We start from the raw sequence: 280369 nt of genomic DNA, 5'->3' as shown, positions 1-280369 counted from the left end.
ATTATGGTGGTTCCATAGAACTTTCACCATCGAAATCTCCTTGTTCCTTAGCTGTCTGATCTGCGTGTCCAGAATCCGCACTGGCTGCTCTATATAGGTGAGATCCGTATGAATCTCCACCTCAGGCTCACTCAGAACCTGATTCGGATCTGACACAAACTGTCGTAGCATAGAAACATGAAATACCGGGTGAATCCTCTCCATAGAAGCAGGTAAATCCAGCTTATACGATACATTTCCGATCCTCTGCAACACCTCAAAGGGTCCAATGTACCGTGGAGCTAATTTACCTTTCTTTCCAAAACGAACCACTCCTTTCATTGGAGACACTTTCAGCAATACCCAATTACCCTCCTGAAACTCTAACTGCTTCCTACGAACGTCTGCATAACTTTTCTGTCTACTCTGAGCTGTTCTAATTCTCTCTCTGATCATGGGCACCATTCTACTGGTAATGTCTACTAACTCTGGCCCTGCAAGAGCCTTCTCTCCTACCTCTTCCCAGCAAACAGGGGATTTGCACTTCCTCCCATACAAAGCTTTATAAGGAGCCATCCCAATGCTAGCATGATGACTGTTATTGTAGGCAAACTCCACCAAAGGTAGATGCTGCCTCCAAGAACCGCCAAAGTCTAACACACATAAGCGAAGCATATCCTCTATGGTCTGGATGGTCCTTTCTGACTGTCCATCAGTCTGTGGGTGGAAAGCAGTACTAAAATCCAATCTCGTGCCCATCGCACTTTGCAGACTCCGCCAAAAGCGGGAGGTAAACTGAGGTCCTCTGTCTGAAACTATAGACACTGGAACTCCATGTAATCTCACTATCTCATCCAGATAGACCTGTGCTAGCTTATTCACAGAATAGTTACTCCGTACTGGCAGAAAATGAGCAGATTTCGTGAGTCTGTCCACAATCACCCATATCGAGTCTATCCTGTTGGACGCTACTGGTAAACCCACTACAAAATCCATGGCTATGTTCTCCCATTTCCATTCTGGAATCGGTAATGGGTTAAGCATTCCGGCTGGTTTCTGATGCTCTAATTTCACCCTTTGACAAACCTCACAAGCTGTCACGAACTGCGCCACTTCCTTCTTCATGGCTAGCCACCAATAGACCCTTTTCAGATCCTGATACATCTTGGTGGCTCCTGGGTGAACACTATACCTCGCATTATGAGCTTCCCTCATAATGTCTTCCTTTACACTGCCCCTATCTGGTACACAAAGTCGACTCCCAGAGCGAAGGATCCCTTTGCTGTCAAATCTGAACTCTACACTATTGCCTGACTGAACAGTCCTGGCAATTTTCATCAACTCAGGGTCCTCGTGCTGTCTCTGAGCTATCTGCTCCAGAAATACAGGTGTCACTCTCATCTGTGCTATCAACGCACCTGTACCAGACAACTCTAGCTGTAATCCCTCGTCAAAGAGCTTATAAAGCTCCATCACAACCGGTCTCCGCTCTACTGCTATATGGGATAAACTGCCTAGTGACTTCCGGCTTAGGGCGTCTGCGACAACATTCGCCTTACCCGGATGATACTGGATCTTACAATCATAATCACTGAGCAATTCGACCCATCTTCTCTGCCGCAAATTCAGCTCTCTCTGACTTAAGATGTACTGTAAACTCTTGTGATCAGTAAAGATCTCGCATTTAACCCCGTAGAGGTAATGCCGCCACATCTTAAGTGCAAAGATAACTGCTGCCATCTCTAGGTCATGGGTAGGGTAATTCAACTCGTGCTTCTTCAACTGTCTAGAAGCATAAGCTATTACTCTATCACGCTGCATCAATACACAACCCAATCCCACTCGAGATGCATCACAGAACACTGTGAATTCTTCATTACTGACAGGCAGAGCTAACACTGGTGCTGTTGTCAATCTCCTTTTGAGCTCTTCAAAGCTCTCTTCACACTGGTCTGACCAGATAAACTTCTGGTTCTTCTGAGTCAATTTGGTCATAGGAGCTGCTATCTTTGAGAAGTTCTGAACGAACCTCCTGTAGTAACCTGCCAGTCCCAGAAAGCTTTTAATCTCAGTCACTGTCATGGGTCTGGGCCAGTTAGCTACAGCTTCTATCTTCTTGGGGTCTACCTTAATACCCTCTGCTGATACCACATGTCCCAAGAAGGCAATGCTCCGTAACCAAAACTCACACTTCGAGAACTTGGCATATAAACCATGCTCTCTCAGTGTCTGCAAAATGATCCTCAGATGCTGGGCATGCTCCTCTGCATCTCTGGAATACACTAAGATATCATCGATAAACACAATGACAAAGTGATCCAGAAACTCACTGAATACCCTGTTCATGAGATCCATAAATGCTGCAGGGGCGTTAGTCAACCCGAACGGCATCACTAAGAACTCATAATGCCCATATCTGGTCCGGAAAGCTGTCCTAGGCACATCTGCCTCTCTGACTCTCAACTGATGATACCCGGATCTCAGATCTATTTTCGAGAAACAACCTGCTCCAGCTAGCTGGTCAAATAGATCATCAATCCGAGGTAAGGGATACCTATTCTTGATAGTGACCTTGTTCAACTGTCTGTAGTCGATACAAAGTCTAAGGGATCCATCCTTCTTTCTGACAAAGAGCACTGGAGCACCCCAAGGTGAGGTACTAGGGCGGATGAAACCCTTATCTACCAAGTCCTGCAACTGTGCTTTCAACTCTGTTAACTCAGCTGGCGCCATCCTGTAGGGAGGTATAGAGATAGGTCTGGTACCTGGCAATAATTCAATGTCAAACCCTATCTCCCTATCAGGTGGTAGTCCTGGCAAATCGTCTGGGAACACATCGAGAAATTCTCGGACTACTGGTACTGTGGCTGGTTCCCTAACCTGACTGTCTAGCTCTCTCACATGAGCTAGAAACCCCTGACAACCCCTCCTAAGCAAACGACGAGCCTGAAGGGCTGAAATCATACCTCTGGGTGTACCTCTCCTGTCTCCTCTGAAGACACACTCTGACCCATCCTGGTCTCTGAGACTCACTAACTTCTCTCGACAGTCCAACGTAGCACTATATGCAGATAGCCAATCCATCCCTAGAATGACATCAAAATCTGTCAAGTCTAGAACCACAAGGTCAGCTGGAAGGCATCTACCCTCTATGAATACTGGACTGAAACGACAGACTGACACTGCCACTGATGGGTCACATCTAGGTCCACTGACCCAGAGAGGATACTCTAACTCAGAACTGATCAAACCCAACCTCTCTATGGCTCTCGAAGCAATAAAGGAATGAGAAGCACCGGGGTCCATCAAAGCATACACATCTGAACACCCAATGATGAGATTACCTGACACCACTGTGTTCGACGTGTTAGCCTCCTCCTGTGTCACTGTGAAAATCCGTGCTGGGGCTACCGGATTTCCACCTCGGGAACCTGCTGCTGAAGTAGAGGCTACCCCTCTCCCTCTACCTCTGCCACTAGTCTGAGGCATGACTGGAGCTGCTGGCCGTACAACTGGCTGTACCACACTGCCTAAACTCATCTGCTGGGATGGTACAAAAGTCATCTGCGGACAATCCCGAGCAATATGCCCTTCCTGTCCACATCGAAAACAAGCTGTAGATCCCAACCGACAAACTCCTCCATGTGGTTTTCCGCATCGTCTGCAGACTGGAGCTGTGCCAGAGCTTGAGCCACTACCTATTCCCAGACCTGACTTGACTTTATTCCAGAACTTACTCTTTGTTCCTCTTGCTCTATCCCATCTCTTACCGCCTGTTGAACCTGAACCGGGGGCCTTAGCACCCGAAGCCTGTGCCTGTGACTGTTTCTGAATATTGGCACTAGCTTCCATTTTCATGGCTGCGTCTACTATCGTATGGAAACTCTCCTTTTCTGCTGGAAGAATCAAGGAAGCATACCTGGGATGCAGTCTCATAGTATATCTCCTTGCTTTCTTCTGATCAGTATCATAGGCTTGACCCACATACTGAAGCAGATCCAGGAACTTATCTATAAATTCATCAACACTCATCTCATCTGTCTGTCTCAATTGTTCAAATTCAATTACTTTCATCTCCCTCGAACTGTCAGGAAAAGCCCACCCTGCAAACTCATTGGCGAACTCTCCCCATGACATACTATCCATTCTAGGCTCCACATAATTCTTAAACCATTCTCTGGCCTTCTTGCATTTTATTGTGAAACCTGCCATCTCAATGGCTCTCCTATCATCTGCTCCCAATTCACTGGTGATCATCCTAACTGCTATGAGGTAATCAAATGGATCATCTCCCGTATTATATTTAGGAGCATCCAATTTCAAGTACTCCGTCATTTGGACTTTACCTCCAGATGAGCTAGGTTCATGTCTGTCAACAACAGGGATTACTGGTTCTGGTGGTGGTACTGGGTCATTTGGCTCTAGGTGTGCTGCACTTAGATGGGTAGGGGAAGATGGATACATAGGATATGGTGGATAGTAGTGAGGATATGGCATATATGGCATGTATGTAGGATATGGCACAAAACTCGAGTACTCCGACATACTTCCCATCGGATACTCTGGATAGCCAAAACCTGAGGTCTGAGCACCTCCCTGCGACTCTCCCATACCTTCCTCCATAGACGGATCAGTCTCCATAGCCTCCCTCTCTTCCTCTGATCTACCTCCTCTAGCTGTTCCTCTTCTGCTCTCGTCGACAGACCTTCTAGGGTCTATTGACATACCTTCCCTGCTAGATCTCTGAGACCTTGCCCTTGGCAATGCAGGAGGACGAGCAGCTGGTCTCTCACTCTCTGGTGGGACTCCAGTCAATCGAGCTGATCGACGAGTTCCTCGCATCTTTATTCTGGAAACACAACATATAACATACCACTTAGCACATAAACATCACATATCATACACATACAATACTCATGGCATATCATAGCAGATAGGACTCAAGACCCTATCCTAGTGGACCTGATTTTTCCTATTGTGCTTGACCACTTCTAACCTGTCTGAGCCCAACACTGTCTCTATAGGTCCGATCATGTGAACCTAGGGCTTTGATACCAATCTGTAACGACCCCAAAAAGGACCGTCACCGGCGCTAGGATTCAGGTCGGCTTAAGGCCGCCAGAACCCGTAGCAAGCCTGCTATACTCTCTGTGTACCTGTAAACCTCATACATGATCATACATTTTATGTGAAAATAAAACTCTTTTCTGAACCAAGGCTCAACCTGTGCATGCACTATCTCTGTACTCTGTACTCATGTACTCTGTACTCTGTATCCCTGACTAGAGCTTGCTCTAGATGGGTTAACTCATACCTGTTAAGCCTGGTTTTCACATACAGGAAAACATATATACATATACAGATCATGTACAAAACATACATCACTAGGTCTAGGTCAAGCAACAACTATTACATCTCTTTAATATTACATGTCCACTCTAAGCTATTACAGATCTCTTCACATTTCCTGTACTCTGCTGGACTGTCCCTGTACACTGTACACTGAACCTGCAAAACTGGGGTTAAGGGAGTGGGATGAGCTCTATAGCCCAGTGAGTAGAACAGTAAAACATCTCAGTAAAATATGATCTCATGGAATGCGCCATATCACAGACAAGCCATATCAAGAGTAAACCTGTCACCACATAGTCCCAGTAACTCTGTGCCAGGGCGTAGTCAAAGGCTCCTGGACTTCCTGTCCGAGACTATTGGATCATTCAGCATTCACTCACATCACCAAATAACGATGCAATGCAACATATTCGTGTATACTAATGCAATCAACCTATGGCATAATCATGATGCATGAGATATGCTAAAAGCAGTTTGTAGTTCAATTAAAAGTCATAAGTTTAGTTCCACTCACCTCTGGCTAACTGGACTGACTGACTCTGCAGGTTCTGAATCTCTGGAGCAGTACTCACTGCTGCTCTCTCTGGTTCCTCTGGTCTGTATAAGCACATAAAGACTCAAATGAGGGACCAAACAAGCTTATGACCAACTCTATTAAACTCCCCAAGAATCCCCTTACACTCACTCTAATAGTCATGCAAAGCAAGCAAAGGAAAGCTGGGCAGAACACTTTCGGCGGCAGGTTCGGCGGCCGAATGTCCTCTCCAGAGACGAAACTCAAGCACCTTCGGCGGCCGAATCTCTATGTTCGGCGGCCGAACCCTTTCGGGGGCAAGTTTCGGAGGCCACAAGGCACTCCAGAGACGAAAGTCTCTAACCTTCGGCGGCACCTTCGGCGGCCGAATCCCCCAAACAGAGCCGAACATGCACAACACGCGGGGGGCAAGCTATGGCAGCCTAAGCCACCATGCAAGAGGTTCGGCGGCCGAATAATCCTTCGGCTGCCGAACCTGAGTTCATCCAGAACTCAGCTTCAACGGCAAACCATCTCCTCCTTCCCTTCAATAACTCCAAACATGCATATACCAATTCCTCAACACACATATACATAAGTATATGATCACAGGGGTCCAAAACTATCTAATAACCCCAAACAACAAATCAAACATAACACATAAACATGTATACATGCATAAAACTATCATTAAGAACCTAAACATGCATCTCCTTCCACAAATCCCCCTAAAACCTTCAGAAAACATCTAAACAAGTTCCAAAGCTTCACTTACCTCCTGTATAACAAGAAGATGACCAATCCTCACGTGAAGTTTTGGACAAACTCTCCTTCACACACCGTAACTCTTAACTCTTAACTTTTATGCACAAAACCTTCAAACACTTAGCAAACCAACAGACATTCTGTATGAGCTGCTGAAAACACTTGCAGATGAGTCATGAAAGACGTGGCTAATTCATGGCAAAAATCTGAGGCCAACATCTGTCACAAGCCATGACTCAGCTAGCTGGCCAACTCATCGTCGGCTGCCCAATCGCATGCGAAACCATGCAACATTCGGGGGCCGAACTCACCTTTGGAAGCCGAACACCTTCGGCGGCCGAACTTACCTTCGGCGGCCGAACTTGGCTCACCTGCCTTAGGTTATTTCAACTCAAAACTCACTTCCATTAACCGTAAAACAACACTACAAATCATACCACATAGTAAAACATAAATTCTACCTTTTTCTAGAATTCCGACACCCCGGATTCCACCAAACAACAGGAATTCCGGTGCCGGACTCTAGCCGGGTATTACAATGAGTGTCATCAATATATTTTTCACCATGGCAAACTCAAAGATTCAATTCAAAAGGCAATTCTCAAACATGAATATAGCTCACTGCAATTGATTCAACATAAGTTTAAAGAGTTATCACATCCATGGGGTCATGGAAAGAAAACTCATCCAACATAGTCTATATGATGAGTAAAGCATCTCAAAAACGGAAATAAAAAAAAACTGTGGCTATCTGTGTGTGTTATTGAAAGCAAAAATAAATAAACTGTGGCTAATCAGATCAAAGCAAAATCACAGAAGGGAAATTGAAAGGAGAAGAAAACGCAAAACTGAAAGGAAAAATGCAAAAATTGAAGTTTCAGATTTATGCACCCCCACACCTAAATCATGCATTGTCCTCAATCTATTGAAAATATTAAAATGCAAGAGAAACTGAGTACTCCCCTGGGTGTGGTGTGCATGGTGCGATCCTCTTGATCAGGGCTCAAGTAATTGGGGAAGGGAAAAGAGTCCCAACTGTATTGAGCAAAAAGTGTAGCACTCCTTTTGATTTGGTCCTAGCCCATCCTATTTTTTCCATGTACTCATGAAGCAACATGATTAGCTTCTCCTCTTTCAGATGAGGTGTGCCTCTAGCCCTTATGTTTGCATTTTTGAGATGATTGGGAAGCACTTTGAACTCTAATTCATGTTTTTCTATGTGTAGCTGCAATTTGGTATTGAATTCAGGCAAAATAAATTCTACCTTATCTGGAGGTTTGGGCAAGCATTGATCCGCATGGTCCTTTGGTTTAGGTGCTTGGAATACCATTTGTTCCTTGTAAGCATGGGCTGGTTGCATTGGATCTATGGCTGTAATGGTTTCAGTTTGCTCCTTCTGTGCAAGATCTGACTGAAAGGGAGGACTGGGAGAGCTCACATGCATTGGAAGCTGAAAGGACGCGCATGGAGGTGCTTCAGTTTGCGCAATGCCCTTCTGAAATGGGAGAATGGTGGGATTGTCCTGTGATGGGAGCTGAAGAGGTTCGGTTTGGATGTCCTCTGTCTGTGCAAGGCTCTTCTGCGAACTTATTGGAAGAGGTGCGATTGAGCTTCCTTCATTCTGCGTATGGCTGTAGTCCACCTGTTGGATGCAACAGTCAGTTTCTTTCAGTTCTGGCTCTTTCTGGTTCTCTTTCCTGCAAAGGTCATTGTTCAGGATATCATATTGATTCATATAAAAAACATCATTGCTCAAACAATCAATGACATCTAAACTATCCACATGTTCTGTTTGACCAGTTTGTTTGGACAAACAGTTTTCTGGTTGTGTTTCTTCAGCAGCTTGTTCTTGAACTTGTGAACTTTCATCATCATCCCATACATCTTGAAACTCTTCCTCTCTTCTTAACATGATCGCATTTAATGAGGTGGCCATTTGTCCCATCTGTATTTGGAGACCTTGCATAGAATTAGCCAATGTCTCCATCATCATCTCAAGGTGCATAGTGGAACTGGGAGGTGCTTCTTGGGCTTGATTTTCTTGATAATTTTGGTAGTCGTTAGCCCATGTATAACTGAAGTCTGGATAGTCTCCCCAACCTGGATTGTATGTGTCAGCGTAGGGATCGTCTCTCTGATAGTTCTGGTAATTGTTACCCCTTGCATAACTGAAGTCTGGAGAATCTCTCCAACTTGAATTGTATGTGTTAGAGTATAGATCATGTCTAGGCTTACTATTGAATCCTCCAAGTGCATGTACTGGTTGGTCATCCTCATAAAGTATAGGATATTGATTAGTTGGATGTCCTACATATGCGTTGGTCCCACATGGCCTAGGTGGCTGAATTTGTTGAGTTTGATGGGCTCGGCCTATGACCAAACTTTTCACAACAGATGTCAGTTCAGAAAGCTGAGAGGAAAAAGTAGATGTACATACATCATCCATGAATCAATTCTGCGATGGAGTGCTCTCTCTTTTTTTTTTTTTTTTTTAGATCTGGTCATGAAAGAAAAATAAATAAGTTAAATCAATTACCCGGTAACGGCGCCAGTTTTTGACTCGTGGTTGTCGAAGCCGGTCAAAAATAACATTTCTGGTTACCAACAATTTTATATTTGCAGATAGTGGTGAAAGGATCGAATCCACAGAGAATTGAGAACTCACCTATTTCTCTTTTATGACCAAGAAAATAAACTGAAACGATAATAAATTAAAAATGAGATAAGAGACTGAAAGTGGGATCAAATGAGATAAACTGAAAATTGGGATCAAAACTGTCAACAAAATAACAGGGGGGGTTTGAGATTGATTGTAGTAAACTAATAATGAGAATAATAATGGAAAGCAAATAATTAAATAAAGAGTAACCAATAATGAGAAAACTCTAGTTGAAGTATTGGATCCACTTTAGTTGTTGGGATTGATCACAGACACTTTGTTCTTTTGGGTTGATTCAATAGATTAGTTATGGAGATAGAGGAAGCCTCTCACTACCATTATCTCTCCTTAGGAATAAATTAATTAGAGAACGTCCTCTAATCAATTACTAATCAACAAGTTGCCAAGGAACGTCCTTGGGCCTCAGGCAACAAACAACTATTAATTGCATTAAGAAATAGAGAGATCCAATTCTAGCTACCCAAACGTATGGAGATAACGCTAGATCATGCAACTTCCTTGGTTTTTATGCCAAGTGTTCTTATGTAAGAATAATCTAAGCAATTACGGACTTAAATCATTCAAACTAACAAATAATTATTTTGCAATAAAAAATCAACGTAGATCTCAATAACAAAGTAATATGAAAATTAAGTATGAAATTGCATGAATATTGAACACCCAAAAGTTAAACAATATTTGATCAAGTCTCACAACCTATTAATCAACTAAAGCTTCAACCAATATTCAACTAGATTAAAGAAAGCAGCCACTCATGGCTGATTTAAAAACAGAAAAATAAAAGGAAAGAAAGAAAGAAACCGAAGAAATTCAATTTTGCCTTGCGCCGGGCTTGCGGAAATTGCCGAGAGGAATTGTGAGTGTTCTGGTCGGCCACTTAAGGCTCTTTAAATAGAGTTGGAGAGGTGTGCCCTAAATTGAAATTGTTGGCCACGTGTGGGATTGATGAGGTGCATGCCATGTGCGCGGTCATTTGGTGAAGTGCACTAGTCTTGTGCGAGAATGGGTTGACCATGTGCGGGAATGAATCAAGTGTGCGTGAGCTCTGTCCACGTGCACGAGCTTGGTCCTTTGCGCTAGGAAAGGGGCTGTCCGTTATCGCGAGAATGTACGGGTCCATGTGCTTGGCCTGGTCCATGTGAGGCGCTTGATCCATGTGCGGGAATGGATGAAGTGGGGGCGTGCAAGTGTGGGTTGGCCATGTGTGCATCCATGGGCTGGTTCATGTGCGGGAATGGTGATGTGCCTGGTCCATGGTGCAAAAAATGGGCTGTCCATAAGCGCATGAATGTGCGGATCCATAATTGTAAGAATGGGCTGCCCATGTGCGGGCCCGAGTGCTAAGTTGCTTGAAGATTTAAAGTTCAAAATATTTTCCTCATTTAGCTCGTCTTGAATCCAACTTGGCGGGCTTGCTCTCTTTTGCTCCAAATAAGGCAGTTTTAAGGGGGTTTTCTCCAAATTGTCCTTTTATACCATTTTCTACAAAATAATATTAAAAGCACTAAATTAAGCAGAAATCATGTAAATATTCATCAATAATATTAATATAAATTGGACTAAATTATGCTCTATCAAATGCCGTCCAGTATGTGGAGTAAGGGTGCTGATCAAAATCGTAGTATTCACTGGCTGGGTTGACTTAGAATGGCGAAGCACATACTGGACGGTGGGTTAGGGTTTAAATCGCTCCATGAGTTTAACTTAGCCATGCTTAGTAAGCAGGGTTGGAACATTATTACCAGGCCTCATTCTTTAGTGGCCCGTGTTCTTAAGGCTCGTTATTTTTCGACAACGTCTTTTTTTGAAGCTTCTTTGGGCCACAATCCTAGCTTTTTGTGGCGTAGTATATGGACGACTCGAAGTCTGGTTAAAGCTGGTGCTTATTGGAGAATTGGGAATGGCAGGTCAGTTTCTATTTGGTATCACCCTTGGTTGAAAGATGCGCCCGACTCATTGGTTTCTACACCCCCTCCTCCGAATTGTACTCTTTCTGTTGTTGTAGATCTTATGATCGGCCATAGATGGAATGAGAGTTTAATAGCTCAGTTGTTCAATGACAGAGATAGGAGTTGTATTTTGAACATCCCTCTAAGTCTTTCTTCGCACCCAGATGCGTGGTGCTGGAAATTTGTGTCCAAGGGTCACTATTCTGTCAAGAGTGCTTACAGATTTCTGGTTGCTGGGTTTCAACATAGAGAAGGTAGTGAGATATGGAGTCATTTTTGGAAGACGAAGGTGCCTCCTAAAGTGCTTAATTTATACTGGCGTGCTTTAGTTAATGTTGTTCCTTGCCTCTCTTTGCTTCAGTCCAGGAGTGTAACGACCCGAAAATCGGACCGCTACCGGCGCTAGGATCCGGGTCGACTTAAGGCCGCCGGGACCCGTAGCAAACCTGTCATATAACCTGTAAACCTGTATAATCCCATACATGATCAACAACATGCATAAAAATTTAAAACTTTTCTTTTTAAACATCCAACTCAACCTGAACATACATGTACATAGTCCTGATCATAATCATGATCCCTCTGTGGGATCTCATCAATGCCCCAGCGGGCGATACAACATGAGATGAGTTGGCTTTCATGAACATTATAAAACATTTCTATAGATCATGTATCAAAAGGGATAACAATACTCATAGGGTCAAGCACATCTACAACCTCAATATACCTCATTATATATTATACTGAAATCTCTTACATTACATCATAGTACAATTGTCATGTTCACAATCTAACTATTACATCAACATACTTCAATAAACTCTGGCTAACCTTCTGGTCTACCCTGTACCTGCACATCTGGGGTTAGGGGAGAAGGGTGAGCTACAAAGCCCAGTGAGTAGAATAGTGAAAACAATATATTAAAATTTCATGCTTTCATGGAATGCAACACATCACAACAAATCACATCTCGGATGGTATTGTCACCAATAGTCCTCTACATAGTCCAACTGTGCCGGGACGTAGAATGGGTACAACCGGTCTTTCCCTTAACATAACATATCATACAGTCCAACTGTGCCAGGGACGTAGAATGGGTACAACCTGGACTTCCATACCATATCATGCCATAACATCATCATATCACATGAGGACTAAAGGATCATCCAATAACCAATCCACATCAACATCAATATCATAAATTGTAACGACCCGGAAATCCGACCCGTTACCGGCGCTAGGATCCAGATCGGCTTAAGGCCGCCGGGACCCGTAGCAAGCCTACATACCTCCTGTAAACCTGTGGAATCCCATACATAGCAACATATACATGATCTGTAAAAATTTTTCTTTTTATCTTATCCAAGCAAAACCTGTGCATGCACAAAATCATACATAAACCCCACACTGGAGTCCTCATCAAATACTCCAATGGGGTATCATCATCATACATAATAGCTTGGATAATCATGGTCATTAACATCATTACTCATTAAACACTCTGTACATAATGGGGATTCACACAACCCTAGGTCAAGCACTACTATAATCCTCAATACATCATCAAAATCATGAATTACATTACATGGTCATACATACTCATTACATCATGTTCATGTCCACTACTATCTATTACAACATACATGACTTGACTTCACTCTAGCCGACTTCTTGATCTCTCCTGTACCTGCAACTCTGGGGATAAAGGGAGTGGGGTGAGCTACTAGAGCCCAGTGAGCAGAAACTAAAAACATTTATTTTAATTCCTCCATTTTTAGGTATATTATTATTCATTTTATTATTATTATTATCACATAGCTTTTTCTTATTCATGCTTTCATGTATGCGCCATAACACAAACATTTCACAACAAGGATGAACTTGTCACCATTTAGCCCCAATCTTTCTTACTTATACATGCCGGGGGCGTAGAGCCGTAGCAGGCACACCCGGACTTCCATAAACAGTCATAGTGCCAGGGGCGTAGAGCCGTAGCAGGCACACCTGGACTCACATAGGCTATCATGACATACAAGGGCTAATGGATCATTCAACATTCATCCACATCAACAACAAAGTATGCAATGCAACATATTCGTGAATTCTAATGCAAACAACCTAATATTGCATGGCATAATGATGCATGGGCAATGCTTTATGATTCATTCATTTATTCATTTACTTTAAAGCTTAAGGGGTTGTTCCACTCACATGGTAACTGAAGCTTTAACAACGAACGCTGAACGACTATCTCACAACCGGGGGTCTCGGTTCCTCGGGTCCGAACCTACACAGGTGGACTCAAATGAGGCACCAAACATACATGAACGTGACTCTAAAATACTCCCCAAAAACCCCCTAAAACATCCTGAAAACATCACATGAAACATGCAAGAAATGGCTGAACAGGGCACTTTCGGCGGCACCTTCGGCGGCCGAAAGTCCTGGACAGAGACGAAACTCAGGTAGGTTCGGCGGCACCTTCGGCGGCCGAAAGTGCCAGACAGAGACGAAAGTCTCTTTTCGGGGGCAACTTCGGCAGCCGAAAGGCCTGCCTCCCCAGCCATGTTCGGCGGCCGAAAGTACCTTCGGCTGCCGAACCTGGTTTCTGCCAAAGGGCAGAAACTTGGCTCCCTTAGCACATTTCGCCTCCAAACCTTCCAAACATGCATATTGTTCAACCAAAGCATGCATACAAGTTCCTAGGGGCCTCAAACATGCATATACCCCATCTACAACACTTCAATCACACACAATCAAGCTACATTGTTCAAAAAGTCACCAAAAACCCATAGGTTTAACATATACCCTAACATGCATTTTACCCCTTAAAACTTCATAAAACTTGTTTAAATCATACATTGAGCTTAAGATCGGCTCTTACCTCTTGAAGATCGAGGGTTGAGGAGATCTAAACTTGGAGATGGGAGAAGTTCCAACTTTTGGTCTCCAAGCTCCAAAACTCGTTCTAAGCTCAAAGATCTTCAAAACCAAAGTTATAAATTTGTAAAGATCATGGAAAAAGGAAGGAAAACTCAAGATTGGGGAAGGATGGCGGAATGCTCACTTGGCCGAAATGGGGAGAAAAAGCTCGCCCATTTTCGGCTAAGGGACCCTTTTATAGTGGCTGGCCAGACCACGTTCGGGGGCCGAATGTGCCTCCGCATCCATGCAAATGTTCGGCGGCCGAACATGAGGTTCGGCGGCCGAACCTTGACTTTCCTCACTTATGCTTTCGGGGGCCTAATGTGCCTCCAAAACGCATGCATGTTCGGCGGCCGAACTTGACTTTCGGCGGCCGAACCTGGGTTTTCCTCCAAGGACTTTTCATGCAAAAACTCATTTAATTTCTTACTTAAAAGCATGAAATACACGAAAACATTTCATAAAATCATAGTTTTACCCTTCTAGAGGTTTCCGACAACCGAGATTCCACCGGACGGTAGGAATCCCGATACCGGAGTCTAGCCGGGTATTACATTCTCCCCCCCTTAAGAACATTCGTCCCCGAATGTTCCTCAACTAACATACAAAGCATGGCATCAATCATAGCATACAACATGGCATACAATATCTCATACATGCAACACATAGAACAACTAACACTCACCTCAAAACAGATGGGGATATTGCTGGAGCATGGACTCCCGTGTCTCCCAGGTGCATTCCTCTAAGTTGTGGTGGTTCCAAAGGACCTTTACCATCGGGATTTCCTTGTTCCTCAGCTTTCTGATCTGAGTGTCTAGGATCCGCACTGGCTGTTCTACATAGGTGAGATCCTCATGGATCTCCATATCAGGCTCACTAAGAACCTTTCCAGGATCCGACACGTACTTCCGTAACAGAGAAACATGGAAAACCGGATGGATTCTCTCCATCGAAGCAGGCAAGTCTAGCTTATACGACACATTACCGACCCTCTGAAGCACCTCGAAGGGACCGATGTACCGTGGAGCTAACTTACCCTTCTTCCCGAACCGAACCACTCCTTTCATAGGAGACACCTTGAGCAAAACCAAATCCCCCTCCTGAAACTCTAGCTGTCTTCTGCGAATATCTGCATAACTCTTCTGCCGACTAGCAGCAGTCTTGATCCTCTCTCTGATTATGGGTACCACCCTGCTGGTAAGCTCTACTAACTCCGGACCCGCAAGAGTCCTCTCTCCTACCTCCTCCCAGCAGATAGGTGATCTGCACTTCCTCCCATACAAAGCTTCATATGGAGCCATCCCTATGCTAGCATGATAGCTGTTATTGTAGGCAAACTCCACCAAAGGTAGATGCTGCCTCCAAGAACCGCCAAAATCTAGCACACACATTCTGAGCATATCCTCTATTGTCTGGATGGTCCTCTCTGACTGTCCGTCCGTCTGTGGGTGGAAGGCAGTACTGAAGTCTAATCTGGTACCCATAGCGTTCTGCAGACTCCGCCAAAACCTGGAGGTGAACTGGGGCCCTCTATCTGACACTATAGATACCGGGACCCCATGCAGTCTGACAATCTCATCTACGTACACCTGCGCCAACTTGTCCACAGAGTAACCACTCCTGACAGGGATGAAGTGAGCAGATTTGGTGAGTCTGTCCACAATCACCCATATGGAGTCCAATCTGTTGGACGTCGCCGGTAACCCCACTACGAAGTCCATAGCTATGTTCTCCCATTTCCATTCTGGAATCGGTAGTGGATTCAACATCCCAGCCGGCTTCTGATGCTCCAGTTTCACCCTCTGACACACATCGCAGGCTGACACGAACAGTGCCACGTCCTTCTTCATAGCTGGCCACCAATACACTCTCTTCAGATCCTGATACATCTTGGTGGCTCCAGGGTGAACACTATACCTGGTATTATGGGCTTCCCCCATAATATCTCCCTTCAGACCAATGTCATCTGGCACACATAATCTGTTCCCGTAGCGGAGGATCCCCTTATCATCAAACTTGAACTCATTACTCTGGCCTGACTGAACCGTTCTGGCTATCCTGACCAACTCTGGGTCCTCATGCTGTTTCTGAGCTACCTGCTCCAGAAACACGGGTGTCACTCTCATCTGAGCCACTAAGGCACCTGTGCCAGACAACTCCAACTGTAATCCCTCACTCATAAGTCTGTGGAACTCCTTCACCACCGGCCTCCTCTCTGCTGAAATGTGGGATAGACTGCCGAGTGATTTCCGGCTTAGGGCGTCTGCCACAACATTCGCCTTACCCGGATGGTACTGAATCTTGCAATCATAGTCACTCAACAGCTCTACCCATCTCCTCTGCCTCATGTTCAGTTCTCTCTGACTCAGGATGTATTGCAGGCTCTTATGATCTGTGAAGATCTCACACTTTACCCCATAAAGGTAATGCCTCCACATCTTGAGTGCAAAGATCACTGCTGCCATCTCAAGATCGTGTGTGGGGTAATTCAGCTCATGCTTCTTCAGCTGCCTAGAAGCATAAGCGATCACCCTCTCATTTTGCATTAGCACACAACCCAGTCCCACACGGGACGCATCACAATATACTGAGAAGTCATCATCACTTTTTGGCAGAGCTAACACCGGTGCTAATGTCAACCTCCTCTTAAGCTCCTCAAAGCTTTCCTCACACTGATCGGTCCATATGAACTTCTGATTCTTCTTTGTCAATTTGGTCATAGGAGCAGCAATCTTTGAGAAGTCCTGAACGAACCTCCTGTAGTAACCTGCTAAACCCAGAAAACTTTTGATCTCGGTCACTGTGGTGGGTCTAGGCCAGTTAGCTACAGCCTCTACCTTCTTGGGGTCTACTTCAATACCCTGTTCTGACACAACGTGCCCCAAGAATGAAATGCTCCTAAGCCAAAACTCACACTTGGAGAACTTGGCATACAAGCCATGCTCTCTCAAGGTCTGCAAAACTGTCCTCAGGTGATGGGCATGCTCCTCTGCATTCCTGGAATACACTAGGATATCATCTATGAAGACAATAACGAAGTGATCCAGATACTGACTGAATACTCTGTTCATGAGGTCCATGAATGCTGCAGGGGCGTTGGTCAACCCAAACGGCATCACAAGGAACTCATAGTGCCCATACCTGGTCCTGAAAGCTGTCTTCGGTACATCTTCATTCCTTATCCTCAACTGATGATACCCTGATCTCAGATCTATTTTGGAGAAACAACCTGCTCCTGCTAGCTGGTCGAATAGATCGTCGATCCTCGGCAAAGGGTACTTGTTCTTGGTAGTGACCTTGTTCAACTGCCTGTAGTCGATACAAAGTCTAAGGGATCCATCCTTCTTCCTCACAAACAAAACTGGAGCACCCCAAGGTGAAGTACTCGGTCGGATGAAACCCTTATCTACCAACTCTTGCAACTGTTCCTTCAGTTCCTTCAATTCTGCTGGTGCCATTCTGTAGGGAGGGATAGAGATCGGTCTGGTACCAGGCATTAACTCAATCTCGAACTCTATCTCCCTAGCAGGTGGTAACCCTGGCAGCTCGTCTGGGAAAACATCTAAGAACTCACTCACCACAAGCACTGAGGCGGGCTCTCTGACATGACTATCTAACTCCCTCACATGAGCTAGAAACCCCTGACATCCCCTCCTAAGCAACCTACGAGCCTGAAGAGCTGAGATCAGACCTCTAGGTGTACCCCTCTTGTCTCCTCTGAAGACGACCTCTGACCCATCCTGATCTCTGAATCTGACTACCTTGTCTCTACAGTCCAAGGTAGCACCATGGGTCGATAACCAATCCATCCCTAGAATGACGTCAAAATCTGTCAAATCTAGAACCACAAGGTCGGCGGAAAGGCATCTTCCCTCTATGAAAACTGGACTACATTGGCAGACTGCCTCTGCCACTGACGGGTCACACTTGGGTCCACTGACCCATAGGGGACACTCTAACCCAGAGACCATCAATCCTACCCTCTCCACGACTCTCGGAGCAATAAAAGAATGAGATGCACCCGGGTCCATTAAGGCATACACATCAGAACAACCAATGATGAGATTACCTGCCACCACGGTGTTGGATGTGTTGGCCTCCTGCTGAGTCATTGTGAAGATCCGTGCCGGAGCTGATGGACCTTCACCTCTGTATCCTGCTGATGAAGAGGCTGACCCTCTCTCTCTGCCTCTGCCACTGGCCTGTGTTGCGGCTGGAGCTACTGGCTGCACCACACTGCCGGAGGTTGTCTGCTGAGACGGTGCTGTAAAGGCTCCTCTAGGACAGTCTCGAGCCAAATGACCCGCCTGTCCGCATCTGAAACATGTGTTTGTCCCTGCCAGACATACTCCCTTGTGTGGTCTCCCACATCTCATACATGTTGTAACCTCTGCGCCAGAGCTTGAGCCACTGCTTAAACCCAGACCTGACTTGATCTTGTTCCAGAACTTATTCTTCTTAGATTTTCTGTGGCCTCTGTCCCACTTCTTACTGCCTGCAACTGCTGCACTTAGAGAAGAAGAGTCTACCCTTTCCCCACCTGGGGTCTTGGAACCAGAAGACTGTGCCACTGACTGTTTTACCTTCCCCTCAACGATAGCACTAGCCTCCATTCTCCTAGCCATATCCACTATGGCATGGAAACTCTCTCTCTCTGCTGACTGTACCAAAGAGGAATACCTGGAGTGCAGCCTCATAATATATCTCCTTGACTTCTTTTGATCTGTGTCCAAATTCAGCCCAGCATATGGCAACAACTCCAGGAACCTGTCTGTGTACTCGTCTATACTCATGTCATCAGTTTGCCTCAACTGCTCGAATTCTATCATCTTCAATTCCCTTGAACTATCAGGGAAAGCCCATCCTGCAAACTCGTTTGAAAACTCTTCCCAATTCATGCTGTCCACTCTCGGGTTCACATAATTCTTGAACCACTCTCGTGCCTTCTTGCACTTAAGCGTGAACCCGGCCATCTGAATGGCTCTACTGTCATCAGCCCCTATCTCATCTGTAATTGCCTTGACCCGCTCCAAATACACGAACGGATCATCACCGGTTTCAAACTGGGGAGCACCCAGCTTCATATAATCGGTCATCTTGACCTTGCTCCCTCCAGATGAGGTAGGTTTGGGTACTTGTGTTTCCGGGACAGTAGATACTGGTGGTGGTGGAGGTGCAACATCCCCTGGGGTAGGGTTTGCTGTACTGGTATAGGGAGGTGGAGGTGGGTACATGGGGCACTGAGAGTATGGTGGGTAGTAAGGTGGGTATGGCATATGTGGAGGATAAGGGCTAAAACTGGGGTAATCCGATGTACCTCCCATCGAATACCCTGGATGGTGTGAATAGGGTGGGTAGTGATGTGGCTGGACATAACTCGAGGCCTGAGTGCCTCCTTCTGATTCTCCCATGCCCTCTTCCGGCATGCTCACACCGAGACTGCCATCCCTCCTCTGATCTACCTCCATATCCTCAGACATTCCTCCCTGCACTGTTCCCCTTACTGATCTGCTTCTACCCAGATCCAAAGACCTTCTAGGGTCTCTAGCTACTCTGTCTCTGTTGGACCTACTGGACATTGCCCTAGGCAAAGCTGAAGGACGGGCATCAGCGCCCTCGTCCTGAGGTGGCACTCCAGTCAATCGTGCAGATCGACGAGTTCCTCTCATTCTATCTTCTGAAAAACAGCACATAGCACAAGCAATCATTAGCATCATATGGTTCATGTGGAAACACATGAACCCTCATCACATACATAGCATCACATCATAGCATTTATGCACATGCATATCATCATGGCATATCATATCATCATATAGACAGGACTCTACATCCTATCCTAGTGGACATGATTTTCCTAGTGTGCTTGACCTTCTATAACATCTATGAGCCCGACACTCTAGGTCCGACCATATGAACCTAGGGCTCTGATACCACTCTGTAACGACCCGGAAATCCGACCCGTTACCGGCGCTAGGATCCAGATCGGCTTAAGGCCGCCGGGACCCGTAGCAAGCCTACATACCTCCTGTAAACCTGTGGAATCCCATACATAGCAACATATACATGATCTGTAAAAATTTTTCTTTTTATCTTATCCAAGCAAAACCTGTGCATGCACAAAATCATACATAAACCCCACACTGGAGTCCTCATCAAATACTCCAATGGGGTATCATCATCATACATAACAGCTTGGATAATCATGGTCATTAACATCATTACTCATTAAACACTCTGTACATAATGGGGATTCACACAACCTTAGGTCAAGCACTACTATAATCCTCAATACATCATCAAAATCATGAATTACATTACATGGTCATACATACTCATTACATCATGTTCATGTCCACTACTATCTATTACAACATACATGACTTGACTTCACTCTAGCCGACTTCTTGATCTCTCCTGTACCTGCAACTCTGGGGATAAAGGGAGTGGGGTGAGCTACTAGAGCCCAGTGAGCAGAAACTAAAAACATTTATTTTAATTCCTCCATTTTTAGGTATATTATTATTCATTTTATTATTATTATTATCACATAGCTTTTTCTTATTCATGCTTTCATGTATGCGCCATAACACAAACATTTCACAACAAGGATGAACTTGTCACCATTTAGCCCCAATCTTTCTTACTTATACATGCCGGGGGCGTAGAGCCGTAGCAGGCACACCCGGACTTCCATAAACAGTCATAGTGCCAGGGGCGTAGAGCCGTAGCAGGCACACCTGGACTCACATAGGCTATCATGACATACAAGGGCTAATGGATCATTCAACATTCATCCACATCAACAACAAAGTATGCAATGCAACATATTCGTGAATTCTAATGCAAACAACCTAATATTGCATGGCATAATGATGCATGGGCAATGCTTTATGATTCATTCATTTATTCATTTACTTTAAAGCTTAAGGGGTTGTTCCACTTACATGGTAACTGAAGCTTTAACAACGAACGCTGAACGACTATCTCACAACCGGGGGTCTCGGTTCCTCGGGTCCGAACCTACACAGGTGGACTCAAATGAGGCACCAAACATACATGAACGTGACTCTAAAATACTCCCCAAAAACCCCCTAAAACATCCTGAAAACATCACATGAAACATGCAAGAAATGGCTGAACAGGGCACTTTCGGCGGCACCTTCGGCGGCCGAAAGTGCCAGACAGAGACGAAAGTCTCTTTTCGGGGGCAACTTCGGCAGCCGAAAGGCCTGCCTCCCCAGCCATGTTCGGCGGCCGAAAGTACCTTCGGCTGCCGAACCTGGTTTCTGCCAAAGGGCAGAAACTTGGCTCCCTTAGCACATTTCGCCTCCAAACCTTCCAAACATGCATATTGTTCAACCAAAGCATGCATACAAGTTCCTAGGGGCCTCAAACATGCATATACCCCATCTACAACACTTCAATCACACACAATCAAGCTACATTGTTCAAAAAGTCACCAAAAACCCATAGGTTTAACATATACCCTAACATGCATTTTACCCCTTAAAACTTCATAAAACTTGTTTAAATCATACATTGAGCTTAAGATCGGCTCTTACCTCTTGAAGATCGAGGGTTGAGGAGATCTAAACTTGGAGATGGGAGAAGTTCCAACTTTTGGTCTCCAAGCTCCAAAACTCGTTCTAAGCTCAAAGATCTTCAAAACCAAAGTTATAAACTTGTAAAGATCATGGAAAAAGGAAGGAAAACTCAAGATTGGGGAAGGATGGCGGAATGCTCACCTTGGCCGAAATGGGGAGAAAAAGCTCGCCCATTTTCGGCTAAGGGACCCTTTTATAGTGGCTGGCCAGACCACGTTCGGGGGCCGAATGTGCCTCCGCATCCATGCAAATGTTCGGCGGCCGAACATGAGGTTCGGCGGCCGAACCTTGACTTTCCTCACTTATGCTTTCGGGGGCCTAACGTGCCTCCAAAACGCATGCATGTTCGGCGGCCGAACTTGACTTTCGGCGGCCGAACCTGGGTTTTCCTCCAAGGACTTTTCATGCAAAAACTCATTTAATTTCTTACTTAAAAGCATGAAATACGCGAAAACATTTCATAAAATCATAGTTTTACCCTTCTAGAGGTTTCCGACAACCGAGATTCCACCGGACGGTAGGAATCCCGATACCGGAGTCTAGCCGGGTATTACATAAATGCAATGCAACATATTCGTGAATACTAATGCAAACAACCTGCTATAGCTCATGGGATTCATGATGCATGGATCATGCTCAAAATTTATATTTCATTTATTTTAAAACTTAAGGTTTATTCCACTCACCTCTAGCTAGCTCTGACAATCTCTGTAGCAGCTGGCTCACTGCTGGGGTCCTCGGTTCCTTGGGTCCGAACCTACACAGGTGGACTCCAATGAGGGACCAAACATCGTGAAAATAACTCTAATCTACTTCTCAAAAACCCCCTAAAACATCATGAAATAATCATAGAAACACATGCATGAAATGGCTGGACAGGGCACTTTCGGGGGCAGGTTCGGCGGCCGAAAGTCCCTCCAGAGCCGAAAGTCAGGCAGGTTCGGCGGCACCTTCGGCGGCCGAAACTCCCAGACAGAGGCGAAACTCATGCATGTTCGGCGGCACCTTCGGCGGCCGAAACTCCCAGACAGAGACGAAACTCATGCATGTTCGGCGGCCGAAAGTGCCAGACAGAGACGAAAGTCTCCTTTCGGGGGCAACTTCGGCAGCCGAAAGGCCTGCCTCCACAAGGGGGTTCGGCGGCCGAAAGTCCCTTCGGCGGCCGAACCTGAGTTTCTCCCGAATGGCAGAAACTCAGCTCCCCTAAGCACACTTCGCCTCCCAAGCTCAAATCATGCATAAACTAGTTCTAAAACATGCATACATACCATACATTACACCTAGGGGTCTCAAACTAGCATATACCCCAACTACAACACTTCAAATACACACAATCAACACACATTGTTCATCAAAACATCAAAACCCATAAACTCATCAACAAGCCTAAACATGCATCTCTATCCATAAAACAAGTTAATGCTTGTTTAAAACACATAACAAGGGTGGATCCGAGCTTACCTCTTGAAGAAACAAGAGGGAAGGCGATCCTAGCTTGGAGATGGAGAGATTGAGCTCTTTGAACCTCCAAGTACCCAAAACTTGCTCTTTACTCACAGATCTTCAAAACAGAAGTCAAAACCCGTGAAAATCATGGAAGATCTAAGGAAAACACTCAAGATCGAGGGAGAGGTGGCGGAGACTCACCTTGGCCGTCAACGGGGAAGAAAAGGCTCGCCCGTACGGACCTAAGGGACCCTTTTATAGTGGCTGGCCAGGCCACGTTCGGGGGCCGAATGTGCCTCCGCATGCATGCCATGTTCGGCAGCCGAACTTGACTTTCGGCGGCCGAACCTGGGCTTCCCTCACTCATGCTTTCGGGGGCCTAACGTGCCTCCAAAACGCATGCATGTTCGGCGGCCGAACTTGACTTTCGGCGGCCGAACCTGGGTTTTCCTCCAAAGACTTTTCATGCAAAAACTCATTTAATTTTCATACTTAAAACCATGAAATACCTTAAAACATTTTATGAAAACATGTTTCTACCCTACTAGAGGCTTCCGACATCCGAGATTCCACCGGACGGTAGGAATTCCGATACCGGAGTCTAGCCGGGTATTACATTCTCCCCCCTTTAAGAACATTCGTCCCCGAATGTACCTTAACTAGCACGCATAGCATGGCATAACACATAACATACATACATAGCACATAAACACAAAGAGATCTAACCTTAAAAGAGATGAGGGTACTGCTAGAGCATAGACTCCCGTGTCTCCCAAGTGCATTCTTCCAAGTTGTGGTGGTTCCACAGGACTTTCACCATCGGGATTTCCTTGTTTCTTAACTTTCTGATCTGGGTGTCTATGATCCGTACTGGCTGTTCAACATAGGTGAGATCCTCTTGGACCTCCACATCAGGCTCACTAAGAACCTTGCTCGGATCTGACACAAACTTCCTCAACATTGAAACATGGAAAACCGGATGGATTCTTTCCATTGAAGCAGGTAAATCCAGCTTGTACGACACATTCCCAATCTTTTGCAAGATTTCAAAGGGTCCGATGTATCGTGGGGCCTGTTTACCTTTCTTCCCGAAGCGAACCATTCCCTTCATTGGAGACACCTTGAGCAATACCAGATCCCCCTCCTGAAACTCTAACTGTCTCCTGCGGACGTCTGCATAGCTCTTCTGTCTGCTGGCAGCAGTCTTGATTCTCTCTCTGATTATGGGTACCACCCTGCTGGTGATCTCTACTAGCTCAGGCCCTGCCAAGGCCCTTTCTCCAACTTCCTCCCAGTAAACAGGTGATCTGCACTTCCTTCCGTACAAAGCTTCATATGGAGCCATCCCGATGCTAGCATGATGGCTGTTGTTGTAGGCAAACTCCACCAAAGGTAGATGCTGCCTCCAAGAACCGCCAAAGTCCAGTACACACATTCTGAGCATATCCTCGATAGTCTGGATGGTCCTTTCTGACTGTCCATCAGTCTGGGGGTGGAAGGCAGTACTGAAATCCAACCTAGTACCCATGGCATTCTGCAGACTCCGCCAAAACCTGGAGGTGAACTGGGGCCCTCTATCTGACACTATCGAAACAGGAACCCCATGCAGCCTGACGATCTCATCCACATACACCTGCGCCAACTTGTCCACAGAGTAGCCATTCCTGACAGGAATGAAGTGAGCAGATTTGGTGAGTCTGTCCACAATCACCCATATGGAGTCCACTCTGTTTGACGCCGCCGGTAACCCCACTACGAAGTCCATAGCTATATTTTCCCATTTCCATTCTGGAATAGGTAGCGGGTTAAGCATTCCAGCCCGCTTCTGATGTTCCAGCTTCACCCTCTGACACACTTCGCAGGCTGACACGAACTGTGCTACTTCTTTCTTCATAGCTGGCCACCAATAAACCTTCTTTAAATCTTGATACATCTTGGTGGCTCCGGGGTGAATGCTGTATCTTGCATTATGAGCCTCCCTCATAATGTCTCCTTTTAGCCCAATGTCATCTGGTACACATAGTCTGCTCCCATAGCGGAGGATCCCCTTGCTGTCGAATCTGAACTCACTATCATTGCCTGACTGAACAGTCCTGGCAATCTTCACTAACTCCGGGTCCTCATGCTGTTTCTGAGCCACCTGCTCCAGAAACACGGGTGCCACTCTCATCTGGGCCACCAAGGCACCTGTACCAGATAACTCCATCTGTAGACCTTCCTCAATAAGCTTATAGAACTCCTTCACCACTGGCCTCCTCTTTGCCGATATGTGGGATAAACTGCCTAGTGACTTCCGGCTTAGGGCGTCTGCCACGACATTCGCCTTACCCGGATGATACTGAATCTTGCAATCATAGTCAATCAGCAGATCCACCCATCTCCTCTGTCTCAAGTTCAGATCCCTCTGGCTCAAGATGTACTGCAGGCTTTTATGATCTGTGAAGATCTCACATTTTACCCCATAGAGGTAGTGCCTCCACATCTTGAGTGCAAAGATTACTACTGCCATCTCTAGGTCATGTGTGGGGTAATTCAACTCATGCTTCTTTAGCTGCCTAGAAGCATAAGCGATCACCCTCTCCTTCTGCATTAGTACACAACCCAATCCCACACGGGACGCATCACAAAAGACTGTAAAGTCCTCATCACTAGATGGCAGAGCTAACACTGGTGCTGAAGTCAACCTCTTCTTAAGCTCTTCAAAACTCTCCTCGCACTGGTCGGTCCACAGAAACTTCTGATTCTTCCTGGTTAGTCTGGTCAGAGGGGCTGCTATCTTCGAGAAGTCCTGAACGAACCTCCTGTAGTAACCTGCCAAACCCAAGAAACTCTTGATCTCTGTCACTGAGGTGGGTCTAGGCCAGTTAGCCACAGTTTCTGTCTTCTTGGGGTCTACCTCTATCCCATTCTCTGACACTACGTGCCCCAAGAACGAAATGCTCCTCAGCCAGAATTCACATTTTGAGAACTTGGCATACAAGCCATGTTCCCTCAAAGTCTGCAAGACCAACCGCAGATGATGGGCATGCTCCTCTGCATTCCTGGAATACACCAAGATATCATCTATGAAGACAATAACGAAGTGATCCAGGTATTGGCTAAATACTCTGTTCATGAGATCCATGAATGCTGCAGAGGCGTTGGTTAACCCGAACGGCATTACAAGGAACTCAAAATGCCCATATCTGGTCCTGAAAGCTGTCTTCGGCACATCTTCATCCCTTATCCTTAGCTGATGGTACCCCGATCTCAGATCTATTTTGGAAAAACAACCTGCTCCTGCTAGCTGGTCGAATAGATCATCGATCCTTGGCAGAGGGTACCTATTCTTGGTAGTGACTTTGTTCAACTGCCTGTAGTCGATACAAAGTCTGAGGGACCCATCCTTCTTTTTCACAAACAAGACCGGAGCACCCCAAGGTGAGGTACTCTGTCGGATGAAACCCTTTTCTACCAGCTCTTGCAACTGCTCCTTCAACTCCTTTAACTCGGCTGGGGCCATCCTGTAGGGAGGGATAGAGATCGGTCTAGTTCCAGGCACCAACTCTATCTCGAACTCTATCTCCCTAGCAGGTGGTAAACCTGGAAGCTCATCTGGAAAGACATCCTGAAACTCTCTGACAACTGGAACCGAGGCCGGCTCCCTGACCTGACTGTCTAGCTCTCTCACATGAGCTAAGTACCCCTGACATCCCTTCCTAAGCAACCTACGAGCCTGAAGAGCTGATATCAGACCTCTAGGTGTGCCCCTCATGTCTCCTCTGAAGACGACCTCTGACCCGTTCTGATCTTTGAACCTGACTACCTTGTCCCTGCAGTCCAAGGTAGCACCATGGGTAGATAGCCAATCCATCCCTAGAATGACGTCAAAGTCTGTCAAATCTAGAACCACAAGGTCGGCGGAGAGGCATCTTCCCTCAACAAAAACTGGACTGTACTGGCAGATTGACACTGCCACTGACGGGTCACACTTGGGTCCACTGACCCATAGGGGACACTCTAACCCAGAGACTATCAGACCCAACCTCTCAACGGCTCTCGGAGCAATAAATGAATGAGATGCACCCGGGTCCATTAATGCATACACATCAGAACACCCAATGACGAGATTACCTGACACCACGGTGTTGGATGTGTTAGCCTCCTGCTGAGTCATGGTGAAGATCCTGGCTGGAGCTGATGGACCTTCACCTCGGGAACCAGAAGAAGAGGCTGCCCCTCTCCCTCTACCTCTGCCACTGCCCTGAGTTGTGGCTGGAGCTGCTGGCTGTGCCACACTACCGGAGGCTGTCTGCTGGGGCTGGCCCATAAAAGGTGCTCTAGGACAATCCCGAGCCATGTGTCCCTCCTGTCCACATCTGAAACATGCATTAGTCCCAGCTCGACACACTCCCCTGTGCGGTCTTCCACATCTCTGACATTCTGTACCATCTGAGCCTGAGCTCGAGCCACCTCCAAATCCCAGACCGGATTTCAACTTGTTCCAAAACTTATTCTTCTTCGGCTTCCTGGTGGTACTATCCCACCTCTTCTTGCCTGAGCTCTGAGAAGAGAAACCTGGTCCTCCTCTGCCTGGGGTCTTAACCCCTGAAGACTGGGTCACTGACTGCTTCACTGACCCCTCAACTATAGCACTTGCTTCCATTCTTCGAGCCATATCCACCACAGTGTGGAAACTTTCTCTCTCAGCTGACTGAATCAATGAGGAGTACCTGGAATGTAGCTTCATAACATACCTCTTGGCTTTCTTCGTATCCGTATCTAGAGCTTGCCCTGAAAAAGGCAATAGCTCCAAGAACTTATCCGTGAACTCCTCTACACCCATGTGCTCTGACTGCCTCAGTTGTTCAAATTCAATCATCTTCAGTTCTCTGGAACTGTCTGGAAAAGCCCATCCAGCGAACTCATTCGCAAATTCTTCCCATGTCATATCGTCTAGTCTCGGGTCCACATAACACTTGAACCATTCCCGTGCCTTCTTGCACTTTAGGGTGAACCCTGCCATCTGAATGGCCCTGCTATCACTTGCCCCTAGCTCATCAGTGATTGTCTTTGCCACTCTCAGATACTCAAAGGGGTCATCCCCTGACTTGTACTTGGGAGCATCCAACTTGAGGTAATCTGTCATATTTACCTTGCTCCCATCGACTGAGCTAGGTCTAGGAGGTTGAGTAACTGGGACTGCTGATTCTGTAGGTGGTGGAGGTGGAGGTGCAGCATTCCCCGAGGTGGGGTTTGCCGGGTTTGGATAGAAGGGTGAGGGTGGATAAGCTGGGTACTGTGTGTAGGGTGGATAGAAAGGTGGATAAGGCATGTAGGTAGGGTAGGGGTTAAAGCTGGAGTAATCCGATGTACCTCCCATCGGATACCCTGAACCCTGTGGGAAGGGTGGATAATGGGGTGGAAAACCAAACCCCGAGGCCTGAACGCCTCCCTGAGACTCCCCTGTCCCTTCTTCCTCCATGCTCACATCCAGGTTCCCATCCCTCCTTTGATCCTCTTCCATAACCTCCCTCACTCCTGAAGAACTTCCTCCTCTATCTGTCCCCCTTCTGCTAACGTCAAAAGACCTTCTAGGGTCCCTTGACACTCTCTCTCTGTTGGCTCTACAAGACATTGCCCTAGGCAATGTGGGAGGACGGGCGCTCGTGCCCTCATCCTCAGGTGGCACTCCAGTCAATCGTGCAGATCGACGAGTTCCTCTCATCCTGTTTTCTGAAAAACAGTACACATCATACAAACATTAGCATCATATGGTTCATGTGGGCACACATGAACCCTCATCACATACATCACATAGCATAGCACATCATTAATGCACATGCATAAAGTCATGGCATTTCACATCATCATGCAAGACAGGACTCCACATCCTATCCTAGTGGACATGATCTTCCTATTGTGCTTGACCTTCTATAACATCTATGAGCCCGACACTCTAGGTCCGACCATATGAACCTAGGGCTCTGATACCATTCTGTAACGACCCGAAAATCAGACCGCTACCGGCGCTAGGATCCGGGTCGACTTAAGGCCGCCGGGACCCGTAGCAAGCCTGTCATATAACCTGTAAACCTGTATAATCCCATACATGATCAACAACATGCATAAAAATTTAAAACTTTTCTTTTCAAACATCCAACTCAACCTGAACATACATGTACATAGTCCTGATCATAATCATGATCCCTCTGTGGGATCTCATCAATGCCCCAGCGGGCGATACAACATGAGATGAGTTGGCTTTCATGAACATTATAAAACATTTCTATAGATCATGTATCAAAAGGGATAACAATACTCATAGGGTCAAGCACATCTACAACCTCAATATACCTCATTATATGTTATACTGAAATCTCTTACATTACATCATAGTACAATTGTCATGTCCACAATCTAACTATTACATCAACATACTTCAATAAACTCTGGCTAACCTTCTGGTCTACCCTGTACCTGCACATCTGGGGTTAGGGGAGAGGGGTGAGCTACAAAGCCCAGTGAGCAGAATAGTGAAAACAATATATTAAAATTTCATGCTTTCATGGAATGCAACACATCACAACAAATCACATCTCGGATGGTATTGTCACCAATAGTCCTCTACATAGTCCAACTGTGCCGGGACGTAGAATGGATACAACCGGTCTTTCCCTTAACATAACATATCATACAGTCCAACTGTGCCAGGGACGTAGAATGGGTACAACCTGGACTTTCTCTTACATCGTGCCAGGGACGTAGAATGGGTACAACCTGGACTTCCATACCATATCATGCCATAACATCATCATATCACATGAGGACTAAAGGATCATCCAATAACCAATCCACATCAACATCAATATCATAAATGCAATGCAACATATTCGTGAATACTAATGCAAACAACCTGCTATAGCTCATGGGATTCATGATGCATGGATCATGCTCAAAATTTATATTTCATTTATTTTAAAACTTAAGGTTTATTCCACTCACCTCTAGCTAGCTTTGACAATCTCTGTAGCAGCTGGCTCACTGCTGGGGTCCTCGGTTCCTTGGGTCCGAACCTACACAGGTGGACTCCAATGAGGGACCAAACATCGTGAACATAACTCTAATCTACTTCCCAAAAACCCCCTAAAACATCATGAAATAATCATAGAAACACATGCATGAAATGGCTGGACAGGGCACTTTCGGCGGCAGGTTCGGCGGCCGAAAGTCCCTCCAGAGCCGAAAGTCAGGCAGGTTCGGCGGCACCTTCGGCGGCCGAAACTCCCAGACAGAGGCGAAACTCATGCATGTTCGGCGGCACCTTCGGCGGCCGAAACTCCCAGACAGAGACGAAACTCATGCATGTTCGGCGGCACCTTCGGCGGCCGAAAGTGCCAGACAGAGACGAAAGTCTCCTTTCGGGGGCAACTCCGGCAGCCGAAAGGCCTGCCTCCACAAGGGGGTTCGGCGGTCGAAAGTCCCTTCGGCGGCCGAACCTGAGTTTCTCCCGAATGGCAGAAACTCAGCTCCCCTAAGCACACTTCGCCTCCTAAGCTCAAATCATGCATAAACTAGTTCTAAAACATGCATACATACCATACATTACACCTAGGGGTCTCAAACTAGCATATACCCCAACTACAACACTTCAAATACACACAATCAACATACATTGTTCATCAAAACATCAAAACCCATAAACTCATCAACAAGCCTAAACATGCATCTCTACCCATAAAACAACTTAATACTTGTTTAAAACACATAACAAGGGTGGATCCGAGCTTACCTCTTGAAGAAACGAGAGGGAAGGCGATCCTAGCTTGGAGATGGAGAGATTGAGCTCTTTGAACCTCCAAGTACCCAAAACTTGCTCTTTACTCACAGATCTTCAAAACAGAAGTCAAAACCCGTGAAAATCATGGAAGATCTAAGGAAAACACTCAAGATCGAGGGAGAGGTGGCGGAGACTCACCTTGGCCGTCAACGGGGAAGAAAAGGCTCGCCCATGCGGACCTAAAGGACCCTTTTATAGTGGCTGGCCAGGCCACGTTCGGGGGCCGAATGTGCCTCCGCATGCATGCCATGTTCGGCGGCCGAACTTGACTTTTGGCGGCCGAACCTGGGCTTCCCTCACTCATGCTTTCGGGGGCCTAACGTGCCTCCAAAACGCATGCATGTTCGGCGGCCGAACTTGACTTTCGGCGGCCGAACCTGGGTTTTCCTCCAAAGACTTTTCATGCAAAAACTCATTTAATTTTCATACTTAAAACCATGAAATACCTTAAAACATTTTATGAAAACATGTTTCTACCCTACTAGAGGCTTCCGACATCCGAGATTCCACCGGACGGTAGGAATTCCGATATCGGAGTCTAGCCGGGTATTACAAGGAGAGTTCCGGTTGATTCGATGTGTCCGTTGTGTCATGAGGCTCCTGAGACTGTCTTGCATATTCTTGTTCAATGTCCTTTTGCCCGCAGTTGCTGGTTGAGTTTGCCTTTGGGTTGGCCTGCATTCTCCGCTGCCTCTCTTAGGGAGTGGTTCTCTTTAGCCTTCCTTACTACTTCTGCGGAGAAAGCTTCCCTTATTCTAATGATATGTTGGGTTTTGTGGCATAACAGAAATAATATTGTTTGGAAAGCTCAGGGTCGAACTGCGAGTGGTGTGCTCTTCATGGCACTGAATTTTTTGCAGCAATGGAGGGGGGCCTGCTCTGATTCTACCAGCTGCACCAATGTTGTGTCAGTTTTGACTGTCTAGTCTCCTCCATCGCGGGGTTAGATTAAGGTTAATATTGATGCCTCTTTAAACTCGTAACGAAGTTCACTAGGCTTCGGCTGTATAGTCCGAGATGCTAATGGTAGATTTATAGCGACTAAAGCAGGCTGTTTTTGCAGTCAGATGGAGGTTAAGTGTGTTGAGGGAATGGCTTTTCGAGAGGTATTGAGTTAGATTAAAGAGTGCGGATGTGATCGAATTCTTTTCGAATCGGATGCTTAGGTTTTTGTTGTGTCCATTAATAATGTTTCGTTAGATGATTTATCACCTTTTGGTCTTTTGGTTCAAGATTATAAATTGCTTCTATCTAGTTATGAAGAAGCAAAATGTAGTTTTATTCACAGGTCTGCGAATGATGTCGCTCAGCAAAATGTAGTTTTTGTAGTGATATTTTGAAAAGTTAAAATTTATTATTTCTAAAAAATATTTTGGTATGGTGAACTATGAAATGTTTAATAAACTATTAGTTAGAATAATTATTTTATATACTAATCTCCTAAGCTTTCAATCTCTTTTATAATATTATATTGCTCTATTTATTTTTCACTTAAGATATTATGCTATAGATAGGGTGTATGGAAAAATCAATTGGCTTTAATTTAGTTTCAACTTAATTTATTATTTTTTTAAAAAATATTATTTTCAAATATATATATATATATATATATAATTATTGAAAAAAAAAATCCCAACATTTAGTTTACATTTATATTTAAATTTTAAATTTTAGATGACAAAATTAAATTTTTTTAATTTGTCTAAAAACTGAATTGAATTTAAAAAATTAATCTTTAAAATTTTATTTGACTAATAAAATAATTTTTATAAAAGATATGCTTTATATGGCAATTCAGGAAACCAGAGGGCACGAAACAATGGGTAATGTTGAGTTGTTGGTAATCTACTTTTTTGGTTAAAACCATGGAGCCATGGTTAGCATTTTCAATTAAGCAAACACTATCCTTTCTTTTAATAAAACTTTAATTTTTTAAATTAAATTTATTTTATTTTAACAATTTTATTTGATCTATTACTAACACTTCAATTAATTATGTGAGCACCCCTCCACAATTGATTGTTCATGCTTTGATGTTAGACTTCCAAATTTGAATGCAATTACATTTTTAGTTCAAAAAAAATAAACTCCTAATCCACATTATGGATAACACTTCAATTAATTATGTGAACCGAATTTTGCCACTTTGAGAAACACATACCTCTTAAGCCCCTGCCTTGATTCCCCCTACACCACTTACTCAAATTATCAATGAAAATTAATAGTTATATTCTCAGTTTTTTAGTGGAGGATCATTGCAAAATAATTCTAGCCTTATATTAATTATTTTCCATCTTATTAATAAAAAAAATTAATTCAAATTCTCAGTAAACATTATGCATATTGCACAGATGGCAATCATATAACAAATATTATTGCAAAAACATCGAGAGACTTCGTATGGTACTTTGTTTCTACAAATTATCGCATAGACCCTCTCTCATTAAGGCAGATCACATGACATGTTTCCTATTCACCAAATCAGATGGCCATGATGAAATCCTACCAAATAACCAAATGCCCAATGCCCAACAGCCTTACGACCTGTCCCGTACCCACCTTAATGTGAAAGACCACGAAGCCTCATTTGACCTGTCACTGCCCCAACCATGTCTTCTCTCTTCTCATTTCTCACATTTCATATATAAAACCTTGCCCTTAACAGCAATCATATAACCAGAACAAGTTCTTGAAAAAAAAGGTAACCCATCAATGAAAATGGCACATGGTCTTGGACTTGAGATAGTCACTGAGCTTACCTTGGGGCTGCCAGGCAGAAGTGAAGGTCTTGAGTATAATAAAAAAGAGAAGAAAAGGGTTTTTTCTGAGGTCTCCGGCAGCGAAGCGAGTAGCACCACCAATGATGACCGGAAAATCTCAACGAAGAGTCAAGTTGTAGGGTGGCCGCCAGTTTGTTCTTATCGGAAAAAGAATAGTTTGAATGAGAAAGAAGGGGTTGAGACTTCAAAACTGTACGTGAAAGTTAGCATGGATGGAGCTCCTTTTCTTAGGAAGATTGATTTGGGTATGCATAAGGAGTATTCAGATCTTGTTGTTGCATTTGAGAAGCTATTTGGTTGTTTTGGAATCGGTAAGTTTTTTTCTTTTTTAAACTCTCATTAATTAATTTCAGCAATCTCGTAGATATGGAAAATAACAGCGTTTTTTTATAAGCCTTGAAAAATATATTTTTTTTAATTTTAAAAATTAGATGAATCTGTAACTACTGATTTTGGTATATAGCTTTTTTTAGGATATTCTGGTAAATAAAATTAATTATAGCAAATAAGAAAAAAATATATAATAATGAGAAAATGGATATGTGGGTGGACAGGGAAAGCGTTGAAGGATGCAGAGTGCAGCGACTACGTCTACGTCCCCATATACGAGGACAAGGACGGCGACTGGCTGCTTTTGGGAGACGTCCCCTGGGAGTAAGTCTCTTCACTTCTCCATTATGATTTGTGAGACATTAATTAATTTTTTATTTAATTATTTAATTTTAACAAATATGCAACATCAAGTATTTAATAATAGTTTCACAATATTTAGGTAATTCAATTTCATATCACAAAATTAATGCACAAGTTATGATAGTAATTGAATTTTTTTTTTTTACAAAAAAGAAAAATTCAATTGGTAGTTTGTTTTGAATTATAGTTTTAAATTAAGATGATCTCAGATAATGAAAAATTGTAGTTAGATTATTATTATTTGATTATGCAAGTTTGTTTATTGATTTATAGAAATTAATTAATTAATAATATAATAAAGCAAAAAGCGGAGAAATAAGAAAAGTAATGAGTAATTTATTGTATTTATTGTGGACAGCATATTTATTGAATCATGCAAGAGATTGAGAATCATGAAGAAATCAGAGGCCAAAGGCTTTGGACTGCAGCAGAAAAAGGAAATAACAATGATGTAAATAGGAGATTGTAATTAAATAAATCAATTGGCAGTCATTAATATTTTAAAAAAATTATAATTTATTTTAATAATTATTTTTTTATAATTTAATTTATAAATTTCTGTTTAATTATAATTATAGTGTTGGTTATTTATTTTATTTTATTTTATTTCAATTATTATATATAAAAAACATATTTTCATAATACAATTTAAATTTTTATTTTAAACTTTTTAAGATAGTCACATAATATTTTTATTTACACACCCAAACAATATTAAATAACAGTTATTACAATTAAAAAGTAGTATCAACTATGGAATTTGTATTTTCTAATTGATTGTTTTAATAATTTTAGAGAAAAAATATAATAAATTAAAAATCAATTAATGTCAGCTTTTACAATAAAATAAATAACAAATACTTAAAATTTTATAGCCATTAACAACGAGTAATAGATTTAGTAATAACTTCAGCGAATGAAATATCGATTCGGGGTGAGCAGTATTTGATTCAAACCGAAAAAATCGATCGAACTGAATTAATTTTAAAATTTAGTTCGATTTTTTATTCAATTCGGTTCGGTTCGGTTCGATTTTTAATTTTAAAAATTTTAGTTATTTCAGTTCGGTTCGGTTTTGATCAGAAAAAAATTAAAAAAATCAAACCGAACCGATTAGTGATAATAATATGTTATTTTCAATAATATAAAGAAATTAAATTATATTAAAATTAAAATATTTTAATTAAATTTTAAAATATTAAAAATAAAGTGTAAAAAATAAAAAAATTATTAAAAATCGAAACTGATCAAATCGAATTGATTCAAATCAAATCAGACCGGTTCAGTTCGATTCGGTTTCTGACCAAAATCAGTTCGATTTGATTTTCATAAATACTAAAATTTCAGTTTTTGGTTTATTCAGTTCGATTCGGATTTGAACCGAACCGACCGAATGCCCACTCCTAATATCGATAAGAAATTGTCATAATATTATTAAAAGTATTATATTGTTATTATAATTAGAGAAGTAGTATTCAATTTAAATTAAAAAAATTAATCTAATTGAATTAATTTAGAAATTTAGTTCGAATTTTTAATTTTTTCGGTTCAATTTAATTTTTATTTTTAAAAATATATTAAATCATAATAAAATTAAATTTTAGAATACTAAAAATAAAGTGTTAAAAATAAAAAAAATTAATTAAAAAATCCAATTGATTTGATTCAAATTGATTTCTGATTAAAACCAATTCGATTCGATTCTTTTAACTTTTAAATTTTAAATTTTAAAATTTTAATTTTTAAATTTTTCAATTTAATTCGATTTTAAACCAAATGGATCCGACCGCTAACCATAATTAGCAATGTTAACCTTGTTGTCATTAATCTGTCTCTACCTTTAGCAACACAATTTATAATCGGTTGCAACAATTACTGATAGTTGAACGGCGGATTTTAAGGACAGATCAAATAACAACCAACAACGGAAGTATAATGATATTCAAAATTCTAACTATATAATATTATCAAATACCAGTCAAACTTAAATACAAACCATGTTATAATCATATCATGAAAATAAATAAATAAATAAAAGAAAGGCATGCTATTATATTATTCAATTGCATATGCCCTTGTTCACGTGTCACTATATCCATGACTAGCTAACATAATTATTAATTAATTAACAATATCAAGGTTTTACCTTGTCATGAGCACAATTAATTTTTGACAATCTTCTCTTGTGAACACTAATTAACTATATAATAATCATTTTTACATACCATAACCAGAGATCTATTCACAATTTTAATTTATTATAGGAATCAAAGTGCTTGTCAACTTAATCTAGAACAGAATACTTCACGGCCATGGTTTACTTCAACTGAAATTATATTATATATATATATAGTTAATTAGTTAGTGAAGCATTTCTAGAACCAAGGCTATAAGAAAATGCCCATGATTCGTGCATTGACATACTTGGTACGGAATCTAATCTGCATTCTCACAGGCCTAGATTCTTTTTTTTTTTTTTTTTTGATAATTAGTTTTAGGATTCAAACTCCAGTCGCTCTAGTATTAATAATTAGTTTTCGGTCGACATTTATTGATCAGAGAAGTTAAATGAACCAGAATAATTAACTACTTAAGCTTATATGTATTACTTCTTTATTAAGTTATTATGTGCGTTCCCTTGATCCTGATTCAATTGCAACACCCATAGATTTTGCTAGGGTTTGTCTGTCCAGTTGCAAAGAACTCTACCTTTCCTCACGTTCATGAAACTAGCGGCTCTATTTGCTGCGGTTTTACTGTTGCATGTAAATATTATATTTATAATTTATTATAATAAAATTTATATGAGATTTATCATAATTAATAATTATAATAAATACGTTATATATATAATATATAATTAATCAAAAACAATCTAACTAAACCAACTAATCATAAACACTAAAATATTATTTTCTCCTTGATAATCTGAGATCCAGAAAAATAGGGTTTTACAAGAGTTGAGTGAACTTGGTCTGAGAGGAAGGTGCTCCTCTCCTTTTATTCTTTTTCCTGGTCTGTCAGTGATGTATAACGGTCTCACTGCCATTGGGCCACCTGTCTCTGCCATACGGATACGGACGTACGAGAACATCAGATCTCTACTCCATACACAACAGCCATTTAATTCCCCCCTGGCACGCATGTGGATGGACCCACTGGGCGAATGGACTGGCTACCTTTTCTCCTCCGGACTGGGCCGGTTGGTGAGATTAGGACTGAAGCCCAGGAGAGGTTTGATCTTAAGGCCGAAAGGACTGGGCTAGCCCGATTGAGAGGCTTTAGGGGGAGTCCGGTCTTAGGGTCAAGCGAGCTGGATCTTATTCATTTGGGAGGCTTAAGGGCCTTCAAGTAAGGGGTTTTGATCATGGGCCAAGCCTCAAACCGGAGTGGTGAAATCCAGCGGTCATCAATTGCCCCTTTATCTTCTCATCAGTTATTGTACGAATGATGAGGGGGTAAATATCAAAAATCATAATGACCGCGCCGCCCAAGGACAGTTTTCCTCAGAACACCTCTTCATCTCATTGCTATTTCAAATTTTCAAATTCTCTCAGCCTTCTCAAAACATTTGCTCTCCTTTGTTCTCTGTGCGTTTCGCTTGCTCCGTCCTTCTGCTCTAACCGCTTTCCAGGTACGCTCTTCATTCTTCCATGGAAAGCCTAAAGCTCCCTGATGTCCTTAACCTAGAGTCTAGCATCACTCCATCCACCCTTAAAAACTTCTTTTCCAGGGAATACCTGGATACCCCCTTTTTCACATCCGAGCTCCTTACCGGAATGAGAGGATTGTTCTTCCCGATCCTCCTCCCTCTGGTTTAATCGACTCGCAGAAGGACCTCAACTTGGTCTTCTTTGCCAAACAAAGGGAATACGGTTTAACCTTTTTCCTTTTCTCCCTTCTTCATCGAGGTCTTCTGATACTTTGAGATAACCCCTCGGATGCTAACCCCAAATTCGGTTTTGTTCATGTGTTCCTTTGAGTCAGTCTGCCTGAGCTGGGGGTTCACACCCATTGCGCATCTGTTCGTCACTTTCTTTAGGCTAGTCAGGGCAAGCCAAAGTTTATATTATTTTACCCCTCGCGGAGGGTTGTCTATCTTTATGGGTCACAAAGACTCGATAAAAGGCTGGGTGGAGGGGTTCGCAGTGGTCGAGCTGAAGAAGGACTCCGGGCTATCCTGAGAGGTGGATCTCTCCTGGGAGGATGTCCCTTTAGGCTGCAATGACCTGCCCTAGCTAAGCCTTACTGAGCAGGTCGGGTACCTTCGACTGATTTCCGTTGAAAGAAAATATGATGTCGAAAAATGTATGTTCGTGTCCAATCTTCAGGACATCAAGGTCGCGGGTATAATATTTTGTTTAATTGCTTTGTTTCTCCTCTTTTAACCTTTCTTGAGGGATGCTTAACTTGTGTTGATGTGATGTTTTTACAGCTTCTCAATCAGAAATGGAGAAGATTAAAGCTCCTAAGAACTTTACTCTATCATGGAAGAGCATGAACGCTGCTCTAGATGCCCTCCAAGCTGGGCGATCGGTGGGAGAGACTACCCAAAGGGTGGCTGAAGTCATTTCCTCCAGGTCGGCTGACCGGCCTGCTGCTCCAGCTCTGGTTCCCTCTCGAGCTTCCAGGCTGAGCTCTCGAGGTGTTAGGACCTCTAGACCTCCCCGCCGTAGCGGGTCAAGTTCGGCTCCCCAATTTGCTCAAGCCCCCAGGTCCCCACGGACCTCTACTGCGGGGACAGAGAAGGCTCCAAAGGTTACTGCCAGGACGGCTGAAGGCACCGAACTGGTGAGGGCAGATTTTGCTTTGCCTTCTAGGGATGTTTCCAAGGAGAGGCTCGAGACCTCTACAACCGATGAGAGGGTTCCTAAAAGGGGGATGGAGATTATCCCCGCTGGTGAAAGTGTCCAGGGAGCTTCTGTTCAGGTCGCCCCTGTTACCGAGGAGGGGGAGCCCGGGCCAGTTAATGATGCTGTCTCTGAGGGCGCTGTGAAGGGGGCCGGGAGTAAGCGTCCTCCTCCTTCTAAAGTTCCTTCCCCGGTTTCTGCTTCTAAGAAGTCCCAGACCTCCAAGAGACCAGCTCCAGCTTTGCCTCCTCTTGAGAAGGAGAAAACTTTTGTGGTGCCTCTGTTGTATGCCCCCGACAACGATATTTTGAATGCGGAGGATATCACTCATCAATCTCCGGCGAGCGTTGTTGTAGAGATCTTGCAGGAGCGGATGTTTGGCGGGACCACATAAGCTTCGAATCCTCGTCTACTTGCTCTCATTGGCCTTTTGGCGAGTTCTACACGAGAGCAAGTAGCATTCCGGTCTCAGACTCGGGAGGAGCTCGGAGGCACAATTAGGGAGATGCTTCTAATGGTGAGCTGTTCTTCTTACTTTTGAATTCTTTCTTTTGACTTCTGTTGTCTGTCATTCTAATATTTTTCTTTCCATGCTAGCTGATGGGCCTCTTTATGGAGGTGTACGCCCACGACGAGTCCACTCGGAGCATAGTGGACCGTCGGATCGAGGAGGTGCGCCTTGAAGAGAATCTGACTGCGACCAGCGACGCCCGGGGTCACCTTGCTGCAGTTCAGGAGCATTTGAAGACCCTTCAGGAGGAGCTGGCCCATACCAAGGAGGCTCTGGAGGGGGGTGATAAGAGGGCAGCTATTGCGGAGGTCCGTCGTGATGATGCCTTGGAGCAGCTGTCCTCCTTAGAAGAAGCTCGGAAGGAGAGGGATGAGGCCGTGAGCCAAATGGATGAGGCCCGACACCAACACGAGTCGTTGAAGGCAAATTTTGATGCCGTGCTGGCTCAGAGAGATGAAGCCCTAGCTCGGGTTGTGGTCCTTGAGCAAGAACTGACCAAGCATGCTGATAATGAAAAAGACCTGGCTCTAGCAGCAGAGGCATCTAGACTTCAAAACCAGCATCTCTGCCAGAAAGTCGAGGCTCTTAAAAAGAGGTGTTCAGTCTTGCTCAAGGATGCCAAGCACGCTGAGGACAGAGTCTAGAGCCCAGTGAGCAGAATAGTAAAAACATTATATTAAAATTTATGCTTTCATGAAATGCATCACATCACAAACAAATTACATCAAGGATGAACTTGTCACCAATAGCCCTCTACACATTCCAATAGTGCCAGGGGCATAGAATGGGCCTCACTGGTCTTTCTCTTACATCGTACCAGGGGCGTAGAATGGGCCTCACTGGTCTTACATACCATACCATATCATATCATATCATGTCATCATACGAGGGCTAATGGATCATTCAACACCCATCCACATCAACATTATATTATGCAATGCAACATATTCGTGAATTCTAGTGCAAACAACCTAATATATCACATGACATTCGTGATGTATGAACATGCTCGAAATTTATTTGCTTTAAAACGTAAAGATCCATTCTACTCACCTCAGACTAGCTCTGAAAAGACACTGAAGCAGCTATCTCACTGCTGGGGTCCTCAGTTCCTCGGGTCCGAACCTACACAGGTGGACTCAAATGAGGGACCAAACATACATGAACATGACTCTAAACTATTCCCCAAACCCCCCCCTAAAACACCTTAAAACAATCATAGAAAACATGCAAAGGAAGGCTGAACAGGGCACCTTCGGCGGCCCCTTCGGTGGCCGAACCCTCCTCCAGATCCGAAAGTCATGCACTTTCGGCGGCACCTTCGGCGGCCGAAAGTTCTCTCCAGATCCGAAACTCATGCATGTTCGGCGGCAGGTTCGGCGGCCGAAACTCCCATCCAGAGCTGAAAGTCCAACTTTTGGGGGCAGGGTTCGGCAGCCAAAGCATGCCACCACAGGCAGGTTCGGCGGCCGAAAGTGCCTTCGGCTGCCGAACCTGAGTTCTTCCAAAGTGGCAGAACTCAGCCTCCTCATGCACATTTTGCCTCCCAAACCTTTCAAACATGCATTTAGCTATTCTACAACATGCAAACAAGCATATAGGGGTCTCAAACTATCCTAAACCCCAACAACAACACAAAGCAACTCATACCACATACATTACCCATAATTCAACATTAACCCTAACATTAAGCATTTACTCTGAAACATGCATCAACCCTCTTAAAACCCCTCAAAACTTTTACAAAACATACAAGAAATGTAGGATCCGCGCTTACCTCTTGAAGACCGAGAGGGGAGGCGATCCTTAACTTGGAGATGGGAGAAATCAAGCTCCTTGGATCTCCAAGTTCCAAAACTCCGTTTTTAACTCAAAAATCTTCAAAACAAGATGAAAGCTTGTCAAAACTTGAAAGATTTAAAGGAAATCATTGAAACTAACCATGGGAGGGCATGGACTCACCGTTGACCGAAAATAGGGGAGAAAACTTGCCCATTTTCGGCCATGGGGCCTTTTATAGATGGCTGGCCAAGCCACCTTCGGAAGCCGAAGGTGACTCCAAAACTCATGCATGTTCGGCGGCCGAACCTGGATTTCCCTCTATGGTCTTTTTCATTCAAAACTCAATTTCTTTCTTACTTAAAACTATAAAATACATGAAAATATTTTATAAAAACATGTTTTTACCCTTCTAGAGGTTTTCGACATCCGAGATTCCACCAGACGGTAGGAATTCCGATACCAGAGTCTAGCCGGGTATTACAACATGCTCTCTCGGATTTCCAGTTCTATCATAGGCCACCATGGGCAGCATAATACTTCTTGGGGATGGTCTCCTGTTGCACCCATTTCGAGAAAGGTGAAGAGGTGGGCAAAAGGGCCTGGTTGTGATCCTTTGCTCCCAGCTCGACTAGGAGCTGTTCCCTCAGTTTCTGCAACTTCTGATCTATATTCTCTTCTTCTTGTCTGGGCCTCTTCTCCAGACGATACTCCTCTTCCTGCTCCTCATCTTCTGTCCTTCTTGTTGTTGTTCTAGCTGAGTAACTCTCTGCCTCATCGTTCTCTATCAACTCCCTCACCCTTCTTTCATGAACTCTGGCTTATGGTTCTTCTTCTCCCCCGGTTCTTCTCCCCTTTCTCCGGTTTCTCTGCTGTTTGTTTGGGGGTGGTTAAAGGTAGGCTGGGGTTCATCGGTTCGGGACTCTTCTACCACAGGCAACGCATTTACTGGGGTGCTGAGGCCCCTCTGCTGCATCATTTGCCCAAGCCAATGAGCCGTATTTTGTAGTTGAAGGGCCATAGTTTGGAGGTCCTGGTTGGACAAGGTGGCTCCGGGTACATTTCCTGCCAAACTTGGCGAGGGATTGGATTGGCAGTTGGTTGTTAGGAGTTGTGGGGCTGGAGAAAGAGAACTGTTGCCCCTCCTGGGTGGAGCTCAGGTCATTAGGGGTGTTAACAATGTTGTTTTTGTTATAGTTGGCCATCGTGGATCTCAATGGGTTTTGAAGAGTGGAACTCCGGCGATGAAAAGATCTCCTTCATTTCCCACAGACGGCGCCAATTGATGATCTGAGATCCAGAAAAATAGGGTTTTACAAGGGTTGAGTGAACTTGGTCTGAGAGGAAGGTGCTCCTCTCCTTTTATTCTTTTTCCTGGTCTGTCAGTGACGTGTAACGGCTTCACTGCCATTGGGCCACCTGTCTCTGTCATACGGATACGAACGTACGAGAATATCAGATCTCTGCTCCATGCACAACGGCCATTTAATTCCCCCCTGGCACGCATGCGGATGGACCCACTGGGTGAATGGACTGACTACCTTTTCTCCTCTGGACTGGGCTGGTTGGTGAGATTAGGACTGAAGCCCAGGGGAGGTCTGATCTTAGGGCCGAAAGGACTGGGTCGGCCCGATTGAGAGGTTTTAGGGGGAGTCCGATCTTAGGGCCAAGCGAGCTGGATCTGATTCATTTGAGAGGTTTAAGGGCCTTCAAGTAAGGGGTTTTGATCATGGACCAGGCCTCAAACCGGGGTGATGAAATCCAGCGGTCATCACTCCTTTACATAAAAATAAAACTATTTTACTTTTTCATTAATCTAAAATTATAGGTCTTTTTGTTTTAAATAATAGCTTACCAATATATTTTGAAAAGTTAAAATTTATTATTTCTAAAAAAATATTTTAGTATGGTAAACTATGAAATGTTTAATAAACTATTAGTTAGAATAATTATTTTATATACTAATCTCCTAAGCTTTCAATCTCTTTTATAATATTATATTGCTCTATTTATTTTTCACTTAAGATATTATGCTATAGATAGGGTGTATGGAAAAATCAATTGGCTTTAATTTAGTTTCAACTTAATTTATTATTTTTTAAAAAATATTATTTTTAAATATATATATAATTATTGGAAAAAAAAAATCCCAACATTTAGTTTACATTTATATTTAAATTTTAAATTTTAGATGACAAAATTAAATTTTTTTAATTTGTCTAAAAACTGAATTGAATTTAAAAAATTAATCTTTAAAATTTTATTTGACTAATAAAATAATTTTTATAAAAGATATGCTTTATATGGCAATTCAGGAAACCAGAGGGCACGAAACAATGGGTAATGTTGAGTTGTTGGTAGTCTACTTTTTTTGTTAAAACCATTGAGCCATGGTTAGCATTTTCAATTAAGCAAACACTATCATTTCTTTTAATAAAACTTTAATTAATTAAATTAAATTTATTTTATTTTAATAAATTTATTTGATCTATATTCAATGAATAAACTCCTAATCCACATTATGGATAACACTTCAATTAGTTAAGGGAACCGAATTTTGCCACTTTGAGAAACACAGACCTCTTAAGCCCCTGCCTTGATTCTCCCTACACCACTTACTCAAATTAATATTTTTTTATAAAAAAAGTATTTTTTTAGTTCCAAAACCTAAAAATTTAAATAAAAAAGATATTGTCATTATTAACAAATAAATCTCTGTATTTTCAAAAATTTATTAAAATATTTTTATTTTTTTCGTTAATAAAATAGTTCTTTCATTCTCTTTTCCATTAAAAATAGATAAAGGATAAAAGAGAAAATTTTTAAAATTCAATTTTGCCCACAAATAAAACACCTGATTTAGTTATTAAATATTGTTATTATTAATAAGTCAATTTTACAATTTTAAAAATTTATTAAAACATTGTTATATTTTTTTATATTTATTAAAACGTTATTATCATTTTTTTTGGTTAACGAAATAATCTCTAAATAAAAAATAAGAAAGAAGATGATGATGAAAGAAAAAATAAAAAAAAAAAGAAAAAAAAGAAAAAGAAGAATCGCCTTTTTTTTCTTTTTTAAAAAATAAATAAAAAATAAATAAAAAAACCAAAAACAAAAAATAAATAAAAAATAAATAAAAAAACCAAAAACGAAGAAAAAGAAGAGAAAAAAAGAAATAATTTAATCGTTTGTTATAATTTTAAAGATAAAAATAAATAAAATAATTATTTTATTGATGAAAAAAAATAAAAATAATTTAGTATATTTTTAAAAATATAAATATCAATAATTTATTAATAATGACGATACACAAAAACTAAATTATAAATCTCCCATTTATAATTATCACACCTTCGTACTCTATAAGTAAAATCTATCCTCCACCATAATTAATGATCTAATTGTTTATTTAATAATTTTTTTAAAAAAATTATTATTTAATTTTTATAATATAAAAAATTTATTAATTATATTTTAATTTTAAAAAATTATAATAAAATTTCCGTAACATTTTAAAAAATTTATTAATTAATTATTTCATTAATTTTATTATTAAATATTTATTATTTAATTTTTATAATTTTAAAAAATTTATTAATTAATTATTTAATTTTTAAAAAATTTACTAATTGATTCATCTATATTAAAAATATTTTAAATTTTTTTTTTATATTTAACGGTTATAACTAAGGGAAAGAATGACTAGTATAATGCATTTTTAAAAATTGAAATATTAACTAGTAAATTTTGTTTATAAGATAAAGATTAAATAGTAAATTTCTCAAAATTTAATTTAAGTACTCACTTTTTTGATTTTTCAACAGAAAAAAATATAATTAGTGCTAAATTTTGTGTGTATTAATTGAAGAGATTCAGTTTAATCCATTTTCAACCTTTTTATCCAAATTAATCTATAAATTTTAATTCAAATTTAATTTAGATCAAAGTTCAAGAAAATCAAGAAATTAAATTTTCTTGACTTTTATCTAAATTGATAAATCAAAATTAAATCCACGTATAATCATCTCACAAATCACATCACCATTTCACCAATTGTTTTTTTTTTTTTAAATAAAGCTCTTAGAATAAAACCAAAAGTTCACAAACGTCATGATTGATGGGTTGTCCATAAGGGAAATTGATGTGTTGTTATTGTGAAAATAGCCACCTAACTATTTTTTATTTAGAAAAAAATTGAATGATTCCAACTAATAAGAAAATAACTAAGCCTTATCAAATCAAGAAGTGTAATGAACAAAGTGAGACATTTAAATAGTTAATATTACACAAATTTGGAATACTTTCCCACTTGTGGGTATTGTATTAATACTTGGTGTTTGCTCTACTTAGGCTAATTCCAAAAATCACTTAGCTGCTCAAATGGGACCCATGTGAGTGTGATCACAACTTGTGAACAAATTTGGTCAATACATTTCACAAGGGAATTCCACTAATCTAAAATTTTTATCATCAAATCAAGAAAATTGATAATTAAACTCATACTATGTGTTTAATTAATTCCCTTATTTTTTGAAAATTTTCTTGTTGAATACTTCTACCTTCTGAGTTTTGTTAGCTCCATTCTAGGAAAGATTGCTTTTTTATTTATTCACTCTAGAAATTTTGCCTTTTCTTTTCTTATTTGTTTTGATTGGACATGAGATAAGTAGAACATACAAGCTAGAAAGTGACGCCCTCTTGACTATAAAGGAAATTTGAAGAAAAAACAAAAAAAAAAAAAACAAATTTCTTGCAATTTTTTGTAATAACTTAATTAAAAATTTCCAATTTTAGCATTTTGTTTTAGGTAGTGGGTCATTTTTATGACCAAATTGAGACATTGCCACATTGGTTAATGTTTCTTGTGAATTCCTAATTTGGCCATTTTATTTATTTATTTATTTTTTATATGGTTAGTGATGCGATCGAAAAATGAAATAAAATAAAAAAGTGAGGTGATTGGTATTTATGAACAATTATTTCAACGTTCAAATCAATAATTTATGAGAGAGAATAAGTGTAAGTAGATTGCTTAAAGTTAAAAATAACGTGTGATAATGTGTATTTTAAGATCTGTGTGCGATTTGATTTTATACTGTAAAAAAATAATAATAGTCGGTAATTTCTCTAGAAATGTTATTAGTCTCCATTAGTGAATAAGAAATCTCGTGTTTGTAAGTGTAATGAAAATTTATTGTATGATATCTTTTACCCATAATTTAAACGTTATGAATAATTCGATCGGATAAGAGAATAAGTTTTTTATCATTATAGATATTGACCATTATAGTAATTGAATTTTTTTTTTTTATAAATAAAACTTAGATCACTGTGTATTACAGTTTAATAGATAATTACAATCAGACTTGGACAATACAATATATATTTAATTTAATTTAAGTATATCTAAAATAATTTTATATTTCATATTTTTATATATTTTTTATATTGCTAGTTAATTAGAAGATTATATTTTACAATATATATTTAATTTAATTTAAGTATATCTAAAATAATTTTATATTTCATATTTTTATATATTTTTTATATTGCTAGTTAATTAGAAGATTATATGTGAAGTATATGTTTACTAAAGAAAGCCATGTTGAAAGAGACAACAAATCCGATTACATATTTGATATGCTTTAGATTTCCTCTCATACTTTATTTTCCATTCAAAGAGAATAAAAAATCATTTAGCTCCCCACTTTCCCAACCTTAAAAATAAAAATAAAAATTGAGAGATGTGATCAAATAATTAAATGTAAAATCTCTGAGAAAACATCATTGAAATTAGAAAATTAATAAAAACAAATTATGTCATAAAAAATCAAATAATTAACAAAAATCTAAAACACATTTAGAATCTTGAAAATGAGTTTTTCCTTTTCATTTTGATGATTAGTAAGATGCATAATGAATTTATGATAGATTAAAATTATTCACCAAATGTATGAGATATTGAATCTAAAAATTAATTAAGAAAAGAATAATAGAAAATAAAAAAAATCTCCAAGTAATATAATTTAAGAAAAATAAGAAAATAAATTTATTATATATATAAAAGAGGGAAAGTAGGAAAGAAAATCATTTAGAAAACGAAAAGAAAAAGGATAGACAAGTGAATTATGGATTTTCTTGTTTGTTTGGTAAATTAGGGATAATAGAAAATGAATAAAACCGCTTTTGGAAACGGTGACCCGAAAATCCCGGTGAATGACGCGAGGCGTAAGTTACAAACAACCGTTTTGTCTGAAAAAGCCTCTCCAGAGAGTCAGAGAGTAAAAAAGAGATGGACAGTAGCACACAGAGATTCATGCGGGTAACCCACAAAGAAAGAAGAAAGGAAAGGGAAGGGGGAGTTAAGCAGCCATAAGGTAGAGTGTGGGACCGAGTTAAAAGCCGACAAGGGAACATGTCCACATGGTTGTTTGTGGGACCCGTAATCAAAGAGCTAAGAGAAGAAAGAGTTCTGTGTGGGACACGGACATGGAATTACTCTCTCTCTCTCTTAAAGTTGACCCAACATACGGCCCCACTCTTCCCTGCTTTTGTCTATCTTCCTCACCTTCCCATAGCCCAGTTACTGTTGATCCTCTATAACTTTCCTGAATATTGAAGATATTATGTGCTCCTTTTGCTCGGAATAATTTAATGAGAGGATCTTAAGATTTTAAAAAATATTAAAATTATATTTATTTGATTGATATTTTTATTCAATTTTAAAAAAAATAAAAATATTTTCTGTTTTAAAAAGAAAGTAATTTACCTTTTTAATTTAGTTAAGTTATTTAGTGTTTTTTTTTTATTTTTAGAAAATTACCAATTTATGTATATAATTTTCTTATTTCTTAAACATTGAACGTGGACATGATTTCTTCAATATTGATTACTTGAACAATACATTACATTCTTTTAATTATAAAATAAAATATTACAAATTTATAAAATATTTACTTTTTAAAAAAATAATTTATCACCCAAAAAATAAAAAAAGGTATATACTTTTTGTCACTTATACCAATAAATCACTTCTTAATTTTTGAGTAAATTGTTTTTATGCGTTTTTAAAATTCTAATAATATTATATTTACGTATGCTTTTAAAAATCAACTAAAAGTTAATTATTTCTGTATTACAGTGCTAATATGTATATAGCAAGTTATTTTTGTCTATAAATTAAAATATATTATTTTTTTAATAATTGAGAAATGATAATTAGAGTTTTTTATTTTCAAAAAAATTAATATGTGACATTTTTTAATAATCGAGAAATAATATGTAGAGTTCTTTCAATTAAATTAAATTATTTATTATCAACTTTATAACTATTTTATTTGTTTTATTTATTTTTATTTAATTATAAATAAAAATACATAATTTAAATTATTATTTTAAATATATATTCATAATAAATATTTTAAAATTATTAATAAATATATGAATTTTAATATAAATATTTAATTTAAAAATTATAAAATAAATTACAGAAAACATAAATTATGAGATCTATTATAAAAATACAATAAATATTACAAACATATAGCTCTTGTTTGATATACAATTTTTCTAAGAAAAAATTGAATTTTATTAATAAAATTGAATTTATTTCTATTCCTGTATGGAATCAATTTAAATGTAATAGAATTCAATTGAAATATTTTATATTAAATAAATTAATAATAAAATTTAAATTAATTTAATTTATTTATCATTATTATTATTATTATTTTTTAAAATAAATATAAATATAAAAAATTATACTAAATATAATAGAATAATATAATGTAAAATCTACTATTAAGGCTTATTTGATTTAAATACATTATTTTTTGAAAAGTTATTTTTTAGAAAGTAATATAATTAAGTCAGGGTAAATAAACTACTTTCTCCTTTATTAAGAAAAAAAATTTCTTATTTTTTCAAAAAATAAAAAAAAACTAATTAAATATAAATAATTTTTATATCCTTTGAAAATTTCAAGTTTTTTACCTCTTACCTAATTAAATAAAGCCTGAATTTCTCTTCAATTTAACATAATAATAATAATAATAATAATAATAATAATAATAATAATAATAATAATAATAATAATAACAATAAAGTGAATATATTTATGTATTTGTAGTTATTCTATTTAAATATAATGAATATTTTAACATTTAAAATAATGATGTTTTTCTCTTATTTTTTAATACTCAAATAAAAGAAAGAAAAATAAAAGCTTTTCATAAGTGGCAAAGTAGCATAGCAAAACCCCATCTGCCTGTAATGACCGTAACAAAGTCGGACCGACCATGGGGCCAAACTTTAAAGCACTCAAAATCACACGCTTTCTACTTAAAAATACCGGCACCCACATGTCCAAATCAGAACCGCTCTTTCATCTACACGTGTTCACTTGTGAATGGTTCCATATTACTGCCAGCGAGATTCTCCTCCCTCCTCTTTATATAACTCCAGAGTCCAAACACTTGTCTCACTTTAACATTTCATCACGTAAGCGTCAGACCTCAAAACACAAAAAGGAAAATCAATTCTGCAGCGGCATCGCCTAGAATTCAACAACCTCATCGCTGAGCAAATATGTCGCCGGAATCTGATACCACCGGCATTAGTTTCAAGGAAACAGAACTGACCTTGGCCTTGCCCGGTGAGTCTCGCTCGTTACCGGAGATTATTAACGGAGGGAAAACAGGGACTAAACGTGGATTTTTGGAGACCGTTGATCTAAATCTCGGGAGCTCTAGATCTCACGCTGATAATTATTGTACTGAGTCGGAGAACGATGTCTCAAGCGTCGCGAAGCCTCCGGCAGCAAAGTAAGTCTTAGATAAGCTTTACTTTCGTGAATTTTTTTCCAATTTTAGTATTTCTTCATATCTCATTCCTGTTTTTTAACGCAGGGAACAAGTGGTAGGGTGGCCGCCGGTGAGAGCTTATAGAAAGAATGCTATGAAAAACTGTAAATATGTGAAGGTGGCGGTGGACGGAGCTCCATACTTAAGGAAGGTTGATCTTGAGATGTACAATAGCTATCAGCAGCTCTTGAGTGCCTTGGAGGACATGTTCTCTTGCTTCACCATACGTATGTATTTGATTTGATTTTCAAAAAAATCAGAAATTGATTGATTTTTTTCTTTTAGTATTCATCTTAAAATAATGAAATTTGTGGTTGCAGGGAATTGTTTGAATGAGACGAAAATAGTGAACGGAATTGAATATATGGCTACTTATGAAGACAAAGATGGCGACTGGATGATGGTTGGGGATGTACCATGGAAGTAAGTTCCAATTTTGCCCCGAAAATTCTCACCTAATTTTTAACTTTTGCTCTTTCAATTTTCTTTCTCATATACTTATTCTAATTTATTTTCTTTTTTTTTTCCCAGAATGTTTGTTGAATCATGCAGGCGACTTAGGTTGATGAAAAGATCAGAAGCAATTGGATTAGGTAATGTTTAAATTTCTTTTTTTTAATAGTGAATTCATTATCATTATTACTATTATTACTAATTAAATTTCCCTATTGTTGGATGCAGCTCCAAGGACACCTTCAAAATGCTCAAGCATAAGTGAGTGAGATCTAGAGCGAGGCCTTGAAGTGAAACAAGAGGTGTACAGAGGCTTTTTTGTCTTTTCACTTTCCTTTACATACAAGTTGTTTTTGGTTGGAGAGGTTTTTAGTACAAACGGAGAAATAAGAAAGAGGCCTGCCTGTAGTTTTCTCTATATCACATTATGTTACTGCAATTGAATTGATGTTGTGGCCTTAATTTTCTCTCCATTTTCAGCCTTTTGCCATTCTTGCTGACTACCCATATTAATTAAATCAATATCATGCTTAGGAAATTTTGGATTTTCTCAAATTCTAATTTTGATTTCTCTTGATCCACATGGTATTCTGTTAAGAAGGATGGTATGTTCATACTTAGAATTGAATAGAATTGATAAGAAGTTATTAAACTCAAAGAGTGTACATGCATCCTAAATCAAGATGATATATTGTAAAAATACAAAAAAGTTATTAAAATGCTACAATTTTTAATTGTTATTGAGTAGGTAACTTTGTGGTTCAAATAACAAAAGGCCATTGAGCTCCCAATTCTTAATTATATAGTGAAGGAGTGAAAATAGATGTGTAGTATATGAGTATTACATTGGCAGATCAAAATGACTATAAATTCGTTAAACATACGTCGCTTACTAAATTTTTAGTTACGAAAAACAATCATTATAAATTAGTGGCAGACAATGATGTTATTCAGATTTTACAAGTGATTTCATTACTGTTATGTTGAAATGTCACTGATCAAGTATGGACTTTAACACAAAACATAAGTAAATTATACAAAATTTTAATACAATATTCACGTTCATATACCTCACCCCTCTTGTTGTTTAGAATCTCTAGGCAGCCTTTCTCATCGGGCAAAAATCCCATGTTTTTCTTCTGCTATTGAAACTAATCTCTCTCTGTTTCTTCCATTCTTTTTTTTCTCTTTTGATTTTACTTGTGTGTTTTGAAGGTATGCTTAGCTTCTTTTTTTAATGGTTTAGTTACTCTTATACTCTCCGTTTTTGCTTCTATTTTGTTTCTAGAATGCATTTTTGCCTTTTATTAGTTTTGGTTTCTCTATTTATGACTGTTTCATTCCTTCTAAAATCACAATTAATCAGATAATTTTAAATATTTAGTACTGATTAATTGAATTTGTTTATATAAATAATTAATTTAATATAAAATATATATTAAATAATAATTTTTATAAATTTTTTATATGTTTTTATTTAAAATTAGAATTTAAATATTTTATAGAAATATAAATTTTTACAATGAAATTTGTTAATAAAAAATATATTTTTTTATATAAATTATTAATTAAAATATTTAAAATTAAATAGATTAAATTTTATTCAAATAATAATAATCAAATTTAAGACTAATTTAAATAATTTAAAATAAATTTCAATTGAATTTTATAGGACATTAGATATTAATAATATTAACCGCATTTGAATATGAATTAGAATAAAGTGATTTTTATCAATATCCTACCTTGCTTTATTGTTTTGTCCAAAAAATCGTGATTCTGACATAAATTTCACTCTTTATCTTGTTTTCTCTTCAATTTTTCTTTTACTTACGCGATTGTCAGCATAGAAATCGTTGTTCTGTTTCCAAAAGACAGAGAAATATGCATAAATTCTGTTTGGTTCGTTGGAAAATTATTTTGCTTTTTTTTTTGGTTATTTCTTTGGTAAATGATAGGTTGTTCATTCCATACTCTTTTTGTTAAATTTAATAATTGTAATTAAAATGTTTTCAATTTATTAAATAACAATTTAGTAAATTAATTAATGCAAAATTTTAATAAAATAAATTCTTATATAAATCAATTACTCCCTCTCCTATTAAGCCTCCTTCCTAAAAATTATGAAAGTATTTTGTTTCTCTTCCTTCTATGATTTTATATTATGTGTAGTTAAGATAAAAATTTCCATTAAAACATTTATTATTTTTGAATTTTATTATATAACAAAATCAAAATTTATAAAATCACTCAAGATTCCAAAAATAGAATGTTACCCGTAGGTTATGGCGACTAAATTCTGAAGCGAAAGCAAGCTTGTTGGCATCATCTTCCCAGTGCAACTCGTTCCACCACACTCTTCCCCTCCTATCTTGTCTAAGTTGTTCTTTGCGCTGCTGTAATCAAACGGGAGCTTTTTCAGACTCGGGCAATCCAATACTCGCATCCGTTCCAGGGAAAGAGGAGCCAACATTTGATGGCAGAGGCTCTTTAGCCGTGGTAGACTCTTCAAAATCAACAGTCTAGGATTTGGAAAAATGACCATATATCTATGGAGCTGAATCTGTCAGCTATTATTTCCTCAAACGACGAACATGAACACACGACAAGAGTTTGAAGTCTCGGAGCATGAATCACCCATGTCGACAAATCTTTTATCCGTGGACAACCCCACAAGCTTTCCAATACTTGGTTGAATTCTGATTCCAACCCCACAATCTCTTCTGCGGCAGGCTTCTCATCTACTGGATTGTAAGCTATTTTTATCTCAGTCACCTGTCCAAAATCTCCTCCTTTAATCAGTTGGATCAGATCGCTGAGCTCTGAACTTACGTTCTTTCCCACTTCCTGGTATCCACAGAATCTCTTGGGGAAGAAACATCTGACACATTTCTTCTGAATTTCCTCTTCACCTTCCTTGATGATCTCGTCCATGCTGTTTTGCACGTGCACTACACTGCTGATCCAGTCCCTTATTTCGTAGTTGCGCTGCATAAGTTGCTGCTCTTCGCAAGTGACCCTTCCCTCTGCTACTTCCTTAACCACCATCAGGCGCTTCTTCTCAAATTTCAAGGACTCAAGGTTTCGTTGGAGATCAGAGAAATATTCTGTGCGAGTGACAATACAGTTCCAGCATCCTTTGACCACGTCCCAGAGTTGGGGGATTAAAGCTTGGACCCATGACATGGCCATATTAATTAAAGCTTGGACACATTGGGGATTAAAGCTTGGACCCAGAGTTAGAGAATCTCCCTTGCAGCAACGACATCTTCTCTGTATGCGCCTGCTTTTGTAGGATGGGAAGAGGATTGATCAGTGGTTGGAGTTTTTTATTTGATTTGTTGGGTTTAGTTTTCTGAAAAGAGTTGATCCTTATTTTCTTAGAGTTTTCATTGGATGCTCCTATTTGTACCTCTTTGCCCTTTAAGCCTTGTTAATGCAATTTGCAGGTGCATAGTAAAAGAAAACGTCCACTAATTGAAAGGACGAAGTCTTTTATTTTGCCCAAAAAGGACTAGAAATGAAATGGAATATGTGAATTTAGATTGTTTTCTCTTTTGACATGATTGTTAATTGAGGATTCCAAAAAAGAATGCCTCATAGTTACATATATCCTCTTTGCCAAGACATTCCTCTCTTTTTCACTATTCAAGGACCAACTTTGGTCCTAAAAGTTTTTACTTTTGAATTGAAAATACTTAAATATAAGTGGTATTTTTTCTAATTTTCATATTTAATCTCTAAAAAAAATAATTAAAATGTTATTTTTTATTAACCTAATGAAACAACAAAAAAAAAAAAAACTAATACACTCATATTTATTGGCTCAAATACATTTAAAAAAATATTGAACCATATATTTTTTTAAAAGTTGCCTTTCAAGTAAGTAAAAAAATTAATTTTTAAAAAAAGATTCAAATGGTTAATGTACACATATACCGGTAATCATTACGATGGATTCCATACAAGTCCCATTAATAACTAATAGTAATTTATGTACGTACAAGGTTGCATGTAATAATTTTTCACCCTATATCTAATGCAATTCCCGCATTTTGTGTGCTGCTACCACAGCTACGAGGTCGTCCAGTGCCATCTCTGCAGCTAAGCTAGTTGAATAAATGGTTGAGCTAGGAAAGAAAGACGAAGGTTTCCATGTTTAATTACCATGTACCATTTGTGAATTAAGATTTCAAGACTTCCTTTCTATTGCCTAATTAAGTCACAAGTTGTCCCTTTTCTTATTTTTGCAATATTGTTCTTTCTGAGATTGCTTATGATCCCTGCGCTTATGATGTTATGTTTGTGAGAAACAATTGTGGTTTTGCAGCTAAACATTACTGTTCAATTTCGTTTTCGCCTTTAACTAATTGTTTTCTTTATCAAACATATCAAGTTGACTTGGCCTTCCGGTCTGATTTTAAGCCAGAACTACCAGTTTGAGATGATTGTGGTTTGAAACGGTTTGATATGGTTTTAATTTAGTTTTAAAAAATTACTAAAATATTAACATTTTATACATTATAAAATAGATTTACAATATATCACGTTTAGTTTTTCATATAAAAAATTAAAAGGAGCCGATATTTATTTTTTTTCAAAAAAAAAAAAATCCTTGAATCGGACGAATTCCAGTTCAATATCCATTCCAGATCAGATTCAAAAAAGAAACGAAAACAAGAATCGACTCTCTACATTCCGATTCTTGGCCAATTTATGAAGTGCACAGCTCGAACCGGCCAGGTCTAGTCTAAAACTTGGAAAAGAAAGAAGGCTGAATCTTTCTTGTGGTCCTACTTAAAACAGTTTCTCAGGAATTCACTAGTAGCAGTGCCAGAGAAATTATTCAAGGAAGATGAAATTGAAATTGAAATTGCTAACAAAACACAAAGCTCATAAAAAATTTTCTACTTATTTGAAGAACATTAGATAATTTACAAGTGACTAATTTCCAGGTAGTGTTTATAACAAAAACCCAACATAAATTAGTTATTTCAAAGAAATCAAAATTGAGAAATGAAGATGATCAGTAATCTGAACCTAATTACCTAGAATTGGGTTCCTGCCTTCGTCGATGTCGATGAGGAGGACATTCTCAGGATCTGAGCCGCTTGGTCCCTCGTCATACAGGGTGGGAAGATATGCCTTGTATGCTGGCAGGTAACGAGAAACAAAATCTCTAACCTGCAACAGATATCCCAAAATGGTTCTATTTTCAGAAACAAATTTGTGTTTACCCATGTTAAAAGTTGCATATCTTGGATAAATAAGAAGGATAAATTACAAATTACTCTCAGATGTATGTCAAAAACCTCGTGTTAGTCCTCGCATTCCTTTTAAGAAAATTTTAGTTTGTAAAACAGATTAACCCTTTCTGTACAAATTAATGCAATTTAATCCATTAAATTTTATTTTATTAATGAAATAGTCTCTACAATTAAATCTTACACCTAAGAAATTATTTATTTTATATCTAAAAAATTATATATTTAATAAGGCATTTAATTTCTTTATAATTATAATTGTTCAAATATAAAATAAAGCTTATAATTATGGAAATCTAAAAGCTTATAATCTTTTAAATATAAATTTGGAATAAATATGTTTTTACAATTATACATCCAAATTTTGAATCAAGTATAAAAACATACACAAGAAATTTAATTTTTCATTTAAAATAATATATAAAATAATTTTTTAATTAATTTAAATGAAATTTTAATTTAAAAATATAATTTTTAAGAATATTTATATTTTAATAACTTTAAATGATTTATGTATGAGTCTATATTGTCAAAATAAATTATTTTTTATCATAAAGGAATAAAAATATTTTTTCTTGACAAATAAGCTGAAAGGACCCACTAATAAGCTAATTTTAGTAAGGATTAATTCGTAATTCACCCAAAATCATATAGACAAGCTACGCATACCTCCTCGTCAGTCATCCCAGGATTGCCTGCCTCCCTCATGGCAATCTCTGCCTACAAAATCCACAACTTTGGTCACAGGCTAAACTTTGGATATGATTTGATGGTTACTCTTGAAGTAAATATTTTATAAACCTGTAAACGCCACTGGTAGACATAACTGGGATCCTGAATCTTGATGACTATCCATGCATTTATAAACTTGTCCCATGCATCATAATAGGCTTCAAGGTTCTTGTTCACAGTCTCCAGCTGCAAAATAAACATATTGGAATCCCATAAAAAGAAAAATGAATCTGAAGGAGAAACCTCGGGTAAGAAAATTCATAAGAGTTTCCACCTGTGGATCCACGGCTCGGACGACTTCTGTTGGAACAGGTTTAAAGCCAAGCATCCAGCCTTCAAAAAGAATCACCTAAAGGTCATAAAAAGCACATATAGAATTTATTAATACAGGGGAAATGAATATTTAATAAATATTTTGTATGATATAAAAATAAAGACAGATATAATCATGCTGATATTGAGTTCAGCTTATGGATCCAAACCTACATGATGCTATTATGTTGGACTGCTCATATAATTACGCCCAAGTTCTAACATTACGGCAATTATAATAAACATCTATTTGACATAACTAAGACGCTGTATATGCTAACTGCCTTTGTTTAGACCAGCAAAAACTCATGCTGAACTAAACTGAATGTGCCTATTCTTGCCAGCTACAAATGGAAGACTTCCTTACTGTTAATGGACCTTCAATCTCTGGCCACAGTGAAGGATCAGCTCTGTCACCTCTCCCACTGTATGCAGACTGCAAAGAAGAGCAAGATTCATTTGAAGTTATGATCAAAATTGTCGAGAAATAAGAAAAAGAGAAGACTAAAGATGTGCTTACTTTATCATATCGTGGTAGCTTCATCTTTATACCTGAAAACTTGAATTGAAAATAAATTCAAAAATATGACAAGCACAAAAAGCAAATGAAGATAATTGAAAAAATTCTTACCTTCTTTTGTCAGTTTTTTTAAACCGGTTAGGGTTTCAATGGAGAATGAAAGATCATGGCTCCCAGCATTTCCGCGGAACTGGTACGCAAGAAAATTATAAACGAAATGAGAAAAAAAAAAATTATTCTTTTTGCCTCAGCTTTTTGCTGCATTATAAATATCTTGTTAACTTCTTTTATTTATCAAATATTAAAGCATTTGCTGATTGCTACCTCTAAAAGCGCATTTCCTGGATTTGCTTCTCTCAGTTTAGCCTGCCATTGATGTAAATTTGTATCAGCAACTATGAAATAATGATAATGATAATAAAAATAAGGGATAATGGCAAAAAAATTCTGAACTACTAGTGTTTTAACAAATATAACCAAATTATAAAAATTAACTAATATACCATAACAAAAATTAATTTATATCCTACCATTAAGTTTGACCATTAAATTTAACAAAAATGCCACGATATCATCCTAGTCAGCACCCAAAATTAATATTTTAATATATCTGATAATTGTTAAAAAAACTCCAAACTTTATCAATTTAACAATTATATCCTAAACTTTTTTTTAAAAAAATATACCCCAAATCAATATTTCAATTTTGTTTGATTTTAATTTTGATTTGGTTTATTTATAATTTTGGACAATATATTTTTAAGACCCATTTTCAATTTTTTATACATCCACAGGTGTAACTTTTTGTATAGTTATAGGTCGATAATATTAACTACTCTACTAAATTAAGAATCACGATTCTCTCAACTTAAAAAATTAATTATATTAATAATATATTTAATGGATAAATTCATTATATAATATATAAAATATAGTCATAAATTAAATTTACTTTGCCATTTTCGATTAATTAGACTGATTGTTGACTTTTAATTTTATTAAAATAGATATAATAAGTATAATTAATTTTCAAGAATTGTGATTCTTAATTTACTAGTAATATTATTAGCACAACACTTATAACTAATAATTATGCAAAAAATTGCACTTATCGATGCAAGAAAAGATAAGAAAATAAGTTATTGACTCCTAGAAATGTGTCATCTAAAATTATAAGCAAGTCGAATCAAAATGTCAAATCAAATAACTGATTTGGGGTATATTTGTTTAAAAAAAACGTTGAGGATATAATTGTTAAAATTGATAAAGTTTGAAATTTTTTTGATAATTATATATTTAGATTATATTAAAATATTAATTTTTGTTACTGATTAGGATGATGACATGTCATTTCCGTTAAATCTAAACTTAACGGTAGGATATAAATATATTTAGTTAATTAGTTTATGGTATATTATTTAATTTTTATATTTTTTTTTTTTGCCATTATCCCTGAAAATAATAATAATATCAACAGTAATAAAAATAAGAAGAAGAAAATGACAAAAGTAACTAAGTATTACCTGGCCCTCTGCTGTCCAGTAAAAATCATCTATTGATAATGTTGCAGAATTCCTGAGAGGAAAAGATATGTATAACACTTTTAACAATTAGAGTTTCACAACCAACAATTGGAAAATTACTCGTAGATACAGTATTAAATCGTAGTATTCACCTGCCAGTTTTTTTGAAGAGATAATCAAGAGCAAAGACAAGAGTGGTCTTTCCACAACCTTGGGGTGCACTAAAACCAACCTAAAGTAGGCCATGTAGTAGCATCATATGGTTAAATAACAGCATGAAATAGAATTTATGCAAAGTGGCATAATCCAATATGTAGAATTCATATTACACATTTACCACTAAAGGAGGTATTTCTTCTCCATCTTTAAACTGAGACACATGCTTGGAAATCTTATCTTCAATCCATAAGAACACCGGTATGTAATAATGATAAATCCTCGCCTTTTGAGGAACTGTAAGGTACAATTCATTGAGCTGAAACAATCGGCACAAGTGCGAACCATATTCTAACCACTTGTCTATGGAGTCAGCAATCATGTCAGAAGTCAATCCCAACTTGCTTAGGAGAGGACCTGAGCAGATAAATTCGTAAAGATCTTGCACAGCAGAAACTTGTGCAGGTGTTGTAGGAAACACCGAATGTAGACGGTCCTGCATCCTTGTTTTAAAAGTTGAGTTTTGTTTCTTGGAATTGTCTTGGATCCATAAATGTTCACTGCCTGCTAAAAGCATTAGGAAGAACATTACAGTGATGTAATTTTTACATCCAGGATGTACCCTGTCAAAATATTAGCCAAGAAAAAGAAAACAGAATCCATTTTCACAAGAAGCTGAATGGTTCCACATTGTAAATAGTTGGAAAATGCCATTCGCCAGTTGTACTACCAACAGACTCACTATTCAAATACATATGCTAATAGCTACACCAACATCCAATATGGGGTACCAAAATTCTGCTTCTATTTCCTTTTACCAATCACACTGCTAATAAAAGAAGGGACAAGAAAACAGTGATACTTTATTTTTGCAACCTTGTACATTGATAATATAACTTGTCTCAACAACCACATATTCGGTGTGGACCAAAATCAAACACTTTTTAGGCATGAAGATATCTTCTCATATACTGTAGCATCATATGCTATTAAATATAAGCAATATAACTAAGATTCCCTAATTTGTTTCAAGAAACTAATAATTCCCTAATTTTTTTCAAGAAACTAACAGTTCAGAGACCAACGATGCCCTTTTAATTTTTTTCAGTTTAAACAAGAAAAAAACAAAAAGAGACAAGCTGAGCGGTTAAGTAAACAAGGAAACAAGCTACGAAAGACAACATGAGATACAAAAATTCACAGATATGAATGAAATTAAAAAAATATGAGAAAAAAGTAAGCGAAATTGAATCAAAGATAAGAAATTTACCTGGTTGAGAGGAATAGATAGGGAATTGAGGGAGCTTAGAAGATGGGTAATTTGAAAAGAATTTGGATTTGGGTTGCGTAGAGAAAGAAGAAAGAACAGGGAATTGATGAGAACAAGGCAGAGAATGGAATTTAAAATTGTGATAATTATTATTAAAATTAAGAATATGATTATTAAAACAATCTGCATAAGATAAACATTTAGGTGGCAACTGAGATACGATACTGAGGGCCGCCATTCTCACCCCCCCCTTCACCACCTTTCTCTGTCTCTGTGTTTTTTTCCTCCCTCTTTTCTCGACTAAAAGCTGCAACTCTGCAACAGATGCAGCAATAGATTTTTTTTTCTCTAGCATTTGAAACGCCTAAAAAATTGCCACGTGGCTTATCACATGAATTTCTAGTGCCACTCCGCTATCAGAATAAGGTCGTGGTTTTCATTTTTTTCATCTTTTGTTTATCAGATTTCCATATTTTTTTTTTATCAGAAATTCAAAAATAAATTCAAATTTATTTAAGCTAACTTTTATTTTTCATTTATTTTTTCTCTTCGCTCTCTAACTCCGATGACATTTCATAATTTTTAAAATTATTTTTAAATTGATCTATTAAACAATATTTATTTTTTTATAATATTTAAAAATAAAAAAATAAAATTTAAAATTTAAGGACTAAATCTACGAGTACGAATCATCGTTAATATGTAATAGAATGTTTCTTTTTGGATAAATTCATGAAAACTGATTTTATAATCATTAAAGCTAATATTTATTTGAAAATGTATATAAAAAATAATAAATACATAAATTTAAACATAAACATTTAAGTGAACACGTTAAACTCAATCAAATAGAAAATTGAGTTTACAATAATTGCACTATTCTGTGATTTTCTATAAAATCCTTGTTATTTTTTGTATGTTGTGATTCCTTCTACTAAACTACTTGTTTCCAGTATAAGACGACATGTCGTTTGGAAAACATCTCCTGGATAAGCAATATCAATAAACAGAATTCTTGAAGGACTTAAAACCACACAATACATACTTGTCGTAATGGTCAAGTAAGATTCAGTCAATATTTGTGAAATTAGCTCGCTCATTTGATGCTTAATTAACCAGGTCAATGCAGAAAATAATGATTGATAATCAACTTTGAAAAGTAGCTAAGATTCATTTACTTATTTAGATCGGATTCAGATGAATACTGTGTAAAATCACGTGAATTCATATGAAATCCCATGTATTTACTAACAATGCTAGTTTGGGAGTTGATCAAAACTCTTTGAAGTTCTCTTGGAGCACATACAGTTTATAATTAAATTCTGGTTCGAAGACCAGTGGCTTATGATAAGAACACAAATAATTTAAGCTAGCTGATTTGATTCTAACACGGCAGCATTTTCTGTAAGAAGTTCAATAAGCAAAACAACCTCCACTGGTGCAAGAATAGACAAGAAATGTTACAACACAATTACTTCTTCTGGGCCAAATGCTGCCGCAGTTACATTCAACTGGTTACATTCTGTGTCTGAAATTTTTACAATCTAACAAAAAATTTTCTGGTGACTGACGTGCCAAGAACATTGCTACTAGTTGTTACATCAGAACTCTAGCTTAGTGGCATCACAACCCTATTCTCAGATACAACTTTACAACCACAGATCAGAAGGTACCAAAACCGATAAAAGTTGCAACAACCTATAAACAAAGTTTTAGGAGTGGGAACGAATAAAGATCAGAAAGTTTATATAAATAAGGAAAGGGGTTCTGATTAGATATCAGGTACAACCTCAAGAAGGAAATTATGGTCTGAAGGGAACTTTGGTTTGAGAAGCAATCATGTCAGCAACTTCTTATAACGTACATCAAGTGAACTTATCTTTAGAATAATGTGTCGAGCAGTTTCGGAGAAGACAGAGCTGCCACAGTTTTGAACTGCAATGAGAGCACAGCTTTGTTTAAGGGTAATAATCAAGAACCGCATTTGATGCTCCAGTAATGAAGGCTTAGCTATCAGAACTGCAATTAAATTAATCACTTCAATAGTATTCTGTTATTGTTTATACCTTTTCCTGCCTATACTTCATGCTTATAGCTCTCAGAGGACACCCATTGGTATTCAATTGTAGGTCTTGTAATGCAAAAACTGTAGTTTTAATATCTGATGCCTTGTACGAAGTGTAGTGTTCTAGAGTTGAATTCTGAAAAAAAAAATTATTACAGAAAGTCAGGTTCGAAATGCAGCACATCGAGACCTATCTAGCAGGATAGATAATGGAAAGGACAATGCATACCCAAGGATGGATTGTCTGATCCAATGTCCATCTAGCCAGGAATACAGCTGATGCAGCAATGACCGAAGGAAGGAAATTCAAGAAATTGTAGTCAATCAATGTCAGTTCTGCTAGATAATCGGCCAAGTACTCCAGTTCATAACTAGGGCTCTGCAAATTTGAACTTGTGTGTGAAAATAAAATCTTTTTCTAGATTAAAAAGGCTTGTTAGAAAAGATATCGGCTGCTAAGTGAAGTAAATCAACTGCATTACCTTGTAAGAAGCCTGTGCTGCACGTAGGAATCTCCTGAAAACAAAAATTATCACAAGACGTTGCATTAACTATTTGAAGGAATTGAGGAGCTTTAATTATATAGTTGTGAAACATTAGATAAGCCAATACCTGAGATACGTTTTGGCCGTAGGAGCAAATATCTGAAAGCTAAAATATTTCAACACTAGAATCTCCATCTTTAACACCTGCAGTTTATTATGGTTGGAATGCACCATGATTTGCAATTGCGATGAGGAACACAAATGAATAGCACAACTAATATGACTGTATTTCATCCTCCAGATGTTCTCTTTTTTTTTTTTTCCTTTAAATGGTTAAATACTAAAAAATTGATGCCCAAACCTCAGGGATGCTATGTCCTAATTCTACATCTGCTTGAACCTATAAATCATCAGATTTTCTCATCTTCTGTCCATGTGCAGGGCAGGTTAATGGTTATGCAATGTCAATGAAAACACCCCAGTATGCATGGCTAGTGAATATTTCATATGTCTTAGTAGAGTAAATTACTTTTAAGAGCAAAAACTGAAACCAGAAATTCAGGAACAAAGAATTCAAAAGAAGCATTCCTGCCATGCATCGCTAGTGCACAAATGGTATAGACAAGTATCAGAAAAGGAAATTTTATAAATGAATACATGTTATAACTGAGTATTACAAAGAGAACTTTGATTACTAACAAACATGGCAATCAGCAGTTCAGAAAACATAGTCAGAATCCCAAGTTCAACTCATAGTAGGAACTGAGATCTTTTTTATTTTGTTTTATTTTATTTTATTTTTGCATATCGCATATTGCATTTTTTTGCATTTTGCCCATCTATGTTTGTCTAATGAGGTGTCAAGTAATGAAGCATTTACTTGAAGCATTTCAGCATGATCCCAAGAGTCCGTCCAATAACCCCAAATTAGCATATAACTTCTTAACTATGGACAAGATAACAACTCACATCAAGAATAAGAGCGTTACAATAAAATAAAGCATTGAAGACTAATTGGGTTTTTCAAGGGACGGAAAAGGTAAGGCTGAAATGGGGACTACATCTATTTTAGCAAGTATGCTTTCTAGTTAACCAAGAAACCATGACATACCTCCCCCTTTGTGTATGTGTTGTCGGTAATGAAGCAAAATTCTTCTACACGTGGTGCACAAATCTCTTCATATTTGCTTCACACATAAAGAGGAAAATTAATTTAAAATCTTAACATCTTATGAACCTAATACCATATGTAAAGAAAGCCATTTGACAACAAAACATAATGTATAGCAACTGTAAGTCTATATGAAAACAAAACCTAGTTTACTCTACCTAGACTTTGGAATTCTTTTTTTTATCTAAATATTTAGTACTTTGTTCAATACTAATTTTTCTTGCTTTTTGACTCTTCAATTTCATGTACAACTTAGACACACTCCATAAGTCGTTATGACATTTAGAATTGTGTTCAGGTTCTTTGTTACCCTTAAATGATCACTATGTAACAATTAGGCAATACTTCAAAGAAGCTAGTTGCCTCTCAAATTGTTGCCTGACAACATCAAGAGAAACACAGCAATATTGAGACTGAGGAGAAATTCTATGATACGCTGCTGTATGTGCAATAATTTTATTATAGCTATTGATAATAGTGAGTCCTAAGTAGGTCTCACTTATGATTAGTTGTCAACATCTTACAATTGAGATTAAGGCAGCCAAGCATATAGATTTAAAAATGAATTCAAAATAATCAATGCATATTTCTTCTTCTGGATTAATCATCAACTCAAAACAAGAATCCGAAATATTTCATTTGTTTGCAATTGTGATAAATTATCAATAATGCAGCAAATGAAACCATTGCTGTGAGACTTACGATGCAATCAGCATGCAGGTAATACCAAGTAGTTGAAGTCTGTTCCTTTCAATGTAATTTTGAGAAAGAAACTTGTCTATGAGATAGACTGTGAGGTAAAGTGTATCTGGCACCAACTTATATTCCTCAGACACCTGAAAATCAAGATTGAATTCACATGTCAAGTATTTCTTTTGAAAATCAGATTTCATGTTGAAATTGTAAGAGTTCAAGGATGTCAAATGATCTTCCAATGGGGCAGAATGATTGGACAGGAACTTAAATCTAGAGCACAACTCCTGATAATGCTTTATATGTGATAGTTATATTATGCACGAATATTTGACAGAACAATACATAATCAATTGAAGATCCAAACTGAAATTGTTGATGGTATTATGACTTTCTAAATAGTAACCAGTCGAAGTGAAGGCAATCTGCAAATAAAAAGGGAACATACAGTGGGTTGGATGTTAACTAAGTGCAATTGTAGACAGCAGGCTTAAAATTCTTAAAAGGTAAGATACAACTACATATTAGCTTCAAATTAATGCATTGCACAAACTGTAACTTCCCAAAGCTTTTTACTGTGTCAATTCTTAAGATGAAAACTTTCTTGTTTCCCATTGAAATATGAGCTGATACCACCAATATGTAAGACATTTTAGGAAGCAGAGACCACAAGTACACTTCAGTAAATATTTGACAGAGACAGACATTGCACTGAGAGGATCCAAATGAGTATAAATGATACCTTTCAGTGCAATAATCGTAAAGCATTGAGGTTTATCCTCATTTTATGCACAAAATAAATGATTAAAAAAATTTAAAAAAAAAAAACTATGACAGTACACAAACATTCAAAACAATACCCTGGTTTAAAAAAAAATTTTTTTTTGTCTCTACTCCCTAGTCCTGAGGAATATAGCTAAAATCTGGGAAGAATATTATCAGACAAATCCTAAGGAATGTAGATATCTCTACTAATTCCTGAAATTCAAGAATAAGAATGACCCACACTTTGTGGCAAGTCATGCAAAAAGTAAGCAGACAAAAAATGCCCTGTGTAGCTCCGTGTAAACACATAGGGCAGGGATTTGCTGGTGATGATTCCAGGCAAAAACACTAAAAGGTCATGCCTTCATTTTGAGGGACTAAAACTGGGTGACATCTTTTCTATAGCTTCTATATCCAAATGGAAGAAGCTGAAAAGATTGGATAATATTTTACCATAAAAAATCTTAGGAGAAATGAAAGAAATGAGAAAGAAAGACTTTGAACCTATAATACAAGCTCCTACCAGGTAAATCAAGTAAAGCTACAAACATGTGAGAATATAATAAAAAAAATCAGGAAAAAAGCAACTGATAGATGGTTGTCAGGATGTGTTGAAGGTGCAGGTGCCTTGTGGTTCAACTGGTAAAGTCTTGGACAATCATAGCACAAATATGGAACACATGCCCAACTTTACCAGGAAAGGAAAGTAAGAGGTTTAGGGAAAGAAGAGTGCACCAGTTTGTTTCCCCAAAGACCATTGGTCCCAAACAAAATATTGGGGAACCATAGAATGACAGCCTTGCACTAGACTACAACAGCAAAGTAAAAATTTTTAAGGAATGTTTCTTTGGTGTATCCAATAGCAGCAGCCAAGACCAAGATGAAGAAAAACATAAATTATTGCATTTGTATACTTAAATGAAAGATGGATATTCTCTGAGTTTACATGCCACTACGCTCTTGAGAAGGCAGTATCCAATTATGCATTAGAAGATTTTGAACTATACTGGATATTATATATTGACAGCAGAAAGATCCAGTGGCAACAGAAGGTTATTATTCTACTGAACATAATAACGAGAGGACAACAGTAGATACTAGCATGGAAAATGCCCTGACCTCCACAAGCCAATCAACCAGAATCCCACGCATGCTTTGAGTGATATCTCGCTGTACTGTTTCCATGTAAGTAGAATTTGGCCTTCGGAAAAGCTGCATAAACCAAGTAGTAAGCCAGAAGCCAACATCAGTATCTTTCAAAACAAAGGAGACAGATGATGAAGTATTCATTTTTATTTATCCGGATGAGGAGCACAAAATCCATGCCATGGTGCAATTGAAATGGGAATGGATGCTTCCACATATACTTTCTTAAGAAAGTTCTTGTACAAAGATGAGTGCTTTTGCATTCTCATAGAAAAGGTTAACATTAGAAAAATGAAACAGAAGTTGAAGAACAAATAAAGAAAACTTTTATTGATAAAGAGTGGTAATATGTGGCACAGACCTCAGCAACACGGAAGCTGTTATAGATGCCAGGAGCATAGAGGCTACAGAGTTGAGGATCCTTGTGATCACAATCAATGTCTGTAAAGTCTGGATCACTTGATATCATCCCACTTTCAATAAGGCCAGGTTTCTCCACTTAAAGATTTTTAAAAATTAAATGTCAATACTTATTTCATGCAACTGCACAAGAAGAAAACTAGGGGAATATATATTTAAACAACTAGTTCCTTCTGATAAAGCTGTGGCTTACAACATTATTATATCGAACTTGAAGAATCCTTACACAGTTCTCAATGATGCAAAATGCATTTGACATCTTAAATTCATGGAAACATGCTGAAGGCTAAACCCAAAGAACATCATCATATAATCTCATGAAGACAGTTTTCTCAATATCATTTGCTCTTCTGCAGTCAGTCTTTTGTGTATAACTTTCCTAAAGATCGCTAGGTTGACACAGTGGCAGACACTGTATGTTGAAGATAAAGGAGTTGGACCTAGGTTGACACAGTGGCAGACACTGTATGTTGAAGATAAAGGAGTTGAAAGGTCCAAACTTTGCCAACAGGCATACAAAGTTCATAAGGCACACCATATAATTCTAGTCTTTGTTGTTAGCATTATTTGATTTCTCATCCTTTTAATAAATAATTGAATTATTCTCGTAAGTCTCCTACTTTTAGACCTTAATTTCCAAAAGAAATATGCAATGAAATGTAAGTTTTATTCCCCCAAAAATTGTACATGCCTAATACACTAATGCTTAAATAATTGACAGAATTATGCAATTTCATAATGCATAAAGGAGGAAACAATCCAAATTATTGCAGAACTTCATCAGTGAAGTAGACTTCACCCTCCACATAACCATTTTGAGCTCTTTATTCAATAGCTACTCCTAAGTTAGATAATCACAGATAACAGGTGTTTTCACTACTATCAAGACTTTATGCGTCTCATAAATGTAAGAAATGCAATGGAAACAAACAAAGAACACTTCTTATAAAAAAAAAGTCTCATTAATATGTTAATAATATCTTCAACCAGGATGTGGTGAATGTTACACCATGATGCAGTTTTTTTCTTCTCTCCCTATTGGCATTATACCTATGTTTAGAACATAGTTACTGCCATTGATGTTGTCATGTACGGAGAGAAGTGAAAACTTAAGAGAAGCAAACCTTTCTTCAGAGAACTGCTGGGTTGTGATGGAATTGTGGATTGTTCTGGAAGCCAGTGGTTACTTGTGCCAAACTCACTTATGTCACTTTGCTGAGAATGCACATCCTTCTCAAAAGTAGTTGAACAAGTAACTTCTGATTTAGGCTCTACTTTTAGGGTTTCTTGAACAGTTTTACTCTTTGGCTTGGCTTGAAGATGTGGGACTTCTACAGCAAGTGAAGGAGCCACTTTGGACACATTGAGCTGACTCTTTTTTGCCTGCTTTCCATTCTTAGCCTGGAACCAATGAATTAGAGGAGAAAATTTCAGATTCTTGAATTGGGGAGATTGAAAAGCATTCTGTGATAGTGGAATGGGAGTAAAAGATGAAATCTTTGAATAAAATGTAACTTTTACGGTATAAAGAAGGTCAATTTTATATTTAAACAATCCTGTATATAAACTATAATAGTAGAGAACACTGTTGGGGTAAAAATCATACATTTGATCAGAATATTTAATGAAATTTAAGCAGGCAACTCAGTCATATAAAAAGCCTACATATGAATTTGTTTTTCTTTGTAGCATTCATGGTTGAAATTACCACATAAAAAAAATATTACTATCAATACAAAAGAAGTGCAACACATGAACCTGAATTCTAGTTGCATTGAAACAACTCCTATATGAATTCTCACAACAAACATTTGTGACATCCTGAAGCACTGCTCTCTTCTTAGGCTTATTGCCTGCATTATCAGGTGCAATGGTGTTGTTCTCATCCAAGGCTGCTCTTTTTGATTTTGCTCGTGAAATATGCTTCTGACCTAGTTGTGCAGATGCCCTCAAAGAGGGCATCCTGCCAGATGCACACAAGGCGGCTGCACGTGAACGTGTTATTCGACCACTAATATCTCCAACATTAGTAGGAAGCACATTTTCCTTCTTCATATTTACAAGCCTTAGACAAGAACAACATAAATCATTACACTCAATTTGGGTAAGCAGCCTGCAATAACATGATCAAATCAGTGTAGGCAATAAGAATATTACAATCCAAGAAAATCTTCAGGTGTATAAGGTATGATATGAGCCAAAGCAACACCATTGATCTTCAAAAGAATAGATGAGGGTATAAGTTCTTCTAATGAAACACCATAAGATAAGATTTCATACACTTTATGTGAGAAATGAGCATATAAATCAAATTTTGTACCAGGAAATTTCTATGTCAAGTTATACTCTGAGAGTAGACAAAAGCTGCTGTTTTATGCATTTGTAGATCTCTAACATCTCAGGTCAAATTGTAAACATATGTTTTTGTTCTTTTGTCTTTGGGACTAGGAAAACTATAATGCACAAAAGATCATAAAGTTACTGGATCTTCACAGATCAACTTAACATGATATTCCCATTTGCTTTTTACAAATCTTCAGTGAGAAGATCATCAAATCACTCCAATGTCAAGGGTAAAGTACATTTTGAAAATTGATATTGTATTCAAAAGTTTCGTTCTTCTTGAAAATTTCCCTCTCGAGGTAAGGATATCCACAAAAAAGTACAATTAAACAAATTTGAAATGTACGCAACAAGACACAGAGTCAATAAAATTCATGTACAGAACGCATATATGTGGGAAATAAATTTTGCTGTGAACATGAAAACATAGAGAGAGAGAGAGGGGGGGGGGGGGAACTTTTTTCCTTAAAATATAAAATGAATTAAAATTTTGAATCATGAAAAAACAAAAGTTTGATCCCAAACTTCAAGATTTCCCACTTGTAGCCTCAAATGCGAAACAATTTCGAATTTATATTGATAAGAAAAAAAAATCTTTGGTATTAGCTTCTTCTTCGCATTTCTGTGAGACAATGCTGCTTCGAAAATAAACACAAGTTCTTCCCTGAGTCCGAATAAAACTTTAAAAATTTTAACAAGAAAAAGCAAAATTTGTATTTCTTTCACACTTCCACATCTTCCAAGCAACCAAACAGGATACATCCGATAAAGTAACCAAACTAACTGCACCACAGAACCCATCTTCTTTAAAACCCAATGTCCAAAACCTTTAGAATTTGGCAGATTAGAAAGAACCCAATAAACAAAAGTCGATCTACAGACAATAAAATGTAAAGAACTCAAAACACAAACACATAGAAGACACGCACATTCAGTCATGAATATGCATACAAGGAAAAGTGTGTGTATATAAGATACAAATGGACCTGAATCTGCCTTCTAAACTTCGCAATGCAGAGTCTGAGAGAGCTCTAAGAAAGAGATGAAAGAAAGTGTTGCAATTTCAAAGAGAGGCAGATAGAGAGAGATAGAGAGAGACTCACCAGTGGGAGAGAGAGAGAGAGAGAGAGAGAGAGAGAGAGAGAGGAGAAAGAGTGAGCGGGCTAGTGTTGGGGTTTAAACCAGAGAAAAAGAAAATGAAAATTAGAGAATTATTTTAAGTATAATAATATTAAAAAAGACGACGTTGACCGTTTGACTTATTAGTAGTATTAATTTTGAATTAATTGAGATTTAAGTGTGATTTTTCTCACGCTGGAGTGAAGTGGAATCTGGATCGCTAGATCACGAGCTCACACGACTTAGATCTAGATCATTTTGAGACTTCATGAAAGTACGGTCTTAACCCTCATATTTGTTTGTTATTACTTGAGAATGGGTTGACTTATTGGTTATTTGTTTCTGGCTTGGAGGATGGTTTAGGCATTTGGATTTTCAGGTTGGATTTGTTTCGAGAGAGTTGTAAATATGTGACTGTAATGCAATTGCCTTTATCTTTTCAAGTTATTTTATTACTTTTTCTCAAATAAAATTTGGATAAATCAATAAATTTTTTAAAAATTTAAGAAATCGATAATAGTTTTTTTTTAAATATAAAAACTAAATTATTAAATTTTAAAAATAAAAAAATATGTGTTCATAAATATAAAATAATTTTGTTTAAATTTTTAATTTACAATATATTTTAAAATTTTTAGATGAAAATTTTAAATATGGTTGTTGAGAGGAATAAAATAAAGAGTTAGAAGAGAGAGGGAATATATAAATATAATAATTAAAGTCCGATTGTTTGAAATTTTTTAAAATCAAACTTAACAAACTTTCCTTTTGAAATGCAACGGTTAATTATTCTTATTATAATAATTAACACGTGATCTTGCAGCTTTATTACATCTTAATTATCTGCTTGATGACCTGGACCCCACATGACGGGTAACTACTGGTTGCGAGTTTGCTGCTGTGCTTTCTTGTTTCCTTTTATTTTTATTAATAATTATTTCAGTTGGATTTATTCTCCAAATTTTATTTGTTTTTTACACTTTAATCTCAGTTTAATTGGGTTTTGAATATTTTAATTATAGTTTATTTTGATTTTTAGTTTTTATTTGAAATTTCTTTTTAAAAAAAATTATTTGACATTAATTTTAATTTTTTAATAGTACATTTAAATCGACCGGTGAATCGAAATTAATTCAAAAATTTATTGTGAACTCCATATTAGCCTTAGTATAATTATTTTTTTATAATAAATTTTTTTAAAATTCTAAATAGTAAAAATGACTTACAATTATTCAATAAAAATAAAAACTTAAAAATTCAATAATCTGAACCAGATCTATGAACATTAGGAATTAAAAATTAAGAAAATTGAAGAATTTGAATGTCAAAAACTGAAAATTGAAAAAAAAAACACTAAAATGATTTGGATTTTTGTTCTTTTAATATGGCTTTCTCGGTCGGTACTTTGTAGATTGAACTTTTTTTAAAAAAAATAATAAATAATTTGAAAAAAAAAAAGATGAAGAAGAGTTAATTTAATAAATATTAATTTTACTATCAACCATAGATAAAATTTTATTTGGACGATTCAGAAAAAATAAAATAAATCTGGGTCATCAAATATAATTTCAATTTGATTCAAATTAAAGATGTAATTGAAAAAGTTTTTGTTAGCGAGAAAAATAAAAGTGAAAAAAGTAATTAAAAAAATAGTTAAATCCGTTGTATAAAGAGTTTAATCCGCGTAGTTAAAAACATATCACTTGATCTCAAACTCTCAATTTTCATTTTCATTTTATTGTTTCATTATTTCTAATTAAATTATAAATATATTTAATATAAAAATAAGTAACAATAGATAAAAAAGGAAAAGTCGAATAATATTAATGAATAAATAAAAATATAATAAATTTGATTCATTAAGACTAAGTTTAAGTCCTTGAGTTTGATTCTCAATCATATTTTTCTAAGACACTTAATTTGCTTGATTAAAAATATCTCACTTGAATTGGAATTTTAGAATTCGATTTTCATTCTTATTATTTTTAAATAGATCGTAAATAATATTTAATATAATAAATAAAATGGTAAATAAAAAATTTATTAGCTTTTTTAAGAAATAAAACATGTATTCTATTTTAAGAAAAATATTTTTTTAATTATTTAAGTTGTTCTTCTCCTTATATTAATTTATCATAATTCCATGTTTATCTCTTTAGGTTGAATCAATGTTTTTATTTTTTATAATGAAAATAATATTAGTGCTTTGCTATTTGTTTTGAAAAAATATTTATATCTTATATTTTAAAAATGATATTTGTTTTATTTTACGTGTTTATGCTATTTTCGAAGATAATGGGAGGGTTGAAATATTACTCCTTTAATAAAGCTTTTTTCTCCGAGAGATATCAGAACTATTATTAGTATTTCTATTAGTGTTACTAGTAATTGATATTTCTTCTTATGGCATTTTAATAAAAGAGGTGTGCATATTTTGTGTGTATGGACTTGTTGGGAAGATCACCCTTTAATATGGGGTGAGTTGTGGATTAGTTTGTGCAATGTTTCGGTCCCTCCAAAAGTGAAGGATTTCTGTTAGAGAGTTTGTAGAAATATATTGCCTATAAATGATAATTTAAAGGTAAAGATGTGGATGTGGATGCTAGATATCTTTCGTACCATAAAAATGAAAGTGTCAATCATATATTATTGTATTGTTCTGTATCAAAAAAAGTTTGGAGGTTTGTGGAAGTAGGAGATTTGCAGACTAATGATAATTTTTTTAATTTTTTACTACAGATTTTGAAATCTCAAGATAAGGTTCAAAAAACTTTTGTAATGGTCTGTGTATAGAGATTATGATCAGTAAGGAACTCATTATTATGCACTAGGTGCAAAATTCAGCAGCTCACATTGTGAAAAACGTCATGCATTGTATATTGGATTGAAAAGTTGTTCAACGTGCTGGTGTTTTGCATGGAAATATAACAGTTACTTTATATTATGGCAGGAATTTGTTTTATTCCTCTAACCCTACTCGTGATTTTGAAGTCATTTCTCTCCAAATTTGTGCGTCAACTTCAAACTTGGACAATTTCAGTTGGTTTTATCAAGTGATAGCTTTGTTTCAAGTTCAAGATTTTATTGGTTACAATTTTGTTGTAGAAAAATATGAGAGTATATTTCAACGGAGTGTTTTTTGATTTATCGAAAGGTAATAGTACACCGGTAATTGTTGAAATTTTAGCTATCCGTCACTGTTTGCTATTTGCGACATAATTTTTGTTTTTTAATAACTGCATTCTTATAAACTGTTTGCAAGTGATTCAAGTTTTTTAGTTTTCACATTTAGACATTTCTGAACTTGATTTGATTTTGAATGATTATAAATTTTTATTAGACTCTAAAACTGATATTTCTATTAGATGTGTTCGTCGTCATGCCACTCTAACCGTTCATACTTTGGTTAGAGAATTTATTAGACATGATTGTCTATCTATTTGCGGTAATATTCCTATTTATTTGATAAAATTTTATTAATACAAATAATAATTTTACGTAAGAAAAAAATTAAACAAACTTTTTTATTTTTCATTCTCGAAGTACACTTCATCTTTTCTTTTTTAATTTTATAATCATTAATCCATTTATTAATGATGAAATTTACTAAAATTTAATTATAAATTTTCATCATAAAAACTATAGATCTCCCATCCACTCTTTCTCATATATTCCCTTCTTTGATTCCTTATTTATAAATCTAAACTTCTTTAATTTTTTTAATCTTCAATCCATCTTTAATTGAAAATAAACAACTAACAATAGTTATTCGCAACAAGTGAAATTTGTTATAATTAAAAATAAATATATTTTAATTAAAATTTATTAATTATGATAAAAGTAATAAGTGAAAATAATATGAATAGAAAAATAAAAATAAAATACATTTGAAAATCAAACATATTTCCATTTTTATTCAGAAGAAAAATGTGATCGTTTAAATTTTTATCGAAAAAAAAAAAGTGGAAAAAAATCATCGCTGAAAAAATAATCAAAATTTTAATAATGTCAAATGAAAAAATTATTAATTAAAAAAACAATCATTTTTTTTTTTTTAAATAGGGATTGGGGGAGTCGAACCTTAGACCTCTCAAGACTATAAGGATGCACTTTCCATGAGACTAAGTCTCGGAATGCAATATAACAATCATTTAAATCTTATAGTTTATATTGTTAAAAAATTTAACATAAAAATTTAAAAATTTAACGTTGTATTGTTTGCTTCTTAAGAACAAAATATATTCTAATGTTCTTTATATGCAATATTCATATTTTATAGTAAGATTAAAAAGTCTGAGTAAATTATGTAAAAATAGAATTTATATTGCTCTTTAATAATTTTAGTTATATATTTAAATTTGATAACAGTTGAATTTCACTATCTCGGTCTGAGATCTGGACCATTACGACAGTCTTTACCTGAAAGCTTTTAAGTCCTCCGCATGAATTAGATCCAGCCCACTCGACCTTAAAATCAGATTATTTTTAAACCTCTCAAATTAGACCGGCCCAATCTTTTTGACCCTTAGCTCAGACCTCCCCTGAATTTCAGTCTTAATCTCACCTTTCAGCCCGGTCCAAAGAAAAAAAAGTAATCAGTCCATTCACTTGTGGGGACATGCGTGCTAGATGAATTAAATAGCCGTTACATATGAAACACAGAAATTTAATATTCTTCCCCTATATCAAGCTTATACAACACTTATAAAACTCCTTTTTTGGATCATCAAAATTCATAATTAATCTTTTATTAATTTTAATGAAAAATTTAACAGTAGTATTACCTTTTTTCCCCTCAAAGGAAAATCTTTCGTTACTTAATTTTCTACATTTTCTCTGCACAAAATCCAGGCAATTTTTTTTTCTCGTAATTAATGAGCTGATGCTGGAGTCTGTCAAGACTCGAATCTATTCAAATCTTATTCGATTCAAGCATGAATTTCTACTTTTTTTTTTTTTTCTCCTCTCCTTCCCTCCTTGAATCGAATCACACAAGAACCTCTCTCTCCCTCCGCGTTTCTTCTAACATCTACCGATTTTCTTGGTTCACCAGCGATTAGCGAATGCCGATGTTTTCAGTAGTCTGATCTGTTTTTGTCTTTTTACACTTATCAGTTATCATCTCTCCAATTCTCTCCAATCCCAGGTATTGAACTTCCCAAAACTGTTGTTTATTTCATCCCCAATTTGCTTTATTTGTCTCATTCTGTTTCCTCCATTATCTTTTCAAATTTTCTCAATTTCGAGGATTTGATATATTCATGTTTGAATATTTTCAAAAGGGTATACTGTGAAGTTGATTTCTGGGAAGTATAATGTGGGGGAGGAAGACAGGAAGTATTGTTCAGGCACATTGTTGATCCTCTGCTTCTGCTACTCTGTTCTTCTATGATAACGTAATTAATTGGAAAAAGAATTCAGAAAATTTTTTAGCGCGTTTCTAGGAGATTCTCGGCTAATTGTTTATACCTTTTCTCTAATTCCCAAAAAAACAAGCCAGTGATTGATTTACACTTCACGAGATCACGTTTGTGTCGCATACAGATAGAGATTAGGGTAAATTTTTTGTCTGGGTATTTTATAATGAAAGCGAAAAGAAGTTTTCTTCTTCTTTTAATAGTTGTGGTGGTTTTGGCAAGATAAGTCTATTGTTTCCTTTTCTCTTACTTCTTACTAAGAGAGCAAATTTTTTATTTCCACTGTGATTACCTTTTTTATATATATACACGTATATATATTCACACCCTTTGCTGGTCAACGTTCGAAGTGAAAGGGGACGAGCAAAATAAAGAACACTAAAAGGGAAAAAACATTTTAAAAAGTTGCACTCAATAGCGATCGTGCATTTTGCCCTTTCTGCTTGATTAGCATACAAGAAGAAACGAGGCGTGCCCGACTAATTTTATACCTTAATGGGATTGCACAACATGTAGTCTGCTTGAAGGGCGGTTGTTAAGTCTTGCCTAACTCGTCTGTTAACCTTAATAAGGAAAACTCATTGCTTTCTTCACCACATCATGCAAAAAGTTGTCAAATTTGGGTGGTAGCTTGAGGCTTTTTGACTGGTGGGTGAAGGAGAACTGGGTTAAACAGCTTATCTCCCAAATTTGCGAGAATTATTCTTGGTGGATTTTTTTGTTGAAGGTAAAACTGAGATGGGTTCCTACGGAAAGCTTGCCAAGAGGGCTTTGGAGACTGAGATGCCGGTCATGGTTCAGGTATTGATTGACAATCCATTTTGGGTTTCTGTATTGCGTTTGTTCTTGTCAAATACATAGACTTCGACAAAAAAAAAAAAAAAGATATAGACACACACTCTCATGCTGCTTATATATGTGTCTGCATTGGGAAAAGTATTTAAATAGCATATAGATGCTTTTGACTAGGAGAGTTGGAATTCATTATGCTGTCTGTGTTGCTTGGCGAAAGTTATAGATTGCGTGTATGGCGGGAGATTATGCATGTACATGTAGGCTATAGCTATATGAATATGATAAATAGTACATTGGGAATGAAGTGTTCTCATCATGTGTGCATATGGGAAAATGGTTGGCTTTGATGGTGAAAATATGGAATGCCTTTATTTTGCAGATACAGGAATTGGCCCGAGGAGCTAAAAATGCCATGTCTTTGGCCCAGGTTTTTTTTCCCTTTCACTTTTTCCAATACTATATTAATATTGTTGTTTTGTACTATGATATAAAGTAATTGAAAGATGAGAAGTGGATGGTTTCTGCTTTAGTTTCCAATGCTTAATCGTCAGTATATGTTTTGGTGTCTTGAATATTATAACTGTGAATACGGAGAATTGAGAATATTTCACATTCTTCTTTGAAAACAAGATTGTGTTTGCTGCACATAATGAAAGTGAAAGTTTGTATTCTTAATAGTAGGAAGAGTAAAGATGGTGCATTTTTTTTTTCCCTTTTTTTAGAATGCATCTGCAGAATAATGTCCTAAAATTTATGTGGGAACTTGTAAGCTTCAAAACTTGTTTTTACCATTCCCTTTCTTGGATTTGCTTAAATAGAAAGCACAAGTATGTGGGGCTTTTGAAAATTTCTTTTGAACCTTGGCATCTTGAAACATTTTTATAAAATCCATTTCCAAAATCTTAACTCAAACTCTAAAGCAAAATCATGATTGGTGGCTGTAGGTCACTTCCCCAAAATTCTCAACGTACTCGACATTGTCAGACTATCAAACTTAAGGTCATTCTGCTTGCTGTGTGTTTCTTTCTCTTCATTTATTTGCCTGAGACTAACAAATTTTATTGTGTCGGTCAAATTCTTTTGTCAAATTTATTGGAAAGGCGACTTTATATTTAGAACTTGGCATTGTTCTTAGACAATTGATAATAAGCAACCGGAATATGTTGGCTTTACTTGTCTTGGTTTTTTCTCATTTGTGACTTACCATGTAAAAGAAATTCTTTTCAGCTGATTGACTCTTGTTTTTTGGTTGAAATGTGCACTACTATAGGGTGTTGTTTACTGGCAACCACCCAAACAGGCATTAAAAAAGGTGAAAGAACTTGTATGGGAGCCATCAATTAGTCGTTATGGTGCTGATGAAGGTATCTCTGAACTCAGGGAGGCATTGACACTGAAGGTATGTCATTTAGAATTTTTAATATTTTTCCAATTGATGATTGATATTCTACTTGTGGTCATTGGTCCTAATGAGCCAAAGCACTGGGATACCTGGCTGGCTTAGACAGTTTCGTTATCTGTTCACCGCTGAATTTATTATTGATACTTCTTTAGTACTTATCAAGGATGCTGTTGTTTCTGTTTTATGGTCACTGCAAGTGCAAAGTCACACATTCTTTCAAATACTTCACCAACATCATTTCCCAGTTATTTTTTGTTCCTGGGCTTAAAACAGTATTCTTGAACATGTGCATTGCAAGTGGAAGGTTGTATTACATTAACCTTTTTTTTTTCTTTGCAGTTGCAAAAGGAAAATAAATTGTTGAAATCTTCAGTTATGGTTACTGCTGGTGCAAATCAGGTGATTAGCTGTGTTTTTGAGAATATGTGCTGTTTGTTCTCCCTCATAGTTAAAACAGAAATGAACAAGTATATTGGTTCTTAAGAAAAAGATATGGAAGTCAATGATGTCCCTTTTGCTTCTTGGATCCCTTCAACAACAATTAAGTTCCATATAAATCTTTTTATTGGGTTGTGAGAAAAAATAGTTATTTGTTTGTATTCCACGGCTAACCATCTTAATTCTCATGTGTTCTCTAAAAGTCTGATTTTTATCTACCTTGCTCGATTGCAGGCATTTGTGAATCTTGTCCTTGCGTTGTGTGATGCTGGGGATTCTGTAGTCATGTTTGCTCCGTACTATTTCAATGCATACATGTCCTTCCAGATGACAGGCGTCACTAATATTTTAGTGGGTCCTTGTAACCCAAATACACTTCACCCAGATGCAGGTGAAGCTTGATAAACTGCTAACTGCATAGCATTTGCACCTTTTTTATGTAGCAATATAGAGCATTATCCGCAAGGTTAACTGGTTATTTAAATTCAGATATTCTTTGGACGCAATCCAACCTAAAATTCATACTTTTCTTTTGTGATTGTGTAATTACCATTGAAGTCCAATTATTTTCGAAGTTCGGCTTTGGTGGATTTCTTTTAAATAAATACTAACACTTCATTTTGGAAGTGGTGACAACGAAGGGAATTGAAAAAACTAGAGGAGAATTTTTTGCCTTGGGCCCGCTAAAACCCTCTCAACTCAATTTGGGTGAAAACCATTGCAGTTACTCATTTTCTTTGAAAAAGATGAAGGACGTTATAGTATTTCAATCAAAAAAAGAAAATTCTCCAATTTCTACCCCCTTTTTCTTGGTTTCCCAAACAAAGGCTAATTGATGTCTGCCCTTGAAATCTATGACATCATATATCTGCTAACTAATGGGCTTATCTTCCTGCACTTTAAGTGGTAAATATTTTGATTTGTAATAATGAAAGTTAGTTATCTACTTCAAGATTTGTTCATGTCTCATTATCTTTTTAATCTTTATACCACTCCATGCTGACAAATCATATGGTTTCAGAGTGACGAGCAACCAATGGCACCATGCCATTGGTCTTTGACGTCCCTCGAGGCACGGCTCCATATTCAAAACTCAGGTTTTGAACTTGGAGGTCTCAGGTTCAAACCATTGGATAGGGATAGGGATTATGGGGAAGAGATGGATTACTCTTATAGAGCAAGCCAACCATTGGACCAGGAAGAAAAAACATACAGTTTGTGATAGCTTAAATAGGGAATATTGGAGATTGATGTGCATTTAACTGAAGTCGTTTGAAAGTGCTTTTTTCTTCCTGCCTTAATCTGTCTTTGGTTGGATTATTAGTTAATGTTGCTTTGGATTTCAGAATGGTTGGAAAGGACGCTATCAGAAACTAGACCAGTTCCAAAAGTTGTGACTGTCGTTAACCCTGGTAACCCAACCGGGACATATATTCCAGAGGCCCTCCTCAAGGTTTTCTTTCTCCCTCCTTCCCTCCTTCCCTCCCTCTTGCTTTGACTTTGCCTTCCCCTTCCTCACTTCTTACCTCTCTTTCAATTCTGTGTGCATGTGTGTGCGCGCTCTTCTTCTTTCATACATAAACACAAAAAGGCCTTACACATTTGTAGATACTGTGTTCTATCTACTCTTTTGAAATATTCTAAGTAGGACAATTCTTTGTATTGGGTAGAGGATTTCAGAGATATGCAGAGATGCTGGATCCTGGCTTATTGTAGACAATACATACGAGTAAGTCTTCCTTCTGTATTATAGATGTGTGATATATAATAGCTATTTTCATTTTTTTTTTCAGATATATCCTAATTAATTTCATTGGAGGAGAGAAGTTATTATGAACTACAAATTTATTCAAAATGCAACTCATTGATTCTGATTGAGAATTGGTTTATAATGTAACTCATTGGTGCATTGTTCGGAGAAGTTTAGTGACGCAGACAATGCTGTTCATTCAGGAATTACTCATGATTCGTGTCTCAAATTTATTTTAGTGGGAGATAATTGGTGTTTTCTGCATCATCTCAATTTTTTATAAGCAAGCATGCTTGCTCATGATTCTGTGTTTGAAGGGCAAAAGTAGAACATTTTGTTCTCTGAATAAGTAAGGATGCATATAAATTTATATGGCTATGATTTTTCTAAAAGTGGTGAATTGGGAAAAAAAAAAAAAGACAAAAGCAATTTGTCCTGATAGTTTAATAGTCATGGGCTCATCTTTCAGAAAAATGGCCATTAAAAACAAGTCCCAATTGGTGAGTTATTGAAAGGGTGGTTGCTCGGGGTGCAACATCGTGCTATCTGTTAAAGGTTCTTGCTGATATGCAAATCCATTTCACTTGAGGATAAAAAATATATGTTAATTGTCAGCCTAGGTGAAGAAGCTTATGGTGTCAATCAATTTATGGATGTTAACAACTTTCTTTGTAGGTATTTTATGTATGATGGTCTACAACATTCCTGTGTAGAAGGTGATCATGTTGTCAACATCTTTTCCTTCTCAAAAGCCTATGGGATGATGGGATGGCGGGTTGGATACGTAAGTAACACTCTATGTCTTCCGTGGTAATTATTAACAAGGGGTTATTTTTCATAAAATGTACACAAATTTGGCTGTATTTTGACTTGAATATTGAGTTATTCAGAATAAAATCAGCAATGACTTACTTTTTTTATTCTCCACCTTGTTGGCTATGTTTTTTTAAACAATTTAATGCTTCTAATATAGACCATGCGCCTGCAGATAGCATATCCATCAGAAGTGGAGGGTTTTGCAACTCAACTTCTTAAAATCCAGGACAATATACCAATATGTGCCTCATTACTTTCACAGTACCTTGCCCTCTACTCCTTAGAAATGGGACCGGAGTGGGTGACCGAGCGAGTGAAAGATCTCGTGAGAAACAGAGAAATTATTCTGGAAGCTCTCTCCCCTTTAGGAGAAGATGCTGTAAAAGGTGGAGAAGGTGCAATTTACCTGTGGGCAAAGCTCCCTGACAAATATCTTGATGATTTTAAAGTTGTTCGCTGGCTTGCTACGAGGCACGGGGTGGTTTTGATTCCGGGAGGAGCTTGTGGATGCCCAGGGCATATCAGGATCTCGTTCGGGGGCTTGGTAGAGGCGGACTGTAAAGCTGCTGCGGAGAGGCTGAGGAGAGGATTAGAAGAATTAGTGAACCATGGAATGATGGAGTAAAAGTGTTCTACAGCCCATTGAATATCAAAATGGGAAATCCAATCACCAGTTTGTTCAAGTTAACAATTGGTGCATTTGAATAACATGGAGGGTACCTAAGTGGTGAATTGTCTTGAACTAGAACAATGGTTCAGTAAATGACATTGTTAAGCTTTTTCCTGGAGATGCTTTCTGATACATATATGTTCACTGCATGCATAATACTTGTGTATATGGTAATAATTTTAGAAATAGTTAAAGCTAGAGCCAGATTTTCAGGAAAGCCGATGAATTCCGGCATCCTTAGATGGGAGAAAAAGCTTTCAGCTTCAAAAAATTTGAAAAGGGTTCATGGGCTAAGATTTGAATTTGAGATTCTTCATCATTTTTATTGAAATTCATCATCATCATCAATTCATCATCTCTTTGATACTTTTATTTTACTCTTCCAAATGTTTCTTAACGTTATCAGTGTAATAGTTTTCAATTCAAAAATGGAGAGGTTGTCTGTGGGATGTGACTTTTTTAACACCAAAGGAAAAAAAGGAGGGTGAAAAAGAACAAAAGAAAAAGTAATAAGGGCAAACTTGTTATAATCTCATTCTCATGGCCTTAGATTAGATCTAACAGCTACCTTATTTGGGCCCCACATCTCCCTAACGGCCAACAAACTCTCTCATATATAATGAGAAGGCCCAAACCCACCACGAAACTTCAAAAACCGCCAGCAGATCACATTGTGAATTCTCACAAATCTAAAGGAGAATTCTGACATTTCAATTTCTCTCCCTTCTCCTGTCTTTGCGTCTTCAACAAACGTCGTCGTTTCCTTGTTCCGCTCTGCTCACTTTTCACGGCTGCAACTGGACCAGAGACGAGACTGGGATTTAGCTCAGCACCAAGCGCAAGTGCGAAAGGATAATTCAGTCATTTTCACTGCTTTCTCTTAACCGTTCATCGTTTAAAACGTCGCCGTCACAGTTCAATGCCTGGCGAAGACAGAGCTAGCTAACTAGCCGGAGAGAGAAGCTACTGAGAAAAATCTAGAGGGAGACTCAGAGAATGAAACCCTAGATTTTTTGAGTTTGTGAAGTGAAATTCTGGGGAAAAAGGAATAAAAATGGCGGGGAGTTCACTCTCTGGATTACAAGATCACTTGAAATTGGCTCGAGAATATGCTCTTGAAGGTCTCTATGACACTTCTATTATCTTCTTCGATGGCGCCATTGCTCAGATCAACAAGTAATAATTTCTTTTTGCATCTCCTTTATCTCTTTGTAAAACTGTTCTCTAAAAATTACGTAGCTTGCTTGTTTGCTTTACGAAGGATTTGTGTAGATATCTTTGGTTTGATGGAAATGTAGTTGCGTGCTTATGACCTTTGTGATTCTGTTTGCTCGGGTGGGATTCCTTTTCTGGGAGAAAAATTTTCCTTTGGAGTGAAGAATCTATTGGTCTTTAGATTTGTTTGTTTCAAGGGAAGATTTTCTGTTCAGAAAGTGTGTATTGACATTCTTGGAAGGAGAAAGGTCTATTGAAGTTCATGGGAATCAATCCATTGAGCTCAATGGGAAGTTAAATGGAAAATTTTTTTCCCCACAATGTAGGCATGTGTGAGTGCGGGCATGCTTTCCTATCTCCAGTTAGGCAGTTACTTCCTGTGTATGGTCACTGGGGTCTGCACTATGAAATCTGGTGGTTTTTATATCCTTTAATCTATCCATCCACGACACAGTTTTGTATCAATGCCAAGCATATTTACAAGTTAATAGTTGTCATATACAAGTTATATTCATTTAGGTTTGGTGATATATTTTCCGTATTTGTTATTAGTGAAACTTATCTGTTTTGTCATCCTTTTGTGATATAATTTGTTCAAATAAATGCAGCCCTAGTTGCTCTTGATAGCTCTCACTGCTTTCCTTATTTTTATCATGAGTGATGCTGCCTAGACTTGTAATTGCTAGATTGTTTATAATGCTGAAGTATTTTCTTTTGCTACATATTGGAGTTGTGGTTATTGGACGCTGTTGTGGTATACTAGCTGTAATAAATTTGACCTAAAAGTTCTTGCTTGCTTGAATCCATCTTAATAGAGCTTGCAATTACTGTCTCTAATTAGGCACCTAAACACCCTTGATGACCCTTTAATTCGCACAAAATGGATGAATGCCAAAAAAGCCATTTCAGACGAGGCAGAAGTTGTAAAGCAACTAGATGCTGAGAGAAGGGCATTTAAGGAAACCCCCACAGGGCGACGTGCTGCATCACCACCAATTAATGCTAAATCGTCCTTTGTTTTTCAACCATTAGATGAGTACCCTACTTCCTCTGGTGCTCCCATGGATGATCCTGATGTGTGGAGGCCTCCAAGTCGGGACACTACGAACAGGAGATCTACTAGGACTGGTCAAGTGGGTATGAGGAAATCACCTCAGGAAGGGAATTGGGCTCGTGGTGGTCCAACTAGAACAGCTACAACTGGTCGTGCTCCAAAGGCCGGTGGTTCAAGCAGGGTGAACTCGGGTGTCAGAGCATCAACTACTGGAAAAAAAGGCACTGGTGCTGGAAAATCTGGCAAGGGAGATTCACCTGTAAGTTCAATGAGATATGATAATAGTGTTTGTAATATTTTAGCATGTACCAGTGCTTGGAGGATTACCCTTCCCTGAGGATGATATTCTGATATTTTTCAAAAAAAAAAAAAGGAAGACGGTGTTCTGATCTTATTTTGGAAGCCTGTTGCTGGTTGTCTTTTTCTTCTTCCTATTACTCTCTCTGTACACACGTATCCTGTTGCCAATTGTCTTCTTCTTATTACTGCTACTGTTTTTGTGGGGTGGAAATTTGAATCCCCTCATACTTTTAACATATTCAGGCTATGTGTGTGGCAACCTGAAAACATCATGAAGTAGCTGGGATAGTTTCACCATTCTGTTTAGGATGCCTCTTTTTCTGCAGCTATCCTCAGATTCATGTAGTATTTGTGGAATGCTTTAGTCTGTACTCTATATCATTATGTGTCATCTGCTGGCAAACATTCTGATTTTCAGTTAATCAGAGTTATATGAGTTAATTTATTATTAGTTATTTCACATTCATATTTGTCTGTCTTATGAATTTATTTGCAAATGGAATTTTTAGAATGGTGATTCTGAAGATGGAAAGTCCAAGAAGGGACAGTACGAAGGACCTGATCCAGACTTGGCTGCTATGCTTGAAAGGGATGTCTTGGAAACTACCCCTGGAGTTAGATGGGATGATGTTGCCGGTCTTAGTGAAGCAAAACGACTTCTTGAAGAAGCTGTTGTCCTTCCTTTATGGATGCCTGAATATTTCCAGGTAGACTTTAATGGTTGAAGCTAAAATGTTATTGTAGTTCACAATGTCATCTTTCAAACTTCTTGGTTCTTCAGATTGTATAATGTAATTATGCATTTCTAAATGGTCTGGAGTCAAATGACATGCTGAAACATATTTTCTTTTTATTTTAAGTTCTCAACATCTTCTCATCAAAGTAGCTTGTTGATGTTTTCTTTGGCAGGGAATTAGGAGACCTTGGAAAGGTGTTCTCATGTTTGGCCCTCCAGGTACTGGTAAGACATTGCTTGCTAAGGCTGTTGCTACTGAGTGCGGGACAACATTTTTCAATGTTTCATCTGCTACATTGGCTTCAAAATGGCGTGGGGAGAGTGAGCGTATGGTTCGCTGTTTGTTTGATCTGGCACGAGCTTATGCACCAAGTACAATTTTCATTGATGAGATTGATTCTCTATGCAATGCCAGGGGGTAAGTACTTCACCTGTATGTGATGTGGAAGATTGAACCTTGCACAGCTTCTTGTCGGGGAAAAAAAATTTCAATGCACGTATTTTCTATCTCAACATTGTGTAAAATGATAGGTTTTCGCAATGGACAAAATTTTGTCTATAGTTTTATCCGTGGCATATGCAGGAAGTTGCTTTGTAGGTTTTTAATATGCTTGTAATGATGCTTCAAGCTCTCTTTTTTTCTTGTTTGTTCCTTTATCTCACCTGCACATTGATTCATATCTATGAAGTTATTTGCTATTTTCTGAAATGTGAGTGATTGTACTAATATTCCTGTTCCTTGGAGTGATTGCAACACTTCAGGGCTTCAGGGGAACATGAATCGTCTAGAAGGGTTAAGTCTGAACTTCTGGTTCAGGTAGATGGTGTAAACAATACTTCCACAAATGAAGATGGCAGCCGAAAAATAGTGATGGTTTTGGCCGCTACTAACTTCCCTTGGGACATAGATGAAGCATTGAGGTTCGTAATGCTTTTATTTTATTAAGGAGCTTTATTCTCCTGGAATTGTCTGTTAGACTGAACTATCTGCCATATCTGTTTTGCTATGGTCTCATAATTCTTATCTAATTTGATGCTGATGCAATCAGGAGGAGGCTGGAAAAGCGTATTTATATTCCGCTTCCAAATTTTGAGAGTCGTAAGGAGCTTATTAGGATCAATTTGAAAACTGTCGAGGTAAATTGGCTGTATGGCTGATATTTCTTTTTAGTCAGAGTGATGATAATCCGTTCACATTCTTGCGTATTTTCACATATTGCAAGGAAAATTATATTATCCCTCTTTTGCTGAGAAGCAAGTTTTGCTTTGTCAAGCAATAGCTGTTTATGCATTAGTTTTCTTCCTTGAGATTTGCTCTGTTGCCCCTTTTCTGTTAAAGTTAAAATTTAAACTCTTAAATGGCATTATCTTTTGTGAATGCCACTGCTTAAAATGCACAGTTGAACTCTAGTTATGAGTTTCACTTATTTAAAAACTGTGTAGTAAACTCCAGCTGATTATTTTCTGGAAGTCCATTTTGTTGTTAATGAATTATATACTAACAAAAGATGAGGGTTCACTCTAGAAACCATAAGTTTGCAAAGTGAAAAGTGAAATATCCTAGGTGGTTCGAAATCGTCCGCATGAATTCATGGTGTATTCTTGTAATACGTTTCGATGAACAGAAAAACGAGATGCTAGAAAAATCTGAGTTGTAAAGAATAAGGTGGTGGTTTTAGATTAAATATGGTTTAAAGAAAATGCTGAACTTCCCATCATGTATAGAAAGAAGTTTTTGTAACAACAATTTTCTGAAAAAGTTTTTTTTAATTTCAGTTTTTTAAAACAATGCGTTTCTGTGACTCTGAAGATTATGGGAAGATTATATAATGAATATAATATTATAAGTCCTAAAATTTACATTCTGTCATTTATAAATTTTATGGGGGGTATCTATCACTCAAATGAGTAGTTTGATGAGTTTGGCTGGGGATGTTTGGTTCTACTGTAATTATGTTTTTCTGAGATTTTTATTGCAAGGATTTAATGTTTTCTAATCACAAGGATTTATTGTATCGCAATCATGTCTTTACCTTGAGGCAACCATATGTTATGCTTGTCTAATGTCTACTAATGGCCGTGTGCATAAAAAATGTTACTATGTTAGGTTGCTCCTGATGTAAATATAGATGACGTGGCTCGTCGGACAGAAGGGTACAGTGGGGATGATCTTACAAATGTTTGCCGCGATGCTTCCTTAAATGGCATGAGGCGCAAAATAGCTGGAAAGACGCGTGATGAGATTAAAAACATGTCTAAAGATGAGATTTCAAAGGATCCTGTTGCAATGTGTGATTTTGAAGAAGCCTTGCAGAAGGTCCAGCGAAGTGTTTCTCAAGCTGACATTGAGAAGCATGAGAAGTGGTTTTCAGAATTTGGATCAGCATGAGTAGGTACATACATGACCAATGTTGAAAAGAAGACCTGCTGTTCTGGATGATTTCCCTCCTCTAAATTCATGAAAAAGGATGCTCTGATTGTAGTTCAGCAATGATTTGGTTGATTGTGATCCAGTTCTTGGAAAGGGTTTACGTATTTTGTTAATTTTTGTTCCTGTAGCCTCTCTTATGCAATGTAATTCCATTTTCTTTTTCTTGAAAAAAAAAAAAAAAAAAAAGAGAACTTGCGTTTGTTGTGAGACTACTACTTTATGTGAGATGAATCATTTTCTAGAAGCTCTTATTTTTCTGTTGCTTGGGTGAGGGTAGAGTATTATACTATTGCAGTCTTCTTAAACCCGTGTTGAACGTGAGAAACAATCCTGATGGAACGGGTCATTCAGGCAATTAGAATTTTCTCACGACTCAAGCAGCCTGCCCAAGATATTATCAAAGTCCTGTATTGTTCTCTTCACACTTGTGCCTAGCATCAACACTCGAGACATGTTGAAGTCAACATCTCTGTCACTTTCCCACATTGCCCGTCTCGCCCCCATCAAACTCTATTAATATCCCCAACATCTAAATCAATCACCAATATTTCTCCTTTAGTCCCATGAAGTTGTAAGCAAAATAACAACACAGTTAAGCTTTTACATTCTGGTGGTCTATTATCTAGTTTAGTTTATCGCTATTTTGTTGGACCCTTTTCTTATAAATGCTCGTTTAACTGTTATTGCTAACCTTCTTGTCCTTAGCCATAGGCACCCACAAACTATGGAGAGATACAATTTAAACTTCTCTCTTTTTTCTCCCTTTATTCTTCTCCTCACTATTTTCACATTCAATCAAACTGCTACTTCTCAGAACTCGCCTTCAGGAGGTAAATTCTTGCACTGATCAATTTAACTTTTGAGGCTTTTTATATTGGAAATTTTCTGGGTTTTGGTTTTGGTTTGCTGTCAATTTTGGGTTTTGAATATGTGATTGATCAGATGGGTTTTGTATATGCAGATGGTTTGTGTGCTGCTGTTTTCTGTGGGCAAGGAACATGCAAGAATATTAATACATGGCCTGGTTTTGAGTGTGACTGCTATTCTGGTTGGAACAAGATTCAGATTGGTCCCTTGACCTTTCCCTCTTGCTTAATTCCCAATTGTGAGTTTCTTTCTTTCTGCTATACCAAAAAGATATGTTCTTTTTGTAATCATGTGTTTCTTGTGACTAGCTTTGTTTTCTGGTCAGTTCATGAAGGGTTGGGAATACTGTAATTAAAAAAGATTTGAAATGGCAGCAGTATTGTCAGTGTGATGAAGTAGAATATATGAAATTAGGAATGTGTTAGGAAAACACCTCCAAATTTAAAATTCCAAGAAGACAATATGGTAGGTTGAACATTCTCCTCTTTTTTAATTAGATGTAGATTCAAATCTTGTGAGCTAAAAGGAAAATTCTTCCACTCTGAAACCACATGCACAAATGTTAGTTCCCAGAATATTAAACCAATATACAAATACAAAGAAAGAAAAAAGTATTGGCTTCACAACTGTTTGTTAAATATCTTCTAATTGGTCGTCCGTTCTGATCATTAGATATTCTAAATTAAATTCCTTTTATTCTTTGTAATGCACTAGTGATTGTTCACCAATTTCCTCATATTTAAAGCAAAAAGGTTTTTTTTTTTTTTTTTTTTTTTTTTTTTTTTTTTTTTTTTCTGGGTTCCTGCTTTCACCAGGAGTTGAATGCATGATGTGTGAATGCTGACAATTTCTGTGTGCACTTTTTGACCTTTTATGAGACTAATCCCGGGTGTTATAATGAGCTCATTCTATTTGATATAAACCATCTAAATTTGACTTTCCTTTCCTTTTTCCCTTTAAATTCTTCTATGGAACCATCTAAATTCGACTTCATTATTTATATTAGCAGTTGATTTCAGATTTGAGGTCATGATTCTGTTCTTTGATGCTTAGGTCCTCTCATCCAAGTGTTAAAAAAAAACAAAAAAAAAAAAAAGAAAAAGAAAAATTGTACTCAAGGCTTATGACCTTTTCGTAGTCTGAATTCCAGTTATAGCCAAATGATCAAAAAAAGAGAGGAGTTTCTTTGTGACATGGAATGAGCAACTAGTAGATCACCATTAATGAATTTTTGCAGGCACAATTAATTCACAATGTGGCAACGGATCTCCACCACCACCTCCTCCATCAGTTGCTGCCCCCCCTCCTCCTCTAAATTTAACAAACCGTGAGCATCATTAAACATCGATGTATCAGTCTAGATCAGTCACTGTTTTATACATTTGGAAGAAGATATGCCTTCTAAGCTAATGAATCTTACCTTACAGCTTGTAACTTAATTTGGTGTGCCGACGGATCCTGCTTGCCTAATGGAACAGAGCACACTTGCCAGTGCAATGAAGGCTCAGAAAATTTGGCGAATAATACAAAGTTACCCTGTTTTCAACAGTGTAAGACAAAACTTCATTACTCTTACAAGAGCCATACAATGGAAAAGAATTATTTGCTTTTCTTGCAGTGTCTGAGAGTTGAAGAATATTTAGGGATGGTGCCGTGTATTTATATGTCAATTTGCTTTGTTACCAGGCTATTTTGGAGCAGATTGCCATGACCTTGGGTTTGGTCCACCAGTTTCAACACCACCACCATCGCCATCAGGTTCGAATGGAAATGTTATGCCACCTCCAACGAGTACTCCAGGCTCGGCTGGAAATGGTATATCATATTAATAACATTTTGCAATATATTGCTCATAGGGCTAATTATATTATTTAGCAGCAAAAGAAACAACTTCTGAAAATTCACCTGCGCAATCCTTGAACATGAACCTGCAAACAAGTAATTGTATCTAGATGATTTACATGCTTTACGTAAACCAAAATATACACTTAAAAATTAACTCCTTAAATTTTTATTAAAAATTTAGGAGACTAAATATGGCAGTATATTAAAAATACATTCATATTCATATTTAATTTACTTCTGCTTAAAAAATTAAAAGTTCAGAAGGGCGATAGCCCCTGCATGCTCTGTTAGGTTTGTCTTAGCATCCACATAGTTATTTAACTACATAAAATTAATTAAATAAATAAATCTCATATTAGTTATTAATATTTAGGCCTTTAAACATAAATTATTATTTAGGAAATGGTAAAGGATGAGAAGCAATACTAAGAAAACTCTGAAGTTCTATATGCACATAGCAAATGCTCTTCTTATTTTGTTCTAACTTTTACATTCACCATTTTCGTGGATAGGTTCTTCAGAAACGTCAAATTCCTGGAGAAGTGTTTGTGTTCTAACCATGATATTATCAGCAGCAACTTCCCTAACATTGTTTTAGAGCAAAATACACCAAGCTTAAGATCATGTTCACTGGAACATATACAAAGGAATGATCTTCATACATTCTTTACTTCTCATAGAATAATGAACAACACAATAAAAAAAACAGCTGGTTAAGAGATAGTAATCATGAATCACACTGCTACCAGAAAGCTATGCTTCCGCTCTTTTATTAACTTTCTGTTATGGAATAAAGGGTATGACATACTTTTTTTTTTTTATTTATATCAATTACAAAAAATAGTATTTTTATTTTTTTAATTAAAATTGAATAAATCACCCTAAATTAAATGTTATGGAAATTTGCTTACCAAAACATAGCGCAGTGGTAATTGCATTTATTGAGAGATCCATGTTCAGCTACCACTCTTCCTATCCTGTAATAATAATTAAAAGAAAATGTTATAATGTTATGCACTTATTTAGCTAAAATTTCTAATTTGAAGCTAATTGGACTCTGCTTAAAAATTCAAAAGGAAAAAGATGATCGTATTTGTTTTTTCTATACATTTTTAGAATTTAAATTCGAAATATTATAATTTTAGAGATGATTTCGATATAAATGAACCTTTATTAATCGGTAATAAATGTTTTGTTTCTCAATTAAGGTATTTTAAAATTTTCACTGTAATTTATTTGGTATTATGGTAAGATTAGTATCATAAATCAACTAATCGAATTTAAATTAAAAAAAAAAACTCAAATTTATGTTTTTTGAGCTAAATTTCTTAATATCATGAATTAGCCAAAAATGAACAAGTTATATTTCTTATTTTTCTAAAAAAAATTTGTGCTACATTGAGCCTAAATTAAAGCTTATGGGCTAAATTAGATAAAAAGTTAATATAAATTAAATTGAACTTTCTCAATAAGTAAAAGGTAAAATTAAGAACTTATCGTATAAGCTTTTTTGTATAGTGATTAAAAAAAATTAAATCATTTAAATTGTAGTAAATAATTCCTAATTTTTCAATTTTAATAATTTTGTTTCTATTAATATGCTAATAGAAAAATAAGATAATTAAAAGAGAGAAAAATAAATGATAAGATAAGTTTTAAGATATTATATTACATTTAATAGAGATAAAGGTAAAATTAAAAAAAAAAAAAGTTAACACTCCTTAATTTTTTCAAAACAATAGATCATTTTGAATAAACCAATTAATTAAGGCGGTTTATTTTTTATTTAATAAAAAATAAAAAATTTATTCAGTCGGCAATATTGTATAACTTGTGATAGACATTAAATTCACTCCTTTCAAAATATACTATCTACATTCCATAATATTTATCATTTATAATCTATACATCTAAACTAATAAAACTAATTAATAATTTTAATTTCAAAAAAATTATAATAATTTTTTAAAATTCTTTTAAAAAGTCATATTTTTTAAAATATTTATATTAAATAATTTAAATACAAGTAATTATGTATACAAAAAATAAAAATTAATATTATATCAAAATTTTAATAATTTAAGATAAAAAAATCTCTGTGAAATATATATATATAATGTATTTTAGGAAAGCATGAAGTTTTGAGTGTCTTGGATAGACGCTACAAGTTTCCCTAAATTATATGAAAGGATTGAACAGTAAAAACAAAATGATATTCCCAAGAAAAATCATGCAATCTCCAAGACTACCGTTTAGCTAGAAAGCCATGTTCTGCTCAAGTAAAGATGTGAAACATTAAATATGATCCAGGTGGCAGTGCTGCTTGGAATTACATGGTGCCATGGCCTCCGCAAAGACTCGAAGAGTCACTCCTAAAAATATCACAAACTTTGAAGTTGCCATCTAAATACACTTCTCAATAATTTTATAATAACCATTACGAGAAAATATTTATTTAATTTATCTTTGGGTGCACATACCATTGTTAGGGGCAGCTTTTAGAAGGTAGTAGAGAAGAAATAAGCACAGGGAAAATGTTGTTTTTAGAACACTTGTCATTTAAACAACATGGCCACATCTTTCCTTTGTATATTTTTTTGTTTTCCTATTTCAATTTCCATGGTCCTTGTGATCTTGACGTTTGTGCTTAAATTGTGACTTTGTCTTTAAACCCTCACCTTCAAGAAGAAGACCTTCCCATTAAGTTTTCTATAGGTGTTCCTCCTCCAACTTCGTTCCTTTCATGGTGAGATCAGATTTAACAAGGAAGATGGAAATATTTCCAATTTTGGCAATTAACATGGGGAACTGCAAAAAAAAAGTTGTAATATTCCGTTCCCCTACTTTCCAAATCTCGGGATTTCCCGATTCTATTTCCAACGACATGTGATTGCTCAGCTAAGAATTTCAAGGATATTTATCTATTAATTTATTCATATTTAACATAATTAAAAATAAAGTTCATTAATTTTAAAAATACTTAAGAACACGCCTTCACGATTCTTGAACTCGAGGGATTTTAATTACTTATTACAACTTGTAAGTAGTATTAAACGTAATTAATTAATCATTAAAGCATCATCAAAATCATCAAGGGATCAATTGATGCGTGATATGATTGATTGGTGAGATTACTAAATAAATAATATTATTAAATTTGAATCACAAAAATTAAATTAAAAATTAAATTCAAATGAGGAATGTTTATAATATAAAGTTTATAGTATAAAGTATGTTACTCATCTTTCAAATCGATTTGAAATTTAATATATTTCTTCACATATAAAAATTATATTAGAGCATAATATATTTATACTTAATTTTGATGAAGATAATGTTAAATTTGAATTAAATTTAATTTATTTTAAAAATTAACTCAAAAGACAAGAATATTTATAATCCATATGAAAAGCACATTTCTTTGATATCAAAGCATGTTAAATTTGGATCAGACTTAACTCGCTCCTTCAATTAATTTTTGAATAAATTAGATCTGATCCAAATTTAACATGGTAATATATCACACTGTATGATTTTAAGGGTTGCATGAGAAGATTGGATAATGTGCTCTTTGGGTCACTATGACGATCTTGAGTTAGGTTTTATGATAAATTAGGTTTAATTTAAATTTAATAAATATATTAATTAAAATTTTATATTTTATATTTTTTAATAAATTTATTGAACAAAAATATTATTGTCAAATATTATTTAATTTAGAAAGCGATAAAAATACTGTCACAATTTATATTATATAATTATTTATAAAATTACTAAAATGGACAAAAAAAAAGTTTTCTACACAAATAAAGTGGATATATAATTGATGAAATGTCATTTCTTATAATTATACAATTGTGAAGTCATATACCCATGAACATGACAAGAGACTTGATTGACATTTAAATGACCAATCGTCAGCTTAATATATAATAATTATAATTATCTTTAAATAAAAAAAAATTTTGACCACTCAATTTCTTTTAGTCAAAATTGGTTCTTACATCAATTTTAATTTATTTGATTGATTTTATTTGTAATTAATAATTATACATTTTATGTTTAGTCACTTGGACGGTCCAACGCCATCTAGACATCTTCCATTACGACATTTTCTGTCTTTTTCAATGCATTATACTTCTTTTTCTTAATTTTTTTTAGAAATTCAAAATTTTTGAATTTTTAAATTTCTTGTGAGTAATATGTATTTAATTATTAGATTAAATCAAATTAAATCATGATTATAATTATTACTATGATAATAACGTTTTCCATTCAATTTTAATTGTAACTCAAATTTTATTTTTAATATTTGTTAAATATTTTTTTAATAATTTCTTCGAGACAATTACGTGTTTGTATTCACATATATTTTAATTTATTGTGTTATACTGACTCGATTAAATTATGAGATCAAGATTAAATTTTTAATATTGTGATTTTTATTTTTTTAATAATATAATTTATACGAGTCGTTCTCTCTTTTATTTTAATAAAATTTATAGTTTATTATAAAAAAAAATACATATCAACATCATTAATAAAGATGTAAGATTTCTTATTTTGTCTTTACGGTTGTTCTGTTGCACGAGATAGATTTTAGTGATATAATCAGTAGTAGGAACTAGAAAAATAATTAATTACACTGGTTGAAATTAATTTAATAGTTTTATGGAAATAATTAATTGACAAATCCAAAGTTGTAATGCACGACGCACTAGTCATTGTCGTATTACTTATTTTACATGCTCGTGGCTTGTAGTGCCGTAAGTCATATTCGTTATGGCTAAAGATTTTGAAATCCTACCTTCTAATAATTAATATTGCCAATAAGACATAGCTAACGTTGAAAACAAAAATACAAAATAATAATTGATCATTTATAAAAAATAGGTTTATTAAGATATGTATACAAGATTTAGAAATTTTGTGTACTCTTTATTTGATTTGACTGGACAGTAAAATGTGTAATTTATAAAATATGAGGATCAAATTACCATATTTTTTATTCTGCTAAAATTTGAAACATACGAAATAAATATCTTCAAAACTCATATTACAGTAATACATTGAATGTTTCGAAATTATAAATGCATGAATAATAAAATAGATTTATGTGATGAATATGATAGATAAGATATGAATTAACTGGTTCTGCATTTATTAATCGACCGTTTATCAATAAGCTACCAGACATATTTGCAAGAAATTATATCCATTCAATCTAATAGGATATAGCATAAAAAGTGTTAAAATAATCAACCAATATATATCCCTAATTTAATTGAAAAATAGGGAGATCATGTATACAAGATTTAGAAATTTAGCATACCCTATTTGATTTAACAGTAAAAAATCCAATTTATAAAATATGAAAATCAAATTATCAATATTTTTGATCCTGCTAAAATTTGAAGGCATTACGAAATAAATCTCTTTAAAATTCATACTACAACAAGACATAAATAGATAAGATATGAATTAACTGCGTTCCGTATTTATTAATCGACTGTTTATCATTAATAAGCTGTTAAATGCACTTGCAAGAAAAAATATTCATTCAGTCCAATAAAATACGGTGTAAAAAATATCAAAATAATCAATCAGTATATATCCCTAATTTAATTTAAAAGAGGGAGATCTTTAGATCGAACTCTCTCTTTCTTTCTGAAGCCTTCCTTTCTCTTTTTCTCTCTATATTATTTCTCTTTACATCACTAAAAAGTATTGTATCTAATTTAAGTATCGAAGAGTTTCTATTATCGTATCTAATTTAAATGTCGAAGAGTTTCTATTAAACATTCCAATAGACTCTTGACTATTTTTTCATATTTTGTAAATTTTTTTTTAAATCGAGCATGAATAAATCATATAAAATTTCAAAAAGTATTATCCTTTCATTAAATCAATTACAGTTCGTTTATCGCTCAGCAAATCAAATTATAGATCAGATGTCTGCATTTAACGAACCCTTAGATTTCAATTCATTAATAATAATAACATTATTATTATTATTATTATTATTATTATTATTATTATTATTAACGTCCTCATCTATTTAGCCCAATAATACATAACATGGGCAGCTTGTGATTGAAAATGACCTTATACAATAAGGTCCAAACCCAAAGCATCTTGCTTTTATCTCCCATTCTTTCCAACCATCATTAGCTCTATCTAGCAAATTAATCAGAAAAAAATTTATTTTCTTTCTCAAACAAAAATAAAATAAGAAATTTTTTTTTATTAATTAAAAAATTCTGATAATGTACTTGAGAAGAAACAAAAGGGTTATTATGAGAAGAAAGAAAAGACAGAATAAATTACAAGAGAAGAGATTGATTAGTAGATTGACTAATGTGTTAAATAATCATACTCTTTGTTTTGGCGTTTATCATATTCATAGATTGCAATTTCATGTCCGCTGCAAATTGGTAATAATTTTTGTTCCCTTAAAGCAAAACTAGTTGCTCAAGTTGTTTATCCAGATTTAGTATAATAATTTAAAATATATAATAAAATATAATTCCTCGTAAAAAAAATATTTTTATTTATAAATGAAATTAAGCATATTTTTCTCATAATAATTAGAAAATTGGATTTGAACTTATCAATTCCAATAATTAAATTTATAGGGAAAAAAATTATTTATGCTAATAACTAAAAGAAGAATAAATATCTGTCAAAAGGACTAGATAAGTGAAGGCAGTAGAAGTCTGATTACTTGACTAAATTAAATTAATTATTTTAAATAAAAAAATTGTTTAAATTATTATAAAATTTTTTATTTCAAGACGGTTGATAAATAGTAAATAAAAAAAATTAATGAAAGAATCCAACCACCACCACCACATTGGAGCCACGTGAAGTGCACATGCATTCTGACCGAGTATTATGCAGTCCGTGGTGTGTTCAGATGGCTGTCTCAGATAATCAACATGATGTACATTATACATGAGCCATGGAACATTGGAGCATATCTAATTCCTCGGCATGCTAGCCACTTAAAGATAACCTTTTTTTTTTTAATTTATAAATAATTAAAATATTAATATTAAAATGATCATTTTTATAATTATAAAATTTCAAATTTAAATTGTAATTCAAATTAATTATACTGTTAATAAATTTCAGTCTACATCTGTACAAAATTAATAATTTTTTAAAATGCATATTTACACCTTTATATTGTAGTATTAATTAATAACCTATGGACTGAATTTGTAAAATTATAACAATTAAATATATTAGGCATATTAATTACTGCCAAAAAAAAAGTTCTACTTGATGACTTTGCTCTAAAAATTTTCATAATAATAAAGTTATTCTCTAATTAATTTTCATAATTAATAAAAGAAAATAAGAAAAAGGAAAAGTGAATAGAAAATTTTTTTTCTCCTTTTTTAAAAAAATTAGAGTATATTTAGAAAAGTTTAAAATACAATCAATAATAAATGAAAATATTTAAATTTTTTTGATAAATCCTTCATTTATATTTAATTATATTTATTTTTATAAATTTAAGTATTTAATATGCTAGAATTATAATGGTTCCAAATAATAAGGATTTAATTTTTAAATTTTTGATTTTTTTTCTTTTTATATGAGGATCAAAGGATCAATAATAAATAATAGGAGATTGTAGAAACTTTAGTATGTTCATTAATTTAGTATGAATATTTAAAAAAAAATAAATACTTTTATAAATTATAAATTGATTTTGTAATTAATTTTAATTTAAGTAAAATAAAAAATAATTTAAAATCAATTATTAATAAAATTAGTTAAAATATAACTCGATTCAAAATTGACTTATTTAAATTAATTTAATGGAATTAAATTTTAACTTAAAATAAATTAATAATTGTTTGAAAAATTAATAATATTTAATTTGATAACAAATAATTTACCGTCTGAAGATTAATAATCCAGTAAATAATTTTTTAAAATCACTATAAATCCAAAATCAATCATCATTATAATAAAATAAGAAAAAATTTGATAATTTTAATATAATTAGACAATTTCAATATATTTTTCTATTAGAGGAAGAGATTATATATATAGATTACATGGCCTTTTTAAGACAACTCTTAATAATTCTCTATCAGTCAATTAGTTTATGATTATATAATCTCCTATAATTATGTACAGATTATATTCACACTCTATGTAATACCCGGCTAGACTCCGGTATCGGAATCCCTACCGTCCGGTGGGATCTCGGATGTCGGAGACCTCTAGAAGGGTAGAAACATGTTTTATAAAATGTTTTCATGTATTTTAATGTTTTAAGTATGAAAGAAAATGAGTTTTTACATGAAAAGTCTTTGGAGGAAAATCCAGGTTCGGCCGCCGAAAGTCAAGTTTGGCCGCCGAACATGCATGCGTTTTGGAGGCACGTTAGGCCCCCGAAAGCATGAGTGAGGGAAGTCCAGGTTCGGCCGCCGAACCTCATGTTCGGCCGCCGAACATGGCATGCATGCGGAGGCACATTCGGCCCCCGAACGTGGTCTGGCCAGCCACTATAAAAGGGTCCCTTAGCCGAAAACGGGCGAGCTTTTCCCCATTTTCGGCCAAGGTGAGCTTTCCGCCGCCCCTCACCCATTTATGATGTTCTTCCTCTAAATCTTTCAAGATTTTCACTTGTTTTCCCTTGGTTTTGAAGATCTAAGCTTTTGAAACAAGTTTTGGAGCTTTGGGAACTCAGGAGCTCATTTTCGTGGATCTCCAAGTTTAGGTCGTCTCCCTCTCGATCTTCAAGAGGTAAGAGCCGATCTTAAGCTCCTTATGTGTTTTAACTAAGTTTTATGCAAGATCTATGGGTAGAAATGCATGTTAGGGTATATGTTGAGTTTATGGGTTTTGATGCTTTGATGAACAATGTAACTTGTTTATGTGTTGTTGGTAGTGTTGTAGATGGGGTATATGATAGCTTGAGACCCCTAGGTGTAATGTATGTGAGGTATGCATGTTTTAGAACTAGTTTTTACATGATTTGAGCTTGGGAGGCAAAATGTGCATAGAGGAGCTGAGTTTCTGCCCTTCGGGAGAAGCTCAGGTTCGGCCGCCGAAGTGACTTTCGGCCGCCGAACCCTCTTTTGTGGAGGCAGCATTCGGCTGCCGAAGTTGCCCCCGAAAAGAGACTTTCGTCTCTGTCTGGGACTTTCGGCCGCCGAAGGTGCCGCCGAAAGTGCCTGACTTTCGGATCTGTCCAAGACTTTCGGCCGCCGAAGGTGCCTGACTTTCGGATCTGTCCAGGACTTTCGGCCGCCGAAGGTGCCGCCGAAAGTGCCCTGTTCAGCCATTTCATGCATACTTCTATGTGGTGTTTTCATGATGTTCTAGGGGGTTTTTGGGGAGTTTATTAGAGTTATGTTTATGTATGTTTGATCCCTCATTGGAGTCCACCTGTGTAGGTTCGGACCCGAGGAACCGAGGACCTCAGCAGTGAGACAGCTGCTTCAGAGTCTGTAGAGCTTCAGCCAGAGGTGAGTGGAATGAACCTTAAGTTTTTAAATAAATGAAATATAACTTTTTGGAGCATGTTCATGCATCATATATGCCATGATATATTTTAGGTTGTTTACATTAGTATTCACGAATATGTTGCATTGCATAATATGATGTGGATGCGGATTGGCTATTGAATGATCCTCTAGTCCTCCTATGATATGATATGATGATGATACGGTATGGATTGCCAGTGAGGCCCATTCTACGCCCCTGGACTATGTTAAGAGAAAGACCAGTGAGGCCCATTCTACGCCCCTGGCATATCGGAATGTTATGATATGTTATGTATGTAAGAGAAAGACCAGTGAGGCCCATTCTACGCCCCTGGCACGATTGGACTATGTTGAGGACTATAGGTGACAATACCATCCTTATGTGATATGTTTGTGATGTGTTGCATTTCATGGAAGCATGAAATATTTAATATATGTTTTTCTCTATTCTGCTCACTGGGCTTTATAGCTCACCCCTCTCCCCTAACCCCAGATGTGCAGGTACAGGGTAGACCAGGAGGTTAGCCAGAGTATGAAGTGATGTTATGTAATAGTTAGATTGTGGACATGAAAATTGTATTATGATGTAATGTAAAAGAGTTTTAAGTTAGGTTATGTAATTTGAATATTGAGGATAGAGTTGTGCTTGACCAATACAGATTGTTAATTCCACTTGTATGTACATGGTCTTCATGATATGAGATATGAGGTTATGTTTCAACCAAGCTGATGTATGATGAGATACCCCATTGGAGCATTTGATGAGGGCTCCAGTGGAGGTTTATGTTATGTTTATGTTTATGTACAGGTTGAGCTTGGTTGTTATATGAAAATGTTTACAGGTTTATGAGTATTGTTGATCATGTATGGGATTAAGCAGGATTACAGGTTATGTCAGGCTTGCTACGGTTCCCGGCGGCCTTATGCCGATCTGGATCCTAGCGCCGGTAGCGGTCCGGATTTTCGGGCTGTTACAGAATGGTATCAGAGCCCTAGGTTCATATGGTCGGACCTAGAGTGTCGGGCTCATAGATGTTATAGAAGGTCAAGCACAATAGGAAAAGTCATGTCCACTAGGATAGGATGTTGAGTCCTGTCTTGCATGATGATGTGAAATGCCATGACTTTATGCATGTGCATTGATGATATGATATGCTATGTGATGTATGTGATGAGGGTTCATGTGTGCCCACATGAACCATATGATGCTAATGTTTGATTGTTATGAGCTGTTTTTCAGAGGATAGGATGAGAGGAACTCGTCGATCTGCGCGATTGACTGGAGTGCCACCTGAGGATGAGGGCACGAGCGCCCGTCCTCCAGCATTGCCTAGGGCAATGTCTAGCAGGTCCAACAGGGACCGAGCAATGAGAGACCCTAGAAGGTCTTTGGATTTGGACAGAAGCAGATCTGTGAGGGGAACTGTACAAGGGAGAATGTCAGTGGATGTGGAGGACAGTGTGGATGTAGAGCAGAGGAGGGATGGCAGTTTGGGGGTTAGTATGTCAGAAGAGGGAATGGGAGAGTCCCAAGGAGGCACTCAGGCCTCGGGATTTGTTCAGCCACCCCACTACCCACATTTCTCGCAACACCCCGGGTATTCGATGGGAGGCACGTCGGATTACCCTAGTTTTAGCCCTTACCCCACACAGATGCCATACCCACCATACTACCCACCATACCCACAGTATCCTATGTATCCACCACCACCCTGTCACCCAAATCCAGAAAACCCTACCACAGAAAATGTTGCCCCACCTCCACCACCTACAGAACCAGCAGCCCCAGTTACTCAACCTCCTAACCCTAGCTCATCCAGAGGGAGCAAGGTCAAGATGACCGACTACATGAAGCTGGGTGCTCCCCAATATGATAGTGGTGATGACCCATTTATGTATCTGGAAAGGGTCAAAATGATAACAGACGAGATAGGGGCGGATGACAGTAGAGCCATTCAGATGGCTGGGTTCACCCTAAAATGCAAGAAGGCCCGTGAGTGGTTCAAGAACTACATCAAACCGAGGGTGGACAGTCTTCCATGGGAGGATTTCGCAAATGAGTTTGCAGGATGGGCTTTCCCTGATAGTTCAAGGGAATTGAAGATAATAGAATTCGAGCAGTTGAGGCAGACTGATGACATGAGTGTAGACGAATATACTGACAGGTTTATGGAGTTGCTGCCATTTGCTGGGCAGGACCTTAGCACAGACCAGAAGAAGTCGAGGAGGTATATCATAAAGCTCCATCCCAGGTATTCCTCCTTGGTACAGTCAGCAGATAGAGAGAGTTTTCACACCATAGTCGATATGGCTAGGAGAATGGAGGCTAGTGCTATCATCGAGGGAAAAGTCAAGCAGTCAGTGGCACAGCCTTCCGGTTCCAAAACCCCAGGTAGGGGAAAAGTGGATCCTTCTTCCTTAAGTTCAGGTAGTAAGAGGTGGAGCAGTACCACCAAGAAGCAGAAGAAGAACAAGTTCTGGAGCAAGATCAAGTCAGGTCTGGGATTAGGAAGTGGCTCGAGCTCAGGTGCAGACAATGTAGCATGTGTGAAGTGTGGTAAGCCACACAGGGGAGTGTGCCTCTATGGGTCCAGAGCCTGCTTCAGATGTGGGCAAGAGGGACATATGGCTCGGGATTGTCCTAGAGCAGCTGTTATGGCACAGTCCCAGCAGACAGGTTCAGGCAGTGTAGCTCAGCCAGTAGCTCCAGCACCAACTCAAGCCAGTGGCAGAGGTAGAGGGAGAGGAGCAGCCTCTTCTTCAGCGGGTTTCAGAAGTGAAGGTCCGTCAGCTCCAGCGAGGATCTTCACAATGACACAGCAAGAGGCGAACACATCCAACACCGTGGTGGCAGGTAATCTCATCATTGGTTGTTCTGATGTGTATGCATTGATGGACCCTGGTGCATCTCATTCTTTCATCGCTCCGAGAGCCGTGTAGAGGTTAGGGTTGATGGTCTCTGAGTTAGAGTGTCCCCTATGGGTCAGTGGACCCAAGTGTGACCCGTCAGTGGCAGAGTCAGTCTGCCAATGTAGTCCAGTTTTTGTGGAGGGAAGATGCATGTCCGCCGACCTTGTGGTTCTAGAGTTGACTGATTTTGACGTCATTCTAGGGATGGACTGGTTATCTACCCATGGTGCTACCTTGGACTGCAGGGACAAGGTAGTTAAGTTCAGATGTCAGGATGGGTCAGAAATCGTCTTCAGAGGAGACAGAAGGGGTACACCTAGAGGTATGATATCGGCCCTACAGGCTCGTAGGCTGCTCAGGAGGGGTTGTCAGGGTTTTCTAGCTCACGTGAGAGAGCTAGACAGTCAGGTTAGAGAGCCCGCCTCAGTGCCAGTGGTCAGAGAGTTCTTAGACGTGTTCCCAGACGAGCTTCCAGGTTTACCACCTGCTAGGGAGATAGAGTTCGAGATAGAGTTAATGCCTGGAACGAGACCGATCTCTATCCCTCCCTACAGGATGGCACCAGCTGAGTTGAAGGAATTGAAAGAACAGTTGCAAGATCTAGTAGACAAGGGCTTCATCCGACCGAGTACCTCACCTTGGGGTGCTCCAGTGCTGTTTGTGAGAAAGAAGGATGGATCCCTTAGACTTTGTATCGACTACAGGCAGTTGAACAAAGTCACTACCAAGAATAAGTACCCATTGCCAAGGATCGACGATCTATTCGACCAGCTAGCAGGAGCGGGTTGCTTCTCCAAAATAGATCTGAGATCGGGGTACCATCAGTTGAGGATCAGGGAAGAGGACGTACCAAAGACAGCTTTCAGGACCAGATATGGGCATTTTGAGTTCCTTGTGATGCCGTTCGGGTTAACTAACGCCCCTGCAGCATTCATGGACCTCATGAACAGAGTGTTTAGCCAGTACCTGGATCACTTTGTTATTGTCTTCATAGATGATATCTTAGTGTATTCCAGGAATGCAGAGGAGCATGCCCATCATCTGAGGATAGTTCTGCAGACCTTGAGGGAACATGGCTTGTATGCCAAGTTCTCCAAGTGTGAGTTCTGGTTGAGGAACATCTCATTCTTGGGGCATGTAGTGTCAGAGAATGGAATAGAGGTAGACCCCAAGAAAGTGGAGGCTGTGACTAACTGGCCTAGACCCACCACAGTGACTGAGATTAGAAGTTTCTTGGGTTTGGCTGGTTATTACAGGAGGTTCGTTCAGGACTTCTCAAAGATTGCAGCTCCTCTAACCAGATTGACCAGAAAGAACCAGAGGTTCGTATGGACCGATCAGTGTGAAGAGAGTTTCGAGGAGCTTAAGAAAAGGTTGACTTCAGCACCAGTGTTAGCTCTGCCAACTAGCAATGAGGACTTCACAGTGTTCTGTGATGCATCCAGAATAGGTTTGGGTTGTGTGTTGATGCAGAATGGCAAGGTGATCGCTTATGCTTCTAGACAGCTGAAGAGGCATGAGTTGAATTACCCCACACACGATCTTGAAATGGCAGCAGTAATCTTTGCACTCAAGATGTGGAGGCACTACCTCTATGGGGTGAAATGTGAGATCTTTACAGATCATAAGAGCCTGCAGCACATCTTGAGTCAGAGAGATTTGAACTTGAGGCAGAGGAGATGGGTAGAGCTGCTGAGTGACTATGATTGCAAGGTCCAGTATCATCCGGGTAAGGCGAATGTCGTGGCAGACGCCCTAAGCCGGAAGTCACTAGGCAGTCTATCCCACATCACGGCAGAGAGGAGACCAGTGGTGAAGGAGTTTTACAAGCTCAGCAATGAGGGTCTACAGTTGGAGTTGTCTGGTACAGGTACTTTGATTGCACAGATGAAGGTGACACCTGTGTTTCTGGAGCAGGTGGCTCAGAAACAGCATGAGGACCCGGAGTTAGTGAAGATTGCCAGGACTGTTCAGTCAGGCAAAAATGAAGAGTTTAGGTTTGACAGTAAGGGGATCCTCCGCTATGGGAACAGATTATGTGTACCAGATGACATAGGGCTTAAAGGAGACATTATGAGGGAGGCTCATAATGCAAGATACAGCGTTCACCCCGGAGCCACCAAGATGTATCAGGATTTGAAGAAGGTTTATTGGTGGCCAGCGATGAAGAAAGAAGTGGCACAGTTTGTGTCCGCCTGCGAAGTATGTCAGAGGGTGAAGCTGGAACATCAGAAGCCGGCTGGAATGCTGAACCCGCTACCTATTCCAGAGTGGAAATGGGAGAATATAGCTATGGACTTCGTAGTGGGGTTACCGGCGACGTCCAACAGATTGGACTCCATATGGGTGATTGTGGACAGACTCACCAAATCTGCTCACTTCATTCCTGTCAGGAGTGGCTATTCTGTGGACAAGTTGGCGCAGGTATACGTTGATGAGATAGTCAGACTGCATGGGGTTCCTGTTTCAATAGTGTCGGATAGAGGGCCCCAGTTCACCTCCAGGTTTTGGCGGAGTCTGCAGGATGCCATGGGTACCAGGTTGGATTTTAGCACTGCCTTCCATCCACAGACAGACGGACAGTCAGAGAGGACCATCCAGACCATAGAAGATATGCTAAGAATGTGTGTGCTGGACTTTGGCGGTTCTTGGAGGCAGCATCTACCTTTGGTGGAGTTTGCCTACAATAACAGTCATCATGCTAGCATCGGGATGGCTCCATATGAAGCTTTATATGGAAGGAAGTGCAGGTCACCTGTTTGCTGGGAGGAAGTTGGAGAGAAGGCCTTGGCAGGGCCCGAGTTAGTAGAGGTCACCAGCAGGGTAGTACCCATCATCAGAGAAAGAATCAAGACAGCTGCGAGCAGACAGAAGAGTTATGCAGACATCCGCAGAAGACTAGTAGAGTTTCAGGAGGGGGATCTAGTATTGCTCAAGGTGTCTCCAATGAAAGGGGTGGTTCGGTTTGGTAAAAAGGGTAAGCTAGCTCCACGGTACATCGGACCCTTCGAAGTCTTGCAAAAGATTGGGAGTGTATCGTACAAGCTGGACTTGCCTACATCTATGGAAAGAATCCATCCGGTTTTCCATGTTTCCATGTTAAGAAAGTACGTGTCAGATCCGAGCAAGGTTCTTAGTGAGCCTGATGTAGAGATCCAAGAGGATCTCACCTATGTAGAGCAGCCAGTGCGGATTCTTGACACTCAGATCAGAAAGTTGAGAAACAAGGAAATCCCAATGGTGAAAGTCCTTTGGAACCACCACAACATAGAAGAATGCACTTGGGAGACACGGGAGTCTATGCTCCAGCAATATCCCCACCTCTTTTAAGGTTAGTCCCTATGTATTTTATATGTATGTTATGATGTTTGTTATGCTATGTACTAGTCGAGGAACATTCGGGGACGAATGTTCTTAAGGGGGGGAGAATGTAATACCCGGCTAGACTCCGGTATCGGAATCCCTACCGTCCGGTGGGATCTCGGATGTCGGAGACCTCTAGAAGGGTAGAAACATGTTTTATAAAATGTTTTCATGTATTTTAATGTTTTAAGTATGAAAGAAAATGAGTTTTTACATGAAAAGTCTTTGGAGGAAAACCCAGGTTCGGCCGCCGAAAGTCAAGTTCGGCCGCCGAACATGCATGCGTTTTGGAGGCACGTTAGGCCCCCGAAAGCATGAGTGAGGGAAGTCCAGGTTCGGCCGCCGAACCTCATGTTCGGCCGCCGAACATGGCATGCATGCGGAGGCACATTCGGCCCCCGAACGTGGTCTGGCCAGCCACTATAAAAGGGTCCCTTAGCCGAAAACGGGCGAGCTTTTCCCCATTTTCGGCCAAGGTGAGCTTTCCGCCGCCCCTCACCCATTTATGATGTTCTTCCTCTAAATCTTTCAAGATTTTCACTTGTTTTCCCTTGGTTTTGAAGATCTAAGCTTTTGAAACAAGTTTTGGAGCTTTGGGAACTCAGGAGCTCATTTTCGTGGATCTCCAAGTTTAGGTCGTCTCCCTCTCGATCTTCAAGAGGTAAGAGCCGATCTTAAGCTCCTTATGTGTTTTAACTAAGTTTTATGCAAGATCTATGGGTAGAAATGCATGTTAGGGTATATGTTGAGTTTATGGGTTTTGATGCTTTGATGAACAATGTAACTTGTTTATGTGTTGTTGGTAGTGTTGTAGATGGGGTATATGATAGCTTGAGACCCCTAGGTGTAATGTATGTGAGGTATGCATGTTTTAGAACTAGTTTTTACATGATTTGAGCTTGGGAGGCAAAATGTGCATAGAGGAGCTGAGTTTCTGCCCTTCGGGAGAAGCTCAGGTTCGGCCGCCGAACCCTCTTTTGTGGAGGCAGCATTCGGCTGCCGAAGTTGCCCCCGAAAAGAGACTTTCGTCTCTGTCTGGGACTTTCGGCCGCCGAAGGTGCCGCCGAAAGTGCCTGACTTTCGGATCTGTCCAGGACTTTCGGCCGCCGAAGGTGCCGCCGAAAGTGCCCTATTCAGCCATTTCATGCATACTTCTATGTGGTGTTTTCATGATGTTCTAGGGGGTTTTTGGGGAGTTTATTAGAGTTATGTTTATGTATGTTTGGTCCCTCATTGGAGTCCACCTGTGTAGGTTCGGACCCGAGGAACCGAGGACCTCAGCAGTGAGACAGCTGCTTCAGAGTCTGTAGAGCTTCAGCCAGAGGTGAGTGTAATGAACCTTAAGTTTTTAAATAAATGAAATATAACTTTTTGGAGCATGTTCATGCATCATATATGCCATGATATATTTTAGGTTGTTTACATTAGTATTCACGAATATGTTGCATTGCATAATATGATGTGGATGCGGATTGGCTATTGAATGATCCTCTAGTCCTCCTATGATATGATATGATGATGATACGGTATGGATTGCCAGTGAGGCCCATTCTACGCCCCTGGACTATGTTAAGAGAAAGACCAGTGAGGCCCATTCTACGCCCCTGGCATATCGGAATGTTATGATATGTTATGTATGTAAGAGAAAGACCAGTGAGGCCCATTCTACGCCCCTGGCACGATTGGACTATGTTGAGGACTATAGGTGACAATACCATCCTTATGTGATATGTTTGTGATGTGTTGCATTTCATGGAAGCATGAAATATTTAATATATGTTTTTCTCTATTCTGCTCACTGGGCTTTATAGCTCACCCCTCTCCCCTAACCCCAGATGTGCAGGTACAGGGTAGACCAGGAGGTTAGCCAGAGTATGAAGTGATGTTATGTAATAGTTAGATTGTGGACATGAAAATTGTATTATGATGTAATGTAAAAGAGTTTTAAGTTAGGTTATGTAATTTGAATATTGAGGATAGAGTTGTGCTTGACCAATACAGATTGTTAATCCCACTTGTATGTACATGGTCTTCATGATATGAGATATGAGGTTATGTTTCAACCAAGCTGATGTATGATGAGATACCCCATTGGAGCATTTGATGAGGGCTCCAGTGGAGGTTTATGTTATGTTTATGTTTATGTACAGGTTGAGCTTGGTTGTTATATGAAAATGTTTACAGGTTTATGAGTATTGTTGATCATGTATGGGATTAAGCAGGATTACAGGTTATGTCAGGCTTGCTACGGTTCCCGGCGGCCTTATGCCGATCTGGATCCTAGCGCCGGTAGCGGTCCGGATTTTCGGGCTGTTACACTCTAACACTCCCCTGAAGTTGGATCATAGACATTTATCATATCCAACTTGTTAGAAATATATTTTATTCGAGATTCATTTAAAGTTTTGGTAAGTAGATCACTTAGTTGCTCTGCTATCTTCACATAACTGGTGGAGATTAAATTTTCTTGAATATTCTCACAGATGAAATGACAATCCACTTCAATATGTTTAGTCCGTTCATGGTATACAGGATTGGAAGCAATGTGAAGAGTAGCCTAATTATCACACTAAAATTTCGCGGGTGACGCAACATCCACACCAACTTCTTTCAGCAGATAATTTATCCACAGAATCTCACAAGTGGATTGATTCATGGTCCTGTATTTGGACTTGGCACTAGATCTGGATACCACATTTTACTTCTTACTTTTTCAAGACATTAGGTTTCCTCCAATAAATATACAGTAGCTTGTAGTCGACCTTCTATCACTTTTGGATCCTGCCCAGTTAGCATCAGAAAAACACTCAAGTGCAGTATACCCATGATCTCTATAGAGTATACCGAGTCCAGGAGTCCCTTTTAGATAACATAGAATTTGTTCTAGAGTGGCCCAATATTTCACCGTAGACATGAATTGCCTTATAACGCTTACTGCAAAAGTAATATCTGGCCGAGTCATCACCATAAGGTAGTTCAGTTTTCCAACCAACCTCTTGTACCTCTCTGGATCATCATAAGGGTCTCCGTCATTTTTTGTAAGACATATATTAGGAATCATTGGTGTGCTACATGGTTTAGCTCCCATCTTCCCAGTTTCTGCAAGTAAGTCAAGAACATACTTCCTTTGAGATAGGAAAAATTTCTCTTTTACTCCTCAAGACTTCGACTCCTAAGAAATACTTAAGCCGACCCAGGTTTTTGGTATGAAAACTCGCATGCAAGTAGTTTTTGAGAGAAGAGATTCATGTACTATCATTCCCTGTAATGACAGTATCATCAATATATACAACAAGAAGAATAATACCAGTATCTGAATTTCTATAGAAGACTAAATGATCACATTTGCTTTTTTTCAACCCAAAATTTTGAACAACTTCACTGAACTTGCCAAACCATGCATGAGGACTCTGCTTCAAACTATATAAAGTTTTTTTCAAATGGTAGATTTTCCCATACTCCCCTTGAGCAACAAATCCTGGTGGTTGCTCCATATACACCTCCTCTTGGAGGTCACCATGTAAAAATGTATTCTTGATATCTAATTGGTGTAAAGGTCAATGCTGAGAAGCAGCTAGGAAGATGAACAAGCGAACTAAGGTCATTTTTGCCACAAGAGAAAAAGTGTTAAAATAGTCAACGCCATAGGTTTGGGTATAACATTTGGCGACAAGACGGGCCTCAAGCCTTGTTATGGAGCCATCTGGATTGACTTTGATGGCAAAAACCCATTTATAGCCCACAGCCTTCTTGCTAGAGGGTAAATCAACTAGTTTCCAAGTATGATTTTCATCTAGAGTCTTGATCTCCTCAAACATTGCATCACGCCATCCAGAATGAGCCAGGGCCTCTTTAACTATCTTAGGCAAAGAAATGAAATCTAGAGAGACAATTAAGGAGGTAGAAGAAGGAGACAGGTGATTATAAGACAGAAAGTTAGTGATAGAATAGATAGATTTATACAATCGTTTACCTTTATGAAGACTAATGGGGAGGTCAAGGTCATTTGGTAGTGAATCTGATGGCGAAGAAGATTCTGGTGCAGGACATGTATCATCGGGTACTGGTCTTCGAGAGAAACTTGAACAACTAACGGTTTAGCAGGAGGCTGAGTATTAGGAGGAATGTTACTATCAGATTGTACAGCAAAAGACATACTCGAAGAGGTCCCACCATCAAATATGATTCTATAGATGAGCCACTCATCATCATCCTCTTGATTACGAGAGGTTTGTGCAACAGGATAAAAAGGAACTTGCTTGGAAAAGACTACATCTGTTGAGACCAGACACTTGTTGAAATCTGGAGAGTAACACCGATACCCCTTTTGAAGGTGAAAATATCCCAAAAAAACACATTTCAAAGCTTTAAGATCAAGTTTAGTCACATGAGGTATGACATCCCGAACATAGCAAGTACTGCCAAACAGTTGTGGTTCGAGAGAAAATAATAGCTTTTTAAGGAAGATGACATTATAAGGAGTCTTACCGTTTAGTACTGCGGAGGGCATGCAATTAATGAGAAAATATGCAATAGAGACTATAATACCCGGCTAGACTCCGGTATCAGAATTTTTACCGTCCGGTGGAATCTCGGGTGTCGGAGACTTCTAGAAGGGTAAAACCATGTTTTTATAAAATGTTTTAATGCATTTTATGTTTTTAAGCAAGAAAGAAAATGAGTTTTTGCATGAAAATAGCATTGGAGGAAAACTCAGGTTCGGCCGCCGAACATGCATGCGCTTCGGGAGTGCTTTAGGCCCCTGAAGGCATAAATAAGGGAAGTCCAGGTTCGGCCGCCGAACCTTATGTTCGGCCGCCGAACATGGCATGCATGCGGAGGCACGTTAGGCCCCCGAAAGTGGCCTGGCCAGCCACCTATAAAGGGGACCCCATGTCCGAACGGGCGAGCTTTTCTCCCCATTTTCGGCCAAGGTGAGTCTCCACCGCCCTCATGCCGATCTTGAGTTCTTCCTTCAAATCTTCCATGATTTTTATGAGTTTTCACCTTTGTTTTGAATATTTTTAAGCAAATAACAAGTTTTGGAGCTTGGAGGTTCAAGGAACTCGATCTCTCCCATCTCCGAGCTAGGATCGTTTTTCCTCTCGATCTTCAAGAGGTAAGAGCCGATCTTGAGCTCATTATATGTTTTAAGCAAGTTTCAAGTTGATTCTTGAGGTAGAAATGCCTGCTTAGGTTAGTTGAGCTTTGTTAGGTTTTGTGTTGTGTTATGGATAATGTAGGTTGCTGAGTTGCTTTTGATGTGCTGTAGTTGGGGTTTAGGATAGTTTGAAGCCCCTAGGAGCTTATGTATGTGGTTATGCATGTTTTGGTTGAGTTGTATGCATGATTGAAGGTTTTGGGAGGCAAATATGTATAAGAGCCGAGTTTCTGCCACTTTGGGAGAAACTCAGGTTCTTTTCGGCTGCCGAACCTGCCTATGGAGGCAAGCTTTCGGCTGCTGAAGCCTGCCCCCGAAAGTGGACTTTCGTCTCTGGAGGGGACTTTCGGCCGCCGAAGGTGCCGCCGAACATGCATGAGTTTCGCCTCTGGAGAGAACCTTCGGCTGCCGAAAGTGCCGCCGAAGGTGCATGACTTTCGGCTCTGGAGGGACTTTCGGCCGTCAAACCTGCCGCCGAAAGTGCCCTGTTTAGCCCTCCTTTGCATGAATTCTTTGATTGTTTTGAGGTGTTTTAGGGGGTTTTTGGGGGATATTTTTAGAGTCATGTTCTAGTATGTTTGGTCCCTTATTTGAGTCCACCTGTGTAGGTTCGGACCCAAGGAACCGAGGACCCCAGCAGTGAGTCAGCTGCTTCAGTTCATTGTCAGAGTTAGCCTGAGGTGAGTAGAATAAACCTTATGTTTTAAATTAATGCAAGTTTTAGCATGAATCATGCATCACGAATGCCATGTGATATAATAGGTTGTTGCATTAGAATCCACGAATATGTTACACTGCATTCTTTGTTGTGGATGTGGGTGAATGCTGTATGATCCAATTAGTTCCTGAGGAAAGACCAGGACCCCATTCTACGGCTTGGCACGGTATGAAAGACCAGGACCCCATTCTACGGCCTGACACGGTATGAAAGACCAGGACCTCATTCTACAGCCTGGCACGGTATGGAACGCGAAGACCAGGTGCCCAGATGAGGCCCTGGGGCAATGGTAAGTAATGTTATGATATGACAGGAAGACCAGGACCCCATTCTACGGCCTGGCACAGATATGATGCTGGGACTATTTGGTGACAGGTTTACCCTTGATGTGATTTGTCTGTGATATGATGCATTACATGATGGCATATGTTTAAATGTTTTAGTATTCTGCTCACTGGGCTCTAGTAGCTCACCCCTTTCCCTATATCCCCCAGGTTTGCAGGTACGGACTAGATCAGGGAATCAAGAAAAGTAAAGTCATGTGATTTGTAATAGTTAGATGTGGACATGATGATTTATAAAATGATGTAAGGTTATGAACAGTCATGTTATGTAATATTGATATTGAGGATTAGAATTGTGCTTGACCATAGTATGTTTGGATAATCCCATGTATATACATGATCTATGTTTTATGATGTTTATGTTCAACCAAGCTTGATGTTTGATGAGATACCCCATTGGAGTATATGATGAGGCTCCAGTGTGTGGTTTATATTTATGTTCATGTGCATGCACAGGTTGAGCTTGGTAAAAGAAAAGAAAAAGTTCTCATGTTTATGTATATGTATGATCATGTATGGGATTTGACAGGTATTCAGAATGTATGTTTAGCTTGCTACGGGTCTCGGCGACCTTATGTCGATCTGGATCCTAGCGTCGGTAGCGGTCCGATTTTCGGGTCGTTACAGAGACAACATCTCTCCAAAATTGCTTAAAAACTTGCATTTGAAACAACAGAGCTCTAGCAGTCTCAAAGAGATGTCGATTCTTCCTTTCAGCTACCCCATTTTGAGCGGGTATATCAACACATGACGATTGGTGAAGAATACCATGTTGAGTCATAGAAGCCTGAAATGATTCTGACATATATTTTTTAGCATTGTCGCTCCACAAAATTTTTACAGAAACATTACATTGAGTCTTGATTTCAGTACAAAAGGCAAAAAAAAGAGAAAATACTTCTGAACGATACTTCATAAACTAAATCCAAGTAATTCTAGAGTAATCATCTACAAAAGTGATAAAATATTTGAATCCAGTCTTAGATCCAACCAGACATGGGCCCCAAACATCTGAATAAACTAATTCAAAAGCAAACTCAGCTCGTTTATTGACTATAAGACTTAAAGAGCTTTGATGATGTTTTGCAAAATGACATGACTCACATTCCAGTAAAGATATCTCATAAAATTGAGGGCATAGCTTCTTCAAAACCGATAAAGAAGGGTGTCCCAATTGACAATGTGCTTCAAATAGAAACACAATATTGGAGCAGGCAACAGATTGAGGCACCCATGCATCCAAAATGTAGGGACCTCCAAATATATGTTCTTTACCAATAATCTATTTCGTCACAAGATCCTGAATGGGATAATGATCAAGAAAAAAGGAAACACAATAATTTAGGTTTTTGGTAAGTTTACTCACAGAGATTAAATTAAAGACAAAATTACGTAAACTTAACATAGATAATAGGGTAATAGAAGGAGTAAGTTTAACAGTCCCAGAACCCTCAACATTATAGGTTGACCCATTAGCTATAATAACAGGAGAATGTGCTTTATGAGATCGAAAGTTAGTAAAAATATGAAGATTACTTGTCATGTGATCCGTGGCACTAAAATCAATGACCTATTACCTGTCTCAGCCGCTACTGAAAACGTTAGGATAATTCTAGTAATATGGGTCTTATTGTCAGAAACCATTTCAACCAAAACCCTACACTCCTATACCTTTAAACGAATTAAAGGAAGATAACAAAACCTAATCCAGTGAACAGTATCAAAAAACACTTCCACCCAATATCTAAACAGCAAACGAACAACAGATCTGATAAGAGGGCTGCAAGGCGACTTCAGCATCCTCCTTAGGTGGACGCTGAGAGACAAATATTACCTTAGATGGGTAACACAAAAGAACAAGAATCTTAAGTTTTTAAAAATTTAAAACTTGACGAGAGAGAAAAATTAAATATCTTCGGGAATAACTTTGATATCATGTAATAAGATAAGAAATAATTGGACAATTTCAGTATATTTTTTCATTGAAATAAATGATTATATATACAGATTACAAAATCTTATTAAAACAACTCATAATAATTTTTTTATCAATCAATTAGCCTATAATTATATAATTTTCTATAATTATTTATAGATTAGATTCACACACTAACAAGCATAAAAAAAAAATTAAAATTGAAATAATTTTCACCAACTTAGGGAAATGATAGAAAAACAAATTCACCTTTCCTGATCAATTTGCCACATTTATTATTGATTTCTAAAGAAATATTACATTTGAGATATTAAATTGTTAAGTAAATATAAGAAAATAATGGATTTTAAAAGAAAATATCTATTAATTAAATAATTAAAAAGAAAATCAATTGGGTAATGCTCGGGACACCTAAAAAAATTCTCAGAATTATTAATCATTTCTATTTTAAAATCATTTAATTAAAATATTTTTTTGAAATAAATTATTTTTATATTTTTTAAAATTAAACTATTTATTTCTATGATAAAAACTGTTAATTAATTTATTTTTAATTTTGATAAAAAGACAGAATAATACAGATATTTTAATATAATAAAAATTAAATAATTTGTATAATACACAAACATTCAATAATATACATATTTTTTTAAAAAATTATAAAATTTAATTTTAAAATAAAAGTAAATTAAAATTTTTTAAAAAAATTTAGCGATGCGATGATAGAGGAGATGAGTAGAGGGAGCTCCTTTACGCGAAGTAAGAAAAAAAAAGAGAAAAAAGTAAAATCTAACCAAAAAAGCCAAAAGAGACTTTACCGCATTTCATGGAACTGACTAAATATATATAAAAATATCAGTGAAAAGTATAGAAGTGCTCATCCCAATTTTTATATATATATATAAATATGTTGTAGAGACAATTATACCCTTTGAAATGTTCCCAAAACATGTAATTGTCTTTAAGCATAATGCCCTTGTTCTTGTTGAGGGATGGTCACCAGAGAATGGGAAAGGCCAAGTTGAAATCAGGGGTCAATTCGGTCCATATAGAGGTTGAAGGTGGGCAGATGAGTTGAGGCCTTTGGGTTTTTGATGGAGATTCTTTTCAACTTGAAGACAAGACAATGGCACGTGGAGAGAGAGAGGACATTGAAGGAGCTTTTCTTGGATTTGGAGGTCTTCATCACCCTCCTCCCCTTCCAGATCTTTGAGATCATAAAAAGTGTTTTTGAGTATTTCATTCACCGAAAAAATTATTTATACTCGATTTATTGTTAATTTAAATTATAAATAAATAATAAAATTTATATAAATATTAAATGAAATTTATTTATTTATATTTTAAATTTATAATAGATTTTAAAAGAATTACTTTAAATTTAATTTAATTTTTATTGAAATGAATTTAATCACTATTACATCCTATAGTTTATATAGTAGCGTATTATAGCAAGAATTATAAAATGTTGTTGAATACTATTAAAATAATAATTTAATAATAGTTTAAAATTATTAAAAAAATAAAAAAATTTTATTTTATATAATAATATATTTTAATAAATAATTTATTTAACATTTAATAAAATTATAAATTTAATCATATTTTTATCCATTATAAAAAAATAAATAAAATTTTTAAACTATTACCGTGGTGATGTATAATTATAATTTAAATATATAAAATAATTATTTTTAATTGTTGCTTTATATATTTTTCTATAAAAGTGAATATGAATTTAAAAGAAAAAAAATTATCAAACTTAAATTCAAATTTTAAGTATTAAATATGTGTTGTATTTATTTTTTCAAATAGTTAATTTGTTGGAAAAAAAACAACTTAATTAGGAATAGATTATGTAATTATAGGGATTTACAGATATGATATATATTATTTCCTATATAGACTTATCTTGTTTTCTTAAAATAGGATTGCTTCCTTTTTATCTCCTGATTTTGTGTTGTAAATGTATCTATATATAATCTCCTTTCCGGAGAAAAATACACAACAACTGAATTATTTACAGATTCCATCGTTCAATATGGTATCAGAGCAATTATGATCCTGGAAGAATTATTTCCCCGAATTTCATATCTTAAAACCACCAGCATAACTTACCATCTGCAACATCGTATTTTGTATTCCCCAACACCATTATTGTTCAGTCACAACAGAGGTCCATCAAAATATGAAGGACAAATCACCACCTACAGCTAACGTTACCCACCCAGGTATTGTTGATAAGGCAAATGTACTCTTTGCAACTTCTAAGAATAGTATTTGGATTATTGATATAGGTGCATCTGATCATATGACTAGAGATTCAGGGCAGTCACAATCTGTTATATCTACAGCTAATGGTGGTACTTCTCCAATTACTGGAGAAGGATCAGTCATCTTGTCTAGTACCCTTACTCTAGATACTGTCTTGATTGTTCCATCTTTTGAATATAACCTTTTGTCGGTTAGCCAAATAACCTATTCTCTTGCGTGTACTGTAACTTTTTGGCCTTCATTCTGTGTCTTTCAGGATATTCTGACTCGGAAGATTTTCGGTTATGGTGTTAAAAGGGGCAAACTCTATTATTTGAATATAAGAGAGAATGGAAAACAGAAAAATAACATTGCATGTCAAACGAGTAGTAGAGACAAAGCTCAAGAAACTGTTTGGTTATGGCATCGGCGATTATGACATATTTCATTTGGATATCTCAAGAAATTGCAACTACATCTTTTTTCAAATTTGAATATTTTAGACTTTCATTGTGATACTTGCGAACTGGCCAAAAGTCACAGTATTTCTTATTTACCATGCTTAAATAAATGTTCTGAACCATTTATGATTATACATTCTGATGTTTGGGGCCCTGCAAAGATTTCTTCTATTTCTAAAGCACGATATTTTGTTACATTCATTGATGAGTGCACACGAATGACTTGGGTGTCTCTGCTTTACAAAAAAAGTGATGTTCTTACAGCATTTCAGGAATTCTACAATATGGTGGGTACTCAATATCAAAGGCATATTCATGTTTGGCAAACTGACAACACACTGGAGTTCTTGGATACAAACTGTGGGAAGTTCCTAAGCGAAAGAGGGATTCGACATCATACTTCTAACACTTATACTCCACAATAAAATGGCTTGGTAGAAAGCAAAAATAGGCAAATCATGGAAATTGTTCGTGTGTCTCTCTTTGGCATGAATATGCCTAAGTTCTATTGGGGAGAAGCAGTGAAGTCTGTTATTTATCTAATTAATCAGGTCCCCTCTCGCGTACTTGATTTATGAACTCTTCAACAAAAGATGTAAGCTTTCTTCTCACTGTCATATGTCCCAAATCTTGAACTAAGGGTTTTTGGTTGCACAATATATGTCTATATTCCAAAAATTTTGCGGAATAAACTTGATCCTTGTGCTAAACGATATGTATTTGTTGGCTACTTCGATTTCCAGAAGGGATACCAATGCTATGATCCACACACAAAGAGATTACATGTGACCTTGGATGTGACCTTGGATGAATCAGAACCATACTATTCAGGGGGAGAGCTTTAGTGAAGAGAATGTGCCACAAGAAATAATGATAGATTTCTTACAACTAAAGGAAGTAAGTAAAAGTTTTCAGCATAACAGTCAGTAAGGTCTCCCTGAAAGATATGATGAAGATTTATTCTGGAAAATTAAAAATACCAACGTCTGCTGAAGAATCACCAACATCTGAAGAATCACCAACATCTGAAGAATCACCAACATCTGAAGAGTTGTCCATGATAACACCCTCAACCAAATAATCAACTCAGAATGTGTAATACCCGGCTAGAGTCCGGCGTCGGAAGTCCTGTAGTCCGGTGGCATTTCTGATGTCGGAATCCTCTAGAGGGTACGGTTTATGTTTTCCTATGTTTTGAAAGTATTTTCATGTTTTAAAGTGTTTAGAGAAGTAAGGTTTTGCAAGAAAAGCACCAAGGCAGAAAAGCCAAGGTTCGGCCACTGAAGGTGACTTTCGGCCGCCGAACGTGCATGGCATTCGGGTTCTCATTCGGCCGCCGTAGTTGGTCTGGCCAGCCAACTATAAAAGGCCCTAGGTCGGTCAAATGGATAAGATTTTCTTTCCATTTGCACGAGCTGAGGTGAGACTTGATCTTCCTTGGGTGATTTATGTGTTTTCTCAAATCTTCCATGGTTTTGATGGATTTTCATGTGGTTTTGAAGTTTTTGAGCAAAAGAGCAATTTTGGAAGCTTGGAGAGTTTGAGAGAGGATTTCTCCATTTCTCCATTTCTCCACGTAGGGATCGTTCAATCTCTTGTTTGGAAAAGGTAAGTGAAGATCCTGAACTTCCTTTCTTGCGTTTTGAAGGTTTTATGGGAGTTTCATGGGTAGGATGCATGAGTAGGTTTAGATGAGGTTTTTGGTGATTTTTGTGTTAAGCATGTTAAGTGTTGTTTGCTATGTTTGTTTGGAGGTGTGAGGATAGGTGTAGACCTCTTTATGCATGTTATATGGTATATGCTAGTTGGGAGTAGTTGTTATGTATGTTGGATAGGTTTTGGGTGAAGTTTGCATGAAACAGAGCAGGTTTCTGCCCAACGGGCAAAACCAGGTTCGGCCGCCGAAGGAAGGTTTGGCCGCCGAACCCCTTGTGGAGGCAGTTTCGGCTGCCAAAGCTTGCCCCTGAACATTTGGACTTTCGTCTCTGGAGGTAAGGTTCGGCCGCTGAAAGTGCCGCTGAAGGTTGAGTTTCGTCTCTGGATGAGACTTTCGGCTGCCGAAGGTGCCGCCGAACATGCATGAGTTTCGTCTCTGGAGGGGAGTTTCGGCCGCCGAACCTGCCGCCGAAAGTGCCCTGTCCAGCTTTCTTTTGCATGTTTTATGTGCTTGTTCTAGGAGGCTTTAGAGGGTTTTTGGGGAGTTTCTTAGAGATGTTCTTGAGTTAGTTTGGTCCCTCATTTCAGTCCACCTGTGTAGGAACGAACCAGAGGTGTAATACCCGGCTCGAGTCCGGCATCGGCATTCCTGTCGTCCGGTGGAATCTCGGGTGTCGGAACCCTCGAAAAGGGTAATGCATATGTTTTTCAAGGTATTTTCACTGGTTTTCATGTTTTGAAGGGTTAAAAGACTTGAGTTTTGAAAGAAAGGCAACAAGGGAGAAATGCAAAGGTTCGGCCGCCGAAGGTCACTTTCGGCCGCCGAACATTGCATGGTTGCGGCTTCACGTTCGGCTGCCGAAGGTGGTCTGGCCAGCCACCTATAAAAGGGCCAAGGGTCGGTGGAAGGAGGTTATTTCTCCTCCACTTGCAGCCAGAGGTGAGTTTCAGCCTCTCCTACGTTGACTTTCATATTTTCCATGATTTTCATCAAATCTTTCAAGAGTTTTAAGAGTTTTGGTGACTTATGAAGGTTTTGAGCAAAAGAAGCAAGTTTTGAAGCTTGGAGCTTTGGAAGAGCTTTTCTTCATATCTCCACGTTAGGATCCTTCATCCTCAAGTTGTGTAAGAGGTAAGTGAAGATCCTGAGCTTCTTTGATGATTTTGAAAGGTTTTATGAAGTTTGTATGGGTAGTATGCATGTTTAGGGTTAGGTGAGGTTTTTGGTGATTTGGGGTGTTCCAACATGTTGAAGTGTTATGTGCTATGTTTGTTTGGGGTTTTAGGGTAGTTAGAGACCCCTTTGTGCGTATATATGTGTCTATGCTAGTTGGGAGAAGTTGATATGCATGTTGGTAGGTTTTTGGGCAAAGTTTGCATGAAACAGAGCAGGGTTCTGCCCTTCGGGCAAAACCAGGTTCGGCCGCCGAACCCGTTGTGGAGGCAGTTCGGCTGCCAAAGGTTGCCCCCGAAAGCTAGGCTTTCGGTTTAGAAAGGGACTTTCGGCCGCCGAAAGAGGGAGTTCGGCCGCCGAAAGTGTGTGAGTTTCGTCTCTGGACGAGACCTTTGGCCGCCGAAGGTGCCGCCGAACATGCATGAGTTTCGTCTCTGGAGTGGGGTTTCGGCCGCCGAACCTGCCGCCGAAAGTACCCTGTCCAGCTTTCCTTTGCATGTTTTATGTGATGGTTTGAGGTTTGTTTAGAGGGGTTTTGGGGAGTTTCGTAGAGATGTTCTTGAGTGAGTTTAGTCCCTCAATTGAGTCCACCTGTGTAGGTACGGACCAGAGGAATCAGGGACCTCAGCAGTGAGTCCAGTGTCAGAACCTGCAGAGTCAGTTCAGAGATAACTAAAGGTGAGTGGAATTTAACTTAATGTTTTAATATGAGAACTGATATTTTATCATGCTTCATGCATCATGAATATGCTTTAGGGTGAGTGCATTAGTGTACACAAAGATGATGCATTGCATTTATCCTTGTACTTGGCATTGCTCCTTGTACATTGCTTATGTGAGACGGCACAGACTTCGTGAGGATTCATTAGCCCTCAGAGGAAAGACCTGGAACAGCCTTACGAGGACCAGGCACAAAGACCTGGAACAGCCCTACGGGGACCAGGCACACGGTACTTTGGGTACCAGATGAGATAGAGGGAGTTTTGATCCGTCCGGCCGAGGTTATGTGATTATGTGTTGCATTCCATGAGAGCATGTTTTATCACCTGTTATTTGACTATTCTACTCACTGGGCTATCGTAGCTCATCCCTCTCCCCTAACTCCAGTTGTGCAGGTTCAGAGATTAGAGAGAACTCAGCAGGGTACAGGAAGAGTACAGAGTATTGTAATAGCTAGTGTGGACATGTACATGTAAAGAGATAAGGTTTATGTATAGTGTATAGCATGGTGCTTGACTATAAGAGTTGTAATCCCTTGTTCTTCTCACATGATCAGTTTATATTTACATTTATTGTTGTATGTCTATGAGCAAAACCAGGCTTAACATTATGAGTTTGATCCGCCTAGAGCCATGAGGAGCTCTAGTAGGGATTAGTAGAGCACAGAGAGAGTGCATGCACAGGTTAAGCCTTGGAATGAAGAAAAGTTTTATGTTTTTACAGCAAATGTATGATCATGTATGGGATTTCACAGGTATACAGACAGGATAGCAGGCTTACTACGGGTCCCGGCGACCTTAAGTCGATCTGGATCCTAGTGCCGGTGGCAGTTCGGTTTCCGGGCTGTTACAAGAGGAACCAAGGAGTTCAGCAGTGAGCACTGCTTCAGAACCTGCAGAGTTAGCCAGAGGTGAGTGGCACTGAACTAAATCTTTTCATATGAGAACTCAAACAGTTTTAGCATATTTCATGCATCATTGATGCCATGGTTATAGTTTTGCATTAGTGAGCACGAAGATGTTGCATTAATCAGTGCATGTACAGATCAGGCGTAGCTTGGATTCATTAGCCCCCTAAATGAAGACCTGAGGAGCCCTGAAAGGGCCGGGCACACGGTACCATAGGGTGCTGAATGAAGACCTGAGGAGCTCCTTCGCGGGCCGGGCAATGTGGGGGAATTTTGAATTAGTCCGTCTGAGATTATGTGATGTACTTGTGTTGTGATGCATTCCATGAGATCATGTTTTATAACATGTTTTATCTGTACTACTCACTGGGCTAGTATAGCTCACCCTCTCCCTTAACCCCAGTCTTGCAGGTTCAGAGTCCAGAGAGATCAACAGGGTACAAATAAAGAGAAGAGTTATGTAATAACTAGTGTGGACATGTAATTGTCAAAGATAGTGTATGTAGGTTGTATAGATGATGCTTGACCTTATGATTTGTAATCCCTTTTGTTTATACATGGTCGGTTATGAAAATGATTTTCTTGTATATGAAAAACCAGACTTACCAGTATATGAGTGGACCCGCCTAGAGCAAAGATGAGAGCTCTAGCAGGGGTTTTACAGTACAGAGATAGTGTATGCACAGGTTAAGCCTTGGAACAGAGAAAAGTTTTAATGTTTACAGAAAATGTATGATCATGTATGGGATTTCACAGGTACACAGAGTTCACAGCAGGCTTGCTATAGGTCTCGGCGGCCTTAAGCCGATCTGGATCCTAGCGCCGGTAGCAGTTCGGTTTTCGGGCTGTTACAGAATGTCCTGGACACCAACATTTCTACTCTGGTAAACCCGAGTCCTATACTTGATGAGTGTAATGAAATAAATTACTCTTGTGACAATTTGGCTCCTAGATATCCACAAAGATCAAATAAGGGTGTATCAAGGAAACAATATGAACCTGACCTTAGAGCCAATGTCAAGTATCCAATTAGTAATTATCTTTCTACTCATAGATTGTCCAAGTCATATGCACTTACTATTAATCAATTATCAAAAGTATCTATTTCTAGTAGTGTGCAGGATGCCTTAGCAGATTCAAAATGGACAAAGGCGATGAACGAAGAGATGGAGGCCCTACAAAAGAATTCTACATGGGAACTTGTTCCTCTATCTGAAAGAAAGAAGACAGTTGGATGTAGATGGGTATACACTGTAAAACTTAAAGTAGATGGAAGCATTGATAGATATAAGGCGAGGTTGGTTGCAAAAGGATATACACAAAAGTATGGAGTAGATTATCAGGAGATTTTTGCACCGGTGGCCAAGCTCAACACAATTTGTATCCTTATTTCTGTAGCAGCAAATCGAGGTTGGCCTTTGAATCAATTTGATATTAAAAATGCTTTTCTTAATGGAGATTTGGAGGAGGAAGTCTATATGGAGGTCCTACCGGGGGTTAAACGGAGAACTTCAAACAGAAATGAAGTTTGTAAGCTAAAGAAATCGTTGTATGGGCTTAAACAATAACCTAGAGCTTGGTTTTTGGGAGGTTCACTTCAGCGATGAAGGCATTTGGTTATAAACAAAGTAATTCAGATCATACTTTATTTATCAAACACAAAGAAGGGAATTAGGTAACAGCTTTAATTGTGTATATCGATAATATGGTCTTAACAGGAGATGATCCTTGTGAAATGAAGTTATTGCAGAACTATTTGGCTGCTGAATTTGAAATGAAGGATCTTGGGCAACTTAAATATTTCTTAGGTATTGAAATAGCAAGATTAGAACGAGGGATTTTCCTTTCATAGCGGAGGTACATTCTGGATTTGTTGACTGAAACTGGAATGCTTGCCTGCTGTAATACCCGGCTCGAGTCCGGCATCGGAATTCCTATAGTCCGGTGGAATCTCGGGTGTCGGAACCCTCGAGAAGGGTAATACATATGTTTTTTAAGGTATTTTCACTGGTTTTCATGTTTTGAAGGGTTAAAAGACTTGAATTTTGACAGAAAAGCAACAAGGGAGAAATGCAAAGGTTCGGCCGCCGAAGGGCACTTTCGGCCGCCGAACATTGCATGGTTGCGGCTTCACGTTCGGCTGCCGAAGGTGGTCTGGCCAGCCACCTATAAAAGGGCCAAGGGTCGGTGGAAGGAGGTTATTTCTCCTCCACTTGCAGCCAGAGGTGAGTTTCAGCCTCTCCTATGTTGACTTTCATGTTTTCCATGATTTTCATCAAATCTTTCAAGAGTTTTAAGAGTTTTGATGATTTATGAAGGTTTTGAGCAAAAGAACCAAAGTTTGAAGCTTGGAGCTTTGGAAGAGCTTTTCTTCATATCTCCACGTTAGGATCCTTCATCCTCAAGTTGTGTAAGAGGTAAGTGAAGATCCTGAGCTTCTTTGATGATTTTGAAAGGTTTTATGAAGTTTGTATGGGTAGTATGCATGTTTAGGTTTCGGTGAGGTTTTTGGTGATTTGTGGTGGTCAAGCATGTTGAAGTGTTATGTGTTCTGTTTGTTTGGGGTTTTAGAGTAGTTTTAGACCCCTTTGTGCATATATATGTGTATATGCTAGTTGGGAGTAGTTGATGTGCATGTTGGTAGGTTTTGGGCAAAGTTTGCATGAAACAGAGCAGGGTTCTGTCCTTCGGGCAAAACCAGGTTCGGTCGCCGAAGGAAGGTTCGGCCGCCGAACCCTTTGTGGAGGCAGTTCGGCTGCCAAAGGTTGCCCCCGAAAGCTAGGCTTTCGGTTTAGAAAGGGACTTTCGGCCGCCGAAAGAGGGCGTTCGGCCGCCGAAAGTGTGTGAGTTTCGTCTCTGGACGAGACCTTCGGCCGCCGAACATGCATGAGTTTCGTCTCTGGAGTGGGGTTTCGGCCGCCGAACCTGCCGCCGAAAGTGCCCTGTCCAGCTTTCTTTTGCATGTTTTATGTGATGATTTGAGGTTTGTTTAGAGGGGTTTTGGGGAGTTTCGTAGAGATGTTCTTGAGTGAGTTTAGTCCCTCATTTGAGTCCACCTGTGTAGGAACGGACCAGAGGAATCAGGGAAGTCAGCAGTGAGTCCAGTGTCAGAACCTGCAGAGTCAGTTCAGAGATAACCAGGTGAGTGGAAATTAACTTAATGTTTTAATATGAGAACTAATATTTTATCATGCTTCATGCATCATGAATATGCTTTAGGGTGAGTGCATTAGTGTACACAAAGATGATGCATTGCATTTATCCTTGTACTTGGCACTGCTCCTTGTACATTGCTTATGTGAGGCGGCACGGACTTCGTGAGGATTCATTAGCCCTCAGAGGAAAGACCTGGAACAGCCCTACGGGGACCAGGCACACAAAGACCTGGAACAGCCCTACGGGGACCAGGCACATGGTACTCAGGTACCCCAGATGATATAGAGGGAGTTTTGATCCGTCCGGCCGAGGTGATGTGCTTATGTGTTGCATTCCATGAGAGCATGTTTTATCACCTGTATTTGCCTATTCTACTCACTGGGCTATCGTAGCTCATCCCTCTCCCCTAACTTCAGTTGTGCAGGTTCAGAGATCAGAGAGAACTCAGCAGGGTACAGGAAGAGTACAGAGTGGTGTAATAGCTAGTGTGGACATGTAAATGTAAAGAGATAAGGTTTATGTATAGTGTATAGCATGGTGCTTGACTATAAGAATTGTAATCCCTTTGTGGAGTCACATGATCAGTTTATGTATGTTTTTTTATTGTTGTATGTTTATGAGAAAAACCAGGCTTCACATTATGAGATTGATCCGCCTAGAGCCATGAGGAGCTCTAGTAGGGATTAGTAGAGAACAGGAAGAGTGCATGCACAGGTTAAGCCTTGGAATGAAGAAAAGTTTTATGTTTTTACAGCAAATGTATGATCATGTATGGGATTTCACAGGTATACAGACAGGATAGCAGGCTTACTACGGGTCCCGGCGACCTTAAGTCGATCTGGATCCTAGTGCTGGTGGCAGTTCGGTTTCCGGGCTGTTTCACCTGCAAACCAGCAGAAACTCTAATGGAGGTGAACCATAAACTCGGTTTGTTTACAGAATAAATTCCAACAGATGTGGGACGCTGTAACGACCCGAAAATTGGACCGCTACCGGCGCTAGGATCCAGGTCGACTTAAGGTCACCGGGACCCGTAGCAAGCCTGCTATACTGTCTGTGTACCTGTAAAATCCCATACATGATCATACTGTAACGACCTGAAAATCGGACCGCTACCGGCGCTAGGATCCAGATCGGCTTAAGGCCGCCGGGACCTGTAGCAAGCCTGACATGTAACCTGTAAACCTGTTTAATCCCATACATGATCAACAATCATACATAAAAATTACAACTTTTCCTTCATACATTCTCTCATACACCAAACTCAACCTGCATGCACTGAACATAAACATACTGTAAACATTGACCCCTCTTTGGGATCTCATCAATGCCCCAATGGGCGATATACATGTGTTGAGTTGGCTAACATCTACATCATAAAACATAGATCATGTTTACAAAAGGGATTACTATACAAACTCGGTCAAGCACAACTTCTAAACCTCAATCTCATAATCAACATATACATGACATAACTATTCATAACTTTTACATCATTATACAATTTATCATGTCCACATTCTAACTATTACAACTCAAGACTTCATTCACCTTGACTTCTCTGTCTAGCCTGTACCTGCAACCCTAGGGGATTAGGGAAAAGGGGTGAGCTACTAGAGCCCAGTGAGCAGAATAATAAAACGTTTAAATCATATGCTATAATGGAATGCAACACATCACATCACGGATGGTATTGTCACCAAGAGTCCTCTACATTCCAAAGTGCCGGGACGTAGAATGGGTACAACCGGTCTTTCTCTTAACATAACATATCATAACATTCCAATGTGCCAGGGACGTAGAATGGGTACAACCTGGACTTCCATACCATATCATGTCGTAACATCATCATACCATATGAGGACTAAAGGATCATCCAATAACCAATCCACATCAACATCATAAATGCAATGCAACATATTCGTGAATTCTAATGCAAACAACCTAATTTATCTCATGGCAGTCATGATGCGTGAATCATGCTAAAATTCTCATTAGTTGCTTTGAAACATAAATAGTTATTCTACTCACCTCTGGCTGAAGCTCTACTGACTCAGAAGCAGCTGGACTCACTGCTGGGGTCCTCGGTTCCTCGGGTCCGAACCTACACAGGTGGACTCAAATGAGGGACCAAACAACTAGAACATAACTCTAAAAACATCCCCCAAAAACCCCCTAAAACACCTCAAAACAATTATGCAAATACATGCAAAGGAAGGCTGAACAGGGCAGGTTCGGCGGCACCTTCGGCGGCCGAAAGTCCCTCCAGAGCCGAAACCCATGCAGGTTCGGCGGCACCTTCGGCGGCCGAAAGTCCCAGATAGAGACGAAAGTCTCTTTTCGGGGGCAGGCTTCAGCAGCCGAAAGGCTTGCCTCCCTAGCCATGTTCGGCGGCCGAAAGTCCTTCGGCTGTCGAACCTGGTTTCTGCCAAAGGGCAGAAACTTGGCTCCTCTATGCATATTTGCCTCCAAGACTTCCAATCATGCATAAACCTATTCTACAACACACATACTCAAGCATACAAGCTCCTAGGGGCTTCAAACCATCTAAAACCCCATCTACAACACATCAAACAACACAAATCCAACATACATTGCCCATAAACCAACAAAAACCCAAAAACTCATAAAACCCTACACATGCATTTCTACTTCAAGAATCAACTTAAAACTTGTTAAAAACATATAGTGAGTTCAAGATCGGCCCTTACCTCTTGAAGATCGAGAGGAAAACGACCCTAGCTTGAAGATGGGAGAGATTTGAGTTCTTGAACCTCAAAGCTCCAAAACTTGCTTTAAACTCGAAAATCTTCAAATCAAGATGAAAACTCATAAGAAAAACATGAAATCTCGAAGGGAGAAGCTCAAAACAGAGGAGGGGCGGTGGAGAACTCACCTTGGCCGAAAATGGGAAGAAAAGCTTGCCCGTTTCGGCCATGGGGTCCTTTTATAGGGCTGTCCTTACCACCTTTCGGCGGCCTAACGTGCCCCCACAGCGCATGCAAGTTCGGCGGCCAACATGAGGTTCGGTGGCCGAACCTTGGCTGATTCAAACAAGGCTTTCGGAGGCCTAAAGCGCTCCCAAAACCTCCTCACGTTTGGCGGCCGAACATGACTTTCGGCTGCCGAACCTGGCAAAGTCTCCAAAGCCCTCTCCACTCAAAACTTGGATTTATTTTCATTAAAAACCATAAAATACATCAAAACATTTTATGAAAACATGGTTTTACCCTTCTAGAGGTCTCCGACATCCGAGATTCCGCCGGACGGTAGGAATTTCGATATCGGAGTCTAGCCGGGTATTACACATACATTTTCTGTAAAAATATAAAACTGATGCTCTGAACCAAGGCTCAACCTGTACATGCACTATCTCTGTACTATACAACCCCTTACTAGAGCTTGCTCTAGACGGGTTCAACTCATACTCTGTGAAGCCCGGTTTTCACATACTGATAAAAACATTCACAACACATAAATAGGCCATGTATACAAAAAGGATTTACAACATGGGTCAAGCACAATACTCTACACTATACACTACTAAACCATTTCTTTACAATATTACATGTCCACACTATGCTATTACAATATTCTTTACTCTTCCTGTACCCTGCTGACTTCCCTCTGACTCTGATCCTGCAAGACTGGGGTTAAATGAGAGGGATGAGCTATACTAGCCCAGTGAGTAGAACAGATAAAACATGTTCATAAACATGCTCACATGGAATGCATCACATCACAAGTAAATCACCCATCTCAGACGGACAGATTCAAAATTCCCTCTGTTCTGTGCCCGGCCCGCGAAGGAGCTACTCAGGACTTCTCTACGCACCCTATGGTGCTCTGTGCCCGGCCCTCTCAGGGCTCCTCAGGACTTTACTCGGAGGGCTAGTGAATCCAAAACTATGTCCGATCCGTACAAGCATAGAATAATGCAATGTGTCACATTAGTGTAGTCTAGTGCACTCAACCTATTACATATCATGATGCATGGAACATTGATAGTGGTTGTCGAAACCGTCAAAAATAAACCTATTATCAATCAACAAATAAATTTGTAGATAGTGGCAATAGGGTCGAACCACAGGGAATTGACACTACGGATTTTCCTACTAATGACTTGGACAAGTAAATAACAAGAAATTAAAAGAGGGGGGTTTTGTTTGGATGATTAAAACTAAATAGCAAGAGAAAGCGATAATTTAAATAGATGAGAATTTCAATAGGAGAAGAATTCTAGTTGAAGAATGGATCTATTTCAGTTTGTTTAGAATTGATCATTGATCTTTTCGATACTTCTATTTATTTCAATAAATTAGTTTAGGATGTGGAAGACGCTTCTCACAATCCAAATTCCTCCTTAGTTCTAGTTTGATTAGGAAACGTTCGCTAATCAAACACTAATCAACAAGTTGCCAAGGAACGTCCTTGGGGCATTGTAGCATCGAACAACTGTTAACTGCATTAAGACTTAGAGAAACCTAATTCTAACCTTGCCAACCGCGTGGTCAAGTTTAGATTATGCAACTTGATTAAATGTGTGTTTAAATAATCTAAGCAATTACAGACCTAAATTATTCAAACAATTGTTACTCAAGCAATTAAAAGCAATAGGCCTAAATTGATTCTAAAAGCAAAGCAACAATTATAGAAAGATCAAATTGCATAAATATTGAAAATAAATAGAAGTTTAACAATGGAGATTTAAATCTCCCAATTCATCACAAATCTGAAATTCACCAACTTCAACTAGAAAAGATTGGATTTAGCCACTCATGGTGGATAAAATCACAAAAGGAAGAAGAAAGAAAATAAGAAGAAACTGCTGTATTTTCTGTAGAATTGCTGAAGATGAGATATGAGATGCCCTTGCTGGTTTGGAGGATGCCCTTTTATAGCTGAAGAATTCCATCCTTCTAGGGTTTTGAAATCCCTTTTTAATTTGGCTTGTGATTCCTCTTTTGATGTTGAATTCAATTGCAACTGGAATCTCTTAGGTGAGAAACTCTTTCGTGGCTCTTGGAATTGTGTTGGTAGTGATTGAGTTGGATTTGGACTTCTAAAAATTCGAAATTTGGTTCCCTGCTGTTTTCCCGCCTCTGCTGTCAATTTCTACTGTCAAGGTGATTTGGGCAGTTTCTGCGAGTGATTTGGGCAGATCACTTGCCCAATCTGCCCCAATCGCTCTCTGGGATTCAGTCCAGTTTCTATCTCTGTCTCTGCGAGTGATTTGGGCAGATCACTTGCCCATATCACTTCTGCCTGTTGCCTCAAGGTTTCTGCTTCAGCTTGATCTGGGCAAATCACTGACCCAATCACTTTTCTGTCATTTTCTGCACTTTTTCTCCATTTTTCCAATTTCTTCCTTTTCTGTAAAAACAAGGTAAAAACCATAAATTAAGCTAAATAATGTGTAAATAAACAGTAATAAATATAATAAAAATGTGGCTAAATTATGCTTGATCAAACATGCTAAAAGCATTTAATTTCTCAATGTAACACAGTAAGTTTAGTTTCACTCACCTCTGGCTGACTCTGATGCAGTGCTCACTGCTGACCTCTTTGATTCCTCTGGTCCGTTCCTACACAGATGGACTCAAATGAGGGACCACACTAACTCAAAAACAACTCTAGCATACTCCCCAAAACCCCCCTAAAACATCTTAAAAGAAGCAAGAAAAACATGCAAAAGAAGGCTGGACAGGGCACTTTCGGCGGCAGGTTCAGCGGCCGAAAGTCCCTTCCAGAGCCGAACCTCAAGCACTTTCGGCGGCACTTCGGCTGCCGAAAGTCCTCTCTAGAGACGAAAGTCCCTAACCTTCGGCGGCCGAAACCCTCCTCCAGAGCCGAAAGTCCAAACTTTCGGGGGCAAGCTTGGGCAAGCTTAGGCAGCCGAAACCACCTCCTTAGCATGTTCGGCGGCCGAACCTTCTTTCGGCGGCCGAAACTGGATTCTCCAGTAAGGCAGAAACTTATTCTGCTTCATGCAAACGTACCCAATCTCCACTCAAACGTGCAAACCATAAGTCCACAACCTGCATATACGCAAATATAGGCACAAGGGGTCCAAAACTAACTTAAAACCCCAACAAACATCACATCTCAACACAAATACATGCTTTGACCATAAATCAACCAAACCTCAACTTACCCTAAACATGCATCTCTACCCAAACACTTCATAAAACCTTCATAAAACATGAAAAGCAGTTCAAGATCTTCACTTACCTCTTACAAACAAGAAGATAAACGATCCCAACGTGGAGATATGGCGAACCTCTCCCTCAAAGTCTCCAACTTCAAAACTTTTAGTTAATTTGCTCAAAAGCTTCAAAACAACATAAAACCCATCAAAACTTTGCAAGATTTGAAGAAAACATGAAAATCACCCAAGCAAGATCATAGTCTCACCTCTGTCTGTGAATGGAAAGAAAATCTTATCCATTCATCGACCTAGGACCTTTTATAGGTGGCTGGCCAGACCACCTTCGGCGGCCTAACGTGAAACCACAACTCATGCATGTTCGGTGGCCGAACTTCACCTTCGGCGGCCGAACCTTGCATTTCTTCCTTGGCTCTTTTCTTTCAAAAACACAATTCCTTTTATACTTAAAACATTAAAATCCTTTACCAAACCATAACTCTTACCCTTCTAGCGGATTCCGACATCCGAGATTCCACCGGAAAGTAGAATGCCGATGCCGGACTCTAGCCGGGTATTACAATCTCCCCCCTTAAGAAAATTCATCCCCGAATGTTCCACAAACAAGGAAACACATAAAAAGGAGGAAACTAACCTTAAAACAGATATGGATATTGCTGGAGCATAGACTCCCGTGTCTCCCAGGTGCACTTTTCGAGATTGTGATGGTTCCAAAGGACTTTCACCATTGGAATTTCTTTGTTCCTTAGCTGTCTGATCTGTGTGTCAAGGATTCGCACTGGCTGCTCTATATAGGTGAGATCTCCAAGGATCTCTACATCAGGCTCACTAAGAACCTTACTCGGATCTGACACGAACTTTTGGAGCATAGAAACATGGAAAACCGGGTGAATTCATTCCATAGAAGCAGGTAAATCCAGCTTGTACGACACATTCCTGATCTTCTGCAAGATTTCAAAGGGTCCAATGTATCGTGGGGCTAGCTTACCCTTCTTCCTAAAGCGAACCACTCCCTTCATTGGATACACCTTTAGCAACACCATATCACCTTCCTGAAACTCTATCTGCTTTCTGCGGATATCTGCATAGCTTTTCTGTCTGCTCTGAGCAGTCCTGATTCTCTCTCTGATCATGGGCACCACTCTGCTGGTGATCTTAACTAACTCCGGCCCTGCCAGAGCCGCCTCTCCTACTTCTTCCCAGCAAACAGGTGATCTGCACTTCCTTCCATACAAAGCTTCATAAGGGGCCATCCCTATGCTAGCATGATGGCTGTTATTGTAGGCAAACTCCACCAAAGGTAGATGCTGCCTCCAAGAACCGCCAAAGTCTAACACACACATTCTGAGCATATCCTCTACGGTTTGGATGGTCCTCTCTGACTGTCCATCAGTCTGTGGATGGAAAGCAGTGCTGAAATCCAACCTTGTACCCATAGCACTTTGCAGACTCCGCCAAAATCGGGAGGTAAACTGAGGTCCTCTGTCTGACACTATCGACACTGGTACCCCATGCAACCTTACGATCTCCTCCAAATAAACCTGTGCTAACTTGTCTACAGAGTAGTTGCTCCTAACCGGGATGAAATGAGCAGATTTCGTGAGTCTGTCCACAATCACCCATATGGAGTCTATCTTGTTGGACGCTGCCGGTAAGCCCACTACAAAATCCATAGCTATATTCTCCCATTTCTACTCTGGAATCGGCAGTGGGTTAAGCATTCCAGCCGGCTTCTGATGTTCCAGTTTCACCCTCTGGCAAACCTCACAGGCGGACACAAACTGTGCCACTTCTTTCTTCATAGCTAGCCACCAATACACTCTTTTCAGATCCTGATACATCTTGGTGGCTCCAGGGTGAACACTGTACCTTGCATTATGAGCTTCTCTCATAATGTCTCCTTTCAAACTCATGTCATCTGGTACACATAGTCGATTCCCATAGCGGAGGATCCCTTTGCTGTCAAATCTGAACTTTGCACTGTTGCTTGACTGAACAGTCCTGGCAATTTTCACTAACTCAGGGTCCTCATGCTGTGTCTGAGCTACCTGCTCCAGAAACACAGGAGTCACTCTCATTTGTGCTATCAACGCACCCGTACCAGACAACTCTAACTGTAGCCCTTCGTCGATGAGCTTATAAAACTCCCTCACTATTGGTCTTCTCTCTGCTGCTATGTGGGATAAACTGCCAAGTGATTTTCGGCTTAGGGCGTCTGCCACAACATTCGCCTTACCCGGATGATACTGAATCTTGTAATCATAGTCACTGAGCAGTTCTACCCACCTTTTATGCCTCAAATTCAGCTCTTTCTGACTCAAGATGTACTGTAAACTCTTGTGATCTATGAAGATCTCGCATTTAACCCCATAAAGGTAATGCCTCCACATCTTGAGTGCAAAGATAACTGCTGCCATCTCTAGGTCATGGGTGGGGTAATTCAACTCGTGCTTCTTTAGCTGTTTAGAAGCATAAGCAATCACCCTGTCATTCTGCATCAAAACACAACCCAGTCCCACTCTGGACGCATCACAGAATACTGTGAAGTCCTCATTACTGACAGGCAGAGCTAACACTGGTGCTGATGTTAATCTTCTCTTTAGCTCCTCAAAGCTCTCTTCACATTGGTCCGACCACACGAACCTCTGATTTTTCTGTGTCAGTTTGGTCATAGGAGCAGCTATCTTTGAGAAGTCCTGAACAAACCTCCTGTAGTAACCTGCCAAACCCAAAAAACTTTTAATTTCAGTCACTGAGGTGGGTCTAGGCCAGTTAGCTACAGCTTCTATCTTCTTGGGGTCGACCTCAATACCTTCGGCTGATACAACATGCCCCAAGAAGGAAATGCTCCTCAACCAAAACTCACTCTTAGAGAACTTGGCATATAACCCATGCTCTCTCAGAGTTTGCAGAACTATCCTCAGATGTTGGGCATGCTCCTCTGCATCTCTGGAATACACTAAGATATCATCAATGAAGACAATAACAAAGTGATCCAGATACTCGCTGAAAACTCTGTTCATGAGATCCATGAATGCTGCGGGGGCGTTAGTCAACCCGAACGGCATTACTAAGAACTCATAATGCCCATATTTGGTCCTGAAAGCTGTCTTTGGCACATCTGCTTCACTGACTCTCAACTGATGATACCCGGACCTCAGATCTATTTTAGAGAAACAACCTGCTCCAGCTAGCTGGTCAAATAGATCATCGATCCGAGGCAGGGGATACTTATTCTTGGTAGTGACCTTGTTCAACTGCCTGTAGTCGATACAAAGTCTGAGGGATCCATCCTTCTTTCTGACAAAAAGCACTGGAGCACCCCAAGGTGAGGTACTAGGGCGGATGAAACCCTTATCTACCAAGTCCTGCAACTGCTCTTTCAGCTCTTTTAACTCTGCTGGCGCCATCTTGTAGGGAGGAATAGAGATAGGTCGGGTACCAGGCAGCAAGTCTATTGCAAACTCTATCTCCCTATCAGGTGGTAGTCCTGGAAGCTCGTCTGGGAAGACGTCTGGAAACTCTCGGACTACTGGAACTGAGGCTGGTTCCCTAACCTGTCTATCTAGCTCTCTCACATGAGCTAGAAACCCCTAACAACCCCTCCGAAGCAAACGACGAGCCTGAAGGGCTGAGATCAAACCTCTAGGTGTCCCCCTCCTGTCTCCTCTGAAGACACACTCTGATCCATCCTAGTCTCTGAGACTAACTACTTTGTCTCTGCAGTCCAAGGTAGCACCATATGTAGATAGCCAATCCATCCCTAGAATGACATCAAAATCTGTCAAATCTAGAACCACTAGGTTAGCTGGAAGGCATCTACCCTTTATGAACACTGGACTGAAGCGACAGACTGACACTGCCACTGATGGGTCACATTTGGGTCCACTGACCCAGAGAGGACACTCTAACTCAGAAATGAGCAGACCCAATCTCTCCATGGCTCTCGAAGCAATAAAAGAGTGAGAAGCATCGGGGTCCATCAAAGCATACACATCAGAACACCCAATGATGAGATTACCTGACACCACTGTGTTCGACGTGTTTGCCTCCTCTTGTGTCACTGTGAAGATCCGTGCTGGGGCTACTGGACCTTCACCTTGGGAACCTGCTGCTGAAGAAGAGGCTGACCCTCTCCCTCTGCCTCTACCACTACTCTGAGGTATGGCTGGAGCTGTTGGCTGTGCTACACTGCCTGAGCTCATCTGTTGGGATGGTGCGATAAAGGTCGCCTGAGGACATTCCCGTGAAAAATGTCCCTCATGCCCACACTTATAACAGGCTGAAGATCCCAACCGACAAACTCCTCTGTGCGGTCTCCCACATCTCATGCAGACTGTACTGCCTGTGCCAGAGCTTGAGCCACTACCCATTCCCAGACTAGACTTGATCTTGTTCCAGAACTTGCCTTTCTTAGCTTTAAACTTTTCTCCTTTCTTGCTGCCAGAAGCTGCTGCACTGGGGGTCTTAGAACCCGAAGACTATGCCACTTGCTGTTTAACTATTCCCTGAATAATGACACTCGCCTCCATTTTCCTGGCGGCATCCACTATAGAGTGGAAACTCTCTTTCTCTGCTGGAAGAATCAAGGAGGAATACCGGGGATGCAGTCTCATGGTATATCTCCTTGCCTTCTTCTGGTCAGTATCATAAGCCTGACCCACATACTGAAGCAGATCCAGGAACTTATCTGTGTATTCATCTACACTCATCTCCTCGGTCCGCCTCAACTGCTCAAATTCTATCACTTTCAGCTCCCTGGAACTGTCAGGAAAAGCCCACCCAGCAAACTCATTGGCGAACTCTCCCCATGACATGCTGTCCAACCTGGGGTCCACATAATTCTTGAACCACTCTCGAGCCTTTTTACATTTGAGTGTGAACCCTGCCATCTCAATGGCTCTACTATCATCAGCTCCTAACTCATCAATTATCATCTTAATTGTTCTGAGGTACTCAAATAAATCATCTCCTAGATTGAATTTGGGAGCATCCAACTTCAGGTACTCTGTCATTTTCACTTTGCTTCCCTCAGCTGAGCTAGGTTGAGGTACTTGAACAACAGGGACTACTGGTTCTGGTTCTGGTGGTGGAGGAGGTGCTGCACTTGACTCTGGGTATGCTGAACTAGGATGGAAAGGTGTGGGTGGATACATGGGATATGGTGGGTAAAAAGGAGGATAAGGCATATAAGGCATGTAGGTAGGATATGGGGAAAAACTAGAGTAATCCGACGTACCCCCCATCGAATACCCTGGGCCCTGTGGAAAGGGTGGATAATGGGGTGGATAACCAAACCCCGAGGCCTGAGCGCCTCCCTGAGATTCTCCCATACCCTCTTCCGACCTGCCCATACCCATGCCTTCCTCTCTTGGCTGATCCACATCTATAGCCTCCCTCACTTCCTCTGACCTTCCTCCTCTATCTGTTCCTCTTCTGCTCTCGTCACCAGACCTTCTAGGGTCCCTTGACGTCTCCTCCCTGCCAGATCTCTGAGACCTTGCCCTTGGCAACGCAGGAGGACGAGCATCTGAACCCTCATTCACTGGTGGGACTCTAGTCAATCGTGCAGATCGACGAGTTCCTCTCATCTTAACTTTCTGGACAACAATACATAACAGCACACATCAGCATATAAACATCACATAACAACAATGCACATGCATAACTCATGGCATTACACCTCAGCAAATAGACAGGACTCAACATCCTATCCTAGTGGACATGCTTTCCTATTGTGCTTGACCTACTATAACCTCTATGAGCCCGACACTCTCTATCTAGGTCCGACCATATGAACCTAGGGCTCTGATACCAATCTGTAACGACCCAAAAATCGGATCGCTACCGGCGCTAGGATCCAGGTCGACTTAAGGTCGCCGGGACCCGTAGCAAGCCTGCTATACTGTCTGTGTACCTGTAAAATCCCATACATGATCATACATTTTCTGTAAAAACATAAAACTGATGCTCTGAACCAAGGCTCAACCTATGCATGCACTATCTCTGTACTATACAACCCCTTACTAGAGCTTGCTCTATACGGGTTCAACTCATACTCTGTGAAGCCCGGTTTTCACATACTGATAAAAACATTCACAACACATAAATAGACCATGTATACAAAAAGGATTTACAACATGGGTCAAGCACAATACTCTACACTATACACTACTAAACCATTTCTTTACAATATTACATGTCCACACTATGCTATTACAATATTCTTTACTCTTCCTGTACCCTGCTGACTTCCTTCTGACTCTGATCCTGCAAGACTGGGGTTAAAGGAGATGGATGAGCTATACTAGCCCAGTGAGTAGAACAGATAAAATATGTTCATAAACATGCTCACATGGAATGCATCACATCACAAGTAAATCACCCATCTCAGACGGACAGATTCAAAATTCCCTCTGTTCTATGCCCGGCCCGCGAAGGAGCTACTCAGGACTTCTCTACGCACCTTATGGTGCTCTGTGCATGGCCCTCTCAGGGCTCCTCAGGACTTTACTCGGAGGGCTAGTGAATCCAAAACTATGTTCGATCCGTACAAGCATAGAATAATGCAATGCGTCACATTAGTGTAGTCTAGTACACTCAACCTATTACATATCATGATGCATGGAACATGCTAAAAGCATTTAATTTCTCAATGTAACACAGTAAGTTTTGTTCCACTCACCTCTGGCTGACTCTGAGCTGACTCTGACGCAGTGCTCACTGCTGACCTCTTTGGTTCCTCTGGTCCGTTCCTACACAGATGGACTCAAATGAGGGACCACACTAACTCAAGAACAACTCTAGCATACTCCCCAAAACCCCCCTAAAACATTTTAAAAGAAGCAAGAAAAACATGCAAAAGAAGGCTGGACAGGGCACTTTCGGCGGCAGGTTCGGCGGCCGAAAGTCCCTTCCAGAGCCGAACCTCAAGCACTTTCGGCGGCACTTCAGCTGCTGAAAGTCCTCTCTAGAGACGAAAGTCCCTAACCTTCGGCGGCACCTTCGGCGGCCGAAACTGTAATACCCGGCTAGAGTCCAGCACCGGAATTTTTGTCGTCCGGTGGACTTCGGGATGTCGGAATCCTCTAGAGGGTAGGAGATATGAGTTTCTCACGAATGTTGTGTGGTTTATTGTGTTACAGGTAAATGGAACCAAGTTTTGAGTTGAAATGAACCAAGGCAGAGGAGCCAAGTTCGGCCGCCGAAGATAAGTTCGGCCGCCGAAAGTGCCCAATGTTCGGCTTCCAAAGGTAAGTTCGGCCCCCGAATTTTGCATGGTTTTGCATGCGATTGGGCAGCCGAAACTGAGTTGGCCAGCTAGCTTTTGGGCATCCTTAGTCAGCATTTTGGACAGGTGTTATGTCCAATTTGTTGCCAGAAGCTTGGCCACGTCTCCCCTAGTTTATTTGCTGAGTTTGAGCAGCTCATGCAGAGTGTTTTGATCGTTCACAAGGGTTTGAATGTTTTGATCTTCAAAACTAAGTTTGTGAGAGTTTGAGAGTTTGAGGAGAGTTAGTCCGTTTTCCTTAGTTCAGAGTGTTCAGCTTCTTGTTACAGGAGGTAAGTAATGCTCTTGAACCTGTTTATGTGTTTTCTGAAGGTTTTATGGAAGTTAAGGGAGAGAGATGTATGTTTAAGTGAGAAGTAGTGGTTTTGATGAGTTATGCATGTATACATGTTTCTGTGTTATGTTTGATTTGTTGTTTGGGGTTATTAGATAGTTTTGGACCCCTGTGATCATATACGTGAGTATATGTGTGTGTTGAGGAGTTGGAGTATATATGGTTTGAGTGGTTGAAGGGAAGGAGAAGATGGTTTGCCGTTGAAGCTGAGTTCTGGATGAACTCAGGTTCGGTAGCCGAAGGTTCATTCGGCCGCCGAACCTCTTGCATGGTGGCTTGGCTGCCACAGCCTGTTTTGCATGTTCGGCTCTGTTTGGGAGTTTCGGCCGCCGAAGGTGCCGCCGAAGGTGCTTGAGTTTCGTCTCTGGAGAGGACTTTCGGCCGCCGAACCTGCCGCCGAAAGTGTCCTGTCCAGCTTTCTTTTGCATGCTTTGCATGGATAGTTGAGTGAGTTTAAGGGGATTCTTGGGGAAGTTTAAGAGAGTTATTCTACGCTTGTTTGGTCCCTCATTTGAGTCCATCTGTATAGGTACAGACCAGAGGAACCAGAGAGAGCAGCAGTGAGTACTGCTCCAGAGGTTCAGAGCCTGCAGAGTCAGTCAGTCCAGATAGCCAGAGGTGAGTGGAACTAAACTTAATTCTTTTACTTGCAAAATGGAATGTTTTAGCATATCTCATGCATCATGATTATGCCTTAGGTTGATTGCATTAGTATCCACGAATATGTTGCATTGCATTGTTATTTGTTGATGTGGGTAAATGCTGAATGATCCCATAGTCACAGACAGGAAGTCCAGGAGCCTTTGACTACGCCCTGGCAGGTATAGCGAAGTCCAGGAGCCTTTGACTACGCCCTGGCAGGTATAGCAAAGTCCAGGAGCCTTTGACTACGCCCTGGCAATGGTAAGTACAGAGGTGTTATATACACATATACATATATGACAGGAAGACCAGGTGCTCGATTCTACGCCCTGGCACAGAGTTACTGGGACTATGTGGTGACAGGTTTACTCTTGATGTGGCTTGTCTGTGATATGGTGCATTCCATGAGATCATCTTTTACTGAGATGTTTTACTGTTCTACTCACTGGGCTATAGAGCTCATCCCACTCCCTTAACCCCAGTTTTGCAGGTTCAGTGTACAGTGTACAGGGACAGTCCAGCAGAGTGCAGGAAAAGTAAAGAGATCTGCAATAGCCTAGAGTGGACATGTAATATTAAAGAGATGTAATAGTTGTTGCTTGACCTAGTGATGTATGTTTTGTACATGATCTGTATATGTATATATGTTTTCCTGTATGTGAAAACCAGGCTTAACAGGTATGAGTTAACCCATCTAGAGCAAGCTCTAGTCAGGGATACAGAGTACAGAGTACATGAGTACAGAGTACAGAGATAGTGCATGCACAGGTTAAGCCTTGGTTCAGAAAAGAGTTTTATTTTCACAGAAAATGTATGATCATGTATAAGGTTTACAGGTACACAGAGAGTATAGCAGGCTTGCTACGGGTTCTGGCGGCCTTAAGCCGACCTGAATCCTAGCGCCGGTGACGGTCCATTTTGGGGTCGTTACAGATTGGTATCAGAGCCCTAGGTTCACATGATCGGACCTATAGAGACAGTGTTGGGCTCATACAGGTTAGAAGTGGTCAAGCACAATAGGAAATCATGTCCACGAGGATAGGGTCTTGAGTCCTATCTGCTATGATATGCCATGAGTGTATGATTGATATGTGATGTTTATGTGCTAAAGTGGTATGTTATATGTTGTGTTTCCAGAATAAAGATGCGAGGAACTCGTCGATCAGCTCGATTGACTGGAGTCCCACCAGAGAATGAGAGACCAGCTGCTCGTCCTCCTGCATTGCCAAGGGCAAGGTCTCAGAGATCTAGCAGGGAAGGTACGTCAATAGACCCTAGAAGGTCTGTCGACGAGAGCAGAAGAGGAACAGCTAGGGGAGGAAGATCAGAGGAAAGGAGGGAAGCTATGGAGATTGATCAGTCTAGAGATGACAGCATGGGTATAGGCAGTTTTGAGGAAGGTATGGGAGAATCGCAGGGAGGTGCTCAGACCGCAGGTTTTGGCTATCCAGCGTATCCGATGGGAGGTATGTCGGAGTACTCGAGTTTTGTGCCATATCCTCCTTATATGCCTTATATGCCTTATCCTTACTATCCACCATATCCTATGTATCCCTCTTCCCCTACCCATCCAAGTGCAGCACACCCAGAGCCAAATGAACCAGTATTACCACCAGAACTAGTAGCCCCTGTTGTTGACAGACATGAACCTAGCTCATCTGGAGGTAAAGTCCAAATGACGGAGTACTTGAAATTGGATGCTCCTAAATACAACACGGGAGATGATCCATTTGATTACCTCAGAGCAATTAGGATGATAACCAGTGAATTGGGAGCAGATAATAGGAGAGCCATTGAGATGGCAGGTTTCACATTAAAATGCAAGAAAGCCAGAGAATGGTTTAAGAATTATGTGGAGCCTAGAATGGACAGCATGTCATGGGGAGAGTTCGCCAATGAGTTTGCAGGGTGGGCTTTTCCTGACAGTTCGAGGGAGATGAAAGTAATTGAATTTGAACAGTTGAGACAGACAGATGAGATGAGTGTTGATGAATTCACAGATAAGTTCCTGGATCTGCTTCAGTATGTGGGTCAAGCCTATGATACTGATCAGAAGAAAGCAAGGAGATATACTATGAGACTGCATCCCAGGTATGCTTCCTTGATTCTTCCAGCAGAAAAGGAGAGTTTCCATACCATAGTAGACGCAGCCAGGAAAATGGAAGCTAGTGCCAATATTCAGAAACAGTCAAAGGCACAGGCTTCGGGTTCTAAAGCTCCCACACCAAGCAGTAAAAGATGGGATAGAGCAAAAGGAACAAAGAGTAAGTTCTGGAGTAAAGTCAAGTCAGGTCTGGGAATAGGTAGTGGCTCAAGCTCTAGCACAGCTTCAGTCTGCAGACAATGCGGAAAACCACATGGAGGAATTTGTCGGTTGGGATCTACAGCTTGTTTTCGATGTGGACAGGAAGGGCATATTGCTCGGGATTGTCCGCAGATGACTTTTGCACCATCCCAGCAGATGAGTTCAGGCAGTGTGGTACAGCCAGTTGTACGGCCAGCAGCTCCAGTCATGCCTCAAACTAGTGGTAGAGGTCGAGGGAGAGGGGTAGCCTCTACTTCAGCAGCAGGTTCCCGAGGTGGAAATCCGGTAGCCCCAGCACGGATTTTCACAGTGACACAGGAGGAGGCTAACACGTCGAACACAGTGGTGTCAGGTAATCTCATCATTGGGTGTTCAGATGTGTATGCTTTGATGGACCCCGGTGCTTCTCATTCCTTTATTGCTTCGAGAGCCATAGAGATTGGGTTTGATCAGTTCTGAGTTAGAGTATCCTCTCTGGGTCAGTGGACCTAGATGTGACCCATCAGTGGCAGTGTCAGTCTGTCGTTTCAGTCCAGTATTCATAGAGGGTAGATGCCTTCCAGCTGACCTTGTGGTTCTAGACTTGACAGATTTTGATGTCATTCTAGGGATGGATTGGCTATCTGCATATAGTGCTACGTTGGACTGTCGAGAGAAGCTAGTGAGTCTTAGAGACCAGGATGGGTTAGAGTGTGTCTTCAGAGGAGACAGGAGAGGTACACCCAGAGGTATGATTTCAGCCCTTCAGGCTCGTCGTTTGCTTAGGAGGGGTTGTCAGGGGTTTCTAGCTCATGTGAGAGAGCTAGACAGTCAGGTGAGGGAACCAGCCACAGTACCAGTAGTCCGAGAGTTTCTCGATGTGTTCCCAGACGATTTGCCAGGACTACCACCTGATAGGGAGATAGGGTTTGAAATTGAATTACTGCCAGGTACCAGACCTATCTCTATTCCTCCCTATAGGATGGCGCCAGCTGAGTTAACAGAGTTGAAAGAACAGTTGCAGGACTTGGTAGATAAGGGTTTCATCCGCCCTAGTACCTCACCTTGGGGTGCTCCAGTGCTCTTTGTCAGAAAGAAGGATGGATCCCTCAGACTTTGTATCGACTACAGACAGTTGAACAAGGTCACTATCAAGAATAGGTATCCCTTACCTCGGATTGATGATCTATTTGACCAGCTAGCTGGAGCAGGTTGTTTCTCGAAAATAGATCTGAGATCTGGATATCATCAGTTGAGAGTCAGAGAGGCAGATGTGCCTAAGACAGCTTTCCGGACCAGATATGGGCATTATGAGTTCTTAGTGATGCCGTTCGGGTTGACTAACGCCCCTGCAGCATTTATGGATCTCATGAACAGGGTATTTAGTGAGTTTCTGGATCACTTTGTCATTGTGTTTATCGATGATATCTTAGTGTATTCCAGAGATGCAGAGGAGCATGCCCAGCATCTGAGGATCGTTCTGCAGACACTGAGAGAGCATGGTTTATATGCCAAGTTCTCGAAGTGTGAATTTTGGTTATGGAGCATTGCCTTCTTGGGACATGTGGTATCAGCAGAGGGTATTGAGGTAGACCCCAAGAAGATAGAGGCTGTAGCTAACTGGCCCAGACCCACGACAGTGACTGAGATTAAAAGCTTTTTGGGACTGGCAGGTTACTACAGGAGGTTCGTTCAGAACTTCTCAAAGATAGCAGCTCCTATGACCAAATTGACTCAGAAGAACCAGAAGTTTATCTGGTCAGACCAGTGTGAAGAGAGCTTTGAGGAGCTCAAGAGGAGATTGACAACAGCACCAGTGTTAGCTCTGCCTGTCAGTAATGAAGAGTTCACAGTGTTCTGTGATGCGTCTCGAGTGGGATTGGGTTGTGTTCTGATGCAGCAGGATAGGGTGATTGCTTATGCTTCTAGACAGTTAAAGAAGCACGAGTTGAATTACCCCACCCATGACCTTGAGATGGCAGCAGTTATCTTTGCACTCAAGATGTGGAGGCATTAGCTCTACGGGATTAAATGCGAGATCTTCACCGATCACAAGAGTTTACAGTACATCTTAAGTCAGAGAGAGCTGAATTTGCGGCAAAGAAGATGGGTCGAATTGCTCAGTGATTATGATTGTAAGATCCAGTATCATCCGGGTAAGGCGAATGTTGTGGCAGACGCCCTAAGCCGGAAGTCACTAGGCAGTTTATCCCATATAGCAGCAGAGCGGAGACCGGTTGTGAGGGAGCTTTATAAGCTCTTTGACGAGGGATTACAGCTAGAGTTGTCTGGTACAGGTGCGTTGATAACACAGATGAGAGTGACACCTGTGTTTCTGGAGCAGATAGCTCAGAGACAGCACGAGGACCCTGAGTTGATGAAAATTGCCAGGACTGTTCAGTCAGGCAATAGTGTAGAGTTCAGATTTGACAGCAAAGGGATCCTTCGCTATGGGAGTCGACTTTGTGTACCAGATAGGGGCAGTGTGAAAGAAGACATTATGAGGGAAGCTCATAATGCGAGGTATAGTGTTCACCCAGGAGCCACCAAGATGTATAAGGATCTGAAAAGGGTTTATTGGTGGCCAGCCATGAAGAAGGAAGTGGCGCAGTTCGTGACAGCCTGTGAGGTTTGTCAGAGGGTGAAATTAGAGCATCAGAAACCAGCCGGAATGCTTAACCCATTACCGATTCCAGAGTGGAAATGGGAAAACATAGCCATGGATTTTGTAGTGGGTTTACCAGTAGCGTCCAACAGGATAGACTCGATATGGGTGATTGTGGACAGACTCACGAAATCTGCTCATTTTCTTCCAGTACGGAATAACTATTCTGTGGATAAGTTGGCACAGGTCTATCTGGATGAGATAGTGAGATTACATGGAGTTCCAGTGTCTATAGTTTCAGACAGAGGACCTCAGTTTACCTCCCGCTTTTGGCGGAGTCTACAGAGTGCGTTGGGCACAAGATTAGATTTTAGTACTGCTTTCCACCCACAGACTGATGGACAATCAGAAAGGACCATCCAGACCATAGAGGATATGCTTCGCCTATGTGTGTTAGACTTTGGCGGTTCTTGGAGGCAGCATCTACCTTTGGTGGAGTTTGCCTACAATAACAGTCATCATGCTAGCATCGGGATGGCTCCTTATGAAGCTTTGTATGGGAGGAAGTGCAGATCCCCTGTTTGCTGGGAAGAGGTAGGAGAGAAGGCTCTTGCAGGGCCAGAGTTAGTAGACATTACCAGTAGAATGGTGCCCATGATCAGAGAGAGAATCAGAACAGCTCAGAGTAGACAGAAAAGTTATGCAGACGTTCGCAGAAAACAGTTAGAGTTTCAAGAGGGTAATTGGGTATTGCTAAAAGTGTCTCCAATGAAAGGAGTGGTTCGTTTTGGAAAGAAAGGTAAATTAGCTCCACGGTACATTGGACCCTTTGAGGTGTTGCAGAGGATCGGAAATGTGTCGTATAAGCTGGATTTACCTGCTTCTATGAAGAGAATTCACCCGGTATTTCATGTTTCTATGCTACGACAGTTTGTGTCAGATCCGAATCAGGTTCTGAGTGAGCCTGAGGTGGCGATTCATACGGATCTCACCTATATAGAGCAGCCAGTGCGGATTGTGGACACGCAGATCAGACAGCTAAGGAACAAGGAGATTCCGATGGTGAAAGTTCTATGGAACCACCATAATCTAGAAGAGTGCACCTGGGAGACGCGGGAGTCTATGCTCCAGCAGTATCCACATCTGTTTTGAGGTTAGTTTCCTCCTTGTGTTTTGTTTTTGTTGTTTTAGGAGGAACATTCGAGGACGCATGTTCTTAAGGAGGGGAGAATGTAATACCCGGCTAGAGTCCAGCACCGGAATTTTTGTCGTCCGGTGGACTTCGGGATGTCGGAATCCTCTAGAGGGTAGGAGATATGAGTTTCTCACGAATGTTGTGTGGTTTATTGTGTTACAGGTAAATGGAACCAAGTTTTGAGTTGAAATGAACCAAGGCAGAGGAGCCAAGTTCGGCCGCCGAAGATAAGTTCGGCCGCCGAAAGTGCCCAATGTTCGGCTTCCAAAGGTAAGTTCGGCCCCCGAATGTTGCATGGTTTTGCATGCGATTGGGCAGCCGAAACTGAGTTGGCCAGCTAGCTTTTGGGCATCCTTAGTCAGCATTTTGGACAGGTGTTATGTCCAATTTGTTGCCAGAAGCTTGGCCACGTCTCCCCTGGTTTATTTGCTGAGTTTGAGCAGCTCATGCAGAGTGTTTTGATCGTTCACAAGGGTTTGAATGTTTTGATCTTCAAAACTAAGTTTGTGAGAGTTTGAGAGTTTGAGGAGAGTTGGTCCGTTTTCCTTAGTTTAGAGTGTTCAGCTTCTTGTTACAGGAGGTAAGTAATGCTCTTGAACCTGTTTATGTGTTTTCTGAAGGTTTTATGGAAGTTAAGGGAGAGAGATGTATGTTTAAGTGAGAAGTAGTGGTTTTGATGAGTTATGCATGTATACATGTTTCTGTGTTATGTTTGATTTGTTGTTTGGGGTTATTAGATAGTTTTGGACCCCTGTGATCATATACGTGAGTATATGTGTGTGTTGAGGAGTTGGAGTATATATGGTTTGAGTGGTTGAAGGGAAGGAGAAGATGGTTTGCCGTTGAAGCTGAGTTCTGGATGAACTCAGGTTCGGTAGCCGAAGGTTCATTCGGCCGCCGAACCTCTTGCATGGTGGCTTGGCTGCCACAGCCTGTTTTGCATGTTCGGCTCTGTTTGGGAGTTTCGGCCGCCGAAGGTGCCGCCGAAGGTGCTTGAGTTTCGTCTCTGGAGAGGACTTTCGGCCGCCGAACCTGCCGCCGAAAGTGTCCTGTCCAGCTTTCTTTTGCATGCTTTGCATGGATAGTTGAGTGAGTTTAAGGGGATTCTTGGGGAAGTTTAAGAGAGTTATTCTACGCTTGTTTGGTCCCTCATTTGAGTCCATCTGTATAGGTACAGACCAGAGGAACCAGAGAGAGCAGCAGTGAGTACTGCTCCAGAGGTTCAGAGCCTGCAGAGTCAGTCAGTCCAGATAGCCAGAGGTGAGTGGAACTAAACTTAATTCTTTTACTTGCAAAATGGAATGTTTTAGCATATCTCATGCATCATGATTATGCCTTAGGTTGATTGCATTAGTATCCACGAATATGTTGCATTGCATTGTTATTTGTTGATGTGGGTAAATGCTGAATGATCCCATAGTCACAGACAGGAAGTCCAGGAGCCTTTGACTACGCCCTGGCAGGTATAGCGAAGTCTAGGAGCCTTTGACTATGCCCTGGCAGGTATAGCAAAGTCCAGGAGCCTTTGACTACGCCCTGGCAATGGTAAGTACAGAGGTGTTATATACACATATACATATATGACAGGAAGACCAGGTGCTCAATTCTACGCCCTGGCACAGAGTTACTGGGACTATGTGGTGACAGGTTTACTCTTGATGTGGCTTGTCTGTGATATGGTGCATTCCATGAGATCATCTTTTACTGAGATGTTTTACTGTTCTACTCACTGGGCTATAGAGCTCATCCCACTCCCTTAACCCCAGTTTTGCAGGTTCAGTGTACAGTGTACAGGGACAGTCCAGCAGAGTGCAGGAAAAGTAAAGAGATCTGTAATAGCCTAGAGTGGACATGTAATATTAAAGAGATGTAATAGTTGTTGCTTGACCTAGTGATGTATGTTTTGTACATGATCTGTATATGTATATATGTTTTCCTGTATGTGAAAACCAGGCTTAACAGGTATGAGTTAACCCATCTAGAGCAAGCTCTAGTCAGGGATACAGAGTACAGAGTACATGAGTACAGAGTACAGAGATAGTGCATGCACAGGTTAAGCCTTGGTTCAGAAAAGAGTTTTATTTTCACAGAAAATGTATGATCATGTATAAGGTTTACAGGTACACAGAGAGTATAGCAGGCTTGCTACGGGTTCTGGCGGCCTTAAGCCGACCTGAATCCTAGCGCCGGTGACGGTCCATTTTGGGGTCGTTACAGAAACCCTCCTCCAAAGCCGAAAGTCCAAACTTTCGGGGGTAAGCTTGGGCAAGCTTAGGCAGCCGAAACCACCTCCTTAGCATGTTCGGCGGCCGAACCTTCTTTCGGCGGCCGAAACTGGATTCTCCAGTAAGGCAGAAACTTGTTCTGCTTCATGCAAACGTACCCAATCTCCACTCAAACATGCAAACCATAAGTCCACAACCTGCATATACGCAAGTATAGGCATAAGGGGTCCAAAACTAACTTAAAACCCCAACAAACATCACATCTCAACACAAATACATGCTTTGACCATAAATCAACCAAACCTCAACTTACCCTAAACATGCATCTCTACCCAAACACTTCATAAAACCTTCATAAAACATGAAAAGCAGTTCAGGATTTTCACTTACCTCCTACAAATAAGAAGATAAACGATCCCAATGTGGAGATATGGCGAACCTCTCCCTCAAAGTCTCCAACTTCAAAACTTTTGGTTAATTTGCTCAAAAGCTTTAAAACAACATAAAACCCATCAAAACTTTGCAAGATTTGAAGAAAACATGAAAATCACCCAAGGAAGATCATGGTCTCACCTCTGTCTGTGAATGGAAAGAAAATCTTATCCATTCACCGATCTAGGGCCTTTTATAGGTGGCTGGCCAGACCACCTTTGGCGGCCTAACGTGAAACCACAACTCATGCATGTTCGGCGGCCGAACTTCACCTTCGGCGGCCGAACCTTGCATTTCTTCCTTGGCTCTTTTCTTTCAAAAACATAGTTCATTTTATACTTAAAACATTAAAATCCTTTACCAAACCATAACTCTTACCCTTCTAGCGGATTTCGACATCCGAGATTCCACCGGAAAGTAGAATGCCGATGCCGAACTCTAGCCGGGTATTACAGATGCTATCAACGATTGGTTGGGAGATTGATCTATTTGACTCACACAAGGCCAGACATAGCATATGCTGTAAGTGTTGTAAGTCAATTCATGCATAAACTAAGTGAAGAACACATGAATGCAGTATACTGAATCTTGAGATACCTGAAAGAGGCTCCAGGCAAGGGACTATTATTCTTAAAGAATGGTACATCGGACATTAAAGGATACACGGATACTAATTGGGCAGGCGATCAATCAACAAGGCGATCTACTTCGGGTTATTTTACCTTCGTGGAAGGGAATCTGGTTACATGGAAAAGTAAAAAACAAAAGGTTGTGGTGCGGTCAAGTGTAGAGGCCGAATTCAGAGGTATGGCGTACGGTTTATGCGAGCTATTGTGGATTAAGAGCGTTCTAAAAGAATTGGGAATAGACAATGCAAGCTCAATGAAACTTTACTGCGATAACAAGGCTGCAATTGAGATTGCACAGAATCTCGTACAATATGATCGCACCAAACATGTTGAAGTTGATCAGCATTTCATCAAGGAAAAGCTAGACCAGAAAATTATACAGTTCCCATTTGTCAAGTCAGAAGACCAGTTAGCTGATATACTCACAAAAGCAGTGTCTGGGAAGATATTCCATGATATGGTTGACAACTTAGGCATGATAGATATCCATACTCCAACTTGAGGGGGAGTGTTGGAATAAACTGCCTAATTAGGAGTAGATTACGTAATCATAGAGATTTGCAGATCTGATATATATTGTTTTCTGTACAAACTTATGTCTTGTTTCCTTAGAATAGAATTGCTTTCTTTTTCTCTCCTGATTTTGTGTTGTAAATGTATCTAGATATAACCTTTTTTTGGGAGAAAAATACATAACAATTGAATTATTCACGGATTTAATCGTTCAACATAATTAAACTTGTATTGTTAATAAAAATATTTTATATGGATATGAATTATATTAATTGAATATTATTAAGCAACGATAATAAAATATGAAAAAAAATTAAAACATTGAATAAACCATTGGTAAGGTGGGTTTTCACATGTAAAACCATTGTCAACTTAATGATAAGAAATGGATTGCAATTTCTTTTTTTTTTTTTTTTTGAAAAAAAGAAAATTTTCACATGTAACAACCATTGTAATGATAAGAGATGGATTGCAATTTTTTTTAAAAAAAAAGAAATTTTGTATTTGTTTTGAAGAGGACGAGATGGTCCTTTCAAAAATTTGTTCTTTCTCTTGTCGAATGCAAAAGACTAGTGATAGCTTTCATATCTTGTCTCCTTGCAAAAACACTCTCCCCAACACCACTCAGCTCCTTATGAAAACAAAAACGACCACAACACCCTCCTAACATTAACATACCATCCTCAAACCTTGTCACCATCATCTCCATCATCCTTTTCTCTCTTTAACATACATTAAAAAAAATAAAAAGTCAAGCAAGTTTTTAAATAAACATTTTTTTAAATAAATATTATAAGAATTTATCTTTAATTTAAATAAAAATATTCTTATAAATATATAAAATATAAATATATTTTTTAATTGTTTGAAATAGATTTTTTGCCATTAATAAATAAATATATTAAATTATTATTTAAAAAATATTTTACATACAAATTCATCAGCTATTAAAAAAAAATCGATCCGTATGATCACAAAATTATATTTATAAGTTGACCTTAAAATACTAAAATTTAATTTATAAATTTCAAAGGTATATATCTACTACAACACCTAAAAATAATTATGAAAAGTTTCAGTCGGTAATTAGTCGGGTATGTTCGAATAATCATTCAACTCAATTCTAATAAAATAAGATTGAATAATTATAATTAAATTTGAAATAATTATGAATTTAAAAAATAATACATGTTATGGATTTAAATTAAATTTAGATTTTATTTATAAAATATCAATATTCAAATTCATTTATATAAATAATTAATTTAATATAAAAATATATATTTTACCATAATATTTATATATTTTTATTTTAAAATTAAAATTTATAATTTTTAAAAAATTAAAATTTTTAAATAAAAATTATTAATAAAAAATATTTTTATATAAATTATTAATTAAAATATAAAAAACTAAATAGATTTAAATTTTATTAGAATAATAATAATCAAGTTGGGATGTATTCAAAAGGAATTCTAATATTATTAATATACTACCATTTATATTTGAATCTTTCTATTTTTTTCATTTATTAGATTTAATTTTAACTATAAGTTTATATATAAAATTTATAATAATAAAAAAATAATAATAGTATCACCCTTACACGGATAAATTAAATCTCATTTTCAAATAATTTGAGATATACATAAGATTTTTCAAAAATAAAAAGATAATATTAATTAAATATATGAACAACATGGTTGGAGTGGACCCATTATCCCTATATATACAAACTCCAAACTATCATGTCTCACCAGAAGCCTCCCTATGTGCCATCCTATGTTTTCTCCATTGGAGACTACTTTCACCATTGCCATAAACATGTTCCTTCTGCATATTACGTCTTGAATTGAAGCCACCTTTTTTTTGTAATAATCACTCAACAATCTCTATTATTATTGCTATCTCTCTTGGTCCTGTGCCCGCCTCTTTTTTAATTTTCTTTGTACGAATTGCCTCTCCTTCACTATGCCTTCGAGACTCTCTGAAGCCTTCAGAGCCCACCCTGTTCACGTTCATCACAAGCAGTTTGTCGACTTTACCTCCCTCCAAGAACTCCCTGAATCCTACGAGTGGACTCAATTTGATGACCAGACTCATTGTCCTTCAGTCGGTGACTCCGCGGAGTCGGTGAAATCTGTTCCTGTTATTGATCTTTTAGACCCCAATGCTCTTGAAAAGATTGGCCATGCATGCAAAACCTGGGGTGTGTTTCAAATTATAAATCATGGTGTTTCTTGTAGTCTTCTTGATAAAATTGAGAAAGCTAGCAGGAGTCTTTTCACTTTGCCTATGGAGCAAAAGCTAAAAGCTGCTAGATCACCCCATGGAGTTTCTGGCTATGGTACTGCTAGAATTTCTTCATTCTTTTCAAAGCTTATGTGGTCTGAAGGATTCACCGTAGTTGGGTCTCCAGTTGAGCATTTTCGCCAACTTTGGCCTCAAGATTACATTAAATTCTGGTAATTAGATATGTTCATGCACAAAGTAAACCTCATTATAATCATCATTTTTCTAATGAAATTATTGATCGAAATATGGACAAAAAAACACTCCATCCCATTTTCTCAGTAATGCAATTAGCAAAGGATAATAATGAATGGCATGGCCCACACTGAGATTTGGGGTTTTGATGGTATAATCAAAAGAAATCCAAATTTCACTGTTTTGTTTTGTACCCATAATAATATCATTTTTACTGTTTTACACAATTTGTTGATTCCTTCTCATATCCCATTTCAATTTTTCCGATCTCTGCAGTGAAATCACTGAAGAATACCAGACAGAGATGCAAAACTTGGCTGCAAAGTTGATGTGGTTAATGTTGGGCTCTCTAGGCATAACCCAAGAAGACATAAAATGGGCTGGCCCAAAAAGTGATTTCAATGAAGCTTCTGCTGCTTTACAATTCAATTACTACCCAGCTTGCCCTGACCCCGATCGAGCCATGGGTCTTGCTGCACATACTGACTCAACTCTACTCACCATCCTCTACCAGAACAATATAAGTGGCTTGCAAGTTCTAAAAGAGGGAACTGGGTGGGTCACGGTTCCACCTATTCCGGGTGGGCTTGTAATCAATGTAGGGGACCTTCTTCACATCTTATCAAACGGCTTGTACGTGAGTGTGCTCCACCAGGCTGTGGTTAACCGAACCAAGCATAGGTTGTCCATGGCTTATCTATATGGGCCACCATCAAATGTTAAAATATCACCATTATCAAAACTAGTAGGCCCAGGTCAACCACCGCTATATCGGCCGGTGACTTGGAATGAGTATCTTGGCACTAAAGCTAAGCACTTCAACAAAGCACTATCATCTGTTCGAGTATGTGCTCCACTGAACGAATTAGTTGATGTAAACGAGCATAATAGTAGGGTAAAATTAGGCTCGGCTAGCTAAGATAGATTTGGAATTAATAATAAATCCTTTTTGTTGTAATTCATCCAATTTTGTCTTCTTGTTTTAGTTCCTTTTCCCAAGATTTTAATGCATGTTATGGAGATTCTAATTTATTGGGGGATTATTATATTTACTATGAATTATATATTTATGGGTTATTAATTATTACATCACACATGGGATCCAGACAAAATTCTCACATTTATATGTCTTTTGCCTTGGCCTTATTGATAATGAGAAAGAAAGGAAAATGACCATTGAAGTAAAAGACAGAAGAACAGCCATCTTTCTGCTCCGCGTATGAAGGGGGGGGATCTCTGATCCAATGAATAAGACTCATCAAGATAAATTTTGATCTTCTCATTGGGTATTGTAGTCTCCCAATCTCCCTGTTTAAACTTAACATTTTTCTTTTTTTCAATAAAACCTTTATTTTATTAATGCATTCAATAAAAATTTAATATTAAGAGGAGCCTATTAATGAATATTCAAATTAAAATAATCATCGATGGTTAAATTAGCTAAATGATTCGCTGCTGTATTTGCTTCTCTATAAATTTTTACCATCTTGACTTCTCAGTTTCTATTGATAAGATCACTGCAATTTCTCATCAAATTAGCAACTCTAAAAACTCATGCATCCCTGTCTGTAAGTAAATCTAATGCGAGTTGAGAATCCGTTTGAATTTCAATCTTTTTTCCACCCTGAATCTCATGCTAATACTAAAGCATAATATATTCTCCATAACTCAGCTTCCATTGCTCCACAATTGTCCAAAAATCGTTGAAAGCCCAAAAGCTATCTACCTTCATTGTTTTGAAAACAACCTGCACAGCTTACCCTTCTTGCTGACAACGGCGCACTACCATCGGAATTCACTACCACCCAGCCTGTCGATCCAGACCCAGCCTACACCGAAAACCTCCTTGCATGAACATATTCTTTTGCTCGAAGCTGAATGATACAGAGCAACTAGTCTTGGACTTTACGACAGATTTGGACCAGACCTAACTTTTTTTGCCGACGTCCGATGGAGACCCACGATAGCTTTTCGAAAAGAGAATTTCGATACGCACAATTTTTAAAAGTGTGACTAGGGCCATAGGCTTGGTCATAAAGTTTGAGGCGAAAATTTCACCGTTTAAGGGGTCAATTTTGCATTTTAATTATTTTTTTTGGATATTTTTATAATTTTTCATATTAGGGTTTTTTTTTCTATTATAAATAGCATTCCTTGGCTATTTGAAACTTACTTTTCAATCTTTGAAGAATTTCAATAAGATTTTTCAGTTTCTAGCCTATCGTTTTTATTATATCATTTTAGCCAAACGATATTGGTTAAAACTTCTGACGGAGTCTAATTAGTCCTTTATCAGATTGGTATCAGAGCGAACTTCGACCATGGCAGACAACCAAGAGGCGCGACTTGCTGCAATTGAGGCATCTTTGGCAGAATTGAGGGAGATGATCGGGCAGTTAGTCCTACAGTAGGGAATCCACCAACCCGCCGCCGCCGAAAGCCCCCAGCCAGTTGCCAATTCTGCGGCTGCCAATCCTATGATCGCCAATTCTGTGCCTGCAAATCCTCAATAGAACTATCAAGAAGGTTACAAGATAAAGATATACCTTCAAAACTTTTCTAGTTCATTGGATGTAGAATCTGTTCTTGATTGGTTGGCGGAGGTTGAACGTTTCTTCGAAGTTATGAACGTGGAAGAGGATCGTAAGGTTCCGATTGTGGCCTATAAGTTAAAAGGGGGTGCAGCAACCTGGTGGAATTCGGTTCAAAATGAACGCTATCGGAGTAGGCTAGAACCCATACGAAACTGGGTATTGATGAAGCAAATGATTGAACAGCGATTCTTGCCTAACGATCAAACTCAGGTTTTGTATAACCGGTATCATGACTGTGTACAGGGGAATCAAAGGGTGGATGAATATATCGAAGAATTTTTGAGGTTGCAAGCGAGGTGTGAAAACTGTGAGAATGAAGCCCAACAGGTTGCTCATTATCAAAATGGCCTGAATTGTGAAATTCACTGTATGATGGGAGTAGCTGCGATTTTCACTTTGGCAGACGCCATTGAGATGACAGAAAGGGCAGAAGAGCTTGTTGATTAGCAACCATGACAACTGTATAACCGAAATTTTAATTACATAAATTCTGGTTCGACAGGGACGCAGCATTATAGGGGTAATTACAGTGGGCAGCCTTCTAAGGTTGTAAATTCTGGCAATCCTCAGAATACTATGGAAGAAAGGAGAGACAGTAAGGGAAAGGCAGTCACCGCTACAGCAGACAAAGGAGGCAAAACCAATCCTTATCAGAAGCCAACGGGAGACATATGTTACCGCTACAGGCAACCTGGTCATCGATCGAATAATTGTCCAGAACGTAGAGGAGTTAATAATGATCATCGACAGGTTAATGTGGTTGAGCAGGTGGCTGAATCTGAGGAGGAAGTAGATGACGATGACGGATCTATTATTGGTTTTGAAGATGGAGAGGTCACCTATGTGGTGAAGAAAATCTTATGCTCGACAAAACAAGAGGATGAGACGTAAAGGAGGAAGATTTTTCAGGTAAAGTATCGAGTAGGAGAAGCAATTTGCAGGCTAATTATAAATAGTTACAGTTGTGAGAATCTTATAACTAAGCAATTGGTGGAGAAATTGCAGTTTCCTACATAACCGCACCCTTTACCATACAAAGTCGGATAGATTAAGGAAGGTCTGACAATTGAGGTCAACAGAATTTGCAGCGTGCCTATCTCGATCGGTAAATCTTACACTGAACCTATTAATTGTGATGTTGTGGATATGGATTGCTGTGGAATTTTGCTAGGTTGCCCTTAGCAGTTCGATGTCAATGCTTTGCATAATGGAAGGAGAATTCATACATGTTCACGTGGAATCGAAAGAAGATTACTATTTTACCTTCCGGTTTTGTGAAACATTCTAAAGTGGAAGGGAAGACTGTTGTTTCTATTTTCACGCGAGTACAGAGGCTATCAAGCGCAGTTGAAAAATCTGAAGGCACACTGGCTTTATTGGTGAGAGCAAAAGGTACAATGGAGGATGCACCATCTTTACCACCACTCATCAAATAGCTGTTGAAGGAGTTTCCTAAGATAGTGGAGGAATCCTCCAAGCTTCCATCTCTGCGGGACATCCAACATCATATTGATCTCATTCCTGGATCAAAATTATCGAATCTACCTCATTACAAGATGAGTCCAAAGGAAAGTGAAATCCTCCAAGAACAGGTTAAAAAATTATTGAAGAAGGAGCATATTCAGGAGAGCATTAGCCCCTGCAGAGTACCTGCCCTATTATTTCCAAAGAAAGATGGGACTTGGAAAATGTGCGTGGATAACAGGGCTATCAACAAAATTATAATTCAGTATCAATTTCCTATTCACGACTGGATGACATGCTGGATCAGCTATTCGAGTCTAAAGTCTTCTCTAAGATCGACCATAAAAGCGACTATCATCGAGTTCAGATTAAGGAGGGAGATGAATGGAAGACAGCCTTCAAGACTAAGGAAGGCTTGTATGAGTGGTTGGTTATGCCCTTTGGTTTGACGAATACACATAGTACTTTTATGCGACTTATGAACCAGGTTTTACATCATTTCTTACGCAAATTTGTGGTTATTTATTTTGATGACATCTTGATTTTTAGTCGCAGCGAAAAAGAATATTTACAGCATCTCCGTCAAGTCATGATAGCCTTGCAAGAAAGTAAGCTGGTTATGAATCTTAAAAAATGCATTTATATGGCGGAGCGCGTTCTGTTCCTGGAATTCATTGTTAGTGCAGAAGGGATACATGTTGATGAGAAGAAGGTAGAAGCAATACAGAATTGGCCCATTCCACAACTATTTCTGAAGTTCGCAGCTTTCATGGCCTTGCTACTTTCTATCAATGGTTTATGAGAAATTTCAGCAGCATCGTTGACAAATTATTTGAAAAAAGAGAGAGTGCAGAAATTTGCTTAGACTGACACTGCCAACAAGACCTTTGAAGAGATTAAAGATAAGCTTACTTCTGTTCCTATTCTTGCTCTACCCGATTTTGATAAACTGTTTGAGGTTGAATGTGATGCTTGTGGAGTTGGGATTGGCGGAGTGCTGTCACAGTGTAAAAGGCTTATTGCCTTCTTTAGTGAGAAACTAAATGAAGTTAGAAAGAAGTGGTCTACCTATGAGCATGAGTTATATGCAATATTCTAGGCTTTTAAAAACTTAGGAGTAGTATCTGATGAGGCGAGAGTTTATTATTCACACAGATCATCAATCTTTGATCCACTTTAAAACTAAAAAACATGTGAATAAGATGCATGCTCGATGAGTAGCTTATTTTGGAGCCTTTCATTATGTCATAAAACATAAGGCTGGGCATAGTAATAAGGTAGCAGATGCTTTGAATAGGAGGGCCGCTCTGTTGATTACAGTTAATAAGGAGGTTGTAGGTTTTGAATTTCTGAAGAATTTATATGCTACAGATGATGACTTTGCTGATATATGGACTAGAGTCCAGACTCACCAGCTTGCTAATGGGTTTTTGATACATGATGATTTTCTTTTTAAGGAGAATAGGTTATGCATTCATCGATCTTCTCTGTGGGAAAAATTGATTCGGGAGGTCTATAGAGGAGGTTTGAGTGGTCATTTAGGGCGTGATAAGACTATTGCTGGGTTGGAGGAGCATTTTTACTGGCCACAATTAAAAAGTGATGCAGGTGGGATGGTCCAGAAGTGCCCAGTTTGTCAAACTCAGAAGAGTCATTCGTAGAATACGGGCTTATATACTCCACTGCCTATTTCAGCATATCCTTGGGAGGACTTGTCTATGGATTTTGTTCTCGGTCTTCCCACGTACTCAACGTGGATCTGATTCCATTTTTGTTGTTGACAGGTTCTCCAAAATGACACATTTCATTTCTTGCAAGAAAACTAATGATGCTTCTTATGTGGCAAAACTGTTTTTCCAGGAGGTTGTTCGCTTACATAGTGTCCCTAAGATCATTATTTCTGATAGAAATGTGAATTTTCTAGCTCACTTCTGGGTGACTTTATGAAAACATTTTGGAACTGAACTTCGATACAGCAGTGCTGCCCATCTCCAAACTGATGGACAAACTGAAGTGGTGAACCACACGCTTGGCAATCTTCTGTGCTGCATCTGCAGTAATAAGAAAACTGCTTAGAATCTTGCTCTTGTCCAAGCAGAATTTGATTACAACAGTGTTGTCTACAGCTCCACAAAGATGTCACCATTTGCAGTTGTATACAGGAAAGTCCCGGCACATACAGTTGATCTTATTGCCCTTCCTACAGGTTCTCACAACAGTATTGCAGCAAGCAACTTGGCAAAGCAGCATGTGGATGTTTTCAAATAGGTACAACAATGCCTTACAAAAGCCAATGACAAATATAAAGCTACAGCTGATAAATATAGGCATTTCAAGTCCTTCAATGTCGGTGACCAAGTTATGATGTATTTACGTAAGGAACGTAGTGGAGGACTAAAAAAGCTTGACTCCAAGAAGATTGGTCCATTCCGGATCATTCAGAAGATTAATGACAATGCTTATGTTCTTGACCTCCCAAATGAGATGAAAATTTCCAAAATGTTTAACGTGGCGAATATATTTCAGTAGTACTCTACTGATGACAACTCGAGGTTGAGGTCGAGTTCTTTACAAGTGGAAGGGAATAACACGGAGCAACTAATCTTGGACTTTACGACAGACTTGGACCAGACCTAACTTCTGCTGCCGACGTTCGATGGAGACCCACGATAGTTTTTCAGAAAGGAAATTTCGAGACGCGTGAATTTCAAAAGTTTGAGGCAAAAATTCTACCATAACAGCACATCCCATGGTATTTCATTAGCCAATAACCCCACTTTTGATATATTAGTAGATATCCATAAAGGCACATTCGAAATATCAAAAAATGGAGAAAGCAAATTGGTAGGAAAAAAGGATTTCCAAATTTGTTTCACGTGTTGGCAATCTCGTAGAGCATGCAAAATAGATTCACTTGCAACTCCACAAAGAGGACATAAATCATAATCAATAAATAATCATTTTCGGCATTGAACATTAACCATGATTTTCTCATGCGCCACTTCCCACAAAAACACTCGAACTCGCTGTGGTACCCTAACCTTCCATAGCCCTTTCCAATCCAAATTAGATCCTGGCACTTCTGAGTAAAACATATCAAACCCTGACTTAACTATATATAAGCCATAAGAAGAATTCTTCCACGCAAAACCATCCAAACACAACATATCATCAACTAAAGTAATTAGTTGGAAATATAAATGGACATCAGTAGGAAGATGAGAATTTAAAATGTCCTAATTCCAATCTACATTAGAAATTCAGAAATATCAAACAAAAACCTGTATGTTCAACTCAATTAACGGTTTAAGTGCAAAATTCCAAAGAGGCCCAACCAGAAGCCAATCATCCCACCAAAATTTGGTGTGCATCCCATTATTCACATCTGCAACTACCCCTTTTCAAAGTAGCTCTAAACCATAACAAAAATGTAATACCCGGCTAGACTCCGGTATCAGAATTCCTACCGTCCGGTGGAATTTCGGATGTCGGAGGCCTCTAGAAGGGTAAAACCATGTTTTCATGAAATGTTTTAATGTTTTGATGATTTTAAGTAAAGAGGAAATGAGTTTTTGAATGAAAACACCCTTGGAGGAAACTCAGGTTCGGCCGCTGAAACTCAAAGTTCGGCCGCCGAACATGCATGCACTTCGGGAGTGCTTTAGGCCCCCGAAGGCATAAGTGAGGAAAGTCCAGGTTCGGCCGCCGAACCTCAAGTTCGGCCGCCGAACATGGCATGCATGCGGAGGCACTTTCGGCCCCCGAACGTGGCCTGGCCAGCCACTATAAAAGGGTCCCTTAGCCGAAAACGGACGAGCTTTTCCCCATTTTCGACCAAGGTGAGTCCTTCCGCCATTCTTCACCATCCTTGAGTTCTTTCCTTCAAATCTTTCAAGATTTTCACAAGCTTTTACATTGTTTTGAAGATTTTCAAGTTTAAAGCAAGTTTTGGAGCTTTGAGGTTCAAGAACTCAAAATCTCCCACCTCCGAGTTTAGGACGTCTCTCTCTCGATCTTCAAGAGGTAAGAGCCGATCTTAAGCTCATTTCATGTTTAAAGTAAGTTTTATGCAAGATCTATGGGGTAGAATGCATGTTTAGCTCATAGTTAGGTTTTTGAGTTAATGTTATGTTTTGATCAATGTAGGTTGGATTTGTGTTGTTGTTGTGTGTTGTAGTTGGGGTTTAAGTTAGTTTGAAGCCCCTAGGAGCCAATGTATGTATATGTGCATGATTTGAATGAGTTATATGCATGTTGGAAGAGTTAGGAGGCAAATGTGCATAAAGGAGCCAAGTTTCTGCCCTTTGGCAGAAACCAGGTTCGGCAGCCGAAGGCACTTTCGGCCGCCGAACATGGCTGGGGAGGCAGGCCTTTCGGCTGCCGAAGTTGCCCCCGAAAGGAGACTTTCGTCTCTGTCTGGGACTTTCGGCCGCCGAACATGCATGAGTTTCGCCTCTGTCTGGGAGTTTCGGCCGCCGAAGGTGCCGCCGAACCTGCCCGACTTTCGGCTCTGGAGGGACTTTCGGCCGCCGAACCTGCCGCCGAAAGTGCCCTGTTCAGCCATTTCTTGCATGTTTTTCTATGATTATTCCATGATGTTTTAGGGGGTTTTTGGGGAATAGTTTAGAGTTATGTTCAGGTATGTTTGGTCCCTCATTTGAGTCCACCTGTGTAGGTTCGGACCCGAGGAACCGAGGACCCCAGCAGTGAGTCAGTCACTTCAGAGTCAGTAGAGCTTCTGCCAGAGGTGAGTAGAATAAACTCTTATGTTTTAAAGCAAATGAATTATACAATTGAGCATGTTCATGCATCATGAATGCCATGTGATGAACTAGGTTGTTTGCATTAGAATCCACGAATATGTTGCATTGCATTTATGATGTTGATGTGGATTGGTTATTGGATGACCCTTTAGTCCTCATCTGATATGATGATGTTATGGCATGATACGGTATGGAAGTCCAGGTTGTACCCATTCTACGTCCCTAGCACGATGTAAGAGAAAGTCCAGGTTGTACCCATTCTACGTCCCTGGCACATTGGTATGTTATGATATGTTATGTTAAGAGAAAGACCGGTTGTACCCATTCTACGTCCCGGCACTTTGGAATGTAGAGGACTATTGGTGACAATACCATCCGAGATGTGATTAGTTGTGATGTGTTGCATTACATAATGGCATGAGATTTTAAATATTGTTTTCTATTATTCTGCTCACTGGGCTCTAGTAGCTCACCCCTTTTCCCTAATCCCCCAGGATTGCAGGTACGGGCTAGACAGAGAAGTCAGGAAGAGTAAAGTTTTATGTTTGTAATAGTTAGAAAGTGGACATGATAAATTGTAAGATGATGTAAAGTTAAATAGTTATGTTATGTATAATGATATTGAGGATTAGAAGTTGTGCTTGACCCTATGGATGTTGTTATCCCTTTTAAATACATGATCTTAGATGTTTTATGATATAGATGTTTAACCAGCTCAACTTATGATGTATTGCCCATTGGGGCATTGATGAGATCCCACAGAGGGGTCAAGTTTATGATTATGAGTATGTTTAGTGCATGCACAGGTTGAGTTTGGCGTATGAGGAATGAATGAAAAAGGAAAGTTTTAATTTTTATGCATGTTGTTGATCATGTATGGGATTATACAGGTTTACAGGTTATATGTCAGGCTTGCTACGGGTCCCGGCGGCCTTAAGCCGATCTGGATCCTAGCGCCGGTAGCGGTCCGATTTTCGGGTTGTTACAAAAAAGATTTCTAATTGACTAAACTATTAGCTCGCTTAGCGACCTCCCAATAAATAAAACCCGACTCATATTTATTGAAAAGACACATAACCCACAAAGCTTGCAGAGTCTTATAAGCTCACCAACACAACTTCCCTAATAGAGCTTGGTTCATTTATTGCATATTTCTGATGCCATGACCACCTAACCGCTTCAGCAAAGACATCGTATCCCAATTAATCAGATGTACAGCTGGCTTCATATCATTCCCATGCTAAATAAAGTTCCTGCATATTTTCTCTATTTCATTGCAAAGCGACACTGGTAAAAGAGCACTCTGCATCACATAAACAAGAATAATATTAAGAACTGATTGAACTAACGTAATTTGTCCAGCTTTTGATAAAGCTTTCGCCTTCCAGCCATCAAGTCTGCCTCTCATTTTATCCAAAATACTGCCATATGTCAAGACTAAAATCCTCCCATGAATAGATGGCACACCCAAGTATTTTTCCAAATCAGCAATCAAAGGAATACTTGACCTTGAAAACAAAAGTGACGCCAAATCACTATCAACAAAAGGCGATATATAAAGAGAAGACTTAGCTAAATTCATTTTCTGTCTGGAAGCCTTAGCAAAGTTATCCAGACATGATAAAATCAAATCCAATTGTTCCATAGAAGCTTCTGCGAACAAAACCATATCATCCGCGAATATAAGAGGAGAAATCATTGGACCATTACCCGAGATAGGAATCGGCTTCCATCTGCCTTGACGAACAAGCTGTTTAAACATTCTCGAAAGCTGTTCAATACACATAACAAAAAGATATGAAGATATTGGATCACCTTGTCGCACACCACGAGTCGGTTTAAAAGATTCTAATTTCTCACCATTCCATAACACTGCCATAGAAGATGTTCTAACATAATTTATAATATTAGAAATCCAAGCATCGGAGAAGTGATAAGAACCCATCACCCACTGAATAAAATCCCAGTCTAGTCTATCATAAGCCTTTCCAAGATCAATTTTAATCGCCATAAAATCCCCCGATCGCTTAGACGTTCTCATAGTGTGCAAAACTTCTTGAAACACCACAATGTTATCAATAATTTGTCGGCCAAGAACAAAGCTACTTTGTTCCAGTCCAATGAGAGAGCTCAAAACATCTTTCAATCTGTTAACCAACACTTTTGTAACAAGCTTATAGATCACATTACATAAGCTAATTGGTCTAAACTGAGAAATAAATTTTGGACAAGCAATTTTAGGAATAAGAGTCAGAACCGTTTCATTAACTTCCTCTCGAAACTCCCTCCCGCCCAAGACCTCAATAATAAATGCAGAAACCTGTGAACCAACCGCAAACCAAGATTTCTGAAAGAAAACTGCTTGTAGACCGTCGGGTCCTAGAGCCTTGTAAGGATATATAAGTCGCAAAGCATCATACATTTCATCATGAAAGAAAGGACGATGCAGAAGCAACCGTTGAGAAGAAGAAAGAGCAGGCCCATCAGGTCTAACGAAATGGCCGTAGTCAACTGCCAAATCTTTCAAATATATATCCTAATAGTAACCATGAACAAGCTATTTAAGTTGACGAGAATCTTCAATCCACACATTGTTCCCATTTCTCAGCTTGAGAATTTGCTGCTTCTTGCATTTAATCACAGTAGAAAGATGATAAAACCTTGTATTTCTCTCACCAGAAACAATCTAGTCCTCTCTAGATTGTTGAAACTAGTACAATTCTTCTTGCTTCAAAACATCTTCAAGCTGTCGTCTCAGATTAAATTCCAGCTTCACTAAACTTCTCATTCGCCGAATAACTAAGCTTTTTTGAACACCACCAATTCGACGGATCAACCTCTGCTTATTATGAAAAATATTCCCAAACTCATATCGGTTCCACTGGCTTAATGTCAGGGTTGGCATAAACAAAATTTACTAACCACGAGTCCCCATTATCAAGTAACACATTGCATGTAACAAATTGCAGATCCGTTGACACAAGCGTCAACTTAAAAATGTTTCCGACCATAAAATCCAAATATCCCCACTGAAACCAAAAGTCTCAACACGAACCTAATTATCATAACCTAGCTGTTTACAAACATTATCAGCTGAATGGCCATAAATTCGAGGCTCAACCAAACAAAAAATTTGAGGCTTATAGATACGTTTGTATTCCGTAAAAACTCTCAAAAAAATTAGAAGAAGCAGCACTTTGACAATTCTAAACTTCAATAATCATTAAAAATAAGAGAGAAAAGAAAGCCATGAGGATGACTGAACCCATAATAGAACGAAAAATTTAGTGAGACCCCTCATTAGAGGGCATCTTACCAGCTAAACCACTCTTCTGAAATTCATTCAAGGAAGTTTGAGCAACAATTATCGTCGCATCATCGTCAAGATTCATATCCTGATTACCATCTCCATTAGCTGCTGGGATACTGGGATGGGTTGGATGAGGAAAAAAAGGATCATTAAAATTATCCTGTTGATTTCTATCTAATTCCGTATCCAAATTTGCAAGTCTTACCAAATTCGAATTAGAAACAACCCAAGTCTTTGACTGATTCGTTCTATTATTCCCTTGAACAACTACATGGTCATCCTGTGCTGCTGCTTTTCTAGAAGATCCCCTTGATCCACTGGAAATCCTTTTGATTTTTAGAACTAAACTTTGCACAGCAGGCCCATTAAATCTCATATAGGAATCTAAAGCAATATTCCACTAAATCTCATATAGGAATCTAAAGCAATATTGGGAGTCTCTTCTCTTGCCACAGTAGCAACCACTTGACCCTTCCCTTTAGAATCCCGTAGCTTTTTCTTACCCAAGACAGGACAAAAATCTTGTATCACTAGTAGAGTCACATTATGTTCTACATGAGTCTCAGAATCACGGAGATCAACAAGAGAACTAAAGGGGTTATTATTGGTCTTCATCGTTGATTTACCCTTGTTTGACTCCCTCGGACCATGATCACCTGACCCGAATTTAAACACAGGCTTTTTCTAAGGATGCTAATTACGTCTTCTATCTTTCTTAACTAACATCCAATCACCAAAATCATCTAAAACAGCTGGATTAACCACCTGATTCTCAGGTAACTAAGCTACCTTAGGAGAAATGTTACTATGAGTCGAATTAGGCACATTCTCTGGCTACAACTCTTTCCGCAACGAAGGACAATTATCCTTCATATGCCCAAAAATTCCACATGAAAAACAGACCATATGCAATGCCTCATATTCAATACGTCCAACTCTTCGGTTCAGCTTGAATTTCGACAAAAGAGGCTTAGTAACATCAACTTTAACACATAATCTTGCAAAATGCCCTCTTATCACTAGGCTAGTGTTATTATCCACTCTAATAGGATCTCCTATCTTCCTCCCTAACCGCATAAGAAAATTCTTATTAAAATATTCAATTGGAAGGCATAGAAAATGGACCTAAACTGCCAAGCGTTCCAAGAAAATATTAAATGGATCAAAATCCGGACACCATTGGCGAATTGACAAATAATGATCAACTATAATCCATGGTCCACCCTCTCGAGCAAGGAAAAAATCATTGTCCAGAGCAACTAAGTCCATAGGGGATTTAGGTTTCCAAAGTTCCTTTACCCTTCATGATAAATAGGCATACCCTATTGACCTTCCAATTAACTTGATAATCAAGGAATTCTTCCATGGTTTACAGTAACGAGATTTCTCAGTTTTAGTAAGTTTAATATTAGGAAACTTTTCATTCTCCTCATCCTCTTCTCCATCAGAAATCTCATACGAATCCTCATCAATCACAGTCTCATCATTAGAACTTACATTAACTAACATATCCCTAAACGAAGGACCCATTGGAGATGGTTGTCCCTTCAACATCCTTACGCTTCTTATGGACACTACGTTACAAGAGATCATCCTTTTCCATAGAGAGATCATCGTCGTCATTAGGGTTATTCTTAGAAATCATCTTATTTTAGATTTTTCTGTTTAACCTTTAATTAGAACCTTCGCATTAAAAAATATATTTAAAAAATTCAACAATCATTATCAATCATTCATATATTTTTTTTAAACAAGATCTATTACATTTATCGTGGTCCATTGAGTTTATACGAAAATCTCAAACTATCAAAAGCAACACATCAAATAAATGGCTTTAATTAAAAAAACTAAGCCCTTAGATAGAAGAAGCTACTTATATAAGGACGCATTGAAAATGAAGCAACACTAACTGTCCAATTAAACTCAAGCAACCCTACAAGTAGCACCATAATCCTAGTGCATGTAAAGAAAAACTAGTGAAAAACTAAAGCACGAAGGAAACAAACGGCTACTAAAAACCACCGTACCAACCGCGAAACCCAGAATCAACCTATACACAAGCTTCAAAGTCTAACACTAACTTCTGTCACACGTGGCAATGACCAACTATCAAATAGAAAAATTGACTTATAATATTTTTAGTCTTTAATAACTATGGAACCGTCTTAAAAAATTATCGATGATTTTATATAAAAATTATTTACATAATTGTATTTAAAATTCATGATAAATCGGATTTAAATAATTTTTTTTATAAAAAAATTAATTGAATTTAATTTATCATAAATTTAAAATATAAATAAATAAATTTTATTTTAATTTTTGAATATTTCTTGTATCTATAATAAAATGAGTATATATATAAATGAAGCCTTTAATAATTATTTATAATATTTTATATTTGTTTATTTTTATTATTATTTTAAATGACTTATTGATATAAAATTAATTTAAAATATAAAATTCTATAATTAATAAAATTTAAAAGAATAATATAATTTAATAAGCAAAAAATAAAATAAAACCAGCTCATCAACTAATAAAATAATAAGTTTAAATATAGAGTTGATATAAACGGTAACTTATAGATAGTCTATCGGTTAATTAAAATTTTGATGAGTTTACCAAATATATTATTTTATCCAAATAAATTAGCATAAAAAACTTTAAAAAAACATGAATTTTATTTCTTTTCAAGTCAATGTATAAACTAAATTATATAAAAAAAATAATGAAAATAAAAAAATTAATATCTTAAAATTGAAACTCAATCAAATAATATTCTAAATATTATTAAAGTCATCCTTAGAAAATTTAATTACAAAATTTATTTGAAAACTTCAAACAAACAGAAAACATAGCTCTACTCCATGCGTCTTAATCGATCATGGCAATTGGTAACAAAGTCCAGTATTTGTGATTATTATTAAAAAGAAATTATTTTGAATAATTAATATGCAGTAATTAATTCACTTTTTTTTTCAGAGTGTGGCAAAAAGATATGAGAATCATAGTTTGGTGTTTGTGGGAATCAACTCAATCACTTCCCAGATTATGATAAAGTGGTGAAATGAGTTGCAACATCTATAAGTGATTATAAAAAATTTAAAACATCCTAAATAAAAAAAATTAATTAGTAAATTTTTTATAAAATTAAAAAATAAATTAATAATATTTTTTAAATTAGGTTTATTTTAACACTAGAACCCTTTAATATTATTAGGTTTATTTATTTTAATCTTAGACCTTTTATTTATTGATAAGCTTTTACAGTTTCTATAAGGTTTAAGCCTTTATTCATCTATTTATATATACACTCCATAAATTTAAGATATATATATTAAATTTATTATAATTAAATTATAATTATAACAGTAACCAATTTCCTGAGCCATCATAAAAAAATTAAGTATTGGTCCATTTCCAAGATGTCTGCAGGACAACGACAATCTAAGAAAAAGGAGTGATAGAGTTGATCTCCTTTCTCATTACAAGATCTAGAATTCTCTAACACAAAATAAAATATTAATTTGCAGCTGAGAAATTCAAAACAAAATTGAATTCTGTAACTTTTCAGAGATTTCTCGTTCCTAAAAAAAAATGTATAAAAAAAATTATAATTTATTTCCAGATAATAGAAATCATCAACATGGAGTTCCCAAGTCATTATTTTATTTTAATAATGTATAAGAATTATTTTTTGAATGCCTACAAAATTTAATTATGCATGCAAATTCATTACTTCAATGGATCAGGATTCAGGGATTGTCTGAGCCTTTTATATTGTTGAAAAGCCAAGTTCTCCTTTTGGAACTGCAAAAGCCAAGTTTTGCACTGCATGGGCCTGTCAAGAAAAGGCCGAGTTCTAGGTAACAGCACCACCGACTTTATGCATACAAATTAGAGTTTCTGCGTTATTGATAAGCTGAGTTCTAAAAAGGAGCACCATGGACTCGATTATCAAGATAAGAATAGCTTTTTCTAAGCTATGATTTCATGAAAAAGAAAATATCTAATCAAAGAGAAAAAAAATCGCAAATAAAAAAATCATATCCGATAGAGAAGAAAGAAAACATGAATATAGTTCTAAGTGATCCTCTCCTCGTGGAATTCACATGCGTTTCTGAATTCACAGTATGTATTCAAAAAATTTATAAGCTCAAACTTATCTACGCCTTGCTGACGGAAACTCTAGCCTTAAAATAATATTATTCTCAAATATTATATATGAAAAAAATTGTTACATACAGTATGTTAATATCTTTATTATAATCATTAATCAAGATAAATTTCTATATACGTTATTATAATAAATAATTAATATGCTTTTGAGTAGAAAATAGGGCTTCAAATGACAGCTGATCGACAGTGGCAGGGCTTCCTTTGTATTGAATAGCTAGGCCTTTTGAGCCTTTTTGTATAGCTAGTCTTTTTAGGGCATGAGCTTTATATCATATGGGCCTGTTTTTTGATTATCATAGACTAGGGTCAAGCTCAATTTTTACCAATGCATTGAAAAAGAGAGGCACATACAATGACGTCAAATTCTTCCAGACATCAACATTCTAAGACACAACATCAAACTTCTACATGATAACATAAGTAATAATCCACAACCTAACTAAGAGTGTGAACTCTTGTTATTACACTTGAGAAAAAGGCCAACACAGTGAATTCCTGAACATATATAGACACATTTAAACCCCACAATAAGTTTTCAGAGCAGATTCAGCTCTCTGACCAGCCTCTGTATAGTAGAATTTAAGGAACTCAACATGATCAAAGGGCTTAAAAAGCAATGGGTGTTCTTCATCAATTAGCTCTTTTGGAGCCTTTATTGTATATCCTGCTTTTGGAATTGAAAACAATCCAGCTGAGTACCTTGCTTCGTTTCCAGTCATCATAACACGGTGATAGGCAGAGTATAATAGACCATTTGTCCAAGCCTGCAAATATCACATGTATAATACGAATCAGCTTTAATTTAACTATTTTATTAACAACACTACAAGAAATTAAATTTAGTAAAGATAAAAATTATTACTAAATGCGTAAGTTTATTTATGAGAAAAAATATCTAAAACCCTTATAACAGTCATATTATCTCTATTCCAAATTAGAATTTGACACACTTTCCTCACGCGTAGCATATTTATGAAAGGCCTATTATCGGTGGAGAAATTTTAATACTATTTTAAATTTAAGTCAGATCTAGTTCGCCCTCAAAACTAATAAATTTTTATAACAGCATGTTATTTTATCTCAAATCCACGTGAAATTTAACTGTCCGCTTGATCACTTAGTTTATCTATAAATTTTACTGTATTTTTAGTGGCGATTTTTCACTTTTAAAAACTTCATCATCCAGATTCAATTTATTATAACGTGATGCCTTTACCGCTATGAATTTTTAAGTTCAAGCTACTAGCTACTAAAAAAAAAGAACTTACAAGGAGAGAATCTCCGATCATGACAACGAAAGAATTTGATGACAATTTCACATCGATCCATTCACCATCTTTGGTTTTTACCTCTAACCCATCAATCTGATTTTGGTACAAAATAGTGACAATGTTTTTGTCAGTGTGAGGATGTAATCCAAGCTTTGTCTCAGTGGTTTGAGGACCTTTATATTTCATGACCCTGAGAAGGTAAGTGGTAGAGTTCATATGTTCATCCATGTATTTCTCAAGTCCCAGGCTTTCAACGATCATTCTCCTAACTATTTGATCTAATTCCGATACTTGCTCTGCATATGACTGCACAGTTTTGCTGCCAGAAGAACAAGGAACAAAGAAATTGAGTCAAAATATTTTGAATTTTCTTTTTCTCATTTAGTAGTCCACTAATAGGATTTAATCCACTAGATATTCTAAGTTCAAATTTTAACTTGAAATAAATAAAAAAAATTAGTAGGATAAAAAAAATTTTAATTAATATTTCGATTTTAAAAAATAATTTAAAATTTTGCTAATGTTTAAAATAATTTACTAATTAATTAATATTTTCGATTGAAAAAGTAAAATAAAAAAAAAAACGTGAGTTTGAGAGTAGATAGATAGTGAACCTAAAAGTTGGGTTTCCTTGAGGCCACAAGACACTTGTAAGATTCTCCACGTTTTCAGAAACGTTGGCTTCGTCGATGCCCATACTCTCATACAGAGGAGCCTGAGGGTACTGTCCAACGTACCCATGAAAAGGTTTCTTAGAAACATTTCTTAACTTGGTCTCCAATGGCAGCTCAAAGAGCTCTTCCATCGCACCAACAATGCCCTGTCTGAGCTCAGCAGGAACCTTGTTGAACGTTGCCTCGAAGCAACCATACTCTTCCAGTGCTTTGCGAACTTGGGATTTCACCGACTCCCATTCCTCAGTTCCTGGCTTTAGCTCTTCCTTGGAGAAATCTATGACTGGCAGCCTAAGGGGAGTTGCAGAACCCATTTTGTTTTTCCTTTTGTTTCTTGAGAAAAAGAGAAATTTCTTTTTGATGTTCTGGTCTAGCTTTAACCTGTATTTATATTGCTTAATAGGCTTCCAGGGTTCCAAAGTGTGTTTGATTAAGTTGAATGTGTAATAAACCCTAAATTGATTGTTTATTTTGAAAAAAAACTTAGAACATATTTATAATTTAATAAGGTCCTTTTATATATTACACTTATAGTTTATCACACATTCAACATTATTAATAAGTATTAATTTATTTATCGTTTATTTATTGGATAATGTAAAATCAGCATGCCCATGAAGAAAAAGAATATTTTATTTAATTTCCCGTTTTACAAGAAAATCTCACACTTCATACTGATCTCTATAAGACAAATATTTGGAGATGAGAATGATTCTTTGCTGCAAAACTGAAATGCTTTGGGCAATTGAAGACAAAAGGATTACATGCATCACAGTCCAATTAATTCCTTATTTCATTTTTTTATTAATTTACATAAATATCAATTATGAATTAATTAATTAATTGGATATCCCTTTTGTCTTATCCTTTCTTCTAATAATTGTTTTTTATAAATAGTTTTGGAAGAATATATTTAGAATAATGCTAATAAGCCAGCTAACTAATGATCCGATCGATACCCTATGTTAATTAAACTGTGGGGCTCATATCCCCAGGACCATTAAATTATTGCACCTTTTTTTTTAATTTCTCTAGTCATTGAATATTAAATAATGCCAAATTGATAGTAAAATTAATTAGCATGATAATGAAATTAAATAATACTAAAAAAACTATATATGATAATAATAATAATAAAGGAAGGACCACCAAGGTTTAAATCCAGGGGCCGACACTCCCCCCAAAAAATAAAGATTAATAATTTTATATTTAATTAATTCTATGAAAATATTAATTTTCCTCTAAAAATTTTTCTTCAATTTAATTTGCAAAATTAATTTTGTAAGAAGAAGAAGAAGGAGGAGCATATGAAAGGGGGAAGACTTCATTAATTTTTCATCCCGACAGAAAAGCTGAAGGTCTGAAAGCCTCCTCAAGGCTACCTCTTTACATACAAGCCAAACCCTCTAATGGGCAAACCACTTGGGCTTTCCATGCAATGCATATCGTTTGTAAATGGATAACATTTTTTTTTTTATTTCTTATTTTCTTTTAAACCAAATTTTTTTTTATAAAAACAAATAAATAATGTATGTTTTATGAAAAAGTTTATAATTTTTAATATAAATTTATTTTTCATTATTAAAAAGAGTTAGGCTAAACGTTTATTTCCATTTTGTGCTTATTAGAATTTAACTCATTTTTAAAATTTTTTTCTATATTAGTTTAGAAGTTTTAATTTAAACTCAACTTAACCTATTTTCAACTTAAAGATTCAAAGAATTTATTCTTTTAAGTGTATTTTAGTACACAAATATTATCATATAAATTTTATAGAAATTCATTTTAATTTTAATCAATTCAATTTTTGTTTATACCAAACACAGAAGACGTAAAATCCAATTTCACAAACCCTCCATTTAGGATATTACAAGAAAGGATTTATGAAATCTTTGAGAAAACTTTAGAAATGAAATTGAATTACACAACTTCTTAAGAAAATTTTAGTTTCGCCCTGAACATGGTCCCAAGCAAAAGAATGAGGTTTCCCAATTATTGAAGCTATGATTAACAGAGGCTTATATAGGCAAGCAATCATTACATGACTTCTTTAAAATTCAAAAGCATTTACAAAGCCATTAGCAACATAGATCAAAAGAAATTTAATCCAATCAACTTTGAAATATCATGTGCATATTCAGTTTCAATTTCAATTTCAAGCACCATAATAAGCTTTTAAAGGAGCAAAAGCCTTTTCAGGTTTTTCACTGCTCTTCTGTGCTTCTTCCTGGTGGCGTTTCAGGACTTCCAGAAAATCAAAAGGCTTGTAAAGCAAGGGATGCTCTTCATCCACTAGCTCCACCGGAGCTTTCACAATGTACCCTGCTTTAAATGCTGTAAATGTTCCCACTGAGTATCTCACATCTTTTCCGGCCATTGTGACACGATGATTTGGAGCATAGATACGGCCATTAGTCCATGCCTGCAAGTTCAAAAATTCTCATCAAAATATCTAACAACAATGAAAACTCCGAAAACTTAGTGCGCATTAAACATGTAAGTGATGATGTAGTAAAATTGAAGAAAAATATACCGAAAAGAACACAACTCACTAGAAAAGATTCTCCAATGATGACTATGAACTGATCCGGTTCGAGCTTGACATCAATCCACTCGCCAGTTTTGGTCTCGACCTCTAATCCATCAACCTGATTTTGATAAAGGATTGCGATCATGCCATGATCAGTATGAGCAGCTAGGCCAATCTCTGCCTCAGTGGTTTTAGGGCATTCATATTTGATAACCCTAATACAAGAATCACTTGAGTTCAAGTGTTCATCCAAGTACTTCTCAAGCCCCAAGCCTTCCACCACCATCCTTCTTATTATTTTTTCTATTTCCAGTACTTGTTCAGAATAACACTGTATGTTCTTGCTGCCAAAAGTAGATCAGAATCAGTTGCAGTTCAGAATAAAAATATATATATATATATATATCAGAGGAAATTAAAGAATCATCGAACCTGAAACTTGGGTTTCCTTCTGGCCACAGGGCATTGGCTAGGCTTTCGACCTTTGCCAAATTCACAGGATCAACAATGCCTATACTCTCAAACAATGGCGTAAAGGGTGTCTTTCCAATGTAGCCAGCATTGGGTATTTCTGAAGTATTATTCATTTTGGTCTCTAAAGGTAGGGCAAAAAGCTCTTCTAGATTACTCATGATTCCGTTCTTTAGCTCTGAAGAGATTTTAGTGGACATAACCTTGAAACAGCCATACTCTTCTGCAGCTTTCAGAACTTGGGATTTTACAGAATCCCACTGATCTTCAATGTTACTGCCTGGATTCAGTCCTAACTTGGAGAAATCTATGACAGGAAGATCAATAGGAGCTTTAGGACTCATTTTGCTTTGCTTTTCTTTTTTCCTTGTAACTTCACAAAATTTTCAAGTGTATCTAATGATTTTTAATGGGATATTATTAAGAAAAGAAAATGTGTATGGTTTGACCTTTGAAGTTGGCAGGTTCTTACCTTTTTATAGAGTTCTAGAATGATTCTTTCTTCATAAGAGAACAAATGAAAGGCCATTGGAATTGTCTCTGTTGTCTCTGCCAATCTATTGAAGAATCTCTTTCCCCTTTGCATGATTTCTAATCCCTTTAACCACTCTTCTATTTGAATAAAAGAATTCATCAAAATTCAATTCAATTAGTTTTGATTAATTTTTCTTTAATTTTTTATTTACAAAAATTCAATCTCTATTTAGAATAAATAATTTGTAAGAAAAAAATTTAATTAAATATTTATATAATTATGCATAATTTTTATTTTATAAAAGGGATCTTTTTTAAGTTGTTAATTAAATTCTTTCATTTTAAATATAATGAGAATTCAATAATTAGTGGGGCAGTTTAGTTATATGATAATTAAATATTTCTTCAACATTATTTGATCATAAATATAATGTTTTATATATACGTTTTGTATAGAAAGGTTTCGATATTTTTTTTTATTATATCATGAAAAGGATACAAATTAAATTAAAACTCCACAAGTTTCCAGTATCAATATTTTTTTAATAAATCATTGACAGGGTGATAAATTATTTTATTGCCTTCTTCATATCTAATTAATTTTACATTTTCTCAAAAATTCAATTTAATTATTAGAAAGAACAATTATAAACTACCTAAGAATCTTATGAAGGCATGATGATAAACAGTGAAGCCAAATATTGTTGATTTGGAATTTGTTATATCTCCAAACTACTTAGTTTGATTAGCTTAGAGATAGTCATAGCTTCAACTGAGTTTGAAAATTATATAATTAAAAAAAATCATTTTTTTATTTATATTCAAAAAAAAAATTAGCAATTAATTAAAAATAAACTAAGAGATTATAACCTCTTACAGCCTATAACCTCAAAATTTCAAAGAAGATTAATAAAATTATTTTTTTATAAATATTATTATATACGAGGTTTTCTAAACAAAATTTCATGTTATATAGGAAAGTAACTTTCTCATATTTAACATCATATCAATTTGGAGAGAAAATAAAAGTGGAAAGGAAAATTTGAAGGAAAATAATTTTATTTTTCATTTAATTTTTATTTGAATAAAAAAATAAGAAGAGAGAAAATATTGAAAGAAAAACAAATTTTATCATTCACTCCCATTTTTTCTTTAAATTTGGGAAAGTGGGAAAAAATTGTTAAACGATAAATATAATTCTATATATGCTATGTTTTCTTTTTGAATATTTAGAGTTAAAATTGTAAATTTATTATTTAAAAAATAACTTTTATTCCAATATTTTTTTCTTAATATACAAACAAACTAATAAAATTTATTTTCCTTCTAATTTTTGCCTTCATCTCTTTATTTTCTTTTCTCCCATTTGAAGATACACTAAGATGGAAATAAGGAAAGTTATTTTCTTACGTACATGGAAAACTAGAGGTGTGACTTGTAAATTTAGGAATTGAACTTTCTCAAGAATATAACATTACTGAACAAATAATCTTTAACTTTTTTCATTTAAAAAAATTGATGTTTTGTATAAATTTATAAAACTTTAACTATTAAAAATAAGAAAACAGACTTTTTTTTTTTGAAAAAAATCCAGCCAAGTTCAATTTTTTTTATTAGTTTATTGAATAATTCTGATTGAAATTTAAATTTAAGAATTTACTGTTATAAAAAAGCGATTCAAGTATTAAAATACACAAATTTTTATTTTATTGGACAACAATTACACAGAGTAATGAGCAATATCTCAAACATCAACTCCATAATAAGCAATCAAAGGAATATAGGGCTTTGCAGTAGCTGCATAAAACTTCTCAGCATCTCTTTGGATCATTTTCAGAAACTCAAAGTGATCAAAAGGCTTATAGAGCAAAGGGTGTTCTTCATCCACTAGCATTTCCGGAGCCTTCACTAGATAACCCTCTTTAAATGCTGTGAACAATCCTGTCGAGTATCTGTCTGTTTTTCCTCTCATTGTTACTCGATGATATGGAGAGTATGCTAGTCCATTTGTCCATGCCTTCAAAAATAAAAATTTTAACAGTTAGATAAATACAAAAAAAAAAAAAATCTTTTTCATTTTTATTTGTATATATATGGAGAAGGAGCAAGATGACTTGCATGAAGAGATTCTCCGATGACGACGGTGAAGTTGTCCGGTGAGGGTATGGCATCAACCCATTTACCATCTCTGGTTTCGACCTCTAACCCGTCAACTTGATTTTGATATAATATGGTCATTACATCTTGATCCTTGTGAATCTTGAGTCCAACTTCTCCCTCATCGTTCTCAGGTGCTTCATATTTGTTAACCCTAAGACTATAAAACACAGAGTTCAAATGCTCTTCATAGTACTTCTCAACGCCCAAGCTCTCCATAATCATTCTCACAATTACATTCTCCAGTTCCGACATCAACTTTGTAAACCCATGCACATTTTTGCTGCCAAGAAAAAAAAAACATTTAAAGAAAAGGAAGGATGAGAAGTTTAAAGTAATCCTGTCGTTTAAGGTTGATTACAAACCAAAAATCTGGCTTTCCAGGAGGCAGAAGGGCATTGATCAACTTCTCGACCTTCTCCAAATTGAAGGGATCATCAAATCCAATGCTCTCGTACAGTGGTCCGAAAGCTGTTTTCCCCACATACCCACCATACGCTAGTTCAGAAATTTCATTGTTACGCATTTTAGTTTCTATAGGAAGGTCAAAAAGCTCTTTGAGCTCACTCAGAATAGCATTTGGAAGCTCCTGAGGAATTTGCTTGAACACAGCTCTGAAGCAACCATACTCTTCTACAGCTTTCCAGAGTTGTGATCTTGCAGATTCCCACTCTGTAGTGCCTGGCTTCAGGTTTGATAAATCAATTTCTGGGACATTAAGAGTGCTGTCTGAGCCCATTTTTCTTGATTGGCTTGGAGATGGCTTAAAAGTGTATGATTAGGTTTGCTTCATCTTGTGATTCCTATCCAATTTATATAGAGTAGTGTTTCAAGGATTCTTCTTTTCTGAAATGACAAATGAAAGATTAAATTTTTTCTGTTTTTATAATTGTTTCTCTTAGAAAATAAACAATTTAAGAGTGAATTGATTGGAGCTCTTCCCACTCAAAATCTCACAAAACTTTATTGATATTATTGAGTTACAAATTTCAAATGAAAAGTATATATTTTTTTTATAATAAATATATTTTATCATCTTTATACCGATCAAACTATTAAAAAATAAAATATTTTTATCAAGTGTTTATTCTATCTATATATAAAAAAATTTTCAATTATATTTGAAAAAAAAGAGCGTTAAACTACTCATTCGTCCATAAATAAAAGGAAAAAATAGTGTTGAACCGCTTATTTCAATAGTCGTTTATAAATGAAAAGTATCAATATCGCCAAACATACTGTTCGAATACAAACAATTGAATTTAAATTTAAAAAAGATTGTGAATGGCCATATGAATTAAATCAAATTAACGAATAATTAACATTAGACGTCATTGATTAGGCCTAATAATACAAAGTCATTAATATAAATGATCATATATAATCCTCTTGGAGATAAAGAGAGAAATCGGGACCATTTTTGCCGAATTGTGATGTATCCCAATCGGGACCATTTATTGATTAATTTATATTATCATTTGAAATTATTAGCATATTCGACAAATATTTTATATGCATGCTTAAAAGAGTAGTACATACAATGTAGGGATGTCCTTATGTGTAAAGGAATATAGAGCTGCTTGATTCCTTCCTTTAAACAAACCTCAAGTCTCTTATATATGTATTTTTTAATTATAAATATTCTTAATCTATTGAATTGCAACTAAATCATATACGAATTAAATTGACGTAAATATTTTTTTTATAAAAATTTAATATTTGATCTCGTCAAAACACTCATCCTAATCATAGTATCTCTAATAATATGAAACACTCAACAAAGATTTAAAAAACAATTATTCAAATACCATTAGCTATAGGTATTTGAAGGTAGATCAGACGCCACAATATTCCTCCAGAGCAGACACAGAACTCCTGCCAGCGGGTGTCTGAAAGAACTTGAGGAACTCAGAATAATCAAAGGGCTTAAATAACAATGGATGTTCTTCATCAACCAACTCTTCTGGGGCTTTCATTATGTACCCTTCTTTGAACATTGAAAAAAATCCAGCAGAGATTCTTGCCTCACTGCCATTCACCCTTACCCGGTGATAAGTAGAGCGGAGTCTGCCATTTGTCCATGCCTGCAAAAAGCCCCACCATTGTTAGATGTAGTTTCAAAATATATAGCTTTATACAATAAATAAGAGGAAATTAAGGGAATGGCTTACGTAAAAAGACTCTCCGATTAAGATGACGAAAGATTCTGGTGAAAATTTCACCTGAATCCACTCTCCATCTTTGGTTTGTACCTCTAACCCATCAACATGATTTTGATGTAAAATGGTAATCAAGTTCTTATCTGTATGAGCAGGTAGCCCAGACTCTGCCTCACTTGTATGGGGGCTTCCATATTTTGAGAGTTTAAGCATGTAAGTTGCCGAGTTCATGTGCTCGTCCAAGTACTTCTCCACACCCAAGCTCTCCACAATCATCCTCCTTATTATTTTTTCCAATTCAAATACTTCCTTGGAGAAGGACTGCATAATTTTTCTGCCACCAAAAACCAGATATGAGAATCACATAATTAATAACCAAACTATCTTAGAAAAAAACTGCAGAGATGTGATGTAAAATGTACCTGAAACAGGGATTTCCTTGGGGCGGCCACAGAACATGTTCCAGGATTTGGGAGATGAGTGGATCATCAATGACGAAACTCTCATTGAGCGGCGACGATGGTGATTGCCCAACATATTTGCGGAAGGGTTTTTCAGTAACATAAGACTTCTTGGTCTGAAGAGGCAAGGCAAATAGCTTTTCAAGTTCATTAAAAAATGTCCCTCGGAGCTCTTGTGAAATTTTGCTAAACACAACCTTGAAGCTACCGTACTCTTCTATCGCCTTCCAAACTTGGGATCTTAAAGAATCCCATTCAGCAGTGCCTGGTTTTAAGTCTACCTTACAGAAATCTATAACAGGAAGACTTAGTTCAGAGCTCATTTTTTTCCCTCAAAAGATAGAATTCACTGCAAACTCTTAAATGGGCAAGAAAGATTAAAGTAGAAGGAATCATTTAGCAGAATTTTCTTTTTACTAAGACTTTTCATTTATAAGTGGAAAAACTCGAATCTAGATCTTGCCACTTTCAATAATTTAGTGATTTTTTTTTTGTACAATTAATTTCAATTAGAATTCAAATAGAATATTTTTTAACTATGGAAACATGTTAGGTCTTAAATTTTTTTTGGTAATTAAATTGAATGAGAGTTGAATTTGAAACATTTATAATAGCGTTAAAGAGTTTATCATTGCTTAAATCGTGTAGATCTCGAAGTGAAGTTAAGAAATGATAAAAAGAAACAGTTGTGTAATGATCAGAGAGATGTTGAATTAGAATGGATGCAGAGGGATATCATGTCCTTATGTGTAAAAGAATAAAGAGATAGCAGATTCCTCTCTTTAAAGAAATCATGGAGTCCCCAATAGTTTACGTACTGCATGCCTCATGCATAGAGATCTGAGAAAATAAAACTGTTTTAAAATAAGAGAGATGCTGTGGTTAAGCTAAATAATCAATTAAAATAAAGTTATTAGTGGTTTCAAATACATATGTGATCCAATTCCCCAGTTTTTTACTAAAGTAGACCAGTCAATATAAGTTTTTATCATATACCAATGTATAAATAATAAATAATTTCAACTTAATCATTTTGAATCATATGGAGAATGAATTTAAAAAATTATTTAAATTAATTTTACAGTATTTTTCAAAGAAAAATTTGCATATTTAGAAAAAAAATATTTTTTTAAAGATTTAAATATATTAAAAATCTAAAATTTTAACGTTTTTGTCAATTTTAATTATTTTTTTTAATTTTAGTCTAATTTCAAATTTTGATGTTAGTTTTGGTTTATAATTAAAATTAAAATTGAAAATTACTAATAGCAGTTAATATGTAATAAATAATATTTTATTTAATATTACTGATGTTAACTAAAGTTTTATAATAAAAAATTTAAAACTTTTAGATATTTGTTACAATTTTAAATTGTTTTAATTATATTTGATTACCTAATTTTAATCAAAATTATTTAAAAATAATATTTTCTTACTTAGTACAATAAAAAAATTAATATATTTATTTATTTTACTTAGTCTAATCATATGAATATTATTTCTGAAATAAATATAATATTTATAATTAAAAATATTATATTATTTAAAGCAATGTTTAAAAATAATTTTATTTTTTTCTTAAATTAATTTTTTTTTTTAAATCTGAGTGAGTATACATAATTAATGTTTTTAAAATACGAAATACTCTTTTGAGTTTTAATATAAATTGTAATTTCGTAAAAAGAATTTAATTTCTACAATAATAGAAAAATATCAATAGATATATATAATATTGTCTTTACTATTTTTACTTTTTTTTTTTATATTTTCTACAGCAATCACATATTTTTTATTATTACTTGAAAAATATCAATAGAATTTAATTTTGTATTATTTGTTATACATTTTGTATCTATATTTTTTCAAAAACATTACTTACTGTAATAACTGTGATAATTTTTAAAATAGTAAACAAATATAATGAGCTAGAGATTAGTAACACTAAGTGAGTTACAATCAATATTTAAATATATACTTTCTAAAAAAATGAGAAAAAATTGCAACCATAAGAAAATATAATTTATCAGTTAAATAAAGCATTATCCGGTGATAAATTATATTTATTTAGTTTATTTAGTATAATATATACAAAATAAATATATTAAGTTTTTAATTTATTAAGTAATAAAATATTAAATTTAACTGACTTAAATTAAAATTAATCAATTGACTGTATTTGAAATAAAGCTTTAAAATTAGATTATAATTGACAAAAATTAAAAAATTTTAAATTTTTATCAACGTCAATAATAATGATTAAAATATTAATATTTACGCTATACTTGTTGCTATATTAGTAATTCCTAATTTTAATTTTAACTATAAACTATAATTAAAATTAAAATTTTAAATTAAATTAAAATTGGAAAGAAAAAAATTGATTAAAATTCACAAAAATGCTAAGTTTTGAATTTTTTGAGCATTTAATCCTTCATTAAATTACATGGATAAGAATCCGAAATTCTCATGTTCAATAAGATGCAGCTATCTTTAGTAAGGACTTATTATAGTAATTCTTGAAAAGGATAAAATCATTAAAATTTAAACTGCAAAATAGCTAATAGCAGCAAACAATTTGTTTCACCCATTGGCTGTTCGAAACCACAAAATTAGATGCCGCAGTATTCCTTTAAAGCAGATTCAGTACTCCTGCCGGCGAATGTCTGAAGGAACTTGAGGAACTCGGAGTAGTCAAATGGCTTAAACAGCAAGGGATGTTCTTCATCAACCAACTCTTCAGGGGCTTCTACTGTATACCCTTCTTTGAAAATTGTAAAAAATCCAGCAGAGATCCTTGCCTTATTATTCTCATTCACCCTTACTCGGTGATAAGGACAGTGCAGTCTGCCATTTGTCCATGCCTGCCAAAAACCCACCATTAATAGTTAAAATTAATGTAATAACTTTTTAAAATTTAAAATACAATTGAAAATATTTTTAAAATCGATACACTTGCTAAGAAGTAAATAATATTTTCTCTTAAGAGATTTACTTACGTTCAAAGACTGTCCGAATAAGACGATGAAAGAATCTGGTGAAAATTTCACCCGAATCCACTCTCCACCTTTGGTTTGTACCTCTAACCCACCAACCTGATTTTATCATTATTATTATTTTTCATATTTAGATGAAAAAAGGACCAACGAAAAGCCGTAAGCAGACAGACAAAAACAAAAAAAAAAACCTCATTTTGGTGTAATATGGTAATCATATTCTTATCAGTGTGAGCAGGTAACCCAGAGTCTACGTCACTTGTTTGAGGGCTTGCATATTTTGCGAGAAGAAGCAAATGGTTGGCCGAGTTCATGTGCTCGTCCAAGTACTTCTCCACACCCAAGCTCTCCACAATCATCCTCCTTATTGTTTTTTCCAATTCAAATACTTCCTTGCAGAAGGACTGAATTATTTCTCTGCCACCAAAAACCATAGATTTCATGATAATAATTTATAACACAAAAAGAAGAGACATGTATAAATTTACCTGAAACTGGGCTTTTCTTGGTGCGGCCACAAGGCATTACAAAAATTTTCCATGTTATGAAAGATTAGAGGATCATCAATGATGAAACTCTCATTGAGTGGCGACGATGGCGATTGCCCAACATATTTGCGGAAGGGTTTTTCAGTAACGTAAGACTTTTTGGTCTCAAGAGGCAAGGCAAATAGCTCTTCAGCTTCATTAAGAAATGACTCTCGGAGCTCCTGTGAAAATTTGCTAAACACAGCCTCGAAGCTACCGCACTCATTTATTGCCTTCCAAACTTGGGATCGTAACGAATCCCATTCAGGAGTACCTGGCTTTATGTCTAACTTACAGAAATCTATGACAGGAAGACTTGGAGAGGCTTCGGAGCCCATTTTAGAAGATTTATTTTTCAGCTTGATCAGTTTGGATGTTCCATCTCCAATTTATAAAATCTGGGAAATATGCTTTTTTGAATAAGAAAATTTTATTAATAAAATTAGGAAAGCAATGTTGAGTGACAGATAAAACTTGCTGTCTTAACTTACACAAAAAAACATTCAGTAATAAAATGAACTAACACAGTCGAAAACCCATGTTAAGATTTGTGCTCGACAGGATAATTCTAGATTGATTGTAATTAATTGAGCTGAACATAATAATTACAGGGTTGTCCTTATGTGTGAAGGAATCTAGAGCTGGTAAATTCCTTCCTTTAAAGAAATCACAGAGAATATAATAATGGGATTGGGAGAGATGCTCTGGTTAATGGCTTCAAACACATATGATCCAATTCCTCTTTTTTTTTTTTTTTACTAAAGTAGAGCAGTCAATATAATAATTGAATAAAATAAATCATCCACTATGATCTTCAATTACATGGGTAATTGAAATAAGCATATTCCTAACAACTTCTCTTTTTTTAATCACATGGGTAAAGAAATTAAAAAAAAAAATTGAAATTCTTATGTCCAGTAATATGTGGCTACCCTTAGTCTTAGCTAACGACTTATTTTAGTAGTAATTCTTGAAACGTCTATTGATATAAAAAAATTGAATTTTTTTTATATTTTATGATTTAATATAAATCTTTTAAAGTTAGTATAAATTTTAAATTGGGTGACGTGCCTTGGCTTATTTGTTTTATTTGACTTATATAATATTTATTTATATAAAAAATTTAATTTTTTATTATTTTAAAATTTAATTTAAATATTTAATAATTAATATAATGTAATTCAAAATATCTAAATTTATTTTTTTATTATTAAATTTTCTAATATTATTCTTTATTTTCATATGATCTGGGACAAGGAATCACAACTGAGTTTTTTCTTATTTTTTAGTTTTGAATTTCTTAATTTTTTAGATTTCAATTATAGGTACTATTGTTTGTGTTTTGTAATGTTAGATTATGCTATTAAATAATATTATGAAGATTGAAATTTACAAGATTAACGGTACAACGGTAGACAGCAAAATCATAATTTTTATCTTATTAAAATAATTTTTTATAATAAAAATTCAAATTTATAGCAATAAATACTTGACAAAGTTTTTAGCATGAAAGAAAATTATAAATACAAAACTTATTATAATTTTTATTGAAATTAGGGATAAGTTTGAAATCTCTTACACCACACTAGAAGAGATTTAGAAAAAATATTAGGATTTTAAAAGTTTAAATATAAAAGATAATAAATTTTAAAATTTTAAATTAAATTATATTAATCAAATAAAAAATAATAAAATAAATCACGATTACACTCACTTTTAAAATTTTGATTTAAATTTGTTTAGACATTGGTGGTAGGCCTTCCTAATAAACTTATTAAATTTTAAAATGCAAAATAGCCAGCAGCAACAAACAATTTATTCCATCTATTGGTTGATTGTACATTAGACGCCACAATATTCCTTTAAAGCATATTTAGAACTCCGGCCAGCCGGTGTCTTGAATGCACTTGAGCAATTCCGAATAATCAAAGGGTTTAAAAGATCTAACAATCATGTAATTAAAGAATAAATATGAAAAGTAAATAAAAATATAATTTACTACACTCACGACTTTAATTTGATCGTAAATACATTTGAGTACTTTTGAGAAGTCTGATGTTCTATTCCTCTAATTTTCAAATCTAACGGTTTAGAATCTATCGTTAGATTTTATATTTCCAAAACTCTCTTGAGATTTTCACTGTAAATTTTTCATAGAACATTGAAAAAAATCCAGCAGAGACTATGAGGCTTTCACTGTATACTCCTCGCCTCTTTTCCACTCACCTTGACCTGGTGATAAGGAGACTGCAGCCTGCCATTTGCCCATGCCTGAAACAAGCCCCACCATTAATACATGCAGTTCAAAGTATAGACATTTATATAAATAAGAGGAAATTAAGGGAATGGCTTACGAAAAAAGACTCTCCGATTAAGATGACGAAAGAATCCGGTGAAAATTTCACCTGATTCCACTCTCCATCTTTGGTTTGCACCTCTAACCCATCAACCTGAGTCTGATGTAAAATGGTAACCAAATTCTTATCTGTATGAGCAGGTAGCCCAGACTCTGAACTTCCATATTTTGAGAGTCTAAGCATGCAATGTCTTGTGGCCGCCACAAGGAAAACCCAGTTTCAGGTGCATTTATATCATGACTCTGAGTTTTTTTTTATAGTAATAATAAAATTGTAGTATTTTTAACACTAATATTTGTATTATTTTATAAAATAATACAAATGAGGTTAAATTATTTATTAAACATTAAATTTTTGTTATTTGACAATGAAAGAGGTGAATTAAATCGGTCCAAGACGAATTTTCTTGATACAAGTTTTTTTTAGCTCATAATTTGTTTAAATTCAAAATAAAGTTAACTGTTGTTGATACAATGGTGTCTGTCCATTGATGGTGAATGGGATATTGGAGGGAGTATAATGTATTTTATGGTGGGTTTAATTTTTTTTTTAGAATTAATCACAAATTAATGTTTTTAATTCATTGAATTAATTAAATCATGTTAATAACGAGTCGGCAATAATTTAGGGATTTAGAAATTCAAAATTTTTAAAAGAGAGAGATAATTGAATATTTAATTTTTCTACGCATCAAAATAAGCACTCAATCAATTATCAAGAATGATGAGAAATTAAGCAGCAAACCCATTCATTAATTTGAAATTAATCATAAAACAGTACAGATTTCATGCTTAATTTTATTTAATTTAATTTTAACTCAAATACCACAGTAGGCTTTAACAGGACACTGGGCTTTGTAACCCTCCTCCGTACGATAGAAATAGAGAAGTCCAATGTGATCAAACGGCTTGTACATCAAAGGATGCTCCTCATCTACAAGTTCTTGAGGCACTTGTATCTTTCCACTGTTGAAGCCGAACAGCCCCATTGAGTATCTGTCAACCTTCCCATTCATTATCACTCTATGGCTTGGAGATATTATTCTGTCATTACTCCATGCCTACACAGATTCCACAATTTCATATCAAATCAATTAACATTTAATGATTAAGAATGACAACGGATCGGTTTATTTGAACTTACCATCAAGGCATCGCCTGCAATGACAATGAAGGATGAAGGTGAAAACTCAACGTTGATCTTCTCACCATTTTTGGTATCTACTTCCAGACCATCAATTTGATTTTGATGAAGTATGGTAGTGAAGCTTTTGTCTGTGTGAGTGACAAACGCTAAATTAGTCTCATTCTCTTTAGCTACTCTATTTTTCAAGAGCCGAAGAAGATAAGTAGTAGACTCCACATAAGCATCATGGTACTTCTCTACTCCATAGCTTTCAAATATCATCCTCGTCACCATCTGATCCAGCTCTGCTGCAAACTTTGCATACTCAAAAACACTCTCACTGGACCAAAAATCAAACAAAAATTGACCAACTTTAATGAAAATTTAATTTAAAAGAAAAAAAAAAAAAAAGAAGAGGGAGCAGTTGATTTAGTACCAGAAGTGATGGTTTCCGTTAGGCCACATGAGGTTTGTGAAATCAAGAGTTGCCTGAAGAGATGTTGCGTTGTCAATGCCCAAGCTTTCATGGAGAGGGATTTTGGGTATCTGTCCAACATAACCATTCATGGGTTTCTGGTATTTGTTTTTCATTTTAGTTTCAGTGGGAAGATCAAACAACTCCTTCATGGAATCAAACACTTTGTTGCGAAGCTCTGGAGATAGTTTCTTGTATTCTACTGTAAAACAGCCATACTCTTCAAGTGCCTGCCTAACATCAGTGCAGGCTTTGAGCCAACAGCTTGTGCCTGGCTTTAGAGTTTCTTTGGTGAAGTCTAGGACTGGAAGCTTTAGTGCTCCTGCAGAACCCATGTCTTTTTTTCTTTTTTTCTCTTCTGCTTCACTCTTTTTCTTCATTTAATCAGAGTTGAGAGGATGCATATATGGAGGTGCACGCATGCTTTTGTCTTATTACATTACAAATTATTGATAATTGAAAATTTTACTTTTTTAATTTAAAAATTACATATATGGAGATGCATATATGGCAGCTGGCTTGTGAACCGGAATATGCTCACGACGGCAATTTACTTGATTCGTTGTTCAGTTGAGATACTTCGTATGGATTTTACCTGCTTAGCTCTTAGCTCGGTCCTCAGTGTATATATTCCTAATTACTATTATGTTATTCAATCCTCATTTCAAGATATACTTGGATTTACATTTGTTATTTTAAGGAAAGTGAAAGCATTAAGTTTCTATGCATGTATGTAAGAGATGCAACTTGCATATTATTTTGTGTATTTAATTTACCAAAAATTATTATTTAGTCTTTAAGTGAAATTAACTAGTTAATTTATTTATTTTTATTATATATTATTCGACTCCCTTATATATTAAATAAATTATATTTTAATTTTTATTATTTTTACAGTTAAAAAGTGTAAAAATATTTTTATTACTCTTTTTAAATAGATAAAGTATATTTTAGTTTTAAAATTTTAGTATAATTAATTGATCGATCCTATATTTTTAAAGTTAAATATTTAAATCTCTTTATAATTAGTTTATTCATATTTCAATTATTTTATCTATTTTTTATAATTAAAAATATAAAAATATTTTTATTATTTTATTTTTAAATTAAAAATATTAAAAAAATAGAATTCCTTTTATTTTTTTCTTATTTATTAAATTTTAAATATTTTAGTACTTTATTTTTCACTTAAATGAACACTTTAATTTTGATTAATTTTTATTGTATTTATCTCATTCAACTAATTTTTATTGCTTTTTATCCTTCAAAATTTTATTAAAATACTTCAATTTTTTATAATTTTAAATTTTTTTAAAAATATTTATAATTTTAATTATTTTTAAATAATATCAAGTAATTTTAAATAAATTATAAAATTTTATAAAAAATATTTAAAAAAGAAATTGTATTTTAGTAAGTATTGTTTATACAATATAAAATATTTTACATATATTTACCTGAATTCATAAACAATCTATGATGAAAGGAATTTAAAATTTTAATTTAAAAATATAATGACAGGTTGATTAATTATACTAAAATTTAAAAATTAAAGTATTATTTATATAATATAAAATATTTTTTATATATTTAAAAGAATTTAAGGAATATTTTAAATATTTAAAATATTTATTATTTTTTTAATCGATTAATTAATAGAATTATGGATGAGATATTTTAAATTTAAATATGTAAATTATAAAAAAAATTAAATAATTTTAAAAATATAAAAATTAATTTATTAATTATATTAAAATTTAAAAATTAAAATATAATTTATCCTATAATTCAAACTCGGCTTTGGGGACTAATATTTTCTAAACTCTGTTTTTCTTTTTCTTTTTGTTATTTTATAATAATTAATCGTTGAAACGGTTTTTTGAAGGAATGGTTTAACATTCTCCGCTTTGTTATATAAAAAATATTTATTGTATTAATTATTTTTTTCTTTTTAATTAATAATTAATTACTTATTATATTTCATAATTTTTATTTATCATTTATTTTTTAAAATTAATTTTTTACATATAATTAAAATATAAATCGATTATTATAATTTTAATTTATTTTATTTATAAAATATCTCATTAATTATTAAAATATTTTTTATTATTTAATAAAATATAATATTTTTAAAATAATATAATTAAAAAAATAATAAAAATAATTATTTTTTAATATATATAAAATAAAATAAAAAAATATTAGACTTAACATTTTTCATTAATCAGATCCGGAAGGGTCAAATTCTTGATCCTATATCGGAATAATAAATAATTTCCTTTTTTTCCCTAGAATTTAAGCCATTATGGAGAAACTCAAGCTCACATGATTTTTAAATTATCATTAAATTAAATATTTATATTTAATTATATATGTATAAACTGTAGTGCAAAAAGAAAAGGGTTGCATTTCCAATACAAGCATGCACATGGGTGCTTTCAATTTCCTCAAAATGACAAAATGTGAGTAATTTTGTCCCTAATTATAATTAATTAATTAATTAATTAAGCTGATTTTTTTAAATGATGAGCGGCCGATTAAACTTGAAATTTTTTAGATTTATTCAAATTCACTACGCATGCGTTGCGTACTAATTAATTAAGCGGATTTGATGTTATGATTAATTTTATTAATATTTGGAGTCATCATCTTGTCCTGGATCAAAGTCACAATCATATCTCCAAATTTAAAAGGATATGAAAACAAGCGTTTACGATAAATAGGACCACTAAATCTTAATTATTTAGATACTCTGCATAATTCATATGTTAATTAATTGTATTTATAGATAAAATTAAAATAAATAAAAATAATAATTTTTGCTTTCGTTTTCTAAATAATCAATTAAATTTAAACTTTCTAGATGGATGAGATGCATGTATTATTGTCCTATTGATTAATTTTATAAAAAAAAATAATTTCTATATCAAAATATTCATTAAGAAAAATATAATATAGTTTATTTTAGTAAAGAATTAAAAAAAAGTATAAACTCGAATTTAAATTTATTTTAGCTACTGAACACAGTGAGACTAAATCTGTTTGTTTGATTGAGTGTTAAAAATATATTAATGTGATTCATATAAAATTCAGAAAATATATTTTTTTTTTCTAATTATTGCTACATATTTTCTGATTATTGGAAAATTAGAAGCGCAGAAATTATTATTTTAGGCTTTAATCGCATAATTTATTATTATTTTTTATATCAGCTATGTATTTATATAAATTTAAAGAAATAGGTTCAATGAGCCTAAATATTAAGAGAAAAAGAAGATAATTTAGACTTTTAATATATTTTTAATAAATAGATAAAAAAATTATTAAAAAATTATTTCATTGAAAAAAAATATATTTTAATATATTTTTAAAAATATAAAAATTTATTTATTAATAATGATAATATTTAAAAATTAAATAGTAAATCTCTTTATTTATCATTATAAATACTATTAAGTATATACTTTTTAAAATATTTTTTTATTAAATTTTTATGATTATTTAAACTTGTAATATTATAGTTTTAGAGATGATTTTAATATTACGAGAAAATTATTTTTTAGTTCTTGAGATTTAACATAATTAATACTTCTGTTTCTCTATTTTGGCGACCCAACACTTAAATCCCCCACTTTCTCTTCTGTCCAAATTCGTAGTCTTTCCATCCAAAATAGCCGTTTGGGACACTTTGACAAAATTGACTCTCACTAAAAGTTCCGCTATTTTAAAATCACGAAACCCAAATTCAATGCTTTTTCACTGTAGATTCTTTTTCTTCTTCTTCTTCACCATAACTCCTCCTACCTTTTTTGCAACTTCTTCTTCTTCTTCATCATAACTCCTATTCTTTCTGCAACTCTCAAATAATACTTCAGAGAAAAGAAAGATGGAAAAGAGAAAAAAAAAAAAAAGAAAAAAAAAATCAACAATATCAAAAGGAAATAGAGAAAATATGAGGGAGAACAAAAATGAAAAAGAGAAAAAAAAAAAAGAAAAATCAACAATGTCAAAAAAATATAGAGAAAATATAAGGGAGAAAAAAGATGAAAAAGAGAGAAAAAAAAAAAAAAGAAAAATCAATGTCAAAAGGACCTAGAGAAAATATGATTGAGAAAAAAGATGAAAGAGTGAGAGAAAAAGAAGAGAATTAACAATGGATAAAAAGAAATGGAGAAGATATGAAAAATAAAAAAAATAGGGATTTCACGTGGAGACGAGGGTATTTTTGGAAAAAATTATCACCTCTCACCTTTGAATTTTTTATCAAATGGCTTAAATAGACGGAAGGACTATGAATTTGGACGGAAGAGAAAGTGAGAGACTTAAGTGTTGGATCGCCAAAATAAAGGGACAGAAATGTTAATTACATTAAACTTTAGGGACTAAAAAATAATTTTTCCTAATATTATTGAATGAGTTTATTTGGCATTTAAAGGTCAGAAAAGTATATTAAAAAATATGTTATTTTAAATGCAATTAAAAAAATAATGTAGAAATTTTTTTTATTACTTTAAATTTTTTATGATTAAATTATGTCAACATAAACTCACGTATAAGACCCAACCTTTTGGTGAAAGATATGTCCTTTGAAGCAGGAGCAGGGCTACTTGGTTGTCTAAATAATCTCCTTGTTTCTCTTTATACACAGACAAGTTTTAATTCAGTTCAAAATTAGCATACTCTTAAAAAAAATATAAGCTTTAAAGTCTTCTAATACAGGCAATTAGCCTCTTTTATTTAATTAATTTCTTTATTTATATTCTTTTATTTGAAATAAAAGAACTTAATTCTTTTTAATTTAAAAAATTTTCGTCATGTAAAAAATCATTTGAATTTTTTTTTTTTTTTTTTTTTTTACAAAATTATTCATGCGAACGAAAGATTTATACTAGAAAACTGATTTCCCAATAAATTTCTTAGGGATCACCAGAACCCACATTTTGTTTAATGGAGAGGAGCTTGTGTTGCACAATAATCGTATAAGAAAATACTAAATACGGGCACATGACATGTATAGATATTTCTCTGCAAAATTATAATCTTCATTCAAGGATGCACAATTACTTTGCACCATCTTTGAACTGTACCAGCTTGGAATTTCTCAAGTTAAACTAAGGATAAATTGGATGGCAACAAGAACCTTATATTCAATATTTTAACACAATTATCTCTTAACATCAGTGAGTTTACAGACTTTTCCTGTCAGTTATTTGTAAAAGGCTTTGTTAAACTATTCCTCCTCACGTTCTGTCTCAAGAACAGCATCTTCATTGACACCAGAAGCAAGTTCTGATTCAAATGACTTTGAAGGCAACCTCTGATACATTCTGGAATTCATAGGAAGTAGTCTCCACTGTCCAATGGTGAGAGACTGGCTGAGCTTCTCATAATTCCATCTCTGCTGAATATAAACTGCAGCTGCGAGAAGAACTGCAGTGGTGGGTATGGCAATATCTCCAAACTTAGAGTAGAAATCCATATTTGGGTTCACAAATTCATATTCATCAGCAAAGTATGGATTGGGAACAGGAGCTCTTATGTAATCATAAACGTGAGGAAGAAGTCTGACGAATGTGATCCCTATGAAATAGAGTTCCTTCAAAGGCTTACAGTCAATCTGCCACATGATATTTCCAATGACTTGCGGCAGCAAGAAAAAGTCTTGTACGAGACCCACATACTCCTCGAGTTCAGTTTCCCATTCTCGCAGCTTACGGGAATTACCAGTTGCATCAACATATTTCTCCATTCGGAAAGGCTTCCGGCTAGCTTTTAAACTGTTAATAATGAGAACAATTACATACCCAAGTACATGTATGGTCAATGTGGCAAGGAATATCCGCTTGTCGCTCGGGACACGATGTGGCTCGTTAGGAGTTCTTGCAAGTAACCTGATACGAGATTTCCACACCTTCTGACAGAGTCTTAAAGTTAGAAGAAATGATACCAAGACAAGAAGCTTCACCGTGTAATCAATCACATGCACCCACTGATTCTTCTCAAGATCATATGATGACGTTTCATAAGGTTCAGATGACATCCTCTTGAAGAGAGCTTCAGCACCTGTGATCAATGGAAGGCTATACCCAAGAGCCTGAACACCAAGCATCACAAGAGATATGAAAGGAACAGAATCTGCATCCTGTCTTATGTAGAATAGCTGGCTCAAAATGCAGGCAATTGCAAATGAAAGTGTCAAAATTCGGAGGATCCCTTCAACCCCCCTGCGAGATAGAATGTCTTCTCTTTGCCTTCGGTACATAATTGGGAGAGTTTGGAGCTTAACTGCGCTAAAATGGAGGGGATCGTCACCATTGCGTTGGCTGGATATGGAAATTCTAGCAGTTGGATTTACTAGCCACCGAGATGTTGTGGGTGGATATGACACAACCACTTCAATTAAGCAATCCAAACCACCTTCAAGATCCATGCTGTCAAATAAAATGTTCCATGAGGCTCGGACATCCCTGCAGCCAACTAGATACATCTTGCCAACATGAAGGTCATAAAGGCCTTCTAGAAAAAGCACAGAAAAATTGCTGTAAGCATCTCCATTAAGTGTGATTTGAGCTGATACATTCATAAGGAGCTGCTTTTCAGTGTATTCAGATTTACTGAGGTAAGGAGTCTCCTCATCCAAGGAGGAAATATTGTGTGAAGACCAATATCGCCCAAACAAGGGGCCAAGTGAGAGAATCTCCATCTGAAAATCGGTTCTTGTGGTCCGAGAACCAGAAAATGGATCAGGAAATGCAGAAGTGTGGAGGGTCAGGTCCTCTGCAAGAAGAGAAAGACTGGTTATGTACGCCTCCGTGTCTTCAAGTTTTGGGAACTGTAGCAATGATTTCTTAATGACAGTCTGAAAACTGAAGGGCTCATTTCTTTCCAGGATAATAGAAGCTTTCTCAATCTTTGAGTAACTGTAGTATGGCCGGGAGTTTCTGAAATAATTCCACATCTCTGTAGGTCGCACTAGTTTTTCGAATGCTAAAGGGAAATATGAGGGATTAATTTTATCGGTGCTGGAAAAACTCCCAATAAGTATGCTACGTTGCTTTATGGAAAATGACACTGGAATGTATAAACAGACGCGAGAATTGCAGCTACTTCCATCTGTATCAACTTGTCCAAGGCAACCAACCATGCAAAGCTGCCCGCTGGAAGATTTCCAAATGCCTTCAGTGGCAACAGTCATGTTGCTTGGCCCGGATCTCATACCCATAACATACTGATTCTCCATGGGAGGGACAGCTCGAAAGAAAGCAGCAACATTTGCAGAAGTAACGTTTCCTCGTGCAGGCATCTGCTTACACTTGACATTCTGCATAAAGAGCTCTACACCTTTAAAACTCCCATCTGTTGCTTTAATTTCTTTATCAGACACAAAAGGACCCAACTTACTGCAAAAATCATCTGTGCTGTTGCACCTCCAATTAGGCACAATTGTGAAAGGCCCAGCTCCTTCTCCAGTAATTTGCCCTAGAATTTCACAGAATCTTGCTCCTTTATAGATATCAATGCCACCATTTGCCATGATATCTTCGTATGGGTACGGATCACAAGCTTTTGAAACAAACTTTTCAGAACCAAATTCATAGTTTGCTAAATTTGACACCTCTGATAAAATGTGGACTGCATCAAAGTACTTGAGATTTGATTTTGAGTTTAAACTTCTCATCTCTCCTTTAATTACCCTACTGGTCAATGTAAAACTCATTGGATAATGAAGAACTAGTAGAATTTGATCATCTTGTAGAAGAGGTGGCTGGCCATAATTTGAATCTTTCACCCATTCCCATGGATCACTCGACTCAGGCTCTCGAGAAGGCAACATTGTGCTCCCCAACAAACACATGACACTTTCACCCCCATTCTTCTTAGACACCGTGTACACACCTTGAAACCCAATCGAAAGTTGGGTATGGCCAGGCCACATCTGAAACTGAGGGCTACCTTCATATGGTCTATCCCCAAATGAATCTAGTGTTATTCCCATAACCAAGAACCCATTAACATTAATTGATATTTTAGACCGACTGGTATGATCAACATCATTGACCCAGAAAGATACCAGGTTCAGAGGTTTCTGAGCATCCGATGAGTTACTACCATAAGACTCTCTATCAACATACGGAATTATTGGGGCTTTACCAATATCCTGCCTCCAATCCCCATTCAGAAAAAAGATGTCTTCTTTGATTCTATAAACTCTATTATCTTGAGGTTTCAATTCAGTAGCAGAAGACAGAACAGAAGCACAATGTTTCTTCACTTCATCAACTCTGTCATAACTAGGTGTCACAGTGTATTCAGATTTAGCCTTAACAAGATCTTCTTGGAGAAAAGAGTTTGTAAACCCACATAAGAAAAACCCACAGAAAGACCATAAGAGAACAGCAGAAACACTCCTCATTTGCAAAATTCCTACAACTCCAATCACTTGAATCAAGATTCCCCAACTACCCAGTAGCTAAAAATCACAGAACTTGAACACCCAGTTGCCAAATACAAATTGCTAAGTGATAATTGTAATATTAATGCTTACCTGCAAAGCTTTAGTATGCAGTTAGCTACATAGCTCACCAAGCAAAGACTAGAACAACAGGATCAAATTAAAGCTCAGTTTCAGTGGAGTGAAGCAATTTCTGCAGTGAATCTGCTTTCCAAAGTTATGGAGGAAAACTGACCTGAAATATAGATCATACTCGGCGACCTTCTTGCCAAAATTTATTGAAGCAGAATCTCTGTGTCCGAAGTGTAGATCGATCTAGAAAGACAGCGAGAACTTTTTTATTTTATTTGTCGAAGAGTGAGAAGTTGAAGTAGTTTGCGAGTGGGTTCTGGTTTAACAGTAGCTGACTTGTCTTGGAAGTTCTATAAATGATTAATCCTACGCGCTGCACAATGCGCGTGAACAGCAACGTCAAAAATAAAACCAAAAATATAAATAAACTGTCATGATAATAAATTATACCTTTTTTATGACAAAACGCACTATTTTACTTCAGAATTTTCTATGTTTTTTAATCAAGTTTTTATAATTTTATTTGATTAATTTGTATTTTTAAATTTTAATTTTTATTAAATTCTTATTTAATTAGAATTAAATATCTGGTTTATATGCACAATAAATAATATTTTAAAAGGTACTGAATTATTAATTTAAAAAAATTATTTATAAATAAATCAGTCCTCCACCTAATCAAAATTATTATTACGGTTAACACCATTATTTATATTATTATAAAATTTAAAGTAAAATTTATAATTAATATATTATTTTTATTTTTATTTTTATTTTATAATAAACTCAATAATACGATGACGTTGCTACACATTGCATCATGTTATTTAGTATGTCATACAACTAATTACATTGAATTAGATCATGTCATTACCACAAATTGTCTAAAAGGTGAGATTTATACAAACCGAGAGCGCGTGGGAAGTGGTAAGACTGTAGCGAAAAATTTAGGGCGTGTTTATATACACACATATATTAATTTTAGGGAAAATTAGTAAAGCTATAAAAATGGGGATAATTTGGGCACCAACTATTGTGACAGGGACATACAACCTTAACAAATTATTATATATAACTACCGATCGGATTTCATGGGATTTCTTTTTTCTTTTAATCAAAAGATTTATTAAATTCAATGTTCGAAGGGATTACAGTGCCTAGGTCTAAACATATGTAAAGAAAATTATATACCACATAAGTCCATATTATAAAATTTTAAAAATTTAAAATATAGGAAACCTTATGATTGCTGAGTGTAATTCGACCAAAAACGCATAAAATTAGCTGAAAAAAAATTATTAAAAAGCATTACCGATTTGGATTCATCAATGTCCGTTGTAAAAAACTATAGCGTTCACTAGGGGTGAGCATTTGGTCAGTTCGATTCAAAATCGAACCGAACTGAATAAACCGAAAATTGAAATTTTAGTATTTATGAAAATCGAATCGAATCGATTTTGATCAGAAATTGAATCGAATCGAATTGGTCTGATTCAATTCAATTCGGTTTGGTTTAATCGGTTTCGATTTTTAATAATTTTTTTTATTTTTTACACTTTACTTTTAATATTTTAAAATTTAATTAAAATATTTTAATTTTAATATGATTTAATTTATCTATATTATTGAAAAAATATATTATTATCACTAATCGGTTCGGTTCGATTTTTTTAATTTTTTCTAATGAAAATCGAATCGAAATAACCGAAATTTTTAAAATTAAAAATTGAATCGAATCAAAATGTATAAAAAACCGAACTAAATTTTTATATCGATTCGATTCGATCAATTTTTTCAGTTTGAACCGAATACTGCGTACCCCTAACGTTCACGTGGAAAAAAGTAAAGAAACTACCAAAAATTGAAAAAAAAACACACAAATTTTCATTAGAATCAATCCTTAAATAACTTAGATTAGAACCTTAAATAACTTAGATTAAAACCACAAATCACGTATAGATTCTTTGTTCAAATGGAGTTTGTTCCCAATTTCTAATTGCGGAAAAACCAAAAACAAATGAGACACCAGGCCATCTCATTTTAAGGGTTTGATTAAAATATAATTTCTCATATTAATGGAATGCATTAAATGAACTTTTTTCTTTTAATGAGTGTAAATTTTGTATCCACTAAAAGATTTATTTATATATAATTTTTTTTAAAAAAAAAATACTCCCTCTATTTTACGAAAATAGATATTTATTATATAATTTTTAAAAATTGTAGTTAATGTAAGTAAAATAATAAATTTTATTGCCCAGCCTTCACCGTGAGTCCCATGACCAACATTTATGCTACTGGGCCCATTCTACATCTAGCCGTTACAAAACCCACCGTCTAATTTGCCGACGTGGCAGTCCTGAATTCAAAAGCCAGCCAAAGCGCTTTTTTATAAAACAAAGAATTCGAACGTTAGGATGCTCTTCTATTCAGTTCAACTAATCCACAATACACACACGCTCTGTTCTCTGTTTCAAACATTTGTTTCTCTCTCAAAGCAACTACAGAAATCAAATGGCAGCCTATTTTGAATTCAAGGAGGAAGATATGGCGGTCGACGAGAGCGTTGGGTACCCAAGGTCCTATGCAAAGCTGTGTAGAGATCGTGGAGCTGCTGGGACTTATAGCCACGGCCCTCCATTCACTTTCCTCCCATGTGCACTGCAGCAACACGAGGTAAAAATACAAAAATTAACCTTTTCAGAACTCTGTTTGGTCTATTAGAAAACGGAAGAAAGAAAGAAAGAAAGAAAGAGAGGGAATTGGGTTTGGGGTTTCTGTTTATTTTGCTGCGTAGGACCTGAGGAATCAGCTCAAGTGGGTAAAATTGTAGTTAGGAACGCTGGTTCTGGAGATTATAGTTTTGGCAAATGCTATAAATTGAATTTTACTGATACATCCTATTCTGATGATGGTTTTTTGCTGTAATTTGCTCTCAGATTCAAAGAGCAAAGGAGTTAGAACAAATGTTCCCAATTATTCATCCAAAAGCAAAGCCAACAGCCAAACCCAAGATTTTTGCTGGTCTATTGTGGAAGCAACTCAATCACCTAGGGTAATCTTTTCAAATGCGCCAACACTCCAAATAATAATAATAATAATAAATTGTTGAACCACTCAATATGTGATTTTCTGATTTCTTTTTAATCACTTCTTTGGACTTCAGGAATGCTGGTTTTGATCCTGAAGTAATTCGAGTAGATCCATATGGCAATGTTTTATATTTCCATGCTGATAGGGCCTCTCCTCTTGCTTGGGACATTGACCATTGGTTTCCTTGCCAAAGTACCAAAATAACTCAATAATCTATCCTTATGTCTCTCTCTACTTTCACACATGTTTAAATATGTGTTTTGCTTGATGAAATTTTAGGGGGAGGATTAACAGTTCCAAGTAATCTGAGGATACTTCAATGGCAAGTGTGCAAGAGAAAGCATAATAAGTTGGAGTTTCTTGTTCCATGGTGGGATCTTCAGCTGGGAATTTCTGTGAACCAGTTTTTATCCATATTTGCTTCTTCTAATTCAGATTTCAGGTGGGTTTATCTCTATCTTCTGAAATTATCTCAACTGTGAAATATAAGAGAAATTATATAGTAACACATTAAGTTTCATTATTATGGCAGGCATAGGGCATTTTCATTTTTTTTCTCAGAAGGTGAAAATGAAGAACTAAATGCTTCACAGACTGTGGATTCACATTCTTTTCCGCAACATTTCATTGAATCAAAAGAGCAACTAGGCCTTGCTCCAGCTGCCATCGTTGTATCTCGAAAAGAGTCATATGATACTTCATTGGCTTTGAAATCAGTGGATTACAATAGGCAGATAAGGCCACATTCTCCTGCAATTGGTCAGTATGAGAATATCAAACAGTTTGCCTTTCTTTTCTTTTTTTCTTTTTCTTATTCATATATTTTGAATTTTACTACATAAACATCTTACGTTCATAGTTTTTGTGGATTTAGCTGCCAGAAAAGTAAAGCCCGGTGACTTGAAAGAAAATGAGAATCCTGACTTTGTTACAAACCCCTACCAAGCCATTGTCATGGCCAGGGATTCTCTGAAGCAAAGAGAAGAGGCTCACAAGATGCAAGTTGAAATACAGAAATTAGATGATGAAGTTAACGAAATAAGGAGGAAGAATGATGAGGAAAAACTTGCTATTCAGGACTTGGAGTTGGCACTGATAAAGCGTAGGAGAAGGGCAGAAAAGTGCAGACGGCTAGCTGAGGCACAATCTTCATATAGGACTATGTTAGAGAAGATGATTCGAGATGCTATGCACCAGTAAGATTTGTAGATCAATGAAAAAGTTTGTTCTCTCTGATATTAAAGATTCAAATCATTAAATATCAAACAACCTTTTCTGCAGGAGTGTCATTTACAAGGAACAAGTGAGACTGAACCAGGCTGCAACTAATGCACTAATGGCAAGGCTTGAAGCACAGAAGGCAATTTGTGATTCATCAGAGAAAGATCTCCACAAGAAATTCAAACAACGAGATGAGATTGAAAAACAGATAAGGCCTGAAATGGAACATGCAAGAAAGAGATCAAGAATGGATGATATACTATTTGAAGATAGAGACCATAAAGCTATTCTTTATTTGCCAGGAAACATGCCAAATACACCAACTACGCACAAGGAGCTGAGAGTATTTCTAGAGGAGGAACAGAAAGCATCTGAAGCTGCCTTATCTGCAAATGAAGATGGGAAGCATGAAGAAATTGAAGAAAAGCCGAAAACACCTGCGAAAAATATTTTTAGAGAGAATCCTGAAGAGCATAATAAATCCATTATTGCCTTGGATAATTATGAAATCCCAATTGAGCATAAGCTTCAGGCACTAGAAATAGGTGAAGGGAAGAGAGACAAGATACAGTTTCCAGTTATTAGAGGAGACGAAATAGAGGAAGATGAGGAGAGCAGGAAGCTACGTGGGAAAGGAAATGTAGAGAGGTGGTTAAAATTGTTGCTAGAGAAGTCTCAAGATGAGTTAGAAGAACCTGAAAATTCAAGTGGCAATGGGAACTCCAGGGCTGATGATATCATTACAAAGCTGAATCAAGTTTTCCCACAGAAGGAGGCGCGTCCAGGATTTGACAAGGAGATTTTAACACATGCTCCTGATGAAAAGCAGCAACAAGTAATCCAACAGAAGGATAAAGGAAAGAAGAAGGTAGAGGAAATTGTTGAGGTAGAAGCAAACAAGACACTAGCAAGTGTAGGGATTGAAAATAACAAGAGTTTTGAAGGGAAAGAAAGAGCTCTGGTAAGGTCTGAAAGTGCCAGGACCTTGCGGCGAATCCCATCTTCTCCTTTGCTCTTGGGTATGAGGAAGAAGAAGTCTATGGTAACTGGTGATGATGACTGCAATGGGGATTATGCTACAAGGAACAGCTTCATCAAGTCATCCATCAAAACTATCAAGAAAGCAGTGAAAATATGAAACTTCAATTCATGCATGTTAGGGCATTTGTATTATATCTACATTGATTCATTCCTTTTCTTCATTTCAATTTTTTTGGAGTGCCATGGCTATAAAAGCTGAATAATCGAGTGAAATCTATGTACATTTAGTCTTTGGTTTGTGGATGAGATTGCTTCTATAAATAGATGTGTGATAACGACTTGTTGTGTTGTTAATAAACTGAACTTTCAACAACTTTCATTTTTTTTCCATTCCAATTTTTGTTTTTTTAACATTTTTTCTCGGTTCCAAAGTCTTCCTGTATCATGTTAGACGGTGATAGTTTTCTGTTATAATCAATCAAGATAAAGAACTCCAGCTTCTTGGAAGTTGATGATGGTTTTCTGTTACAAGAACTCGAGAACATGATCAGAAGACACTGACAACAGAATGTAGAGGTCCAAACAGCTGTTAGACAGTGATGGTTTTACTGTTACAATTTTCTTTTGTAGATGAATTCGATTGAAGAACATGAAAATTATGATAAGCATAGAAATTTTTTTTAATAGTAAGACATACCAAAAAGATACAGCACGATACCCTTTTTATTTGAAGATGATTATAATAATAATAATAATAATAATAATAATATACAGTAAAAATTACATAGTAAATACAACTACAACAACTGTTTAATATACCAATTGCCCCGAGGAAGTCCTGATGTCATGGTATACATTCCTCTTTCCTCGCATGAGAAAGACTTTGGTCCACAAGGGAGAGTATGAATGACCCATAGCTGATCTCCCATTTAAAATTGAGCTTGCCTTTCTGGTGTTCTACTCCAATGTATATATTATTCAAGTTTCTATCAACAGAGACATACCAATTTTTTCACAGTACCTTCATCACAACCAAGTGAATGCACATCCTTGAAATGATGGAGCGTACCTATTGAAATCTCTCCTTAGACTTCAAGATGAATTTGGATGTATATTCAAATTTCTTTGAGCTTCTTACTCGTCAACGTTTTTTTCAGCAACCTTTTCCATCACAAGGACATTTACCATCTCTGAAATGGTGGAATTGCTCTGTATCCCTTACTGAGATCTCTCTGCGAACTATCTTAGAAATGAATTCAATGCTTCTGTGACAGCTTTGGCACATACGGAGATTCTTTGTAACCAATATAGGTGTCCCAGGGGCAGTATTAATTAGGCCAAATGCAATGGCAAGTCTCTCACTGTGCCCACAAAAGATGTCCTCTCTTGAAGTTTCTAATTCATCTGCAGAACTGTGACCATTAAAACCAGCTGCCTCCATTTTCTTGTAAAATCCTTCCAAAATCTCATTTATATCCTTTATTTGAGGATGAAAATTATCATCAGTAAGGAAAGCATGAACTTTTCCCTTCACTTCCACCCAACTACACCCAGGATCAACAATTAGTCCTTCCTCTTTCATTATCCTCCTTACTTTTGCAACTTCATCCCATTTACCACTGTCAGCATAGAGATTACACAAAAGAATGTAATACCCAATGCTTTTTGTATCCTCCTTAAAAATATGCTGCGCTGCAAGTTCCCCAAGCTGAACCTTCTGGTGGATCCTACACGCATTCAACAAGGCTCCCCACACAGCATGATCTGGCTTAATAGGCATTTTCTCTATAAACTCATGAGCTTCCTTCAACTGTCCTGCACGGCCAAGCAAATCAACTACACAGGCATAGTGTTTCAAATTTGGGTCGACACCATGCAGTTTCATATTGTTAAAATAATCCAAACCTTCTTTTACCAATCCTGATCTACTACAAGCACATAATAGAGAAATAAATGTGATATCGTCAGGATTGATTTTGGACTTCATCATTTTATTGAAATACTCAACAGCAGTCGCTCCTTGCCCCCGCTGGGCATACCCATTCAGCAAAATATTCCAAGCGCCAACGTCCTTTTTGTGCAACTTAAATTGATTCAATGCAGGTCCCATCCTTCCACACCTCACATACATGTCCAGAATTGCATTCGGCAGAAATCCTTCAGATGCAACTCCAGTTTTTAATGCATAGGCATGAATCTCTTTTCCATACATCAAGGCTCCTATTCTAGCACATGCAGAAAGCACAGAAATCAAAGTAACAGAATTCGGCTTTAACTTGATTTTCATTTGCTGAAAGAATGTCAAAGCCTCAAAGCTTCGATTGTTTATCCGAAGCCCAACAATGATCGCAGTCCAGGATATCACATTTTTTTCTGGGATGCTATGGAAGACTTCCAAAGCTTTGTCAATGCATTTGCACTTTGAATACATATCGATGAGCGAGTTTGCAACTATAACATATGATATTAGTCCGGTCCTGTCAGCAATCTCATGAAGCTTCACACCCGTATCTAATTGTCCTAAACAAGCACAAGCAGATAAAACACAGGCTATTGTGATCTCGTCAGGCATAATACCCTCTAATTCCATGGTTTTGTAAGTTTCCAATGCCTTCACATGCAGAAAGTTGTCCTCATAGCCTGAAATCATTGCAGTCCATGATACAACATCTCTAGATTCCATTCCTGAAAACACCCTTTCTGCTTCCTTCCAGTACCCAAAACTTGAGTACATTTGGATCAACGAAGCACACACTGAAACATCATTACCATACTCTGTTTTCATCACATACCCATGAATTTCTCTCCCCAATTTATCTTCACCAAGAAGCTCACAAGCAGAGAGCACACTAGTCATGGTCATCAAATCTGGATCAATTGAAAGCTCAAGCATCCGGAAAAACAAATTTAGCCCTTCTGTACACTCTCCATTCTCAAAATACCCCGATATCATTGCATTCCAGGAAATTATATCTCTCTGGGGCATTTTATCAAACAACAAGCGTGCCGAATTAACATGGCTACATTTTACATACATTGTGATTAATGCATTAACCGCACTAACATCCGTCTCAAACCCAAATCTAATCACATGACAATGAATTTCTCTTCCTCTTACGAAATCATGTGCCCCACCACAGCTCCTCAAAACACAAGGGAAAGTATATATATCAGGCTTTATGCAAACCCACAACATCCTGTGATACAAACACAAAGCCTCATCAAAAAACCCTGCTTTTGCATACCCACCAACCAAAACGTTCCACGAAAACAAATCTCTTTCGCTCATTCTCCCAAACACATTCCACGCATTACCCAAATCACCAAATCTTACAAACATACTCAACAGTGCATTACCAAGCCTAACGCCCAATGGGGCGACCAATGAATTCAACACAGCTTTATACACATAATCACCCTCTTTATACCCTCTTTTGTTCTCACATAACCTTACCAAAGCAATAAAACTTTCCTCTTCTACTGATATTTTCAACTCTTGCATAGAGTTAAGGTGTTTTAGAGCTTCCTCCAGGTTCCCATCGAGGCATAGCTGAAATAAGCGTGAGCTCGAGGGGTTATGCGAGGTGATTGAAGTGACGGTCGAGAGTGAGCTTTGGAGTGGCTTTAGTGCAGAGAAAAGATGAGATTTCTGGGGTTTGGAAAAGAAAGTTAAGGTCTCGTTGAAGTTGCGATTTTGAACCTTGTGGGAACCAAGGTTTTGGAGGTCTGCTTGGAGAGGGATTTGTGGAGTTCTAGCAGAGAGAGCCATTTTTCGAAATGAAGCAGAGAAGCATCATCAGAACTTTGCAACAGGGGCGAAGTGGGGGGGTTTTGGATAGGGGTTTTTGCTTAATACTAGAGGAAACCACAAAAAAACGACTAGCCGTTTAGGTCTGCTTCTCCTGAGAACAAGGGACTAAGGTCAAAGTCAAAAGACAATGTCTTAAATTTTCGCTTAATTATCAATGAAGCTCTTGAAATTTATTTAATACAAATAAACTCTTTAAATTAAAAAATAAATAAATAAACCGTTTAATTTTAATAAATAAATCAAATAAATTACTTGTAGTTAAAAAAAAAACATTTCAAAGAATTGATAAATCAATATATTATTTTAATTCTTATTTTTACCTCATTTCTTAATGACTAACTTATTTTTCTGAAATTATATTGCTTATATATCCATTTTTCTATATTTTAAAAACTCTTCATTCAAATTTGAAATATAACCTCCAAATTGTAATTAATTTCTCTTCAAGAGATTTGTTTTAAAATGAATCAATATTTAAATAGTCATAATGTAACGTTCAGCTGCCTGCTTGGTAGAATTGCGGCAGCTGACCGTCCCATATCGAATGATTTGAAGAAAATGGATTTTTATATAATAGTTAGCATGAAATTATTAAATAATTTAGGTTAATTATTTTGGGTCAAGTGAAAAGTGGATTTAAAAGTTATTTGGACCAATTCGGATCCGACTGTTTCAATTGGTATCAGAGCCACTTTAGGTCAGACAAATTATGCGGAGCTAGTAGGCCTCCGAAGAAAAGACTATCCGTGAGAGACGAGGTAGAGCCGCCCGAGATACTAGCGAACCACAATACCCAAGGGTTCAGTTCTGGTTAGTAATTGTAATGGATTCAGTTGCGACGAGGACGTCGCAAAATTTAGCGGGACCGAATGGGACGGTCAGCTGCCGCAAATTGTGCGAAGCTAGTGGACCTCCGAGGAAAGAGCTACCCGTGAGAGACGAGGTGGAGCCGCCCGAGGTACTAGCGAACCACAATACCCAAGGATTCGGTCCTGGTTAGCAATTGTAATGGATTCAGTTGCGATAAGGACGTCGCAAAATTTAGCGGAACCGAGTGGGACGGTCAGCTACCTGCTTGGAGGAATTGCGGCAGCTGACCGTCCCACATCGGACGATTCGAAGAAAATGGATTTGTATTTGAAGAAAATGGATTTGTATATAATAGCTAACACGAAACTACTAAATAATTTGGGTTAACCATTTTGGGTCAAGTGGGAAGTGGATTCAAAAGTTATTTTTGGGCTAGGGCCCGGCTATTTCACATAAATTAGGTTAAATTTATTTTAAAAAAAGAATAGAGTAATGAAATATAAATAGAAAAAATAGTCATAAGGGATGAGATTTTAAATAAATAGTAATTTTATAATAATTTTAGTAACGAATTTATAATAAAATTTAGTAATAAATTTAAAATTAATTTGATAAAATTAAAGAAAAATTGAAAAATTATAAAAATTAAATTTAATACTAAAATTAGTTGTATTAATTCTCACTAATCTATTTTTAAATAATAAATAAATTCTTATATTTGTTTATATGTAATCCCATATTTATTTGATAAGATATGTCTTTAAAGTCTGTCAACCTTCATCAAAATTTCAGTTGAAGCAAACAATTTCAATTGAACAGCTGAAAGATATAGATTATTTCATATTAATACAGACAAAACAAACCATGTAACTAACTAGCAGAATGATCACGTCAATGGTGGACCGAATCCAGCAAGTATTTCCCGAAAATTCACCCTCAAGACATAGATTTTCTCCACTTAGGAGGAGTCCTACCCTTCATCAACTTAGTCTTCATGTTCACAGGAGTCAGGCTCCCAAACCCAGCTTCTCCTTCTCCATCAACCTCTTCAATCTTCTCAACTGTTACAGTACTAACACTTTTTAAAGTTGACACTAACCCCAACTTCTTCCACTTAAAAAACCCTAATTTCTTCTTCTCCACCATCCTCTCCATTTGCATTTGCATCGCATGACATTGCCCTTGCAGCCTCATCACATCTTCTCTCAGCTTCTTTATCTCCATTTGTTGATAATTCATTTCCCGTTTTGAAAAGCACCTCCCAGGAAGGTCCAGCCCTGCAGGGTTCGGGCTCCTGTTGCCACTAAAGGAACCACTCCAATCTATGTGTCGACTGAGCTTGGTTTGCTCGGAGAAGAGAACTTGGATCACAGCACGAACAGGCAACCTTTCATTCTGAGCTGCATGGATTGATGCCTCTGGGGAGAGCTTCCTGCTATCAATTAATCTACAAAGAATCTTCCTTTCTCGCTTTGTCAATGCAGGATGTGCCTAGCAAGATACAATTATTTCACGAGTATTTGCACGATCACTCACAAAACTTCAAATTTTTTGGGATAATCAGAGAACATATGCACCAAATAATTTACCAACGCAACATATATAACACTTGTAGACATGATAAATGAGCAGAAAGAGAGAAGGACAGACTCAATATGAAACAAAATTTACCTGAAAAATTTTGACTTATGTGCAAGGTTTTGTCAGATGTACCTTGAATTGCATTAACAATAGCAATTCAAGGTACTTCTGACATTACCTTGTATATATGTTACTATGACCACACAACTTCATCATGCAAAAACCAACCCTAGATGCTAGATAAAGGGTATTAATGTCAATTTACTTCCTTTGCTTCCTGAAACAGCCAAAAACACCTTCATCAAACAGCTATGGTGAAAGCAAAGAATCTCAAGTTGGTGGCAACACAAAGCTACTAGTCTTCTACCACTTACTTCTTGGTCCCAAATTGTCCGATTTTGAGAGGAGGAAAAAGAGATACAACAGTGTTGTTATTTTATTTATTGAAACATAAATTATATAGGAAAAAACATAATAGAAAATATAAAAATAAATAAATTTTAATAGCTATATCTACTAAACTCATATATAATCTAAATCTTATCTTTATCTCCAGACATTAATTTATCTGGTAAAATCATTCGGCATCTCTTTTTTGAAACAGCAGAAGAGGCATATTCAAACACAATGGGCCTTCTTTTCCTCCTCTTTTCCATGCCTTAGTAGTTTCCCAGTTGTTGGTGATTAACCACAGAAGCTTGGATTTGTTAAATAAAGATTTGATTAACTGTAAAACCCATCACAAAACTTTAATTTGTGTCAACTGTAGTCCGATCTTTTAGCTTTATCAGTCATTTTTTATGTTAATCTCATTTGGACAAGTCCCATTAATTGTCATCTGTATTAACACTAGCCTACAATTTCTAGCAGGAGAAGCAGAGACAGGTTAAGGGACCAAAAGTTAAGCAGAGGGCACCACTTACTTTGAGATAGGTGTCAATGGCTCGGTATAAACCATCATCAATAGCTCGAGCATGGCTAGGGAGAGCAGAAGCAAGATCATCAAATTCTGACAAGCTCAAATTAGCATCTACAGCTGCTTCTGCTAAGTAAGAATCCACAAGCTTTGCTACCTTAATTAAAGCAGCAGCTCCATTTTTAGCAGCCTCATCCCAATTAACAAATCTCTTCACTAACCGAGTTACTAGCTCGACGTCTAGTAAAGTCCCACAAGTGTGACTAAAAGATGGTATCATTAGCTCTTTCAATGAAGCTTGGTCGAGCTGCCATGAAATCCTCTTCTCAAGCTCAGCTCTAAACGTAGGCTCTACTCCGACCATGTTTGCCGTCCGGAGAAGGCGAAGCAGGAAATTGCATGGGATTGAATCTTTCTCTGGAGGCAAAACACCCACTAGAGTTTCAACGAAAAATCTTTTCTTCATCCACGAAGCTGTGACACTTTCTGGTGATTCTTCGAAGTTGGTTAGCGATTCCCTCTCACAATAAGCATTATCTCCAGATAGCTCAGGTAGCCATTTGGAGGCGTAGTGAGCTATGATTGAGCCAATAAGGTCAGGACGAACCCCCTTAGCCTTAATGCCGGCTAAGGTCTTAACGAAATAGTCCATATTCAGAATGCATGCATCGTCGAACCAGCAGTCGGCGGCGAATTGAGATGTTTTCCCAGGGGAAGTAGCAGAATCTTGCTGGGTTGCCCTTTTCATTTGGGTGGGAACAAGTCTTGATAGAGGCAAATTGAGAAGGAGAAGTTATGCTTGCAGTAATATTGTGGGGGATGGTGTTTTCTTTTTATAGAGAGAGATAGGTCAGCCTGTTCTTAAAATGCCCTTAAAAAATATGCGGACATAAATCCATTACATCACATAAATATATAAATATTTATATAGGACCACTGTATATTTATATTATGAGTCCATATGAATTCGGTATGAATAAGTATTTTCCTGCATAAACATGGCAGTTTGAAATTTTTTATAGTTTGAGACTTGATGAATGGTTGTGTGAGGAGTATGAGAAGGATAAGATATGGTAAGAAGGAGAAGACAAATGTGCTTAATGCAAATATTCCATTCCAATGACACGTTGTGACTCGATGTGTAATCTAAGGACAAAGAAAATTTATTGTAAGGTCTCCCTGCATGGAAAGAGACTCTCATACCTCATATTTCAACCCCTTTTCAACTTATAAAGAATTAGGGTATATTCTTTAAAGGCAAAAAGGTTTATTTTGGTTTTTGATGCATTAATCAGTGATTATATAATAAGTCTTTAAATTTTTTTGTCAAACTGGTCATTTAATTATTAAAATAAATCAAATAAATTTTAAATTTAAAAAATAGATCATATATGCCCATAAAGTATACTTTAAACTTTTTAAATGGTAAAAGAAAATTTAGATTATAACTTGATAGCAAATCTGCAGCAAAAACATCAAGGTTCTTTGTTTCTCTTAGAGTTGAAAGCCAATCTGCAGCAAAAACATAAAACCAAAAATCTAGCTACAGCTCAAAGGTCAGAAAGGGAGAGAAGCCTTTCCAAGTTATTGATCATGGTAGCCGCTATATAAATCCATATGGTAATCGTTACAGTTGCTTTTTTTTTTTTTTTGGAAACACAGGGTAAAACAGAGAAAATTTCTCAGAGATCTTTTTCTCATTTACAAATAAAAAAAAAAAAAAACTGAGATTAATGCGGAGAAGTGTACAAATGATGGGAAGATGATAAAGTGATGGGATTGTGCCAAAAGTTTGGATCATGCAAGCAAAGAAATTATAGCCGCTATTGTTCCCACGTGAACTTCGGATTTTATTTGTTTTTGGCTGTTACAACTTCTTCATCTGAAAGCTAAAAATGCGTGCAGTGCTTGCTCACAAGCATGGAAGGGAGGCCCTGCCGTGAAGAAAGAAATATAATGGAGGGGCCTCCTTTTCTAGCATATACCTTGCCTCCAAACAGTAATATTTCACATTTATGTTCTATTTTTGGTGTGTTCTAAATGAAGATAATATTAGAAAAATTTTGGGTAGCTGTAAAAAGAATTAGGAAACTAATTTTAATCACAGAGCAGCCAGAAAAATAGCTTCATTAGTTCTTGATCAACCCAATAACATTGGCTAGTATTTTTCTAGTGTCAATCAAAAAACTGAATGAAAGTGATTTTGATGCATGGTAGCACGCACAACTTATGCATAATCAGAAAATTTCAAGGAATTATTATGTGAACCAACAAAAAGATTTCTATTAGCACCTACCCAATTTAGTTTTACAAGCAGAACTTAAAAAAAAAAATTTAAAAATAAAAGAAAGTAAGCCCATATTCAGGGAAGAAGTGGACTTGAAAGAAGAGTAGAATGCATACCACCTTTTAGCTATTATTCATTTCTATAATAAAATCCTACGTTCAGACGTTTCACCTGACGACGCTTCTCATTTCTTCTGCTTATTCTTCCAGCCAGACACGGTTGAGTAGTGGAAGAAATAGTTTAGACCTTGCCGGGGATTGTTTCAGATGAATCACCTGCTGCCGGATTGAGTGTTGAACCACTCATGAGAGAACCGTTTCCACTTTCTTCTTGAGACACAACTGGGATCTTAACAGATGCTCTTTCTATCTCTTTCTCGAGTTCTTCCTTACGCAGAGCAGTGAACTGAGTATCTAGAGACTTGGCTGCAGCTAACCATGCAAGAACAATCACCAAAAGAATTCCACCAAGGTAAGGAGTTGAGTTTGCAAGTGACCCAAAGGTTAGGATCATAAATTGTTGAATCAGAGCTCCTCCAGACTTGCCCAATGGATTGCATACGACATCGATAGCTGCCTTTCCTTTAACCTACAGGATTAATCGGACACGAAAAGTGAAACGCAGACTCCAAAAGTAAAACAAAATTATCATCTACAATGGTTGCTGGACTAAGTTACCTTGGTCTCCTCATCCAGGGGAATGTAGGCCATTTCCTTACAAGGGTCAAACAAACTGTATTTGGCACTCTTGCTGAAAATGTTTTGCAAGGCACCCACGTAAACAGCAGCGAGAAGAGGAGTCAACCCAAACTGCACAAGAGCAGGTTGAATAGGACCTCCAAATAAAATCAGTGAGAAGAAACCCACTCCAGTCAGAAGCAGGACTGTGGGTGTGATCTTCGCTGCAACTCCCCAACCATATTTGTCAAATATAAATTGGCTAAGAAGCATCATTGTGAATGTTGCTATTCCAGTGGCAGTTGAAAAGTCACCCATAAAGGAAGAATACTCATTCGGGCTGGGGAACTGCAAAATGGACAGGTATAAGAGAGTTAATTAGCCAATAAAGACAACAACTCGTGGAGCATAAACCAAATTCAGTTTACCTGTGCTTTGAGCTTAGATTTCCAGGTAACCTCAACCAGGTTGATGCTAATACCGTATGCAACCACCAAAGTGGCAAGATCTCTAATGTATTTCGAGGAGACCAGGAATTTTAAGCTCTCCATTGTACCCATCTTTGGCTTTTCCTGCACGAGTATTTTTCAACAAGGATAAAGCAATTTGATTGTGACGCTTGATCTACTATCTAACACCACAATGATTCTCCAATATTCATACACATAAAATGAATCTAATCATCATTGAATGAAATGATCTCAATAGTTCAATATAATCAGCAAGAGTGGTTACATGATAATGACCTTACTCATCACAAACCCCAACAAAGAGTTTCATGTAAAACATAATTAAATACATAGATGCCTCTGCATATGTCCTTTTGTGCATTACACAAACCCAAGAATGCATGTGAAAAGAGCAGGAATAAATGCTAATTGAATACTCTAGCTCAAACCACAGAAAGATATGCATGGTTCAGTTTGATGATAAAAAGAGGGACAAAGAAAGAGTAACTGCACATAAGGTTACCTTCTTCTTCTTGCTACGGGTTGGGAGAGCAACGAACTTATTTGTCCACCAGTAAATGAAACAGATTGCAAGACCCATCAATACCACAATGCTCATCATTCCTTTGAGAGAGATGGCCCAGCCATCAACTCCAGGACCTAAATTTTTTCTCAAATTTGAGAAATACTTCACTGTTCGGCCAGAGAAAATTAGAGCAATGTTTGCCCCAAGTCCAAACAAAGGGTAGAATCTTTTTGCTTCATCTACAGTAGTGATCTGCACAAATACATAATATATGCATATACTTAGTTGCAGCTTCAATCACCAATAACCAGAGGTGGAACAAAGGTTAAATAAGAAATATTGATTAGAAAATAATAGCCATTTAATCAAGCAACAAAGGAAGTTTTTTTTTTCCATGAATCCTAAACTTTGGAAATTGTGAGATGTGAAACTATCTGTCACATCCTGGAAACTCGAAGACAAAAAACCAATTGTTAAGTATGATAAAACAGAGAACCTATTCATGAACACTCCAGCACTGACAATGGTAAGATCATTCTAATATTTGCCTTTTGAAATTCACAGAATCCGTTATATTCATCCTCAAATATTATTCAGAAATAACATTATTTTCTTAAAGGTGAAAAAAAATTGACATATGAACGGTACAAGAGACTTCTAATGTGTTCAAAGTTCCATTTTGTGTGTGTGTGTGTTGTGAGAGTATTAGCGTTGGGCCTTGTGGGAAGATAATAGAGAGCCAAATCAATTAGATGAATCGCATTAGCCAACAAGCCAGCCAACTTTAAATGATAATTTGGACAAAAAAAATAAGGCGTCACTCTCTAACCTACAAGACAGAAAATAACGCATAAAAATTCGAATACAGATTTTAGTAATCTGTAACAGAAGATAATTATAAGTTACATCGAAATTTAAAAAAAAAAAAAAAAAAAACTACAGGTTCTGATACCAGAATCAAAATCAACATCTGAAACCATGATAATAGAAAATCAATCAAACAAACTTAAATCCCAAACAGAATCAGCGTGAAATCATAATATACCTGATTGGCAAATCCCCAGAAGAGCACAGAAATCACCACACTCCCCCACAATTCAGCCATGACATAGAACAAACAGAAAGTCCAAATCCTCAAAATTGCAATAGGACCAAGAAACCTTGGGCCAAGTATATTGAGAAGCTTATCAGCAAATGCTTGAGGGTGGATTTGATTAGTAAGAGGATATAAAACAAAACCAAACGCACCAAAGAAGGCAATAAATGGGACAATTACGGTGTAGAAGAGAGCCTGCTTAGACAAAACGTTAGATAATTGTGTGTACAACAACATAAACCCAATAGCCATGGGCAAATTCACCCAAGTTTTCAGAAATGGTATTATTTCTGCACTACTCCCTTTTGCTGTCACGACCAACACATCCTTCGTGTCTCTGAGGATTGTGTAGTTAAAAAGAATACAAAAGAACATCAACCCCAGTGGGATAATCTTCTTGAGGGTTGATAGCTCAATACCCAAGAGCTTAGGCTTCTCAGCTTCACCAAATAAAGGTTGCCCATCAGCCGCAGCTGCAGCCTCCGCCCTGCAAATATGCAAATCTCTATCTTTTGGGAGAAACCCATTTGGTTTCGACACAACGGTAGGAAATCTAGGCAAACCATTTGAAGATAAAGAAAACCCAGCAACGGTTTTGGGTTTAACAGCAAAAAGTCTGTGCTTTAAGCCCTGTGAGGGGTACAAAGAAGCTCTTGTTTTGGGGTTTGGTGGTAAAGAAAAAAGCCCTTTAGTCTGTAGCACAGCCTCCATTTTTTCTTCTCACTACCTCTCTATCTCTCAACAGGTCCCTTGAAGACAACCCAGAAGTTGGTTTTTCAAGAGAGTCACCGAGATAGAGAGATAAGGTGGCCAAAAGGAGACTGCTCGGAGAGACAGAAGAATCTTAGCAAATATAAATATCGTTTTATTCAAAACCCTCGATAGTTTTTAAATACAAAAACAACCCTATCAAAAACTTTAATTACCGGAACCAATTTTTTACAGAAAGAACTCAACTTTGGGGGATTTATCTCAATTTTTCACAGAGCCAATTAAGAGGAAGCTGTTTGGTAGTAGAGCGGCTGATAAAGGTTTCGATTCTGCTGAGGAAGGAGACAAATTGTAGTGGAAAAATAGTTGAAAGAGGTAGGTGGGGAAGCAAAGCAATGAAAGGAGAAGAAAGTGTTGGTGGGGTATAATCAAAGGAGAGCAAATGTATCCTCAGTGTAGGCTGCCATTCCGTTAATTGAATCGGATTGAGATTAAAATCAAATCAAATTTAATTGAAATTTAAATATTTGATTTGTTATCAGTTATAACTGAATTAATTAAAATAAAATAAAATAATTAATTATAAAAATATAATTATCAAATTAAAAGTAATCGAATCGTTTACTAATAATTGAATTTTTTAAATAAATTATTAGTTAGTAATTAAATCCAATCAAATAGAATCTATCAAAATAACTGAATTTATAGATTTATTTTGATTATTTATTTATAATTAATTAATTCACCCTGGATATGCATTTATGACCAAAATGCCCTTATTTGATGTACTATATGACTTAAAAGCCCTTGAGATATTTTGCACTTTTTATGAACTTTTTAGCCTTATTTTCCTCATTGTGATGATGCATGGGGAGGATTGAAAGTAACACCTGAGATGTGAAGGTGGCCAAGTATAATGCATTGCCTGTGAGGTGTGCTTGCCCTTGCCCTTTCCTTGCAGCCTACAGCTGTGTGAAAGTTCGTGTCGTCATTCAATTTTCTATATATTTTTTGTTGGTAATTGGTAAACACTAAAGGGCAAATCTGTCATGTAATTTTGTGAATATCTAAGTTTTAATTATTTTTTCAATTTTTTGTAATTATGAGATAGATTAATGGGAATATTCATTAGAGATGAATCTGATTTAAACATCTTTTTCAGTAAATAATTAGAATCGGCCTTTCTCAAAACCATGATTTTGCTAAAAAACAACACGAGTGCACCTTTCTTGTAAGCTTCGTTGCCAAAATAAGACCAAAACATTCTAACTCATAATTCCATAATTTTCAAAGTCAAATCAGGTGGCCTCCCTTCCACCCAATTACTTCTTTTTTACCATATTTAAAAAAATAATAATAAATTAATACAGAAATCAAATGAGTAAATTTAAAAAAATTAAAAAAAATCAATTTAATTAACTTTTTATAAATATTTAAATCCTAAAAAGGAAACTAGCCTATCAGAATTATGTATTTTAAAATGAACAGTATCTTATTGGCAAAGCAAGCAGCCAGGCAGGCGTTTATATATTTATTTTATTTTATTTTATTTTATTTATAATATTAATACACTTCACGTTCGGAGAAATCAAAGTCAAATTTTGTTGGCCATAATCCCCATGTTTTTTTTTTAGGCAATACCGTAATCCCACGGTAAGTGTCACAACCCTAATGGGAAATTGACTGATTGTCCCTTCCCCATCAGATTGGAAGGCACCGTGTCCTATTTACTAACTATTGAGATTTGGTCATTCGGACCTTATATGGATACTAGATAAATATGTATTATATATTATAAAAAAAATTATTAAAATTATTATGATTTTAATTTAAATTTAATATTTTTTTATATAGTAAAAAGTGATTTTTAAAATTTATTATTATAAATTTGACAACTAGACAAGTCCATATTCACGTGAAAAATGCAAGTTGCCCACTATAAAGAGTTTGTGTTAATAATGGATTGCAGTTGTTTGTTGGACAAGCATTGATGTGGACATGTAGGCATTGCTAAAATATTGTTTAGCTAAATTAATTGATTTTTTTTTTCTAATTGCCAATGGAGGAAAAATATATAGTTTCTTAAATTCATATAAATCTCATTTTTCTCTGTAAATAAATAATTATTTACATAGTTTCCATTAATTTTTTATGTGCATTTTAATACAAAGAATAAATCATAATTCACTTGAAAAAAAGAAATAGACAAAACATATTTAGTTTAAAACAAAAACGGCACCAAAATTTATATTTATTTCACATATGGAATATTCCATCTCATGTTTTGTCTGTCACTGAAATGTATTTGTTTTATATGAAGTGCATTACATTACTTTGGCGGCTCTAATTATTGTTTTTATTACTAATTAAAATGACTAATTTGGTTTAAAAAAATACTAATTTTAATAATTAGTATTTAATTAATCAACTAATGAGAAACTATGATAAGTAATAGATAGAAAAATAAATAATAAAATAATACTACTTAATTTTCTCAAAGTAAAAAATAATTAAAAATGAGGCTATCGTATTCTAAAAATAAATTATTCCGGCTTTTGAAAACCAAACCTTTTGTGAAGGACTGATTCTGGACTTAGGAGCAATGCTTTGAATTTGACTGTCAAAATTAGGCTGCTGATAATAAGCTATTATTTATTATTCTTAGATCTACACATTTGATTATTGAATTGAAACTAAAGATTTTCAAGAATTATATATTTTTTTTTATATTTCATTATATATGCACTCACTAAATAAAAATTATAAAATATTTTCAATAAAAATAAAATAATAACATTGAAAAAATAATCCCCATTCACCTATAATTAAATAAAATAAAAAAATAATCCCCATTGTCATGCAAGCTTACTAGTCTAATTGTACAACTTTGACCACTTACACTCCTTTGGTAGTCGTCGACTTCAGGTAAGGAATTTTTTTTTTTTTTTTTTACGGAGCCAAATTGGAAATTTAATTTCTGAATATATTACTATGATGGAACATCTCAATTTTAAAGGTAAAATAAATTAATACTATTTTTTCATCAAAAGAAAAAAAAAATCACTTTGATTGCAGCTTTCTCTTCTGAGAAAGACTAAAAAAGTAGTTGTTAATATATTTAATAGTTGAATTTCAAATATGATAAATTAAATTGAAATTGAAATTTATAATTTTATATTTTTTAAATAAGTTTAGTAAGATGGTTTCAAATGGCAATTTCTTTCAAGATGAGTGGAGAAGTTGTCCAATATGATATGGGCCTAATTGATTGTTTGGATTATGAGTCCAATAAGAATATTTTTAAATAAATAAATTACGTCGTATAAAAAATATTAATATTTTAATAGTAACGATGCGTCACAAACTATAAAATTTAAGGAATATTAATGGGTGTTAAAGATATTTAGAGGGAAAGAAAAATTTAAAAGGAAAATAAAATATTTTTTCTCTTATTTTATTTAAATCGAAGAAAAATAAATGAAAAAAGAAAAATAAATGTGAAAAATAACAAATTAGACTTAGTATCACTCTGTTACTCTCTCTAAATTGAATAAAAAGAGAGTATAAAATGAATATAATTATACTTTTATCCTTAAAATTATTTATTTTAATTATAAATATTGATAACCACCAAAGATCGAATTCTAAAAAAAATCATAAATAAAAAATTTATTAGAACTTTCTAAAACAGATCGGTTCAATATTTCGTGTTTCGACCCGTAACTAGGGCAGCTGGACTAATCTTATGTGTGGGTTTACCAGGAAATAGCTTAATCCGTGATGTGATGGAAGATAATTATCTTGCAGCCTTATCAACATGTGCGTCGGGAGAATTAAATAATTGTCTGACAGAGAAAAATATATAAGCATATTCATATGTACGAATTTGAGTGACTGGAATAGATGTCACTATATCAGACGGCGGTTATGCGTTACTAAAAATTAAAAAATAAAGAAAAATAATATTAAATTTTATTTTTTAAATTTAAAAATATTAAATATAAATATAAATAGTAAAATAGTTATTTTACTATTACAAGAAGTTATTTTTCCCTCTTATTTTCCTTATAACTTTCAAACAATGGAAGAAAAATAATTATTTTCACTGCTTTTATTTTTTCTTGTATTTTTTTCATTCATTATTTCCATTTCCCCCTAAAAACTAAAGATGAGAATTGCGCTCACTCTCTATTTTCAGCCTTATGCTTAATTGTGCCCAAGCCCATCTAATAATTTCTTCATTAAACAAATGCTTAAAGGTAAACCAACTCCTTTCAACTGACAAAATGAGATCATTTGGGTTTATCAATTCTCAAAGCTAACCAAATCTACTTCATGAAGTCCTGCTAACTCCAACCAACATATTTTATTATTTTATATTATTAAAAATAAATATTTAATTTAAAATTAATATAAATTTCAAATAAACTAATTCAAATAATTTTTATATACATTCGAACTTATATATTTAGGTAATAAAATATTTAAATAATTTTTATATGTATCTGAATATATATATATTATTTAATAAATATATGATATATTAACTAAATTTATAATAAGTAATCTTATATTTAAATTTAAATTAATAAAATTATAGCAAATGGATTTACATGTACATTTTCAAGCTTATTTTCCATTATGTTAGTTACTTTTATAAAATTAAAGTTTATATTTATTTTTGAAAAATATGATTAATATAGTTAAATAATATTTTATATTTTATTTCTTAGTTTACACTTTATTTATTTTAGTAAAATATTATTTGAACTAAAAAAATTATATATTTATAAGGCTTATTAAATGGTACAATATAATAATTATTTAAAATATGCCATGAACTATTATTATAGAATAAGATCATATAGTAAGACTCTAATAAATTATGATGAATAGTTTTAAAAGTGCAGATCTCATTACGCCTATAAAACATAAAATTTCATGTTTAGTTGGTTCAATATATGCATTTTTATACGCTATTCTAAATTCAAGCTATTTTTTTAGTATTAATTATAAGTATTTTTAAATCTATTGAATTGAGATTAAATTATGTTCGCACCAGATTAATTATAGATAAAATGCTCCAAATGAATATTTGATTCATGAAAATCGAAAATTTGATTTTATTTAAGGGGATGAGTGATTCTCTCATTGATAACTCAAACTACTTTCTTACACTCATTTTCTGTGATATATTACTCACTTGAATATCGAAATAGCTATTCGCATACGTGAATCACCTTATTTCAAATGTTATTTTCAAAATTTATTTTATTTTAGAAATTTTTTATTTCACTTTATTTTTTATTTTTTATTTTACAAAAAAAAGCCGAACATTTTTTCCTAGCTTTAGCATCAGAAACAGATTCAAGAGCTTCGCAAGATCAGTGCCCTCTAAAATTTTAAATTTTGAATGGGTAGACTGAATATAAATTTATGTTTAATAGACTATTTACAAACTCGAAATACGGAAAATGAATTAGAAATTTTAATTTTTTATTGATTTAAATAAATAAAATCTAACAACTTACTTCATTTAATTTAACTTTTCCAGTATATAGTTTACTAATAAAAAATTTAACAGAAAAACTATCTCATTAATAAAATAAAAACTTAAACAAATTGTTTGCTATTAAAAAAATAAAAACTAAATTTCATAAATTATATTATAAATTATAAAAAAATAGTCCAACCAAACAAGCAATACAAACATCTCAACAACCTTTGCAGACGATGACAAATATCTTTGCATCACTTCAAAGTTCAAATCCAACTCAACTACTTTGTTTTTTTTTTACCAATTCAATCTTATTCCAAGCTTTTGATTTGTAGATGGTGATGCACTCATACTTTTTCCATGAAAAAAAAATCACATCACTAAAGATTGAGGAACATCTTTACCAACAAGATTAGGGTTTTGATTTAATGGTCTATAAACCCCACCACCAATCAAGCTTTTTAACACTGTACTTAGATGTTGATTTTGTTTGTTTTTAAATGGGTGGTGACAACTATAATACATGTGAGTTAATGTTGATATTGAGATTTGAGAGTAAATTCAATTACAACGGCTGAATTTATCAAGTAGCCATGACTTATTTTAAATTGAAAAAAAAGAAGACAAAATTTAAAAATTAATATTAAAAGATAATTTCTTGGCAATTTTACAAAATTTTCTAAGTGGTGTTAGTTTCAATTGGATTTTATGTGTTTTTATAATAAAAATGTGGATTTTGTAATCCCATAAATATATGAAGTGATGGATTGAAATAATATAAGCTTTCTTTTATGAAGAGGGAGTAGATTAATCAGAAAGAAAGTGAGAGTCTTTCAGTTTGCATTTTGCGGATGCCGATAGAGATGGTGTTCCGGTTTCAGAACCTCCTCTTTGTCACCTAATATATAGTTTTGTTCGTTTTCCTTTTAAATTGGTATTTCTTTTCCGTTTATTCTATTTGGATTTGAGATTTTCGTGTATTATTTGGGTATGAGTCGATTTTTAAGTCGATATTCTTCATTTTGATAAAGAGTTATTGCCGGGTGACGATGACAATTTAGAGACCGCAAAAGCTCCCATTGGTCGTTCAGAGTCCGTGAACTCTGTCGCTTCCCCTTCTAATGAGCGGCGGTGGCCAGTGGAAACTTCAAGTTCAATTCTTCGATGGTCTTTGAGTGCTTGGTATGGTGGTTGATTTGGCTTTTTAGTGCTGTCATTGTCTGGTGCTACTTGTGCATATCCCTGTTTTTCCTGTTTTCTTTTTTTATTTTCTGGGCCTACCGTTGTTGCTGTTTATGCAGTTGTTTTAGACTTGCCATTGCTGTGGTTGTTGAGGTTTTTGCTTGCGGCCTCGTCAGTGGCGATTGTTTTATGGTACCGATTTTGCAGAGGTGAGCAGTATGAGCGATGGATTGAGTTTTGAGGTAGATTTAGATTACAAGGCTTATTTTTTTCTATATTTTTTTTACTTAGTCCAACGAGCCCTTTAATGTAAAAGAGTTTGCATGTTCAAAATATATATATTTTTTTTTCTTATCAATACTAATGAAATTGCTTTTAAAAAATTCCAACCCAGTCCAAACATTACCCTAGAATAGAAGACGCCTGATATGTTCACCAATTGTCACTGCACTGACTGCTGCGGCACCAACTGCCACCATATCAACCGCCATCACAAAATGCAGCCAAGGAGTAACAATAAAGATCGCCACATACGGCAACACGCAGACCAAGCAGCACTCCAAAACCAACCATGCATAACCAAGCCTCCATATTCATTGGTGCTCACCGCCAAGAATTGTCGTCGGATGTTTATCATAGCCATAAAGCGACTATAATTAGCTAAACATAGGACTCAGGTGCTAATTAACCACTGACCCAAAGAGTTCTGACGATCAACAACAAGCATATGGAAAACCATAAAAACAACACACAATTTAAAAAAAAAAAAAAAAAAAAAAAAACCCATAACCAAATAAAATCAAACCCAAAATCAGAAACTCGTATATGATGGGTACCCTTTGCTGAAAGACAGAGAAAACCCACTGCGTTAATCATGGTTATTATTGTCTCATTTTGTACATAGTTGGACTTATTTGGCACTTTATATTGCCCCCTAGAAGCTAACTTCCTTATATTAAGATGATTAATTGAAAAAGAAAAATCCAAAGTAGTGACACTGCTCACAGCTAAGTTCCAGTAAGGCTCTTCTTGTGGTAGGCTACTGCCTGCAAACTCTACAAAGGGGACCACTTGTTAACCTAACTTCTTTAGTTTTCATTGTTTGCATGATAAAATAAACCCTTAAATCACTAAATGGTTAATTTCACGTCAAAATTTTACCATTTTAATTAGTTTAAAAATTAATAGTGGAATTGAAGATTCAACCATAATTCTAAACTTCACAAGTACAGAGGTTTTAATGGACAGAATGCCAAAATTTAATTTAAATTTAAATTTTAATATTGTGACATGGCAAAAAGGTTTGAGGGAACCTTTTGTGGGGTCTCTTTTAACTTGAAAATTATTAAAAAAGCATATCCAAGAATGCAAAAAGTTCTTCAATAAATTAATTGTGTACAACTCATTCTTACTAAGAGAATCATTTCATTTATTATTATTAATAACTTCACAGTAATGATAACTCAATTCAAATTTAAAATTCAAAAAAAAAAAAAAACTCAATTCAAATTTATGTCAAATAATCAAGTGGTTATATACGATTTTTTTATTATAAAAATTAATTAAAAAATCAAATAAATTTAAATATAGTAGGTGTGTTTATCATGGTTAGTGGAATAGGCAAGTGATTTAGTCAGCTTAAGCATTATAAAGAATCCATAATTTTCCACTATGATTGTTATGCTTAGACTTTAACTTAGAAGTGGCCTATTAGTCTTAGAAGTGGCCTATTAGTCAACAAGAGAAATAATGCATCCTTAGAATCAAATCATCCATTAATAATAAATTTAATTAAATTAAAAGTATAATTAATAACAAATCTCAAAAAGGAAATTAAAATTTGATACACTGACTCAATTTCAGTAATTATTTTCTCCAGAATATTCAAATATTATCATGGATGGTCAACTTAAAATACGATAATAATAAATTGAAATTTATATGAAAATAAACTTAACAATAATTTCATCAATATTTACGTATTATTTTTTTATTATTTATATATATATATAGTCTTTATGTGACCATGCCCCCGTTATTGAAGTATGAGTTGTTAGAATTTTGAACTTCTTGATATGTCAATATCTTGCAAGTAGCCAGCTAGGAGAATTATTTATGAAGTTTTGCATTTAAGGTACCTTGTTGATTTTGCTGAAGAATTAGAATTTGCAAAGTGTGGATGTAAAGCCAAGCCTAGTCACTGTCGGATTTAAACCAAGAATCAGATTAAAATCCAATCCGTTAAATTCAAGACCGGAATCAATAGAACTATTCTAGTTAAAATCGATTCGAAGTCAGAATGAAATCAGGCTGTGGGCAGTTCTAGGTTGGCTTTTAATTCAGCTGTTGAATTTCCATTTTCAACTTGCATAAAAATTGAAAAATAAAAGCTTGGAAAGTAACAAGGCAGGGACTAAATTGCAACATCAGCAACTTACCAGGTGAGCGAATACGTCTACTTTTTCACAGTTTTTTCCTTTATGTCACATTTTCATTTTCTCGGTCTTCCTTTTGTCTCTTACATCTTTTGGTTACTAAAGCTTCTTTTCTTTTTTGCTATTTCTCTCTTTTTTTCTTCCTTCTAACTGTGCTTTCATCCACAAACATAATAATGTAAATAAAATTACATAGGATTTAAAGAGAGATTAAAGAAGATGTTTAATGATTTTTTTTATTTGTTTTATTTTGAAGTAGTGATAATTATTTGTAAACATCTCTAAAATTTCATACTTTTTGAGATAAAATAATTTAGAGGATCTATCTTGCAAATAATAATTATTGAAAATTGCTAACAAATGAGTATGGAGCATCGATTGAATATGCAGTCTTCATTAACGGTTCAAAATCTTTATATCAAACATATTCTTAATTTTCATCTATATTTTAATTTTATAAAATATGAAATTAAAAGTACAATCTTAAAATAAAATGAAAATAAAAAAATTTATAGAAAACGACTTTTCAGAACATGGGGATGGTTAATTCTTGTAGTGGCCCCCTGTGACCATTGCAACGTCGGGGCAGAAACAGGGTGCAGACAGGGTGGGACCCGGCGGTGTGCAGAGTGGTAGATGTCGACGTGACCCGGGTTCGGTGGGGGATGGTTTTTAGATTTCTGGTCCCGACCACGATCTTCAAATTCTCCGTTTCTCCTCTCTCTATAACGGTCACATTCTCTCCCCTCTCTTTCTCTCTCAATAATTACTTTAATTTTTCTTTTTATTTATTTCTAAAAATTAGGTCTACTAAAATTTATCATAATATCCTTATTTTTTACATATAATTTAATTATTAAATTTATTAGAACAATTAATACCATCCTTCATAAGTTATTTTTTAAAAAATATTTTCGATATTGACTGTAATGGTCACTTTTTACTTATACTCCTTTAGAAAAAATATTTTCGGCTTGATAAAAAACTGAAACAAGGGCATTTCAGTCCACGCACAGTAAAGCTGCCAGATATGCACCAGACCGGAATCAGTACTACGACTTCCCACAACTTTTATTAAAAAAAAAAAAAATTAAACGATACGAACGACTATTTTTTTAATTATTATTAAAAAGAAAAAACCACAATAGCAAGGAGGAGAAGGAGAAGAAGAGAGAGAAGCGAGGACCGGAGAGATGAAAGAGAAATAGAGACGTAAAAAACAACACACAACAGATGCACATATGCACAAAAACACCTTAGCACAACGTCAGATGTTTCAAAAATAAGAAAAGAAACCGAAGAGAAGAAGAAAAGATCGAAACCTCTCCCTTTCTCTTTTGCTGCCATTGAAACCCTAGCGACACCATGGATCAATCAATATCTTTATGCTGCTTCCATTGATTCTCAATTTGTTCTTCTGCCTCGTCCTAAACGGAGAGATTGAATGGATCCAACTCTAATGGCCAGTAAACCGCCGCCTGATCAGAATCTTCTACGCCTTCAATCCTCCGATAGGGTTTCAAGTCGGATATAACGTTAAGAACCAAGAACGGATTAATTTAATTGTTTGTCTTTTGCTGTTTGATTGTTATTTTGTTTGAATTGGAGGGGCTGCGTGGATAGAACTCTACGCCAATGGCGCCGGCTAAAGGATGTGTGTTCTTGTTGGACAAAGTCAGAAGATGTGTACGCACGGTTATTTTCATGGTGGCGATGGTGGCGTCTCTGCTGGTGTCGTCTATGCCGGTGCTGGTGGCGATTGGGGATGTATTGGTGCCATGCGTGTTGGTTTCCAGTTTTACTTGTTTGAGTTGCTATAGATTTAAGGAGCATTTGCATAGATACGCCTTCAAGAGCTCCTTGACGGATATTCCTATTGTTTCCGTTGTCAGATCTCTTATCATAATCTGTACGTTTTTTTTTCTTTGAAATTCTTTTTTTTTTTTAAATTTTTGAAATTTATTTATTTTTTCTTAAAAGTATAGATTTGATATTGGCGCTTGGTTTTGCATGTTTCAATCGAAATTATGGATTTTTGTTCCTCATTTATTTTCGCTTGCACATTTAGATTTTTTCCCCCTTTAAATCCTGTATTTTTGAAGTTATCACGTTGAGAGTTAAGAGAAGAAATATTTTAAATTTCATTATTTGCTCATTTTTTGATCGTGACTTCGTTAGTGAAATTAGGAAGGAAAAAGAAAAGCTCGCAGTGCAGTAATCTAACCCTTTGCTGAATAACATCTTTTGTGCCTTATTTGTGCAATGTTATGTAATGATTATGTGAATGTGTACATATTTCTTTTACGCCATTTCCATGTTATTGAATTTTATGTCTAGTTGCAGACAACTTGAGGGGAAGGTTTCATTTTTGTGGGTTCTACATGGTGGTACAGAAGGAATCTTGACTTTAAGTTTCTTAATTTCTTAATACTTTCTGAATGGGTGGAATAATATGGTTTTAATGCTTTTTCAAAAGCTGATGGGTTTCTTCTTTTCTGGAGTTGCTAAGAAAATTTAAGTTAATGAACTGCGTTCATATGGAATGAAGTATGATAACAAGCACTTAGATTTGTCAAATGGAACATACTGAATGATGACAAGCACTTAAAATTGTCAAATGGAATATATTGATTTTCTATTCTAATTCTTTGTCCAGAAATTTTGCTATAGATTTTTATTAGTGATCATATTTTATGCATTTAGGAGAAATGGTTGAGCTGATATACCTTCCGTGCATGCGATTCTTTAAGTTTTATGTGATATGTTTATAGTAGCAGTAATGATCATTATTTGTCATCTCTTTTGTGATCTTTTGTTGTCCATGATCGCAGGTGTTTATTTGATGTGTGATGCCCCTGCTCTCTCATATGGTCCCTACCTTGGAACTGTGACCCTCTGTTCTGTTTTTTCAGTTCTTCTTCTTTCAGTTAAGGCTTGTGTTTTCACTGTGAATTCTCAAATTGAGGCTGAAGCTTCAACTTCCCTTGCAAGGCAAAAACTCCACTTGAAGAAATCATGGGGAATGCCTGTCTTGTTTCTTTCATCAGTGGTCTTTGCTCTTGGCCACACTGTGGTTGCGTACAGAACGAGTTGCAGAGCGAGGAGAAAACTTTTGTTTCACCGAGTTGATCCTGAAGCTGTAAGTTATACAGTAGTTTTTAGTTGACCTCTTTCATCTCTTTAATTTCCCTATGCAGCATCTTACCTTGTTTTTCCATGGAGTTTTGCTTATTTAGAACTAAAATATTTTCCAATTTTGTAGTTGTCAAAAGGAAATATGTGTTGTGTTTCCTTCTTAGTATTCTGATTGTAGACTAGATTTTCTTTTAGTTACAGTTAGGCTTTTTGGCCACATAATCTGAACTTCCTTTGGTTGGCGATAGCTTGCAATTAACTTCAACATCTAAAAAATTTGATTCCCTTACAGCTGTTGAATTGAAATTACAGGTGCTGTCTTGCAAAAATGTTTTCTCTGGTTACCAGAAGGTGCCACGGTCTCCCACTCCAACTGCAGGAAGAACCCCGAAAAGCGACAGTGAAATGAGGCGAAAGCCATTTGGAACTGTTCACAATGAAGGGGAACTCCCAATCAGATTACTTGCTGACATAGATAGCTTATTCATTACATGCCAAGGGCTTACTGTACACTACAAGCTCTGCTTGCCTAGCTCGCCCCCTCGCTCTTTATCTTCTACTGCTTTTCTTGAACCTTCTCCAAGCTGTAGCTCACCGAAGATGACAGTAGGACGGCTTAAGCTTGAGAGGCAGCCATTCAATGCACCATTGAATATCCAGCATAATCTGCATAGGAGTTACAGCAATCAATTTCCCAGTTCTTCCCTATATTCTCCACTATTAGATGTTTCTCCAACTTCTCCTGTACTTTCTGAAGAAATTCCTGTTTTAAATCTAGATGATTCTGTTGAGGAGAATGAAAATAGCAATATGAACTCTGAATCTCCTGAGCTAGATATGGAGGAAAGTGGCCAGTATGGTATTGTTTTAATTCATGGCTTTGGGGGAGGTGTCTTCTCATGGAGGCATGTAATGGGGGTTCTTGGTCGGCAGGTTGGTTGCACAGTTGCTGCTTTTGATCGGCCTGGTTGGGGATTAACTTCTCGGCCTCGCCGGAAGGATTGGGAAGATAAAGAATTGCCAAATCCTTATAAGCTTGAAACTCAGGTAATGCTCTATATTATACTGTAGTTCTATATGATGTTGTTATTTTATCTTTTTTTAACTTGAAGATTGTATGTTTTTAAATGTTTCTCAGGTTGACCTGCTTCTTGCTTTCTGTTCTGAGATGGGGTTTTCTTCAGTGGTGCTTGTTGGTCATGATGATGGAGGCTTGCTTGCTCTGATGGCTGCACAAAGGCTTCAAACATCTGTGAATTCTTACAATGTCAGTAAGATTTCTTGGTTTCTTTTCATATTATATATGTTTATATATAACAGAAGCTGAAAGTATGTTGTGTGGCTTAGATTTAATAACAAAAGTAGAAGATGGGAAGAAAGCGAGTTAAATAACAAAAGAATAGGGCGATATTTTCAGTCTTTTATGCTCTGCTTTATACTAGAAATAATGAATTAGATGATGCGTAGGAAGGCTGCTATGGCTGCCACTATTATTGCTTGGAGGATGGAGCCAATGACATTGGGTGCTGTTAACTTACTCTGTTGTATATGCACATGTTTTTGTGCTCTCTCTTTTATGCTGGTTTCTGATGCTTCCTCTGTCATTCTACAAGCATTACTTCTGAAATTTTTTTAATGATTGTAAGAATAATTACTGGCTTGTTGTCCTGCCACTAAAAAGAAATTCTAATTGTGCACGGTATAAATTTTATACATGTATTCTTGGATAGCTAGTCTGTTATGACTTTTTTCCATATACTTTCACATTTTAACTTAAATAAGACAGAAAGCACTTTGCAGGTTTTGCGTATCTTAACAAGGTGTGTAAACCTTTTTCTTGTTTCTCATATGTCTCTGCATCATTCAGGTTACAATAAAGGCACTGGTATTGCTAAATGTCAGCTTGTCAAGAGAAGTGGTTCCTGCTTTTGCTAGGATACTCTTGCGCACTTCACTTGGGAAGAAGCACCTGGTGCGTCCTCTTCTTCGAACAGAAATTGTTCAAGTGGTGAACAGGCGTGCATGGTATGACTCTACCAAACTAACAGCAGAGACTTTAAGTCTCTATAAGGTATTATGGCTCCTCTAGTGAGATACAGTTTTTTGCACTTGCAACCATCAGTAGACCTATTATTCACTGATCTGGCAGTTTTTTTCCAAGTGCAGTTGTGCATGATGCACAAGATTTGAATGATTTCTTTCTTGTGCTAGTGATATTCCAATATGTTGATATTAGTATTAACTTGGCTGTTCTCCTGTGCAATCAGGCTCCTCTATATGTAGAAGGATGGGATGAAGCACTCCATGAGATAGGTAAACTTTCATGTGAGACTGTCCTTTCACCACAGATTTATGCATCATTGCTGAAAGCGGTGGAAAATATGCCGGTGTTAGTCATTGCTGGAGCTGAAGATGCCCTTGTCCCTCTCAAGTCCTCTCAAGTTATGGCTTCAAAACTTGTAAATTCTGTAAGTTCCTCTCTTCTCTATTTCATGGCTTCATACATTGTTGGAGTCTTTAAGTTGGAACAGATCTGCATACATTCGCCAAGACTGTTGGCAGAAAATAACTTGCATTTGGAAAATATTTTTCTTAAAAGTTTTTCCAATGGAAAATTTTTTAAGATAAACAAAAAAAAATTTTGAAATTTTTTTTTCTTTTCCAGAAAATACCTTCCATGAGATTAGTAACTCTGGAAGAAGTTCTAAATGGAAGATATTACTTATTTGATTTTTTTTTTTTGGTACATGCAGAGACTGGTTGCCATATCTGGATGTGGCCATCTTCCACATGAGGAGTGCCCTAAGGCATTACTTGCGGCTATGTCGCCCTTCATAAGCAGACTATTGTTGAGATCAGATTTGGAAAACCAATAGGGTACCTCTCTTTTTAAGTTATCAATAGGTTTGTATCTGTTGTAGGGGTTTTTTTCGTCTTTTCCTTACCTCACCTTTCTTCCCTCGTTCTCTCTCTCTCTCTCTCTTTTTTCTTGTTTTTGTTTTCTTCCAAGCAAATTACCCTAGAGGGGGACAAATACCGTCTCTCCTAAGTGGTATTTTTGGTGTATCCTGATTCCATGGGGGGTTTTTATATAGGCTATCACATGTAGTTCTAATATGTTCTCCTTAAAATTTTCCTCGTGAAGATCCAAGTAATTGAAAGCTTATTTGAAAAGTTCATGCTGTTTCCCACTAAGGAGTGGGAAATGGTGCATATCTTGTACATTCTTCTGATTTGAATGCATGCATTCGAGAATGGTGTTTCAAAGTGTTTCGAAACTTTTCTAGTTGATGCTCTGTAATTATTGTTATTATTATTATTACTATTATTTGGGTTGTCTGTGTTATATATATAGAGAGAGAAAAAGGAATAAAGGTTGTAAAGCATGATCTCTGAGCTATGATAACAAATCATTGACAAATGATAGAAATAGAAATTGGTGTGTTACTGTGTTAAAGAGAATTCTTATGCTATTCATGTTTAAGCCTCTTTCAGGAAGAGAGGAACTAGAAATGCATGAAGCTAACCTCAATCATTTTGGTATGGAGTTTCCTTTTGGTAGCAAAAATAGCATCATTGTAGATAAATTGATTAGGAAAACAATAAATTCACTGTAATTAAGTTTTTTACGTAATTCTAAATTCAAATCGGACAAGGAGAAGAAAATTATTCACCATCACTTTTGTTTTTCCTTCTTATTTACTTTTTCCATTCTTTATTCCTCCCTTCTGCCTGAAAATGTTTTCCAAACACACTGATAGGTTATGATTAAGTTAATGGGGACTTCTGCTCATGTGACCAGTTCGCTGATGAAGCTGCAGGGGGCTGCGTCTTTTCTTTTAAAAAAAAAGAAAAAAGAAAAACAAAAGAAAATTCGTGTATATATATAAATAAATAAATAAAAAACAAAGAAGCACAATACACTGAGGATCAGCAAAAGCATGCAAGAGAGTGTGGTATGCACGCGGGAAAAGAGTTGAGATTATATTATTAGAGTAGCCCATCAGAAACATCCCATCCCTCTGTTATTTCGCCTGCTACATGGACAGTTTTTGCCAGCCATCTATCCACGTCAGTGCGGTGTTTGATTCACCGGTTCAAACCGGTTTTCTTTGGCATATTTATACATATATGATTTATCATAATAAAACGCATTTGCTGTTTCATTTTGTACAATATCGTACGTATAAAGAGGTATATTAGTGAAGTAACATTTTAAATGAAACAATATATTTTTAAATATAAGTATATTTATTAAAATATTGAAAATTTGCAATCAAATTTTAAAAATATGAAAAAACGTCTAATTAGGGACTAAATAAGATCTATTTAAATTTTTTTATCAAATAACACATTAAATTTTATATTTAAATCTAAATATATCATCGTTTAATGAAGTAGTTTTTAATAAATAAAATATAATTTTAATAAATATTAAAATTATTCACTATTTTTATTTTATTTTTGTATTTTGAAGTTTTATTTTAATTGAAAAATAATAAAAAATTTTAATATTCAAAACTATAAAATAAGTATGTATTATTAAATCTATAATATTTTATTAGGTCAATAGTTATTTAAATTTAAATAAAAATACAGAATTTTAGTTTAAAAAAATTAAATTGAACTCATTTATAGACAATTGTATTTCAAAAATAAAAAAGGTACTTCAGTCAAAAAATATTTCTTCTATTTTATAATAATTTTATTTTTATTGTTCATAATTTAAGAAAGTATTCTTAATGTAATTAAAGTAATAAATTTTCTTCCTTTTATAAGTTTATTTTCATTTTTGTTCACTCTAAATTATACATTATTTTCTAATAGTCTAATTTATTCATTAATTAACTATTCTTAATGTAATTAAAGTAATGAATTTTCTTCCTTTTATAAGTTTATTTTCATTTTTGTTCATTCTAAATTATACATTATTTTCTAATAATCTAATTTATTCATTAATTAACTGATGTGTTCTTATTTAATATATATTAAATAACTAAAATTTATGAGTTTTAAGAATAATTAAAAAATATGAGTTATTTAATCTATGACGAGCTATAAGAGCAAAGTGTATATTCTAAAATATATCAAATTTCACTTTCCTCAAAAGTAGATATTGTCATTCTAGAGATTAAAGAGTTATTCACGTTAATCTTATTTTTTTTATTTTTTTTATTTTTCGTGCAGTTAATACAGAATACATTATATTATTATTTTAATAAAAAACATATTTTATTATCAGAAATAATTTCTTATCCATTCAAATTCTCGCTAACTTATAATGTACTTCATGTATTTTTTATGTAGAGTTATTCAAACTATTATTAAATGTATTTTCCTAAATATAATATTTTATTTTTATAAAAAAATTAGAATAAAATAAATTATTATTATTATTATTAAGTAATTTTTAATGAAAAAAATTACTTAAAGTGTATACTAGGAAGAATAAAATAAACTAAAGTATTATAAACTATTGTTAAATACTTTTTTTGTTTATAAAAAATTAAAGTAAATTAATTTTATAAGGCAGATAAAGTAATAAAACTTTTTAATATATTACTCATTTACATTTTATCATTAAAATTAAATAACTCATTTTTATTTGCCTGCGGCTATTATAAGCTTAATTTCATGCATGAATAAATTTAACAAGTATTATATTAAATATTTATATTTAAAAATATTTATTATTTATCTAATTTAATTAATTTTATATCAATTTAATATAAATGCTTTATTTTATAATTGTTAAATATATTTTTATATAAGACAGAACTTACATTATATACACTATTAAATTATTTGCGTTTTAGTTATAAGAATATTAAATAAAAAATTTGTTTAAAAATTATCCTTTGACAATATTTAAAAACAATAATATTTTTAATATTTTTCTCTGAAATCTGACATATCAAACGGCCTTAAAGAACGCAAGAGAGTTTATTACACGCACCTAAAACCTGCGCGTCAACTTTGTTGAAAATAAATACTGCATTAGGGAAGGCACGCTCCCACGTCGCTGCGCAGACAGAAGGACTTGAAATAGTACGATGAGGCAAAACGCCAGCTAAACCATTTTTTGAGTTGAGGAGAGATATTACACACTCTGCGCATTTTAGCACAAGCTCTTGCATTTTCAGTAAATATAAATGCACCTTGCGATTTCTCGGGTTTCTTGCCCCGCAGTTAAGCTTCTTCGAACCTTCGTTTCGTTCCAGTAATGGCAAGTCTTTAAATACCCATTTGCGTCTGGCTGTCTCTTTTCCTATCGCTATACTCTTTATTTTCTGCGGTAGAGCTTGCGGTACCCGTTTGTGTTTGGCCTGTACCTGTTACTCTGTCAGTGGTTTTTGTTGGGTTCTTTAGAACTATGGTTATCGACGTTCCTTTTGATCAAATGGGTGTGATATACTTCTAATAAATGTCTGTGTTTGGGTGCCGTAGCCAATAATCTTTGTTCTTCTATTTTTGTTTTCTGAAACTTGCTTAGCTAAACGTGGTTCTCTCTACACGGCGTTTGGTGGTGTTCCTCTTGGTAAAATCCTCGCTCTATGCTTTACTGCTTTTTTATTACTCTCTTTTCAATTCTCTCCAGCTTTAATGGGTTCTCTGGACTGTTTCATATCAACTAACTGATACTTCGTTTGACGAAATTATTTTCAACAAAAACATGTTTTTTAGTATGTGGTTGCAATGTTGTAAAAATAACGGTAGAAAATGCGATAAATATTCTTCAAGAAAATATTTTCTGCGAAATGAAGACTGAGCTTATGTTTAATTTTATCATGATTTATGAGAAGCCTTTCTGATTTGGTATATATTTTACTTATTTAATGATTATCTTAGATTTGGTATAAATTATTATTATTTTTTGAACATAATGCTTCATTTGAATTAAACTTGAGATTGAGAAGTACGCACAAATGAAAAATTACTCATGAAACTAAACCCAAAGACAAGTTGTGACAAATTGTGCGATACAAATCAAGAACTTGAACTAAAATAAAGGAGGGAATGGTATGTGATGCATTCATAAAAATGTTGATTTCATCTTCCAACCCTTTTTTTTTTGGTGGAGGAAGGAGATCTTCACCTTAGATCAACAAGCTCTTCTGGTAGATTAAAAGAGGCTTTTAATGACTATTTAAAGAATTTGAAGTTAGCATCATCTCTCAATACATTGAGAATTCCACATCGGAAACATATAAAAACAGAAACATATAAAAACGTAAAGGTGAATATAAGTAATTGGATCGTAATATTAAATTGGCTAGTCATTTTGATATAGAAAGCAACTCAATCATTAATATAAAACCATATAAAATGAATTAATGTTTAATATCTTGATAGACTCTCCAAATTTAACCTTGTATCAGAGTGTTGAGAGTGTTGTGGGTTAGGCTGTACAATTAAGCCCGTGTTGGGTTATTAAAAAATTAATTGTTCGAGTGCTAATCATTTGGTTGCACTTGAGGGTGGAGTATTGAGAATTCCACATCCGAAACATTATAAGAATGTAAAGGTGAATATAAGTAATTGGATTGTAATATCAAATTGACTAGTCATTTTGATATACAAAGCAATTCAATCATTTATATAAACCTATATAAAATGATTTAATATTTAATATCTTGACACTCTCTCCAAATTTGACACAATAACAATAGTAAAATGTTTCAACTTTAGAATTTATTGTTATATTTATTTACTTAATGTGGAACCACATGGTCATTCTAAAGCTAAACATATATTCTTTTCTATTTCTTTTATAATTTAAATGTTCTTTTACATTATGCAGTGGAACATTTTTTCAATAGATTGAAAGATCAATATGCCATTCCTCCCATTTTCAAGTCCTGCAGCAGTACCCTAGTGGTTAAAGGTGATATTTGAAAATTCCTTCATTTGTTATACTTTGAAGTTTATGTAGGCAAAACTAGCTTCATCCATTGTCTGCAGAATCTGAAAAGGCTGTGGCTGGTTTGGGCAGGCAAGAACACATTTCAAATTATAATGCCATTTTGGGGCGCAAAACTTCAAAAATTGACATTGATGATGTCGGTAGCAGTAAAGATCAATCTAGCCAAGTTGATGACAAATCTAAGAAAGTGAGGTCTTCTGCACACTCTTCTACGCTTGATGCATCAAATGCCCAACTTCACAGGAAGAGAAAATTACTTCAAGAGAAGGAAGATGCTGTTGCTAAGGAAGCAGGTCCTCAAGCTGCGCTAGATAGGGTTGTCAAAACTGCAACCCGGATTGCTTCAAGACCAGTTGTTGTAAGTTTTAGCTGGATGATGAATAAGCTCGGTGTTCCCCCCCTCCCCCAACAAATTAATACCAAAATGGCTGTCATACTTTATGATAAGCATTTTGGTTTATTGGTGTTTCATATTTTTCATGAGGTTACTTGTTTGTCTAATTTAAGTGTGGCCAAATGCATATTTGTGCCTTGAACTTTACCAAAAGAGTCTTTATGGTAACCATGATAATCCTAAATTATTCAAAATTGTAATAAAAGATAGCCTTGCAATCTAGTATAAGACAATGTGAAATACAAACACGTCAACATGTATCTATAAGCCCCAAATTGCTGCCCAAATTCATTATTGAAGTCAATAACTTAACAATGATAATCATACACAATGTACAAATTCTGAAATTATAACTTACCCTATATTTTCTACTCTTGAAAGAATCTTCTCACTGGATTTAAATTGGTCTGGAAAAAGCTTTAGAAGATTTATGCTACCTGCTGATTAGGATAACAAAGTCATTTGAATTCCACTTTTAAATAGTTTAGATGTGTCATGAGACGTTTTTAAAGTGTATAGTGCCACTAGACTTTCTTGGTGAAGTTTAGTGGTTCAAGCATATATTCTATCTTTAAGTATTGTGAACTATTTTTTGTTACAGGTAGATGAAAATGTAATTCTGAATATGCAACAATTTACCAATAGGACCAATATTGATAATCATCTTTTGATGGGAAATGAGGAAATTGAAGTTCGTAACCTTCGATGTAGGCTGAACATATGCTGATTAACTCTGAGAATTTTGTTGTCCTTGTTTAATTTTAATAGTTCATTTTGGATTCTTAATTTCAATTTTGCATTCTTGGGAAGCAGAATTTTGTGTTCACAATTTGGCACTCACATAAACTTGTAACTTGTGATATTTAAATTTCATCGATGGATTTATGTATTAATCAAAAGTAATTTATTTATTTAATTTTGCATTTGCAGGATAAAAGAAAATGGTTCAAGAAGCAGGTAAGTTGTTTCTCCTGTCTCCATTCACTTTCTTTTGAGTTTTCATTGCTCTCTTAATCTTTTAGCATCTTTTTGCATATTTTTTAAACCTTCATCATAGACAAAATAAATCTATTAGGTGTAAAATATGTAAGTTGTAACAATTCCTTGCATAATTGTTGATAATGCATGGAAGTTTTTCCCATAGTTGTCTGGATGTCCCACATGATTGAATTTTTTCTGATTTTTTATTGCGTAGTGGAGAACTATTTTTATTTGAACAGATCATACAGGGTGAGAGTTGTGAGACTAATTTTTAAATCTTCCCAGAAGTTAGTGCTATTTGCTTTGATGGTCTTAGTTACGTGTATTTTGAAGGCTCCATTATTAGTTTACGAGAACATCTCTGTTTCAGTTTTCATCTAAATTATGTGCAAATCAGACTTAATTTCTACCTCTATACGAGGTATGAAATTCCACAAGAATGACAACATTGCCTTTCTCAGAGTTCTTTGTTGAGCAATATAAGCAAGCTTGGTTAACAAGAATAAATTCATCCAGTGATGTGCAGCTCTGAAGCAATGATTGTTGTTCTAGAAATGTGGAACTTTGATTTCATTGGGACTAGGACATGTTACATTGATTATTATATAACATAAGGGTAATGATGTTAAATCAATATATTAAGACTCTAATATATCATATCTAATTTGTTTTTATATTTGACCCTATATCAACTCTTTTCAGTATCTTTAGTGCTAGAAATTCTAAGTTCAACTTGCTTAATATTATTATGCATATATCTGTAAAATGATAAGTTATGGCTTGTTCAAACCTCAGATATCCTGTCTTTAGTCTTGGGTAGAAAAGTTGCAGACAGCTGAAAAGGCAGGCACCTTGGTTTTGCTTGAAAATTTAGATCCATCCTTTACATCGTCAGAAGTAGAGGTATCATTTCTGTAGATTCTGTGCCATTCATCATCTAGATGTTGCCATCATTGCTAATACATTGGGCTTCAACTTAAACAACTTTTTTTTTCTTGAATTGCCAACTTAAACTACTTGAGTGCTAAAAGCATGCCTACTATTTGATTTAGAATTATCTTCTTATGTAGTTAAAAATGATTATGATGTGCATATTATCCCCCTTCAAATTATATTTGCCACTCTGGCCAACTATGCTTTGAAATGACTGTGATTTCTGACTTTGAAGGTGAAGTGGAAGTTGGGGAAAAATAGGTTCCTCCTGTCATACAGTCTTGATTGTGTTTCTTGTCTGCTTCAGGATCTGGTTTGGCATGCGCTTAACCAAAGGATTGATGCAAAGGTGAGACAAAACAGTACTTTTTCGAGCCCATACTATGGTAATCATATTCATCTGATAATCAAGTGTTAGAGATAAAGCTCAACATCTTAGGTCTTCTTACAAAACCTGGATTTTGAGATTGGGCTTGAGTTTCTAATATGGTTCAGAGGAAACTATATTCCCCTGATTCTGCACTTTCTCGCATTGCCCTCATGTCCACCACATGTTTGCCTGTTCTTGCAAGTTTTTATTTTCCGTGACTTTCTACTGTTCTGTCACATGATATATTTATTCACTCTTGTATGTGCTAATTTCCTTGTTCCACATGTCTGGCCTAGCACGTATCAAGAGGTGGATCTAGAAATAAACATCAACGTGTTAGGCCTTCTAACTTTAAAATATAGGCTTTTATGTTGGGCTTTGGGTTTCTAATAACATGCATTATCAGGTGGTGATATTTGATTATGTGCTGTTAGTTAAAAATTAATAAGCAACATGACCAACATTTTCATGTGATAACAGGTAAATTTTTGGTTATATTTGAGTCAAAAGTTGCAGCTGAATCTGCAATATCCAGGTTGCAAAAGAGATGCCTAGTGTTGGCAGATGGGAGTTACTTCATTCTTTTGGTTTCTTCATGTTCCTTCTGTTACAAATAAATAATTAGCAAGAAACTAAATCAATTGAATTCTTACAAAATCATGTATGTTTTTTCTCAAATGGTCTTTTTTTAAGTTAAAACGAAATTAAATACTTACATTCCGAACTCCATGAGAATTAACAATACAAGAAATCAATTGAATGAACTCTTGCAAATTTCTTAATTTCCAGATGAGGCGATTTTGTCTCAAATTCCCCTTTTTGGCAAATGGTGGTTTCTTCAAATTCTTCTTTGAAGTGAACTCAATATCCTCTGAATAATTCATATATGCCTCACTTCGACCCTCTTTTAAGCAAGAGGGATTTTATCTTTTAGAAAGTGGAATGGTATTTAATAGGTTAAAATCAGACACCACTAACAGAGTATTTTCTCGGTTGAATTCTTCCCAGTTCATCTGATTTTGAAGTGAGAAATTTTTTTTTTCTGTTTCAGAATACCATGTGTATGACTGATACCATCTGATTTTGAAATAATCATCAGACACCTCTATGTTGGAGTCTGTGTCTTTGTTGCTGAAGTTCACACCCCTTGTTTCCTTGTACTCATTGATCAAGTCCTTATTTGTTGAAATCTGTCGGAACAAAATCAACTCAATCCTCTTTAATAACACAATGATAATACATTCTTGCTAATTTGTTTTTCTTCAATGATACAGTTTTCTGATGATTAGCATATCAAGTGTGCTGTCTGCGATGTACTTTTTTGCTCTATTTGCAGATCTGTTGTTTGCAGGAGGGTTTCTTTAAGGGATCCTGGTAAACCTGCCAGCTTCATTGGCCATATATCTGATCCCAGATTCAGGCTAAGGCAATCTGAAGGAATGGTAACAAACAGGACTAAGCAGTTGTTCTTGCTTCCTTAAGCTGCTATTAACATGTTGCTTTTTTTTCAAAAGTACTGTTATAAAAGTATTGTTAATAAGTCTCCCCCACCTTTTTCTCTCACTATTAAGCGAAAAGCAGTGTCCACATCACACTTCTCCCAACTGAATACCGCTGAATATGATATGGCAATGGAGTGGCGCGTGCTGCAAGAGAAGTCTGATATGTGGTGGAAGAAATTGCACGAGGTATTTTACAATGCCCAAACTTCATCCGTTCTTACATTTATACACATGCTTCAGTGCGTGCTTGTGGGTGCATATCTTAGAGACTACCTTCTCTTAAAGGCCTGTAGAGCATTTTATTGGACACTTGCCTTTCATCAAGTTTTCTCTTCTTTGGTGGTTGGAATTTTTTCATATTTTTCATAAGGGGAATGGGAAGAAGGGGAAACTCTAGTGCAAAACTTGAATGATCACCATTTGCCGGTAACTTCAAGCCGCCATAACTCAATTTTGGGGTTGCATGGCATGCTCGATTGGACATTACAAATATTGATCCTGTTGTTTTTCAATTAAATAATTTGCGGGAATTGCATTAAAAATATACGTCCTTGAGTTACAAGAGTTGATCCTTGATGTGTTGGAAAACTGTGCCTCTTTTTAACTCTATGTAGATGTTATATCTAGTTTTCCCTCCCTGCTTTTTCTTTCTACGTGTTCTGGTGAAGATTAATTTTGAATTTTTCTTTCTCGCCATTTATTTCTTTGCAGCAGCAAGCAGAGGAAATAGGAGGCATCCAGAAGCAGCTAAAGATGAAGCATCATAACTGGTGAAGTTACTGAAACATCTCATGTTCTGGTAAGCAAATATCAGGATTATCAATAAAAAGAAAAGAGAACATGATCTTATGCATTTCTCATTTCACTGCCTCCTCTTTGCTTTAGCAGCATTGATATTTCATTTTTGCAGAACTGAAATACGATATCCTTTTTTCAGTGAACTGTGCTCTTTTGTTTGTGAAAACGTGGAGGGGCATACAAGGACAAATTAATAGTATGAGAAAGTGTACATATTATGAACTTAAAGGACAAATTAACTTTTAGTGCAAGTTGTTTCTTGGGTACCTCTACTGCTTGAAAAGAAATTTACATCTTGCTTTATAGTGAAATTTCTTGTCCTTTTTCTTACTTAGACAATCCACTATTTCTCGTATGCCTGGTCTGCATGGGCTAATTTCATCTAACGTCACTAGCGTATCAAATATGATAATGGGTTACAATTGCAAAGTCAGGTGGCCTTAGAATTTAGCTAAGCATTACTTGTAATTTTCAGCTGATGTAGGTATTAAATCTCATGTAAAAACTGATCTCTTTAAAAAGAGGGTCACTGTTGAGAGTGGTGAAGGTCTGAGTAAGCTAATTCAAGCGTTCCTATTAAAGCATGTTAGTTTTCTTCCAAAGAAACAAAAGCCCTAACCATCAAATTGATGTTGGGCAAAAGAACTTTTAGGAAATTGTACATATCAGAAAAGCGCCGTAAATATGATTAATTTTTGTCAGGAGAAAAAAATAAAATAGCCTGGTTTTGTAGAGGCTTAATGTATTACCCTTTATCTGGTAAATTCAGGTTTTCATTTCACCCCTCTAATCTTGTCTCCCTAATCAAAAAAAGAGAAAAGAAATGGGAAAAAGCTAAAGACTCTCTCAATGAAAGCCTTTATCTGTGATCTAAGGCTTTCTGGAGCTCTTCTTGTCAGAAAAAGGCAGCATTTCTGCGGATCATGGACGAGATTAGCTCTATGTGGGAGAAATTTGAGGTCTTTTTGGCCTTAGAGCTAAGTGCTATTTCAAAATATTAATTTTTAGTTTAATTTGCCTCATTTTAGTCAAAAAATTTAAAATAGCAATACAATTTTTTTCTTTTTCAAGTTCTTGTTTTTGAAACATTAATTAATGCATTCTTCAAAAGATGATTGCAAAAGAGATCTCAAACGAGCTAAAATTTATTTAGATGAGACGGGTCGTTGTACTCGTGTCCTCTATTCTATTTTGCAGCAGATCTTTATTCTAGAATTAATATATGATATCAAAGGAAAAAAGTTTGTGTATATTGCTTTTTTTTTTTTAATTATTTCAAAAGTGACAAGTCAAAATACAAGAATTAAAATATTATTTTTTAAAAATTTAAGGAATGAGAATAATAATTTGAGTATAATCTATGGAGAAAAGGTAACATATCTTAAAGATATTTTAATAATTTATCAGATAATTAACAAAAAATTTAATGAAATCAATATATAGAGAAGAGAGTAGTGAGTTTTAAGTTTGATATAGCTTAAAAAGACAAAAAGGTACTTTACCCTTGCAATCAATCTACTGTGTATATCAAGTAAATCGGATTGCTGGAAGGCTGTTCAGGGGTTTTCAAACTAATGGCAAGAGCAATGGCGATAACGTTCTAGCCTACACTCATATATAAGAGTAAATGGGGAATCACAAATAACTAAAATGCCTTTTCGAAGAACATTCAAGTCCTCTTAACTACCGAAAAGGATTGTCAGAGCACAATTGGGTTCCTCGCTTATCAATGTTTCTCATACAATTTTTCTTTTTTTAAATCAGCCTTTAGGTTACAACACAAATCAATGGGAGACTACTCCTTAGATGATTTGTTGATGAGGGATTTGTGAATGTGAGGAATAACTCCACCTCCAGCAATGGTTCCTTTGATGAGGGTGTCGAGTTCTTCGTCCCCCCGTATGGCAAGCTGTAAATGCCTTGGTGTTATACGTTTTACCTTCAGATCCTTGCTCGCATTCCCTGCCAACTCCAATACTTCTGCAGTAAGATACTCCAATATAGCTGCTGTATAAACAGCAGCTGTGGCCCCAACCCTTCCATTTGCTGAAACCCTGGTCTTCAATAACCGATGAACCCTCCCCACAGGAAACTGTAGGAAAACATCATAAGATAAAATATTTTGCAAATAGTTTTTAGGAAAACATCATCAGATAAAATATTTTGCAAATAGTTTTTACTTCTTTTTTGTTTAGCAAACATATTACGTTAAAGAAGAAAGAGTTGGACCAAACTGTTTGAAAGGGAATCATCCAACAGACAAAAGCACATACCATTCATTCACGTTCAACAAGTTCAGAAGATAAACTTCACACACAAAAAAAAAACTGATTTGAATGGAAAAATATCTAATTGTCTCACTTGTACTTGCATTACTGTTGCTATTTTAGTTGAAATATGCAGCCATGAATAGAGGAGTTCATAGTGAGTGAATCGATTGTCCTTGCTCTTCCCAACTTGATTGATTTAAGTCTAAAAGCTCTATACCTGCATCTCTGCTCCCTCAACTCTTTAACAAAGGATAATCAATTCAATCATAGCTCATTCTCACTTCCATTAAGTTGTATAAAAGACCAAGCTGCATTCAAATTTGGAGGTCACACATGACAACGGAGGAAGAGACATGAAAAACCCATATATACCTCATTCTTATAAAGCATACCTTGGGAACATTTCATTTATAATACACGCATAAACATATTATTCTCCAGCAGCAGTAACCAACTTCTGTGTGACACTTTGTGACAGAAACACAACTTCATGCATGATATTCCCATCTTGACGTTGAACAAGGGAATCTTGCTTATAACAGCTAAAGTGAAGCAAGTTGTTATCTCGTCACTCAATTGTCCCTCAATGCTTATGTCCTAAAGCTCCTCCCATTTGTGTAGCTCTTGTCTATTAACTACACTTTACCAATTTGAAAATTCTGTTATTAGAGCTGGTAAACCAAATTTACTGATGATACCACACAGGTGAGCCATGGGTTTATTCAGAACCTGGAAGCTTCTACTTTTTTTTTTTTTAACTCAGCCAAATGATTATGGGAGTGAGGCTTCATAGATAGAGTACAAATTACACCCACATAACTAACCTCTTTCCCAAATCTACGCACTGAAAACTATATCCAATTGACATTTTTTACTTTGTCTCTCTGGCATCCTATTTCTTGAATTCAGGAACCAAAAATATGTTCTGCAGATAAGACACTTAAAGAGAGAAGTGAGGACAACTTTAATTGCACAAATTCCACCCAAAGTAGTGAAATAAAAAGGTACCATGTTAAGGCCTTTTCACAGCTTTCATTTTTGAACTAGGTCCTCAAGCCACTAAATATCATGACCAAAATCTTTCCAGAAATTACTTTCAGATTTCAGAAGTGGACAATCTTAAGTTATTAAAGTTCTCCTTAGTTCTTATTCCCTTAACAACAATGAAGGCACAGATTTCCCATAAACTAAAGCACAAGGTAGAAGGATGCCAGTACTTAACAAGGATTAAGGTCCGATTTCCAATAAACTAAAGCACAGGTAGAAGAGTGCCTAGTCAAGGATTACTAGATTACCATAGAACATCCATGATACCAAATTCATCTAAAGCAATCCTAATTGTTTTATTTTGTAACAAAGAAATAACGATAAGAAATACACATCTCTAGGTTATGCAGCTTAACAAATCCCCATAAGCCTGATGAAGATACCTTTTGCGAAAAAACTACTTGCGGAAGACAACTGATGCACAGATCACAAAATATAAGGGGAAGGATGACATGTTGTTTCACTAGCATTTCAACATGTAATGCAAACATCAAAATATAAGGCTAACATAAACTTTAGAAAAAAGAAATCCATGCACTTCCTTTAGAAGGCCAACTACAACATTTTGACTTCAGGGAGAAATGGAAATGAATTTTGGAAAGTGTGTATATCAACTATCAGCAACCAGGGCATTGCTGAAAATGGTAATCCTTGAGAATTTCTTAAAGGGATTTAGTCATCTCCTTCCAATTATTAAAGAGATTCTAACAACTATTCAAGAGAAAGTACTAGTAGAAGCACACAAGATCATTCATGGTCCAAAAAGGAGATGGAGAGACTTTCATCACAACTTAAATTCATTCATCATATTTATCCAAGACCCAATAATGTGATCATATGCGAAAGACGATTTCTCCTAAAATAACACTCATGTCAAGAAAACTTATAAAGCTACTGTATCCTATGAACCAAAATAGTGAATCTCAAAAGTGGAGCTTTTGAATTTTTTTTTTTTTTTTTTTGAAACAGCTTTTGGTAAGTTAGAAATCAGTGATTAAAAAATTCTATCTATCCTTCACCCATAGTATAGCAACAACAATTAAACCTTAATCCCCAACTAGTTGATATCGGCTATATGGATCCTTTTTCACCATTCTGCTTTATTAGAGATCATATCCACATCAATATCTAAAATTCATAAATCCTTTGATACCACTCTCCTCCATGTCATCTTATGCAATGTTTGGTAGGCTGTAATGCAATCAAAATTTCTGTTTGATATTCAACAGAAAATTTGCTTGCATTACAGTGTACCAAACATAACCTTAATTCATTCATTACCAATTCTCCCTCCTTTCCCTACTAACTCATCACACTTTTATAGTAGGGCATTTAATGATCGAGATTGGACATGACCGAAGCATTTTAGTGACTCTCTCATGTTATCTCCAATGTGTTAGAAAGTAGAAAAAGAAGGAAAAAAAGAACTATTTCCCTAACCTTCAAGCTAATGACACAATTTTCAAACATAAGGATATTCACAAACATAAGACCTCACCCACCATACACAGCACAATACCTGCTACAAACAAAAATCACTATTCTACGGCAAATCCTCTATCTGGTCTATATTTTTCCAAGTTTTCTATTCAATTTCCACTTCCTTATCTCCTCCATTGTTTATCATCTCCCTAAACTCACTGTTGCCAACTGCAACTCACTATAGCTATAAAAGCATAGCAACTTGAACACAAATAAAAATTTAAAAGCTTATCTTAAACAAACAAAAAAAAAGCATTTCCTTTCCAACAAAATTTCATGAATTCGATACATTGACTAGACCAGAAACAAATGAGCCCAAAACATCCAAATGAAAATCAATAGCGTTAATCTAAATGTGTATAGAGAAAGAGAGTGGACCTGGAGACCAGCGCGAGAGGAGCGAGAGACAGGCTTCTTCTTGTCCTTGTCTTTGTTGTTAAGCGTGGATTTGCCAGTAATCAAGCCTTTCGCTCCTTTGCCGGACATACTGCCGTCCAAAACCTAGGGTTTCTTAAGCGAAATCTAGAAGAAAATGCCAGAAACGGAGCGCAGATAGAAGAGAAAAGGAGAAAGGAAAGAGCTGCAAAGGGAAGAACGACTTAGAGAAAAGAACCCGATCTGGAACTCGACGTTGGCTTTATATTATCGCTTGGACGAAATTACCCTTTTTCTTTGTTGAATAATACGTGTCGTCGTTATGCACGCGGGATAATTTAGTTGTACGATGACGCATTCTGCCTTTCCCTCTAAGTACCTATCATTTTTCTTTCAAATTTTCCTTAAAAAATAAAAATTTATAAAATAATAAAGAGAAGCTTATTATTTAATTCATTTACTATGACAAAAACTCATTAATAGTCATTTAATTTTAAAAAATTTATAAAAATACTTATAAAATTAAAGAAAAAATATATTAATTCATCATTTTAAATAATTAAATATTTTTTATTTAATTGTTATAATATTAAAAATTTAATTAATGCATCTCTTAATTTTATAAAAATATTTATTAATTAATTTTTTATATTAAATAAATTTTAAATTTTTTATTAAAATTAATAACTTTATTAAATATTAAATATATTTTAATATATTTTTTATAATTATCTTATTAACTAATGAATTTTCTTATAAACCGATAAAGAGAAATTTTCCAATATTCAATTTCGTAACCATGTCTTTGGGAAAAAAAAATTTTCCATAACTAGACCAGTCAATGAGTAAGTCATCGCTTAGAGCCACCATTTGTTTTCTGCCTTCGCATCCATGATTTAAAGCCATCCAGCCATTCATCAATGGCTCTATGCAATCCATACAGTTGGCGGCCTTAACTCCATCGCTGCTCCTGAATCGTCTGAGAGCATGGCTCCATGCCGCTCTTGACACTCGACTAGACTGCCATTAAAGTTCTGTTCTCTCCTCTTCGAAGCACTGTCCTCCATTAAGCACTATCCTTGAGTTTGTATGACCTCTAAAAAGGACAACGAACGAAGGTTTATGGATTGTATTTTTTGGGGGGCAAATTTAAATTTGATTGTTGAGAAGTTAAATTCAATGAGATTGTTGATTGAATTCGGTTTGTTTGATTAATATGAATTCCTTTTTTCGTTTGGTAAATGGGCTGAGCAGCTCTTGAGGAAATCGCCATTAATGGCGCTATTATGGATCAGCATATTTAAAGCAGACTGAGGAAAACGAAAGGGCATCAACAATTTAATATCACTTTGAACAATTTCCTTTTATTGCAGTTGCCAGGTAATCTCTACTTTAAACGTGCAAGTTGAACTTCAAAGTTCATCTATTTAGCACGAATGGCCTAGGCATGCGCTGACAGAGCAAAGGCCATTGTTGAACGACGCAGTTTTGTCATTTCCAAGAGGAAAAGGGGCAAGAAAAGGAGAAGAAAGGAGGAGGAAGAAATGAGAGAGAAAGTGGAAGGGGAGAGAAGGAATTTTGTCATTATTTTCTCATATTAATAACAAATTAAATTAAATGGGATAGAAGGAACTTGGATGTGGACGAACTATTCGAATGACTAAATTGTAATAGAATTCAAAATTCCAGTATGAAGCAATAAAATTTTTTATTTTAAATTAAATATTTATACGACATTTAAAAATTAATTAAAATATACGTGGAAATAAAATAATAAAGATATGCATACATTAAATTTAATATATGTAATTTTTAAATTCTTTTATAATAACTACGCTTAATTATATAGTCAATATAAATTAATTTCAGAATTAATAAACTCATTTAGCAACCTTTCATAAAAAAGGCATGGAAAAAAATACAAAGGTAACATTTTTTAAAAACACGCCATTTTTAACATAATGTTTATTTCTTTCAATTTTCTTTAAATTAAAATAATTACATTCTTTTTCTTTTAGAAATTTCAATCATTATATTTCTAAAAATGAACATGGCAAAAAAATGGAATTGAGAGTAGGAGGCATAAAACAAAAATAACTTGCACAAGAAGTCAATTTATTTCCACAGACGAACAACCCTCAAAAAGTCACATGAACATGACTAAAACTTGACACTCAAGCAAATATCAAAGCAAACAGATTGAATCCCATAGACAATCTTAAGCTCTAAAGCCCTTGTCAGGCATCTGTTGCCTTATCCTTCTCAGAAGTTTTCCCTTCTTTGCTTATATGAAAGCCTTCAATTTTATGGGCAACATCATCAGCCGATGCCTTCACTTTTCCTGCTTGCCCATTTCTGGGGAGTGAATCATTCTCCTCGAGATTTGCAGGGCCTGTCTGCCATATTCTGATAGTTCCATCTTCAGATCCTGAAGCATAGGATTCACCTCCAGGAGAGAATCTTACACAGTGAACAGGACCATGGTGACCCTTGTTGCACCCTGCATATGAAAAGCATTGCAAGATGCTGATTGAAACCAGGAATTCCCAAAGACCCGTAAATTTTAAAAATAACATACATCTAAACATCTGGAGATAAATTTATTTGCAGCTAATTTGTCCAAGATGTCAACACAAATCCCTTGCTTCAATGTTGAGATAAATGAAATGGCAAGATGGTGGAGCAAGGGACCAATGATCGAACCAATAGATACAGCTCATCTCAGCTTAGATTATCAACTTCCCCTTCTACTTCTCCTTCATTTTTGCAAGGACATCTTAACATAGCCTAGAATAATGCCTGATTGAAAGCTACAATAACAAAGAGCTGCTAGAGAAGAATTGATGCTTGATGGTAAATCTGCATCAAATTTTGGACCTTAAGTGAATATTTACTTATAGCAGGAATTGAGATTATCTTGATTTTTCCCAAAAGAGTGTGCAGTGGTTAGAAAGAAGCAAACAGCCATTCAGCACAAAGTAAAAATGCTGATAACCTAGTTTTTTTCTACTTGGTTATTAACTGTCTTATCTGAATATCAAACAGCTAGAAATACATACCAATCTGTTCTCCGGTATTGAAATCAAACACATGGATCCACATATCTTCTCCACCGGCAACAAATTTATTACCGAGTTTTGGTTCCAACGAAGCTGATTCCACATTGCATGGCATATTGTAGCTCTTCACCAGCCCAAAGCTGGAAATGGACAAGAAAAGATGTTGGCCAACGCCCATAAAATTAGCAAGATCACTTATGATTAATCCAAACCACAACTTACTGATTTGCATCCCAAAATTTTACTGTTGACCCGTCAGCAGTAGTTATATAGCGACCATCCTGACTAACTTCAGCACTAGTTACAGGCGACTTTGTTTCAAGAGTTTGAACAATTTTTCCACTTCTTATGTCCCATAACCTACAGAATACCAATAAATCAATGGCAATTTTAGCTTCACGTGTGAACCCAAGATGAAGTCAGAATGAAACAGTCAGACCATAAGCAACAATTCAGAAAGACCATAAATTTTGCAATTGCACACAGCTCAAACAACACCAATCAACGACATGCTGCTCCAAATACCAGAAAGTACAACCACAAGTGTAAAAGGCTCAAGTGGCAGTATTTGGAATTAAGCATGAGCATATGATAAATGGTTGGGCAGCCTTCAAATCAACTTTATGGGAAAGATGTCTTCTTAAATTAATTTTAGCTAATATAACACCAAAATTAAACTCCATCTCTTCACCTAATTGTCGATGTTTTTTTAAATATCCAAAAGAAAAATGTGGTATTGTGTTATCAGACCCTTGCTAATATACGAGAGATTCACACGTAGAGACAGAAAAATATTGAAATGCAAGACTAGATCAAAGCCATTAAACATGACAATTGAGAAATTATTGGTTTTCTTGCAACATGATTGAGTTGCTGCCAAGGTTGTATATTAAATCCTGCTATATTCTCCACTTAATTAGTTGTTTTTTCCATGTTCCCTACTTAAGTAGTAGCCTTTCCTAATTCCTTAATTGTAAGAGTATTCCTCTATGTTGAGTTCACGATTTTTAGCTTTCTTATTTGTAGGAAGAGGTTATCTCTTCACTTTAGTATTTAAGTTCAGCAAATCAATAAAGGAGACATGTTAAAAATTGCCAAAAGTTGTTGAGCACTAAAGCTCAAGAGATTTTCAAGTTATCACTAAATGAGCTTGTACAACTTTCATCATAGGTCAAAAAAGAAACTAACATATTGTGGATTGCTGGTAGCTGATACAAAAGTTTTTCACATGGCTACAGGCTACTACAAAGAAAATGTATGGAAGTTCCATTTGTGAAGCATGCTTGAATGCAAATCAGAGTAAGGGTCATTCTTTAGTCTTCTACGAACAAAATAAACGTAATATTCCCTCCTTCCCACAAAGATAGACTTACTTTTATTTTCACATGAATTAAGAAAATATACTTAGGATAATTAATGCATCACATTTAGTTTATTCTTTTCCTAATATACCCTATATTATATTACTCAATTAAAAATTGAATAACTCAAGTTATTAAATTACTCTTGAAAATAATGAATTTTATATTTTGTAATGATATTAAATAGAGGAATAATATTAAGCTAATAAATAATTGAGGGCATAGGGAATATAATTTTTATACCTTGAGCAATATTACAGAAGATGAGAATGCCATATGACATGCTTTTAGTACAGTTCTCCACACTTTCCATCTCAGCAGCAATATAAATCCAAACCTTATGACAATGTTTAAACTTTGAGAATTTTTTGGTATCCTAACCTTATGACAACGTTTAAACTTTGAGATTTTTTGGTATCCTCTAAATGACTAGCTCACAAACCCCAGTTCATTTTTCTTTTAAAAAAAAATGGAACTACAGCCACAACTGGGAAAAATGAAATAGAATCAATATAGCAACTCAATAACTTTATCATCGTTCATACCTCACACCACCCATATCAGTACACGAACTTAATATGGTCTGGTCACTGTGAAGCCATGCAAGAGTTCTAATAGAACCTGGTGAACTGCCAACTTCTCTTGGGGGTGCATCCTGACGATTCAAGTCAAATATACGAAGTATTTTCTCCACTCCACCAGTAAGCAGAAGGTGAGTATCCTGCACAAAGGATACCTCAGACATTGTGCATAAACTAAAACCAAGGTGAAAACAGTACACATACATATATTTTTTTTTGGTTAAAAGCAAAATTAAGTCCTTTTTAAAAGAAGTCATTAAACTTTGGTAATTTTATTAACAACACTAGACTTCTTACAATGGAAAATAAATTGTTTTCTTGAAAAATAATTGTCTTAGAAAATATTTTCCACATATAAGTTATTTTTCTACAAAATAAATGGAGCCTAAATAAAAATTAGCCATTTGGTTCTCCTAACAATTGATAGATTATACAGAACTCCAGATTCAGTGAAGGAAATTTGAAAAATCATAAGCATAAATGTGATCATAACTCTTCTAACCACACTGAAATTTTAATAGAAAAAGAAAATTCTTCAACGGTGGTGCCATCATTTGATGACTCCTATTTATACTCCTAGGTTAAATAACATTGTCACTGAAACAAAATGAAGCATATATAGACCAAAACTCATCTCAATTAAACTAAACCTCAATCTCAGACTAGTTGACGTTGGCTTTTAAGATGCATAAAAGAAAACATTTACTTTTATGCTGATGATGAAGGGTTACCTGTCCTGAAATCATGAAAATAGCATTCAGCTAGAACATGAATCATGGAAATTTTAAAATACCTCTGAAAATGCACAAGCCCGAACAATGTGCTTATGCTCAAAAGAGTGTAATTCATCCCCAGTCAATGCATCCCACAATTTCCTAAATACAATAAAGCAGCATAACTTATTGCATAAGTTCTATAAAATTATTATATTTGTTTGTCAAAATGTTAATTACTCAAGAGGAATAAGCATAATTACATACGCAGTAAAATCTGCAGAGGCAGAAGCTGCACGCAATGCATTAGTATCAAGGCAACAACTCCAGACTGCACCTTTGTGTCCTTCAAAGGTTCCAATCCAATCTCCAGTCTCCCCATTTCTCAACATTGGGCTGGAATCTGAATTTCAAAGAACAATATTGCTTCAAAGTAAAGAAATAAAAGTTCCCACCAATGAGTAGCAACAATTAGCAATCCTAATATGAGGCAGAACCAATAAGTACCAAGTGAAGCCATAAAGAAACCTTCAAACAGAGTAATATGGCTGAACCTCAAACTTTGATTAATGAAATTACTTATCAACCACTGATAGAAAATCCAAACAAAATCTGCATTTAACATCAAGGGATATTTCTAGTTCTTTTCCTTGAAATTTATGCACTTCTACAATTTAGTACAAACAACAAGTATCCTATGAACCGTGAATTAATAATAAAAGTAAGGTATTCTTGAGTATTAAATAATCTACATGATCTCATCAATACTAGGTTTTGCCATGATTTTTAGATTTTGTAAGCTCACTGTGGATGTAGTTTACTAGTTTGTTACTTCAATAAAACTCATAATTCCCATTTGGGATTAATTTTTATTATTAGGATTTTACTGGTTATAATAGGAGGTCCAAAATAAGCTAAACAACAAGTTCAAGAATACCTTAGTACATATATGAAAAAAAAAAAATAGTGTCATTTCAACTCCATTCAGTAAGGGAGTAATTTTGGTGAGCATAAGATATAAATAATTGCAAATTCTATTGTTCACATATCTAATTACATGAAACTCTAGACATTGGAAATAAGCATAAATTTCAAGGTAAAATTTTAGAGTGCTAACGTCAATTGATAACATTCAAGAAAATGCTAAATACATATTTTCCACCCCTGTACTATTTGAATCATCCCATTAACACCTAAACTAAAATTGAGACTTATTGAACACCTAAACTTGTAAAAATCATAATAGCTAAACACAAATTAGTCACTTTATCGATGTCTTGTCAGAAACCATAAAAGATATTCTTATTTTACTATATTCTAAATTTTACTTACAAAGCTCTAAATTTTTATAAAATGACAAAAGTGATTCTTGTCTTATTAAAGGTAATTTTGTAATTTTATGAAAATCTAAAGCACAATCAACAAAATTAAAATATAACAAGCAATATAGTATGACTATTTTTGAATTTTTTGACGAGTTATTTATAACATGACTAATTTGTATTTAATTATTAAGATTTCTAAAGTTCAGGTGTTCAACATGTTATAATTTTAGTTTAAGCGTTTAATATGTGATCTGAATTTTTACATTTTAAGTATGTAAAGCTATTGCTGATTGATGCAAGAAAAACAGAATTTCAGAACAAAATAAACAGTATAAAACTATTTAATGTCCAGATTTAACTTTAAATTTGCTTTTGTACTGAAGTAGTAAGCAGAAAAATATTCACAGTTAACAAACAGCATGATCATCAATATAAATGGAACAAATTCGTAGACAAAATCTGAACTTGCAGATGACAGAATGATCACTAAATGCTATCTAAATCCAAAACAAAGTTGAAATGGAAGCAAAAGCTAAAATAGATAATACAGCTAAGATCATATGAACCAAGCAACCAATACACTAAAAGGAAGACCCAAATTCAAAAATCAAAGATAATAAAATGATACTAAACCTTTAACGAAGTAATAAAAGATTATGTAAATAATAATGAGTAGAAATTCCCAGTAACAATAGGTAACAGGAGAGCTTGACCTTAAATAGTAAAAAGTAGATGACTGCCTCAAGAAAACCCATTTCACCAAAGATGTAATTGAGCACAAAATCAGAGTTAACAACAAATAACCTGGGAGAAAAAGCATACCTTTGCTGGCACTTATGAGAAAAAAGCCATCAGGAGTAACAGGACTATAGAACAAATCCACGACAGGACGCGAATGCCCGTGGCACACTAAAGGCACTGCCACCTTCTTCTTATCCATATCCCTCTCAATAACCAACAATCAAATCAACAACGCCCCAAAAAAAAAACCCTAACAGATCAAAATTTCACAGGAATCCCTTCATCTTTCAGCTTTTGAAAACAAAACAGTCATGCAAAATCCACTTCACAATCGAAATGCACGACAAAGTCAATATTGAAACGAAATTAGAAGGAAAAAAAAAGGTAGATATTCTTTATTTTTTGTGTATATTTCTTGTAGGGAATGTTACTTGCTGAAACTATGATTCACTCAGGCTAAAGCTATGAAATGCTGTCTATGGAAAATAAATAATTGTTGGTAAATCAAAAAGGGAAAAAAATAAAAATGAAAAATAGAAAGATACAGAGCCTGTAAAAGGGGCTAAACGCAGAGACGAATACACAGAGGGGCACTGGTTTTATAGTGTTGAATTTGGAAAAAATAATTTTCCTCAAATCTTTCGATGATGGTGCTGCTTCTTTTTAAATCTCAAACTTAACCTTATGTTTCTGAAAATTTAGATGTTGGCCCTCAGAAGTACCTGTGATAAATTGTAAAACGATTTTTATGGTTAAAAATAAATTATTTTCATTTGGAAAATAAAAAATTTAAAGAACTTCTACGTTACATAGCAAAATCTTAAATGAAGTAACATTATAAAAAATTTACACCAGATTTAAGAATTAATTTATTGATTAAAATACAAATTATTGACATATAGAGAATTTAGAAATAATTTTAGTTTATATTATTAACCAATTATAAATTTCAAATTTTATTTTTAGAGTAATTTTTAAATAACACTATTTTATAAATCATTTTAAATTCACGTACAAATAAAATACTGTTCTTATTTACACGTTCAATATTCATTTATCACTCAAATTAATTGAATAAAATATATATTTTTATTAAGATCAAATCTTATATTTTAAATTACTTATAAGATTATATTATATTATATACAATCAGTATATTAAATTATACAAATGGTATAAATAATTGAGGTTATTGTAAGAATTGGAAAGTGCATGCATATGCCAGATCTTGTTTGAAGCACGCAGCAGACATTTATATTTCAAAAATAAAATAGTTGGTTGCTCCTTTATGATAATGCAAGTAATTAATCAGTCCACGGAATCATGTAGTCTCCTTCTGGAGCATTTTTTTTTTTTTTTATAAATAAAACTAATGAATGTATTAATAAAATTTTATCAAATAAAGAGATATATCATTCTAAACAGATAAACGATCATACCCAATAAATTTTTTAGCCAAAATATGAGTAGTTAAAGTGACATAACAACAAATCCATCTAACAGAAATATCAGTTCTAAAGTCTAATAAATATTATCAATTATTCAGAATTAAACCCAATACAGACTTTCGGCCGCCGAAGGTAATGTTCGGCCGCCGAAAGTGCCTGACTTTCGTCTTTGGAGAGAGAGTTCGGCCGCCGAAGGTGCCGCCGAACCTGCCTGACTTTCGTCTCTGTCTGGGACTTTCGGCCGCCGAAGGTGCCGCCGAAAGTGCCCTGTCTAGCCCTTTCATAGGTGTTTTCTATGCATGTTTAAGTGATGCTTTAGGGGGTTTTTGGGTAGTTGTTTATGGGTTGTTTAGAGTATGTTTGGCACCTCACTGGAGTCCACCTGTGTAGGATCGGACCCGAGGAACCGAGGTGTTTAGCAGTGTTAGCTGCTTCAGAGTTAGTCCAGAGCTAGCCAGAGGTGAGTGGAACTAACCCTTATGTTTTAAATCAAATGTTTTCAGCATGTTCAAGCATGTTCATGCATCATGAATACCATGTTATGCAATAGGTTGTTTGCATTAGAATTCACGAATATGATACATTGCATAATACGATGACAATGATGTGGATGGATACTGGATGATCCTCTAGCCCTCAGTATGTTATGACATGATATGGAATGATATGATATGGCATGTACGATATGATATGAGATGAGAAGTCCAGGTGTGGCCGTATCGCCCCTTGCATAGAGTATGTGAAGTCCAGGCGTGGCCGTATCACCCCTGGCATAGAGTATTGTTGACTTGTTATGGTACGAGATTGATATGTAGAGGGCTATTGGTGACAGATTCATCCTTGAGGTGATATATTTGTGATGTGACGCATTCCATGATAGCATACGTTAAAATGAACTGTTTTCTTTTATGGTTTCTGCTCACTGGGCTTTTTAGCTCACCCCTCTCCCCTAACCCCAGGTTTGCAGGGTCAGAGATAGTCAGGAGATCCGCAGGTTACGTCCATGGTCATGTTTATGTAATAGAATAGTAGTGGACATGATGTAATGTAAAGTTATGTAAGGATGTAAAAGAGATGTATTGCATAATGATATTATGTTATATGTTCAGAGTTATAGTATTGTGCTTGGCCCGAGTTGGATAATCCCCTTGTATATGAGTTTTATTTTATGTTGTTTCACGTGATGGACCGAGTTTGACATAGGGTATGCTGACCCTAGGGGTTCTATGAGTTCAGTCATAGTGCATACACAGGTCAAACGGGTTACAGAAAAAGTTTACAGTTTTATGTTTTAAAGTTTATGCTTATGTTTGATCATGTTTGGGATTATACCAGCTGTACAGGATGCATAGTAGGCTTGCTACGGGTCCCGGCGGCCTTATGTCGATCTGGATCATAGCGCCGGTAGCGGTCCGGATTTCCGGGTCGTTACAGAAATTAAAGAGTCTGAATTACATGTAAACAGTCTATAAGAATACAGTCGTTAAAAGATAAAAATTCAATCGCAAAGAGAAAAAATGGAGAGCTAAAGTTTCAACAATTACCGATGTACTATTATCTTCCGATGAAAACCACAGATGAAAACTTGAAAAAGCGCACCAAAAGCACATACAAAGCCCACAACCAAATTGACCCTTCTACTCTCTCTCTCTCTCTTTCTCCCCCACACCCTCCACGTGCGCAACCTTATCCACTTCCCTCTCCTCCTGTTATCATCTGCATCGCTCTCCACGTTTCTCACCTAATACTCGCTTCCAACTTTGTACCTAATTTCACCAATACCCACATATAAACATTTGAATTCTCATATATAGCCCCGTGTACTATACTTGGAAGCGTAAATTTTGAGCGGATGCACTGGTGTAGATTATAGATGATAGAAACCCCTTCCCCCGGCTTTTATCCAAAACACGGTACGCAACCAATTCCAGTGTTCTTAGCCTGTGGTTACATTTTCCCTCACTAGAAACCTCCCATTATCTTCTCCTTTTCTCTCTCTCTCTCTCTCTTTACGTCCATGGCTTCTGTTATCACGCTCAACTGCTCAATCGCCACTTCAATTCGGGCCTCGTCCGGATCAACCCCAAAACCAGACCACAATCGCAGGAAGACGGCTTCTTCCACCTGGTGGGCCCCGCTCTTCGGCTGGTCCTCCGATCCCGACTACGTTAACCCCTCCTTCAGCACCGGCGCTTCCGACATTGATGGATCTAATAGGCAATCCGCTACATTGAAGTTCGATTCTGAACTGGATCGGCCAAGATCTAGGTTCGCTCTGGGTTGCTTCACTGAAGAGAAAGCCAGGCAGCTTAGAAAAAAGACCGTCGAGGGTAGTTCGTTTCATGATATAATGTACCACTCTGCGATCGCGTCACGTCTTGCGTCCGATACATCCGGCCGTTCCGATAGGTAAGCTGGTGCTGTGGAGTCCGGTAAGTCCCCGAATTGTAGGGGCTGAAAATTTGTCGAAAACTCGAAATATGATGGCCGTACGAACCTCTTTTTCATTTTTCCCTTTCCTTTGGACACTTATTTTACAGTGTGTACTCGTACATATGGTTAGTCAGTCGGATCTTCGATGAACGGTCTTTTGTTGGCATTTTCTGCATTATCTTGTGTGATTTCTCTGGCAATCTCAAATGATGTTATGTTGAATATTGGCCATCCATTCTTTGGTACCCGCTCTTTACTGACAGGGCAATCCCAGGTACTCGTGATGATCATGCCATGTCATCATAGGGCCATAGATCCATTCATTCTCTCTCTCTCTCTTTTCCTTCTTGAAAGTGAAGAGGAAAATGGATAATAATTAGTAGTATTTATCAAGATATATATTGTTTGTTGGCAGGACGCATTCTGATTTAGCTGTAGAATTGAATTTCCATCTCTTAGGATTTTACGAATTTTACTTGAATTTCATGCTTTGTTTCTTTAATTTAGAAAAACAAAAATTATTTACGTGAAATTATTATTGAAATTAATTTCTATAAATTTGATGAAAGTTTAAATGTATTTTACAAAATTTACAAAATATTATTTTGACTAAAGGGTATTTATGGAAAAATTCTTCATGGCTAAAAAAGTTAACCTTACTCTCCCAAGGGAAACCAAAAATTTCAAAGTTTATTTTTTTAGTTTAAATTTATCATCAAAGACCAAATAAAATGTCACTGTTTCTTATTACTCAATTTATTTGTTCTTAGTTAAATACATTTAATATTTTAATGGTAATTTAGAAGTATTTTTAAATTAAAAATAAATTTTAGATTTTTATCTTTCAGGGAAAAATTTGACATTTTTTTTTTCATTTTTATATTTATTAATAAAATGTAAACATCACCTGCTTTCTATATATTTCTATATAACTAGTGAAGATTTTTCTTTTTTAAGTTTATAATATTTAAACTTTGTAATGCACTATTTAGCTGGTATATCAATCTCTCGAGATATGCGAATTTATTTTTTATATATTAAATATATTGTTAAAAGGTTTTATTTGTTTATTAATTGTTTAAAATTTATCAGTTATAAGATATATATATATGTAAACTATTAAGATGCTTTATGAAGTGAGGGAAAATGAATTTCAATAATGTAATAAAAGCAAATATGAATTGTGTGAAATTCAATTTGTTTTTTAAAATTGTATTTAACCAAATAGTGAACATTTCAAATATGTTCCATCCGCATCAACTGAATGCTACAGTTTTTTTTTTTTTTTTTTTTTTCCATGGAATTGAATTAAACCAAACAGTATATAAATGGCAATTAGGATTTCCTTAAGAAACTCTACGGTAAATTGTTGGAATATAGTGCAGTAGTGAACCCTTAGCTAAACACAAGTCAACAAAATTATATGGTCTTCGAAGATCTCATGGTTTGAAAAATAAAGAAGAAAATGTATATATCTTATGAAAATGTATGGATATGTTTTTATTGATATAGATACTTAGAAGGATACGTGATATCCATACAGTTTTAATGAGAATGAGCTAATAAAATGTAAGTTTCAAATAATTAGGATTATTTGATCTGAAGTAGTTGAACCTTTCTTTCTGTCTTTGTGATTCTATAAAAACGGCTGTTGAGTTTCAGTTTCATGGGATGGATGAGAATCTGATATTTATCCATAATTTATATTTTGCTGAATGCAATTCTTACTTTTGTCAAGACAAAAAGGAACGAAAGGCGAGCAAGGAACTTTCCCAGTTTAATCGGATAGTGATTGTGCTTTTGGCTTGTTCTACCATAAGAACTTCATATCCTACAGCATCCAATTCAGACAATTTTAGACACCCCTATGGCTAAAGAACTATGGAAACATTCGGCATTTACACATCCTTCTAATCTAATCCTTTATGTTCAATATGTGAGCTGCAATTAGAAAATGCGGACCATCTTCTCTTCTGGTGTGATCATGCAAGACCCACCTGGTTTTCTAGTTTTCGCAATTACAAGCCTAACTCGGTGGGTTTTACATCCTTTGCCAATTGGTGGAATGCCCTGTTTAGTGGGTTTCAGGCTGATGAAGGATCTACATGTCTAATAGCTATAAACTGTTGGCAAATTTGGGAATCAAGAAACAAGGTTGTTTTTTCTATCATATTACTTGCTGATCCTCGTTTAATTTCTACAAGAATCAACAGCTGCTATGACGAATTATGCAAATATTCTTCATTGATCCAACCCAATCTGCAGTATGGCGTCCTCCTAGCTGTAATTTCGTCAAGCTCAATTGTGATATTGCTTTGAAGAAAAACAATGCTTTTGCAGTTGCAGCAGTGGTCATTAGAAACCGTAAGGGAGACCTTATTGATGGCGTGGCTGTTCATCTTCGAGCTAGTTCCCCAATAGCAGGAGCAGCTATGGCAATGTTGCGTGCTATTAAATTAGATTGTCTCTGAACTTCAGATGGTTATCCAAATCCACTCTCAAACATTTCCCATCTCAGGGACGGAAGGAAAATGGCTAACAGCCAAACTTCAAACTCGAAAGCCCACAGAAATTCTTAACAATGTGCAGGTTTTAGACAAATCGTGTTCCATCACTGTCAATGTCAACAAGGGAAATAGAGAAAGTTTCTTGTCTCTCTTTAGGCCATGTGGTGCAAGGATACATGTGAATTCATCACTCTTATCCTCCTTTTCTGTCAAAGAATAGCAATTCAAACTAGTACACAGTAGAAATAAAATATCAGATCAAAGATCAAACACCAGGGGATTGAAATGATCATCTGCATCATGAATCAACAGAGCTAATTGATAATTGTTCATTTTGCCACTGCTTTCTCTGTACTACTAATTCTAATTAGTTTTCATGAAAGAAAAAAAAAAATTTGCTCGTCGTTTCCTTAACCACTACAAACGACATAGAAAATAATTTGTAATGGCACTTGATGGTTTAGCTTCAGATACAGAGCAACCAATAATACACACGAAGAAATTATACAAGTCTTGAAGAATTCATAAGAAAAATTTAAAAATAATCATAATGCCAACTGTTATTTTAAATTAAAAAGTTCGAACGAGTTGCAATTGGTCATTTATCTTATAGTGTGAATAATGGGATTTGTATTGTTTGTATGATTTTTTGCTTGACCATATAATGTATGCAAAAGAGTACAAAAAGAAATAGTTGTGGGCTTGGAGCAATGGAGCCTTGGGCAACTTAATGAGTTGGAATTTGCCTAAAACTCTATAATGGAATGCAGCTCTTCGAAGAGATCTCACTTAAATGCTCGGTTCAACAGTAATTGTATTAATATTTTAATTTAACTAAAATACTAATATTTAGAAATTTAATAAATAAATTATAAAAATTATTTTTATATTTTCAAGAAAATTATTACCATAAATTACTAAAATATAAATTTATTAAACACTTAAACATACTTAAAAAATTTTTAAAGGGAAAAATATTACAAGAATTTAAATTTATGATTTTCTGCATTATAAGATATGAATTGCACTACTGAACCCCGACTAATTTAGGATAAATTACCACTAGATACTTTTTTTTTGTTAAATTTGATTATTTAGCAGTATATTTTTATTACTCAATTAAATCATTCTTGTATTTTATTAAATTAAAATCTTTAAAATTTCTGTTAAAAAAAATTAATCAATTTGTGTATGACTTAATTAGATTAACAAAATAGTATGGATAAATAATATATATAGTTAAATTTATATGAATTAAATAATATAAATAATTAAAATTAAACTAGATTATTAACTTTTTATTGAATGAAATAATTAAAGAATTGTAATTTTTCAAAAGAAATAAATATTTAATTTAATAATTAAAAAATAAATATTAAATAATTAATTTTAATAAAATAAAATTATATAATGTCATCACCATATAACTAATCATATAGAAAGGTTTTAATAAATTATAACACGCATGAAAGTTTTACTTATAAAAAAAATTTAATATTATAATAATTGATATTCAAAATAATAGAAAACTTACTTTTTATAAATCGGTCGAACTTTTCATAGTAATTTACTGTTAAATAATAATATTCAATAGATTCTCGTTACATTTATAATCGCATAATCTATCTTTTAATAACAGTCGAATTTTTAAAAAATTTATTAACTATATTTTTTTATAATATAAAAATAAAATATATGTAGAGTTTAAAATACATATTTTTACGTGTTTTTCTTATTAAAATATATTCGCCTTTTCTAAAACATTATTAATTTAGTGTCGGAGTGATTATTCGTAGACTTCAACCGCTTCATATTCTTTCTTATACATTCGTATACAAATGAATAATTATTTTCAATTTATTTTTAACCACATTAATAATAATTCACCTTTTCATTTAAAACTTTAAATGAAAAACTTCACATAATTATTTTTTATGGTGAAATTTAATTATTTATGAAGGATACACCTCCCAAATTTTCCTTTTGATTGCCTTGTTAGTTATGGTCAGACGAAACCTCTCTTCAAATTCTCATCACTATTATTAATGTTTATTAATGCAATTATTTAGTTGAATGGCATCTGCATGCATTCACTATCTGCACATGCTATGCTATTCATCATTTATATATTTGCATATATAATTGCCGACCAAAAAGAGACACTCAAATATGAAACCCTAAAACTTACTTGTTAAAGACATATAGATGATTTAATAAAATTTAAATTCGAGTCCTTATTTCCCAGTTCCTTACTCAAAATACACATATTCAAAGAAATCAATTACTCCAAAAAAAAAAAAAATCAATCAAAACTATAATTGATAAATGTCCCCATCTCTCTAGCACATGGGTTTTCATTTGATTTGGAGTATGATCACGTTTGATTCTGATTAGCAATCAAGTTTCGTATATTTATTTATATATGTGAATTGGTGCAGAGATCTTGAAACACCAGTCACCTTCTCAGAAGTAGCAGGCAGACAATATTTTACAAAACCCATGTGCATTAGGCATCAAATTTAGGTTTTTTGGGAAAATTATTATCCTCGACACTGCAGCAGCTTGTTAATAATTCCATGTGCATATCAATTCTTTGTCTTTAATTAAACTTCAACCCTTAAAATTAACAATTCATTGCTCATATTTTGGATTTTAATTAATTTCAGATATCATTTTCCTATTACAGATTTGAAGCAGTAGAAAAGATAAGGAAGAAGGATAGTTCCAGTGGCATACATGTAAATTAATAAGAAAACCAGTGTCTTTCTCTTAGGCTAAAGCGCATAAAAGCCGATGCTGGTCTTAAGAATCAGCCAATCCATGCATAAGACACCCTTCTCTTTCTCTCTCTCGGGAAGCTTTAACAGTGAAATGTATAGAGCCACGGTGCTGCTATTGCTACTTTGCACCACCACTAATGTCATCGCCTTCACGGTGACCGACGGTGAGCCTCCAAATACATTCATAACTTCTCTTCATCATCTTCTTAATTATCATATTTTTTGTCTTTGTCTACAATCACTACAAAAAAATAACTATTTTGTGAGTAATATTTTCTTCATTAAAAATATAAATTTTGCTATTATAAATATTAATAGCAAAATTAAAATTTTTCAATAATTTTAGGGGAGAGATCATGTCACCAATAGCTAGTTATGTAGTGTGGAAGGACAAGATATGAATTATCACCCATCTTATCTCTTTTAATCAAATGAGCTAGCAAGTTAATAATAGACCATGTGATGAGACCAAAGCATTTATGAATTATGACTTTGATCTGAAGACAAACACAGTCTAGATTTGCTGGACATGTCTTTAAATATTAGAATTTTATAATAATTAAAAAAAAATGCATCACATTGCTTAGTTCTTCAAATTTCCCTGATGGGTTTCAGAAATATTCATGTAAATTTCAGGTTTGTTGCCAAATGGGGACTTCGAGTATGGACCAAATCCAGGGCAAATGAAAGGAACAGTAGTAACAGCAAAGAATGCTATCCCCAACTGGGAAATTTCAGGCTACGTTGAGTACATAAAATCAGGCCAAAAACAAGGCGACATGCTGCTAATTGTGCCTGATGGAGCCTTTGCAGTTAGATTAGGCAATGAAGCATCCATCAAACAGAAGATTAATGTCACAAAGAACAGCTTTTACTCAATAACTTTTAATGTAGCTCGTACCTGTGCCCAAGAGGAGAAGCTAAACGTTTCTGTTTCACCAAATTCTGAACCAAATGACTGGGGAATCCTGCCAATGCAAACAATGTATAGCAGCAATGGCTGGGATTCATATTCTTGGGCTTTCCAGGCTGATGCTTCTGAAATTGAGATCTCTTTCCACAACCCAGGTGTGGAGGAGGATCCTGCCTGTGGTCCACTCATTGATTCTGTAGCAATTAAGCTTCTATCTAATCCCAGACGAACCAGAGGTAAAATCTCAGCCAATTCCTTCTAGTCAAATTATATCACAAGTAAATTTTCACATTTAACAGATACCAACTTGGTTTCTAATAATTTGCAGTCAACATGCTCAAGAATGGAAACTTTGAAGAGGGACCATATGTGTTCCCCAACACAGATTGGGGAGTCCTAATTCCACCCCAGATTGAAGATGATCACAGCCCTTTACCTGGCTGGATAATCGAATCTCTAAAGGCAGTAAAATACATAGACTTGGATCACTTTTCAGTTCCAGAAGGCAAACGAGCCATTGAACTCGTAGCCGGAAAAGAGAGTGCCATTGCACAAATCGTTAAGACCATACCTGGAAAGACCTATGTCCTAACCTTCAGTGTGGGTGATTCTAACAATTCATGCGAAGGATCCATGGTAATAGAGGCATATGCAGGCAAGGATAAAATTGAAGTCCCTTATCAATCCAAGGGCAAAGGAGGGTTCAAGCGCGCCAGGTTCCAGTTTAAGGCTGTGTCGACTCGCACAAGGCTTATGTTCCTGAGCTCATTTTATACCATGAAAAGTGACAACTCTGGTTCTCTTTGTGGACCTGTATTAGATGATGTGAAGTTGCTTAGTGTTCGTACACCTCGACGTCTTCTGTGATCAAGTTGAATTAGTTGCATTGCTTATGCAATTGTGTTCTTGATCCATTTGAGCTCTATCATGCAATGCATGATCAATATATCATATACTATAGGATTCTTATAGTGGGAAGGAGATGGCTTGATGTTTTCAGAATTAATGTTCCATTTAATGTATCTACCATGCTTTTTACATGAAAATGCCTGCTTTTTATTTCATTCGTCAGGCAATATACTGAGAATTTCAATTTCTTGAACTGATTCAGACTTTTTACCTGTGCTCAAACTCGAGCTAAATTTCTTACTTTCTGTAAATTTATAAACCGATTCATCTCATTGTTAAAATCTCAATAACCAAAATCACTTTCCTAATTTCCAGAAATCCTTACCGAATGGTGAGTTCTAAAACAATAGGCTTAGTCTATTGGCAGTCTAGATGATTAACCTGCTACAAAGTCTTGTGCATGGCTAAACCAAAATGAATAAATTAAAAAAAGAAAGAAAGAAATAGCATGTGGAAGTGAACGAAAATACAAAGTATGAATTCCATAAATGCAGCTGACATACAGAAACAATTGCTTAAATTAGGCCAATATGTCAAAATATACACTTGACATGTGCAGCTATAGATCTTAAGATCATGTAACTGATTTTGATGTAGCCTCAACTTCCTCTCATAATGTGAAAGTGAGAAGCAACAATCACTTGCACCTTGATGTTTGAGAATTGAAGAGTATGAGAGTGATATGATTTTCAAACTATGTGTTGCATTTATTTCTTGGTACCATATTGCATAATTATTTAGCAATACTCCATAAACTGATTGAAATTTAAATCAAAACTCCGGAACTGTAGCCAAGTTCGATGAAAAATCTGGCAACATTCAATTTAGCAGATTTTAATAAAGGTTTACAGATAGACAGACATACAATTTAAGCCTTACAGGAAGATACAATGTAATATCGTAGTGTCATCATCAATCAAACATGTTGGAAAAAAAAAATTATTGAACATGCACACAACCAAAAGGGTTCCACAAACATGATTAGACGAAGTTTTTACACGACCTCGTTCCTCATCTTCATCTGTAGCTTCTGCATCAATTGCTGCCTCTCAACTCTCATATAAGAGGCTTCCTCTCTCTCCTCCAGTCTCCTTGGCTACAGCTACATTGTTCATCAAATTGAATAAATAAGCTTATATAATCAATAGGACTTGCTTCATTATAATTAAGCTTCTTATGAAACAGAAGTTGGAAAAGAACTCGCCATCTTAACATATTTGCTAGCATGTGAATTTTGAATTTTGTACTTTGCTCCCATTTGGTGCAAAAACAACATAGTATCATTTCTGTCTTTAGGCAAGAAAATTTTCAACATAACACAGCGCACTCATCCCAAAAATGAATAGGCGTCTTTTGAGTTCAAACAGAACTGCAAAATCATATGCCAATAACATTGAACCAACTAATGAACACCTAAAAACCATTTCATTTAATTTTGCTGATTACATGTTCTACTCAAATTAATATGTTTTTACAACTTTCTAAAACATAATGGACACGCATGAAATGGATTTCAAGGTGTAAATACTCAACCAATTTTAAACAAGAGAGTTCTAGGATTACAAACCACAAGAAGAATACATTACCAAGCTGAGATGAAAGATTAGAAATTGCTTAGCTCGGCATGTTTCCAACGATCCAATTTAACAGGAACACAACCAAACACTAACGTGCACTAAAATTGCTGGGATGCAGCACCCATAATACCAAACTATTTAAATCCATAAAATAGACTGAGATGCAATCCCCAGCAAATTTCCATTTGGAAGAAAACTAGCAAGATAAAAGGTGAGGTCTATTACCCTCACAATTTAGAGGCGAACAGTTGTGGGCTTATAGTCAATAACAATAACTTTCTCTGCAGCAGCTAAGAACAAATTGGCAAATTCAACATGAGCAGGATGAGATACATATTCTGCAACTCCTTCTGTACTCTCAAAGGTAGATTCAAAGACGTGAGTGAAACCTTGATGCAGGTTCTCATTACTCACATCTGTACCCCTGTCATGTCATATTAAATGGTAGAGAATGTTAGATATTTGAAGTTGCAACCATAGAAATGTTTCATACAGCAAATTCACCATTATTATTCAGGGCCCAATGCTGTAAGTCCATGGGATTACTTGATAAGTAGCTTTCAGCATCTAAATGGATTCATTGTAGTTTGTAACATCCATATTAAGAGCTAATCAAGGGATTATTTCAGCTAGAATTACATGTCAAAATATTAAATATCAATACATTTTCTCCCTTTCCCTACTTTCAAGAGTCCAAAGTAGATAAATTTCTAACAAAATTTCCGTTTTATCTTTCCACTGAACTTGTTTCTAAAACTACTATCAACACTAAAAAGCAAGAAATTGCCCATTGTCCAACAAATTGTTCGAGATGTCAAAATGGGGTCATCCATTTTATTAGTTATAGCTAAAAGTTCCTGAGCTGAGAATCAAATCAAGAGAAGAGAGAGAGAGAGAGCGAGAGTAGAGTTACCAGTGGAAAGCCTTCATGGGTTCGATTAGATTGACGAGATTGGCATATCCCTTAATGAGTTTCTCAATTTGGTCAGATGAGATTTCTTCTTTGAACTTGGCTAGGAAGATGTGCTTTACTACTCCCTTGGCTTCCTCCATTGTCTTTCTGCGATTTCTGTGGCAGGTGGGATCTATCTACTCCATCTACTTTTAAGTTCGAGTTCGACCCCTTTATTACTGATAATAACGACGTCGTACCTTTCGGAGTATTGATATTTTTAAACAGAACCTATTTGCTTGGAATCTAAGTCATCGCACGACTCGTCGTTCACCTCTTGTTGCTTATCGTTACCACAAAACTAATAAATGAAGCCACTATAATATTGTTGTTTAATTATAAAAAATTAAAAATATTTTAAAAATATTTTTTACCTGATGACCGCTGGATTTCTTCACCCCAGAACAGGGGCTTGACCACAGCCAAAAGCCCATGACACAGAGGCCCACGTACTTGATACCCCCCAACAAGCCTGGCTCATTCCAGCTTCCGGGCCGGGCTCGACCAAGCTTCCTCACTCAGTCCAGCCTGATCCCTGACCAGCAGACCCCTCTCAGGCCCAGCGTCCAGCCCAACTCTCGGCCCAGCCCGGGGTCCAGAACAGTACTCACCAGACAACCTGGCAGATCCGCTCGAACGTACGCATGAGGAGAATCAGAGGCCGTTACGCATGTAACAGGCAGCTGATACCCTAGTACACCCGAATCTGTATGGCAGAGACGCGTGGCCCAATCCTGGAGAGACCTTTACACGTCACCAGCAAGCAAGACAATGTATAAAAGAGGAGTCCCCTCCTCAGAAAGTTTTAAGCCTTATTCTGTAACACAAAACCCTTGAAAACCCTATTCTATTGGATCTCAGATCATCAATTGGCGCCGTCTGTGGGAAACGAAGGAGATCTTTTCATCACCGGAGTTTTCACTTTCAAAACCCACTGAGATCCACAATGACAAACCACCAAGAAAGTAACCTTAATATTCCAAATGACTTAAGCTCCGCCCAAGAGGGGCAGCAGTTCTCTTTTTCTAGCCCTACGACGTTGAATAACCAAACACCCATCTCTCTTAATCCCTCGCCAGGCTTGGCAGGGAATACTCCCACCATGACCCTGTCTAACCAAGACATTCAAACCATGGCTCTCCAGCTACAAACCACTGCTCACTGGTTGGGGCAGATAATGCAACAAAGGGGACTCAGCACCCCAGTAAACGCACTCCCAGTAGTGGAGGAACCCAGAACCGATGAACCCCGACTTACCTCTATCCGCCTCCAAACTAACAACCACGATGCCGGAGAAGAGGAAGAACCGGAGGCCCGAATCCATGGGAGAAGGGCAAGAGAGATGATAGAAAATGAAGAGGTGGACGACTATTCTGCTGAAACAACCAGGGAAACGGGAACTGAAACAGAGGAGGAAGAATGTAGTTTGGGCAAAAGATCCAACCCAGAAGACGAGAAAATGAACCAAAAACTGAAAAGGTTGAAGGAGCAGCTCCTAGCCGAGCTAGGTAAGAAAGATCAGAGTCAAACCTCCTTGCCTACTTCTTCTCCCTTCTCAAAGGTAATGCAGCAGGAGACCGTTCCCAAAAAGTTTATGATGCCGCCAATGGCGGCCTATAATGGGGCTGGGAACCCGAGAGAACATGTCATGAACTATAAGACCTTCATGGAGTTGCAAACTCTGTCAGATGCTCTGATGTGCAAGGTGTTCCCAACAACGCTCTCGGGACCAGCGAGGGCATGGTTCAACAGCCTGGAGGCCGGAAGCATTAAAAGTTTTGGAGACCTTGCCCTCCGCTTCATCAGCCGGTTCGTAGCCGGGGTGCCAGCAGATAGGAAGACAAGCTATCTGGAAACAGTTAGGCAAAAAGCTGGTGAATCTCTCAGAGAGTACGTCGCCCGTTTCAATACGGAGGCCCTGCAAATTCCCGAGCTCGACGAAGGAAGGGCGGTAGAGGCCATGCAAAAGGGAACAACCTCTGCCGAGTTCTTTGGTTCTTTGAGCAGGAAACCTCCGACCTCACTGGCCGAGTTGATGAAGAGGGCGGAAAAGTACATAAGGCAGGATGACGCCTTAGTAACGAGTAGATTTGCCAAAGGGGTGGCAGGAAAAGAGAAAGCCCTGGAAGAAGGAAGGCTGGAGAAACACGAGAAGAAGCGTGGGAAGAGGCCTGAGCCGTACAAGCAGGCCTGGGAAAGAAGGGATCAAAGGCCCCCCCCTCCTCCCAGGGCTCATGAACCACGAGTGCTCCCCCCTTGGGTTCCTGAGAAGCCTACTCCCCTCAACGCTTCCAGAGCCGAAGTGCTCATGGCAGTCCAGGATAAGGAGTTCCTCCAGTGGCCTAAACCCATGAGGTCGGAAGCAGATCAGAGGAATCCTGACAAGTATTGTCAGTACCACCGGACACATGGCCACGATACAAATAACTGTTTTCAGTTAATCACGGAGATTGAAAGATTGATAAAAAGGGGGCATCTCAAAAATTTTGTGAAGAAACCGGAGGGGCAGAGGCCTCCGCCCAGTCCGGCAGCCCAGATGCCCAGGAGAACCGGAGCTGGACCAGTGAATGATGGGTCTAGTGGGACTATTAATATGATTGTTGGAGGAACTGGAGGACGGATGAGCCGTCGAGGAAAGAAGAGAAACCGGGAAGGAGAGATCAGCAATGGCGAGGTCATGCAGATCGTTGAACACTCACCCATGGCCATCGTTTTCTCTTCAGAAGATGCACAGGGCATTCAGATGCCCCATGATGACGCGCTTGTTATTGAAGCAGTCATTCATAATTTTCGGGTGAAGAAGGTTCTGGTGGATGATGGGAGTAAGGTTAATTTATTGCCATATCGGGTTTTCCAGCAGATGGGAATCCCGGAGGAACAGCTGGTTCGGGACCAGTCACCCATCAAAGGGATCGGAGGAGCACCGGTATTTGTAGAAGGGAAGGTGAAGCTGGCCCTTACCTTGGGAGAGGCACCCAGAGCTCGCACCCATCATGAGGTGTTTTTAGTGGTTAAACTCCCACTGAGTTACAATGCGATTCTAGGGAGGCCGGCGTTGTTTAGCTTTGAAGCTGTCACCAGCATCAGGTATTTGGCACTCAAGTTTCCAACGGAAGAAGGAGTGGGTATGGTTCGGGGCAGCCAGGAAGAAGCAAGGGCGGTATACTTGGCCACAGTAACAGAACCAAGCTCAACTGGAGAAGCACTCGACTCGGAAGTTCTGGAGGTTAGAGATGAAACAAAAGAAGCCCGGACAGAGCCAGTCGGAGAATTGGAGACCTTCCCCTTATCAGAAGCAGATGCAAGCAAGGTTTTCAGTCTTAACGCTAACCTCACCAAAGAACAAAAAGGTGAAGCCATGTGTAATACCCGGCTAGACCCCGGTATCGGAATTCCTACGTTCCGGCGGATTTTCCGTTGGAAGTCGGGATTCGAGGATGTCGGAGCTTGCCCAAGGGTATAAGAAAGGTTTTTAAGATGTTTTTTTTTAAGTGTTTTATCATGTTTGCATGTTTTGAGTTAAGAAAATTGAGTTTTGAAATGAAAAGGCCAAGGGGACAAAAGCCAGGTTCGGCCGCCGAAGGTGAAGTTCGGCCGCCGAAAGTTGCATGGTTTCGCATGCACGTTAGGCCGCCGAAGGAAGGGTCGGTTGGCCACTACAAAAGCCCCTTTTGCCCGAGATTTGAGTGTTAAACACTCTGTTTTTGGGTCAAAGGTAGGTTTAAGCTCTCCTTGGTGTGATTTCTCATGTTTTCCTCAAATCTTGCATGTTTTAACTTGATTTGAGTTTTGTTTTAGAGATTTGAGCAAAAGGAAGCAAAGTTGAGCACTTGGAGAGTTTGAGTGAGTTTTTCCCCATCTCCAAGCTTGGATCATCAATCCTCTAGTTCTGCAAGAGGTAAGCATGGATCCTCACCTCCCCTTATGTTTAAAGCAAGTTTTAGAAGTTTTGGAGAGGTTTATGGTATGTTTTGGGGTATAAGCATGAGTTTGAGCATATGTTGCTCATATGCGTTTTGTTGTGGTTTTTGGGGCTTGAACTAGTTTTTAGGCCTCTATATGCATGAGTTATGTTATATGTTAGTTGAGAAGTGTTGGTATGCATGTTATGGGTGTTTGCTAGGAGTTTGGAGGCTGAGAGCATGAGTAGTGCTCGGATTCTACCTTTCTGGAGAATCCAGGTTCGGCCGCCGAAGCAAGGTTCGGCTGCTGAACCCCTTGTGGAGGCAGTTTCGGCTGCCAAACCTTGCCCCCGAAAGCTAGGCTTTTGGGTGAGAAAGAGACTTTCGGCCGCCGAAAGAGGAAGTTCGGCCGCCGAAAGTGCATGAGTTTCGTCTCTGGATGAGACTTTCGGCCGCCGAAGGTGCCGCCGAACATGCATGAGTTTCGTCTCTGGAGGGAGGTTTCGGCCGCCGAACCAGCCGCCGAAAGTGCCCAGTCCAGCCTTCTTTTGCCCATTTTTCCATGCATGCCTATGATGTTTTAGAGGGGTTTTGGGGAGATAGTAAGAGTTATGTTTAAGTAAGGTTGGTCCTCATTTGAGTCCACCTGTGTAGGTACGGACCCGAGAGACCAAGGAGGCCCACAGAGTTAGAGTTACAGAGACTGCTCAGCAGTTGACAGAGGTGAGTGGAACAGAACTTTATTTTTAAAAGTTAAGAACTGTTTTAGCATGATTCATGCATCATTAATGCCATGTTTATGTAGGATGCTTTGCATTAGTATTCACTAAGTTGATGCATTGCATTATTACTTGTATATGTGGATTGGACCGAGGCGATCTCAATAGCCCATAAGTCTGTCATTATTGTATGTCCTGTGTGAGCTCCTTTGGGGCCGGGCATTTACCTTGGGTGAGTCCTGTGAGAGCCCTTATAGGGTCGGGCACCATGAGTAGTTAGTGAAAGACCTGTGTGAGCTCCTTTGGGGGCCGGGCACTGACAGAGGGAGTTTTGGGATCATGTCCAATCCGAGATGTGAAATGTTTGTGCAGTGATCGCATCATATGATAGCATGTTTGAAATGTGATTTTTATAGATTCCTATAGATTCCGCTCACTGGGCTTTAGCAGCTCATCCCTCTCCCTAACCCCATTTTACAGGGCCTCAGAGAAGAGAAAAGGAAAGAGATAGCAAGGGTAAAAGGCATATGTAATAGTATAGCGTAGTGGACATGATAATGATGTACAGTACAGAGTTTATGTAATGTATAGAAATGATGTAATAGCAAGTTATGTACTGAGTTATAGACTTGTGCTTGGCCCTAGTGTATGTTTATCCCTTTGCACATGATCATTTTATGTTGATGTTAGTTATGATTGAGCTAATGTTATGATGATGATGAGCTAAGCTTTGTGCATGGTAGTCTTTCTATCTCTGTAGTCACTGTATGGTATCATAGCAGGTATCACTCTTCGAGTGCATACAGACAGAGCATGCATAGTCCAGGCTTAGTGGAAGTTATACAGAAAGAAAAGATAGTCAAGCAAAGAAAAAAAAAAAGAAGAGTAAGTAACAGTTTTAAGTTTAAGTGTGATCATGTATGGGATTTATCAGGTACACAGAGTTGACAGTAGGCTTACTACGGGTCCCGGCGGCCTTAAGCCGATCTGGATCCTAGTGCCGGTGATGGTCCGGTAAGCGGGCTGTTACAGATTGGTATCAGAGCATAGGGCCTCTAGAGTACGGTGTGCTGAGCTAAGATGCTCAGGGATTAGAGATATCTCACATCGGAAAGAGGTGGTTTTAGAGGGCAAGCACAATAGGAAGATCATGTCCACTAGGATAGGATGTTGAGTCCTGTCTTGATGAGTTATGCCATGATTTTATGCATGTGCATTTAATGATATGCTATGATATGTTATGTTATGAGTTGCGGGTTCATGTTGTTACATGGATCCTATGATGCTAAAGTTTATGTTATGATTTCAGAAGTTAAGATGAGAGGAACCCGTCGATCAGCTAGATTGACTGGAGCTCCGCCCGAGAATGAGGGTATGGAAGGGCGTCCCCCTGCTTTGCCAAGAGCTATGTCCCAAAGGGCAGGCAGAGAAAGATCATCAAGGGACCCTAGAAGGTCTTTTGATGAAAGCAGGAGGGAGACAGAACAGAGAAGAAGATCTAGTGATACAAGGGAAGAGATGGATGTGGATCCAAGAAGGGATGGAGGGTTAGGTGTTGGCACTATGGAGGAGGATGTGGGATCATCACAGGGAGGCGGTCAGGCCTCGGGGTATGGTTATCCACCCCACTATCAGCCCTACCCACAGGGCCCAGGATATTCGATGGGAGGTACATCGGATCATCCTAGTTTTCACCCATATCCCACATATATGCCTTATCCACCGTATTACCCCCCATATCCACCATATCCCATGTATCCACCCTCACCTTTTTACCCCAGTCCAGCATACTCTACACCAGAAAGTTCTGCACCTCCCCCACCACCACCAGTGGTACAACCAGAAGCCCCAGTTATCCAAACACCTCAACCTGGCCCATCTGTGAGGAGCAAGGTAAAGATGACTGATTACCTAAAGTTAGATGCTCCTAAGTATCAATCAGGAGATGATCCGTTTGAGTACATTAAAGTAGTCAAGATGATAGCAGATGAGCTAGGGGCAGATGATACCAGAGCCATTCAGATGGCAGGGTTCACTTTAAAATGTAAGAAGGCGAAGGAATGGTTTGGCGTCTATGTGGACCCGAGGTTGGATAACATGTCTTGGGAGGAGTTTGCTAATGAGTTTGCCGGATGGGCATTTCCAGATAGTTCGAAAGAGCTAAAGATGATAGAGTTTGAGCAGCTCAAGCAGACAGAGGATATGAGTATTGATGAGTTTACTGACAGGTTTCTGGAGTTGCTGCGGTATGCAGGACAGGCCTATGATACGGAACAGAAAAAGGCCAGGAGGTATGCTATGAAACTGCATTCCAGGTATTCCTCTTTGATCCATGCGGCCGAGAGGGAGAGTTTCCACACTGTGGTGGATTTAGCACGAAGAATGGAAGCTAGTGCCATTATACAGGGTACAGTGAAACAGCAGCCGGCACAGTCTTCTGGTTCTAAGACCCCAGGTAGGGGTAAGTCAGATCCCTCTTCACAGGGTGCAGCAACTTCCAGTGGTAAGAAGTGGAGAGGTTCCACGCAGAAGTCGAAGAAGAATAAGTTCTGGAATAAGATTAAAGCAGGTCTGGGATTAGGCAGTGGCATGAGTTCAGGTTCAGAGGTTCCAGTGTGTAATAGGTGCGGGAAAGCGCACAGAGGAGTTTGTCGCTTTGGGATCACAGGATGTTACAGGTGTGGCCAGGAGGGACACATGGCTCGTGAGTGCCCTCAGGCATCTTTCACGGCACCATCCCATCAGACAGCTCCAGCTAGCATGCCACAGCCACCAGTTTCAGGTATGACGCAGGGCAGAGGCAGAGGGAGAGGGTCAGCCTCTTCATCTGCGGGTCCCCGAGGTGGAGGTCCGTCAGCTCCGGCGCGGATTTTCACGATGACACAGCAGGAGGCAAACACTTCTAACACCGTGGTGTCAGGTAATCTCCTCATTGGGTGTTCTGAGGTGTATACTCTGTTAGACCCTGGTGCTTCGCATTCCTTTGTTGCTCCCAGAGCCATAGAGAGAGTGGGTTTGATGACGTCTGGGTTAGAGTGTCCCCTATGGGTCAGTGGCCCTAAGTGTGATCCATCGTTGGCAGAGACAGTCTGTCGACATAGTCCAGTATTTATAGATGGTAGATGCCTTCCAGCTGACCTTGTGGTTCTAGAGTTGACAGATTTTGACGTCATTCTAGGGATGGATTGGCTATCTGCATATGGTGCTACCTTGGACTGCAGAGACAAGGTAGTTAAGTTCAGAGATGAGGATGGATCTGAGTTTGTCTTCAGAGGAGACAGGAGGGGCACGCCTAGAGGTCTGATATCAGCCCTACAGGCTCGTAGGTTGCTCAGGAGGGGATGTCAGGGGTATCTAGCTCATGTGAGAGAGCTAGACAGTCAGGTTAGGGACCCCAGTTCAGTGCCCGTAGTCAGAGAGTTCCCAGATGTGTTTCCAGATGAGCTTCCAGGACTACCACCTGATAGGGAAATAGAGTTCGAGATCGAGTTAGTGCCTGGTACCAGACCGATCTCTATTCCTCCCTACAGGATGGCACCAGCAGAGCTTAAGGAGTTGAAAGAGCAGCTACAGGAGTTGGTAGATAAGGGTTTCATCCGTCCAAGTACCTCACCCTGGGGTGCTCCAGTGTTGTTTGTCAAGAAAAAGGATGGATCCCTTAGACTTTGTATCGACTACAGGCAGTTGAACAAAGTCACTACCAAGAATAAGTATCCTCTACCCAGGATCGATGATCTATTCGACCAGCTAGCAGGAGCAGGTTGTTTTTCTAAGATAGATCTGAGATCGGGCTATCATCAGCTGAGAATCAGGGAAGAGGATGTACCTAAGACAGCTTTCAGGACCAGATATGGGCATTATGAGTTCTTAGTGATGCCGTTCGGGTTGACTAACGCCCCTGCAGCATTCATGGATCTCATGAACCGAGTTTTCAGAAAATACCTGGATCACTTTGTTATTGTCTTCATAGATGATATATTGGTGTATTCCAGGAATGCAGAGGAGCATGCCCATCATCTGAGGATAGTCCTGCAGACCTTGAGAGAGCATGGTTTATATGCCAAGTTCTCCAAGTGTGAGTTCTGGCTAAGGAGCATTTCATTCTTGGGGCATGTAGTGTCAGATCAAGGTATAGCAGTGGACCCCAAGAAGATAGAAGCTGTAGCCAATTGGCCTAGACCCACCACAGTGACAGAGGTCAAGAGTTTCTTGGGTTTGGCAGGCTACTACAGGAGGTTCGTTCAGGACTTCTCTAAGATAGCGGCTCCTATGACCAGATTAACCAGAAAGAACCAGAGAGTCACATGGTCTGACCAATGTGAAGAGAGCTTTGAAGAGTTAAAGAGAAGATTAACTTCAGCACCGGTGTTAGCTCTGCCTACTAGTGATGAAGACTTCACAGTGTTCTGTGATGCGTCCCGAGTGGGATTGGGTTGTGTGTTAATGCAGAATGACAGAGTAATAGCTTATGCTTCTAGACAGCTGAAGAAGCACGAGCTGAACTATCCGACACACGATCTTGAGATGGCAGCTGTTATCTTTGCACTCAAGATGTGGAGGCATTACCTCTATGGGGTGAAATGTGAGATCTTTACAGATCATAAGAGCCTACAGCACATCCTGAGTCAGAGAGAGTTAAACTTGAGGCAGAGACGGTGGGTAGAATTGCTTAGTGATTATGATTGCAGGATCCAGTATCATCCGGGAAAGGCAAATGTTGTAGCCGATGCCTTGAGCCGGAAATCACTAGGCAGTTTATCTCACATTACAGCAGAGAGGAGGCCGGTGGTGAAGGACTTCTACAGATTAGTTGAGGAAGGGCTACAGTTAGAATTAACTGGTACAGGTGCTTTGATTGCACAGATGAAAGTTACACCCGTGTTTCTGGAGCAGGTGGCTCAGAAACAACATGAGGATCCAGCGTTGATCAAGATTGCCAGGACTGTTCAGTCAGGCAAGAGCGAAGAGTTCAGATTCGACGACCAAGGGATTCTCCGATACGGGCATAGACTATGTGTACCAGACGACATCAGTTTGAAAGGAGACATTATGAGGGAAGCTCATAATGCGAGATATAGCATTCACCCTGGAGCCACCAAGATGTATCAAGATTTGAAGAGAGTGTATTGGTGGCCAGCAATGAAGAGAGAAGTGGCACAGTTTGTGTCAGCCTGCGAGATATGTCAAAGGGTGAAGCTAGAGCATCAGAAGCCGGCTGGAATGCTTAACCCACTGCCGATTCCAGAATGGAAATGGGAGAATATAGCCATGGATTTTGTAGTGGGCTTACCGGCGACGTCCAACAGACTAGACTCCATATGGGTGATAGTGGATAGACTGACGAAATCTGCTCACTTCATTCCTGTCAGGAGCGGCTACTCTGTGGACAAGCTAGCGCAGGTATATGTTGAGGAAGTTGTGAGGTTACATGGGGCTCCTGTTTCTATAGTGTCTGACAGAGGACCCCAGTTTACCTCCAGGTTTTGGCGAAGTCTGCAAGAGGCTATGGGCACAAGATTAGACTTTAGCACTGCTTTCCATCCACAGACTGACGGACAGTCAGAGAGGACCATCCAGACCATAGAAGATATGCTTCGAATGTGTGTGCTAGATTTTGGCGGATCTTGGAGGCAGCATCTACCCTTAGTGGAGTTTGCCTACAACAATAGTCATCATGCTAGCATAGGGATGGCCCCATATGAAGCTCTGTATGGGAGGAAGTGCAGGTCACCCGTTTGTTGGGAAGAGGTTGGAGAAAGGTCCCTAGCAGGGCCTGAGTTAGTAGAGATCACGAACAGGGTGGTGCCCATCATCAGAGAGAGGCTCAAGACTGCTGTTAGTCGGCAGAAGAGCTATGCAGACGTTCGCAGAAAGCACATAGAGTTTGAGGAGGGGGATCTGGTCTTATTGAAGGTGTCTCCAATGAAAGGGGTGGTTCGTTTTGGGAGGAAAGGTAAACTGGCTCCGCGGTACATTGGACCTTTTGAGATTTTGCAGAAGGTCGGAAATGTGTCGTATAAGCTTGATTTGCCTAGGTCTATGGAAAGAATCCATCCAGTCTTCCATGTTTCGATGCTAAGGAAGTTTGTGTCAGATCCGAGTAAGGTTCTCAGCGAACCAGATGTGGAGATCCTAGGTGATCTCACGTATGTAGAGCAGCCAGTACGGATCATTGACACCCAGATCAGAAAGCTAAGGAACAAGGAGATCCCGATGGTAAAAGTCCTCTGGAACCACCATAATATCGAAGAGTGCACCTGGGAGACAAGGGAGTCTATGCTCCGACAGTACCCCCATTTCTTTTGAGGTTAGTTTGAGTTTCTTTTGTTCTTTATGTGCCTTATGTTATGTTTGGAGTATGTTTGAGTTAGAGAGGAACATTCGGGGACGAATGTTCTTAAGGGGGGGAGAATGTAATACCCGGCTAGACCCCGGTATCGGAATTCCTACGTTCCGGCGGATTTTCCGTTGGAAGTCGGGATTCGAGGATGTCGAAGCTTGCCCAAGGGTATAAGAAAGGTTTTTAAGATGTTTTTTTTAAAGTGTTTTATCATGTTTGCATGTTTTGAGTTAAGAAAATTGAGTTTTGAAATGAAAAGGCCAAGGGGACAAAAGCCAGGTTCGGCCGCCGAAGGTGAAGTTCGGCCGCCGAAAGTTGCATGGTTTCGCATGCACGTTAGGCCGCCGAAGGAAGGGTCGGTTGGCCACTACAAAAGCCCCTTTTGCCCGAGATTTGAGTGTTAAACACTCTGTTTTTGGGTCAAAGGTAGGTTTAAGCTCTCCTTGGTGTGATTTCTCATGTTTTCCTCAAATCTTGCATGTTTTAACTTGATTTGAGTTTTGTTTTAGAGATTTGAGCAAAAGGAAGCAAAGTTGAGCACTTGGAGAGTTTGAGTGAGTTTTTCCCCATCTCCAAGCTTGGATCATCAATCCTCTAGTTCTGCAAGAGGTAAGCATGGATCCTCACCTCCCCTTATGTTTAAAGCAAGTTTTAGAAGTTTTGGAGAGGTTTATGGTATGTTTTGGGGTATAAGCATGAGTTTGAGCATATGTTGCTCATATGCGTTTTGTTGTGGTTTTTGGGGCTTGAACTAGTTTTTAGGCCTCTATATGCATGAGTTATGTTATATGTTAGTTGAGAAGTGTTGGTATGCATGTTATGGGTGTTTGCTAGGAGTTTGGAGGCTGAGAGCATGAGTAGTGCTCGGATTCTACCTTTCTGGAGAATCCAGGTTCGGCCGCCGAAGCAAGGTTCGGCCGCCGAACCCCTTGTGGAGGCAGTTTCGGCTGCCAAACCTTGCCCCCGAAAGCTAGGCTTTTGGGTGAGAAAGAGACTTTCGGCCGCCGAAAGAGGAAGTTCGGCCGCCGAAAGTGCATGAGTTTCGTCTCTGGATGAGACTTTCGGCCGCCGAAGGTGCCGCCGAACATGCATGAGTTTCGTCTCTGGAGGGAGGTTTCGGCCGCCGAACCAGCCGCCGAAAGTGCCCAGTCCAGCCTTCTTTTGCCCATTTTTCCATGCATGCCTATGATGTTTTAGAGGGGTTTTGGGGAGATAGTAAGAGTTATGTTTAAGTAAGGTTGGTCCTCATTTGAGTCCACCTGTGTAGGTACGGACCCGAGAGACCAAGGAGGCCCACAGAGTTAGAGTTACAGAGACTGCTCAGCAGTTGACAGAGGTGAGTGGAACAGAACTTTATTTTTAAAAGTTAAGAACTGTTTTAGCATGATTCATGCATCATTAATGCCATGTTTATGTAGGATGCTTTGCATTAGTATTCACTAAGTTGATGCATTGCATTATTACTTGTATATGTGGATTGGACCGAGGCGATCTCAATAGCCCATAAGTCTGTCATTATTGTATGTCCTGTGTGAGCTCCTTTGGGGCCGGGCATTTACCTTGGGTGAGTCCTGTGAGAGCCCTTATAGGGTCGGGCACCATGAGTAGTTAGTGAAAGACCTGTGTGAGCTCCTTTGGGGGCCGGGCACTGACAGAGGGAGTTTTGGGATCATGTCCAATCCGAGATGTGAAATGTTTGTGCAGTGATCGCATCATATGATAGCATGTTTGAAATGTGATTTTTATAGATTCCGCTCACTGGGCTTTAGCAGCTCATCCCTCTCCCTAACCCCATTTTACAGGGCCTCAGAGAAGAGAAAAGGAAAGAGATAGCAAGGGTAAAAGGCATATGTAATAGTATAGCGTAGTGGACATGATAATGATGTACAGTACAGAGTTTATGTAATGTATAGAAATGATGTAATAGCAAGTTATGTACTGAGTTATAGACTTGTGCTTGGCCCTAGTGTATGTTTATCCCTTTGCACATGATCATTTTATGTTGATGTTAGTTATGATTGAGCTAATGTTATGATGATGATGAGCTAAGCTTTGTGCATGGTAGTCTTTCTATCTCTGTAGTCACTGTATGGTATCATAGCAGGTATCACTCTTCGAGTGCATACAGACAGAGCATGCATAGTCCAGGCTTAGTGGAAGTTATACAGAAAGAAAAGATAGTCAAGCAAAGAAAAAAAAAAGAAGAGTAAGTAACAGTTTTAAGTTTAAGTGTGATCATGTATGGGATTTATCAGGTACACAGAGTTGACAGTAGGCTTACTACGGGTCCCGGCGGCCTTAAGCCGATCTGGATCCTAGTGCCGGTGATGGTCCGGTAAGCGGGCTGTTACACCATGACTCTGATCCGAGGTCACGCGTCGACTTTCGCATGGAAGCCCTCAGACATGCCAGGAATTGACCCCAGAGTGATGACACACCGATTGAATGTCCTCCCCGAGGCCAGACCAGTGAAGCAAAAGAAGAGAGTAGTAGGAAGAGAAAAACAGCAAGCCACCCGAGAGGAAGTGCAGAAGTTAGAAGAAGCAGGCTTTATTAGGGAAGTAATGTACCCACAATGGTTGGCAAATCCTGTGTTAGTCAAAAAAGCCAATGGCAAATACAGGATGTGCATAGATTTTACCGACCTAAATAAAGCCTGCCCCAAAGATTGTTACCCCCTCCCCGATATTAATAAAATGGTCGATTCAACGGCCGGATTTGATTATATGTCTTCTTTGGATGCTATGTCTGGTTATCACCAAATCCCAATGGAGATGTCGGATGAGGAGAAAACCTCATTTATAACTGAAGACGGGACTTACTGCTACAAAGCTATGCCTTTCGGATTAAGAAACGCCGGGGCAACTTACCAACGATTAATGAATAAAATCTTTAAGAACCAGATTGGCAGGAATGTAGAAGTGTATGTGGATGACATGGTGGTTAAAAGTTCAACTTTTCAACAACACATAGCAGATCTAAGGGAGATATTTGGGGTGTTAGATCAATACAGAATGAAGTTAAACCCAGCAAAATGCGCTTTTTTCATCAGGGGAGGAAAGTTCTTGGGATACATGGTGAGTGGAAGAGGCATTGAGCCTAATCCGGAGAAAGTAGAAGCCATATTGAATATGCCAGAGCCGACCTGCGTAAGGGACGTCCAGAGATTAACCGGGAGAGTGGTGGCGCTTAACCGATTTATGTCGAAGTCAGCAGAAAAGTGTTTACCATTCTTCAAAAAGTTGAGAAAGGTACCAAACTTCGAATGGACGGAAGACTGCCAAAAATCTTTCGCGGAACTTAAGAAATATCTTAGCTCGCCTCACGTGCTCAGCAGTCCCATAAAAGGAGAAGAGCTTCTGATATATTTGGCAGCCTCAGAACAGGCAATCAGCGCGGTACTAGTAAGGGTAGAAGGAGGAGAGCAGAAACCTGTTTTCTACATCAGCAAGGTACTTAGAGACACTGAGGTCAGGTACTCGAACATTGAAAAATTGGCTTATGCCTTGTTGTTAGCAGTCCGGAAATTCAAAGTTTATCTGGAAGGCCACCAAGGAATTGTGATGACGAACCAACCCTTAAAGAAGATCCTACGTAGGCCGGAAACTTCAGGACGGATGTTAGCATGGTCCGTGGAAATCAGCCCCTACTGTCTGGAATACCGACCTCGGACAGCAATAAAATCTCAAGCGCTGGCTGACTTCATAGCAGAATGCTCGTTCAACGAGGAGAAGGAAGAATCATCCTCGGAGATGCCTAGAAAGGAAGGAGAGCGAGAGCTTTCCCAAGAATTTAGCTGGAAGCTATATGTAGACGGAGCATCAGGATCTGAGGGCAGCGGCGCAGGGATAATGCTTAAGGGGCCGGAGGGCTTCAAAGTGTGTTATGCTTTACGGTTAGAATTCAAGGCTTCTAACAATATGGCCGAGTACGAGGCCTTGGTGAATGGGATGTTGGTAGCCTCGGAAGTAGGGGTAACCGACCTCGAAGTAAATAGTGACTCTCAACTGGTGATCAACCAGGTAACGGGGGTATATCAAGCCAGAGACCCCATCATGCAGAGCTATCTTGATAAAGTAAAAGCCATAGAAGCCGAGCTCGCAGAACGGGGAGTTATTGTCAGATTTCAAAGAATACCTCGGGATGAAAATGAGGAGGCAGACCTGCTTAGTCGATTGACCAAAGAAGAATTAGAGCAGCTCCCTGACGAAGTATACATACAGCATGTCCGCACACCTGCTTTCAAGAAGACAAACACAGTACTGCAGGTGGACCAGAGCCCAACTTGGATGAGCCCCTATCTGAAATATTTGGAGAAGGGCGAACTCCCTGAAGATAAAGACGAAGCCAGAAAGATAGCAGCTCGAGCTGCCAATTACCAAGTAATAAGGGGAACTTTGTACAGAAAGGGGAAGTCCAGCCCGTGGCTCCGGTGTGTAAGTCCGGAAGAAGCTGCAAGGGTAATGGAGGAAATACATAGAGGCCTATGTGGGGCTCACGAGGGAGCAGAGACATTAGCTAACAAAATATTCAGGCAAGGATACTACTGGCCCACTGTTAAGAAAGAAGCAGAAGAGTTTGTCCGAAGGTGCGACGTGTGTCAGAGATTTGCTAATGCCATCAGGACCCCTGCCACTCCTCAAGCAAGCATATCCAGTCCATGGCCTTTCTCGCAATGGGGAATTGACATCCTGGGCCCTTTCCCCAAGACTACGGGGCAAAGAAAATTTGTAGTGGTAGCTGTGGAATACTTCTCGAAATGGCCAGAGGCAGAAGCAATAGCAACAATCACAGCCAGAAAGATGATAGATTTCGTATGGGGGCATATCATCTGCAGATTTGGCATACCCAGAGTGCTTATCTCAGACAACGGCAGACAATTTGACTGCAACACTTTCAAAACCTTCACGACGAACGTGGGCATATGGCATAAGTTCTCCTCCGTGGCCCATCCTCAGACCAATGGTCAAACGGAAGTCACTAACAGAGCAATCCTCCAAGGATTAAAAAAGCGGCTGGATGGTGCAAATGAAAACTGGGCAGAAGAACTCAATAGTATCCTATGGGCACTCCGAACTACTCCCAGAGCACCCACTAAGGAAACACCGTTCGCACTCGCTTACGGTACAGAGGCCGTAGTCCCAGTTGAATTACAGATCCCCACTCATCGAGTTCAATTTCTCAGCGAGGACACTAATGGGGACAAGTTAAGAAGCAACCTGGATGCTCTTGAAGAAGTTAGGGAAGAAGCACAAGTCCGAACTGCTGCTTATCAACAACGAGCGGCAAGATATTATAATCAAAAGGTCAGAGAAAGAAGCTTAAAGGTGGGAGACCTGACTTTAAGA

General features: G+C 36.8%; 26 protein-coding genes across 33 annotated transcripts; 11 read left to right on the top strand and 15 right to left on the bottom strand.

The window, feature by feature from the left end:
* Positions 1 to 33654: 33654 nt before the first annotated feature.
* Positions 33655 to 34477, top strand: LOC110612673 (auxin-induced protein AUX22). The gene is made up of 2 exons (XM_021753452.2): positions 33655 to 34130; positions 34374 to 34477. Exons 1-2 carry the CDS (start codon positions 33752 to 33754, stop codon positions 34475 to 34477), a joined length of 483 nt encoding a protein of 160 aa, XP_021609144.2. The 5' UTR covers positions 33655 to 33751.
* Positions 34478 to 50139: 15662 nt separating this feature from the next.
* LOC110613097 (auxin-responsive protein IAA16) lies at positions 50140 to 51510 on the top strand. Its single transcript, XM_021754034.2, has 5 exons — positions 50140 to 50480; positions 50565 to 50746; positions 50840 to 50942; positions 51051 to 51112; positions 51201 to 51510. The coding sequence occupies exons 1-5, from the start codon at positions 50245 to 50247 to the stop codon at positions 51239 to 51241; spliced, it is 624 nt and encodes a 207-aa protein (XP_021609726.1). The 5' UTR covers positions 50140 to 50244; the 3' UTR covers positions 51242 to 51510.
* Positions 51511 to 55865: 4355 nt separating this feature from the next.
* Positions 55866 to 61084, bottom strand: LOC110612515 (D-glycerate 3-kinase, chloroplastic). 2 transcript variants are annotated; one of them, XM_021753286.2, is made up of 12 exons: positions 60750 to 61084; positions 59661 to 60046; positions 59476 to 59555; positions 59324 to 59375; positions 58125 to 58166; positions 57912 to 57990; positions 57801 to 57832; positions 57648 to 57716; positions 57243 to 57317; positions 57038 to 57154; positions 56906 to 56956; positions 55866 to 56156 (listed from the first exon to the last, which is right to left on the bottom strand). In XM_021753286.2, the coding sequence occupies exons 1-12, from the start codon at positions 60985 to 60987 to the stop codon at positions 56013 to 56015; spliced, it is 1365 nt and encodes a 454-aa protein (XP_021608978.1). In that variant the 5' UTR covers positions 60988 to 61084; the 3' UTR covers positions 55866 to 56012. The 2 variants fall into 2 exon arrangements, with proteins under 2 accessions (XP_021608978.1, XP_021608979.1); XM_021753287.2 differs by having other exon boundaries at positions 59661 to 60043; positions 60750 to 61083.
* Positions 61085 to 62166: 1082 nt separating this feature from the next.
* On the bottom strand, positions 62167 to 71012 carry LOC110613038 (cyclin-A2-4). 2 transcript variants are annotated; one of them, XM_021753949.2, is made up of 12 exons: positions 70941 to 71012; positions 69253 to 69607; positions 68619 to 68895; positions 67436 to 67572; positions 67048 to 67140; positions 65173 to 65306; positions 64411 to 64486; positions 63427 to 63503; positions 63297 to 63330; positions 63044 to 63193; positions 62816 to 62950; positions 62167 to 62684 (listed from the first exon to the last, which is right to left on the bottom strand). In XM_021753949.2, the coding sequence occupies exons 2-12, from the start codon at positions 69547 to 69549 to the stop codon at positions 62631 to 62633; spliced, it is 1464 nt and encodes a 487-aa protein (XP_021609641.1). In that variant the 5' UTR covers positions 69550 to 69607; positions 70941 to 71012; the 3' UTR covers positions 62167 to 62630. The 2 variants fall into 2 exon arrangements, with proteins under 2 accessions (XP_021609641.1, XP_021609640.1); XM_021753948.2 differs by having other exon boundaries at positions 70824 to 70960.
* Positions 71013 to 75770: 4758 nt separating this feature from the next.
* On the top strand, positions 75771 to 82362 carry LOC110613010 (aromatic aminotransferase ISS1). 2 transcript variants are annotated; one of them, XM_021753910.2, is made up of 10 exons: positions 75771 to 76102; positions 77101 to 77174; positions 77548 to 77595; positions 78439 to 78567; positions 78910 to 78969; positions 79243 to 79399; positions 80355 to 80461; positions 80679 to 80737; positions 81434 to 81542; positions 81747 to 82362. In XM_021753910.2, exons 2-10 carry the CDS (start codon positions 77112 to 77114, stop codon positions 82197 to 82199), a joined length of 1185 nt encoding a protein of 394 aa, XP_021609602.1. In that variant the 5' UTR covers positions 75771 to 76102; positions 77101 to 77111; the 3' UTR covers positions 82200 to 82362. The 2 variants fall into 2 exon arrangements, with proteins under 2 accessions (XP_021609602.1, XP_043811665.1); XM_043955730.1 differs by lacking the exons at positions 75771 to 76102; positions 77101 to 77174; positions 77548 to 77595 and adding an exon at positions 77705 to 78167.
* Positions 82363 to 82900: 538 nt separating this feature from the next.
* Positions 82901 to 88237, top strand: LOC110613009 (katanin p60 ATPase-containing subunit A1). Its single transcript, XM_021753909.2, has 7 exons — positions 82901 to 83420; positions 84301 to 84772; positions 85323 to 85520; positions 85723 to 85967; positions 86312 to 86470; positions 86599 to 86686; positions 87657 to 88237. Exons 1-7 carry the CDS (start codon positions 83299 to 83301, stop codon positions 87936 to 87938), a joined length of 1566 nt encoding a protein of 521 aa, XP_021609601.1. The 5' UTR covers positions 82901 to 83298; the 3' UTR covers positions 87939 to 88237.
* A 144-nt stretch (positions 88238 to 88381) lies between these two features.
* Positions 88382 to 91512, top strand: LOC122723493. 2 transcript variants are annotated; one of them, XM_043955732.1, is made up of 6 exons: positions 88382 to 88810; positions 88942 to 89085; positions 90085 to 90174; positions 90275 to 90397; positions 90534 to 90605; positions 91205 to 91512. In XM_043955732.1, exons 1-6 carry the CDS (start codon positions 88705 to 88707, stop codon positions 91288 to 91290), a joined length of 621 nt encoding a protein of 206 aa, XP_043811667.1. In that variant the 5' UTR covers positions 88382 to 88704; the 3' UTR covers positions 91291 to 91512. The 2 variants fall into 2 exon arrangements, with proteins under 2 accessions (XP_043811667.1, XP_043811666.1); XM_043955731.1 differs by having other exon boundaries at positions 90534 to 90662.
* Positions 91513 to 151048: 59536 nt separating this feature from the next.
* Positions 151049 to 152813, top strand: LOC110614089 (gibberellin 3-beta-dioxygenase 1). The gene is made up of 2 exons (XM_021755564.2): positions 151049 to 151741; positions 152040 to 152813. The coding sequence occupies exons 1-2, from the start codon at positions 151248 to 151250 to the stop codon at positions 152680 to 152682; spliced, it is 1137 nt and encodes a 378-aa protein (XP_021611256.1). The 5' UTR covers positions 151049 to 151247; the 3' UTR covers positions 152683 to 152813.
* A 15649-nt stretch (positions 152814 to 168462) lies between these two features.
* LOC110614061 (probable 2-oxoglutarate-dependent dioxygenase AOP1) lies at positions 168463 to 170444 on the bottom strand. The gene is made up of 3 exons (XM_021755526.2): positions 169962 to 170444; positions 169345 to 169666; positions 168463 to 168840 (listed from the first exon to the last, which is right to left on the bottom strand). The coding sequence occupies exons 1-3, from the start codon at positions 170333 to 170335 to the stop codon at positions 168592 to 168594; spliced, it is 945 nt and encodes a 314-aa protein (XP_021611218.1). The 5' UTR covers positions 170336 to 170444; the 3' UTR covers positions 168463 to 168591.
* Positions 170445 to 171979: 1535 nt separating this feature from the next.
* On the bottom strand, positions 171980 to 173475 carry LOC110614193 (probable 2-oxoglutarate-dependent dioxygenase AOP1). The gene is made up of 3 exons (XM_021755694.2): positions 172984 to 173475; positions 172574 to 172895; positions 171980 to 172443 (listed from the first exon to the last, which is right to left on the bottom strand). Exons 1-3 carry the CDS (start codon positions 173364 to 173366, stop codon positions 172177 to 172179), a joined length of 972 nt encoding a protein of 323 aa, XP_021611386.1. The 5' UTR covers positions 173367 to 173475; the 3' UTR covers positions 171980 to 172176.
* Positions 173476 to 175180: 1705 nt separating this feature from the next.
* LOC110612521 (probable 2-oxoglutarate-dependent dioxygenase AOP1) lies at positions 175181 to 176478 on the bottom strand. The gene is made up of 3 exons (XM_021753293.2): positions 176019 to 176478; positions 175615 to 175936; positions 175181 to 175513 (listed from the first exon to the last, which is right to left on the bottom strand). Exons 1-3 carry the CDS (start codon positions 176390 to 176392, stop codon positions 175241 to 175243), a joined length of 969 nt encoding a protein of 322 aa, XP_021608985.1. The 5' UTR covers positions 176393 to 176478; the 3' UTR covers positions 175181 to 175240.
* Positions 176479 to 177467: 989 nt separating this feature from the next.
* On the bottom strand, positions 177468 to 178656 carry LOC110612525 (probable 2-oxoglutarate-dependent dioxygenase AOP1.2). Its single transcript, XM_021753298.2, has 3 exons — positions 178235 to 178656; positions 177825 to 178146; positions 177468 to 177737 (listed from the first exon to the last, which is right to left on the bottom strand). Exons 1-3 carry the CDS (start codon positions 178594 to 178596, stop codon positions 177489 to 177491), a joined length of 933 nt encoding a protein of 310 aa, XP_021608990.1. The 5' UTR covers positions 178597 to 178656; the 3' UTR covers positions 177468 to 177488.
* A 2015-nt stretch (positions 178657 to 180671) lies between these two features.
* Positions 180672 to 182168, bottom strand: LOC110614182 (probable 2-oxoglutarate-dependent dioxygenase AOP1). The gene is made up of 4 exons (XM_021755677.2): positions 181755 to 182168; positions 181458 to 181683; positions 181270 to 181365; positions 180672 to 181134 (listed from the first exon to the last, which is right to left on the bottom strand). The coding sequence occupies exons 1-4, from the start codon at positions 182129 to 182131 to the stop codon at positions 180883 to 180885; spliced, it is 951 nt and encodes a 316-aa protein (XP_021611369.1). The 5' UTR covers positions 182132 to 182168; the 3' UTR covers positions 180672 to 180882.
* Positions 182169 to 184874: 2706 nt separating this feature from the next.
* On the bottom strand, positions 184875 to 186144 carry LOC110614102 (probable 2-oxoglutarate-dependent dioxygenase AOP1). The gene is made up of 3 exons (XM_021755578.2): positions 185712 to 186144; positions 185294 to 185615; positions 184875 to 185210 (listed from the first exon to the last, which is right to left on the bottom strand). Exons 1-3 carry the CDS (start codon positions 186128 to 186130, stop codon positions 184968 to 184970), a joined length of 984 nt encoding a protein of 327 aa, XP_021611270.1. The 5' UTR covers positions 186131 to 186144; the 3' UTR covers positions 184875 to 184967.
* Positions 186145 to 190875: 4731 nt separating this feature from the next.
* On the bottom strand, positions 190876 to 194589 carry LOC110613670. 2 transcript variants are annotated; one of them, XM_021754898.2, is made up of 2 exons: positions 194441 to 194589; positions 190876 to 194298 (listed from the first exon to the last, which is right to left on the bottom strand). In XM_021754898.2, the coding sequence occupies exon 2, from the start codon at positions 194164 to 194166 to the stop codon at positions 190984 to 190986; it is 3183 nt and encodes a 1060-aa protein (XP_021610590.1). In that variant the 5' UTR covers positions 194167 to 194298; positions 194441 to 194589; the 3' UTR covers positions 190876 to 190983. The 2 variants fall into 2 exon arrangements, with proteins under 2 accessions (XP_021610590.1, XP_021610589.1); XM_021754897.2 differs by having other exon boundaries at positions 190876 to 194346; positions 194441 to 194579.
* Positions 194590 to 196685: 2096 nt separating this feature from the next.
* Positions 196686 to 199945, top strand: LOC110613216. The gene is made up of 7 exons (XM_021754242.2): positions 196686 to 196953; positions 197217 to 197332; positions 197444 to 197562; positions 197650 to 197812; positions 197903 to 198129; positions 198245 to 198566; positions 198652 to 199945. Exons 1-7 carry the CDS (start codon positions 196792 to 196794, stop codon positions 199727 to 199729), a joined length of 2187 nt encoding a protein of 728 aa, XP_021609934.1. The 5' UTR covers positions 196686 to 196791; the 3' UTR covers positions 199730 to 199945.
* A 289-nt stretch (positions 199946 to 200234) lies between these two features.
* Positions 200235 to 203467, bottom strand: LOC110614206 (pentatricopeptide repeat-containing protein At1g15510, chloroplastic). The gene has a single exon (XM_021755716.2). The coding sequence runs from the start codon at positions 203339 to 203341 to the stop codon at positions 200726 to 200728; it is 2616 nt and encodes an 871-aa protein (XP_021611408.1). The 5' UTR covers positions 203342 to 203467; the 3' UTR covers positions 200235 to 200725.
* Positions 203468 to 204979: 1512 nt separating this feature from the next.
* Positions 204980 to 207873, bottom strand: LOC110612969 (coleoptile phototropism protein 1). Its single transcript, XM_021753847.2, has 2 exons — positions 206698 to 207873; positions 204980 to 205684 (listed from the first exon to the last, which is right to left on the bottom strand). The coding sequence occupies exons 1-2, from the start codon at positions 207436 to 207438 to the stop codon at positions 205130 to 205132; spliced, it is 1296 nt and encodes a 431-aa protein (XP_021609539.1). The 5' UTR covers positions 207439 to 207873; the 3' UTR covers positions 204980 to 205129.
* Positions 207874 to 208953: 1080 nt separating this feature from the next.
* On the bottom strand, positions 208954 to 212685 carry LOC110613468 (plastidic ATP/ADP-transporter). Its single transcript, XM_021754620.2, has 5 exons — positions 211675 to 212685; positions 210627 to 210881; positions 210083 to 210226; positions 209655 to 210002; positions 208954 to 209565 (listed from the first exon to the last, which is right to left on the bottom strand). Exons 1-5 carry the CDS (start codon positions 212434 to 212436, stop codon positions 209218 to 209220), a joined length of 1857 nt encoding a protein of 618 aa, XP_021610312.1. The 5' UTR covers positions 212437 to 212685; the 3' UTR covers positions 208954 to 209217.
* Positions 212686 to 222693: 10008 nt separating this feature from the next.
* On the top strand, positions 222694 to 227963 carry LOC110613737. Its single transcript, XM_021755011.2, has 7 exons — positions 222694 to 223459; positions 224382 to 224689; positions 224998 to 225732; positions 225824 to 225952; positions 226553 to 226756; positions 226953 to 227153; positions 227439 to 227963. The coding sequence occupies exons 1-7, from the start codon at positions 223186 to 223188 to the stop codon at positions 227559 to 227561; spliced, it is 1974 nt and encodes a 657-aa protein (XP_021610703.1). The 5' UTR covers positions 222694 to 223185; the 3' UTR covers positions 227562 to 227963.
* Positions 227964 to 230908: 2945 nt separating this feature from the next.
* Positions 230909 to 237855, top strand: LOC110612671. The gene is made up of 11 exons (XM_043955634.1): positions 230909 to 230915; positions 230985 to 231061; positions 231133 to 231223; positions 232487 to 232570; positions 232648 to 232967; positions 233934 to 233960; positions 234780 to 234887; positions 235225 to 236729; positions 236859 to 236975; positions 237501 to 237588; positions 237727 to 237855. Exons 1-7 carry the CDS (start codon positions 230909 to 230911, stop codon positions 234792 to 234794), a joined length of 621 nt encoding a protein of 206 aa, XP_043811569.1. The 3' UTR covers positions 234795 to 234887; positions 235225 to 236729; positions 236859 to 236975; positions 237501 to 237588; positions 237727 to 237855.
* A 1319-nt stretch (positions 237856 to 239174) lies between these two features.
* On the bottom strand, positions 239175 to 243000 carry LOC110613823 (probable histone H2A variant 3). The gene is made up of 2 exons (XM_021755166.2): positions 242765 to 243000; positions 239175 to 239679 (listed from the first exon to the last, which is right to left on the bottom strand). Exons 1-2 carry the CDS (start codon positions 242870 to 242872, stop codon positions 239383 to 239385), a joined length of 405 nt encoding a protein of 134 aa, XP_021610858.1. The 5' UTR covers positions 242873 to 243000; the 3' UTR covers positions 239175 to 239382.
* Positions 243001 to 244837: 1837 nt separating this feature from the next.
* LOC110613848 (serine-threonine kinase receptor-associated protein) lies at positions 244838 to 251213 on the bottom strand. Of its 2 annotated transcripts, none has more exons than XM_021755204.2 (7): positions 250623 to 251200; positions 248743 to 248878; positions 248556 to 248637; positions 247727 to 247902; positions 246043 to 246180; positions 245821 to 245960; positions 244838 to 245261 (listed from the first exon to the last, which is right to left on the bottom strand). In XM_021755204.2, the coding sequence occupies exons 1-7, from the start codon at positions 250738 to 250740 to the stop codon at positions 244999 to 245001; spliced, it is 1053 nt and encodes a 350-aa protein (XP_021610896.1). In that variant the 5' UTR covers positions 250741 to 251200; the 3' UTR covers positions 244838 to 244998. The 2 variants fall into 2 exon arrangements, with proteins under 2 accessions (XP_021610896.1, XP_021610897.1); XM_021755205.2 differs by lacking the exon at positions 244838 to 245261 and adding an exon at positions 245281 to 245620 and having other exon boundaries at positions 250623 to 251213.
* A 2517-nt stretch (positions 251214 to 253730) lies between these two features.
* LOC110612670 lies at positions 253731 to 254644 on the top strand. Its single transcript, XM_021753448.2, has one exon. It carries the CDS (start codon positions 254007 to 254009, stop codon positions 254400 to 254402), a length of 396 nt encoding a protein of 131 aa, XP_021609140.1. The 5' UTR covers positions 253731 to 254006; the 3' UTR covers positions 254403 to 254644.
* LOC110613978 lies at positions 254568 to 261686 on the top strand. Its single transcript, XM_021755421.2, has 4 exons — positions 254568 to 254761; positions 259773 to 259873; positions 260346 to 260858; positions 260951 to 261686. Exons 1-4 carry the CDS (start codon positions 254568 to 254570, stop codon positions 261487 to 261489), a joined length of 1347 nt encoding a protein of 448 aa, XP_021611113.1. The 3' UTR covers positions 261490 to 261686.
* A 641-nt stretch (positions 261687 to 262327) lies between these two features.
* Positions 262328 to 264212, bottom strand: LOC110613024 (stress-response A/B barrel domain-containing protein HS1). 2 transcript variants are annotated; one of them, XM_021753926.1, is made up of 3 exons: positions 264022 to 264212; positions 263334 to 263532; positions 262328 to 262633 (listed from the first exon to the last, which is right to left on the bottom strand). In XM_021753926.1, the coding sequence occupies exons 1-2, from the start codon at positions 264159 to 264161 to the stop codon at positions 263343 to 263345; spliced, it is 330 nt and encodes a 109-aa protein (XP_021609618.1). In that variant the 5' UTR covers positions 264162 to 264212; the 3' UTR covers positions 262328 to 262633; positions 263334 to 263342. The 2 variants fall into 2 exon arrangements, with proteins under 2 accessions (XP_021609618.1, XP_043811957.1); XM_043956022.1 differs by having other exon boundaries at positions 262328 to 262627.
* Between the last annotated feature and the right edge of the window lie 16157 nt (positions 264213 to 280369).

This window comes from Manihot esculenta, chromosome 4 (assembly GCF_001659605.2).
Source record: "Manihot esculenta cultivar AM560-2 chromosome 4, M.esculenta_v8, whole genome shotgun sequence".
Classification (NCBI taxonomy): domain Eukaryota; kingdom Viridiplantae; phylum Streptophyta; class Magnoliopsida; order Malpighiales; family Euphorbiaceae; genus Manihot; species Manihot esculenta.
This window is presented reverse-complemented; position numbering and strand designations above follow the sequence as displayed.

Coding starts and splice junctions, on each gene's coding strand:
- LOC110614182 (XM_021755677.2), bottom strand. CDS start 182,131: ATGGGCTCCGAAGCCTCTCCAAGTCTTCCTGTCATAGATTTCTGTAAG. Junction 181,684..181,754: donor CAAGAAAAGCCCAGTTTCAG/GTAAATTTATAC, acceptor TTTTGGTGGCAG/AGAAATAATTCAGTCCTTCT. Junction 181,366..181,457: donor CCATATTACACCAAAATGAG/GTTTTTTTTTTT, acceptor TGATAAAATCAG/GTTGGTGGGTTAGAGGTACA.
- LOC110613097 (XM_021754034.2), top strand. CDS start 50,245: ATGTCGCCGGAATCTGATACCACCGGCATTAGTTTCAAGGAAACAGAA. Junction 50,747..50,839: donor GTTCTCTTGCTTCACCATAC/GTATGTATTTGA, acceptor TTGTGGTTGCAG/GGAATTGTTTGAATGAGACG. Junction 51,113..51,200: donor ATCAGAAGCAATTGGATTAG/GTAATGTTTAAA, acceptor TGTTGGATGCAG/CTCCAAGGACACCTTCAAAA.
- LOC110614102 (XM_021755578.2), bottom strand. CDS start 186,130: ATGAAGAAAAAGAGTGAAGCAGAAGAGAAAAAAAGAAAAAAAGACATG. Junction 185,616..185,711: donor AACGGAAACCATCACTTCTG/GTACTAAATCAA, acceptor TTTTTGGTCCAG/TGAGAGTGTTTTTGAGTATG. Junction 185,211..185,293: donor TTGCAGGCGATGCCTTGATG/GTAAGTTCAAAT, acceptor GAATCTGTGTAG/GCATGGAGTAATGACAGAAT.
- LOC110613848 (XM_021755204.2), bottom strand. CDS start 250,740: ATGGATAAGAAGAAGGTGGCAGTGCCTTTAGTGTGCCACGGGCATTCG. Junction 246,181..247,726: donor ACTGATATGGGTGGTGTGAG/GTATGAACGATG, acceptor GGTATTCTGTAG/GTTATGGGACATAAGAAGTG. Junction 245,961..246,042: donor AAATTTTGGGATGCAAATCA/GTAAGTTGTGGT, acceptor GTCCATTTCCAG/CTTTGGGCTGGTGAAGAGCT.
- LOC110612525 (XM_021753298.2), bottom strand. CDS start 178,596: ATGAGCTCTGAACTAAGTCTTCCTGTTATAGATTTCTGTAAGGTAGAC. Junction 178,147..178,234: donor CAAGGAAATCCCTGTTTCAG/GTACATTTTACA, acceptor TTTTGGTGGCAG/AAAAATTATGCAGTCCTTCT. Junction 177,738..177,824: donor TAATCGGAGAGTCTTTTTAC/GTAAGCCATTCC, acceptor GGCTTTTTGCAG/GCATGGACAAATGGCAGACT.
- LOC110614089 (XM_021755564.2), top strand. CDS start 151,248: ATGCCTTCGAGACTCTCTGAAGCCTTCAGAGCCCACCCTGTTCACGTT. Junction 151,742..152,039: donor CAAGATTACATTAAATTCTG/GTAATTAGATAT, acceptor CGATCTCTGCAG/TGAAATCACTGAAGAATACC.
- LOC110613216 (XM_021754242.2), top strand. CDS start 196,792: ATGGCAGCCTATTTTGAATTCAAGGAGGAAGATATGGCGGTCGACGAG. Junction 196,954..197,216: donor GTGCACTGCAGCAACACGAG/GTAAAAATACAA, acceptor ATTTGCTCTCAG/ATTCAAAGAGCAAAGGAGTT. Junction 197,333..197,443: donor AAGCAACTCAATCACCTAGG/GTAATCTTTTCA, acceptor TTTGGACTTCAG/GAATGCTGGTTTTGATCCTG.
- LOC110613024 (XM_021753926.1), bottom strand. CDS start 264,161: ATGGAGGAAGCCAAGGGAGTAGTAAAGCACATCTTCCTAGCCAAGTTC. Junction 263,533..264,021: donor CCCATGAAGGCTTTCCACTG/GTAACTCTACTC, acceptor ATGACATGACAG/GGGTACAGATGTGAGTAATG.
- LOC110613038 (XM_021753949.2), bottom strand. CDS start 69,549: ATGAAGAAGGAAAATGTGCTTCCTACTAATGTTGGAGATATTAGTGGT. Junction 68,896..69,252: donor TCAATGCAACTAGAATTCAG/GTTCATGTGTTG, acceptor CATTGGTTCCAG/GCTAAGAATGGAAAGCAGGC. Junction 63,194..63,296: donor CAGCACAGGCTTCTTACAAG/GTAATGCAGTTG, acceptor TCAAATTTGCAG/AGCCCTAGTTATGAACTGGA.
- LOC110612969 (XM_021753847.2), bottom strand. CDS start 207,438: ATGAAAAGGGCAACCCAGCAAGATTCTGCTACTTCCCCTGGGAAAACA. Junction 205,685..206,697: donor CCATTGACACCTATCTCAAA/GTAAGTGGTGCC, acceptor GTATCTTGCTAG/GCACATCCTGCATTGACAAA.
- LOC122723493 (XM_043955731.1), top strand. CDS start 88,705: ATGGAGAGATACAATTTAAACTTCTCTCTTTTTTCTCCCTTTATTCTT. Junction 89,086..90,084: donor CTCTTGCTTAATTCCCAATT/GTGAGTTTCTTT, acceptor GAATTTTTGCAG/GCACAATTAATTCACAATGT. Junction 90,175..90,274: donor TCCTCTAAATTTAACAAACC/GTGAGCATCATT, acceptor CTTACCTTACAG/CTTGTAACTTAATTTGGTGT.
- LOC110614193 (XM_021755694.2), bottom strand. CDS start 173,366: ATGAGTCCTAAAGCTCCTATTGATCTTCCTGTCATAGATTTCTCCAAG. Junction 172,896..172,983: donor GAAGGAAACCCAAGTTTCAG/GTTCGATGATTC, acceptor TACTTTTGGCAG/CAAGAACATACAGTGTTATT. Junction 172,444..172,573: donor TCATTGGAGAATCTTTTCTA/GTGAGTTGTGTT, acceptor TTGAACTTGCAG/GCATGGACTAATGGCCGTAT.
- LOC110613670 (XM_021754898.2), bottom strand. CDS start 194,166: ATGAGGAGTGTTTCTGCTGTTCTCTTATGGTCTTTCTGTGGGTTTTTC.
- LOC110612671 (XM_043955634.1), top strand. Junction 231,062..231,132: donor TTGGGTTCTTTAGAACTATG/GTTATCGACGTT, acceptor TGGGTGCCGTAG/CCAATAATCTTTGTTCTTCT. Junction 232,968..233,933: donor TTGCTTCAAGACCAGTTGTT/GTAAGTTTTAGC, acceptor TTGCATTTGCAG/GATAAAAGAAAATGGTTCAA.
- LOC110613468 (XM_021754620.2), bottom strand. CDS start 212,436: ATGGAGGCTGTGCTACAGACTAAAGGGCTTTTTTCTTTACCACCAAAC. Junction 210,882..211,674: donor TCTGGGGATTTGCCAATCAG/GTATATTATGAT, acceptor GTATTTGTGCAG/ATCACTACTGTAGATGAAGC. Junction 210,227..210,626: donor CCCGTAGCAAGAAGAAGAAG/GTAACCTTATGT, acceptor ATACTCGTGCAG/GAAAAGCCAAAGATGGGTAC.
- LOC110613978 (XM_021755421.2), top strand. CDS start 254,568: ATGAACGGTCTTTTGTTGGCATTTTCTGCATTATCTTGTGTGATTTCT. Junction 254,762..259,772: donor TTCATTCTCTCTCTCTCTCT/TTTCCTTCTTGA, acceptor ACCCTTCTCTTT/CTCTCTCTCGGGAAGCTTTA. Junction 260,859..260,950: donor TAATCCCAGACGAACCAGAG/GTAAAATCTCAG, acceptor AATAATTTGCAG/TCAACATGCTCAAGAATGGA.
- LOC110612673 (XM_021753452.2), top strand. CDS start 33,752: ATGAAAATGGCACATGGTCTTGGACTTGAGATAGTCACTGAGCTTACC. Junction 34,131..34,373: donor ATTTGGTTGTTTTGGAATCG/GTAAGTTTTTTT, acceptor GTGGGTGGACAG/GGAAAGCGTTGAAGGATGCA.
- LOC110613737 (XM_021755011.2), top strand. CDS start 223,186: ATGGCGCCGGCTAAAGGATGTGTGTTCTTGTTGGACAAAGTCAGAAGA. Junction 223,460..224,381: donor CAGATCTCTTATCATAATCT/GTACGTTTTTTT, acceptor CCATGATCGCAG/GTGTTTATTTGATGTGTGAT. Junction 225,733..225,823: donor CTTATAAGCTTGAAACTCAG/GTAATGCTCTAT, acceptor AATGTTTCTCAG/GTTGACCTGCTTCTTGCTTT.
- LOC110613823 (XM_021755166.2), bottom strand. CDS start 242,872: ATGTCCGGCAAAGGAGCGAAAGGCTTGATTACTGGCAAATCCACGCTT. Junction 239,680..242,764: donor CCTCTCGCGCTGGTCTCCAG/GTCCACTCTCTT, acceptor GTTTTCCTACAG/TTTCCTGTGGGGAGGGTTCA.
- LOC110614206 (XM_021755716.2), bottom strand. CDS start 203,341: ATGGCTCTCTCTGCTAGAACTCCACAAATCCCTCTCCAAGCAGACCTC.
- LOC110613010 (XM_021753910.2), top strand. CDS start 77,112: ATGGGTTCCTACGGAAAGCTTGCCAAGAGGGCTTTGGAGACTGAGATG. Junction 78,970..79,242: donor TTACTGCTGGTGCAAATCAG/GTGATTAGCTGT, acceptor GCTCGATTGCAG/GCATTTGTGAATCTTGTCCT. Junction 79,400..80,354: donor TACACTTCACCCAGATGCAG/GTGAAGCTTGAT, acceptor TTTGGATTTCAG/AATGGTTGGAAAGGACGCTA.
- LOC110612521 (XM_021753293.2), bottom strand. CDS start 176,392: ATGGGCTCAGACAGCACTCTTAATGTCCCAGAAATTGATTTATCAAAC. Junction 175,937..176,018: donor CCTGGAAAGCCAGATTTTTG/GTTTGTAATCAA, acceptor TTTTCTTGGCAG/CAAAAATGTGCATGGGTTTA. Junction 175,514..175,614: donor TCATCGGAGAATCTCTTCAT/GCAAGTCATCTT, acceptor TTATTTTTGAAG/GCATGGACAAATGGACTAGC.
- LOC110614061 (XM_021755526.2), bottom strand. CDS start 170,335: ATGGGTTCTGCAACTCCCCTTAGGCTGCCAGTCATAGATTTCTCCAAG. Junction 169,667..169,961: donor CAAGGAAACCCAACTTTTAG/GTTCACTATCTA, acceptor TTCTTCTGGCAG/CAAAACTGTGCAGTCATATG. Junction 168,841..169,344: donor TGATCGGAGATTCTCTCCTT/GTAAGTTCTTTT, acceptor TGATATTTGCAG/GCTTGGACAAATGGTCTATT.
- LOC110613009 (XM_021753909.2), top strand. CDS start 83,299: ATGGCGGGGAGTTCACTCTCTGGATTACAAGATCACTTGAAATTGGCT. Junction 85,968..86,311: donor TCTCTATGCAATGCCAGGGG/GTAAGTACTTCA, acceptor GCAACACTTCAG/GGCTTCAGGGGAACATGAAT. Junction 86,471..86,598: donor GACATAGATGAAGCATTGAG/GTTCGTAATGCT, acceptor TGATGCAATCAG/GAGGAGGCTGGAAAAGCGTA.
- LOC110612670 (XM_021753448.2), top strand. CDS start 254,007: ATGGCTTCTGTTATCACGCTCAACTGCTCAATCGCCACTTCAATTCGG.
- LOC110612515 (XM_021753286.2), bottom strand. CDS start 60,987: ATGGCGGCCCTCAGTATCGTATCTCAGTTGCCACCTAAATGTTTATCT. Junction 58,167..59,323: donor ACTGGACAGCAGAGGGCCAG/GTAATACTTAGT, acceptor CATCAATGGCAG/GCTAAACTGAGAGAAGCAAA. Junction 56,957..57,037: donor TCTACCAGTGGCGTTTACAG/GTTTATAAAATA, acceptor TGGATTTTGTAG/GCAGAGATTGCCATGAGGGA.